Here is a 288,358-nt window from a genome sequence, read left to right as displayed (position 1 = left end):
ACTATTTGAAAAGCAAGGGACTGCCCAGAATTCAGATCTGATACTAACTCACCTCACTTATCTTGATGCAGACCAGACCAGTACTATATACTCTTCAATCAAACCCCTTCCTTACCTTACTGTGCCTCTCAAAACAAAAAGCAGAATTTGCAGCATAGAAAGGCAGCTAGCTAGCATTCAGATAAACCAAAGTGCATGCTTAATGACAGATCAAGAAGTGCTCCTAACTGGGCAGCTAACAAAGGTAGGCACTGCAGTAAACCCACTGTATGGCAATACATTCCTGATCTTTGTAGATGATCAGAGACTGATGTTCAGAGTTAATGCATTATGGTTTCTTAGCAGTTTGGCATCTCAGAAGGCAGAAAGATAGGGCTTGTTCTTTCATCACTAAGTAGTCACAGTATGCTCTAGAAGCATTCATGAAGAGGCAGGTAGATTCTGAGCCATTATGTGTACTATACTGCCATGTACGTATCCCTTGAAGTTGGCAATCTTGTGAAACTTGCAATGCTGTTCTTCAGTCAAAAGGTACATACAAGTAAGCATGTGTTAGGAGAAATCTATGTACAAAATGCATAATCTTTGGAAAAATAGAGGAAGAGGAGGAGGAGGAGGAGGAGGAGGAGGAGGAGGAGGAGGAGGAGGAGGAGGAGGAGGAGATATATAATTAGGTACACAAATATGTAAGATGCAAACAACTGTGATGTTTCACTGACCTCATCCTGGTGACTACATGACAAGTGTATGTAACTGATCACTGACTTCTTGTGGCATCAAGATCAACATCTAACCTACATTCCTGGGATTTTTTGGGGTGGTCTTTCATCCAGGTACTCACCAGCCACAAACTTCCTTAGCTTCAGATGACCAATGTGTAGAAAGTTACTTACAAGCCTTTTTTTAAAAAAATAAATAAATAACTTGATCAATAAAAATAGATATGCAGGACAGGGCAAAAAACCAAAGTGATAGCTTAGTCTGTTCCTAATTACAGTAGTAGTAATAGTAGTCATTTTATTTATTACATCCTTATAACTGGGACAGATATACAGTAAAACAACAGATACAGTAATATGTTGTAATCAGTTATAATATCTTAATGTAAAATCAGAAACATCTAAACTAAAAGATCCATGACATATCATTGTATTAACCACTACACATTCAAGGTGACAGATAAGGAGTTATTTATTTCGAGGCAACTTTACAGGGGCCATGAAAAATAAGCACTTTTGGAAACTTTGTGTGATCTGATTCCCAGTGTAATCCTGGAAGGAGATTATTCCAGAGAATTAAAACCAGGTGAGAACAAGCTCAATTGTGATGTGGCTGTTCTTGTGTGCAGTAGAACACAATAAGGTCCCTGGTCCAATAATGAGTTAACCACACAAGAACATGAGCCGCCAGCAGGTCTTTCGAACAGTCAGGTGTGCCCAGAGTCATCCTCAAGGGGATCAAAAAAAATCAAGAGGCCAGCCACAACTTCACAATCAAACGTTCTACACATTCATCATCTGAAGCTAAGGAAGCTTGTGGCTGGTGAGTGCCTGGATGAAAGACCACCCAAAAATTTCCCAGGAATGTAGGTTAGGTGTTGATCTTGATGCCAAATGTGTATCACAACACATATAAAAAAGGGGAGCTTCAATTGGGCAGTTGCAACCCCCATCTGGAGTTTTGAGACCCCCTGCCCCAAATGTCCTTGGGTAGGAGTGTCCCCAAGGGGATGAAAAAAATCAAGATGATGGCCACAACCATGCCATTAAATCTCATTCTTTTTTAACGTGTGCCGTGTACATTAAAGAAGGATGGGGATATTTGTGGTCACCTTCTTGACTATTTTCCTGCCTCTCTGCAGACCCTGCTGTTCCTGCAGGGCACAATGTATCACCTCCATCAATTTGCATTAATACCTTTCTCCAATGCGCAACCAATGCTATAATTAGTGATGAACAGAGGTGCGTATATATATTTGTGTGTGTGTGTGTGTGTGTGTGTGTAAGAAAGACAGAGAGGAGGGGGAAGTTATTCCTCCTTTTTAGAATATAATTGACAAGATTCTGTCAATGTAGCTTGACAGTAAAGTAGAATTAGCTCATCTGGTTGTTTCCCCTATCTGGTCTGCCTCTCAAGGCCAACATCAATCTTGTAAGTCTGAAAGTACATTCCCACCCCCCACCCCATCTCCTTTACAGCCGGAGAAACTAAGGAGGGTCTCTTCTGAGCCTCTTGCCCTGTCTTCTACCCAGCTGTGGGCTATGCTGTCTCTTATCTGACCATTCCCTTGGCAGCATCTCTTTGCCCAGTCTCCCACGGTCATTCCCATGTACCATTACAGGTGCTGATCCCTGCTTCTCTGTATGTAGGCTGTGGCAGGGGATGTGATGTAGTGTCTTTGTTTCCTTCCTCAGTTTTTCATTGTCTCTTTTGAATGGTGGGTAAATGTGGTTTATCTCTATGTGTCTGTTGATGGCTGATTTGTCTGAATGCCATGCTTCCAGGAATTATCTAGCATTTTTGGATTTGGCTTGGTCTAAGATGCTGACAGTTTCCCAGTTGAAACTATGGTTAAGTCTGTCCATGTGTTGGAGATTAAGGAGTTGTGAGATTAAGGAGATATCCTTAAGAGTTATGTCCAACAGAGTATGTCCATGTATTGTGAGATTAACCCCTTAACCAAGTTCAGAGAACACCAAGAACTCCACAATAATATGCTTCCTTGTCCTGATTCTGTCACTTTCCATGCTCTTCATGGGTCAATCAATATCATTCTTTACTATACTCCCTCCCCACCTCTACTATTGTCATGGTCAGTTGGTGGCCCTTCTTCCAACACACTTGACACAACACATCCTATATCATCCCTGACATTTCTGTATGATCTCACCAACGATTAACTGTTTTCACTAGCTTCATTGGGAAACATGAGTAAGTCCAGACTTCAACCATTATTCTTGGAGATGTGGTCTCAACACATCTGGAAGGTACTAGAGTGCAAAGGCTACACCTGACAGTGGTATAGTGAAGGCATGACTGGCAGAATCCAAAGTGGTAGAGTTGGAAATATTGTTGACTTGGTGCACGGTTGTGTCCATGGCAAGCAATATCAGGGTATGCTATGAATGAAATATCTTCCTGAGTTTGGCAGGGTGCTGGGAGAGAGTGAATCTCTTAATCTGCATGATTAAGATTCATATTGGATTCTGAAATCACTGTAATCACTATAATTTACCTAAGAGCAAGAGAAGATGCTTTTGAAAGGCTCAAGAAGCTCTGTGATTACATAGAGAGGGCTCTTACATTCTTATGAATGTTTGCACATTTTGGCTGGTTTACACCTTGTAAAAAAAAGTGCCTGATTTTTCTTGCATTTTTGTAAATAAAAAGGCTGGAGACCTAGTGCAAAATATTAACTAAAATAAAGTTGTCAGATGGAGGGACTTAGGATGAGTCATGCTATTTTTCTTCCTGCTGCTCAGACAAAATGGTAGCAAAGAAGTAGAGAAGGGATGGGTTACAGAAGAAACTGAGTTACAGCAGTCAAATCCCAGCTATATCAGGGTCAGATCCACAAAGCTGCCACAGAGTTAGGCCGAGGACAGTCTTAAATAACTTTCAGGACAGTGACTGGCTGGTTTGCATAATGTGCTAAGGCACTATTCTTATACCATGTCTGGCTGATAAAACCATAACAACTGGTTTCACACAGCTTGACTGGTTAACCCTGGATCTAAACAAAAACCACAGTATGGTTTAGTGCAATCACTCTTTCTGAAAGGATCGCCAAGAAATCACATATATTCATTCAGGGATGGAAGGGAATTGAACTTAGCAGAGATCCAGCCAGCTAATATTAGTTCAGGTGGGCCTTTACTATATCTGGTGACTTAGGACTGGGAGATTAAGTAAATTAAACAACTCAAAAGCAACTATTTTTTTTTAAGTCTGGGCACTATAGAGTTAACAATTCGATGAAAATTGGTAAGAGTTTGCCAGGAAGTTCCGACAGAGTTGAGTGTGGTTGCAAAAGGCTCTGTAACAAGATGTTAGAAGGTTGATGCTGATGTCAAAGGAATCTGGGGAAATAAGAACCTCTTGAAGACAGAGATTAGAGGAAGTGATAGACAAATTGGAGTTAGTGAGGAAATTATGACAGGGAATACAAAGCAGGAGGATCTCTTTTCCCAAGAAGTAAAGATGCAGAAATGAAATGTAGGGGCTGGTAAGTTATAAAAGGAGTGAGTTGTGAGTGCATAAAAGACAGCCATAGAGTGGCTGGAGAGAAGTACGGGACAAGAGTCCAACCAGCAGGAAGAAAGGTATCTTGAGAGCAACACTCTAAAAAGAAAAGGAGGAAGTCTCTTCTGAAGCAGGGAAGAAAGAAAGGCAACTTGAGAACAAGCAAAGAGATAGAAGGAGGAAAAAGAGGCCTTTTCTCCCTGTTGTAGTCCACTCAGTGGGGATTCCCTTCTCTGCAGAAAACAGTAAAGAGAGAAAACAAGGAGCACAATGGAGTAACAGCTGTGGTTGGCAATAGTGAGCCAATGGAGAAATTGGAAGAAGTAGGCCATATTCAAGGAGGAGAAAAAAATGGTTAGCTAATTAGGAGAATGGGGGAGGGTGGCTGGCAAGATCACCAGCAAGGAATAATCCCAGTGGAATGACTTGGTAGAAGATCATGCCTTGAAAAGCAAAGAAGCAGCAGCATGGATTGAAGAAGTAGACTGGATCAGAATGGCCAGGATGGAGGATACCAAAGGATGAATTGGGCAGCATGGCAGAGAGATAATGAGAGGTGCTACATGAGATCCTGCTGACCCAACTCTTGTTTGAGGCATTTGGCAGAGAAAGGAGAGTGTTCAGCAAGTGAATACTGGGCCTTAAAAAGGCACTGGGCCTTTAAGGCTGCTTAAGCTGCAGCAGAGAATTTGAAAACAGCTGTGGGAAGAAGGGACTTGGTTATGGTCCATGCATAAGTGAAAGATAAAGGACTAACTGCTAATTCTCAACATAAGCCTTTTTGCAAGATAAAAGGGGGTTCATCCCATTGAGTTCAATAGTGCATTGTTGCTTGTTGTTATTCTTGTACATCTTTGATAATGTTTTGACCATTTGCATATCTAGATACTTTTGGATTCCTACTACGCAAACCTGTTACTGTTCACAACCAAGACGAATATTTTTATTGAATTTCCCAGGGAGTGGGGAGGAAAACTGATCCATTAGCACCCCCCACTGGATGAAGGCCACTTTGTCTAGATTACATTGAAAAAGGCCTGAGGGAAGGCCACAGGGTCTTCATACCTCAGTCAGCCAATCCTTCTCCCTAACTATGCCTTCTGTGCATGTGCTACTCATCTCTTCATTGTTAGAATTGGAGTGTTACTTTAATTTCTTACTTCAAACAGGACCTTTGCTTGAATATCCAAGGAAGCAAAGCACCTTTTAAAGATTTACTCACAAATAAGATCTTGATGTGCTTAGATCAGCTGAAAAATTGCATCGATTTATTGATTACGTGCCATCAAGTTGGTGTCGACTCTGACTCTTAGTGATCACATAGATTAATGTTCTCCAGGAGGATTTGTCCCTAACCTGGACCTTCAGATCTTCCAACAGCACACCCATCATCATCATAATTGACCAGCCTCTGCCTTGCTGCTGGTCATCCTCTTTTCTTCCTCCTTTCTCACCATTAGAGCCTTCCCTAGAGAGCTACTGTAGGTCTTTGCATAATGAGTCTAAAATATGATGATTTGACCCTGCCCATTTGTGTCTTGAGCGCTTTCTTCTGTTTCCTGATCTTCAGCAGTCTCTTTTCACATTCATCCTTAACAACTTCTTTAAGTTCATTCCTTTGGTTCCCAATCAATGAGATTCAGCAGTTCAAAGTGATTCCTGATATTCTCCTTGAAAATGGTAGGCAGATACTCAACATCATATTATGGAAACTGGTTGCCTTTCTTCTTCCATTTTAGCTTAACTTGGAACTTGCACACAAGCAATTCATGATCTGTTCCACAGTCAGCCCCTGTCTTTTATAACTGAACGTTTCTACCACCTTCTACAAATAATAAAGTGAATTTGATTTCTGTGTACTCCATCTGGTGATGTATTGGCATCATTTTGGTTGTTGGAAGACTATATTAACAATGAAGAAATCGTTGGAATGGCAGTGGCTGGTAAGTCATTCACTTGCTTCATTTCTGTTACCTGTCCAAATACATTTTCCTCAATATTTCCAACTTTGGCATCCCAGTTTCCAACCACAAGCAGCACATCTTGCTTGCATGTTCTGTTGATTTCAAATTAAACTTGATCATAAAACTCAACAACCTCTTCTTCTCCTATATCAGTGGTTGGAGCATAACTTTGGATCATCATCGTATTGATTAATAATTGTCAATAGCCTAATTAATATTATTTGGTTGTTGATTGCATTGTAGCTAAGTACTGTTCTTGCTGTACCTTTCCTAACAATAAAAACCATGTAGTTCTTTCTTTGTTTTTCATGTCCTGAGTAGTAAACAATATGATCTTCTAACTGAAAGTGTTCAATTTATTTATTTATGTATCAAATGTATATGGCTGCCCATCTCACAAGAAGTGACTCTGGGCGGCATATAACAAAGATATAAGACAATAAATATGTCAAAAATCAGTCATCATTAAAAAGTTTAAAAAGCACAAGGCACATAAGAAATTAGACTAGGAAGGGATCTGACCAGTCCCCTGGGACTCCCAGGCCTGATGACATTTCCAATCCATCTTAAGATGCTTAAGATGTCAATGTGTAGTCAATTCATTTCATTTTTCATTCGGATGAGCTTCTCCATGTTCATGCCTCTTGCGTTCGATGTTCCCACTATAATTCTGTCTTTGCAGTGTCAGATTTTTTTTTTCCTGCATGGCGACATCAGCAACTCCACTAGACATCCTGAAGACTTGAATCTAGCCGTGTCCTAACCACCATTAGTGCTCTGAAAGATTCTCAGCTCTTTCTTAATAGCATGTGGAGTGCCAGATGACCTGAGGGGCCCATCAGCTGGCATTACATCATCAATCACTTTATCTTGTCCCTCCATGTGGTTTTCTTAGTAAAATACAGGAGTGGTTTCCATTGCCTACCCCCGTGCGGTAATAAATGATCCCTTTGCCATTGTCACTAAAGTGATCTTCTGCCTTCAGCATCTTTCTACATCACTGCTGCCCAGGATAGGTGTCTGGATCCTTTTGTTGGGCAGCTGAGATGATTTTCACACTCTGGGTGATCCTGCTGGGATTATATCCTCATGTCATACATTCCCCGTGTTCTTTACTCATCCCTTCCAGGAAAGCCCCCTCCCCCCCCCCACTACAAAGAGGTAGCCCAGCAGGTCGTGGGGGGGTTGAGGGCATAATACATTACTTGCACAAAAAGAGGAAGAGCCAGGTATATAGTCTCCCACCCAGAAAACACTAGAACCCACTAGGCCAGACAAAGAAAGGGAGGGAAGAAAGGAATCAATGGATAATTTTTGTTACCCATCATTTCTCTAACGTGTAGAAATCTCTCAGACAAGATGCTTTCCCAAGGAAATAACTCCTGCATACAGAACGGATGTTCCTGAAAGAGAACTTGGAAATTAAAAAGAAAAAAAAGTCACAGAGGCTAAGACACTGAGGCATGAGGTCATCATAGCTAGGTTATTGTGCTGTTGGACAACTCCTTGCATTTCTCTTTTGGCTGTCACTGAGGAGCAGAAATATATTAACTTGTGCAGCAGAATGATGGTGTGCTGCTACACTTGTAATAACAATAATAATTGCTCAATGATCCAGGAGATTTTTTTTTTTTTGCACATTCTCCGAGCATCAACTTTTTACATCTCAACAGGAAATGGTGATCTTCATCTAGGAAGGAAGAGAGAGAGAGAGAGGTACAATGAAACAGCCATTTCATCACTTACTTGTATTTCTACTTATACCGAAAGCAGAGGGTGAGGCCCAACAGTTTTCTAGCAATGGATAAATGAGGAGTGAGGGACAAAGTTTTTCCCCTTACTATTTTGAGCATTTTCTCCCTGGGCCAGATCATCTGCAGCATTTACGATTGTAATTCTTTTATTATTTCAATTTGTTAGACACCTTATAAAGCAGATTTGCTAGGTGCCATACAATAAGAACATCAAATTAAAAGTAATGCAGCCTAAATTCAGAGTATAAAACTTTACAAGAAAATTATAAGACCCAGCATATAAACACAATTAGCAGCATTATAGCTAAAGCTGATTATTTGCCCAAACTTAGTTATGAGAACTAAAACCACTGAAGCAAGCTGCCACTCATAATAGGAACTAAAATAGACAAAGTTAGATCTTTACTGTTACAAATACATCAGTAGCAGCTTTGATATTCAGCAGATGTTAAAATACATAATCATAATCATATTTAAGGAAGAAAAAGCAAGTCTTAGCGTGGCAGGAAAAGGGCGACAAGATGTGGTGGTAGATGAGCTTCTTTAGATGCTGAGATTGAGAAGATTCTTGATGAGTTGGGGGCTGATGTTGAGAAGATTCTCTTTTGTGGCCAATGTCTTCCTCTTGAGGGGGCAAAAAATGTTACTGAACTCATCAAATAGCCTATGAAAAGGGACAAGAACAGTTGTAGACAAATAACATGGGAAGTTGTAGACCAACATTGATCCTTCTACTTTATGGAATTAGTATAGTTGTACAAGGATGTTCATAGGTGTCCTAATGGTACAGCTAAGCCCATCTGGAAAGGGGTCAGTTCTAAAATAAGGTATAAAAGCAAACCAGATTGTACTTCCATGCTGGATGGCAATCTATTTTATTTTATTTGCCTTTTCTACAAACAGTGAAGGGCAACCCACCACCTTGGGTGTGGGGCAACTTCCCACTATACATTTTGCAGACTATGCCCAAACAGTGCCATTGAACAGTGAAATTCAGTAAAGAAACACTATTATATTGAGTAATTTTTCTTTCTTTCTTTTTTTTAATTTAGTTAGTTAGTTAAAGTATGGGGCCCCACTTGATCCCAGCCAACTTGGACTAGACTTGAAAACCAAGCAAGATAGGCTTGGTTTGTACTTGGAGGGGTGATCTCCAGAACATCCCAGGACTGAAGGCTAGATTGGGAAGTCAAAGGGGCCTCTCAGAAGATGAAAATGGCCAACCACCTCTATAATGCCGCTAAAAAAAGTATAAGGACATGTGTATGAAATCCACAAGAAATTAGACAACCTCAAAAGAAACCTTGAGGCTACTTAAATATGGATATTTGCAATGTTCCTTTGCAAGCTTTACCCAGAACCAATTCCTCCCACCTGCCCCCAAAACAAGCCAAAAATATTATTCTCACCCTCTTTGTGCATGCATCATTGGCCATGTGGTCCTCAGAGGCTTAAGAAGCGCAGCTCCCAGCCTTACCATTCTTATAATCCCCACTCCATCCTGCAATGAATGATAGCTGAGATTCTTAGGCAGTTCTTCCAGGCTGCCTCCAATAACTGAGTATCTGCAATCTATGACAGATTAAATGATCGTTTTAGGCCTCTATTCAGGACCTGATCATATATTTTCAATTTATAATTGCATTAATGCCTAGAAAAAAGATGGAAGAGCCACTGCTAACTAACTGCATTGCCTTCCTAGCATACAGTCACAACTCCCTGCATTTTATTCCCTAGATAAAATAGACCTAGAATTAAACTTGCTTTATTCCAAAGCACCTTTAATGGCTCTTCTTTCTTTTACTATTTAACCTAATCTTCTTCCTCTTCATATCTACTTAATTCAGTACAGTATAATAACTGTTTTCCTATTGTTCTCTTTTAAGCTGTGGGTCTTGCCTTCACGGAGAAACCATGCTTGTAATCTGTACTACTGCAGTCAAAAACCAAGCACTTTAGAGTTCTTCTTTGAAACATGTAGAGAGAGGGCGTTTCCTGCATTTTTGTATAACTCCTGTCTATGCAGATGAAAGTAAGCTTTGGGGCTTGAGTCAGTGTTTTTCTGGCTCCACTTTGGTTGGTTTGAAACCAATGCAAAAACAGACTTTTTTCTTTCTTTCTTTACAAATGGAGATGTAAAGGCAGTTGACTTTCCTATTGGCATCGCTCTTGCTAAACCAAGCATCCAAGATCTTTGGTTCAGACCAGCCATTATTGTCAGCTTCTGCTGCGATCTACCCATGATACTGAAAAGAGAGAGGATAAGGAAGATGCAAAGGAGGCAAGTGCTGTGAGGGGGTAGCAGAAGGATCAAATCACTTGTACAAGGAGTCAATGTATAAATGCAGTATAGATGATTGCAATGCACTCTACATGAGGCTACCCTTGAAAAGTATCCAGAAGCTACTGCTGGTTCAGAATGCAGCTGCACGGGCAATTTTGGGTGCCTGAAGGATGGCACATGTAACACCTTTTCTGTGGGAACTGCATTGGGTGCCAGTCTGCTTCTGGGTCCAATTCAAGGTGTTGGTCATCACCTTTAAAGCCCTACATGGCATGGGACCAGGCTACCTGAGGGATCGTCTCATCCCTATTACACTGACCCATCCCACCCAGTCAGGCAGGGAAGGTATGTTACAGAGCCCGTCAATTAAAGAATGTCACTTAGCGGGTCCCAGGGAGAGAGCCTTCTCTGCTGTTGCTCCTGCCCTATGGAATGCTCTCCCCTCCAAGGTGAGGTGGGGCCCCACTCTCCTGGCCTTCTGGAAAGGGTGAAGACCTGGCTTTGTCAGCTCACATGGGGTTCAAGGAGGGGTAATCAACCCTGAGGGTGGTTGGCACTCTGGAGACCCTCCCCTGGGTCAATAATCTATTATATACCATCAGTTCCTTGGAATATTTATTTATGAACGCTGGTTTTATTGTATTTTAATTGGTTTTTGTTTTTGCTTTTCTTGTAAACCATCCAGAGTCACTCTCTGAGTGAGATAGGCAGTGTCTAAATTTGAAATATACATAAAATAAATAAATGTGGGAGCTGCATCTCATCATTTAGAGTTGTGGTTCCCCCTCCCCCCCCCCCCATGCTGTACCAAGAGTAATCCTATCAAGTACCTCCTCTATGGCTGGTTCTTCGATGGTAGTAGCATCTGCATGGGTCCAACACTGGTTGAACCCCTTTCCCATTCTGCCACTGCCCTGTATTCCCATTACCAAGCTCTGGTTGCCTCATTTCACCCTCCTAGCTCTTATTAGAGCTTAAAATACTGGCACAGCAACATAAAATTCAAGTTGTTCCCCATGTACCCAACAACCAGACAAACGTACTCATTCCAGATACTTGATGGAGTGTGTGTGGACAATGCTGTACGTGGCAATCTGCTGCTGGTCACATCACCAAGACAGACCTCAGTGGAACTTTCTAAGCATTCCTTTGTAAGGAACAATGGCGTGACACCATACAAATGCAAACCGGCTCTGAAAACCTGGATGGGGGAGGTGGTAGCTATTTTTACATTTTTTTTTTGTTTTGAAGTTTTGGCAAAGGGATTATTGTTACTGTAGATGTAGTGGTTATGGAGTAGCAGGGTCTTTTTGCACTCTCCTCTTGGGCAGCTGGAAGGGGGGCCTGAGTGGCTCATGATGCCATGAGGATGTTCCCCGCGCTTCAAGACCAGGAGAAGTTAAGATGATGGCATGGCCATCAGAATCCTCTGGAAGGATCTAGCAAAGCAGTCCATTAAAAGACAAAAATGTGTTTTTCTTTTTTATAAATTTTAATTATGTATTTATTTGTTTTAATTTGTTGTAAACCGCCCAGAGTCCCCCATTGGGGGGAGAAGGGCAGGGATAAGTCTGACAAATAAATAAATAAATAAATAAATAAATAAATAAATAAATAAATGCACATGTTAGAATGATGAAATGCACAGCTGAGCAAGACATTTGTTCAAAGTAATCTGCTAAAGTATGGAATATTCTTGGTGTACTTGATGATAGATAACACAACCCCAAATTATTCAGAACTGGGGCCAAGCAAAGTAACATTAAGAAATGTGTCAACAGAACGCAACCAGATGGTCTTCAGGCCCAAATAGCAACATATAAATAAAAAGTCTCCATGGAGACATGGGCAATTAATAGACAGACATCACTCCATCCTTATCCCTATGCTGATCGAATTGACAGTTTTAAAAGTGATTCCTTTTTCAGCAAGAAGCATGCGATTTATCAGTCTGTGGTTTAAAAGATTTGTTTATTGCTTCCCACTAACAAATCTTGAAGTCGTTTGCAATAAAAATATGGCCCAGAACAAGAGACTAGTCAACTATAATGTCAGAACAGCCAGAAAGCGACAGTTCCCAAGATTCCATCAACTGAAATATATCTGACACTAACCTGGGGAAGAGAGTCCTCTAAGGGCTACCTGTAGTGAAAAAGGAACAAAATGAACTTCCATGGCCTTTTTTGACATCTCCTTTGTGTTGAGCTGAACTTCTGGTGACTGTATAGACAAATCCATGTAATTTCTTCCAGGATATTATTGTCCATTACCCAACCTAACCTACAGCACTGGGTTGTGTCCAGGTATTAAAAATAGGGTGAGTTTGTTTAGATTGTTTAGCAAAAAGCCAGAGGCTGTTGGTACCACCTGTTCCCATTAACATGCTTTATTACAAGGAAATGCTTTTGCGAGCTGCAGCTTACTTGATCAGATGCACAGAGTAGCATCTGATGAAGTTGAGTGGCATTCATTTGGTTGGCATTCATCAGAAGCATAGAGTGGTACACTATGCATCTAATGAAGTGAGCTGCTATTCGATTGGATTACTGCAATGCACTCTACATGGGGCTGCCCTTGAAGAGTGTTTGGAAGCTTCAGCTGGTGCAAAATGCAGCAGGGCAGATAGTCACGGGGCCTGGTTGCTCAACACGTATGACACCTGCATTGGTTACCTGCTCCACAACTTGCACTGGTTACCAGTATGCTTCCAGGTGCAATTCAAGGTGCTGGTTGTCACCTTTAAAGCCCTTCATGGCTCAGGGCTGGGTTACTTACGGACTATCTCTCCCAGGTTGTTTCTATCATCTTACCCAATCTAGCAGGAAGGACTTGCTCCGGGTCCTATCTGGCAGGACCCAGGAGGATGGCCTTTTCTGCTGTGGCACCACCCTTTGAAACATCATACCCCCTGAGATCAGGTTTACCCCACCCTTCTGGCCTTCCACAAGGCATTGAAAACTTGGCTTTGTCGTCAAGCTTGGGGTCCTGTGAGTGAGACCACTTTTTGGTTACGTCAACTGTGAGGTGTTTGACTATTCTTGGCTGCTATTTTATGCTGTGTCGCATTAGTTATGTTTTTAATTATTAGCTGTGTTTTTCTTCTGTTTTTCTTCTGCTTGAATTGTAAGCCACCCAGAGTCACGTATGTGAGATGGGCAGCCCCATCAATGTATTAAATAAATAAATAAAGTTTATGCCTTGCGATAAGATATGCTAGCGGGAAAAGGTACTACCTGATTCCTCCTGATTTTTGGCTGCCTTAGACAAATCCTCCTACAATTATTATTCAGCAGCTAGGTATGCAGGTCTGAAAAAGGGCTGAACCTGATGCAATGCACCCATCTATTACAAGCTGTTTGGGGCAGTGCTACCTCAAGGGTCTATGGCGCCTCAGGACCACATTGACCGATGGTGCCACCTCCCACCCATGCAAAGATTTGCATTTTTAGGAAGATTTGGAAAGAGGGGCAGCATTGGGGCGCCCTAGGCCAGTGCCTACTCAGCCTTAGCCTAAAGTTGGCCCTGGTTAGTGGTATATGTGTAAGTATGTGTGCATGCATTCACTGCCATCCATAGGGAGTTAGGACAGCAGATGACAAAGGATGAGTCACTACGTCACAATGCATGCTTCATCATCCCCCCCCCCCCGCTCTTTTTGTTTTTGTGTTGTGGTTTTGCGTGCCAGTAGCAAGGGGTGGCCCTTGCATCATGACATCACAGTGTGTGTTTTGTTATTTGATGAAATGTCAGCTTGTGGATGCTCCTGTATGTATGTGTGCATGGATGTGGCCTCTTGGTGTCTACCAGATGGGTCTGCAGTCAAAAGACCTTTCATATAAAGAAGAGCCTATCGTTTTGCCATGGATGCTCCTTTAAACAGGAAGAACTTGAGACATTTATCATCCTTGAGTCCCTCTTGTGCTAGATGGGGTCTGCCAGCTGCTTTAATCCCAGCACAAGGTGGCTGTTTGCCAATTAAGTATGAATCAGACACCTCTAAAGCAAAGAGACACACCAGTACCCCAGGTTATTAAGATAACAGAAGACAGTACTTCCTACTGGCAAATTCAAAAATAATTGTTTAGGACAGCAGAGCACTGATATTTCCTGCAATCACAGAGACTGATTCAGACACTCTTTAGGGGGGAATGAGAGCAGGGTCTGCCTGCAAACAGAATGCTAGAAAACTAGCAAGTGATGTCCTGTCCAGTTACATGCATTTGTTCAAAATCTCACTGGTCCCTTCGAAGTAATGTGGACAATTCCATTCTCCTCATAGCCCCAGTCCTTATTGTACTTTCCTCAACACACCTTTCCACCCACACAACCACCTGTTTGCTCATGGAAATATTTGGCTCTCCTTCTCCTTCTTCTCCTTCTCCAGCTACCCTTTCAGCTCTGTATCCTCAGTATCTAAGAACAGATTAGGAGCCTGTGATCCTCAAAACACTCCTGAACTACAGTCCCCAGCCCATGTTGGGTGTTGTTGCAGATCTAAAAGGCTACAAGTTCCCCCTCAGTGATCTACCACAGACTTTTGGACTCTCAAGCCAATCTGATCCCCGGGTTCAATATAGTATTGCTTTTTCACCAAACATTTGAGTTATCTTAGAGTAGCATACGTAGAACTTGTGACCTACAAACTAAATGTAGCATACCTGATGAGACACCTCTGCATGCAGGTTTAGCTCCCCAAGGTCTAATGGGCAGTCCTTAACCCTCTCTAGCTGATGCTGGTGATTGCATTGAATGTACGAATGACAGTCTGCAACAGGGAGAAATCCCTGTCAATGCAGAGTTATGTAGATGGTGTTTGATAAGCCTGTCCACTCATTCCATTTTGCAAGATCTAACTGGGCAGAAAGATACAATAGAAGATAATATATGTAGCTCAGGGTTGAACTGTGGAGTCCTTGGTTCTCTCTGAGCTTGGTTGTTTGCTTGCAGACATTTCATTAGCCAACTAGATAACATCATCAATGCTGATGCAGCGCTGATGATCAGTGGCACTGCTCATGTTACCTAGTTGGGTAGTGAAACATTGGCAAGCAAACAACCAAGCTCAGAAAGCACCAAGGACTCCATAGATAATCTGCAGTCCAGGTAGAAGGTCACAAGCTTGGGAGAGAGGCACCAAGATGAGAATTATTGTGATGGTAGTTGTTATTCCTATGTACACATAGTCTACCAGATAGTTCTGACTGGATTTGATATTTTTGACTATTGGATCCTTCCCAAGGATCTAGAATAGGTAAACATATCATTGTAATGTATCTGTTTTCTAACTAAAGCATTTGTAATTGGTGAGCTGAGATTCTATCCATTGTTATTCGATCCAAGTGCTTTTCCAGATCTTTTAATATGGCACCAAGCACACCAGCTATTACTGGCATCGTCAGTACTTTCTTTCTTCACATTAAATCCATCTCTATTTGAAAGTCTTTATAATTCCCTATTTTTCTTTGACTCTTCTGTCTCCAGCTATCAATGTTCCATACTTGCTTCTTTGTGACTACAATTATGTTGGGCTTATTATGGTTTATCAATTTGTACTGCGTCATTATTGTTGCCATTATTGGTGGTCACACAGTCAGCCAGATGTTTAGACTGGATTTGGCATTTTTATCCACCTATCAAGTCCTTCCCAAGGACCTGGGATAGGCAGATGTTGTTTGATGGTGTTAAAGGTATTGTTGCAGGATGGAAGCTATTCCAAGTCAAGCTGCATTATTATTATTAGCTGTTTGCTTGCTTTATCATACTGGCCTTTCCACTTTTTGCAGGGAGAATATCTGTAAATATTTGTAAATCTCTGCTCTTATTATCAGTCCTTCAACTGAGATAGTATGAAGCCTCCATATGTGCTCCATATGAATGCCATATGAGCTACAACTCTGCATTAACAGGGATTTTCTCATTCATACATTCAATGCAATCACCAGCATCAGCTAGAGAGGGCTAAGAACTGCCCATTAGACCTTGGAGAGTTCAACCTGCATGCAGAGGTGTCATATGAACAGAGCTTCTGAGTAACTGTCTTCTGTTCTCCCCTCCCTTTCTTGTGATGGGAAAATGCTGATGGGAAGCACAGGTTTGGATAATAAACTCATTGAAGCAAAAGCCTGTTTATATTTTTATTGTTTGTACAGTATTTTACACAAATGAGCTTTGGTCTGCAGTAGAGGTTGTAGGCACTCCCCTGTTGCTAACTATTAATTATTGCCTTAACATTCAGTTTACAGCACATCTGTTTCACAACGGCAGTTCTAGTAATTGAAGAAGGCCCTTTAATGAATAGAGGTACAAAAGTTTTTTCATTAATCACCCAATGTAAACACACACACACACACACATTCTGTCTGAATTAAGGAAAATAAGCACAGAGCAATTATAATGCATCTAGAACAGAGGTTGGCAACCTATGGCCCCTGTCTTATTTTAGCACTCCTTCCCCAATTTTCCAAAACCACAGTACCTCAATTGGGCACCAAAACAGGCCAAGTTGTAATTCTTCTACTTCTTCAAGAATACTAAAACAACCCAGAACAAGTGCTCTGGCCTCCTCTAGATTTACACCTCCTGTTTTGTGTTTTTAAACCAAGAGGCAGATTCCCTCCCCAAAAAAGACCAAACAAGACCCAACATTTCAGACTCCTACTTCCACAAGTAATATCATGGTGATTCATCCTCTTCAAGAACTACCAACCAACCAACCAACCAACCAACCAACCAATCAATCAAGTAGAGGCTTTACAAAAGGTGAATACTAACATCAAAGATGCTGTCTCCTAGTCTTTTAAAATAATGTTAATGTTTTTATTATGGTATAATTTTTAATATTTGTTTTTTTATGGTCTGTTTTTATTGTACGCCACTCAGAGTCATGCTCGTAGGATGGATGGCTTTATAAATGTGATGGATGGATGGATGGATGGATGGATGGATGGATGGATGGATGGATGGATAAATAGATAGATTTTTCCTTGCAGGGTTGCTGTAGGAACAGTAACATATTCATGTCCATGATCCATCACTGCTTTGATCTAGAAAATGCTCCATATTTGCTAATTACAGCCAGTTCTCATGTGCATAAAAACAGCAGGAGAGCAATAAACTGATTTATTTTAGAATCTGTTCACAGGATCCCAGCACATTTTCCCAATTAAGCGGCATGATTCTTTTTTGTCTTCAGTTCCACAGTGAGAACAAGGAAGAGACCTTGGGATTCCTTTTTCTAGTTTTGATGACTGTGTCTCAGCCTGAAAATTATGGACAAATTATTTGGTGAACTGTGAGCAACTGCTTCGCCTCTTTGACCATTGTCATTCCAGGTTGCTCAAAAGCCCAGAATGATGAAGGTTGTAAATGCTACATTATAAAAATGTGTGTGAGTGTGTTGATTAGAAAAGATATTCAAATGGAATGATGTGTCTATGCCTACAAAGATCAGAATTGTGCATCCATTGTATTCTCTGTGACACTCTACAGAAGTGAAAGTTGGACTTTGAAGAAGCAAGATAGGAAGAATATTGACACATTTGAACTTTGGTGTTGGAGAAGACTCCTGAGATGACCATGGACAGCCAAGAAAACAAACAAGTGGATCAATGAACAAATTAATCCAGGTTCTCACTCGAGGCACAAATGACCAAGGTCAAATTGTCCCACCTGACCTATTATGTGAAGACCCAGCTCTCTGGAAAAGGCCCTAATGCTGGGAAGGGTGGAAGGAAAGAGAAGAGGATGACTAGCAGCAAGGTGGATGGATTTAGTTGCAATGGTGATGAGTGCACCACTAAAAGAGCTGAAGATTAGGGACAGATCATCATGGAGAAAATCTATTTAGGTGGTCACTAAGAGTCCACAATGACTTGATGGCATGTAATCAAGATACACACACACACACACACACACACACACAGAAGGAAGTCATTATGAAATTAATGTAAATTAATGTTAGAAGGATACTGTTGCCTCTCACCACCATGGACAATTTTGATTTGTTTCAGGTTTACCACTTCTGGGCAAAGCCCACCACTGAGTGATGAGAAGTCATCTCCAAGCATTCTTGGAAAATCTGATCTTCTCAATCTTTTGTCCAGGCATGGTTTGTGAGGTGGAAACAGCTTTGTATATTCTGATGGAGGAGATACTGTATGTTGGAGTTTTAATGGGAAGATAGATAGTCCTCTCAATTTTGCTGACCTTCCAGAGGGGTTCAGTGCCATTAGCTATGATAAGCTTCTTCATTATATGCCTTGAATAGTGCTGAGAGAACTGAACAGTGTTCATTCTAATTGGAGGAGCAGGTCCTGAAAGTGCCAGGAGAAAACAATTATTTGGCCCTTTTACTGATTGTTGGTGGCAAGGGTGGACAGTTTTCCACCTTCACCATATGTGGCCTTCAGCTTTGTGTTTATGTTGCACTCAGTCTATTTTTATGGAGTCCTCAACATAATGTAAAACATCCTTTTTCAAGAGATCAGCAGTCTGGTAAGAGATATCTGTTGATTTCCTGTAGGCCTGCTGTAGGCCTGAGAGAAGATGTCAAAGAAGTGTCAAGGGGTTCTTACAGAGAGAAAAATAATGAAATAAAAGGTAAAAAGGGATGTTACCGAGGGTAGGAAAAGCTCCAAAGAAAGATTGTGCATTTCCATCCACTTTTGACTTTAGGCAGCCCTGACCACTACGTGGTTCCCAATAAAGTATCCCTCATGGAATGGAGCCATCTATGGAAAAACTAATTCCAGCCCTGATTTGGGGGTTTTGCCCTCTCTCAACATGTGGTACTTAATATCTGTTTAACATCACAGGAAGAGATTTCCCATAGATTTGGGGCTGGCATTGCCAAAAGTCACTGATGACCCCCAGTGTTATGTCTCCTGAGTGAAAGAAATGGATGCAAGATATCACATCCGTACCATCTCTTTCTGGGAGGAGAAGATTCTTGTTCAGCTAACCCATTTCTTCATCTTCAAATGAGGCAGGAAGGGTTATTTTCATCCAGAAAAAATCATCTGTGCAAAGTGGAACCACATGCAGTAAAGGAGCAAGCTGCACTAACCCACTAAGCTCACATCTTGCACTTGCAATCAAGGGCAATGAAGGCAATTCTCCGGCATACGTTAAAATGTCCACCTGACACCAACAGCTCTGCACTTTGTCGTTAACCTGCACCAATTTAGCAGATGTTTCATAAGCACAAGAGGCCCTACTTTGACCTCTGTTTTATTGCAGGAGCAGCTGGGAAGGCCACAAGTGGCTAAAACAAAACCCCACTTAAAGACCCAAGTTCAGCATTACAGTCTGTAGTGCATAAGTGAACCTTCTGTTACTATTAATGCCAGTCCATAGGCACATTTTAATGTGAACTGGTTTCAGTGCCAATCCCAGAATCTATGAAAGAACGTTATGTATCTTTGCTCCATGCCACCTGGACAGAAACCATTGTCTTCTCTTTTCTCTTCTTCACCCCACACTGCGCTATAATTTCCTACAGGCTCTTTCCCGGTTCTGTTACTTCTATTCCACAGAAGTACAGAGAAATAGTGATAGAATCTTCACCAGGAGTGCAGATCTTGGGGAGCACCAAACCAAAACAGCCCATCAGGGAGCCCCTTGCAACGCATCAGTGATACGGCCTAGTCAGTTAGTCAAGCGTCTACCTACCCTTGAGCATATCATATTTGTGGCTCCCTGCTTGAATTGCATTTATCCATTTTTCAGGATGCTCAATTGCACACGATCTGCAACTTGAGGTCATTAGACCGAGTCAGACATTCTGAGATGAAGTGCTTAAGTTTTAGCCGCTTCTTTTTAGCAGCCTTTCTGGCATTTGAACCTTTCATTGCTGAGGAAAGGATGTAGTGTTGGTCTTCAGTGTTTGCCGATTATGTAGTTCCATCATTTTATCTCCAGATACTTTAAAGAATTAGGGAAGCAGTGGACAAGTTTTGGTGGCTGAGAGGTGCACATAACACTAGGGAGACAGAGCAGGGAATTATGTGGATGGAAAACTATGCAACATCAATGAGGCTAAATTGAATATATGCACGGAAGGTAGATTTTCTGAGGGCATTAGTCTGGGAGGAAAGCATGAGGGATATGTAGTTTTTAACATTATTAAGTCTATTTAGGACATGCATTACATTTTTTAAGTAAAGCTTGAACAATGTGGTTGGTACTGTCTCCAGAGTCACAAAAAAAGAGGTCCTGGGCTGTATGCTACAAATGTTTTCCACTTGGCTTGATCCAATAAGTACATCTGGACTAGGCTATCCAAAACATTTTTGCAAAATCTCCCATCTTTGAATATAAGCTTGTTGTTTCAAGAGCAACATGTGCTCTTTTGATCATTCTTTGGAAGCCCTTGGGGCACTTCCACAATGCTCATGCCAACATGTTTTCTCAAGATAAGGAGTGCTTTCTGAAATTTCAAGCTTAAATTTTGAAACAAAATATTTTGCACACTCATAATTTGAAGCAGGGGTCAGGTTTTTTTTTTTTTTTTTTTTTTTTGGTAAAGGCCCAGATCCCACCTCTCCTCTGCGTTCATGGACACAGCTGGCAGGTTGACAGGCCAAGGAGCACGGCAGCCATTGGATGGTGCTGATTCACCAGCAAGGAGGCCACTGATAGGCTGCCACTGTCACCCAGTATGCTGGCTTGGATCTGGTCATCTGTCACCTGCCTGCCCGCCCATTCTTAGCTTCCAGGTCATATAAAAAGAGTCAGCCGGTCAGATTTAGCCTGTGGGTCATTGTTTGCCAACTCCTGATCTAAAGTATAAATGCACGCGCATAGGATATGTTCCACAATGTACAATTCTTGCCCACAAAGCTAATGCAGAAGCACATCTGAAGAACAGCCATAGGGCATGCAAAGCAGAAGCAACAGTTGGCCAACTAACTGAATCAAAGCCAGTTGGGAATGTAGGAAGCCAATAATTTATTTTCCCTTTTCTTGGTTGCTGCAGATCAGTTTCTTTTTTCTGAGCTGTTGTCATGTTATTTAAGATGCCTACTTGGCCATGAATATTCTCTATATGTTCTTCGAGGAGCTCCTGCAGTAAAAGTTATTTTGTCTTATTTTCTTTTGTCAGCTTGACTAATGTGCCAGCAGAGGGAAAAGGTTGGCTTCTGTTCAGGCATAATCAGACATTGATTTGAGATGCAGGGAGAAGAAAAAGTTATTCGGGGCAGAGGAGGTGTTGCAATTGTTCTGTTGTCCTACTTGGAGGTTACAATTGCCTTTAGCAGTTTCTTTGCTGGCATTTCTTTCCTGTGAATCCCTTCCAACGAACAGTGGAAATACCTTGGTTTGTCTGTGTTTGTCTCAATACACACCCATCACATTGACCAAATTGCTGTGAAAGCAGCAGGCGGGCAAATGATAGCTTTTTGGTGCTCCTTTGCAAGTCTGTTTTCTTTCTTTAGTTGTTCAAAAGATGGCATGCATCAAATAAGGGGGAGGGGGGTGTCAGGCAAACTGTGACAGCTAACATGGACAAAAAAGCAGTTACAGATTCAATGAGTACCCAAAAAACTACAGGACGGCCTTCCCCCATTCTTCTGCCCATGAATAAGATCAAGAAGGGTCAGGTCTCTTTGGGTCTCTTCTTCTCTTATCTTCACTGACCATGGGGATGAAACTTGTCAGTCCTGCACATGCACACTCCCCTCCTTTGGAATAACATTCCTCCTGAGAGTATTTTGGTTCCTACCCCAGTAAGGTTTTTTTTCCCCAGAAAACCATTAGAATCTGGCTTTTCCAAAGGCCTTGGGGAAAGATTTGTGATGAGGGGCACCCTCCCACTATGGGTTGAGATGTGGCTGTTCATTGGGGTGCTGTTGGTTCATTTTCTTACCATTATAATTTTTCCTTTAACTCATTTTTGGGAACCACTTTGGGCCTTGTTGGATTGAGTGACATAGAAACAGTATAGTTAGAATAAATAAACAAACAAACAAACAAATAAATAAATGTCACATTGCCATTGGCATATTTAAGGCATGTTTTGTCTTCTTTGTCTATAGGTCAATTTTCTCTATACTGCTGGCACCAACCACTGAACAAATCAACCCAGAGTTATTACTTTGGGAACAAAAACCAGGCTCAAATTTCTTACTTCGGACACAAGATGTGAAGATCTGGCTCTCTGGAGAAGGCTCTGATGGTGGGAAAGGTGGAAGGAAAGAGAAGAAGAGGATGACCAGCAGCAAGGTGGAAGGACTCAGTTACAGTGGTGATGGGTGCACCCTTGGAAGACCTGAAAGACCAGGTTAGTGACCAGGTTAGTGATCAACCATCATGGAGAAAATCTGTCTATGTGGTTGCTAAGAGTCAATACTGACTCAATGGCACATTTTCAATCGATCAACAGTCAGTAATTTCAGATACTGAGAGAACATTGGAAAATAGGGCTTCCAGCCCAGAATAAGGTCCAGGAAAGAACCCAAATTTTGACATATTTCCAAGGCAGAGAATATATTTTGCATGTTGAAGATCCCACTTTCAAACTTTGCCACAATTTCCTCCTACCTGAGTTGTACCACAATTCCCATCATTCCTCCTACCATGACCAAAAGTGAAAAGGATCTTAAGTCAGTGAGGTAGAATATACCCTACCTGAAAACCCAGAGACTAGGTTAATTCAGTTGAATTAACCCAGTTGAGTTAACCCAACTTTATGGGTTTATCTTATACATCAAACTACAAAATAGCCAAATCAAACAGTATGCAAAACTAACAAAACAAAACAAAAAAAACCCGACTAATGTTAAAACTAATGAAGCTTAGCCTGGTCTAATCCCAGTTAAAGATGGTTCAGATGACATAAGTGACTCAGTGTATCATTAGCCTGAGATGAATATTCCAATGTGTTAGCAGCAGATGAACACAGATAGTCCTGTCAAACAGGAAACAGTTAGGAGTCATCCAACTTTTTTTTTTTTTAATAATCATTAAAATTAAAAAAAAAAAAACCAAGATGGGGACTCAATCCTACTACTGTCAGAGCTGCTAGAGGCATGCCCATCCTCTTCTGAAATTCAGCCAGCCAGTGTAGCTGTAGGACACCTGAATGAAAAGGAAAGCAGAAAAAGACGTGGTTAGCCAACTAACATAGCTAACCAGGAATGTGAGTTTGGCCTGAAACAACTCTGGGGCTCTTTATAGCAACTCCTTCTAAAATCTAGTGTTTAGTGGATTATGGTGTTCCCATGATTCACTAACCCTACCCATGACCCAGTTATATAATATTATCCAAATGTAATCACTGTCAATCAAATGAGACTTGCTTTTCTGACATCAGAAGACACCTACAGTTATTTGGACTATAGCTCCCATAGTCCCCAGTTATCCTGGCTGACAAGTATGTGGGTTGGGCAGTGCTAGGAATCATAACTCATCTGGAGGGCATCTTATTTACTTACTCACTTACTTACTTACTTACTTACATTATTTGCAACCCACTCTACTCATATAGATTCTGAGCAGCCTATAACAGGGAAAGCCACATTAAGCATTAATAGCCTAGATAAACTGATGCTCTGGTTCAATATCACCAGTTCTCAGGAGGTCTCTGAAGATACAAGCAACGAAGAAGCAGGATAAAAATGTAATTAAAAAAGATATAAGGCAGCATCATATCTTGATCTCTCATGCTTTGTAATTAACTCTGTTAACTTGACCCAAGGGAGAAAAAGACAAGCAGTCAAATTGTTTGGAACTCCGTACTGACTTATCTAGAAACCTGTATCCCCTGGCAGGGATATGATCCAGGAAGCTGGAAAGCCAAGGAAAAGCTTTGGAGAAAGCACAGAATTGCAATTGTCGAAAGTCACTGCTGCAGATGTCATACATTAGGCATTATTCAGATCCAGCGTTCTCTTGCCCCAGAATGACACAATCTCTTATTTCAGTGGGTTCAATCACACTTCCTGGGTACAATCATAGTAGCTAGGCACCCAGACCAGAGCAACTGTCCAGAGCAAGTGTGGATACACATTTGGCTTCCAGAATAAGACTGGTTTTCATTAGAAACCGAGTCCTACCAACCACGGTTATTTCTTAACTGTAACGGGGGACTGTGTCACTTAGCCTTAGTCTCAGCACATGTTTGTTCCCAACATGTTTATTGTAGAATCGGACTGGAGCTCTGATGCCCTCTTTCCTGGGATTCCAAAAAGCCCTTAAAATCTGGCTTTGATCCCAGGCCTAGGGTTAATGCATTGGGGGGCAGGGGCATCATGCTTGGTTTTAATGGTTGTTTTTAGTCCAGGGTGTCTTGTTTTATTTTATTTATGTTTTTAAATTGTTTCAATTAGTATTATATTTTGTAAGCAGCCCAGAGTCCACTGGAGTGGGCAGCTATATTAGATGATGATGATGATGATGATGATGATGATGATGATGATGATGATGATCTTTCTCCTTGTCCATATATATTTGTGCCTTTGAGTCAGCATTAACTAGTGACTGCCTGGACTAGTCCCTGCAGTTTTCTTGGCAAGGTTTTTTGAAAGTGGTTTGCCAATGCCTGCTTCCTAGGGCTGAGAGAGAGTGACTGGCCCAAGGTCACCCTGCTGGCTTTGTGCCTAAGGCTGGACTAGAACTTATGGTCTCTAGCCTGATGCCTTAACCACTACACCAAACTGACTGTCTTGCCCTAACATCACGCGAGGAGAACTTCTCCAAATATTCTTAGTTAAATAGAACTTAACTAATTAAATCAGGATGTCTCTGCTCTGTTCTGTTCCATTCCATTCCATTCCCTCCTTAGAAGATCTTTCTGTTGAGCGTACATTTGATCATGGGTTGTCACAGTATTTGCAGTTAGTGTGTTAGATTAGCTGACTTTCCAAAGTTCCCTACAACTAATCAATATCCATCAAAGCAGGGTAAGAAAAAAGGCTCCGCTTTACCATACTAGTCCTTTTATCTATTGCTATCCCAAATGACAAAATGTCTGTAGTGATCAAAGTTCCAAGAAACGGAGTCCTTTATGGAAATGAGATGGAGGTATAGAGCGAGTGAAAAAACACCGCTTTGTACTGATAGGAAGGCAGGTTTGAGACCTCCAGCCTTCTACCTTACAGGCTCAGAACTTGTCAGCACACTGAGACACACAAAACCATCAATCTGAAAATCAGATATAGAAGGCTACAGTCTTGAGTGGGAGAAAAGGGTGGTTTAGCCAGTTCTCCTACCAGCCAACTCTCTCACTTAGAAAGGAAATCATACCGATTTGCAAGGATTTGGATTGAGAATGTATTCCGTCTATAGGAAGACATGTGTGTTGTGTTTGAGCCTGCCAGCTGGCAAGGAATCTGCATTACACAGCAAGAACATAAGAAGACTCCTGTTGGGTTGTAGAAGAAAAATGGGGATAATGCATAGAATAGGGTTCCTGTCCACCCCCAAGTTTGAATGGAGTGCCCCAAGGAAGGGAGAGAGGGAAAGGAAACTTTCTGCAAGAGAGAAGGGTCAAATCCATCAGAGAAAAGGCTGGACAGACAGACAGACCTGTTTGAGAATCTCAGCTTGGCACTGAGGCAGGTTTTCAGATTAGGTATCAAGCCTCAAGGAAAGGAAGTAGATGAGGAGGGGAGGGGGCACTTGCAGGCAAGACGGTGACCATGCGACAAGGAGACAAGAAAGCAGATTGGCACACAGAGTTACCAGAAAAGCAAGTGCAGTTGAAGATCAGACCATGCTTTATCTAAATAAAGAGAGTGAAGTGCATTGGTATATGGGTTTCTTTTATAGCTGTAGTTTGTGATAAAATTCATGCATTATTGGTTATGTCACTGTGATGTATTATGTATATCAAGTGAGAGAAAGTGTTCTGGGTCTGGTGTTGTCTAATTCTGTTTGTATTTTCTTCGTATACCTATCCTTCTGGAGAGGTACTTTCTGGGTCACTAGCTTAATAGAGAAGTTCATTCAACTGTTTGAGTGTAGCCACAATATTTCCTTCTCTACCCTTTTGGACAAAATCCTCTGATAATGCTTACCTAATGTAGTAGTCGGTAGAAATATAGTCCCCAGCATTGCCAGCATGTGGATTATTGAACATTAAATATAACACACACACACACACACACACACACATCTTTTCTTTATTTGTGGGAATAAAGCATGCAAAGAGTTACCTCTGGGACAGGCCTATGGGTTTCTGTGGTCATATGTTAATCTCACTCCAGTCGGTGAGCATGTTCTTAATTTAGAAAGCTTGGTCCATAAAGCAGGAAGAACCATCTTTGCCAAGTTCCCATATTAGAAACTCGGAAATCGTGAGTTTCACACATTCCTGAGAGCAATGTCCCTGCTATGAGAGTCATAGAAACTGGACAGGCTTGGCACAAAATCCCTGCTAATTTGGAACTTGTTCTTTATGGCACCCTTGAATCCATAGAAAGCCTTCAGAATGAAGGATCTTTGTGGTCTCAGGTGGTTTTACAAAACCACAGAGCTGTTGATCTAGTAATGTTTGGGGGGGGGGGGAAGCTTGTACATTTCTCCAAGAAGAAAGTTGTTTTTATGTGGGTAAAAGTAGGGTTTTAAAGGATTTTTAAAGGTGCCGTGATGGTATTTCATGAAACTGCAAACACTACAGGCGATAGCTGTTGGAGCTTTTCATGGCTCATCTTCCGAAATTTAGGTTTTATTAATGGCTTAATGGCTGTGGCTGTGTAGCTTTCTTGAGATCAATATGGGACTGGTTTGTGATTGCCTCTTTCTAAGATGTTTTTTTCAACTTTCAAGCATAGCTCAGCCTCTGGATTTTCTGGAGTTTTCCTGCCCAAGTATTACCCAAGGATGACCCTACCCAGCTTTCTAGATCAGCAAGACCACCTAGCTTCTGCTACTTGCTAAGCCAGACAACTGGATAGCCAGATCAGGAGGCCATTGCATATGCAAGACTGAAAATCGGTCCCCAAAAGCAGAGAGGCTTTAATTAACCCACACTTCTTTAGTATTAATTTTGTTTTCTTGCATCTGGCCACCCTAACTCTCCACTATATGCCTCTGGCATACTAACAAGCCCTGTTGTTATTTCCCAGCAACTGGAACTGAGAGATAGGCAGCTCAGAGTCTAAGTCACATAATGATTTAGAATCACAAGTAGCTTTAACACAATTCTTTAAGGCCCTCAAATCTCGTCTCTAAGGAAGAAAGAGATGAAAGAGAGAGGAATCACACTCAGAGAGAGAAAGGACTATCAGATCAGACCAGGTTGAATTAAACAAGACTAAGACAGGTAAAATAGCAAGAGTTTGATATTTGAAGATTATGTCCATCCCAAAAGTTGTTCCATGCAAACTAAGTTTTAAAATGAACAGAAACAGCCCCCCCCCCCAAAAAAAATCCTAAGTTTGCAACCACATCCAAGAAAAATGTACAGGATATCTTTACTTTGTTGTTCATTAGCTATAGCATCTAGGCAAATAAATTACCCTCAACATTGATCCCTTCTGGAAAGGTGGGTCTTTTCTAGGCCTCTTCAAATGTATACAAGCAAAGATAAATGTAACTTTTTCCTTCTGATTCATTTCGGCCATATCTGTGCATCAATACATTTCTATTATAGTTCTACTGCCATCCAGTGATAGAATTTTCTTAGTGAACATGTCTTACATGGCAATTTACTAAAAGAAGAGAGAGCTTTAAGAAATCAGGATACAAAATACTTTTTCTTCAATCTAGTCTTTTCAAGAGCTGTTCTGATTCACTTAAGAGTGGAGTTAGAAAGGCCAAATCTATAATGGCAAACGAATGTTCTAAGTGTGGATCGTTAGGTATCAGAACAGCACACCCAGGCTTAAGAAGAAGGTATAGGTAGGATTAAAGGAATATCAAATTTTTTCAGAAAAACAAAAGCTTTGGAAGGTGAAATACAAATAACGTAGTGAGGACTGATTATTCTTAGCGATAATATCACTTTTATTGATGAAAATAGGGAATGGAAGAAAATAGAAAGCATTATGGACTGTATTCACGCAACCCGTTAACCAAGATCCAGCAAATTCACACATACTAGATACATACTAACAATAGCTAGGTTTGGCTACTGTTGACCTTGATTAGGCTTTTTGCAATTGACTGGGAGAAGAGAGGGAATAAAAAGAGAGGAGGAGGAGGGGAAGGGGAAGGAGAGGAAGGAGAGGAAAGAGAAGGAGAGGGAGAGGGAGAGGGAGAGGGAGGGGGAGGAGGAGGAGGAGGAGGAGGAGGAGGAGGAGAAGGAGAAGGAGAAGGAGGAGGAGGAGGAGGAGGAGGAGGAGGAGGAGAAGGAGAAGGAGAAGGAGAAGGAGATGGAGAAGGAGAAGGAGAAGGAGAAGGAGAAGGAGAAGGAGAAGGAGAAGAAGAAGAAGAAGAAGAAGAAGAAGAAGAAGAAGAAGAAGAAGAAGAAGAAGAAGAAGAAGAAGAAGAAGAAGAAGAAGAAGAAGAAGAAGAAGAAGAAGAAGAAGAAGAAGACAGGGAGAGCACTTGGGACCTGAAGTGCTATGCAGTGCTGCTGAGTGAAGAAGCCAAACTGTCACATAACAGTTAAAAAACATGTAATCCTTTGATGCACAAGTCTCAAATGAATTTTAAAAAATACTGCAGATGAGTTCTATGAACAAAGATAAGTTGAGGCCAAACCTCTCAAACACCTTTCCGCGACAGAGCATCGTCTTAACTGGTTTAGCTCAAGCCATACCATAGCTCTAGAACTGTAAGACGAGAAAGAAACTTCTACTTAAAGAGCAAGATCTGTCATGGAAATGCTCCCTGGGATTTGATGGAACAAAAGGAGGATCATCTAATGATTGCCTCAAATTGGAGCACAGCACAATGAGGATGCTATAAAGATCTAAGAGTTCTGGCTGCATAAAAAAGCATGGAAGATGCTGGATTTGAGGGGAGGGGAAACAAATGAAAAACTGGGGCCCAGGTGGGTGCATTGAGATGGAAAGATTTGGCTGGAATGTTGAAGGGTAACATTTTGCTGCATTATGTTACAAGCCTCACTTAATGTCTTTCTCTCCCATTACCAGCTTTGCTCTAGGCTCAACCCTTCTTCTTAATTAAAGATTATACAGAAATAGCAGCTGTAATCATTTGTTTAACTCAGAAGGAGCAAAGGAAAGAAAGCTACTTGAGAGGTTTTTTATAAGGCCTAATGCCACTTAGCAAAAAGGTCTTGTTGATTCCAACAAAGCACAGAACTTTGACCCTGTGGTTAAAGAAGATACAAATTGTAATGAAATGGTGTCCAGTCTTTAGAATGGGTTGGATCAATGATGGAAAGACACTCTACCCTGTTTCCACAGTCATGGAGAGTTATTGAAGTTGGGCACAGGAGATGCTTGACCTCTGGGGCACCAGCAGTGCAGAGCAGCTGTGGACCTCGATGCTTAACTGTCATGTCAATAGCAAGTGTCTCATGATGGGAAACAAATCCAGAAGTTGGTGTGGACAATTAAGGCAATAAAGAAGGAAAGACAAACTGACTTGGATTCTCACTTGGGAGATGTAAAAATGAGTGAAATGGCATGGAAGGGAACAGAAAGTGAGATGCACTTGACAGAAAAAGAAATATGCCACGGTTCATTGCTTTGTGAGGAAAATGAAATCTCTTCTTATCTTGATTTGAAGAGGGCTTTTGCTTCTCCAGAGGGTTCTGCTCTGTATTTCTGTAGGTTGCACTTGGGTGTCCTTTCAAACCATGGAGCATGACCTTTTCCCAAGGCAGAATTCACCTTGTTCTGCTCCTTCTCAACAGCTGGTCTTATTTAGTATTGGGGTTAGTAGTGCTGACTATGCCCCCCAGGACCCAATTACCCCCTCTGTAGGATGGGGGCTCCAATCTGTCTTAGCCCTAAGCCTCATCCTTCTTCTACTGCTTCCTACAATCTTTTCCTATTTCATTCTACCTGTCTTTTGGTATATTTTTTAATTTCTTCCTTCTAGTCTCTTCTGGAAAAAAATGTTCCAGCTAACAACATTGCTTCATCACCTTTCATCTGACATAGACAATTTGCCTAGTCCTGTTAGAATATGAGTTTGTTCCTGTAGCCAAAATGACAAAGAGCTCCAACTGAAAATTAGTGAAAAGGGCATACTTCTTCTCTAGCCCCAAAAATCTCACTCAAGATCCATGAAACCAGGACATTCTGATTTCCTGCCACATCATATAAGTAGATCAATCTGGCTTTCTGAAAATTGCAGCCTGGACACGGCACCAATTGGTCAAATAATCAGAGAAAATCAGAGGATGCTGTTTGGATGGATACCTTAACCCAGATGAACACAATCAAATGCTTCTATGAAGGCAACAAAAAGAGAGAGTATCTTTCCTCCCCATTGAGTCAATACTCATTTTGTTTTGGTGCTCAGCATACAACTTGCAGTGAGGGAGGAGAGGAAGATTTGCTGTTTCTAAAAGAGCCGTGACCAAGTGAAGCTACAGGCTTTATAACTCCACTAAGCTGGACATCTCATCCATCAGACTCAGAAGCAGCTGCCATTTGACATATTTCTATCACAATCCTGAATTATTAAATTCGGAGGATGCACACATTATGCATCCCAGTTAGGTCCCAATCCAATGCAGTGATGTCTCCTTCCTTCCTCTTTGCCTTTGGTGCTCTCGTCACTGGCTTCCAAACAATCCTCCACAATGAAAGGTCTCCTTAAGGAAACTAGAGACATTACTGGGCTAGGTCTAAAATGCTCTCTGTTGTGGTGATACTGTTATTGTTGGTTGCACAGTCAGCCAGATGTTTAGAGTGGATTTGGCATTTTTCTCCACCTATTTAGTCCTTCCCAAGGACCTGGGATAGACAGATGTTGTTGGTCAATGGTGTTAAAGGTATCATCACAGGATGTATGCTGTTCCAAGTAAAGCTGCCTTTTGCAATTGACTGATGGTGGTTTTGTTAATGCCGATGGTCTTCAAGTGGTGCTCCAGATGTTTTGGGATTGCACCCAAGGCACCTATTACTATTGGTACTATCTTTGCTTTTTTTTTTGCCACAGTCTTTCTATTTCTATTGGCAGGTCTTTATATTTTGTGATTTTGTCCAGTTCTTTCTCTTCTATTCTGCTCTCTCCAGGTATTGCAATGTCCACTATCCAGACTTTTTTGTCATCATCATCATCATCATCATCATCATCATCATCATCATCATCATCATCATCATTTCTGGAAAGTAGCAATGTTTTGACAGTTTGCAGAAAATTAAGTGGTGGATCTTAGCTAGGGATCTTCTTTTAGAACAAGGACAGTAGTAATCAAAAGCAAACCAATTGTCAAGATCCCACCCAATTCAGTTCCTAGAGACACTATTTTGGGGGAGAAGAGTTAGGATTTCATAGGATAGGGGTGGGCCAAAACACATACTTAATATTGGGGGGCTGAATGCTGCAAAGTATGTGAAGCCACACTATACGGGCTGGGTTTTAATGGACAGTTTAAGGGAGGGGGTTGTTTTTGTTTCTTAATTGTGTTTTATGTGTTTTATAGAACTTGCCATGCATTTATTCTATTGCAGGAAATTCTGCTGTAATTTTCCAACCATCATAGTCAAATAGCCTCCAAGGGCCACACAGAGGACTCAAAGATTGTGTGTGTCCTTGGGGCCGCAGGTCGCCTATCCTCAAAAATTCCACTTTCGTGCAAGACCTGAAGAATTTCCAAAAGGTCTGGGTGCTACCCAAGATGTCTCACTTAGCCATAATAATTCTAACCATCTCCTAAGTTCTGCTGTGACTCCCATCCTCTTCCCAAATCATTTCCATCAAAAGGTGATAGTGGATCCAGAAGGAAATTAAGATTTGCTGTAGGAATGCTTATACACTATGCTGACAGAAAAGATCTACTCAGAAGGAAAGCTCCACTTGAAAGATGGATGATATTTCATAAATTAAAAGTTTATGAAAATCCTAACAGCTATTCTTTGGCATGAAGAAGAGCCTCCAGAATAAATAATTTTGGGGATGTCCTCAGACCGCATCTAGTATACAATTCCCTAACACACTGTTTCTTTTACCCCAAAATTAAGAAAGGAGAAGTGGGGGAGAACCCACCATGAAACCTGAAATCTTGTGACTTTCAATCTATTATCCTGTGATAGCAATGAATTCCTCTGACCAAAGCATTTCCTGGGAAATTAATGACCATCTTGCTTAACAGCCCAAAGCTCTACTTTGAGCCAATCATCAGTGCCCAGGAAATGTTGCGGCCTTTGAACATTATTGTTGCGTCATAAAAACCAGCTAACATGCCACTTTGCAATGTCGCTCTCAGGATGGGGCGATGCGTTTGCAGTTGGGCAGAGTTCATCTTTCTCATGGCCAAGTGGTCATTGGTTTCATTTTAAAGGCATCACACTCCCATCGCTCAAGAACATTTGCGTGGGCTTGAACGGACTCCACACGACATGCAAAATTGTGGGGGTTTTGGCTTTGGCAGGGAACCAAGCAATGCATGATAAAGTTCAGCCTGGATAAGCTTGGGATGATACACCTCCTTGATATTGTTCTATGCAAAATGGCAAATTCCCTGTGGGTAAGATTTGCATAAGATATTCAGCATTTTTAGCAGCCTACCTTTGTTTCCTTAAGCAGGAATGCAAGGAGAAAAGAATGAGACCTGCCATGACTTTGTGAACCAGACCATCTTCTTCATGTAAAGACCTATGTTTAAACAGTAAAACCCTCTCATTTGCAAAGGTCCAGCCTTCTCAAGGAGAAAAAAAAATACAAAAAACAATGATCTCCACATTATATTAAGTCTGAAAAAATCTGTCCTAAATTGGGAAGGCATGCATATCTACTTAACATGTTGCAATTTGCTCTTTCTCCAAATTAAGATCGCTTAGCAATCCAAATAAATTACAGAGCAAGACTCTGAGAGGCCAAAGTTATGCGTGTCTAACGTAGCTTGGTTACATTCAAATTATGGAAGTGGTTGGAATGTATGGAACAGCATAGATATTGAAAAAGAGCGAGATCACACAGAGTGACTGCTCTCAAGGAGATTTCCTTTACTTCCTAATCTCTGTGCAAAATATGTAATTTTCAGCATGAAGATAATAGCACAGAGGACTATATGACTCAGAACTGGCACCTTTCAGATTGTTGGATGACCACTGAAGTTAGAAATTGTGGGAGTTTCAGTCCATTTGCAACTGAGTGAATATATGCAGGTCTTTCTTTTTTAAGTGAAGAAAAGTAAAGGAAAAAACTATGGACTTCTCATACCATTTTTCTCTGTGTGAGTAAAGAATCTTATCAACACCGAGGGTATGTTTTGATCTACCCTTACTCTCTCCAAATAAGATTATTTTGAAGCACAGAATCTTAAAATCATAGGGTTTGAAGGAGTTATTTAGATCAGGTCCAACCCTTTGCTTAGTGCAGGAATACATATTAAAGCCTTGCAGATAGAAAGCTGAACAGCCTGTGCCGCTACACTTCCAGGGAAGGTGAGCCCAACACCTCTCCCAGCAACTGATCCTCCTCTCACATTGTTCATCCTGTTAGGAAGTTTTTCTATCATTTAGTTGGAATCTGCCTTGGTGAAACTTAAATCCATTATTTCATGGCTCACGCTCTGGAACAATGGAGAACAATTTGGATCTTCCTCTGTGTAGATACTTTTAGTTATCTGGAAAGAGCTAATCCTCCCCAGTCCTACCCCTGCTGTCTTCACTTCTCAAGGCAAAACATCATTCATTCATTCATTCATTCATTCATTCATTCATTCATTCATTCATTCATTCTCTTCATAAAATTTGGCGTCTAAATTGCCTGGTCTTTCCTGTTGCTCTTTTCTGAACCTTTTCCAGTTTCTCTTACTCTATAAATTGTGGAGCCCAGAAATGGACAAAGTAATGAAATTGGTGTCTAAGCAGTACTTCCTATGATTCCTCATAGGAATCCCTCAATAATTCCTCAGATGTTCTGCCATTAAGCAATGGTTCCCCCTCCCATGATAAAACTTCCTCCTCCTCCTCCTCCTCCTCCTCCTCCTTGCAATTTTGAGAGTTGAAATGTGTTTATGCATTTCTGCATGTGGCAACTGAATCTGAGTGAAGTTCTTGAAGCATTTTCCCAGCATCACTTTTCAAGGGACAGAAAAAATGGGTGAAGAAAGAGAAAACATATTTCCTCCTGTAAATACTAGGTTAAATGTTATGCATTTACTGTAAATATTTTTCATTATCTTTTATTCTCCTCCTTAACATGGAAAGAGCAGAAAAGATTCTTTGAGAGACCAATTCACGTACAGTGGCACATTTTTACCTGAAACGCTGTTGGTTCTCCTTGATGGAAATAAAAATTGGAAAGTTTGGAGACACTAAATCTACCCTTGCTTTAAGAAGAATGAAATGGTTGTATCTCATCTAATGAACAACCTGACAGCACCTCTTTGGGGACCTGATTTATAGTAACATAGCTGCCTTGTTACAATTGTATTTGAAATTGTGGTTCCTTCGTGACCATTTTCTTCTTGTCGGGGGTATGAATTATTATTTCTCATTCCCTGCAAAATGATTGCTCAGAGGGACAGTGGTTTTGTAACCTGGCCTGATAAATTAAAAATGAGTACAGTGCATTTCTAAACACTTGCAGAAACCGAGAGGGAGACCCAACTACATATTACACTCATTTTATGTAATGTAGCTGCTGAGTGTAAACACAATGTTAAGAATGTTGGATGCTTTACAGGGAATGGCAAAAAAAGAAAAAAAATGCTAGAAAGGAACAAAAATAAACAAAGACAGCAGAAGCTGTGGCATGAACTCTACTTAGCTCTTTTCTCAAATACAATCACAGTGTTTCCTTCCACTCTCTCTTTCCTCAGATTTGAATTTGTCCTCATACTTCAGTATCTTCCTTTGTATGATTTTGTGTGAATGGGGGCCTTCGTTGGCTTTTAACCAATAAAATGGCTGGGTTGTCCCAAATGATGATGCAGTGAATACTGGTGGATACTGGTTAAGCATTATCAGTCAATGTTTATCACTTGGTAAGATTACACCAAAAGAAACTAGACATTCCTTAGGATAATTGTCGCATGTAAATTCTTAGAATTAGTGGAGATGTTGAAACTGACTACCTTGTTCAAAGAAAGAACACTGTCCAGCTTTGTTTCTATGTGGAAACCACTCTTGGATGTTTTACTTGATACACACAAGAAAGAAAGAAAGAAAGAAAGAAAGAAAGAAAGAAAGAAAGAAAGAAAGAAAGAAAGAAAGAAAGAAAGAAAGAAAGAAAGAAAGAAAGAAAGAGAGAGAGAGAGAGAGAGAGAGAGAGAGAGAAAGAAAGAAAGAAAGAAAGAAAGAAAGAAAGAAAGAAAGAAAGAAAGAAAGAAAGAAAGAAAGAAAGAAAGAAAGAAATTTTGACTTCGGGATTTGATGACTGATCTGTTTTATAATTACAGAAGTACCTTGTATTATTTTTTTTATATTTTCACTGATATAGACTTACTTTGTAAAGTTCTTTTTAATGTTACAGTAAAGGGTAGTTTTTATTGTGTGATTTTTTTAGATATTGGAGTAAGAGGTGAATTTATTCTATACCTATACCTGTACCAAAGAAAGTCAGAAGTTACCTTTTTTCTTCCTGTACTTTTCTTTTTTATTATTATTTTTTTCTTTTCTTTTGATCTTTTTGTATTTTACTGTTTTCTGAATGTGTGTGTGTGTGTGTGTGTATAATTGGATAATTGTCACATGTGTTCAGTCTTTATGTCCCAGCCAGAAAGAGCTTTGGCTGTTCTAATACCTTCTTCCCACATACTATCTAGCTGTGTTTGAATAGCACATTTAACTGAGTCTGGTGGTGACCCAATGGCTAAATTTACACAATAAGCAAAACTTTATTAGTGGCAATCTTGGATGGATTTCTTGCAGCTTTCCATGCTGAAGGAACACAGCTCATGATGTTAGTTTAGGATTCAGTGTATTGTGTGAATATAGAAAATGGGTTACTTCAGTAACCAAATGAATTAAATTGTATGAAAACTTCCTGCAGACTGAGATTTGAACTTGAAGGTCTGTAGGTAGATGTCAAAGGACATAGATCTTGATGAGATGGTTTTATTGTAAAGACTAGAAAAGCTGTGAATAGATAGGGAAACAATTCTTGCAAGCTAAGACTCAAGTCATATATACATTCAGCAGACCCAAGATTAACATCTTATGACTGCCTGTTCATCATAATGGACTAAGACCCATTTGTTTCTCAGCAGGAGGAGCAATTGACAGCTGTGCATTGCTACCATAATGGGCAATTCTGGTTTCAGGCTCCTTGCTCACTCCAACTCTCACACTAGCATGGGAAGAAACAGAACAGCATTGACACCATTCCAACCTCTGCAAGAATGTTGGCTCTGTTTTTCAGCCTGTTCATGTACAGCTGAATTCATGGGTTGGTTCATCAGGGGACAGCAAATTAATGCAATCCCATTTGCCAATGATGTATTCCATTTCTTTCTGTAATAGAGCTTGCTTTTTCTGTTGTATATGGTGCCTACATCCTTTCAGATCCTGCAGTATGGATTCATTCTATTTCTGTCTCTGCCAATATCTCTATTTATCTCTGTACATATATCAGATCTATGGTTAACCTCTATAACACTTTCTCTTGCCCACTCATCAGAATGGCCTGAGGGGTGTGTGTGTGTATGTGTGTGTGTACGTGGTGTATATGTCTGTTGGTCTGTCTTCTAATGCATAAGCATCACAGGACAGTTTTGTTTGTTTTTTGTCTGCACTCAGTCTTTGCTGACCCTGCAGTGACTGCCTGGACGAGTCCTTGCAGTTTTCAAGGCAATTGTTTTTCGGAAGTGGTTTGCCAGAGCCTCCTTCCTAGAGCAGAGCCCAGCTGGCGAGCGCAGGAGGCGGGGTTTCCATTGCTTCGCGCCCTTTGCGGGAGCCCGCAGTTTTTCACGCTTACCGGCAGCTGCTCCAGACTCCTTTTTTGCAAGGCGCCGCCAGCATTTTTCCTCCCACCAGAGTGAGAGTCCCCATTTATCTACTCACGTGAGTTTTTGAACTGTTGGGTTTACAGGAACTGGGGAGGAAACAGGAGCTCACCCTGCTAACGTGAAGGCTGGACTCGAACCGCTGAAGCGTCGATCATTTCTGGCCAGCAACTTTCAGCGTCATTAAGCCGCTGCGCCACCGCGTCCCCTCACAGGACAGTAAATAACTATTAAATCAGCCAAAAGCAAGAAATAGACGGTGATCAGAGGTAACTTGTTCAAAGAAAAATGTCACCACTTCCTAAAGTGGAAAGTCTTAGGTTTGGAAGGAGAAGAGAATGGATAAAGCGAATGAACAAGATCAAGCAGATATTTTGGATGTCCTTAAAAGAGCTCCAAATTATCACTAGGGAGAAATCAAAATGGAACACATTTGTCCATATAATCACCAGGAGCCAGGCCCAACGTGATGGCACCTGACTAATTATGAACACGCTCAAGTGTTCTGGATCAACTGCAGCCTTTGAAGACTGTGTAAAGGCCAGTCCAAGTAGAATACTCTGCAGTAACACAATCCAGATGAAGCCACCAGGGACACAGAGGGAGAAAGGTTATAGCTGTAGACATTCACTATTGAGATGAAACCATCAAATACAATCCCACAGTAACAGAGAAATATGGAAAGTTGCTGTCAGATCATTGGTCTAACTAGCTAGTATTATTAACACTGACTGACAGCACCTCATTAAGCTTTTACAGAAGAACTTTTTCTATCCTAGATGGAGTTTCCAGAATATATCAGGAGTCTTCTGCAGGCAGAATCAAGCATCTGCCACTGAGCTATCAGGTCTGTTCTTGATTAGATCTTTCCAGTCTTGCTAAAATACAATTTAAACAAAGTAGTTAATTCCTGACAAAATTATATGTAATGTCCAGGCTTTCTAGCACCAGAGAATCCTTTGTATAACATTCTATCTGCCTACAAGCCCATCAAACATTCAGCATGGAACTCCTGGGCTTTCAAATGATTTGGAGTATTTTTGAACATGTAAAGTGGGCGCAATTATGTTAGTTCCATTTGCCCCATGTTTACAAATCTGTCATAATATTTCTTGAATGTGAGAGGCTGATAAGCATTTTGTTTGCAGCTTTGCCCAATAATGACAGTTTTGCAAACCTTTTCCACAATATAGTACATTTTTGTATAGAACTTTCTGGAAATACAGTTGTTGTTATTATTATTGGTGAACTGCATTGCAAAATTCAGAGAAACATGAATTTCAAATGACAACCCAATTCAATGTTGAATGCAAACTGAACAAATGTCTTCCCCATTCCTAGAAAACATATTCACTTTATCTGGCTTTGCCTAGGTCTTTTGGGATTCTTGATAATCTCATATCCACAAAGATTATACTGTATTTTTGAATATGTCTGATATGGGTATATATTCATATGTAAATGGATTAATTTCTAAGGAATCAGAGATACCCAGAGTACATCTTGAGAACCATGAGCATTAAATAACTCCATCTTATTCTGGATGCATTGCAATTACACTTTCCATAACAATTTAGTTTCCATTCATGTTGGACAGCTGTTGACCCAAGAATTCATATTATCTTTGGCCTAACTCGTGTTCTTCTTGAGAAGGAAGCTTTGACCATTCTTTGCCTTGGTCAATTGACTTTTGCAACACTTGCAAGCAATCATCCAAGATTTAGCAGCTGGATTAGAAGCATCATTTCCTAATGATGAACAGAAGCTGCTCTTGGAAGTAAATCTGAGATTCTATAGGCAGCAATAAATACGAGGTGAATCCAAGCTCTTGCTGTTCCCCCCTCTTCAAATAACTGATTGAGTATCCCCTATTTTGAAGTCAGTCCTGAAATATGGATTTCTTCTCTCATCACCATTTCTCACCTGGCTGCCTCAGTCATTAAGCTGTCCTAAAGATCTGTTAGCTAGGTCTGACTGCCAGTTATATATCATAACTTAGGGTGAGTTGTGATAAGACACAAATTGATTGTAGGAGCCATGTGTTCAGAACTCAGGCAAACTTGCCTGTTGACTACAGAAAAAAACCCAGTAAGAATCCTAATGTAAATCTGTTAGTTAAAGAAAGCAAACATGTCTTTCTTCTTCTTCTTCTTCTTCTTCTTCTTCTTCTTGAAAAAAATATTGTATTGTAATAGCAAGGAAGGGAGGAAGGAAGGAAGGAAGGAAGGAAGGAAGGAAGGAAGGAAGGAAGGAAGGAAGGAAGGAAGGAAGGAAGGAAGGAAGGAAGGCAGGCAGGCAGGCAGGCAGGCAGGCAGGCAGGCAGGCAAGCAGCTAGAGATCTTGACTGTGTAGGGAATCCATACGTTTAATTCAAATGTCCTGTTTCATAATTTAGCAGCATGCTGGTTACTTGGTGGTGACGAAAAGAACTTTGATTGTTAAACATGCACTTAATTTGCATACATTTGAGACCCAACTGGATATAGCAATCAGTTAGATTATGTTATCTTCCCTATTTTTCAGCCCCCAAGCAAAGAGATTTGCTATTCTTCATGGTTAAAAAGATGAATCTGGTTCAATGGATCCCAAAACAAATAAGCTCAGGCTTACTACAGATTTGTGTAGGGACTAACCATTGAATTTGCAAAGTCTAAAAAGGATCCAACAGTTAGCTGAAACACCTCCTCATTATGCTGGGTATATATGTGTCTGAATTACTTCCATACAAGCAGACACACAGCAGTTACTTTCGGCTTAATTTTCCCCAGGTGTATTCCTCTCTTTTTCATGAATGAGTAATCCCAACAAATTAGGAATTACATAATCAAGATGCAAATAATGGGAAGCCAATTCAGAGTGAGGGCAGGAAGATTTTATTTTGAATGACTATCAGGAAAAAAGCCATATTTAGAATTTTTATACACTTATTTTTACCCCTAATACTGCTGAACAATGGAGTGATCTTTTGCAGGTGTACAAACGTTTGCAAAACATATTCCTTATTTTAGCTTTATGATCTGCATATTTAATGTTGTTTGGGCAAGTCAAAGTGATTATAACCTGAAACTGAAGTTAAAAAATTAAGAACAATCAATTAAAGGAACTGTTAAAAACAGCAATGATTTGAAATACCACATCATGTGGTATTTTGAATCTCTGCTCTTTTTAACAGCTAACTGATGTAGAATATTATTTTGGTTTTTAAAATGTTATTGGGTGTTTTATGGTAGGCTTTTGCTATAGGCTGTCTATAATAAAATAATTCTGATTTATTAGAAATTAATAAATAATTATGATAATTTTAATGAGTGGCAAATATTTTATCAAGGAATACTGAGAGGTTAATATCAATAGGTGTTTCTCATTAATGGTGAAAACTTCCATTTTAATGGAAAATTTTGGTTCAGCCCCAATTATCATGTACAACAGAGACATTTTTTTTCTTAACATAATGAATAGGCTCATTATAAAGGCAAATAAATAAATAAAGAATATTACCATGCAGAAGCAGAATAAATTTGGATGGATCAATCTGTGAATGTGAAAAAGCAGTTCCCCAAGGAATTTTGCCAGCTCAAAATGTGTGAGATGATATTGCTTGGTGAATTATTATGAAGAACTTGCTTCCTAGCACTTTTAGGATAATCCTTTGTGTTGCCTGAGATGAAAAGCACAGTGGCAGAATGTCAAGAGATATTAAGGCAAAAAGCAGAAAAGTTTAGGGTTTTTTTTTTAAATTTCATTTTACTGGATGATGCAAGTTGGAAGATGCCAAAAACTGTGTCGCTTTTTCAGACTTGATCTGCTAGCCAATGCGGCATTAGAAAAGCTTTTTTTCCTAAAAATATGATTTCAAAAATTCCCTCTCTCCCCATAAGCCCATCCATTCTGTGTGGAATGGATCTGGGGAGGAGGATGGTTCTGCTCCTTTTCAATTCACTATTTTGGAGTGGGCTTGGTTTGAAAGAATGGCATTCCAATAGAAGAGAATGGCATTCTTATGGACCAGTTCTCCCAACCATGCCTACAACTTCCAAAATTAAATGAACAGGCCAACTTGGAACACTAGGAGTAGGAATCCAAAAGCCCAAAGAAAATCATTCCGTTATTGTCAGTAAATATTGGGCTATAAATTCTAAGGATGCAGAGACCGCATGCTGCCTCCTAGTCATAGGTTCCTCTCTGGATAAAAGGAAACCCTTTAATAGAAATTAACTTGCACACATTCTTCAGAGCATATTCATTTTATCCCACCCCAAAACTCTTAATTGCAAAAATTAGAAACATTTGCCCGACTTTTATTTTTTCCCTAAATGTGTAAGTATAAGCATTTGCTCTTGATAAAAAGTTTCTACAGAACAAGTTCAAAAGTATCATCCGTGTGTGCAAAGACTTCTTTTCATAAGAAAGGTTGCACCATCAAACTATATTAAATAAGCTAAGTTACAGATCTCTGGAGACCCAGGTAATTTTTTTTAGATTTTCAGTTTGAACCTCTAGAATTAAACACCTGAGTACCACTTCAGTTCAAAGGAATACTTTGATAAAGGCTCAGATCAAGCAAATCATGAAGCACATCCCAGCCATTGTAACTCCAACTCCTTTTAACTCCAATCAATAAGACCCAATTTACAGGTATAAATGATCCCCTCATTCCACCTAAGCATTTAAACTTGGCTTGAAACAATATCTCCTTCCCTTTACAGGCCCCTTTTCCTCCTGGTTTTTAACCATCTTATTTTATGAAGAGGCCTAAGAAATTCAAAAGCTTGCAGCTATAAAATTCTACTGTTTGTCTTATTGAGATATTTCCTTTGTGGATTTTAGATATTTAGACTTGGAGCTGGTGCAGGTGTCAGACCTCAGAATGGTGACTGGAGCAACAGTGGAAGTAGCAAAAATTGCAGTGATGAAGCAACAGCAGAATGAGAGTGTAGATTCTCTGTGCACAGACTCTGGAAAACCCTCTGGTTTACAGAGGACATCCAGAGAATGAAGTAGCAGAAGAGACACCCAGAACATAATTGGGGGAAGATAAAGAGTGACTCCAACCAGACACAGGTAAGAGCTTTGTTCTGAGTTGAATTCCAGTTTTGCATGTCCAATGGAATTCACTGAGGCAAGGTCTTGTGTTGTTATCTGAGAGGAGTTCATGCCTGAGGAAGTGGACAAGATCCTTAAATCAAACCTGTGTTTTAGATCCATGCCCCTCCTGGTCGATTAAGCCTCCAGGGAGGGGGTGTATGGGTGGTTAATGCTTATTTGAGAGAGCAGGTGATTTTACCAGCTCTGATGAAATTCTCAGGAAGCCATCACTGGGTCCAACAGATCAGGACAATTGTTATGCTCTTTTCGACCTTCCCTAAAAGGTTGTTGAGAAGGTGGTGGGATTGTAGCTCAAAAGGGTCTGGAGGAAATAGATTATCTGAACCCTTTTTAGATGGGAATTCAGCTACTGAGACAGCTGTGCTTGTGCTTGTCAATGACTGATGGTGGGGCCTGAATGTAACATTGCATCTATTCTGGCTTTCCTTGATTTCTCAGAGGCCCATGGTATCATCAACCAGGGTATCCTTCTGGACTAGCTCAGGGGTTGGGAGTGGGAGGTCTAGTCTTGGTGGTTCTCCTCCTTCCTGCATGGCTGGTTCCAGCTGGTAATTTGGGGGGGAGGGCTCCATCTCTAAACTCCTGTTCTTCAGAGTGCCTCAGAACTCTACCTTCTGCCCACTTTAACATCTGCATGAAGCTGCTGGGGAGGTCATCCATCAGTATGGAATGCAGTATCATCAGTATCCTGATGACACCCAACTTTGTATCTCAATCCCTTGGTCAGCAGGTGAAACTCTCAAGGTTCTATCCCAGTGTCTGGAGGCTGTGGGGGTCTGGATGGGGAAGGATTGATTTTGGTTGGAGATGCACTGCTCAGACCTAGTGTATATTGTGGGACTCCTCCTGGGCTCCCAGTTCCTGTTTAATGAGCAGGTGGCAGCTATGGTCAGGAGGGCCATTGCATTTCTTTGTCTTGTGCACCAGTTGTACCCATTCCTGGATTGGGAGGCCCTACTCACTGTCACCCATGTCCTAGTCACCTCCTGCCTGGATTACTGCAACATGATCTACATTGGAGTACCACTAAAGACAATCCAGAAGTTACAATTGTTTGGAATGCAGTAGTATGGGTAGTGGTGGATGTATCTTGATATGTCTATGTAACCCCACTACTTCACAGCTTCACTGGATCTCTATAAGCTTCAGGATGGAATTCAAGGTGCTGATTAACATCTATAAAGCTCTACATGGGACAGGTTATTTGTGGGAGTACCTCCCTCCAGTGATCTCTGCCCATCCCACATGCTCTAAGAGAGTGGACACGCTTTGGGTACCTTCTATCCATTCCACTGAAAGGGATGCAGAAGGCATACCTTTTTATGGTAGCCCATGCCCTTTGGAACAATCTCTCCTCTAGGGTTTAAAGGCTTTAAAAACATGGCTCTTTATTTTCTCAGGCATTGGGACCAAGTTGAGAAGAGTTCCCATCTGGAGTGGGATATGAACGTGAGCCAGGTTGCATATTAATGATTCTTTGCCTTTTAATTTAAATTGCTCTTTTCATTGGTTGTTTGTAGTTGTTGTAAGCCTCCCAGAGTCACCATTTTCAAGTTGGGTATCATATAAATTCTTTAAATAAAAAATAATATGGGCATGAATGACTTTAAATTGCATCTTCCACCCCTCCTCTGAATTTCTTTCAAGGGGGGTTGGTGTCATAAAATGCTGCCTTTTTCCAACGTACAGAGTGGGGGATGGGGAGAGAGATGAAGATGATCTATGGATACATAGATTGTAGAAATGAATAGTGTCTCTCAGCAGCCTGAGATAACAAACCAAGGAAAAAAATGAAGAACTTGGAAATAGAAAGAGAATTTAGTGGAGATGAACAATGTGACAAGGCAACTGAACTTGGACAGCACTGATGTGAAGAATTTCAAAAGTCTGAACCTCTGACTCCTTACTTCTTATCTTCTTATTGGCAGAGAATGGAATGTGTTCCTCCTTCAAAAAAGTCAAGAACAAGTTGCCTAAATCAGCAACTTCGCAGTCCTTCCAAAATGACTATAATTGATTTCAAGTCATTGCTTAATAAGGAAGCAAACACCGTGTCACCAGCCACCTGCAAGGTAACTTTGAACTTTGCATAAAGGTAGAAAGAAAGAAAATTTAACATTCAGGTTCTGGAGAAAAAAGAGGGGGGAAATCCAACAACTAAGAGCAAATTCAGTGGAAAGGAAAACAATTATACTCATTCTTTTCCTATGGTGATGATTATATTATTGGTGATGATGGTAACACAGATCAATTTTCTTTAAGAAAATGGGTGCCCACCTCCCTGGCCCCATTCCCACCCCACTATGCATCTTGTTTTTCATTCAGAAATACAGACATCCCCTTGAGGGTTAGAAGGAAAACCAGAAGTATTGCTCTGTGTCAAATGTTTACCCCTCTCTGAACATTACCCCTCTTCTGCCTCCCACATAAGTAGCAAATAAAGTTGCCCAGGAGCCCTTCTTACACCCCTGGCAGGAGTTAGCTCATGGCATGCCAGCCCATTCAGCACAGACAGACATGGCCAATGAAGTTGATAGCAGAAACAAAACCCAAAAGAAAGGAGAACATCCAGGGAAGGTGTGGAGCAATAGGAGAGAGATTTTGTGAATGGTCTTTGATTCTCTGGCACAACTGGGCAGAATGGAAAAGTGTGGAGGAGGGAGAAGGATTTGGGGGTAGAGGAGGAGAAGGAAAAAGAGAAGACAAGAAACCAAAGAAGAATGGAAGAAAAGACACTAGGATGGTCCAGACAAGGTCCAAAACTAGATGGAGTACCAACCATTTTTGGGGTTGGAGTCCCTTCCTTCCTTCCTTCCTTCCTTCCTTCCTTCCTTCCTTCCTTCCTTCCTTCCTTCCTTCCTTCCTTCCTTCCTTCCTTCCTTCCTTCCTTCCTTCCTTCCTTCCTTCCTTCCTTCCTTCCTTCCTTCCTTCCTTCCTTCCTTCCTTCCTTCCTTCCTTCCTTCCTTCCTTCCTTCCTTCCTTCCTTCTACAAATGTTTAACTTCTAGAGGTCATATGAGGTTGCCTAAATCAGCAACTTCGCAGTCCTTCCAAAATGACTATAATTGATTTCAAGTCATTGCTTAATAAGGAAGCAAACACCGTGTCACCAGCCACCTGCAAGGTAACTTTGAAAAATATGATAGCATTATTGGGCAAGTTGGATATAGGTTTTCAGCCCTTTTTTGGCTGTGGGGAGGGAGTTGGTTTGGTTTTGTTTGTCATGTCCTAAACCAAATATGGACTTATCATGCTTATTTTGCTAAATTATTTTAGCAACAACCACCATTGTTCAGTTCAGTTTTGCCCTAAACATGCAACCTAGGGAGACTCCAAAATTGCAAAAAAAAAAAAAAAAAGTGAGGAGAGAATTATGTGGCTTCTAGCAATTGGTTGTCCAGCCCTGTTCTACCTCCATGCCTTCTTTTTGAATTGGAGTAGAAAGGTTGGTTTTGGGGTGGGTGGGTTGCTTGCTTGGTTGGTTGGTCAGTCAGAGCAGATGTTCATAATTTTGGTGACTATCAAATCACATGCTATTTTATGCCTCCCAGTAAACAAACTGGACTTTACAAGCCTAATTAAGAGAATAACAATGTCATTTATGTAACACAATGCAGACAGGGTTATATATCACCCATCTGACAATATTAAGGTGGACATAAATTCTCTTTCCCTCTTTTCTAGCTGTCTCACTTTTTCCCACCCAATGGTGACAGACAACAGCCACAAAAATCCCCTTGTCTCCCCCACAATCCACAAGGTGAAAAATACTCTGGCTTCCTTTCCTTGTGGTTATTCTAGAGAGGACTTCATTTAATCATTCAATTATTGTCCTATTCCTTTCCAGAGTTATTTTAGCAATCTTGGTGGACTTTTAAAGCGATGCAGGTAATTGAATGTCTTATATAAGTAAAGTGCTATTAAAGATAATAAATCTCTGGAGGGGAATACCTTGCTTAGCAATGATCAGCAGAAAAGTGGTAAAATTTTAGTGCTAATTTGACTTCTTAAAAAAATGGAGGTGAACAGGAATCAGATTATGCATCCACCAATACGTTGAAATTGGGGAACTGATTTTAATTATGTTGGCTATTGCAATTCCATACTCTATGGATGATCTCTGAACCCATCTCCAGTTGCAATGCTTATTGGAATGTTATTTGTTACTGCAGATTTACAATACCAAAATCTCACTTTCTCCCCAATTAATTGTAAAACACTCTGGAGGGCAGTGGCTACAACAGATCTTTAAGTTATCTTAAAGTCGCTTACCTTCAGGCATCAAATGGTTGCAAAAATGAATTATTTTCATTTGAACATGGATTCCTGCAATATGATCATACAGAGACGTAGGAATGCACACCCTTCTTTTAAGACAGACACCAACCTATAACTTAGGTTAATCAAGATATGTGCATTTGTCCAGCTATTTCCTAATCCTGAAGCTTTACTCAGAAAATGGAAATGGTAAATGACCATTTGAATCTGTGGAAGAATGAATATGGATCAGGATTCCATTAAGCTAGAAGATTTGCACCCATAAAGTTCCAGCATTTGGAACAGGGTAGGAATATTAGTAGTGCTGTTCTCTAGCACAGCTTTTTCAAGAGAAGGGTCTCTCTCTGGAATGGCTTCATGATGAGATCAGGTAGCTAATTCTCTTCGGCTGACTGGCATTCATCTAAACAGCTTGGATTGCTTAGGGGTTGCTGTGACATAAATGCATGTATAATGTGGTGGAATTCTACTTTGCACGCACCAGCTTTCTAACCTAACTGATTCCCCAGGGGTAATCAATGTAGAAATAGTTAGCAGAAGGTCTGTTATCTTCTTTCCTTGTCTAAAAAAATTACTTTGCTTGTCTCTTTGTAACAGGGTTCCTTGGGATTTTCATCATTTCCTTCCTTTCTCCATTCAGCCGTCGTTCTTTTTGACTCTGACCCATGAAGTTCTGGCACTTAATGGAGGACAGCAGATTATGGGCTCCTAGCTGCAGAGAGAGTTAAGTCATTCAGAATTTCTATGCCATTTCTTAAATCAAACTTATCTGTATTTCCTTTTGTGCCAACCCCAGCCTCGAGAATATTTTCTTATCAAAGTTAAACTCTTAACTTCAGTGTTTCTCTCTCCATGCATTCTTTCTGTGGTATAAAATTGTGGTCCGGCGTTATACAGTATGATCCCTGATTGTCTTAGATTACAGAGAAGGAAGACCATTCACAAGAGAATAGCACTGAAATAACAACACTAGAGGCAAAAATAAGTACTACTAACAGTTTAAAAAAATGGGGAAAAAACCCATGTTACTATGCGATACTGGGATGTATTTAAATTTATTACATGATCCCTAATTGGCTGGGGTGACAGAATGGATGCAAGGAGTGGTACTGGAACAGTAGCTTGTTGTTGTTCAGTCGTTAAGTCGTGTCCAACTCTTCGTGACCCCATGAACCATATCGTGCCAGGCCTTCCTGTCCTTCGCTGCCTCCCAGAGGTTGCTCAGTTTCATGCTCATTGCTTCAGTGATGCTCTCTAACCACCTCATCCTCTGCCGTCCTCTTCTCCTTTTGCCTTCCATCTTTCCCAGCGTCAGGGTCTTTTCCAAAGAGTCCTCTCTTCGCATTAGGTGACCAAAGTATCTGAGCTTGAGCTTCAGTATCAATCCTCCCAATGAGCAGTCAGGGTTGATTTCCTTTAAGATCGACTGGTTTGACCTCCTAGCAGTCCAGGGGACTCTTAAGAGTCTTCTCCAGCACCACAGTTCAAAAGCATCAATTCTTTGGCGCTCAGTCTTCTTTATGGTCCAGCTCTCACAGCCATACATTACTACTGGAGGAACAGTAGCAGCAGAAAGGAAAAACATGTTAGCAACAGTTAGAAACTAAAGCAAATGCTTGTTTTGTTTGCAAAGCATTTCGAATTCCCAATGAATTTTTTCCCCTTCCTTCATTAATATTGGGGAGAGTCCAGTCTCTGACATGTTTGTGTCCATCAGAAAGCATTAAAGCACATCGTTCAACATCTTCTGAGGCTCTGACAAATGTATTTCATTGTGCTTGTGTGAGAACGAATGCAACTGCTTGATGTTAATAGTGATGATGGATGTTTTCCGAGTGTAATTATGAGTAGTTGGCCTGTTTGTTCCCACAGGCTATTGGTAACAACTTTTCCCAGTAGGGTTTTACAGCTAAGCATGCCTTCGTTTATTGCTAAGCTATCTTTCCCAGATAGCTGAATTTCTAGCATAGAAATTTCTAGCATTTCTGACTGTAGTCATACTTCACTGAGCTAATTCTTGGTAATTGCTGTGAGTTGGAGAAAAAGGCTTCCATCATCCTTTCCATTAATGAGAAATATAAAGCTTTGGAGGCATCACTTTCAATCATATGATAACGAACCTAGGCAGATGATCTTGGAATCTGTCTCCAGATTCTGAATTTTAATACACCAAATATTGGGTTGCCTGAAGAAAAAGACAGTGATCTTTGTTCCACAGATGGCATTCAGATGGCCTAGGAGTGAACTGCAACTTCTACATTGGCAGTGGGATATTGTCTTCTATCACACAACATGCTCCAAGAAAACAGACATATCTAGGAGCGCAGAGGCTGTCCAACAGAAGGCAATGGCTGAGGTTTCTGGAGAGATGTCTGTGAGCTGTTCCTTCTGTTTTATGATATGCCTTCTCCAGACCACATGGCAATTTAGATGTTTAAATCAGATAATCATCAGGATCTATAGATATGTCAGAGGGAATGAGTGAAGCAAAGAAGATATCTGTAGGCAACCTGGCTTGGAGACTAAGGGTCAAGATCAACCATGATCAAGAATGGGTTCAGTATGAGGAAAGTTGTCCAGATTTCCTCAGCTGGGGTTGAACAGTCCCAAATCTTTATAGCACTACATTCTGTTTCATCTCTAGCCTTGAGGTCAAAGACAGGGACAGTACTGTCTACAAAGACAGTAGAGTTCAGCTAAGTTGGATTCAGCTGTCCAACTTAGGAAATAGAGTTGCCAAGTCAGGAATATAACTTTTCCAAATCTGGAATCCACTGGTTTGTCAAACTTCAGGTTGGATTATCTATTAGTTAGACAAGTAAAAGATTATCCTGCCTGTAACTCTATTATTTTTGGTTTAGAATATCTCCATGGCTATGTATACCTAGTATAAATGTCAACAGTGGGTAATCTGGTGCATTCCAGGTATCTTAAAGGTAGACCTACAGTTTCCAGAATTCCTTGCTTTTGACCATGATTACTATGAATGGTACTCCAAACCATATTGAGGGTATCAGATTACCTCTCTCCTGTGTATTTTTAAATCAAGGAACCTTATGAAAGGAAAGTGAGCAGAAATGAATATACCAATGCTCCCTTCATCCATTAACTTTTTCAAGCCTCTCATCATGTAGAAGGAAACTATGGCTAATGGAGGATATCAATCAAGATTTAAAACTCAGATTTTTCAAGTTTCAGAATTACATCAAACCAGTAAATGTGACAGCCTGCTGCACAGTCATCCCTTACTAATGCTGAAATTTCACAGTTTTCTTCCTGTGCAAAAGAAGCTTCTGTTTTTATCTATCTTATTCTCAGGTTCCTTGCAAATTTCTTTCAAATTTCTCTTGGTCATATTTTTGAGCTGACTTGATACTTGGAGATAAATGGACACTAATCCTGCTCTTGTTATCTTCTGCTATATGTCTTTTCATCATTCCAAAGCCATTCTGGCTGTCCACACCACTCATTCTGAAAAAGTCCCCTGGGAGAAATTCCCCCATCAGATCTTCTTTCATGATTTAACAGAAGCATGTGTTAATCCCATGAAGCTGCTAATCACCGAAGAGGACATTATGACAAGGCATTTACATTAGCAGCTTGTCACTAAATCAGACAAGAACGCCACAGTCCACCCTTGAAATAAGTAGAGTTAAGCAAGCATACAGGGATGTCTGCAGGAAGATGACCAAAAAGCAAAGCTGATAGGTGTGATTGAAGTCTTACCTCAATTACATGTACACACTTGGACACATACACCAGGAGCAGGGCTTTGATCACACAGTCATGCTTGCCATCTTGGTTTCTGCCCCCTCCTCCTTCATGGAGACTTCTGAAAATATGCCAAGTTAAATTTTCTGACACAATAGCATCCTTGTCATATACAAGATCTGTGTATCCCCTTCCCACAGTCTTACCTTACCTGAACCCAGCAAAAACTCATCTTTTCATGGGTTTTTCCCTCTTCTTAACCTTTCCAATTCTTAACTTTTAACCTATTTATGTTGCTGGAAGATTCCCTTCCTTCATTATTTTGGATTTGATTTTCATTCAGTATTCTGCTGTTTTCAACATTTAGTGTATTTGTTTTCATTTTTCTAAGCAAACCTGAGAATTCATTTGGTGAGGTAGGGTGCAGGGTAGATTTTAGGAAATTAAAAAAAAAAAAAAGATCAATTCTTCACCAAACTGATCTTCATTTTGGAGGGCTTAAATGAAAAGATAGTATGTGGATGGATAAGTGTGTACATGTGTGCACACACCCCCGAACAATCTTTAAAAAGAAGAAAGTGAAGAACACAACAGATGCTGTTTGCACATCACACTTAAGCTTACTGAGTTAATCAATTTTGGGGATTCAAACAGTACATTGAAACTTAAGCTACCCAAATCAGCTGGATTCCCATTGCCCATTCTCTCTCTCGCACACACCAAATACTCCAATCCAATCAAACATTAAGATGACCCAAACTTCATACATTGTAATAATTCAGCTGCTAAAGTTCTTAACAGATCAGGTTCAGCAAATTGTGAAAACCTAGCCAATTTGCCGTCTAGAGAATGTCAGATCATAATGGCATCCATCCTGACTTCCAGGGTGTAAAAGATACATTTGCTGTTTGTTAGGGCCTTCAACAGGCAACCAATAAGAGGCCATTTTCATCTTGAATCCTCAGAACTTTTATCAAAGGCACTTTGAAACTTCAACAGATGTCCATCTTTTCTTGTACTGATTTCCCCTCCTCTCTCTTTCCCTTGCAAACTTTAGATAAGCATTATTCCTGCAAGCATTTTGAGCATGAAAGAAGAATATTAAGGGGGGAGCAGATTATCCTCTGTTGCCCAATTCTACCTTGTATATTTGTTGATCTTATTTACAGACCAGTTCCTTTTCAATGCAGACCAACATAAATAATGGTGAAAGACGCTGGGAGTTACAGCTTAGCCATATCGATAGGGCTAGAAATTCTCCATGTCTCAAATAATCCACAAATATTTTTTAAGTCCATATACTTTTTTTTGTAAAATGTGATTGCTTTTTAATTAATAATAAAAGGAAAGAAAAAACAAAACACAAAAATAATAATTTCTAAATCCATATCCATAAATATTTGGTGGATGTTGTTATTTGGCATCCAAATCACAGGGAAAGATTAAGTGAAAAGAAGGACATGGTTTAAGTCCAAAGTGAGGTTCTGACTCACTGCTGTATTTTCATGTTCTCCCCTTCTTCCTAGGAATCTAGCTGGCTGTGATACATTTCCCCTCCTGGAAGAGCATTGAGGATTGTAGGAACATTGTTTGCACAAAGATTTCTGTAATTCAACAAAGGTTTAGAATTAGCTGGTGTTTGGGATTTCCAAAGGTAAAAATGATCCCTGTAAGGGAAGAAGAGAACTTTCTAAAGTTGTCTTTGGCAAACATCCTTTTTGCTACTGAGCCTACATTCTCTTACAGCTTTAGCAATATCTGCTACTTCCCCCACCCCACCCCCACACATAACAGCAATTAGAAAGGCATGTCTGAACATCATAAAACAGTCTGTTTTGAGCTTCACCTGTCGTGGGCCAGCTAGTTGTATAAGAAGACCTGTGTCTGAGGATCCACTTGCTACCATAAACGAGTGGGATTTCTGACAGCTAACGAAATGGAAGCCTCTTATATTCTTTCTGAGATCAGAATAAAAATCACTTTTAAAAGCACGGATCCACATTTGGAATCCATCTAAAAATTTCCCTCTGCACAGCAACAGTACCAAACTGCCAAATACAGTAACACAGACTTTCCCCTTCTTTCACTCATATGGGCAAATATTATCCCTGTATTTAAAATCACCCTCATTAAAGTGAGTTTCTATAGGAACAAATTATGGCTGTTTCTCAGCATTTATAAAAGAGTTCTCCAAATGGTAGAGAAAAGATGAAAGCAGAAAAAAAAAATCCCCAAACCCTCTATTCCATTTCTGGCTGTGATGAAAAATAGAATCTAATGATATTTAAACAGAACCACTGGGCTTCCTCCACCTTTTTTTTCATTCTCACAGTAAGCATCTAAAATCAAAACTTTATGAACAAAGGAAACTGGGGACCTGAGTCACATAACATAAAACCTGCTGATCAAATCCATTCTCAGCTAATGCCTTAAAGGGCAATAAACAGGAATTAAAATAAATTCTACATATAATCGTAAAGGATTCTGTCTTTCAGCTCTGGAGGTAAAAGAAACACTGTCTGAAGAGCCATTATAAACCATAAGAAACCATTTGTGCCCTTTAAAGGAAGTGTCACAAAGAACTTTTTCCTATTATTATCCTAGTTAGATTTGTGGCACTTTGCAGGAAAGAAATGAAGTTTCAAGAATGCTTTAACTGGGGATGGGCAACATTTTGGAGATGGGATACCACATTTCACACTCTAGGGGTATAGAGAACTGAAATAAGAATTTAGCAAGATTTGCTTATGCCTCTCTATAATTTCTTTCTACATACTTTTATGCATATTTTTTCCATAGATGTTCATTTATGTGCAGAATTTTAGCGGTTGTACCAACATGCTATCCAATGATTTAATGACTGAAATGCTTATAGAATTTATGCCTTTAGCAAAACAGCAGATTCAAGGTTATGCAGCATTACTCTCTTAACTCTTTCCACAATAAAGTATGGAGTCAGCTTGTTAGAATAACGATTAGAGACTTGGCACCTCTCTTATATCAAAGCGTCTATGTTACCTTCAAAGAATGTAACTGTAGCATCTTCATACTTTGAATAATACACCATCTCCCTTTTTGTTATCTTGCATCCTAATCAGCTGTGCAGTAATTCTCTCTGTATTTGGGGATTTTTGCTAATATATCTGCATGTTCATGCTACCTTTAATCAAGATTCTATATAAGACCTGTAATCTTGGGGTTCTTGTTCCTGACTCATTTGAGTGTAAGAGACCAATGACTCACTGTAAGCTGCTGGCTTTTAAACTCATAAAATGATTGTGATCCTCTCCAGTTGTTGCTGTTTCTTTGTGGATTTATTTATTGGAGTCTGCCTACTCCAACAGACCCTGGACAGTTTACAAAATCCCCAAAACTGTAAAAATAGTTTAAAACATAAAACCACACAGACATAATTGTCCAGAATGGAGTGGCCTAGCACTGATCTCTTGAGGAGAAGTCATACTACCACCTCTTTCAAGGCCGACAACCCAGGAGGAGCCAGGAACTAACAGACAGGTGACCAAACTAACAGATTGGAAGATCTTGTCCATTTCCTTAGTTATCACAGAGTCTAAATCAATCCAAGTCTGTGCCTGGGCAACTCGCTTAGATCTGCCTAGTCAGAGTCCAACTCTGAATGAATCCAAGCAACTTTATCTCTTATATGGGCTCTTACTCATATCCAGTTGGATTCAGGCTTTCTGTTTCTCCAAAGGTGCTCCAAGTGTCACTGCTGGTACTTCATCTCCCAGAGTTCCTCAGGATCAGCACACAGACAGAGGCTGCATAGGAGCAATCCAGTTCAGGGCCTCAGTCACCCATTTATTCCAGGCTGCAACCAGGTCCTTGGCCAACCTGCCCAATAAATCCTCAGGGAAAACCCTAAGCTCCCTCTGGAGCCCAACAGGGTCCATCAGTCATGTGGAGCAGGCCAATCTAACAGGCCCTATCTCCCTGCAGGGGTAAGTGCTCCTGCAAGCCAGAGGGCAATCAAAGAGCGATCCAACCATGGCAACAAACTGATAGTGATGTCCTCCAATGCCAGATTGCCGTGCAACTGCCCCGAGACAAAAAACAGATTTAATGTGTGACCCTCAATATGCATTGGGCCTTTTAATATTGGGACATGTCCATGTTTGCCATGGGAGTTATGAACTCCTGAGCCATCCTGGACTCAACTCACCAGGTGGCAGATTAAAGCCCCCAAGGACTTCACTGCCAACCAGCAACAGAATCTAGCAGGTCAAGCAGGGATGGTGTTGCACAACAAGGAGGATGGTACACCAGCAGCAATCCCAACTGTGCTCAAAGGCCTAACTTCAGCCAGCGTGTCTCATACCCATAAATCTCCCTTGGTCTCCCACTGATTTACTGAATATGGCTACCATTTTTCCTTCAGTTCTTGAGGATCCTGGAATTTTTTGTAGAGAATGAGATATTGTGTTTCATGCCTACCCTCCTACATGGAGTGATATACAGTACATCCGACATTAGGCTGTATTCTACATACTGAACAGTGTAAATGGACTATTGCCCAATGTTAGTAAACAATAAAGGTGTTCCTGATAACATGGGAACAGAAACCAGTAGCAGAACTACCAGCAGCTGTTGACCACTTCCTCTGACAATCTCAAAGTGCTCTTCTTTCTCAGCCAGCTAAGCAGGAAAGTAAAATTATGATGGAGTGCAGTTTTACTGATGGGGGTACCCAGCCCAAGATACAATGGGATTTGCACTGGAAAAGTAGCAAAAGATGGAAGTAGAAAAGTAGAGAAGATGGCCTCGCTATAAACCTGGCACTACTCATCCTACAGTAAACGTGGGGATCATAAACACTAGAAAAGCCAGTGCCCCATGTCAGAAGCAGCAGTTTTCACACCACAGAATCAACAGATGCTTTACCGACGTTCTGCACCACAAAATCAGCTGCACCAGAGTCGTCAGATTCATTTCCACCATCCACAACTGCAGCAAACTCATCTTCAGTATCAACTTGCCATTCTGCTTTCACCCTCAGAATGGAGCTGCTTCTAGACTATTCTTCAACTCAACTTTTTGATTCCTTTAGATCCTAAATCCTACACTGTTCTAAAGGCTGGCAGCTGCTATGCAACTAAATTGTATTGACACTGTTGGCTGATAGGTCTTGTTTACCCTTCAAGGACTTCCCAAACCTCCCTTTGACTAAGGCTGAATACTGTATTTTACAGTGGAGATCTCAAAAGTTACTGGTCACTATAGGTCCATCGACAGAATCTCATTCCTTCCTGGTAGAGACTGATTTAGATTTTAATCTTTGGAAAAGAAACTTACTATGCCAACTAGAGGGCACTATGTACTGCACACCCAGCTGAGTCTTTTGAGGAGTTCTGGTTAGTAACAATCACAATCTTGCTATCGCACTCCTCTGAATTCTGTTATCTCACAATACCGCCTTCAAATGGACTGAGGACACTGAAATGGTGCTCCAAAAGTACAAGAGGCACGAGCTAACAGCCCTACTTTGGGTCTTCCTCATTATACTTTGTCATTTACTTTGTTTTGTCACAAACACAAGGGAGCAGCACACCTGAGCTCTCATCCACCTGTGTGGTGATCAACAAAGGCCAGTGAGTTACCTTTCTCATAAACTCTATCTTGCAGCTCAGGTGTAGCCACCTTGTTTGAGAGCAATTGTTGCAGCTGATTTATTCATAGTTAGTGTTCAAAAAAATTCCTTAGTGTTGCTGTTCCCCATGCAGTGATTAATTTCTTGGCTCATCCTCAATGTTTACCAATCTCAGCTGCACATCTACCCACATTTATTTATTTATTTATTGTGTTTACAGACCCCCAAATTTCCTGCTACTTGTTCTCCTCCTCTTAACCCAGCTCCACTTTTGCCTCCATCTGAAAGGAGTGGAGAGGAAGATCCCCATGATTGTTAAGATCTCACTGTTATGGCTACAAAACCAGAGAAGGTTTGGTGAAATTATCCTTGTAAAATGTTGGCCTATAACTATATGTAAATAGTGCTGCCTTTGTAACTTCTGATAACAAGTGGACTATGCCTTATTCTCCCTTCACAGTTGTGGAAGCAAGAAGATTTCCATCTGAGACCCCAGCTCAGGTGGCTGAGATTTATGCCTCTTTCATGCTTGTCAATATGTCACTGAGAAAACTACCAATATTTCACAGAATAATAGAATTATAGGATTGGAAGGGACCTCTAGTCCAACTCCCTGCCAGGGCAGGAATCCTCCAATCATCTCAGACAAACAGCTGTCCAGTCCTTGCTAGAAAATCTCCAGGGATGGTATATCCAAAATTCCAGGAATTAAAGTTCCCACTATTTAATAGCTATCAAGGTCAAGACATTTCTCATTATTTTAAGTTTGGATTAAATCCTCCCTCCCTCAGATCCTTCTCACAAAGACTATGGCTGGGCCATATACCACTTATCTTGTACCTTTGCATCTATTTTTTGTTTGTGCAGAACCTTACATTTCTCATAAATGAACAGCATTTTGTTGAATAGGGCCCAATGTTCAAGCCTTTCAAGGTCCTTTTGAATCTTGGGCTTGTCTTCTGAGGTGTTAGGAATCCTCCCCACCTACCCCCAGGTTTTGTTGTCTACAGATTTGATGAGCATGTCTTCTGTCTCCTGTCTAAGCCATTTATTAAAATGTTAAGAGCACTGGGTTCAGGAGAGAATCATGAGCTATCCTACTCCCTACTTCCCCTCCATGTTGACATTGATCCATTAAGAGCCACATGATTGTTCAACTAGCTGTGAATCCATCTGGTAGTAGGACTATCTATCCCATTGTTCCATTTTATTGAGAAGGAGGCTATGGCCAATGTTATCAAATGCCTTACTGAAGCTAGGTATACTACATCCACAGCATTCCCTCAGTCTACTAATAAAAACAACATAAAACACTAAGATTTGTCTGACCCAGCCTTTAAAAAAAACATGTTGGCTTCTAGTCATCACCTTGTTCCTCTCTCTTGTTCCTTTCAAACCCACTGCTTGATTATATTTTCTAGGATTTTTCCAGATATTGATGTCAATCTGGTTGGTCTTACTTTCCCAGTCTACTTTTTAAAAGATGGGTACACTAGCTCTTCTCCAATCTTCTGCCACTTTCTGTGTACTCCAGGAGTTCTCCAAGATTACCATCCATGGTTCAGAGATTGATTCCACTGGTTCATTTTGCACCCTAGATTGTAATCCAATTGGCCTTGATAACCGGAATTCATTCCAAGTAGCTAGAAGGTACAGCCTTTGACAGGTTGGACCACTTTTTCATTTTGCAAAAAGACAGATGCAAAATTATAATTAAGCAGTTCAGCCTTCACGATCTCCAACCAGCAGACCAACAATTTCCTTGACTTTCCTCTTGTTCCACACATACCCAAAGAACCCTTTTTGTTATTGCTGGCATTCGTTGTAAGCTACAGTTCATTCTGAGGCATAGCCTTCCTGAACCTATCCTTACAGATTCAGACTATTTCCTGATATTCTACTTTTATTATATGCCCCTTTTTTGCTGGGTACCTTTGTTCTAACCCATTAGACAACATGGTCCCCTTCAGATGTATTAGATTACATACTTACTAGAATTGAATGGCAAATGATCTGAGATTATAGGAGGTGTAGATGAAAACATAGCCTACTTCTAAGTAATCTGTTCCTCACTAGGGCTCTGAGTATTGGCACTTGATGTAGTTGGGCAGCTACCTGACAACTTGCTTTGGACAGGGAGACCAAGAGGTTTCCATTAGAAGGAGGAATCACCACTGAGGACAGGGTCTATGGAAGAAGCCTAATTTTCCTGCATGGAGCAAAACCAAAGAAGAACTAGAACAGGTTGGGAGAGGCATTCTAGCACTGTAGTGGGTCAACCATTATCACTCATTTTGCTTGCTCAACGAAGCCAACTATGCAAGCTCTCCTTTGTGACTCCAGATCCTGCAACATTAGATCCTGGCTTAAACCAAGGGTAGTCCTGAGTTTGAGAGTTGATTGCTCCATTTCTCCAGCTCTTATCCCCTTATGCTCCAGCACCATGTGGAGGGCCTGGGCACTGTCACCCCCCAGAGTCACACTGTTTGAGTTGGGCAGCCATCTAAATGCTCTAAATAAATAACTAGCCAAGTAAATTAACTGTAACCAGATTTACTACTACCGTTACTCAAACATCTTAACAAAAATACAAATTGCTAAAATAAGATAACCCTAATACAATTCCTTTTAAGTTCTTTGTATATTTTAAAAAGGACTTTAAAAACACTATTGGAAATCCATGCCTCCTTTGTCTCTACAGCACGTACTGCAGCAACTTGAAAACAGCCCGGCCGTGGGAACACACACCCATGCACAGGCCCAGACTCAGCCACCCCTTGAAGGAAGGAGCTTCTTCCTGGAGGCTGACAAGCTTAAAGCAACAATATACATGGAGGAAGCTGATCTCTTTCCCACTTCCTCCCTGAATGCCCAGGCTCTGCAAAGCTTGAAATATCTCTTTCATTTTCTCCTCCCAACTCCTTGATTTCTCCTGATGCTCTGGATTCCTTGTCCAGCTTATCCTTTTCTTGTGTCTTGGCCTCCTGCCAGCAACTCCGCTTTCACTCTGTGATTCCCTTCCTTGCCCTTGTTCCCCATTCTGACTTTCCTGTGTAAGGTCTGGATGCTTTTGATGGTCTCCGTTGTATTTCCTCACACTCCTTTCTGGCTTGCCCAGATCAGTCTGTTGCTCTAATTGTCCTCTGTCATCTGCTGCCTTGCCTCTCTCTGATCCAGCTCCTTTCTCTGGGCACCGATCTCCACCACCAATCTGGTCCTTCTTTCTTCTCCCCTCACCTTTCCTTCTTCCTGTTCTTTGAAGCCCAACAGCATGTGCTTCCCTGCTGTTGAATCTGTTTTGTCCTTCCCCCTTCCATGCTGCACTTGTCCTCCATTCTTGCTATATCCATCATTTCACTCCTTCATTACTGCCTCTTGATCACCAAATCCTCCTCTGATCTCTTCCTCTGCATGTTGGATCTCTTCTCCTTGTCTTCTTCTCCCAGTCTTTCTCCAGCCATGCTTCTGTGGAGCATGTGAATTTTTCGCAGCACGCCTTTTTTTTCCTCCTTCCCAAAGCTCCTTTCCTAATACCTCCTCTTGCTACTCTCCTAACTTTCATTTCCCTAATGTGCCTCTTTCTTGATCCTCCCCCACTCCCTGCTCCTTGTGGTCAAAGTTAGGTCTCTAATCTGACCACCAACACTAGCCTATCTGTCTAACAAACCCAAAAGAAAAAGGGCTCATAAGGAAAATCTTGATCGAGACTTTCAATAATGACAATTTTTGTTTGTAAAAATCACTTGCTTGGTTTCTACCACTTTATCCTTTCAGGAGATATATGCCTTCTCATTTCCATCTTGTTTAAAGAAAGGTGGAAGTAGTTGAGTCACCCTCAGCTTTGATCAGTTGTTAATTATGGGGCTTGTTACTTTTTCTTCTTTTGATGCTTGTCGATCATTTTGGAAACTTTGCAGCTGGAGGTGAATTAAATAAATCCTGCAAACAGATTGCTGGAGATTAAATGCTACATTGGCTTCTAAAGCAAGTGTGTTAAATTCATGATAATACCTCCCTTAAAAACTATCAAAAACAAAAGACATTTAAACAATAATCTCATGGTGTACCTGGCTATAGTCATTATAAGTTTCAGACCCATATAGGACCACCTGGGCGACAGGAGGAGAACAGTGCTTCTGGTATTTAGTTAAGTGAGAACACATCCAGTTTATGCCTTTTCTTGTCAATGAAAAGCAAAGAGAGCATCTTGTGTTCTTTCAGCTAAAAATATACTAGACAAACATCATCCTCTGATCCTTTGCTTAATTTAAATGTTAAAATACAGCATTGTCGCTCTAAGAGATAAACATGTGAATATCTACGCCCACACTGTTTGAAGAAATGTTCAAATACATTTGCAAGCTCCAAATTACAGGAAGGTGATATACAGATGCTAATTTTGGGGACTCCAACTCGGTGTCTGTGGCCACCGGAGTAACAAAGAGCATTTTTTTTAGTGCTCACCAAATACCTTGCCTCATCAGATGTTTTGTTAGATCTTTTAGATCATTGTCATTTTTTAAAAAAGGTAAAATGGACAGTTGGCATGCTGCATAATGAAGGCACCAACCTTTCATTTATTCATAAGAATGCACCCTGGGCTACATAAGAAAATAGAACTTTTTCGGAAGTGTGCCTACCTAATCAGTCAATTTTTAAAAAGAAGACAGTTCTGCTGTATATCAGCAAATAGTGACACTGGATATCCAGAGGAGAGGACTAGATGGGGTACCTACTGGCTGGTAGGGGGCATTTTGTGATGCCCCCTACCAGCCAGTAGGTATCTACATACATATCTATCTACAACATATCTATTCCTCATCATTTGAGGAAAGGACAATTTCCCATAGCAGCCAGTTGTTGAGAGTATCCACATTATATCTTCAAAACTCCAAGTGTTCTGGATTGTATAAAATGATGCTGTCTCTAACAAACAGTTTTCTCGTACCCCTCCTTAAATATATCAACTGAAGAGGAATTAATCACATCCTGTAACAATCTATTCTTCTGGTGGTATTTACTTGAAATATGATCTGTGCAATTTCTACCTACTGGATCTAGTTCCATTTTCTGGAATAGCAGAGACCAGGGTGGTACAATGCACAAAAAAATGGGCAGAGCTTTGCCCACACATCACAGCCACCACCTTGACTTTATTTACCATACCCTACCAGATCCAGTAATGGAATTTTGACTGTTGTCATATATTCTCTTTTCCATGTTAGAAATATCAAAACTCTCACAAATTTTCCTCAGTGGCCTTGTTTTCTAGATCAGACATAAACACTATGATATAATTTGAAGCAAGGACCTTTCCCACCCATCCTTGAATTGGCAGAAAACAACGCTGGTATGAGATTTGCAGTCTTTCTGGCCATGTTTCTGCCTATATGCTTCAGTTCCCATTCACTGATAATCACCGGACTTCCTGTCATTAGATGATGCCAGGATAAAGGAGAAAACACTATTTTAACTGCAGTGCAGCTAAAGATTACTGAGGCCCACCTCATTCATGGTCTGGGAGTGAGACGAAAGCAACATCATTAGACAAAAGAGACAGTAAGTATTGCCATGGCTTCGGTTAGGAAAAAAAAGGAAGTTGACCTTGGGATGGTTATGGTGCAGGATACGGTTTGAATGATCAATCAACAAGACTGTGTTTTCCCACAAGTCTGTGCATTACTTTTAATCCAAAATTACAGTGTTTTGATTAGATTGACAATGATTGGGCTGAAAGCTTAGAGAAAGCAAGTGTCAAGCTGACGGGAAGGAAGCAAAGCTGCAACATTATCCAAGCGAGTTGAAAGAGGTAATTTTTTAAACCAGAAGAAAATGGGTTTACAGCTGATGCCACCAGAGAGAGAGAGGAAGAAGAGTCAAAATCAGGTTGAAGAGACGGAAAAGACAAAAATATAGATCTATACAGATGGATAAATTACAGTAAGATTTGTGGAAATTCCATAGATCGGTTTAGACCCTCAGAATCAGGTTTAGAAGGGGCATTGAGTAATCAGGTCCAACCCAGCCCTCAGTGCAAGAATACAAATCAAGCAGCCTTGGGAAGCATCTAATGTGTCTTTGCCTGAACACATTCAGAAATGAGGTGCCCATCACTTCTCAGTAATGGGTTCCACTGTCAAATTTATCCCTAGGAAGTTTTCTCTTAACACTCAGCTAACATCTACTTTTCTGTATCTCACAATCATTGTTTTCTGTCTCCATTTGTGGACAACAGAAAATAGGACTTGGCCATCTACAGTATGGACACTTGACATTCGGACACTTGATGAGTGCAATCATATTCTTCCTGATCCCATCCTAGTCATAGTTTCTCAAAGCAATGCAAAGAAATTCCCTCTACTTCTAATTGTAGGTCTTAGCATCTATCTCCTGATCATTGCCATTGCCCTTCTTTGCACCTATTCATTTTCCCTGATTTCTTTTTAAAATCTGGTTCCAAAACCAGCCACAGTTCTTGAGACCGGATCCAGCTGATGAAGAATAGCCTGCATAACTTACAAAAAATCACATCGAATTTGTGATTACGGAAATGGAATGAAATTTAACTTGAAAACTAAAACAAAGGAAGAAAGGAAACTTGTCTTCATGATCAAGGTATCTCCTCTGCCAGGTAAGTATAGACTTCTCTGTTCTTCTCTGGGGCAGGGACTAAGAATTAAAAATTAAAATTAAAAAAAAAATAGATGCCATCCTTGGCATTGGAGTGTATTGAAGAAAAAAAAAATGACCGGGCCAGATATATGCATGCGAAGTTGTTGTGAGCTTGAAATAGACAAGGAATGGGTATTCCAAAGAATAAATGACTTTGCATGCAATTTTAATATGATTATCATAGGAGTCAGTACAAAAGACCAGCTGGGAAAGGGATAGGAAAGGGTTGTGAAAGAAGCCTTAATAGAAGATTTAATTGACTTCATCCATCTAAAGAAAGAGAGAAGCGTCTGAGTCTTGGGACCCACCAGAAAAATTAAGCCAAGCATCTTTCAATGCTGGGATTAATCACTCACGTGCCAACACTTCCCTGGCCAGATCAGGTAAGCTCGGTTATAAATCACCATAATTGCCAAGCCAGCTCTAAGGGTTGCAAGACAACTTTTTTTCTCCATCAGCAATGGATGGCTGGTGCTACCTCCCAAGGCCCAAGAGCATCAAAGAGCTGTGATTAAAATGGATCAAAAGCCTCTAACTTCGCTGGAGCCTCAAAGATTATATCAAAACCACAAGCCAATGGGGGAATTAGTTTTCATAGCACTTCTAAATACATGCACTCCAGCAAGTATTTACTGCTAAGAACTGTGCAAAGCAGAGGGCTCCTGGGTCAATTTATTAATGTGTTTTCTATCCTGTTCATTTTTACTTGGTTATTTAACTGAAGATAAATTTGCAAGCAGACCACTTGCTTAGAAAAGGGTACCTGAACAAGGGCAGGTAGCCTCTGTGCACATGTGTGCGCACATCCAAAGGCTACAGCAGATGCTCCCCAAGTCACCAGGAGGGCAGGGACCAAAATTCTTGGCCTATTTTCTCCAGATTTGTTTTTTTTTTAATCCACGTATTTTTGTCCTGATCAACTCTTCTTTCACCTTTAATTTGCTGGGGGTGCAGGAGTGCTACAAATGGCATCCACTGAAATATGTCTGTGTCTTAATCCTTGGGGCTGGAAGGAAAAAGAAGAAGAGGATGACCAGCAGCAAGGTGGATGGACTCAATTACAGTGGTGGTGGGTGCACCATTGGAAGACCTGAAGGACATATCCTCTTGGAGAAAATCTACATACAGTATGTGGTCAATAAGAGGCCACACCAACTTGATGGCATGTAATTCATCAAATTAAAATCAGTCAAATCTGGGTGCTCTAGGGACTGCAGTTGGAGACTGTATGCCATATGGAGGTTGCTTCCCCCCCCCAATAACCTAAAGTACAGATGCTCCATAGGATGCTACCCACCAGAATCCCCTGGATTGCTTGCTTTCTGGGGAACTCACACAACATTCCTGGGCAATGTAGCCCACCAGTTTTGCTCTGGTTCTGTAGTTCTCCTTCCTTATTTATTCTCTTCTATTTTAGCACTGACTCCTTGCTGCTATTTTCCTCTCTCAACAGGGTTTGATGCTTTTTTTTCCCCTCTCCCTTTCAGTTTCCAATGGTGATGCAGACAAAGCTGCAGCTGTAGGCATCATCCTTCATTTCTCCTGAGAAAGTATAGGGAAGGATAAAAAAAAGAGGAGGGACATTCTCTCTCTCTCTCTCTCTAAGTAGTACTTAATCGTCTTAGAAGGTGGCCACATCTAGCTGGCCATGGCTGACCTTGCAAACTGCTGGGAATTCTCAGGGCTGTAGACTATAATGGGAATCTAACTACAACCACAACACACCATCCCAAGAGGACACTAGTCAGCCACATCACAGATGCTACCAAGAAAGCTGCAGAGATGCAGTAACTAAGAACTGAGCTCACCTTGAGGGCATTTTTACCTTACTTAATACTTAAGAAGCAAACAACACTCCAGGCTGTAGAGATTGACCCAAATCTAGGAGTTCAGTCTTAGCATCTGCTTCATATTCACTCTTTAGCATCTTGCTTGCCATTCCTAGTAAATCAGTCTCAGCTGGAGTAACCAAGCTTTGCTCTGCTCTGCTCTGCTCTGCTTCTTTTCCTTCCTTCCTTTTCTTTTTCTTCAAATTTGTCACCACCCATCTCACTGCAGAGTGACTCTGGGAGGTTTGACAAGCGTGCATCACAAATGCAAACCAATATATGTTTTTTCTGCTATATGGCTTCTGTCACAAATTATGGGAATTGTCACAGCATTATCCTTGTTGGATCTTTCTTCCTGCTAGCCAACTGTTGCTGTTCAAATGCTCCACATGTTTGCTTAATTCTACTGCTGCTTCACTGCTTCTGTATGACCTTTACTTTTCTCTCTGCAGAGCAGTTAGTTACTTTAAGGGGGAGATGACATTTAGGTCCTCCAAAATCAGGTAAGACAAAGAGGATCAGAGCTCAAGGATGTCTCTTTTGACCCAGGAATCAAAACTCGGATCTATAGAAGAGATCTCAAGCATCTTCTTTTGTTTTTGAGTGCAAGATTACTGTTTCTTCCCATGTATGTCAAATGTTTATTTGCATATATTCCAGAGGTGATGTTATAGGATAACATGAAAGTCACCTGATTGGGAGAGATTATTTAGAATGAAGAAGACACCAGAGACCAGACCTTTGGGAGATGTTTTCCCCATTTACTTCTACCTTCTCATTCATAAACACATTCCCTGGAAGAACCTGAGAAGGAGGCTAGCTCCATGGGCCTCACAATGAAACCCAAGATCCTTAGGCCTATTGTGGACATTCCCTTGCTCTTTTTCATTGGGAACATGGAAGGTTGACATCTTGGCAGGACTCTTAGAAGAATAGGATATGTTCAACCTGATGAGAGTTATCTTGAGAGCTGATGAAGCAGTTGTGATGGGCGGTGCTGATAAAATAACCCCAAACTCTTGCTGGAAAAGAAGAGGACCTCTTTTATATTTTCCCCACCCCCCAGGCCCACAGGTGTATTGACCGTATCATGCAAATGCTATTTCCCTTCTCCCCTCCCTCATTCAGTACCAGCCACTCTACTTTGAGTCTAGATTCCTAATTGTTCCCATTCTGCCATACTGTTCACTCTTCATACCACACCCATTCAATTATCTGCAGATTGTGTGAATATACTAATTGAGTGTGCATTGCCTAACAAACAAGACCAAAAACAGGTCATGAACTGGGAAGATTGATTCAGTGGAGCAGTTGAAACTGTATAGGCCAGCCATGGAACCTACTATCATAGCCTTTTCTCCATTATCTGTTTATGTTCCTTGCGTCCAGTGATAACATGCCCCCATCCCACCCCCCAAAAAGATCAGGAGACACAGCTGGGATAAGACTTCATTCTCTCTGGAGTTGTCCCAGCAAATCCTTTATGCAAAGAATGAAGTTGGTTTTTGTTGACCTCAGATTCCCATAAAAGCTACTCCTGGACGCTCCCAAATCACATCCTACTGAGAACCCCACACTGAATAATGATGTTTGAAAGATTCTAGGCAAATGAAGCAAAAACTGGCAGGCTAAAGCAGCCTCAAGCCATCACCAACCTGACAAAGACAGGAGCACCATACAACTCCACAAATGATTTTATACTTCTGTGTCTGGCCAACTTCAGGGGTATCCTTTCTCCATATGCATCTTGCTCACCATGTGTGAGAGCATCTTCTGCATTTCCTAGCCTGGTGGGCCCACCACTTCTTTACTGCTGGTATGCAGTGGAACCTCACGCCCCCATCCCCAAGTGCCATTAGGGATCTCTGCTCAAGGCATCCTCATTTGCAAACAGTCACAGTTGCTGTTTTTACTTACTGTCACGTTTTATGCTGCAGTTTATTATACATAGGTATTGGCACAAAGAACTGCTTGTTGTGCATGGTCACGAGCCATTTGCTTGGCAGCATGAAATCCAGGAAATAATATGATCAAAACAAAACAAAAACCAACCACAATATAATTATGCTGTAACAGCTAAACAAAATTCTAAGCAGGCACTACAGTGCCTCTTGGCCAGCCCCTGGAGCTCAGCACCAAATGCAGGAAGAGTAGAGAACAGCAAGAATGACAAGAATGCTATGAAACAAAAGAGGGTAGCATTACCGATAGAGGGAGGAAGGAGTAATTAGTTAGTCCAAAGGACTGGGAAATTTGATCTTTATTATGGGAGCTGCAGATTTTGGCCTGTGCTAATCTGATTGTAGGCTGTGCTGTGCTGTCCCTTCCCAAAGTCCCTGCAGGTGGGAATAACAGTGGGACCCAGCATCGTTTAGCTCTGAGTCTAGGATCAGCCTGCATAAGGTCTACCCCAATGGCTAGACCAGTCAGCCACCTTGGGGCTCTCATTTTAAAGCACGTTTTCTCCCGTGTCTGTTTTTAAAAAAGAAATTCTTATGATAATCTGTACACATTTTGGTGCTCGCTGCTCCCTGCCTGTATGATTTTATTCTTCATTCTGCTGAACCCACATGCTTGTCAAGGGGCTGGTTTTTTATATTTTGTTGTAGGTTATTTCCACAATTCCCTGCCTTTTCATAGCATGTGGAGGTCTTTTTCCTACCCATTTTTAAAATCGGACAACTGCATCACAAATATTCAATGGAGTGGGATTTCAAAACCTGAATATTGGTTTGTATCTTGGGTTCACATCATATGAATTCTACCCCATTACAGTACATTGTATGCAAAAAGGAGAACCTCAATCCCTAGTTTTTTCAGGCAGAGTTTTGGAACCAAGGAGACTCACCTCCAATGCCTGAAGAGTTTATATTTTGTATCTATATATTGTCTGTTTATTGTTATATGGTTTTCTTTGTTTTTTCTTCTTCTTTTGATTTATTGTTTGCTTATGCTGTATGCCACCCAGAGTCACAATGTTTAAGCTGGGAGGTTTATATATCAGACAGAAAGAAAGAAAGAAAGAAAGAAAGAAAGAAAGAAAGAAAGAAAGAAAGAAAGAAAGGAAGGAAGGAAGGAAGGAAGGAAGGAAGGAAGGAAGGAAGGAAGGAAGGAAGGAAGGAAGGAAGGAAGGAAGGAAGGAAGGAAGGAAGGAAGGTTGTGATCCTCAAAGATACTATTAATTGTGGAGTCCTTGGTGTTCTCTGAACATGGTTGCTTGATTGCAGACATTTCATTACCTGACTAGGTAACATCATCAATGAGAGTGGGTGTGGGGTTTGCTCCCTGTTTATCTACAACATACAGTGTAAGGACTGTAACAGCCTATGCAGGACAGATAGGCAGAAGACTAGCAGAGTGCAGCCATGAATACCAATGAGCAGTCAGAAGACACAATGAAAACTCTTTAATCTCACAGCACATGGACAGACTTACCCATAGTTTCAACTGGGAAACTGTCAGCATCCTAGACCAAGTGAAATCCAAAAATGCTAGGGAATTCCTGGAAGCTTGGCATTCAGACAAATCAGCTATCAATAGACACATAGAGATAAACCACATTTATATACCATTCAAAAGAGACAATAAGAAAGCTAAGAAGGAAATAAAAAGGCCAGAACATATCCTCTCCAGCAACCTACACCCAGATAAGCAGGGATTAACACCAAACAAACAATCAAGCAGAAAACAATACCTTAATCAAGGAACTACCAAGAAGAAAACCAGACCCCCACCAATGCTGGCAGGGCAAGCTACTGTATATAAACAGGGAGCAAACCCCACACTCACTAGCACTGATGATGTTACCTAGTCGGGTAATGAAATATCTGCAGTCAAACAACCAAGCTCAGAGAGCACCAAGGACTCCACAGTTCAACCCTGAGCTACATATATTCTCTTTTATTGATAGTGTTAATTCCATGGTCTATCAGTTCTAATCAAAATGGAAATTGGGCAGAGAACATTAATATTAGAACCCACTAGCATCTGAAGATCTATGTTTTGATAGATAGTCCAATTACTGAACTGGGGACAAAGCTTCTTCCCATGTGGGTCTGTTCTAATAGTGCTCAAAGACTAATTATTGTATCGTTAAGAGGTCCATGATACAGGCAGTAGATTAATAAATGCCATCGTCAGCATCCTACAGTAGATAAGGACAATAGTTGACCTAAAACCAGGATGGACAACCCCTGGAACGTTCCACAGAATTCAGCGATGTGGCTATGTAGAATCACATCGATGTGAAAAACAGAACGAAAGAGTTGGGGTGGTACTCAAATAGGATCAACTCCTGCTGGGCTAAAATCTACCTATCAGTTTCTCACATGCTTTCTTCCTCAACAAAAGAAGAATTTGATTCTTTCCCTGATTCTCAGGCAGCTTTAGAATTCCTTTAGTATTTCTCTTAGCTGTGATTCTGAGCCAAGGGGGCCAAGGGGCCAACTTTTGGGATGGTGTTTTCTGTTTCACAGTTTTCTTTCTATCATTCTTAAACCTCCCTGGCTCTGCATGCTTCCTAACCTGAAAAGGCCCATAGAGGACTTCCCTTTCAATTCTTTCCTTAGGATTGAATAGAAGTATAGGAAATCAGGGAAGCTAAGTCCTTGGAGCAGCCTTTCCCAGATGGGTTTCTGCAGAAGCCTCGGGTTCCACGAGAGGTTATTGAAAAAAAATATATATATATTTTTTTACTTTGTACACTGTGCAATCTAGTGTCCACAGGGGTGGGAATTCTTATACACCATGACTCAGCTGTCGGTCTGACATGTTGCCGTTTTCTAAAAGTTTAGAACTGAATTCCATTGTGAAGTTTTTGCATTTTCCTTGAGATCTGAACATTATTTCAAGGGTTCTTCTAGGGTAAAAGGGTTGAGAAAGACTGCTGTAGAGAGGGAATTGTACAATTAAACAACAAAACACACGCTCTCACACACGCTTGGGCCTCCTCAGATGTAACTAACATACATGCACTGAATTCTCTTCTCCTTTGAATGAAATTTTGACCATAAACCTTCTTTCATGAAACTGAATGAGAAACGGCTGGGAAAAAATGAAGTTCTATGCGAGTCATATGTTACATATCAACATCCACACACATAGAGAAAACAGAAAAGTGCATTGATCCCCTGCTCACTTTGGTCCTCATATTCTTCAGTGTGTGGCATTTGCCCCTTTCTTCCACAAAAGGTTGCCCTCCCTTGATCCAGGAGATCACAATATTTTCATTGGAACTATAAAACATTTTATGCAAGGTTCCCTCTGGTTTTTTTCCATAGTATATGCTGCCCCCTAGTGCTGGCAAAAGCATATTGCAGCTGTCATATCAAAACTCCCGATCAGATTTGCAAATTCTGGCTCTTCCTCTCTAGCATCTAAGCATAGCACAAACTTGTCTCTTGGTCATGCCTTGGTTGTGCCTTCCAGAGACGTTCTGGTTTGTGCAGCGGGAAAGTCTGGATCTTTCCAACCAGGCTGTTCCTCCTGAACCATCCAGGTCTTCAAGCCCATTCTCCTGCTTGGAGACTGGAATGAGTCTGAACAGCAGCTGATCAGCAGTAGTGACGAAGACAAAGTTGAAGTGGGATACAGCAAGCAGCCATGTCATGCAGCAACTCTCCTCACTCCTCTCAACAGTTGTTGGCTCCTTTTGAGCATGGTTTTAGCACTCTTCTGGAAGAGTGCTAAACACACGTCCAAAAGGAGCCCAACTATCAGCAAATATTGTCTGGAAATCAAGCTCCCTTTGAGCAAAACCCCCGTGCAAGAACAGAACAAATCTTGACAGATGGCTAAACACATTTTCAAGTCAACGGCTTTGAGTAATGGCATCAGGGACCATACTCCCAAAAGTTACTCTGTCCCAAGAGGTACATAGGGCCAAGACCAAATTCAATTTGATTTAATTTTAATTATACTCTATTGTATTAATTTCTGCTTCTGGCACATTACAGTTTTTGGAGATAGCAGATTTTGGACTCATTCACAAAACTTGATTGGAGAATGGGAATTGTGGTCAGATATTATGGACACAAATTCCTGGTGCAGGCAGAGGTTTATGAATGCTTAATATCTAGTTCTCTACCTCTAAGTTTCTAATAAAGTCTGTGATATAGAACTAGGATTACTGCTAACTCTTTTCCCCCCTTGGAAGGCTCATTTTCAACGGCTACATGACAAGCAAGTCCAATATCAGTGTCCATATGCTGTGTACCTGTTGAATTCAGCAAGCGCAGCAGACTGAGAATTCGGTTCAGTTATTGGATTATATATAAATCCAAGGACACACAAAACCAAACTGGATTATTTTCTTCACAAACGTGATGAAAAGAACCTGAAATAGAACCATCTGAATGTGATAGAAGGCACATGTGAAAGCTTTGTTGGTGCCTATTTTTGGCCCCAGACAGCTCTTTCCAAAGATGATCTACTGTGATTTTAGCAAGTTGGCTCTTAAACGTGCTAGTGAGACATCTCAAACCTAACTGATCTCTCCAGCTCAAAGGCCACCCTGTCTTCCAAAAATACTATTTTTAATTTTTTTAAGCAATCTTATCTGTGTAAGAACCAAAAGTCAGAAAGAACTTGGTATCTGATCCTGATTATGAAACCATAAGAAAACAGCTGTAAAATAACACATTTCCCCATAAATGTTATGATCACACAGACATTAAATCAGACTGACAGAGCAACCTTTTCACACAACTTATTTCCTTTCCTGCTTAGATGAGAAAACAACATCCAACTATTAAATAATTCCCCAACAAAGGCAGGCAAAGGATCATTAGAAACGATGGCACCAATTTGATATGTTTTTTCTTATGATGATGATTCAGGCATTGAACAAAATGAACAATCTGTATTTTAGGATGTTATGGAGATTTCTACAGTATTTGTTTTTGCTGATAGGGAGAATTAAAATTAAGGTGGTGCCAATGGATGCATTAACATTTGAAAAGAACTGTGAAGATTCTCCCCAAATGGCTAGTCTTCTTTGTATAGACTTCCATGTATTCTTCTTGGTAATGACAGAGATGTGGCTGTTGATTTTTTTCCAGATGCTTTTTTGACTTTTCAAGCCAGCCTACAGGACTAGAATTCCCTCATGGTCTCCCATCCAAAGACTAACCAAGTCCATCTGTGCTTAGCATCTGAGCCCAAGCCAAGGCTGGCAAAAATTTATTTGGTAGCCTTTATCATACTTTGTTACCCACTAGCTTACTTTGGTCTGGTGGAAGAGGTCTAAAACACACTTCCAAACATAGCGATGAGTTGCAACTACCCTTGGCTTCATTTTCTAAGAATACCTACAGGTTTACCCTATGTACAGCTCTACCCTATGTAGAGCTACAGATTTGACGCTGGGAGCTGGTATTTCGCTTTGCAGTACGCAAGCTCCTATTCATTTCATGAATTAGCATTCAGGCAAGGAGCATGGCATGTGCTCCATGGGCATCGCATTCCATATTACCTTGGATTAAAATGGTACTGCAGCAGATCAAGGCATCTGTTTTCTTCTAGGATAGGTCTTCCCCCGGATAAAGTAAATGGATTCTCCGTGTCCTTACTATGGCTGCAAGACTGATATTGCAGCATTGGAAAGATACATGTATGGCCCCATTCACTCAATGGATTGAAGACCTGATTGCGCTTGCCACCTATGAGCGGATTGCCTATAGACGTAGACTTAGCATGGACAAGTATAATGAAATATGGGACTCATTTATGCAAAATACAGTGGGTTAAAAAAAAAACATGGTCATATAAATGTATTAGAAATATATATGTACTTGAATAACATTTGAATTAGGTAAGTATATATGGAACTGTAATCATTTACTGTTATAATGACATTAATATTTTTTTCTTTGTTGTATTTCTTTCACTTTTTTCTTAAAGCACTTCCTATTTTTTTTCTACCTCTCTCTCTCTCTATATATATATATATAAAGATAGCTTTCCCCAAATAACAACAAAATGGAAGCTGGCTGTAAATACTTGACCATCTCAGTGGACTCTGGCATCCTTGCCAGCACGGGATTGAATTGTTGAGAGATCTCATTGAGACGCCAATTTGTGAGCAAGGTGCCATCTGTTCCATCTACTATCTACCATTAAAAAAAAAAAAAATTCATAAGAAGCAGTCACTCATTCAAAATGACAAGGAAGGTTACTCTCTTATAGCACATTTGTGCTGCTGATGCTACAGAGAACAAGTCAAACTATATCCAGAAAAAAATCAAGCTGGAAAGAAAAGAAAGAACAAGAGCTGTGAAGAGAATGACCACCTTTCAATTTGGATTTCAAAGGCATGAATGCAAAACTTCTGCAGGAAACCACATTGCTCATGATTTTGTTATGAACCCTAAGCAATCAACTTTGGTAGGATGTGTTACGATATCAGATTACCTAAAACACAGAATGCTGAGAGGTGTCAAGTCCAGTGTTTTACTCAAGAGGAGTTGGGAGAGAGATGAATGAGATTGGATTATTCCACTGTTCTTTCCTTCCTTCCCCCAGCACACACCATCCTCTTCTTAAACCAATGTTTTAGCAACACTGGACAACACTTATAATCTTGAACCAGCCCAGCCACTGGGAGCTTTGGATTTGCAGCTCCCTCTCAATCATTAATGCATTTGATGCAGAACTCTCAAGTGTTGGGAAAAGTTCTAAAATGATCATAAAGAAAGCAGAGGGAATTCTTTCCAAGAGACAAGCTCCTTCTCACTCAGCCAAGCTACTCCAATGAATCCCAGAATGCATAATTTGTTTGCATCTTGTATTTGATTTATATCGCAGTTTCTGTGACATGGAATGAATAGTTTCTCCAGGGTGGAGAACAGTTCTGCACAATCATGGGTCTATGCATACACGAAGGTTGGAGAAGTCAGTCAAAAAGGATTCACCTTTTTTGCGGTACTCAATCTCTGGTCAGCAACAGAGACTGAATGAATGGTCTTGAAAAGCCCTTGCTTTGGCCAAAATTGCCAAGTCAAAGTCTCAGTGTTTTGAGTCGCACAACTGAGCACAGCTGAGTCAATACACTGGTACTTTTCCCTGTTCTCTTTTCCCCCAAATTCAGCATTTTGAAGTAATGCCACGCTACATTACCAGCCAGTTTCATTTTGCCTTCGTTGATTTTATTTCCATGCCTAATGAAGGCCAACTGAAAACTTCATCAAATTTCATTATCGCTTATAAGGTTCACAAGCATCGCATTTTATTTAAAAATAGCAGAACTTGACACTGGGTGATTTTTGGTAATTATCTGTGGAAAATATATCCCAAATAGACATTCTCTAGCTACGTGAGTAAGGTGAGCATCGCCCAAGTAATATTCAGTACTAGAGAAAGGATGTACTTTCTCAAAAACCATGGTTAGGATCCAAAGACCTACATTTAAGTGTGCACAAAGGCAGTCTTGACTTTTGAACAAATGAGCTGTTCTCCTACCACAATGATGTATCAAAAGCAGCTTGACAATCTATCCTTCCTTCAGTGTAACTGCAGGACTCTTCACAATATCAGTGTGGCATTTGGTAAAGGTGGTGGAACCTTTGGTCAGTCGTTTTAACACTGAGTGTGATGTAAAGTTATTTCATTTCCAGCACTGCCATCAGTATAGATTCTAACATAAAGACAAAGCAGGAAGGTGGAGTTCAAAGAAGTTGATGGGAAACTGTTTATTATGGAAGACGATATAAATAGAGAGATATATGTATGCGGGGACTGGTCTTGAAGGCACCATCATTCTGAAATCAACACTGGATTCTACATGCAGGATTTTAAATAGTAAACTTTTACATAAAATTTAAGGACATGTGACATCCAACGGAAGAATGGCTTGGCTCAATGGGACATGGAACGAAAGGACCAGATTTCCTTCTGATTTATATATAACATTCAAACTTCTCAATATACTTATTCCACGAATATAAAAAATAATCTTTTATATTTCTTTTCCCCATTTTCATTTAGGAAAATTTCATGAGCAGAACTTTACTTACCTGCACAACCACCACTAAAATCAACCCTGGTGGTGTAAAAGTTGAGTTTGTTAGACTGAGCATTGCTGTAGTCAGGTAAATAAAACGGTGGTTCTGCAAGATTTGGACTCTGAATATAATGCCTCAGTCCAAAATATGGGATAAACACCTGGGTACCTACAACTTCACCTCTAGCATGCTTATTGCCAAGAGAGTCCACAATCTTCACTCCTTTTTGGAATTTTAATGCCACCTTGAAAAAAATCAGCTCAGAAAAAAAAAATGTGTTTTTTAAGACAAAATTTGTTGTGAGGACCAATAGGTGAACTCAAACAAGAGGAGGCATAGCTTTCTTCATCAGGCACAACCACCAACTAAATACAAAGCATAAAAACCCCAAGCGCAAACATAAAAGCAATGTTAGAAGTATAAATTACACAAGTTTGTAAAACTTCTAAACAGCTTAGGTACTGATTTTTTTAAAATCACCTGTATTAGAATGGTGCAAGAAATGCAAGCAAAAAGGTACCAAGCATCCAGGTTTCAAAGAATCAAATTTAGTAGGAGATTTATTCATTGACTATCATGTACAATCATGTCTGAAATGAAGAACCACCAAAATCAACCCTGGCGGTGTTAGAGCTGGCTGTGTAAGACTGAGGGCTGCGGTATTCCGACAAATAAACCCGAGTAAGTGAAGAATACAAGGCATGGAGGGAAGTGAAGAGGATGTTATTTCTGCAGAGACATTCCAGCAGCTCTATATTCTTCTCTCATAGCATTTTCCTCTTCTCAAATTCCTTGAGGATAAAGAAAAAGAGAAAGGGGAAGTTTTACTACAGCTGCAGCAAATAGTGGCCAATTGCCAATTACCGTCTTCCTTTCCCACTTCTCTTCTTTGCCCCAGACTGCCTCTGCCCGCCCTGCAAACAGGGCATTGCTAAAATGCTCTGATCTCACAAAAAGGCAGATAAGCACAATTGCAGGGACTCAGACTGGCCAATGCCAGTTGTTATCTGATCCCGAGGCCTACGGTAACTTTTGATAAGCTGCACAGACGAGCTCACACAGTTCTGAAAGCGTCCCTTTATTTGCTGAGTGCTCAAGGCAGCTGGCAATAAAAGAACAGGAAAATAAAATCCAGCATGTCCAAGTAACTAAAAACAGAGAGCCAGTTCAGTCTAGTGGGAAAGGTGCTGGATTAGGAGTGGGGAGATCATCATCATCATAATATTTATTTCAGTCATTGTCCAATAAAAATAAATACAATAAAACAGACAACAATATTACCCCTTTCATCAATAACTATTAGCAACCATTTGCGGGTGAAGCTTACACATTATGTAGCAAAATTTTGCAGCTTTTAAAGAGATAGATTTGCCTTGATTATTTAACAAATAATGCAAGTAAAAATTATCGGAATGCCCAGGGAGTTTAATTAAAAGAGGGGTAATCAGCTGAAAGCGAACGTCCCTATAATACTGACAATACAAAAGAACATGGACTGTGGTTTCAATGGCACCTGTATCATGATGATGGAGTGGGGAGATCTGAGTTCGAGTCCTGCCTTAAGCACAAAGCCAGATGGGTGACTTTGGGCCAATCACCTTCTCTCAGTCATGGGAAGGAGGCAGTGGCACAGAACTTTTAAAAATGTTGCCAGGAACACCGCCCCCCCTCAGACAAACAAACAAACAAATAAATAAATAAAATCTCTATCTTTCCTTACAATGAAATAGGGAAGTCCTCTAAAATAAAGAAAGGGCATTAATCCACTCCTTTTATTAAGAGGGAGTTTGACCAATCTCTGTTTTGAATCCTCACTATCCTTACTTTTCTAGGAACTCACATATTCCTCCCTTTATGATTCAAGTAGGAATGGAAGAATAGAACATGGAAAAGATCAAACCTTTCGAAACTACATGTTAAAGGTGCAGATAAATCTAATCATTTTTAAATGCAGGTGTTTTTTTTTTAATCAAGGATATCCCTCTATTTAGAATTCATCCCTCTTGGAGGAGAAATGTGAACAAGAAACGTGAAATGTGAGCTAAACCAGGAGAGCAACGACACATGATCGAGTAAGGGCTGGAACACACATTTCCAAATGGGTCCATCTGTACGCCAGCTGAGAAAGAAGCAGAGCACTCTTCACAGTGGCCGAGATTTGGGTTCAATCCCAGCAGAAGTGTAATTCACAGGGTGCATCGAATGAGCAGCCTGGTTGACACAGGTTCGTAAGAACTGCTTCACTAACCTTGTAAATAGTCGATCCCAGCTGTGCAGGAGACATACTGACAATGACACCAGCATTCTGAAGGGCAGCAATTTTCTCTTTGGCTCCGCCTTTTCCGCCAGCGATGATTGCTCCTGCATGGCCCATTCTCCTGCCGGGAGGAGCAGTGACTCCGGCTATAAACGAGACAACGGGTTTGGAGTCCGGACCCTGGGAGGAAAGATGTGCATTTCAGAAAGCGGGGCAGAAATACAATCGGCCCAAGGAGCGCAATTACTGGTGCAATCAGAGAATAAAGGATGTGTCTGAACTGACACAGATGCCAGAACAGCAGCCTGGAGATTCTGGGCCAAGAAAACTGGAGCAGAACTGCTGTGCTGAGCATAGGCAGGTCATGAAAACTGAATAAAGTTAAGCTGCAATGATAGAAAACAGCTCTTACTGAGGATATTCTAGGGTAGAAACAGGCATTGGATGACCCTCCAAATGGTGCTGAATTCCAACTCCCAACAACCCAAGTTAGTGCTATTGACAGAACTGCACCTTCCAGAATATACATATACTCCTGCAGAATTTTGACCATTTTAGCTAATTATTCGATAATTATTTTTTTAAAAGGTAAAACAGATAACAACAAACATGTAGCAGTGGGCCCATGAAAATCTGCAGTACAAAACAGGTCAAGGAACTTTCAGCAGGCAAGCTGTCAAGAGTTAACGGGAGAAATCAAAGGACAGTCTTAACTGGCGTTTTTCTGCCATGAAGGAACCCCCAAGGCTGATCAAAAAAACATTTTTTTCCCCCAGGATACCCAACAAAATATGTAACACATCATTCTGGCCATTTTCAAACTTGGCACAACTTCCTGGCCACCCTGCCCATAAACAGAGCTGTATATTTCCATCACAGCTTGGGAATCTTTCCAATTAAACATTGGCTGCGTCCATGAACATCTGGGCCAGTTCTTACATTCATCTTATGAAGTGACACCTCAAGATATTGTAAGGAGTCTGAATACTATCAACCAGCTCCCAGCAAAGAGATGGATATTTTATTGTTCATGGACATTTCAACTGCCATACGTTGCCCATTTTTCCTTAAAATAATTAATGTGGTACTGCGGCCTATACACTGATTCTCAATCCTGCAAAACCTGTTTACTCCCCTGGGAGTTTTTTTGAAAGTTCCCGTTTTTTTAAAAAAAATAGCCCCACCCTACAGATGTGCAAAATGTCATCAGAATGGCCTAACCACGCAACATCTTACTTGGATCTCAGGATGGGCATTCCAACTTCACTGCAATTGGTCTGAGTCTGTTCCAATGTTACCAAATGTACTCTGGTTTTGAAATGGACTCTCTGAACTAGTTTCACACTTGGAATCGCTTGCTCTGAGGCCAGAACACATATTCTATTTCTAGTGAGTCAAAATAGCCTATTCCAAGGTTAGAACATGAAGTTTGGAGTTAGAAATGCTCTGATCTTGAAACAGTTTGTACACCTCTACTTAAACCCATTTCCATGCATTGGCAACTAGGGGTGTTGTAATATTCACCGCAAAATATTAAATTGGGAACAAAACTCATCACTGTATCACTAGCCTACAAAGGATATAGTCTATTTATGTTGAAAAAAAGAGGACAAGATTTCTTTTCCCCAAACTTCATTGTACTAATTATGATCAATTTAGCCAAGTGTTGGCATAGTTTATTTCTATCACGTGCAATGGGGACCAGCCTAATTAGCTTATATTTGCAACCAAGTTAGCGTTCAGGAAAGGGCAGAAAATAGATCAGAATCTACTTGTACATCTCAGGGCAATTCACTTTAAATCAGAAAGGGCCAGGAGGGTTAATAGGTGCAATGACAAATATAGCTATGACAAATATAGAGCTCTAGTTTGGTGTAGTGGTTAAGGTACTAGGCACAAAGCCAACTTGGTAATCTTGGGCCAGTCCCTCTCTCTCAGTCCTAAGAAGGAGGCAATGGCAAATCACTTCTGAAATCCTGAAAAACTGCAGGAACTGCAGCAACAGTGACTCAAAGGCACTAAAAAAAAAGACAAATATACTTGCTCCACATTCTAAATATGACTGCTAAAACAAAAAAACCAAAGGAACCAAGCAGAAAACCCCTCCCCTCCCACCATCCAAAATCCTCTGGACTAAGTACGTACATGTAACCTCCTTTCATAGTTCTGCTTATCTTCTTCCATCCCCTCTAGCACCTAATCCCAACTGGTAGGCCTTGAGGATTCAGCAAAATTAAAAACAAAACAAAACACTTCTCTCCAGCTTTTATAATATGAGTGGTAGTGCTTTCAAGGTGGATTGTCATCAAAACTGCACCATAGGAAATTTTGGAGGAGGAGGAGGAGGAGGCTGAGGTGCTCTGGGACTTTGGAGTTCAAGCAGACAAAGCACCTGCCACTCAAGACCCCAGACTTAACAACTGTTGATAAGAAAGACAAAGAAGTCTGGATAGTGGACACTGCAATACCTGGAGACAGCAGAAGAGAAGAGAAAGAACTGGAGAAAATCACAAAATATAAAGACCTGCAAATAGAAGTAAAATGACTGTGGCAAAAGGAAGCAAAGATAGTACTAACAGTAATAGGTGCCTTGGGTTCAATCCCAAAACATCTGGAGCATCACTTGAACACCATCAGCATTGACAAAATCACCATCAGTCAATTGCAAAAGCAGTTTTACTTGGAACAGCTTCCATCTTGCAAGGATACCTTTAATACCATCTAACAACACCTGCCTATCCCAGGTCCTTGGGAAGGATTCGATAGGTGGATAAAAATGCCAATCCAGTCTAAACATCCGGCTGACTGTGTGACCAACCACCACCACCACCACCACCACCATCATCATCATCCTTCAAGCAGCTCTGGACAGTTTACAAATTGTTAAAAACATTTAAAAACAAGGAACAATACAAAAACACAAAAACACACAAAACAAAAGAACAAAGATGGCAGAGAAAACAAACTCAGATGGGAACAAGAAAAAGAAAGAAAGAGGCATCAAATAAGGAAATAAGGAAAGACTGTCTTCTTATCCTCCAGAAAATTGTGTGCAAGAAAGAATATTTCCAGACTGAATTTCACCTTTTTCAGGCATCATTCTATGCAGGGGTCCAAAAATCTCCCTAAATGGAAAGACATATTTGGATCCAATCCAACAGCTTTAGAAAGCTTTTAAAGGAGCAACTTTTTCCACCTCCTTTTCAAAATCAGGATATTTCCACATCAGCAAGACATTCTTAGAACATTTAAACTTACAGAATTATGTTTTCTAAGGAAGGCTGCAGCATCTTCTTCAGCATTTCCACCAATCTCCCCTATCAATATTATCCCTTTAGTGTGGGGATCCTTCAGGAAGACATCCAGACAGTCAATAAAATTTGTCCCATTAAATGGGTCTCCTCCAATCCCTTAAAGAAAAAAAAAAGGCATGAAAGGGCAATATTGTGCTTTCAGAGGCTGCTCTGCTGATCCTTAAGACTCCCCTTTGTCTTCCTTTAATAAAAGGAAGTCCAACTGCTGTGAAGGTGCTAATAGCGACTGAGCGTTAAGTAAGTATTGTGACTTTCCACTGCTCTTTTTCAAGGAATTACCAATCCTTCTGGCTTAGCAAAACAAAAACATGCAACACACACATTCCCAATCATCATACAGAAGGGAAATCTTTCATGCAGGAGTGAGAGAGCCCTTTTTCCCTTGCTGCTCCCCAGCAGTTTCTAGCAAGTAGAAGGCATGTATGTTATTTGTACAGTGAGGTTAATTTGGGGTGCATGTATAAAAAATGTCTAGACAATTTAAAATCCAGCCAGAGCTGAAACAGAATGGAACCCAAAGGATACCAGAAGAATTACCTAATAAAACTGAGAGAATTCATTAATTCATTGTTTTCACAGCCAGATTAACCTTTCACTCGAACCTGCAGAACTGAACTATTCAAACGTTCCGTTGCTGACAATTTATTTAGAAAACTTAATCATACATTATACGGCTTTATCACCTCAGCTGATGGCTGCCAGAAGCCTATTACTGGAATTGCAAAATCCATTACAATATAAATTGATACTTTGTTAAACTTTTATTTTATCGACTCAAGACCGTTTTGCATGAACGTTAGGGAGCCTACTCTCTGTCTTACCACCACGCTGAGGAATGTAGGAACTACACTTAATATGATATACCCCTGCCTTTACTGGTACTATAAATAGAAGGCAGTCACAGCACCCCATTCCCACATGGGCAGTTTTGCATGGTAGCAGGTTACACACAGGAGAAACAGGCATCTATCTGCAAAGCGGCTTCAGAAATCCTACAAACCTTCACAGGGTTGGGATTGCTAATAAGCATTTTTTATTCAGAAGAAGAGGCACCAGGAACAAACTCTATGAAGCCCTTCAATTTTTACATTGCCCTTCCTCTGAACTGGCTTCAGACATCACTGCATAACTTCATCATAAAGTCAACTCAGTAGGATACCCATTCTTCCACTGTCATGCTATTACCTTGTGAGTAAAGAAAGATACTCAGAATATTTCGTGAATGCAACTGTGGGCAATGCATAGTTCACTCCCAATCACCAGAATTCCCCCCGACATTGCTATTTTTTTTCCTTTCAGCATTAATTCTCAGCAGTTTTCAAAATACACATTTAAGATAGAAGGGAACAGGAGAAGCGTGTCCATGTAGTTTCTACAATCATATGTGTTGTCTTACACATGAACTGAGCCTCTCTCAAACCCACCAACACAGAAGGATTGTCCCAGTCCAACTTGAGTTGTTTGATGAACAGCTTCATATGTCAAAGTGCCAGATCTTGATACAATACCTGAAATATAAGGAGGAGGAAAAAAGGTATCATGGGAGGGTGGGGGGAAGAAATTATCAAGCTGATATTCGTGTTATAAGTTCCTATGACTCAAACGACAAACCAAACTCTTTCAAAATTAGCCTTGTACACACAGCATATGCTACATCATAGATTCAAGAATTACAATGAAATGCAAGGGGGACCTACATTGCCCCTGCAACCCCACTGTAACAAATATACATTAGCAAATCCAGAATGTTTCCAGGTCAGTTGGAATTGGAGGCACAATTTTAGAAAGGAAATTGCCTATCAGTGGCAGTCTTTTTTACTCAAATCCAACTTATGCCTAGAATATCCCAATCAGGTTGATGAACAAATGGAGCTTTGCAAAAATTTAGCAAAGTCTGTCCCATTCTCATTCTGACTAGCAGTGATTAGACTCCTGAATCTAATACAAGTTTAAGTAGAAAAGACAGTATACGCCTACCCCGATTAAATCTGTCTCAATACAGGTTTGAAATATACTCAACTTGAAAATTCTTGCACATTTTTTCCTTCTTAAAAAAAATTTAAAACAGAGATGTATTTTTTTAAAAAAGTTAATGTCTACAGATGAACAGATAGCTACTACAATTATACAACTGATGCTCAATAGAACATTAATACAAGACACCAAGTAAAGTATATGGAGTTGTTTTCATAATATTAAAAAGGACAAAAGAAATATGAATTTTTCAGCCTAATAATAAACTGCCATTGTTTATAAATATTAAAAAGAAAAGAAAAAGATCCCTAAAAACAACATAAATATTTGATCTCTGACATCCCCATTGTTTGCTCTCCAACTGATTTGCAATATCTGTTGATGTAAACTTTAAAAACCATGCTTTAAATGTATGTATTTACCCTGCTGTGTAATGTGTAATATATATGGAAGCCATTCTTGTTGAATTTACTTAAACTCTTATTTGGTATGTATACTATTAGTTTCGCCACTGCTGCATATTCTCCAAATTTAAGATCCCAATCAGATATCATTGGTGCTACGTTGCTGTTTTTTCCAGTGTTGTGCAAAGTTTATCCTCATAATCATAAGCATGTATCTTAATAAATTATGGTATTTTTATTGGTATATTCTGGAATTATATCTAGTTTAAAAAAAAAGTATATGGTTTCATTCTGAATTTAATCTGTAAGATTCTCTTGAATGGAGCTGAGTATGTCTTTCCAATAATCTTGAGTTTTTTGGTACGTCCACCCCATATGGAAGGCTGACATATCTAGAAACTGCTGGAAGAATAAAATCTGACCTCAAAAATGAGGGAGGAAGATTAAGAAAAATGACAGAATTTGAAATGCTTATACCGAATGAAAACCACCTATTAGGCTGTATATATAAACTTCTATTTAGATATGATACAGAGACAGAACAAATAAAAACATGTATGATAAACTGGATGCAAAACTTCAAAGAAACAGCCCCAATACAAAATGTGAAGAACTACAGAAAAAATCTATAAATTTATCGTTTGAGAAAGAACTAATATAAAATATTTTACAGATGGTATACAACTCCATCATTAAGTGCCAAAATAGACAGATGATATAGCAATAAATGTTGGAAATGCCTTTTTAAAATGGAATTTATGGCAGATACAGAGCCAACATAAGTTCCAAGAATCAGATGTGAATTTCAGAAAGCTGGCCAGAGTAAAACAGCAAGCCTTTGTTTTTTATATAAAAAAGTTCCTCTTGTTGGGCAAGCAGAAAGATAAGAAAGATTTTTGATTGACCAAAAATCAGTCAAAATGGAGCTTGCAGAAAGCAAGCAGTCAAACTTGCTGGGCTTAATTGTTCTTTCAGAGGAAGCCTGCTTTAAGAAGAGTGGGCTAGCATTTGCCACAGGCTACAAACTTAGATTGGCAATCTCCATACTTGATCAGAAAGTTTGGAGACGGAATTGGAGCTTGGTTAAAAGACTTCTGCTTTGCCATGAATATACTCAGTTCTAATCTTGCACTGGCTTCCCATTTGTCCCTGTATTAGACTGACTAAATCAAGTCAATAAACAGGTGTCCAGTTTCATTCACTCAGGAGACCACTGTGAAGCACCAATTTGACTCATGGAGGTAAACACACACATCCTATCGACATGCACTTTTAAGATACGGATGTTAATTCGAAGGTACAATCTTCTGCAATAGAGCAAAGAAACTTTTCAAAAACACACCGTTTCTTTTTCAGAACTTACCGATTCTTCCTTTCTTGTGAATGTGGCCAGGCATGATACCGATTTTACATTCTCCAGGCTAAAAACAAAATAGAACCCCAAAAGTGGATCAGATTTTATTTACATTTCTTTCTAAACCTGTTGCATACGTTGTTAGAAATCACCTAGGCATACTTTCTAGAAATACAAAGGATCTATTTGTAGGAATTCAGCTTGCACAGAACTTCCCATGCATTTGCTATAGAACCTCTGTACTTTCAAACTCACTTTTCACAGACTGTAAGCCCAGCGTAAGGGATGCTTAAAAAAAAAAAAGTTTGCTACCATTAATGTTCTCACTATACAACAGAGAGGTTCCTAAAGCATAGCTTGGGAAATGCTGGTTTATAAATACCCCCACTTCATTGTCTTAACAGTGCTGTGATACAGCCTGAACCAGTGTTTCTCAACCTTGGCAGCTTTGAGATGTGCTGAAAGCTGCCAAGGTTGAGAAACACTGGCCTGGACAAACCTATGAGAATCTCATAGCTAAGTGGGCTTTTGAACAAGTTTCCCCACACATAACCCCAAAACCAGACTATCAGTTGCAGGTGGAAGTGGAATCAGAACACAATGACTCAGGATGATGGCAAAGAGCAGGTTAGAATATTTATTATCCAAAGATTTAGATCACACTTTTTCTCCAGGAGCTCAAGCCAGCTTCCATGGAGCACCCTTCATTTAATCCTCATAGCACAACCCTGTAAGATAGGGTATGTGGGCTGAGTTATCTGAGCCACGGGGAGTCATTTGATTGCAGAAAGGTAGAAATGGGGGGTGGGGAAGAGAGATGAAGTCAGCCTTTAAGTTTCCATTGTTGAGGGTGGACATCGACTCCTACTCCAATACTTTTACTACTTCACTTAAACTGGCATTAGGATATCAATATCATGGTAGAGAAACCTTTAAGGGGGAAAAGTATCTGCAGGCTTCTATGTCCTAAACACAACTATTTAAACTTCCTTGGAACCCTTACATTGATGACTCCTGGGCAATTTGGGCCAACAAGTCGAGTCTTGTTCTGACGAAGCAATCTGTGTTTGACACGCACCATGTCCTGCTGGGGAATACCTTCTGTAATGCACACAACAAGGGAGATTTCTGCGTCAATGGCTTCATTGATTGCAGCAGCAGCGAACGGTGGTGGCACGTATATTGCTGAGGCGGTAGCACCCGTTTTTACTATAGCCTAAGATCCAAATACACTTTTTTAAAATCACTGTTCTCTTGAGGCATTTAGCATGCTGTAAGAATACATCTGTCATTAGAAATTAACATTCTGGTACACCTGGCTTTCTTGATGAGCATTGAAAGCATTCTTTACCAGACCTACCCTCTTCAGGCCTATTGGCCAGATTCAGGCATCAACCCATTGGCAAACAGCTGATCAATAAAGTACATGGTCCACATTTGTTTTATTATTTTTTTAAAATGCAAAAGCAATTCTCCAGCATGCATTAAGTCCAATGGGGCCTTCAAGAAACTGGCTTAACATTTCTGATTTAGCGGTGAAGGAATTCAAAACACCTCTGAGTATAAAAAGAAAATGGAAGTACTGAAATATCACAAGCAGTTCCATGGATCTTGGCCAATGATAATTCATTCCCTTAAGTTACAGCCCTCTTTGAAAACTGGTCTGAACCTCAGCTGCTTCAAAAGCCATCCCTGACTCTCTGCACATACTTTTGCACAGAAAGACAAATGGCTGTGTTTGCACATGTGTGCAAAGAAAGCTGGGGGGGAGCTTTCACAAGCTTTGCAAAAGATGTGGCTGCTTGAACAATTTGATGAGAAAGTCTTCATTCATGTTAATGTACTTTGCGAAGCACTCTTCTGAATGCTTCACACAGCCCTACTAAAATCTAAATCACTAATCCCAAGTTAGGAAAGCATAATTATACAATTAGATACTATGCCCACATTTCTTTCTTGGGACTGGTTCTGCAACAATTTTCACCCTGAGGAATTAACAACTTTCAAGGAACAACACTCCTCGTGCTGTTAGAAAATGTCCTTGGAACATGCCTTTATAACCTTACATTTCAGCTTAATCCACCCACCCACCACTTCCCCATTTTATTCCTACCCTGCCAATAAAAACAAACAAGCAAAAACGTAAAATGCAGGTTATTGTTGTTAACAGAGCATATCAAATATGGAGTATCTTAAAAAAAAAAAAACTCCATGAACAAATTAACAAATGAAGCAGCTGTAAAATCTGAAACACACAGTAAATGAAGCCAAGAAAAAGCAGAATGGAATTTTGCAAAATCTGCTTAAAGATTACAAATGCAGGGAATTCAAAAGATGTGGAGTCACGTCAAAAAGGTCCTGCTGTTCTTGTTCCCCACCAATCAGATGGTTCATGGGGACCAGAGAGAGAGCAAGACCTCAGAAATTTAAGTTAGGGCCTAGGCAGGTACAAGCAGTCCTTCCAAGAATCTGTTCCCAAAGGATACAGGACTTTAAAGGCCAAAATCGGCATTTTAACTTCAGCCCCCAAATGCACAGGCAACCAATATAGCTGAACAGTGTTGGTATAATGGGGTCAAACACCTGATCGTTCTGTCTCATCAAAGTTTGCAGCTACTTTTCGAAGCAGCCTTATAAAAACAGTATGACAATGAAATGAAAGACGTAACAGCACTCGGCATGTGGGTCAGTGATCTTACCTCCTGGACGGAGTTAAAAACGGGAAGCCCCAAGTGAGTTTTGCCCCCTTTGCCTGGCGAAATTCCTCCTACTAAATTGGTGCCATATTCCAAGGCTTGCTGACTATGAAAGGTGCCCTGCAGGAAGGTACAATCGAGAAAGCACAATGAATTTAACTGGGGGGGGGGGAGGGGGGGAGAGAGCAGGCAAGTAATGAGAACATTTGTCCTGCCCAGGGTTAGAGATGAACAAGTGTTCTGAGACAGCCAGGCCGTTCTAAGGGGGGCGGGATGTGCTGCAATTGCAAAAAGAAAGGGAAGATATGCAGCCATGTAACCCAAATTTCTGGTTTAAAATGGTATAGTCCAAACAGGTCTATAAGATGCAATTATTTTTATGAAGGCAAACATTTAAATAGGCAAATTGCCCTAAACCAAGATCAATCTTGCCGTTTTCTTTATAACAGAAAAAGTCTTGAACAAAAGGCTTGTCAGATCCACATATTGACTAGGTACATCGTCTACCACCCCCTAGAACTAAAGCGTAAGTTCATATCCATGAAGGACCAGCTTTTTATATATTTAGCGTGGCATGAGAGGCTATAAGCTTTATTTATTTTATTCAATTTATATAGCTGCCCAGAGTCACTGGTCTGAGATGTGTGGCTATATAAATTGAATGAATGAATGAATAAATAAATAAATTTTTAAAAAGACAAGATAATAAGCAAATTACATGCTGAAAATAAGAAAAAATCTGCCCTTACTTTGCCCCGCTGATGACTTCTAAATCAGAACGGCTGAACCCCTTCAATAATTCTTAGTCTGATTAACTAGTTGACTGTATCATTTACTTAAACTGCAGATTACTGAAAACTCAGCAAAAGGTGGCTTTACAATTAAAACCATTAACAAACAAGAAGCTGCATGTTTCCAGAGGGGAAACAGTGCTATTTAGGTGCAGCAAAAACAAAAAGAAAAGAAGTCTTGTGGCATCCAGAAGACCTACAAATTTATTGCGCCACAAGCGCAGAAGCACAGCATTTCCTTTTATAGCTTCATATTACTGAAATAGCCTCAGAAGAAGTGGAAAATGCTTTTTACTCTCAGCTGTTCAGATTAGAAAAAAAAAAAACTTCCTCTTCTTCATTAGCACAAATTAATCAAAGCTTTAGGTTAACGGGTTGCCTCTTCAACCAGTCTGCTGCAATGGGAGGAAGAGGCAGAAGGACAAAAGCTAAGGAAGGGAACTTATGGTCATAATGTAGCATGAAGGAATCATCTCCAACATAGGTATAGCCCTTGAAAGGAGAAAGAAAAAGCTTCTCCAACTTCAATTAAAACTCTAATTACTTAGAAGAATCCACTACACCTCCTAACTAGTTGGATATAAAATACAAAGACAGCTTCTGTATTCTGCAAGATAGACTGGAGATCTTAACTTGCATAGTATGAACATGCTTGAGTAATGTGCACCTGTTGCATACCAACCAAAAGGTACCAGAACTGACTCATACTTGCCTTACTACTGGCACAGGTTGCTACATATGGCATGGGTACAACTAAGGCTGGTAACCTTGTTTATAATATTTCTATATTACTAAAAACTCCTATGTAAAAGCCTCAGTGGACGAAAGCCTGATAGGTGGAAGAAATCTATATGCCATTTATCCAGGTGCCCATCTGGTGGCATTGGAACACCGTGACTTGGAATGTACAAGGATTACAGGGTAAAGAGCATGAATTAACATCTGAAATGAATGAAAGAAAAATCAATATGCTGTGCGTCTGTGAAACTAAGAGAAAGGGGAAGGCCCTGAATAAAGTTGATTTGATCTTGTGGAGTTAATGTATACATGCAGAGAAGTGAAAGCGTAGGATTAATTATGAATGAAATATTAATTATGAATGAAAACATAAACTGTATGCTGGAAAGTATAAACTGGTGTGTATGTGTGTACTTATGATGTATTAAGCATCTGTCGGATATATCAGGAGGTAATCAGTGGCGCGTTGGAGCCGGTTCATACTGGCTCACAAGAGCTGACTGTTAAATTTTTTTTGGAATTTTGCAAGCTGGTTGAGCGCAGAGCTGAACCACGACACCTAGCGCGCCCATCAGTATTTGGCAGTGCGCAGCAGTGCCAGTGGAGCCAGCAGAGCTGGTTGTTATACATTTATCAGCACACCATTGATGCTAAAACAGTGAGTAGCATGGTTTCCAGAAGCACAAGGGCCTGTTCTGAGAATTCAAAACACTCCCAAGAAAGATAGGAGAATTTCGGAACCCTTCTGGTACGTTCAGAAGAACCAATTCCAGCCAAAATGGGACATTTCAGAGTTAGGACATTCTGACTCAAAACATTATGCACACTTCTCCTTCAGTGAAGCTGCTGCAAAGTTTGAAATGATTCACTATCCCAAATTTTGTTTTCTGTTATAAACAGAATATAAACTGTTTCTGGAAAAAAGAGAACCAATATATTAGGAGTATTTTTCTGTATGAAGATTGAGTATTGTTCTGTACACTAGGAAACTTCTTTATAACTACACAATGTGAATAAAAACTTGTGGGATGATGTAGTAGCTAGTTCTGATATCTGCAATAAGGAAGCCCTGATAAGGAATCCCAAGCTTCTCACAAACATAGAGCAAAAACTACCATACTACAACATAAGCAAAGGTACAAGACATTGGCCATTCAAGCACACACCTGTTTGCCAGTGAAACCTTGACAAATAACCTTTGTATCTTTAGTGATGTACATATTTTTCCGTGTGGCTGAGTAGGAACACTGCCGTACCCCATTCTTCTGCACTAAAAATTAAAAAAAAAAAAGGAAAAAAGATAAATGAGAAATTATTCATTTTTAGGGTATCTGCAAAATTTCAGCAGCTCAGGATGTATCATACTTCTTCCTTGAAAATTATAGGAAAGATGCCATGTTAATTTATTTTTTTTTAAATACATTGGAACAAATACATAGAAAAAGCTGGAAGCTGAGTGACTGCTGATTCGATCAGAGCAGTACCAGAAACTGCATATTAGAAAAGGCAGTGAAGGGAATCTCTACATTGTACCCATGCTATAAAACTCATATGCAAAAAAATTGAAGTACAAAATCAACGCTGATTCTCTGAAATTTTAATCCATAAAAACAGCAGTCCACAATTTCACCAGTCTGAGCAAGGGTCCAGTTCTATGATACTGAAGTGCTTGGAGTACCTCAGAAACCTCAGATCAAACCCCAGCCTTAAACTTGGAGCTATGGAAGAGGGGATATGTGTCGGTAGACACTTGGTACACAACTGCATTACCCCCTCAAGTTCTTAATAGCGCTTATTATCTCAGCACACTGCAATTAAATCCATTTTAATTTCAACCTAGAAAACAGAGCTTGCACTTGGAACTGCAGCATGATTTTAAGTGACTTACTACTCATGTATGATGGAGATAAGGAAGGGAGCCAGGTTCTATAATGCTGGGCTACAATATGAGATCAGGAACTGGATTCCACCATGTTTTACAAGGTTTGCCACTCTGCACACATAAGCACAAATGGGGGAGAGAAGGCTGGACTGGGGAATGGGGCCACAAGACAATTGGTTACCAAGGACTGATCAGGCATGTATGGAACAGTCAAACCAGGTAGCACATATGTTTGGACATTTAATGGCACTTCTTAAAACTCCAGAAAAAGAGAAAGTGCAGCATTTGGAAGTTGTGGCTCAGTACAATTGGAAGAACTCAGGTTAAAAAAAGGCTGGTTAAAAGTCTTCACTGCTTCTCCAGCCAAATATGAATTACATCAATGATACAGAAGCAGCCAACATTCCAGTAAGGAATGTTAAGAAAGAGCGAAACCCTGTACTGGGTGTCATCCAATTCTTGTTTTATTGTTTCAGTGCCAGTATAGTAGTGTGTTCAGTTAACTCTTCTTTAAAAAATTATGGAACGATCAGGACTCATACCTTTCCCCCATTTAGTATTTAGCTAGGCACCGAACTTCACACTGTCAGTACGTTTTTATTTTGCTGTTTAATAAAGAGAAGGAATACATGTCAACAGCACTAAGAGATAAATTATCAAATGTAACTGTGAGATGCTTATACAGAGATTGGGGATTGTACGTGCAGTTTACAAGTACAAACTGACAAACAGAACCCAGGACTTGAACACTGAAGGAGTCAGGAAGAAAGCACTGTTTTGCACACATACACTCAAGCTAAACTTTCCAAGCAGAATTATCTTACAACACATTGTTACCTTTATCAAGCATCCAGCCCCTTCTGCAAACAAAACACTCTTTTTTAATGATACTACACACACTGCTTGTCCATAGCAGTCCATAGTGGAGATACCAACTCAACACAATTCTAGTCATGAACTTATCCATTTCCTGTTCTCTGCAGATAACATTCAGGATACAACATAGCTGCCAGTATTCAAACAAAAATCCTGTTTTTGCTTTTCTTTCCAAAAAAGCAGCTTTGCAGAGTTTCTAAGGATCCATGATATAAAAACCAAAAGACCACTTCAGAACATTGTGAAGGGTTAGACACCATTCTCCTCCACTCCCGAAATCTAGAAAAAATACAGCAGCCATATGATCATGTATAAGAATCAATTCCATGTAACAGAAGCAACAATTATAGGTATGACAATTCTACTTTCCAGCAATATAGTCAGGACCATTCTTTTTGCAGCCAGGGGAACACTTTTAATTGTTAAAGACGTCCCAACCACTCCCCCCAATCAACCACAACAAATAGTATATATATCCCCGCTCTACTCTAGGATTGTTTTAAGGATCACAGAGTGGGGGGGGGAGGGGGGGGCATACAGCCTGCAGGCCAAGGCTAGCTCAGCTTTGCAGTACCTGGTGGTTTAGCAACAGGAGGAGCCCTTCCAAAAAAGAAAAAAAAAAGCTAGAACTGCTCTTACAATCTTTCCCAGTAGAAATGGAAGGTCATTATGGCTTACAACAAACAGTGATAAGGAACATTTCAGCTGTTAGGTTTCCACCTGGAAACTGCTATTAAAGGCAAGCATCCAAGCTGAGAAAAGGGACACCAACCTGCATTGCAGGAAGCAAGCACAAGGTGAGTCTACCCATACTAGGAGAGAAATACGTGAGAAAAGGTAAGAGATGTCAATCTCTATGCCGACGCAAGCTCTCGTCCTCCAAGGGGACAGTTTAAAAGCCAGTGAACCCAACAAGGGTGCAGCATTATGGTCCTACCCCATGAAAGCGAACACCCAAGAACAGCTGGAGCACAAGGCCAGGAGCGATTCTCTTGCACGAGAATAAGACCGTGACAAGCATTCGTCGAGGCCCCAGCACGGCCCAGGGAATTCAGGGCAGGGGGTTTTATCTGCTTTATCTCACTCAGGGCTTTCGGCCACCCCACGGGAGGCTCCCGCTCCTGGCCGGGACACCTGAGCCCAAAGGCAGCCCTCTCTCCCCTTGGGCGCAGGGCACGATGGGAAGTTTGAGCAGATGGTCACGGAGGGAGGGAAGGAGGCCGTGCCGGCTGGGGATAATGGAGGATGCAGTTCAGGACGCCTGAAGGAAAAGGCCAGGCTGGCGGGGAAAGACGTCCCAGTCTAACAGGAGGAAAAGGCCATGCCTCCTGGGGAGGATGGGAGATGTCGCCCAACGCAGCCGGAACGACCAGGATGCCGCTGGCCGGGGATGATGGGGGAGGGAGTCCAACAGGTTCGGAAAGGCTAGGCCACGCCGGCAGAGTGGGGCGGGAGGTGTCGCCCGAGAGGCGCTTGGCACACAACAGGCATGGGGATGATGGAGCTTGTAGTCCCCGACACAAAAAGAACCCGCCCGCCCCGAGGCGCCACGTCGGGAGGGCCAGTCCAGGCAAAGCAGCGAAGGAACGCGGAGCCCCCTCACCGCGCACCGTCACGTGACCACGCCGGAAGGGGAGGGTGCCCCCCTCGGCCCGTCCCCCACTTACGGAGCAGAAGAAGGCGGCCGAGGCCTCGGGCGCCGCTCCCGCAGCAAGACATCGCCGCCGTCCCTCCGGTGCCTCCACCCCGGCTGCCAATGACAAGGGGGCCGGCCCGGGGTAGCGCTAGGCCCGCCTCTTCCGGTCTCCAGGCCCCCACCGCGGCGCGCATGCGTCGGAGAGCGCGGCCGGGTGCCCTTTGCGCCTGACGGGGCGGCCTACCAGCCCCTCCCGCCGCCCCCTACAGAACAACGGGGGTACTTCGGTGCGTTCCCGAAGAAGCCGCTTCTTGTCCGGCTTGGGAGCCCAACCAGTCAGGCGCTTAGGCGTCTAATCCCAAGGAAGAGGCCCCTCTTGCCGCGAGGGATTATGGGGGAGGTAGTTCAAGCAACGAAGCACCTGAGTCCCGTTGTTTGAAACGGCGATTAGCAGCCAGTTGAGGCTGCGGCGCGCAGCGTGTAGTGCAAGCTTTAATTGATAGCGTGGTCGTGCAAGCCCCAACATTTGCTGTAGCAGCGTCAAGCTGACATCAGGGAAAAACCATGATTTATATGGGGCTAATACAGCTCGTCTAAACCATCATTTATGGTTTGCCCCATTGCACAAAGGCAAACCGTGGCAGAGCACGATAGGAACTGGATCTCTTAAGTCAGGAGAAAACCCTACAAAACTCTATAGACCATCTGTCTCAAAAAATGAGCCAGAAAATGTCCTGAAACACTTTAAAACACGTTTCCTGGAATTGTGTGGGGTCAATCCTTGGAAAATACATGGCTTATTAAATGCCCTGTAATCCATCAATCAAGGATTTGTATTAAATATATTTAGGCTGACCACACTGTGCCTTCCTTGAATTGGAAGTAATATTTAGAGCAGTGTTTCTTGACCTTGGCAACTTGAAGATGTGTGGACTTCAACTCCCAGAATTCCCCAGCCAGCATGGCTGGCTAGGGAATTCTGGGAGTTGAAGTCCACACATCTTCAAGTTGCCAAGGTCGAGAAACACTGGTTTAGAGTAAGCAGACCAAATGGGGTGATTCCAGACCCAGTGGCTGTTCTTCTGACTCCCAGGGGTGCAAAAGGATGAAAGAGATACACCAGGACTGAGTCCCCCACCCCCTGCTAATTAGAGTCAGCAGTACAAAAGCCTGATAAATAAGCCTTGATCTGGATACTAGGGCTATGTAAACTATACAAAAACTAATTCAAATTGATTCGGAAAAACAGTCGGATTCGACATGCAAACTGGATTCAGTCTGGATTGCTAACTCAGTTTGGAAAAGCGCACCTGAATCATAAAACTGGATTTGGAGCGCTTGGTTCCATACGATACTTTGATTTGATTTAATTCAGTCGATTCAGATGTTTGCATGGCTCAACGACAGATCGCATTCTTCTTCTTCTCTCAATTCTGTACATGTAAGAAGAACCCAGATATGAAGCCTTGATATTCCAGACACCGTGAAGTTGACTAGAACACCACCCAACATGAGGGATGCCTGGAAAAACATACTGATAATATCATCTGATGTAGCATCTGCAGGTAAATATGGCTTAGCGTATCATACAAATACACCCATAGATTAGAACAACTGTCTCCTTCTTTAAGCCCTCCTGCTTAGGTTAAAGTTTAGGTACATTCCACTGATACCGATTGTATTTTATAGCTAGAATAGCATTGCCCTCTTGTAGATGTATGACTACAGGCAGATAGTCTTTGCATTAAGTTACCTAAATGTTAAGAAAATATATAACAGAAAGCAATAAACTGAAGAGATTCAGAAGCAAAGACTTTGAAACACCATCTAGACTTTGCTCCTCTTCAATGGCCCTTTTCACAAAGAAGAAGGAGAAGAGGCGTGTAGCAGCGTGGGAAATCAGATAAATTCTCCCCGACTAGCTTGGGGCCACACCCTCAGCACTAAAGCAATGAACTGAATTTTACCTGGTGCATTGTGCAAACTCGTGAGGTTTGCTTGTGGTTCAGTGTGTCACCCAAACCTAGAAAATTGAGGGTATTGAGGTATCTACAGTGTGCAAACAGCATGTGCAAACACAGCTTTTGAGTGCAACCATCTTAACCAAGGCTAAAGGACACATTTGCGAAGTAAAGTCCATCAACAGGAGCTATATCGTATTAAAAAAAACCCTAAAAACTAAATTGATGAAGGAAAGGGGTTGGCAGGTGTATGACCAAAGCCATAACATAGGAAAGAAAGGACAGACATTATCTAGAAAGAAAAATAAAATGCCTGGAAGTCTGCAACATTTCTAAGATGTCAGCAGGAGAGCATATGACGTTGGCTGCAGTATAATAAGTATGGATAGCAAGGTATTAAAAGTAGAACCTAGAAACAAAGTGATTAAATTAATTAATAAAAATACTTCAGGAATAAAATGCTAGAATTCTACATATTGAATATTAAACTATTAAGTGAATACATGGGGATGTGAGTTTGTGTTAATGTAAGTGCATATACGTAAAATCTTACATTAGTTACTGAGAAATAAGATATGACAGGAAATAATACTTAGATGCAATTTAAGAAACATAGGAGAACAAGGTACAATTGTACATTAATGAAAATGAGAAAATTAAGCAAATAGTTTCCTGCATAAAACAATGGCAGCTGAGAGAAATTTTGCAACTCTCTTGGTGGTGTTAGGAATCTGTCTGACAGCAAGGAACAAGTAAGATTGTCCTCAAGACAGAAGGGACTTCTGTTGGTAGATGAAAGGTAGATGAGAAAATGGGACAGCATAAAACATTGGAGAGGGGACAATTCTTCAGTATCTTTTATAGTTCTCCTGGGGTTGATTGATTGGTTATGTACCATCAAGTCGTTGTTGAGTCCTAAGTACCACGTAGATAGATTTTCTCTATGATAATCTGTCCTGAACCTGGCCTTTTAGATCTTCCAGTGATGCACCCATCACCACTGTAACTGAGTCCATCCACCTTGCTGCTGGTCATCCTCTTCTTCTCTTTCCATCCATCTTTCCCAGCATTAGAGCCTTTTCCAGAGAAGTAGGTCTTTGCATAATGTGTCCAAATGACTCTGGTAATTTGTGCCTTGAGTGAGAATTCTGGGTTGATTTGTTTGATGATCCATTGATTTGTTTTCTTGGCTCTCCACAGTATTCAGAGTTCAAAAGTGTCAATACTTTTCCTACTCTGGGAAGCGGCTGCTCCTAGTTGACTATGGTCAATCTGAAAGAAAGCTGAGCAAGTTGGACTGGATTAATACTTGGATGGGAAACCAAGAGGGAAAACCCAGGATTATAAGCTAAACTGGGGGGGGGGGGAGCACAGAAGAGGGTAAAGGCAAACCATGTATGTATTGCTGCCAGGAATATTGCATGCTCTTGTTTATGTGGACAGAAGTTGAACTCAACTTCAGGCAGTCTTTATTTATCTTTTTCTCCAAGGATGCTCTGATTAACACTATGACAATATTTAATTAATATTATGATAATAGCATGTTTCAGTGTTAAAAGACAGATGTGTTTATTGATATCCCCATTAAAAAGGATATGAGGAAGAAGAGGAACAGAGGGAGTTACATTATACCTGATCAGGCTGTTTGTCACTGCCTACACAATACTTTTTAAAAAACAACACAAACAGGAAGAGTCTAGAACAGTATTTCTCAACCTCGGCCACTTTAAGATGGGTGGACTTCCACTCCCAGAATTCCCCAGCCAGCCATGCTGGCTGGGGAATTCTGGGAGTGGAAGTCCACCCATCTTAAAGTGGCCAAGGTTGAGAAACACTGTGCTAGAGGTTGAATCTGGAGGCCTCACATGCAACACAAGGACTATAGCACTTGAAGCCCAGGGATAGCTCCAAATATTCCCACCTTGTGAGAACCTTTCTTTTAGAATCCCCTAGGAATTCTGTTTAGTAACTGGACATGAACTAGTAAGGGTTATTGGGCAGTTCAATTGCTGTGCTATCTGTTGACCCACTACGCTGATCTATCATGTGCTTCATTTGCTCTTGAATGTATGTTGGGTGAACCCAACCAGTGTGGTCTGCAAATTTGAGTTTATGTCTCCCATTACGTTGACCCAAATCTGCCCTACAGCTTCTCAAAAATGTTCTTCCTCTGTGAAAAAGACTTCTGTTTTATTCCTTATCCTTAGGACACTTGAGAATTTCTTTTCAAGTTTCTCTTAGTAGGGTTTTGAACCTATTTGATTGTTGAAAGTGGTAGTGTGTGCACTACTGCTCATCTTATTTGATGGACAACATCCTTCCACCCTTCTGAAGCCCCCTCAGCTTTCCATACTTCATAATGATACAACGAAAGAGAAGGGATCATACCTTCCCATTGGTCACTTTGTCACTAAATCAATGCCAACAGATCTCATTCCACCCATATCAATTTCACCCAATTCTCCTTTGAAAGAAATCTCAAATTCACATTCTCTTTCCTTTAATTGAATAATATCTGATAGAAGGGAAAATAGTGCAGCAGAACTGTAGGGACTCAGCCAATTGTAGCTTATCCACTAAACCATGTTTAAGCAAACTAGGGCATACAGTAATGCATGCACCTAGGCAATTTGACACCCCTAAAGTGACACCCATAAAGAAGCTGAGATTTGTTCTTGGCTGTGGATTCCTGGCTTGTTTGGAAGAGATAAAGCAGTGTTGTCCAAACTTGGCCACTTTAAGATGAGTGGACTTCAGCTCCCAGAATTCCCCAGCCAGCATGGCTGGCTGGGGAATTCTGGGAGTTGAAGTCCACTCATCTTAAAATGGCCAAGTTTGGACAACATTGAGATAAAGGAAGCACCTCAGCTTACCCGTCCCAGCAGACAATGAAGTAGCTCACCGGGAAGGACTGCTGTCCTTGCCTAGAAAAACAAAGTAAAAATAACCTGAGTGGTTATTGTGTGTCCAGCTAGTTTACCATCTGATAAGTATGTCTTTTGTGATTGCAGCTATCTGGGACCTACCACAAGATGCCCCAACAATTCCAAACAATGGATTATATCAGAGCGTTCTCAGGTCGAAGAAAACCGTCTTGCAAATCGGAGTTCCCCTCCACCCCGAGAACTGTTTCATTATTTCCCTCACCTTGTTTTATATTTTGTGGCCTTGTTTCAGTTCTGTAGCTTTCTCATTCCCTTTTTTCATCTGTTCTTCCCTCCATGGGCTATCTTATCACAGGGTCGCCCTTTGCGATGGCTACTTTATCGCCTGGCGGGTCTTTTCAAAGCGGCTCTCTCTGAGTATTTGGTAAATATTCTGCTGGGATCACTCAATGTCCTCACCCCCCTTATCTGTTAAAGGTTATCTTGACATTTGAGTGGCTTTTGAGTGGCCCAGAGACAGATAAGACAACTGTGACCCCCTGACATTTTCTCCTCCTCGGTTCAAGGCTTATTTATTTATTTATTTATTTATGAAATAAACAGAGGCATTGAATTACTGGAAATCATGATGTCCTCCAAAAAGGTGCATTGGGGGAGTGTTTGCACACACATCCAAATAGCTGGATTTCTTGACTGTTTGGTTAGAAGCGGAATGGCAGACCAACCACAGGTGGATCTTGCCTAGGTGAAAACACAAAACCAATGATGGTTCTAAAGAATGTGCTGGCACCGACTCTAACTCCCACCAGCCTTAGGTACCGTGACCAGCGATGAAGTATGATGGGTTTTGTAGTCAGGGCCATCTGGAGGACGCTTATGGGTTCAACTGTGGTAGTCCCTGGGATGAAAAGGCAACTTCTTGTTCTGTTAGAATGCAAATAAAGGGCCAACTGGGTTTTTTGTTACAAGGAGGTTCATCGGGAAAGCTAAAAATACTTAAAGGAGAGAGAAGGGTGAAGAAGAGGGTGAGTGGACAATTGGATGGAGCAAATAAAGGGGGGGAGAGAGGAAAAAGAAAGAAAACTACCTGTCCATGTGGTAAGCCAACAAGTTTGGTGCAAGAGTTCTCCATACCCTAGGGCACTGTCTCTCAATCTCAGTAACTTTAAGATGTGTGGGCTCCAACTCCCTAGAATTCAGGTTGGCACCCTAATTTACATGACCCATCATTTACCTAAATGTGCATATCCTACCTAAAATTTGCATGCAGGCCCCAGATACACTGTTAGTGGAGAGTGGCATTTTGAACAGGAGGATAGTGGATTGCATTGTATAGTATAGGGTAGCAGTTCTCCAAGTGTGGTCTGGGGACCTCTGGGGGTCCCCAAGACCCTTCCAAGGAGTCCATGAAGTCAAATAAATAAATAAATAAATATTTTGCCATTTCTCAGTTTTAATTCCTAATACAATACATATCGAGAGATATGACCCACATAAACCAAAGAACTTTGGGTTAGGGTTAGGGTTAGGGTGAGCACTTTGGGGTGCTCAATCGGTTTTAAGAATCTAAAGGGATTCTGAGACTAAAATGTTTGAGAATCACTGGTATAGGGTGCTAGAGAAGTTCAGGGAAATCAAGGCACCTCCTGAGAAGAATCAGAGGATCTCAAATTGAGAAAGATAAATAGAGAGGACTGAGAATAAAAAATTCAGTGGAGGTGGGGGGCATCTGAAAATTGAGGGAAGGGGAGAAGAAATGGCCCAATATAGACATCATAGTAATTCATGGTTTAACCATAATTGGCATACAAAGACATCAACTATGGCTACAAAACTCTGGGGCTGGTTCATATGGGTAGGGCTTTAGCATGAAGAAGCTACTCAGTCAATGAGTGAGCACAGACTGAAGAGGAACCATAAGGCAAACTTCTTTAAAAAAAATTTTTTTTTATTTTTTACAACAAACACAAACAAACAAGAGCGTAAAAAACATAAAAACCATCTTCCATCTTAAACCGTGTGTCAGCCAGTTACCAATCATTTGTGCCATCCTTTCATAGTCTTCACTCACCATTTATATAGAGTCTCATATTATCTATCCAACATATATTTATATATTTATCAGTTATCAATTATTATTCATTTGTTACTAGTCTATCTATAACACCAGCTTTCATTATAAGATTTGTATCATTTTTATCCATTGATTATATATATATATATATAGTAATTTATATCAATTTATCCAGTTTCTATTATATAATTTCCTAATCTATTACATTACTATATCTTTTCGTCCAACCATTGATAAAACAAATCCCATATCATATAAAATTGTTTGTCTTCTTGCTCTCTAATTTCAAATGTCAATTTACTCATCTCAGCACATTCCATAATTTTCTTAATAACTTCCTCCTGCATAGGTACTTTTTCATTCTTCCAATTCTTAGCAAATACAATTCTAGCCGCTGTCAAAACATTTACAATCAGATATTTCAGTTCTTTACTGTAAAAATGACAAAACAACATATAGACTTTAAACCAGAGACATTTCTACTGGGAATTATACCATAAGGCAAACTTCTAAGGACTTCAATAAAATGTTGCCCAGGTGGGCCTCCTAATACATTGTTCTCCAAAGAGACTGACCTTGCAGATAGAGTCCAATAAGTCTGCCAACCTAGAAAAGCAGGTGGCCAGAGGCTGATGGGCTCTTGGATCTGTAAACAGATCTTCCTGATTAAACCGTTCTGGGAAGATTTTATTTTTTGGAGTTGGAGTAGGATATGCCCTGCAATGGTACAGCATCTTTTCCAGCTTTTTTACTGGAAAAATAAGAGTATGTGCTCTTTGCTCAGACCTGCTTTCTTTACCTTAAAAAAGATGCAATGGGAATGTTTCAAATCTTTGCAGTGAAACGCTGGAAGTTTATCCCACTGACATGTCACAGGATTCATGTCCTCTAAAAGATCTATCGTTCCTGCTATTTTCATCTCATCTGGCCAAAACCTGAAGCTCCTGAAGGCATTTTGATAGCTGTGGTTGGTTACTTTGTCAACTCAAATCTTGAATGAGGTTGAATCTAATCTTGTTGCTTCCCTATTTTGAACTTTGATTTCAGATGGTCTCTTGGCCAGCTTGGAATCTCAAATATGGGTTAGATAGGCCTTTGGAAGCTGGTTTTTTCCTATTTCCAAACATTCATGGAAAGTCCACCAGATGTCACTATTACTGCATTGCTTAAAGATTTGATTCTGGAGTTGTTATCAGAAGACCAGATAAAATTAATTGTTTCATTTCCCCTTTGCGGTATCAGGACACATTCTCCAAGGAGAAAATCCTCTAGACAGATTTACTCAGCAACATAATCACAAAACAACATTCCAGCTGGAATCATGAATAAAGTTCTACACCAGGTTTACAAAAGCACAAGACTCTAAGCATAGGAACTCCTAGATTTACAATAGTTCTACTCCAGAGATACACAGCTTGCCCCAAAGACGTGAGTGCATTGATCAGAGCAACTGTAGAGTTACTGATGAATTTTAACATAGAAGAAGGAAAACATATAATTCCATCATATTAACTGTAGATAATTTAAGTTTTTTTTTTTTTAAATCAAGCTTAAAACTTAATTTTAGTTTTTTGTCTTGCCTACTTCTTTGTCTGGTTCTGATGCTGTACCAGTGTGACTCCTGAGGATCAATTCAAAAGCCAAATGTGGTCCTCAGTAAGTGGCTTTATACCATGAGATCAGATGCTGCTTTCCTTGAACGTCTAAAGTGGGCCTCAATATAAAGTTGAACACCACAAAATAAAGTTAATTGAAATGTTTATAGGTAAAGTTTTCTGAAATGTAAGACAGCTCAAAAAAGTATTTTTTTTTCCTTCCTCTCATTTCTGGTCCTTATCTGTCTCCTACTTAGGCACAAACCTCTGGATCATTGAATCTCATTTCTAGTTTCTTCCATGAATCAAACTGAGTGTCCTCTACATTGGTCCAAGTTGAATTGGGCCCTAGACTATTGTAATCACTGCAGTGTTAGATTTACTTTACACAAAGGCTGCTAGTGATAATTAAAGCTAACCATATTCAATAAGAAACAGATTAAACAATTGTATCTATTATTTATCTGATGTCGAAACAAGGTGTTATAATTAGAGGGACTTTTGCTCAGAATATCCCTGCCAGCTCAACCCCTTTGTCTGTTCCCCATCATGTCTTACGCCTTGCTTCGTGTAGGGAACCAGATTAAAGCATCCCCAACATCTTTTCAGGTGCTGAAGAGGCTTAACATATCCCTCTCCCCTTTCATCTTTTGTCAAGGCTGAACATAAAGAAACTATCACTTGAACCAAGTAAGTGAAAAATTACTGAAAACCATTAGCTGAATCATTCTGGTGTTTTGCAAAAGTGCACAGTTCTGCCTTGATGCATCTGTCCAAGGGTGGGGAAAAGGACAGGAACTTTCTACACACACACACACACAGAGTGTTTGTCTCTAAATTACATGGATGTTTATTGTTACAGTGCTTTTCAAGTAATTAATTTGTGTTCAAATAATTTGTGTTTACAATTTCTAATATATGCAGCGGCCTTAGCTTAACAAACTACGCATGCATTTTTATGCAGACCTCTTTACAGCCTCTTAACCATCTCCCTTCCTGATCCACACAGGTGTTCCTTGTCAAAACTCTGATATGCTTAGACAACTTCAGTACTTCACTTCTTGGACTTGCTTTTAATTTAGAGAGGAGGATGAAAAGAAGGAAAAATAGCTCTTTTTTTTTTTTTTTTGACCTTCTTGGAAATCCAGGATCTTTGTTAAGCCTTCCTCCTTGACATCTGGTGTGTCCTTTCAAAAGGACAATCTTTTGAAAGATTATTGCAGTCTTTTCCTCCAGCGACTCCATCCTGCAGATCTCTCTTTCTGATCCTGCTGGGTCCTTGGTTGTAGACTCCTCTTCTAATTTTGGCTGGATTCACACAGCACCTCCAGCCCACACAGCCCAAATACAATACCAACAACACCTGACAACCTTCATCAAGCTCCTCCATTGCCTAACAGATGTGCTCTTTATAGATTTTCATCCAAAGAGACATACCTGCTCTCAGATGTTTAAGATGTAGGAGTTTCTAGGTGTCTACCCAATGCTTTGCATGGAGCTGGCAAAGAAATAAACTCCCTTAATCATGAAACTACTCTATAACTCTACCCAGATCAGGGCATCTCACTTTCCCACAGCATCCCTCTGCCCCTGGAAGTGTGAAGTCAGGGACCATCTGTCTCAATTGGTTGCTTCATTTGGACAGAGGGCACTTTTGATGAATAAAACAAAGTAGAACAACTGGTCTGTAAGTTAGAAATGGGGTGCTTTGAATGGATGTTCGTTTCAAACCTTCAAGTGAAGCGAAGTGAAATTTGAAGTGAAATGTCCCTTCAAATACCTGTGAAGCTTTAAAGCACCTTTAACATGGCAGGAAAAAAATGATTGAGAGCAAATAGGGTTTTTTTTTCCTTAAGTGTGTGTTTTATCTTGAAGGAAGAGTTGAAGAAATGGCTTTGGGGAGGACTTTTGTTCTTGATTTTAAAGCCAAGCCTGGGGAAGCTGTTTGAAAAAGCCGATTTCAAGCCATCGGCCAGCTCTGTCAAAACGCACTAGAACACAGCATCTGAAATGAGCAACGGCTCTCATATTTTTCAACACAAAGTTACTTGAGGCTTTCAAGAATCATGAAATCATGGAATATATGACTTGGAAGGGACACAGGCATCTACAGCAAGCCAGTATTTCTTCAAAATGATGAAATGTGTGTGGTTGACATCACAGCACGAGTTGAAGCCATGTTGCAATGCATCTTACAAGAAGCCATGTTTGCATTGTGACGGTATAACACATGCTTTGTCTTCTTAACTCTCCTGTCCACACCCATGCTCAGAGGTTTCTCGCTGCTCAATGTAGGAATCCATTAAACCATCCAGGCCCTGTCTGAAAACCTCCAGCAACCCAGGGATTCCACCATTCTTGTAGGCTGATTGATTGATTGCTTAACGGTTTTATTTTCCAGATATGCTGTGAACAGGTAGTAGTAGTTCCCAATGACTAGTAACCATGCCACCATTTTTTTGCAGCTCAGAAGAGCTCCAGAGACATCACAAACAAATTCTGAGGACCTCATGCTGGCCCTGAGCTGAACTAATGCCTTTTTTTTGTTGTTTTGAAAAAATATCCCAAGGACTGGTAGTGCTCACATGTGGATTGAAACACAAATATCTTTATGGAGTCAGCTTTTCTGTGATCTTCCCCATTATGGCACTCCTAGATTTGAAATGAAGACTTGGTATCTCTTTCGTAAACTAAACCAAATGATGTGACGATACATTTAATAAAGAGAGGCTAGTCGTTTTATATTATGCAGTTGCAACAGAGAGAAGAACTTTCAAGTTTCCCCTTGTTGATCTTACCTAATCTGCACCAGTATACAACCAAAGGATGTTGATGGCACCACCACCACCACCACCACCAACCATAATAATAAATAATAATAAGTTATTAAAAGTATATGCCACACGACTCCCAGCAACTCTGGGTGGTTAATAATAAGCATATAAATTAAATGGGCCAGTGATGAAAGCAGGGTGAATTAACCTTCTTACCTCGATGCACAAAGTTTTGAGAAAATCTGTGCTGTCTGGGAAATTGCCAGTAGGAATGTGCTGGTCAAGAAAACAGTTTTGCTTTACTCAAGTGGCAGTTGATTATCTGCCCTCAGTGTTTAGAAATGAATCATATCTTGATTTGTTGAATTACATCGCTTGTCCAGCTCAGATTTTTGGCCCACAATCAGACTGCACAAATATGGACAAAAGAAAAAAAAGTTACAAGCAATAGCTGAATGTTCTACTTCCTGGGAATCAAATGTATAATTTCTGTTTCTCAAACGGGGCTTTCAAATTGTCTCCATATGCTGGTGGAATCTGACCTTGTTAACTATTTGATTGTCTCTGCAACTTTACAATTTAATCGTTCAAGTACATATAGCCTTTTCTGCATGTCTAAGGAACAGTAAATTAAATAGAACTGACAGTCCATTGATCTCTGGATGTGGGGTATTATTTCTAGGAACACTGAAGGAACACTCAGTATGACCCGAATTTATGATAAGGTGTTTGGAATGTTCTGTTAGGTTTTGATCATCAGTACAATGTAAGATAATTTTAAATCTAGAGGGAAAGAAGTCAAATAGAAATGTATATGGCTGCAGTCATATATAGCTAGCAAGATTGTATGAACCTGGATCAAATTGAAAAGTCACATCAAATTGCTAAATTGGATACCCTCAGAATCAATTCAGCAATCTGGAAGCACTTTTAAACCTTTCTCCTCCCAAAACAATTCAGAAAATCAATTCAACCCAGTTTAATGATTAGAACTGAAGCATCAAGTTGTATCAAATCAATATTCTGAACTGATTCAGGTTTTCCAAACAGATTTGTGATGCAAATCAGATCAATGATTCATCACTGAGAAATTGAGTGCTATAATGATGACCCTGTCAGTGGCCATTTCTTGTCAAGACCTTTCAGGTTAGGTAGAGCCAACTTTGCCTGCAGGTTCATCTCCTCCTCCAACCTTCTTCCAAACATAAATCGGAGATCTCCAAAATTTATGCAGGGCACAGATCAGAACATGATCTGTGAAGGTCTAGTTCTCTGCTTTACAGATAGTTCTCATTTATCAACCAAAATTGGAACTAGCAAGTCAGTCATTAAGTGAAATGGTCACTAAGTGAAACCATGATTGTACTTATGATCTTACTTCAGCTTTCCTTTGCTTTACAGACCTGTGAATCCTATAAATGCAAGGATTGGTTGTAAAGTTACTTTTTCATCACTGTCATAACTGAGAATGGCTGCTAAACGAGACAGTCACTAAACGAGGACTATCCGTACTAGAATTGTTTTTGAAAGTGCTTATTATATGTGTTGGAGAAACAACAGTCCTGGAAGAGAAAAACAATATAGGGGTGATACTGAGTTGGCAGTTTACTGGGATATCTGTATAGATGGAAGAACAAGGAACAATAGAAGAGAACATCTGTATCTCAGGGTTGAACTGTGGAGTCCTTGGTGCTCTCTGAGCTTGGTTGTTTGATTGCAGATGTTTCATTACTGACTAGGTAACATCATCACTGCTAGTGAGTGTGAGGTTTGCTCTCTGTTTATATACAGTAACTTGCCCCACTAGTGTTGGTGGAGGGTGGTTTTTCTCCTTGGTAGTTCCTTGATTACAGTATTGTTTTCTGCTTTGATTGTTTGCCTGGCGTTAATTGCTGGGTGTAGGTTGCTGGAGAGGATGTGTTCTTGTGTTTTTATTTCCTTCTTAGCTTTCTTATTGTCTCTTTTGAATGGTATGTAAATGTGGTTTATCTCTATATGTCTATTGATGGCTGATGTGTCTGAGTGCCAAGCTTGCAGGAATTCCCCAGTGTGTTTGGATTTAGCTCGGTCTAGGATGCTCACAGTTTCCCAGTTGAAACTATGGTTGAGTCTCTCCATGTGTTATGAGCTTAAGGAGTTCTCATCATGTCTTCAGACTGCTCATTGGTGCTCATGGATGCGCTCTGCTAGTCTTCTCCCCTTCTGTCCTACATAGTGGCTGTTACAGCCCTTACACTATATGTTGTAGATGACTCCTGTTTTTCCTTCTTGGGCTACTGGGTCTTTTGGTTTACTTAAGATGTTTAGGAGGGCTTTAGATGATTTGTGTGCTATGGTGATGGCATGTGTTTGTAGTAGTCTGTTGGTTGTTTCTGATATGTTTCTGATGTATGGCAGTGTTATCCTTTTCATAGCTTGTGTTGGTTGTGCTGTAGTGGGTTGAGTGGTCAGGCACTTTTTGATAAAGTTGCACAGGTATCCATTTTGTTGGAAGATGTTGTCTAGGCGGTCTGTTTCCTTTTTCTGCTCTTCTGGGTTGCTGCAGTGGATTTGTGCTCATCTTTTCCATTGCATCTATTCAGATCAATGCCACAAGTGGGGATGAAGGCCGGATGAAAGAAATCTGGGATGAAAAAAGGAGCTGCTCTTCAGCTGTGGATCAATTATAGATCCACAGAACAATTTAAAACAATTGAATTCCTACAGGCGCAGGCCCCCCATTCAGCTAGCATATGGAGGTGTCAAGAAATGTGTTAATCATTTGATTTTCATCTTGAAAGAAAATTACCCTTGGACCTGGCTGCATGCCGAATTCTCAATTACCACCAATAGAGATATCTTCTTGGGCCTGTTATCAATTTCCTGCTTGGAAATGGAAAAGAACTATCCTGATGATCAGGATGTCACCCTCAATTTGAGGAACCCTGGAGAGGGAAACCAAAGGGAAGATGTAGGCAAAATATCTAGGTAAGGCGATGTGGGATGAGCCTGTAATAAGAGAGGGGCTTTTGCATCACCATCTTCTGGACAATATTCAATCTTTCCTCCCTCTCCCCATTGTTCCTATTTTGGTTGTGAGGAAATATCCCATTGATACCAATTAATGGCAACAGACCAGAGAGGGTTTGGACAGACGAAAAGGAATTTGTGGTCTATCTGTTGCCCACTGTTATCTTACCATATGGAGGAGAAATAAAATATGGCAAAGAGCCATAGGGAATTAAAATGCCTCATGTATTATAATTTAAAAGATAGATATAAGGCCCAATAGAGGCAAATATGTGTAGCTCAGGGTTGAACTGTGGAGTCCTTGGGGTTCTCTGAGCTTGGTTCTTTTCTTGTAAACATGAAACTACCTGGCTAGGTACATCTTCAGTGCTACCTCTAAAGCCCATTCAGCACAGTTTCATATACAGAAAGTACTGTCATCTGAATACTAATATAACGTAGCGCAAGATGTTCTGATGCTCCAACTGATCTCCTCATGTTAGAGCCAAAGGTTGTCCCATATCTGTAGTATGAGGATAGATATAAGAAGGATGTTTTTTGAACAATATGATCATTAGACCACAGGCTAAAGTGGGCTTTAAATGAAGTTGGGGAAAAAATAGATTGCTAATAGATATTGGGGGTCATGTCAAGTAGAGGAATTTTCATATTTAGGGGCAGTCTTAAACCCCCCCCCCCAAAAAAAAGAAGACTTAGGAAATCTTATTATGAAAATAAAAATGAAAAGTGAAACATCCAGGTTACTGTTAAACAAAAGGACTAAAGTAACTTCAACCAGCCTGTTTAGTGGCTCCTCAATCAATAATTAAGAAGCTAAGGTGATAGCTTAAGGTGATGAATGGTTTGTTTTCTTGGGCTGAAGAAGAAATAAAGATAGGTAGTGTGCTGGAGCAGTAAAGAGGAGATTAATCCTAGAGTAGAAGGCCATGATACATTTAAGACAAGATCATGAATGGTAAGGACATTTCAGTGACCACAAACATCAGAATAGTTAAAGCAATGGTTTTTGCTATGGCAATATATGGCTATGAAAGCTGGACACTGAGAAAGACAGAGAGAAAGCAGATTGACACCTCTGAATTATGGTTTTGGAGACAATTACTGAGAGTGTTGTCAACTGCAAGAACTAATCAACATATCTTGGACCAGTTAAAGACAGACAGTTCCTTTGAGGCAGAGAGCAGCTCATATTTTCAACATGTGATGGGAGTAGATGATGAACTAGAAAAAAATGATGTTGGAACAAGTGAAGAAGAAGAAGACAATGGGTAAAACAGATGGACAACTATTTACCTTGCCATTTGGCAGATCGGGAGCAGAAAAATAAAACCCAGAGTATATGGAATGACATTTATACTTCCCCAACAAGCTGTGAAACTCAATGAAATGAGGTAAACACAGCAGAGCTTCAAGGATAAAATATTTCCTCTGACTCGCAAAGTAACAGAGCCAAATAGCCGCTCTGGGAATGACTGATGCAGTAGATGAGAGAATGAAGAAGGAGAAGTTTTAAAGTTTTGACAAATAACTATTGCAAATCAAGACTAGGAATCCAAAAGTACACCTACTCAGACTGGATGTCTCAGCTTGCTACTGTGTCCATATTTGTCAGCCCTACAAGGTAGACCAGACCAAGAACCCAGTGCCAGGTAGGTCAGGACTACTTTTATTGTAACAGCTGGAGTAACAGAATCTTGCAAGTCTGAACGTGCTTCCTCCTCCCTCCCTTTATCTTCATGTGAACTAGGGAGGGGCTTGTCTGAGACATTTTCTCAAGTTACTTTCTTGGCCCCCTTATCTGACCATTGTTCTGGTAGTGACTGTTCCTCCTGTCCTTCAAAGTCATTCTCTATGGCCCTCCACAATACCAGGCCTGGCCCCCAATTTTTTGCTGCGCAAGAGAAGCAACATGGTACTTTTCTAATTCCAGATGTATTTCATACTTGATACTCTTTTTTTTTTAAGCTGGGAAGGTGCAGTTTTTAAAGATTGATTGATTGATTGATTGATTGATTGACTGATTGATTGATTATGGGGAAATATGATGTGGGGATGTAGCTGGCCAACTGGCCTTTTTTAAAATTCATTTTTGGTGGTGGGGATTTGAACTGTTAAACACCGAGGCTTTTGCTTATATTTAAACAAAGTCTAGGTGGCTATAACATATATTCATTATTTCTAGTCCTAGTTTCTATGGCCATGGAGAATGGTTCTCAATCTCTATAAAACTCTGGTAACCCTTTACAGACTTTTTGCTGACACCAGGACTGAAAAGTTGATGATGTATGGATTTGCATATGGCTAAGGGATGGGTTATGGAAAAAAGATATATTTCTTTGTAACCTTATAGGGAGTGAAAAGTTATTAAATTTGTTTATACTTGTGATGAAGATCAAAAGTCACTTCTTTAAATATTTTCTTTTTCTTACTTTGTACTTTTTCTTTCTTTTTTTTCCTTGCATTGTTTATTCTTTCTTCCTATTTTTCTTTTTCTCTCAGAGTTTAGTTGGTATTTGCTTTTACTATTGTAATCAACGTTTTCAATAAAAAATTATTAGAATGAGAGAGAGAGAGAGAGAGAGAGAGAGAATGGTTCTCAATCAACTTCTCTGAAGCTTCCCCCTAGGGATCTTTATTAACATGTCTGCTGAGATGTTGCTCTGTCTATTATCCCCATCAGCATAGAAAGCAGGATTGTCCATGCCTTTGTGGACCTCTCAGTCTCATTGTCTTCCTGTCACTGTGCTGTGTTTGCAGAATACCCTTAATCAAGTCATCTAAAATCTTGTCTCTGAATTTCCACTACATATGAAGCTTAGATAACTTTAACCTTACTGGTATAAGCCCAATCTTTTGGCTTCCAAATCAGAAATTCTTAAACCAGCCTTTCCCAACTGGGTACCTTTCCAGAGATGTAGTGTTTCGGCACCCATAATTCCTTAATATGTCCAAAGGGCAGGTACAGTGAACAATTATAGCATGTGAAATCCAATAAGAATTGTCAGTCTGGGGAATTATCTGGGCTTATCTCAAAGTATCAGTAGGCTCCATAGTATTTCTCTTAAACTGATGCTGATTCATCAAGCATCTCTACAACAGAATCTGTGACTCACATGTTTAATATGGGAGGTCATCTGCTGAAAAGATGTGTGAAGCATGTTTCTTCCTGGGACCAGTTTCTTAACATCTGATAGACCAATATGGCATAGTCTTGTGCCAGAATTTTTCTCTTGTAATTCTTTTGTCTGTTCACTTTCAATTCCATAGAAAAAGAAATTATTTTTTCCTTCTCTTCCTTTCCCCTTTCCTTCCCTCCCTTCCTTCCCAAAAGTCCTACCTTAATCAAGCAATAATCTATCCAGGGTCTTGCTGCCTTCCCAGATTCCTACAATTTTATAAAATTCTAAAAGAGAGGAAATATGAGAGGAAACAATTAGGAATATGGAAATGCTCCCATATCATTCCGATTCTGTAATGTCCTGGTTTTATCATTGCCCTAGGCTCAACATTTTTAGTAATATACAAAGATTCCAGAATTCCCTTCTTCTGGGATGTTTTCCAGTCTAGCTTACAACCTGGAGGACTTCCCAGTGGTCTCTGATCCAAACTGAAATCAGGCTTAGCTTCTGAGATCAGCCAAGGTCATGTTGGTGCTAGTAGCTGCTGAAGCCAGAGTTAGAAAAGAGCCACTTAATTTATGGACAGCAGTGAAAACAACCATTTTAATTGATGAAAGGGATGGAGTGGGACTCCCCCATTCCTAGCCACCTGATGGGAAAACATGTACAAGGAACAGTGCAAATTATACGCCAGAGATGCGTGACAGAATACAAGATGAGTAGAAAAGGCTGATCATCAAGAGCACGTGGTCCTTGCAGAGCGTGAACCATCTGGTTGAAGCTTCTACCTTGGAAAATGTTCCACTCCAAATGCTTTAAGAGGAAGTTGAAAATCCTACCCAGGTTTTAATTCTGTAATGTTATATCCTTAAAAGCATTGCAGACAGGCAGGGACAGGGGGGAGAGGGTGAGATAGGGAGACAGGATTGGTGGTGGGGAAGAAACACAGATGGATTTCTCCCTTTTTCCATATGGTGGTGAGCCAATGGTCTGAGACTTAATTATTCACAGTTCTTCAAACTTTTTACCAACTCATCAGCTATTTTTAAAGGTGTTTTTCTTTTCCAAAAATCGTCCCTCTCTTTCTTAGATTATATTTCTAAAAGAGTTATCAGAAAGAAAGGCAAAGACATTGATCTCTGGAAATATTTTTTTCTTTTAAAGAACTTTATTAAATTTCAGTAAAGAGTAAAACAACAAGAAGAAATAAAAAAATAAAAAAATACAGAAGAAGAAAAAAAAGTAACTTCCGACTTTCTTTGGTGCAGATATAGATATAAAATGCATTCAGCTCTTACTCTAGTAATCTCTGGAAGTATTTCAACCTACTTACTCCTCTCAAACTTCTAATTACTTACTTCTCAAAGCCCAGTAATATCTTCCCTCTATCAAGAATTTTGCTTTAAATACAGCTGAATTTATCCTTTCACATAATAAAACGTTGGCATCTGTTCCTCTCCAATTTCTTTTGTAAAACTATTTTTATAAGTGAGATTAACAGACACGAATTATTTATTTATTTACTTGATTTATATAGCCCCCCCATCTCACTTTTATGTGACTCTAACTGGCTTACAGTAAAACAAATAAAAAACAAACAAAAATACATAATATAAAACAAAAATAAAAACACATCACAGCCAGGCACTATCTAATCCATCATCCAGATAACCAGGAAATGCCCAGGGCCCCAGGCTCGACCACAAAGCCTGGGTTTCAAGGCCTTATGAATGCCCAAGAGGGACGGAGCCAATCTAATCTCAGAGGTAGTGATGTTCCAAAGGGCGGGTGCCATGGCAGAAAAAGCTCTCCTTCTGGGCCCCGCCAGCCAACACTCCCTAGCTGATGGTACCCAGAGCATGCCCTTCCTGCTAGATCGGGAAAGACGATAGAAACAATTGGGGAGAGATGGTCATGTAGGTAACCCATTCCAAAGCCGTGAAGGGCTGTAAAGGTGACAACCAGCACCTTGAATTGTACCTGGAAGCACACCAGAAGCCAGATGTAATGGTATGTGGGAAAGACCTTGGGAGACTGGGCCCAGAGACGCTGCCTAGGAACAGTCAGATAAGAGGCAGCATAGTCCGCAGCTGGATAGTGGGTGGGGCAAAAGGGTCAGAAGAGACCCTCCCTAATTTTTTGGGGTGTAAAGGAGACAGGGAGAGAATTATACTTTGCAATTGCAAGATTCTGTTAATGTAGCCTTACAATAAAGTAGAATTAGCTCATCTGGTTCTGTTTCTTGTTCTTCTTGCCCTTCAGCGGCTCTCTAGGTATCTCTTCTCCCACTACATTTCCCTTAGGTCCTCCGAATACCAGGGGGAGTTCCTGGATCCCTGGGGGAGGAGAGGCCGCTCAGGCATGATCCAGTCCAAAGCCCCTACCACTTTCTCATTCCAGCAGACCCCTCCAGAAGAACCCCAAGCTCCTTCTGAAACCCAATAGGCTCCATTAGTCGCCTGCAGTGGAGTTAATAACAAAACCCAACAACAATAATGCAATATAAAAGAACAATGTTCTATATTGTATTTTCTTTTGACTTAGTTTTTGATCTTTGGTAAGGTACTGTCCCCAGAGTTATACACTGTGACTGGGTGTGTGGGTGGGTGCATATGTGTGCATGCACACATGCCATGAATCCCTTAAACAAAATGAATGAATAAATAATAAACTGAAAAGTCTATACAGTATAAGAAGTCCAAATGAAGAATATTAAAATATAGCAAGCTCAGCCCTTTCACGTGTTATTAAATGCATATAAAAATATAACATTCTGTTTTCTCGTTTCTTCTGTATAAGGACATTTAAAAGACTAATAAGCAATTCTTTAAGTCCCATTACACCTTAGAAGAATGACCCCAGTCCTCTTGCAATGTATATGTATGATCAGTGGCAGTCTGTAAGTGGCTCTTTTTTAGAATTTTTAATTCTCTATATTGAAGATGGAGCAGAAATTTCCACAATGTATTCTAGGGAACCCAGTGGGAAGTTGCTAAACCAGAAAGTCAGTAATATTAAATCCTTTTTCTTGAAAAATATCCTTTGGACTAAATCCGTTTTCTTCTGTAATTCAGAGCTGTAGCAGAATTGATGACGGCTATTTTCAAGGTTGCCCTGTCCTTATTGGAGAACTTCCAGGTGTTGGACTAAAACTTGATTGGCAATGATGCTTGGCAACTCTGGAAAGTGTACTTATCTGGAGGACACCAGGCTGAATTTCCTATCATCTCTCTCTCTCTCTCTCTCTTCACAATTCAAAGTGGTCCATCCATCCATCCATCCATCCATCAATCCATCCATCCATCCATCCATCCATCCATCCATCCATCCATCCATCCATCCATCCATCTACTCACAATTCAAAGTGGTACAGAAATAAAACAGCAATTTATTGCAAAATTACACAAACAACCCTGGTCCACTGTCTATGCCAAAAGTCCATTGCAAGAAGGTGGTTTTCTCAGAAAAAGTGAGAAAAGTTTGTGGGCAACAGGGAATATCATTAGAAAATCTGTTGATTGATCAGCAGTCAGCAGAGCTAAGGGTGACATTATTGGAGGGGGGATATCTCTGCTCTCAACAGCTTTTCTTCTGCATTCAAAATGGTTGACAGAAAGCATTTGGTTCAGACCTAGACCTCACATCCAGCTGTTGACCAAAGTTAAAAGATGAGGCCCAGTTCTCCTACTTCCTACAATGTATTTGCACAATTCTCAGTCATTTAAATATATCCATGCATTTAGCTACAAGATGATGATATTTAGTTTGGAGGCCTGGAAGGTACAAAGCAATGGTTTCATTGAACAGTTTGTGGAAACACAGCTGCAGTGTGAATTAGTCGTAGCAAAGCTGAAAAAAAAATGAATTTGTGGTTTTTTTGTAACTCAATTAATCCTGAACCAGCCCAGGATTAATTAGTGTGTCATGCTGAATCAAGTCTAGAGAGCACTCTCATGCATTGCTTTTAATTAAGTAAATCATCCCCATTCAAAGATGGCTGCTGTTTATATGATGTATTTGTTTCCATTTGATTTTGATGGTCCAATATGTTGGGATGTGATCCCAACTAGAGCTGAAGTATACTGTTCAACATTTCAGTCTGTGATTTTCCTCAGCTGGGACATCAGGAGAAAAAAAAATCAGGTGAGAAGGAACAAGCTATTGAAAAGAGAGAGTGTAGGGGAGATACAGAGCAAAATATTTTCAGTATTTTGCCCTTATTACAATTTTCTTTGAGTTTATTGGATGCCTGGAAGAATGTTTTAAAAGAGTTGGGCATTAGACCTCCTATTTATTATTTATTTATTAAAGCAATTTATATAGCCGCCCATCTCACCACACCACGACTCTGGGCGGCATACAACAAAGCTAAAACAATCAATAAATACATTAAAAATATAAAAAGCAAAATAAAGCAGAGAATAAAAGGATGTTAAAATATATATCGACAGGGGAATTAGTGAGGTGGCTCCCTTATTGGCAATATTTAACATTTGAAAGTTCTTTAACTCACATGATTTAGTCGTGCTCTATCATTGTTTTGGTTTCAAATTAACTTGTATCTTAATGTAACTTAAATAATAAATAAATACATGTGATATTGAGTTATATTCCTAAAATATGGAATTTGTCATCTTATGAAGCATTTTAGCATTATTGAACTTGGGGGAAGTCATCCTATGTAACTGGAAAAAAAGTCATTCTTCTGATTTTAAGAAATGGATCCAGGATATGAGTTTGTTATCTATCTTTGAAATGCCTTTGTGCTCTAAACATGAGGAAATTACTCATAGGCCACTATGCTGTCCAAATTTAAACTCAACAACTGAACTAATTCAGTGTATAGTTTATAATTTATACTTATATGATTTTTTTATTAATTTTTTTGTTGTAGTTATATTTAGTTCATTTAACCACTATAATATATTTAACAGTTTTTTCTTCATTGTATTAACGCTATTCAGTGTCGACTTTTTTCCGTTGTATTTCAGTACTTTAAAATTTAAAAATAAACTATTTTCCTAGTGCATAGGAGAGGTAAATTGTAACATTGCATCTTTCGTTTTTCACAGGCGCTCTTATGTATATGTGAGTTTGTGAATATGAAAGGGGAAGAATAGGTTCATTTTTGAACACAAAGGGGTGTTCAAAAGTTTTGTCGAATAATAAAATATAACATCATGATTAAATAATAGCTAGAAGCTATAAATTACTAGAAATGAAAAGCAGACGTTTGATATACTGTATTGCTGCTGCTGTTGTTATTATTCCAAACTTACACACACCACTTTGACTGGATGTCAGTATTCTTTCACTAAACATAGAAAACAGATTTATAAATCTTGCGGTAATAATTTGTTTCTTTTGTGTTTTTTGGCATCTGCCCACAAACATGGAAGCCAGATCTACAATATATGCTAATTGGGTTAAAACCAGGGACTTCTTTTTTGAAAAAATGACATTTGCAGCATTGTGCTTTGCTTTGCTGCTGTTTGAGGAGGTAAGGAAGTCAGGTTTGTTTTAACCTTGTCCCCTCATCTTTTCTTCTTATTTTTTCTAAATCAAATTCAAGTCTATGTATTATAATGATTGATGAACCGATAGTTTCCCTCTCCCCAAAAAGGAACAATAGCAAGTGTTCACAGAGGTTGGGCATATGCATTCACTGTATGTACTGACCTGCTTTGACACAAAATTTCACCACCCTCCTTGTTCTTTCTGAAAACAAAATCTAATAAGAATTGTACGTAGAATTTCTTGATCCTTTCCAGAATATTTAAGAAACCTATGATACTTAGGTTTCTATAAAGCAAGCAGAACAATAGCACATTAGTTATCAAAACAGTCACCTTGCTATCATGCAGGCAGATGCAATCTGTGCATTATGTAATATATAATCAGGATGATGATGTCCCATCAAGTTGGTGTCAACTCTTAGTGACACATGAGAGCTGGGTCTTCACACAATGTGCGCAAAGTAGCATAATTTGAGCCTGGTCGTCTGTGCCTTGAGTGAGAACTCTGGGTTGATTTGTTGATGATCCATCGGTTTGTTTTCTTGGCTGTCCACGATATTCTCAGGAGTCTTCTTCAATACCAAAGTTCAAAAACATCAATACTCTTTCCATCCTGCTTCTTCAAAATCCAATATAATCAGTATCTGCTATTGTGCCAATGGAAGTGCATTAAAAAAACCACACATGACCTTCTATGATTTGTTAGAGTAATATTGATGAAATATTGTGCTGTCTTAAAGCATTTCCTGGATTGATCAGCCTTATATTGGTTAGACATTCTGCTCTCATTAACTGGGATGTGAACATCTCTTAGGAGCTAATTAAGCCTTTCTTTATCATTAGTAAGTCCCCGACTATTGCAGACTCCATGGCAAATCCATAATAACATAACTTCACCTCCATTACTTTGCCCCAGATAGACTAATCATTATCCTGGTGTGTGAAAGAGGTCAGCTCCAGCAGGAAAAACAGAAATTGGAGTCAGAACTTAAAAATGCATACCCATGCCCTTTTCTCATTTGTTTATGATCCTGTTTCTGGCCATTTGGCTTCAGTTGTACAGTCCTAATTCTTCTTCTTCTTCTTCTTCTTCTTCTTCTTCTTCTTCTTCTTCTTCTTCTTCTTCTTCTTCTTCTTCTTCTTCTTCTTCTTCTTCTTCTTCTTCTCCTCCTCCTACTACTCCTCCTCCTTCTCCTTCTACTTCTACTTCTCCTTCTCCTTTTCCTTCTCCTTCTCCTTCTCCTCCTCCTTCTCCTTCTCCTTCTCCTTCTCCTTCTTCAACATTTTTTGCTTTAGACTCCACTATTTATGCAGATATGCAGATATGCAGCATTCAGTATGCCCCTGTACTGCAGGAAAATTGGTTGAGCCTCCAAAGATGTATCTGCGTGTACAAGATGGAACCTACTAGCACAAAGTATGAAATCATAAAACTCATCTAGACTATGGTATTTGTGGGCAGCTGTGGTGGTTTTTCTATGCAAAGCAAGCTGCCTGGTAAATGTTGAAGTGTGTCCACTTAATCAGTACTGCAGTATCTCCAAAATGTGCCTAGCATGTCAGGTCTTGCTGAAATATTCAACATGAATATATAAAAGAAGATCAATAAAAATCAAACCATCTGTCAGCCCTTCAAGATATGCCAGGTCATGAAATAGACATGGCAGCAATTCCAGGAATATTCTTCCCTTTATTGTAGGGTAGAATAACAGAATCTCTCTGCCCCGTCCTATACTAAACAAAATTAAGATGGGGTTATTTTGAATTTCTTTCTCATATGCTTCCTCCTTTCTCTGGACTATGTGATGTCTTCTCCAAAACCCTCCTTAGTGGCTGACTCACACCCCAAGGTCATCTCTAAATTCCTTTACAGCATCAGAGACTTGTGTTGGCATATGTTCTGCAGCTCGTGTGTTCCCATGTCTAGAGTAATTTATATTGTGCCTTATTCATTGATTTATTATAGGGGGGAAAGGCATGGTCAATGATACTTGGTTTTCCATTTTTTCCCCCACCACAACAACCCTTGGGCTAAGTTCACCTGAGAAAGAGGTTCAAGCATGATTGTCTTCAGGCTCCAACTGCTTTCATCAAAATGACTTGAACCTGGGTTTCCCCAGTCCAGTCCAACACTTAATCCACTATGCCAGACTGTAGAGAAAGGTTAGCAGAGCTGTGGTGAGGCAGAGAAGAAACATACTTGGAGAAGTGATCTGTTTTCCAGAACCTGGATTTCATGTCTTGGTATTCCTTTGGGAAGTTGTAACACAGAGGTAAAGTCCCTTTCACACTGAGCTTCAGTGACTTCATGGAAACATCTATGCATGTTCCAGGCAACAATAGTGGAAGTGGTTTGCCATTTTCAAGCTGTGCTCCAGAGCTTCTCAGAAGCTTTGTGAGAAACCTTCCTCTTGCAGATCCATGTCATTGACTCCTGCTCCTGTGTACCAAACCAGTTTTTATTGTAGGAGGAAAGGAGACTCCTACATTTTGCTTGTCCTTTTTTTTCCAGCATTACAGTATTGTTTTTCAAAGGCATGGTAACCAGAAGTATATATAGTATTCCAAGTGTGGTCACAGTACACATTTGTATAATAGGGTTATGTTTCTGGCAGTTCTGTTTTCCACTCCCTGTTCCACCAGTCTTGAGGATGGAAATTGCCTATTTTCACTACTGCTACCCAAAGTCAGTGTTTTTTAAGTCAGTTCCTTGCTCAGCAGCTGGTTCTAAACCTCTAAAGGTAGATGCAGTAATATTTATTCTGACACAATAATATCAATAATGATAATGATGATAAAAATATATAGTTATGATGGTTTCTACCTTTGACATCTGGTTTTAAGGACAGTATTTATTCGGTGTGTTTGGCTTTTGTTAAATTTATAATTATTTATACAATTAAGTTATTATTAAAGATAGAGATAGAGATAGATAGATATTATGCCTTTTAGTCAGTGCTGACTCCTGGCGACTGCCTTGACAAGTCCCTACAATTTTCTTGGCAAGATTTTCAGAATTGGCTTGCCATTGCCTCCTTCCTAGGGCTGAGAGAGAGGCACTGGCCCAAGGTCACCCAGCTGGCTTTATGTCTAAGGTGGGACTAGAACTCACCGTCTCCTTCTAGCCTGGCGCCTTCACCACTACACCACACTGGCTCTCATATATAATAAAAATTAAATATACAAATGTATAAAAGAGATGAGCAACAATAAAGGGAAAGTGATCAACGTTATTAGAGGGATACAGAACTGTTCCATGTGAGGAAAGATGACAGCAATTCAGCATTTTTAGCTTGGAGCAAAGGTACGTATGGTGGAGACATGATGGAAAAATAAAGCATCATGAATGGGATGCGATATGTGGGTTGCAGGAATCCTGGGTATTAATGTTGGCTGAGAGAGAGTGACTGGCTCAAAGTCACCTTCACCTCCCCTTTGCAATACAGCTTCAGATGTTGTTTGAAGCAAAGCATCCTTCTGAAGCATAACACAGATCTATTTTCTCCAGGATTGCTACATATTGGAGCACTGCAGCATCACAAAGACTTTTCCACACTGGGGAGGTGGGGTGGGGGGAACAAGGTGGAAGGGATTCCCCTGTGACGTCATCACTTGGGGTTGGACCAAAGTGAGGGAAGCCATGGAGGCCTGGAAAGAGGACTGCTGAATGAAAAGACGTTCACATTCACCCGTACCTCGGATCGCCATCTACAGCCACCCTTCAGAAACAAAAGTCAGCGGTCAATTCTTTGTCGTAGATTTGTATGGAAAGAGTCAAAACCAAACCCACAGGGGGGAAAAAAGGAGAATATTTCTGGGCTGCCTTCCTTTGCTATCTATGCAGAGCAGAAAGGACTGAAAAAAACAGACCGAACTTTGCACGGTGATGCTTTGTGCTCACCAGCGAATTCTCTTCGAAATGAATGATGCCGTGGCCCCAGTGGCCGGCTGCTGTTCCAACGTCGTGAGCCACAACACAGAGCAGAGGGGTCTGCAAGGTAGGATCAAAATGGCAGCCCCAGCAGTGCAATTGGAGCTCTGCCTGGTTTTTTTATGTGCGTATTACATACACAGAGGATACAAAGGGTCTCCACACACAGGCAAGAAAACAGCCGTCAGCCATCATGTAGTATTTTGTTTCATTTGCAATGCTTATAAGCCTCTTGCCAGTTTTCCTAATTCAAACAACATGAAAAAATAGCAAAGAATTCCATGTTCCCTTATATAAAACCCTAGAGCGATGTTGCAGGGAAAAAAACTTCTGCTGATAAACAAAAATTGGAGAATAAATAAACAGAATTATTTCCTATTGATTCCCTGTAGTTTCAGGACGGTTCTGTTGGCTGTAACTGTCTGAGGTGTACTTTTGTGGCGAGCCTCATTAAATGTTTGCACTGGAGGCCCATGGCTCCTTTTAATGAAAAACACACGAGCTGATGTTTCTCTTGCAGAGAAGTTTGACCGTGGGTTTTAGCAGACAAAAACAGATTCCCTGACGACACAAACATCCCGTTCAGTATAGTTTTAACTTTATAATGAGCAAGGAGAATATCCAAGTGGCTAGAAGAGCATTTATGCATATTAATATTCTTTGGAGAGTGCAATAAGCGAAACTAACTGAAAGTCCAGTTGGGATAAATTATTTAACAAAATAATAATATTGGCCCCAAATGGTTATCAGTTTCTGCAATAGTTCTTGATTCTTTAACTTCTAAGAACAATTCAGCCTGCAAGGTATTGGATCCTAGGATCACTTGTGATCCCCCAAACCCTGGAATGTGCCCCTTTAGAGCCTCTCCAACAGTTGCCAACAAATTGTAACGTTTAATGTGGCAGAAGTGGAAAAAAGCATTAAAGATGTTATTAAATGCCTGGGACATAATTATCCGAGCTGTATTCACTTAATGTGATACTGTAGATTCCATTTTTTATACTGAACCCACACAAAGTTGGCCTTGCCTACCTTTTTAAACTCTGGCCACCAATGTACCACTTGAAGACCAAACGTAGACCCAGAAAAACAGTACACAACCCTGCCTTATTGTATGAAAAGCAGGTCTACTCCTTCTTCTCCTCCTCCTCTTCCTCTTCCTTCTTCTCCTTCTCCTTCTCCTTCTCCACCTTCTCCTTCATCTTCTTTCTCCTCCTTTCTCTTCCTTCTTTCTCCTCCTTCTCCTTCTCTCCCCTCCTTCGCCTCCTTCACCTCTCCTTTGCCTTCCTCTCCTCCTCTTCCTTATTGCTCAGCACCCAATCAAACTGAGGAGTATGTCTGATGATTGGGTAAGCAGTAAGTTGAAATAGCAGCAGCTAATGGTTATATGCAGCACTGAGCCATATGGTTCATTTTGACTTATCACAGGACTGGTAATGATAATAGCAGACAATCAGTGTGAGCCTGGATGGGCAAAACAGCCTGACCCATCACACAGAACCTTTCTGTATACCTAGTAGTTCAGGAGTGAGCACACATCCAATAGGCAACCTGATCACAGTTCACTATTAATCATCGACAGAGGAGAACAGCTTCATTTCTTGGCAAGAATGCATTTCACTAGAACATTAAATTGGGGACAAGGGAACGTTTGGACAACGATGGTAAAAAAACTGAAGGTGCCCCATTTCTCTATGCCTGCTAGGCTCCGAGCAGAATTCATTCATTTATTCATTCATTCATTCATTCATTCATTCATTCATTCATTCATTCATTCATTCATTTATTCATTTTATATAGCCGCCCATCTCAGACCAGTGACTCTGGGCAGCTAACAACAATAAAAACAGCCAACATTTAAAACAGTACAAAAAATGTAAATATAAATGTAAATGCAGCCAAGAGCTATTTTTACTATTGTTTTACTATTGAATACTATTGTTAATCACCACAATAGGAGCCACTTCTCTGTTCATAGATATAGAAACAATATTTTCCAACCTTTGCATCCAAACTGGCTTTTTCCATGTTGATGTAGGAGAAAGAGCATGCAAGAGATGCCGAACTGTGAGTATTTGAGGCAAAGATTCCAGCCCAAACAGGAATAGGAGAATTGGAAAGAAAAATTACTTTAATTGGTGGGGGGGAGGCAGGGAGGAGATAGCCAGCAAGACAGAATTAGAACACGCAAAGGGGATGGGGTGTTAAGCAGAATGCAATGCTTTTCATGGAGAAGAATGGGAAGCTCCAAGTGCACGATTACCAACAGGCGAGGTTATTCTGACCCTTCCCTCACTGAAATCCTCTTTCTTAATTTTAACCCCAGGCACTAGGAGACCATCAGTCCCTTTTCTTAAACATTTGATTTGAAAGTGTTGCAACTCATGGGTTGGGGATCAACCATGGCTTTTCTGGGTGATCATCCTGAAGCTGAAACAACCAACTTGTCAGCCACCAGGTTGAAATCAGGAGTTGTAAGAAGACAAAGGATGATTCCATATTTTGTGTCTTCCTACCCTACCCCCATTCCAGGACTGAACAGTAGACAGTTCAGATTAGAACACTGACACCAAAGCCAAGAATCTTCCAGGACTAAGAAGACATCAGATAGCACCAAGGATTCAGTCCTATATCATTAATTAGGTGCAATTTTTAAAAACTGGATTTTATCATTCTTTACAGGGTTAGATCTTTCCTTTACATTCGTGTTCTTGTTGGTGGTTATTATTCCTTTCAGCTTTTTGTGTCCTTTTTTGCTATACTTTATCATATTGGATAAGTAATAAGCTGCGAGCAGCTTTAGGAGAATTTTGTGCAGCTGCAGTCTGAAAGGATGATCAGCATATCTTTCTTTGTTTATTTTTAAAGTTCTGTTATAAAGCATGTATTTTGGAAATGTATTTATACACATAGGTATATGTAAATGCATTTATTTATTTACATGAATTGTGTAACGCATTACATCTGTATTATGCTAATACATACATTTGTTATGTAGTTATTAAATGCGTTTATTTCTAGATCTTATGGTAAAACTGATGGACAAACGATTCAAAAAGCATGAGCAGTTCGTTATTATGGTTGCCAATCAAAGAAACAATGCAAACGTGTTAAAGGATGAAATAAAATATACTGCACATTTTAAAAACAAGAATAAAACAATGATTAATTGGAACTGGGGACAAGGACAGATCGTAGAGACATTGAATAGGACCTTATTACGAGCAGTTTCTGAACTACCATGAAGAGTAAGGAAATTAGACAGCTGTTAACTGCTGATGCATTAAGCCTGGTGGCTTACAGTATTGTGAACACAGCACTGCTAGAATATGGAAGAGGGAAGAAATACGTTTAGTCTGCACTGGAAGGTGAATTTACCTTAATTCACCTTTTCTAATCAATGTAAGGAAGGTCTCCCTTGAATCAAGCTCCTACAGATTTCATGTAATTTTCTTGCAGGACGTTTTTCAGCCCACAGCCCTAAAATGGGTCTCCCATTCAAGTGGGGCACAGCTTAGTTTTTTCCAGATTACTTCCTATTGACAAACCATAACTTATTTGTCTTTCCAAATGCTTTGACTTTTGCAATGCAGTTTGCCATTGAACCTTGTAAAAATATGCAGTAGGGGAAAATCTGTATGAAAACACATATTCATGAACATAAAGAACAACAGTGCCTTCCATTGGGAAGAAATGTTTGCAAAAGTCTATTCATTAAAATGCAAACAAAAAGGTGAGATTGAGACAAATATGTACCATAGAAATCCAGCACATACTTTGCATACAGAAGTTCTGTATTGCGTCCTTTTCCTATTATTTTTTTGGTTCTGCAAAATTAAAGCATAATCCAATTATCTCAGAATCTCTCTGAAGGCTCTAGTGGTTTTGCTTTAACAAACGAAGTGTTTTCTGGTTAGGAAGGTCTTTCTTCTCAATGCCTTCATATATCTGAGGTGTACCTTTCGAAGGTCAAGTCTGAAGGTCAGCAGAACTCTAACATTCACATAAATGAGAAAGGGAGACTGATCAGTCTGTCTATTTCCTAGAAATCCAGTGCTTACTAGTTATCAACTTTATTCTTAGAAAAGAAGCCAGACATAAAGCCTAGCAGGTATGAAGTTAAGGTAGCCTAAAGAGGACACACAAATGAATACTGATGTCTACTAAGTGCAAGCTCTCCTTGATCTCTGGAGACCTCCCAAGGGGAATCTAGGAGGATGACAGCAGCCTGTGGCACTTTGCACCCCCTGCTGATGCAGACAGACTGAGTAAGAATAACTTCCCCAGGGGAGAATTATTTTTAAACAGTCATGTCTTTTGCAATGAAGGGCATTCAGACAAGGGACCAGACTTTACAAGTTCAGAGAATTCTTCCCTGGGTAGAAATTGTAGACAAAAATGGCTGTGAGTCAGACTCTCTCGGTCCTGCTGTTTACAATACTGCCCCCAATCTGGATGTATGATTGACTCTCAAAGTCTAATAGTTCTCAGTATATTGTTCTTCCATGAAGGACTGAAAGGTGTAATCTAGAATGGATGAAGATTTTGCCCTCCTTTTAAAGAACCTGATCAGAACTTTTGCATTTCTAGCTTCTGTTTTCTTAGATCCTCATCCTCCGTTTTTCTTCCCATTCTGCCTATATTATTCACATGCATATTTTACCCCTTCAAGAGCCCAGTTTTCTTTTTTTAATGACAGACTTATTTGGCTGCATCATGATGTCACTGAAATAAATTGAAGGAGAACACAGCACTTGGAAGGAGATCTCCAGGGAATACCAGGGTTGTAGGTACTAATATTCTTCTTCTGAGATGGTTCCCTGATTTCCCAGGCTATCTTACATCTCTGGTGGTCTTCCATCCAAGTGCTAATGAGGTCCCACTCTTCAGGCAGAATCGACCAGCATTCCAACACTGAGGAATGAGTTGTTCTACTTGTCATAGAAGTGGCATCTCTTTTATTGTTATGGGACATGGTGTGAAGCCAACCATGAACTCACTATGCCTTCCAAGGACAGACACTGGCCCTTGAGCCATCTGACATTGATGACATTAGGTCCCCTGTCCTTTGTGGGCAAGAAGACAGTTCCAGAATAGAAGCAAAAGGAAAGCTCTTCCCTAGAAAATCATGAGTTTGCACCATGTCATGGTGCAGAATCAGAGCAGGTGTGTGTCCTGCTGAGAAAACAGCTATTAGCAGATGCTCCATCCGCCAGCCCTCAAATGCAAGTAGTGTAGAATGTTCAACTGAAAGAGTCAAACTCCTAGAAGTTTGATGCCAAATGATTAAAAAACCATACATCCAAAGTCTGTACTCTCAGGAATGATATTATGTAAGGGAGTGACATTCTCTGATGCTGAAGCAATCACATAACTAAGTCAGAGGCTGGAGCTTGCAACAAAAGTCAGTGGGCTTTCTTGGCACGGTGTAGCACTGCCAGCTGGAGCAAAGAGAAACAGGATTTCCCAGTGTATGTGAAACCTTTCCCTTTATTGCCCCAGACAACATAGCACAGTTGTGACAACAGCATCCAAGAGCAGATGCGCTGATGCTGCAGTATTGATTTGCTTGCATTGGATATGCACTGTGTTCAACTCCCATTGGTTTTATGAACACATCCACATCATTTCCTTGGCCACATAGACGCTCAACTTCTGGGATTTTTATTTTTTAATTGCCAATCTAGTCTTCAGCCCTGGGGTTTCCTATTGGCCTCCTATTGAATATTACCCAGGTCTGATGCTGCTTAGCTTGCTCCAGATCAGACTGAGTGGCTGTGTTCACCTGCTGGGAAAAAACATAGCCATTTCTGCAGGCATCGTTATGCAGAAAGAAATCGCTACCTTATGCTTCTGATGTATCATCATTAACTGGCTAAACTGCACATCTGCTTGAACAACTGGATGCTATTTTTTTTAATTTACAATTTCTTTCATATTCAGTCATGAATATTCTCAAAACTGTCACTTTTGTGAAACATAACTGTAGCCATTACTACATGTTTTGCATTAGAAGGGAAAAATAATTTTGTCCACCTCATTTTTCTCACCCCACCATCCAGCTTTAGGTTCATTCTGGTCATCTGCAAAACAAATTTCCTGTGAATCTATGTTATTGTTACTGTTCCTCCTCCTCCCTCTGGAGTCAAGACATACATGTTGTAGAAGAAAAATCAATATCTCACTTGTCAGTCATCAGACTGAAAGACCTGCACACAAACGAGTTAGTTACATCAATAAGTTCCTCCTTCCATTCCTTTTGCAATGGAGAGATTATTTATCCAAACTGGCATTAGCCATAGATGAGACAGAAACATGAACTGACCCCTAGGCTAATGTTTCAATTGCCTTCTGCCCCCTCAGCAATTGACTCATCTCATTTGATTAGACCAAACATGGCAGCTTTAAGACATGTGGACTTCAACTCCCAGTTTGAGAAAGACTGGATTAGACAACACTGCAAATTAGCTTCGGTTCAAATTCTGAATTTTATGCTAGGAAACTATCAACATTCTTCTCCTCCCCTATTTCTCCTTCTCTATAGCTTTTTTATTGTCTTTTTTGAATGGTGTGTAAATGTGATTTATCTCTATGTGTCTATTGGTGGCTGATGTGTCTGAGTGCCAAGCTTCCATTTTTGGATTTAGCTTGGTCTAGGATGCTCACAGTTTTCCAGGTGAAACCATGGTTGAGTCTCTCCATGTGTTGTGAGATTAAGGAGTTCTCATCATGTCTTCTGACTGCTCGTTGGTGTTCATGGATGCGCTCTGCTAGTCTTCTCCCCTTCTGTCCTACATAGTGGCTGTTACAGCCCTTACACTATATGTTGTAGATTATTCTTTTTTCTTCTTGGGCTACTGGTTCTTTTGGTTTACTTAAGATATTTTGGAGGGCTTTAGCTGGTTTGTGTGCTATGGTGATGGGGTGTGTTTGTAATAATCTGTTGGTTGTTTCTGAGATGTTTTGATGTATGGCAGTGTTATCCTTTTCATAGCTTATGTTGGTTGTGCGATAGTGGGTTGAGTGGTCAGGCACTTTTTGATAAAGTTGCGTGGGTATCCATTTTGTTGGAAGATGTTGTATAGGTGGTCTGTTTCCTTTTTCTGGTGTTCTGGGTTCCTGCAGTGCATTTGTACTCATCTCAATAATGTTCTTACATGGCTCCCTTGTGGGAGGTAGGGTTGTTACTTTGGTGATGAAGTACTTAGTTAGCGTGGCTTGTTTTTCAATAGACTTGCATTCTAATTTGCTATAGTTTCCTCTCCTGATGAGGATATCCAGGAAAGAAAATGTGTTGTGGTTTTATTCTCCCCTTGTGAATTTTATTCCTTTGAAGATGTTGTTGACGGTTTCATGTGTCTTCTCTAGTTGTTCCTTTATTATGATGATGAAGGTGTCATCTACATACCAGATCCATACTTTTGGTTGTATGTGTGGAAGTGATATGATTCTGCTTTATATTTACAGCTATTCAAAGCTCTTTCTGACTTCAATCCTCTGATCACAACCTCAGTTCTTCTAAGGTTGTGTTCATGATACATGCTAAGCTATGGTTTGTTTAAATCCTGGTTTGTTGAGCAAGCCATGGTGGTTTGCTCCACCAGGGAAGTGGCATCCATCCAACTATGTAAAACTGGCACAATTATTCCCATAGATCTCATTTCAGTAACCTTCAAAGACTGTGAACAAAGTTCACATGTGAGCTTCCGGTGTGAGTCATGGCTGACTGAAGATATCTCCGCAAAGAAGTGGAGACAACGACCGCTGTGAAGAACGAAAGACTGGGAAGCAGACTGATCCTTTGAAGCTCTCTGGAGAAGGAAAGAATGGGGGATCGCCCACAAGTGCTCTGAATGGCAGCTTCTTGTAAGCAGATCATAAAGCAATGGTCTCCTGTGGGTTTGAGTGACAGGAGCCAAGGGAGATGACATCTTTGCTCTCAGCAGCAGCAAAACCTTTAATAAGGGCACTAAGCCAGCCAAAATCACTTTCTAATCACATTCGGAAATATTCAATTTAACGACTTCGTGGATATTAGAGACCTTCAAAATGGCGAGTTTAGTTTGACACGATGAGTTTTACCTTCTTTGGTTTTAAGAGATTTTAAACAGAGACTTAAGAATTTAAAATAATATACAATTGGCAAAAAGCAAAAAGCAAAAAAAGGATTTTGATTTAAGAAAGTTTAAAATGGATTGGGAGAGAGATTTGGAAGTTATTTTTGCGGTAAGATTTGAAAAGCAAGTATATAATTAAATAATATACTCATGGGAAACAACTAAAATGGAACTAAATCCATATTAGAAACTGAGACTTGATGAAGTTTGCAAATGGACAGTAGAGGGTACTAAAGGACCAACAGAAAAGAGTTAAAATGGCTAAGCCAGCTATAACTTTTTCTTATCTTAAAGAGTTTTTAAAAAACTGGACCGAGATAGTAATAACTAATATCTCAGAAATGATACAGATTTCAATGGATAAACTTTTAGAAGATGATGAGAAAAATTTTTAAAAACCTTCACCTGACATAGATATTATAGAGTTTGAAGGCATGGACGACAACAAAATTGAGATTACCAAAATAGGAATACAAAAGACAAATCAAGAAAAGGATCTGGACATGGAATAGCCCTGACAAGAAGTTCTGGACGATGCCTCTTTATGGCACTTACAAAGTAGGCTGGTGAAAGCTTTGAAGACTCCTCTTGAATGCCAAAAATGGATGAAAGATCCAATCTGCAGTGCCATTGGAATAATGTAAAGGTTAAGATTGTGAAGAGCAAAAAAGAAGGGATATAAAGTTGGACTATTTGATAATGGATAAACTATTTGTCTGGTAACTCCTAATGGACTTTTTGCTGAACCAGGTCTGGAAAGAATGCAATTTCTGGATTGTGTATAAATAAAAGTTAGGCTATGGGGAGAAGAGTTTTTTTTTTTTTAATTTGTAAATTTAAAAGAGGGTGAAAAGTTATTATATTAGCTTATGCTCAGTGTGATGAAGGTTGGAAGCCACTACTTTATTATGGTCCTTATTGCCTTTTTCTACTTCTTTAATTTTTTCTGCATCTTCTGAACTTCTCTTTTTCTTTTTTCTTCTAGTTTAGTTTGTATTCATTTTTACTATGTTTATTAAAAAACTTCAATAATATTATTTTAAAAAATCAAATGTGACAAAGTGCACACAATGGCTAAGCTATAAATTGTGATATACCAATCCCAGAGGTTGGGTTCATACATTACCCTAACTCAAAAGCAAACCACATTATATTTTCATGCATAAAACCAGCTTTAACATTTTACCCTCAACTTATCCAAAGTGCTTGCTTTGTTACCTTATTCCTTACATATGGAACGGATTCCTTGAGGAGCAGGATACCAGTTTATTCAAACTTTCCTCAAATGTTTGCCTTTAAAAAAGTCTCACTGGCTTTATGGTGTAACCAAATTTCATATATTGATATTTGGTTACCTAATTACCCTACCCATCCCCTAAGACTATAAGCTTCTTCAGTGCTGGGATCTGTGTAGGTTACCTACATAACTAACTGCACTTCCATCCACCATGTTGTGCCTCTCTAGGACTGGCTTCATGCCACTGAGATCCTACATCATCCCTATTCAGCAGCTAACCAGTTTACATCTTGCTCAAGTATGGAGTCTTTGAAACCTCTGCAAAACTATTTTGCTGGTTTTTGGGGGGGGGGGTGGTTTTTGTTTGAGATGCTACAATGCTGTGGAGATTCTGTGTGGGTTGTTTCCTCATTTTCAGTAGCTGTTGACTCACCCTGCCTCCTGATTCCTGGTATGTGGCTGTGCTAGCAGGTCTTTCAAGGGGAAAGGTGGCTCGATGGCTTTTCAGCTTCCTCTCTCATAGGAACCTCTGAGAATTTTGTGCTGGCAACCAGACAAATGAACACGATATGATGTCAGAGGTGGATGAGGGAGTGCAAGTAATTTATTTACCTACCCCTTAGGATGGCTGGGGCATGGGAATTTTGTTATTCCATGTTATTCCATATTCCAGTCTTGCAGCAGCCCAGTGATTTAGTGATTTTTTGCTTCTTGTTCTCATTGTTTCTAAGTCAGCAGGTACAAAAACAACTGTAAGTCACTTTCAAGATGCTTTGAGACTTTGAGGAACAAAAATGGTGGCAATGTGACATTACCAGAGCTGTTACACTGGCAAAATGTCCACTATGAAATGTCCATTGCAACTTGGCTTAGCCAAATTGGGAGTTGGAAAAATCCACAGAAAATAGAAAGAATGGCATGAAAAATAAAAGATATGCCCCAAGACCTCAGGGAAATCTATAAGGGCCTGTCACTGATAAAATCTGTTGGGGTACTTGTGGATTTAAACATGTGCACTGCATGGACGACCACAGGAGGGACAAGGGAGGTACCTATTGCATCATTTGGGCAATGACATCATGATATGTGTGATGTCATTGTGGCTTATACCAGATGTCTGTGCACTGAGGGCCTTTAAGGAAGTTGGTTGGAAAAAGTAGGATATTGTAAGATACATTCAAAATCTCTACGACAGGGGCTTGTTAATTTCCAATACTTCTAAAAAGTAATTCGTAGAGAAATTAGGAGGGAATAACAAGTGACTTCATTAGATGTGCACTGATTTGGAGACCTTCACCACATGTATCACAAGCAAAACAAGCACTGGTGTTTTTCACTAGTTTCCTTTATTTTCAGCAATAATTACTTTACAAAAATGGTTACATTTAAACAAAGGGGAAGAAAAATACTGGAAGGGGCTCAAGAGTCTAAGATGATTTAAGAGCAGTTGTTCATGATTTTAAAGTGAATTTTCAGAAACAGAAACTATTGTCTAATTTGATAAAAGATGGAGGAAATATTCTGGTTTGGTTTGGCCAGATCAGACAACCACATACTTTAGTAACTTCCAAAAGATACTGACATTCACTTGGAAAAAAATGGATAATGAAAAATTTAAAAGTTAAACCATAGAATACAACCAAATTAAGTTGAAATTTCTTATTTCCTCTGCTGAAAACGATAGCATTGGTTAAGTAAAATGTAAAATGGAATTGTATGAACTGAGTAGCACCGTGATCTTGTTCCACATATGATCACCTTTTCAAAGCATCCAGATATGTTGAGATTGCAATTCCATGCTGGCTGGGGATCCTGGGTATTGCATATCTCAACATATCTCAAGTGTATAGTTTTGAGGTTGGTTGGCATATAAGAATTGCATTGTCCATATCGCCACATAAAATAGTACAACTTTAGTGTAAATACCATTAAGGCACTTAGCAGTTAAATGTCATCGCCATCTGAATGAAGAGAAATTGATGATCTGGACCTCTCTCCAAGAATAAGCTGTATCTCTTTCAAGGACATCCCAGTGACTTCCTTGATCCTGTCCTTCCATATTCCTCCTCTTCCTCTTCCTCCTTTTCCTCCTCCTTCAAATTTATATGCCACCCAACTCCCAGTGACTCTAGGCAGTTCTTCAGCCATGCCAAGAATAGCTGGTTGTTTTGAATCTATCATTTGCTCATGGTGAAGCCCGAAGTATGTGAGTTTCTGCCAGCTGAACACCACATTGAAGAAACAGTCTTTATTTGGTCCAGGATTGGCTCATTGGTCTTCTTGCAGTGATGGTACTCTTAGTAACCATCTTCGGATGGCTCCTGGGAAAAATGTACACTGAGAAAAGATGCCATTCATCCACAGAATTATAACACTGGAAAAAGCGATTTTAGTCCTCAAATCCAGGAATCCGGATTAATGGCCTCATGACAAATGCCCACCCTAAATCCACTTTTGTTTTTGTTATTAACAAACAAATCAACATTAAAAAAAAAATGAGCGTAATAAAGAACCAAAGCTAAAAACGACTTAAGAGCATTTTTTAAAAATTAATAGTTTGGAAGCAAATAGACACATGCATTTTTAATCTTAAGGAGGGAAATGAAATGTTATCTAGGCTGTCTTTGAAGATCTGCATGAGAGTCAGTTCCTTTAGGACCTGATTCCCTCGCTGACCTGCTCTCACTGCAAGGAAGTTTTTCATAACATTCAACAGGCATCTGCTTTCCTGTAACTTAAGACCATTATTCTGTCTGCTTCCTTCTGAAATGAAAAAGAACAAATCTTGATCTTTTGTACAACATGCTTTCAGATTTCTGAAGCATGCTCTCACGTCCCTCATAGCCCTAAAGCTACACGTATCCAATTTTCTAAATCTCTGTTCTTAAGATTCCATTTCCTTCTCTACAGCTGTTCCAGTTCTTCTGAATTCTTCTTAAAGGATATTAATTTGAAAAGATATTGATTGTAAAGGATTCTATATGTAATAGTTTATTCGGTCAATGACCAGCAAGTTTTAAAAAAAAAAATACAACACCAAAGTAAAATCAAATACATGAGATAAAAGACTAGCATAACAAAGATAAAATAACATGTAAAATGTGACATACACTGCTATAAGGGCGCATTAATTACCTGGGCAAGGGTAAATCTAAAATATCGCTGTGATTTATTTATGTGTAAAATATCGCTGTGTTTTATTTATCACTCTAGGTTTAACATATACTAGCTATCTTGTTTTTAGATGATATATATTTTATCAAAATATATATCATCTAAAAACAAGATAGCTAGTATATGTTAAACCTAGAGTGATAAATAAAACAGAAGTGATTATTTCTGCAACCAGTTGTGCCTTATTTTCATTGCGGCTACTGCACAGGTGATAAAGGATTTCGAATCTTCTAGAAGAGGGTTCCTCAACCTCAGCAACTTTAAGATGGGTGGACTTCAACTCCCAGAATTCCCCAGCCAGCATGGCTGGCTAGGGAATTCTGGGAGTTGAAGTCCACCCATCTTAAAGTTGCTGAGGTTGAGGAACCCTGTTCCAGAAGATGGTTCACATAGAAATTATGTAATCTTCTTGGAAATTTACATATTAGGGGCAGAATATAAGTGGACCTAATATTCCTGTAGTGCTTACAATGTAGTAATACATGTGAAATGGTTTCAGTCTCCTTGTCATCACATGGACACGGGCAGGTGCACTTGGTTAATGGGGTTCTGGAGTATCTGTCTTGCAGGAGTGTGGATGGTAAGATGTTATCCCTGGCTTTGAAAAGTGCTATTCTCAGCCTGGGAAAAGTTAGATTTGTAGATAGTCTTGCTGGTTCCCAAGTGCCCTTATTTATCCAATTTCTTCCATGTTGAGGCAGCCAACAGATTATATATACTTCCCTTTCCTACCGATAAAATGTGGACACATCATTATTTTTAGTTCAAGGGCATCATGGATATATCTAGAAGATTTGGTAAATTCCACCAGTGGTTTCTTACATTTCCTCCTCCTCCCCATCTATATTCTTTTATCTTCTGCTCTCTTAAACCATTTCATGTAACATTTTTCTTGCTTATCCGAAGCACTGCAACCGGGCCCTTACATCTTGTTTTCCAAGAGCTTCTACAAATACAAAGGAAACTTGAACTAAAATGTGGAAAAGGAATCGTACTCTGGAGAACCATGTGTATCCATTATTTCAGAGACAACAAGAATTCCTATACCATGTCTAAGAAAATCAAATTTTCACAGATCCTCTTTGCGTTCCTCATGTTAGGGTAGATGCTGCAGGGCAAGGATGCATCTGCCACCCATGGGAAGACATGACATCAACGTTAATGTCATTTTATTTATTTATTTGATACCTGTTGCAATCAAAGCAGATTCTTGGTGGTTTACAGTAGTGCAGAGTGACACAGACTAAGGCATGCAAAAATAGTGCTCTTTCTGCTTACGGGTAAAGATCTGTGAGAATGTCATTGAGAGACAGGAGGAAGAGGAGGAGGCAAGGGGGAAGAGATGTACTTTCAGACTTGCAAGATTGGTGTCAGCCCTTAGAGTACTCCAGACAAGAAGTATTAATTTTATTATTAATACTTAAAGTATTAAGTATTATTATTAAGTAAGAACCATGAGTATTAACACTACATTTATGCTAAGGTTACATGATCAGAATCTTGCAAGCTTGAAAGTACCTCTCTCCCCCTCACCTTCACAGTCTGAGAAACCAGGGAGGGTCCCTTCTGAGACATTTGCCACATCCCCATTCCTTCCGTGGGCTAAGCTGCCTCTTATCTGACCATTGCCTACTCTGTTCCTCCTCCTCCTCCTGTCTCAAGGACATTCTCACAGACCATTACATTATGTTCCCCAAAATGGGCATACAGAGATATCCCCTGCTTCCAGTACTGGAGGAAATACAAAACAGTCATGACTATGGACATCTTATTCCTTGTGTAAGGACTGGAAACTGTATTCTGCACAAAACATATCTGAATTCAGTCTAACTTGTGTTCTGGAAGCCCTGGGATGTCCTGGTGATTTAGATTAGTTAAGATTAAATTAGCCAGACTTAAATCAGCCAGACAGTTTAGATTAAGTCACCCAGACTACTACTTGTTAAAATATACATAGGACTCTCCTTTCTTCCCCACTTCTCTCTCTTTCTCCCTCTCCCCCCCCCACTTCCTTCTCTTTCCCTCTTCCCACTGTGATGGCTTAATATAATATAGCTTTACAACCCTTCTCCCCCTAGCTATTAAGTGCTTGCATAAATATTTCCTGGATCGGAGTCTGTAATATTAATGTATTCAGATCAAAATAACCCTCTCCCCAGGAGTCTTCCTCTCTCCTGGTCAAATTGAGGTCCATCAGCTGATTCCACAAGACTCTTAAGCTGCTTGTGCCCTTCAGCTGTCTTGGCTTGAAATGTTCTGTAATCCATTAGCGGTTGATGGGAACAGCATTATCTCCTTGGGCTTCCACTGTGTCTCATTCAAAATTGCTTACAAAAGTAAGAGGTTCTGAGGTTTAGTTATTTTTACCTTCTGCCATGACCTTTCATAATGATATCAAGGAGCAGCTGAGGAAGGGAATATAAATTTGCCAAGCAAGTAGACGTTTTCAACGGAGAAGTACAAAATGCAGAGGACTTTGCAGCAAGGAGCTTTTAAACCTACTTCTCCCCAGAAACATTTCCCATTACAAACTGGTGCCTATTTTGGAGCTTAAAACAGTTTCTCTACACTCTTAATACCTAGTGCATTCTTAATTACTCAGGGAAAGTTTTGGCTGGGTTAACTGCCAAGACACACGAGAAGTTTTGCTGAATTTGGATTTACATTTAGAAAAAAGGTTGCATACCATCCTGGCAGTGGTTGCTACTGCCTCCTTCTGATGTGTTTTGACTGTCCAGGCTGTGCAATTACTCTGGGATATTTTAGTGATCTCCCATCCAAATATTAACCAGAGCTGACCCTGCTTAGCTTCTGAGATCAGCTGAGATAAGTACCATCACCTGTGGAGGAAAAGACTTCTTTGAGCCAAATTCAATTTTTGTGACCCAACTAGCTCCTTGGCAGCATTACAGGAAGTGTTTGTCATCACACTTTTCAGGAATATTTTTCAGTTTCCCAATCTAGCAGACAATCTTGGAATTCCCAGGGAATCCCCTAATCAAGTAATAACCAAGTAATCAGATAGTAACCTAATCAAGTAATGACCCTGCTTAGCATGTCAGATCAACCAAGCTTGGTTTGATGCTACTATTAAAAAAAAAAAGTCACTTTTCTTTTCATTGATTTAAATGCCAGTCATGTTATTGTTTAGGTACTAAATGATTTGTTTTCATCTTTTGTAATTTTTGTTTAAGAGGTAAGCACTGCGAGGAACAGAGAAGTGAGTGTTTGTTAAGTTATGACTATTAATCACTATCATCATCTCAAGATTCAGGAAGGGTTCACTGCTTTGTAACCTGGAGAGAGAATGAACTTGACATAAGTAGATATTTGAAATCCTGCTAGTTTATCACAATGTATCTCCAGTCCAGACTCTGCTGTTTATAGAGGCAGAATTCCCTTCCCGTTAGTATGCCCAATTATGTCAAAATCTCCCATCTGTATGCATCTATACAAAATGATTAGGAGAATAGGTATCAAGGCCAGAGAAGAATATTTCTCATTTACCCTAACATCCCAAGAGATAGAGTTTACAAGGAAAAGAAAATATATGTTGTGTTTTCTAATATTGACTGAAAATGACACTAATTGTTAATGATTGTTTGAGAACATGAGTTCATTCAGTCATATGTTCATCATCCTTTTTTTCTCCACTCTCCAGCCATGAAGGTCAAGGGAGATGGTGGGAGGAATTAAACACTTTTGAAAGAAACCTATTTCAACTAGAAGGGCATTTTAAAAGGGCAGTTACAATTTGGCATACTGTGCACAATATTAGGTCACCGAAAGATATGATACAGCTGAAAAACACAGTCCAAGGACAGTCAGTGTTATGGAGATGTGGGAAGAGGTAAAGAAGACACAATGTCAAAAGAAAGAGCTTCTTGACACAACTTGAAGCTAAACAACAGGATCTGTTGCTACAAGATTTGGTGATGGTCACTGACTTAGCTTGAATCAAAAGACATTGGTGTCAAGGGTTGACGTTGTAAGGTGTCAAATTCATCTAGAGAAGGGTGCTTCTCCTGTGGTAGGAGATCTTACCAAAGAGGACTTGCAGATGGAGGTGAGGCTAGAAAACAACAGAAGGTAAATCAAAGATTTAGAATACTAAGGACTACAACCTCTACTGTAACCAAAAATCCAGGTGCTGGGGACTTCAGTGGGTTTTCCAAAGTCATCACACACTGTAGAACTAGAGAGCTGGATTAAATGGGTTTTGATTTGCTCCAACATAGCTTTTCTTATGATCTTTATAGGTGGATGCATATCTTATATTGGGAGAAAAATACAGTGTTGAATTTATGACAGCTATTCAGGGAGACTTTGACGCTGATTCAGCAGGGCTTTTCTTAATTTATTATACTCTTGTAGTTTATAATTTTAACTTATAATGAGAATGTTTGATGGGAGGGCATTGGGAGGGCACTGGGTTGGGAAAGGCTGACAAATATCATCTAGGCATTTATTATAAGGGTTCTTTTTTCATTATCCATTTGGTGGAATGGCTTAACCCATAGGGCAGAAGGCTGGGTTCAAACTTCTCTAAGAAGTCTTCTAGGCCTCGGCACTTTGAACTCACTTCCTATTTTAGGGTGGTGGCTTGGTAGTTTCTGTTGGTTCTGCCATCTTCCAATGAAATACTTAGTGCCCTTTCCCTAACCCCAGTGTGTGAGAGAGGTTGGGGCTTTCATAACTTGTGCTGCTTTTCTGGCAACAGAAAGGTCAAAAGTAAAAAGTGAAATAATTTAAACAATAGTATCACCTGGCTATATAGCATTGAGTCATGTGATTAAAGGCTTCACCCCTTTCTTCCACTCTTGGAGACAGACCAATCTCACCAGAGATAAACAAAATCAAACTCTGAGAAAGAAGAGAAGGAAGGAAGGAAGGAAGGAAGGAAGGAAGGAAGGAAGGAAGGAAGGAAGGAAGGAAGGAAGGAAGGAAGGAAGGAAGGAAGGATAACACCACCCTTTGAACGTTAATCTTAGCAAACATACATTCAATGCTGTAGAAAAGGAATTGAAAAGGTGCCTTGAGCAAGGTCAGCAATGAAACAGAAAATCCACAAGCAAATGCTCTGGTTTATTTTATAAATCTTTTGCATTCAATGCTATATTGAATCAGAAATATATTTCCAAATAACATCTTGTTTTTCAATTACCTGCTCTTTGGTTAATTTACATTGCGCTGACTATAACTGAAGTCTTAAAACTTCAGCTTCACTTATATTGCTATTAAATTTCAGCCATAAATTCTGTGCTTTGGCATTCAGAAATGATATAGTTACTGAACTGCTAAACTTCACACCCTCTTGTAAGTTCTGACAACTTTTAAACAATTTTAAGGTTGGTTGGTATAAAGTAATTTCTAATCATCTCTAATGCACTGGAACCTTTTTGGTAGGAGATTGATTTCTAATTTACTGGAACATTTTTTTTGAGGGGGGGGAAGTAAAAATATTATTTAAAACATGCACTTTAGGAAACTGACTGCAATTATTAACTCTCAATGGAGATGAACCAATCCAGATTTTGTAAAGGAAAAGCATCTTGGGGAGATCAGGATATGAAGCTTAACTTCTTCCATACAGAAAGTTTTTCTGTTACAAACTGCACTCTGTCCAAGTTATTCTCATAGCACCATAGACTGAGATGATGGTAGGTTAAATCCTATATAAATAGTCATGATGGTCCATGAGAGTTCCTCTGGGAAGGCAGGATGACATAAAAAGTATGTAAGTTTTCAATAATTCTAGAATGCTTCTTTGGGCAAGATGTTGCAAAAAGCAGCAGATGGGGAAGAAACAAATGTCTGAAAATTAGGCCAGGGGTCTTAACTAGGAGGGCTAAAATTAAAAGCAATCTCAAGATGGGGACTTCATCGACCAACTACAGGTAGTCCCCAGTTTAAGAACGAGTTCCATTCCCAAGATCTGTCCTTAAGTCGAATTTGTATGTAAGCTGGAACAGTATTATTGTATAATACTGTATAAGTAGTATTGTGTAATGAACTTGGACCATTGTGTATTTAATTCAAATCGTTGTGTATTTGACTCAAATTTTGCTACAGTAGGGTCCATTCTTAACTATGGGTTGTCCTTAAACTGGGCATTCTTAACCCGGGGACCACCATACATTAGTCTATGGTCGGTAGCATTGGTGTCAGGTTACATCTGGCCATTAGCCCCAGTCTGTCTCTTGCCCGTAGGTGAAGCCCACAAGCTTCTTTCTCTCAGACAGCAGAAACAAAGATGCATCACAGTTGATTAAAGTTCACCCTAATCTATTTCCCTGCAGCTTTTAGGCATTGTTCCTAGTTCTCCCCTCTGGAGCAATCTTAGTCCTTCAGATAGATAAAAACAACTTTAATCAGCCTCCTTAATATTCTTCTGGCTGAATCCTCCCTTCCTTCAACTCTTCAACCATTCCTTGTAGGATTTGGTTGATGGACTCCTCACCATTCTGTTATATTTGATGAAGTGATTTGGGGTCCACCAAAACTGATAATAGCAATTCTTGTTTCCTTTTATTCATCCAAAGTATTTAATATGCAGGCCAGATCCTCTTAAGTAATATAAAAAATATTCATCATCACATGCAAAGGGGTTCAAATGATTTCACTAAAGGCTGGCCACAAAGATGGAAAACCCAAGTGTGCAAAAGTCAAAGCTTTATAGATAGGTCTTGAGAAGTTAATTACAAAATAATAGATTTTGGGAATATTCCAGTTTGCTGAGATAGATGCATGAACAGGTATATTAATATAGATGACAAAAAGGAATTTTCCCAGTGCCCTTGATTAGTCCCTCTTCAAATATAGGAAGAGAGAGTTTCTGGAAAAGCATAACACATCTGTTCAACCTTACTCCTAGGTTCCAGTTCAAATGCAACCTTCCCAGATGCTCCTTCAACTGAGTGCAGTACAAACATATGAGCCAGGTGTGATCCTGACTTCAGCAAGAGAGATCGCAAAGATTCCCCCTTTCAAACTTCTGATGCAGTTCGGCTGGATACCACCTGCTAAATTTCTGGCTTTCTTAGGTTGCCTCGCTTCACATTTTGGGATCCAGCCAACAGCTAAGATCTGATTCCTGTTTGGTCATTTTTGGGGGGTGGGGGGGGGATGAAAAGTAGAAGCAGCAGTGGGGAAACATGGTTAGCCATCAGCAAGATTTCCTGCGTCCACACCAGCAATTTACAGCGCCATCCAGCAACTGCGTGGGTGAGGTATCACTAATGCAGAGTAATACATCATCGTAATGGATTGATAGAGTAATAGATTGATCGGATCCTCCAGGGCGCAGGAGGACTCCCGCGCGCGATCCGACCGACCCGACCCGACCCTCTGCCACCTTCCTGAGGGGGCGGGGGGCAGTCCTGCCATCGGCGCACGTGGCCCCGGCGCGTCCCTCCCGAGCCGGCTTGCCGACGCGTGGAAGGGGCTCCCTGACGTCGCTGTCTGGAGAAGGTGGAGCGGGGGGCGGGCTCGGGCGGAGGTTTTATGAGGCGGGCGGGCAGGTTAAGCCCGAGAGCGGGAGCAGGAGAGGCAGAGGAGCCGGCGGCCGGGCGCTCTCGCCGTTTCCTTCGCGCCAAGCAGCTCCCCGCGCGGGCGGCGCTCCGGCCTGCGGGTCAAGAGGAGCCCCCCTCCTCTCTTCTCCTCTCCTCTCCTCCCTGCCTCCCGCGATCTGCCTTTCTCCGCCCCTCGGCTCGGCTCGGCTCGGCTCGGCTCAGCCCCCTTTCCTCCTCGCCAGCGCGAGGCGCAGCCTGGCCAGCGCGGAGACGCCAGGAGCGCGCCGCTGCCGAGAGCGCAAAGCGCCGGTTCCAACTGAGGACTTTGCTCGCTCCTTGGCTAGTCTCGCCCCCGCCGGTCCCCGCCCCGCCCTGCCATTTAGTTCGTTCTGAAGGGCAGAGTCCCCCCCCCCCACCAGCACCCCCGCCCGCCCCGAGCGCTTCTTTCTGGCCAGACGCTCACAGACTTCGCGATGCTGCCGCTGCCCCTGTGCCTCCTCGCAGCTGCGCTGGGGCAGTTGAGGACTTCAGCTGATGAGCACGTAAGTGGCCTGGCCCGGGAACCCCGGGGGCCCTTGCCCGAGAGGGCGCTCCTCTGAACGTGGGAGTGGACAGCCCCCCAGGCACCTCGTTTACCATTAATGATAGTGAGGAATAACCACCTTTGAACAAAGTCCTTGCTTTTGAATGGGAGAGCGACGTCTCGCTCCTGCATGGAATTACCGCTTGGCGAAGCAGCTCGGGGCTGCCGTAAGGTTTTAATTTGCAGGGTGGTAAAAGAACTTGGTTTCCAGCCTCTTTTGCTTTTTTCAGCCCTGCACGTGTGCATGTGTGTGATGGGTTGGCTTGAGCAAGAGGTATTGCATTGCATGTTTCTGAGCAGATTCGGAGCAGCCAAAGGTTGGGGTGCTTGCCCAAAATCGAGGGAGATGAATATTAGCAGGGAGCTGGAGGAGAGAGAATGGGATGAGATTTGTTTTATTCTCAAGTATACTTTGCTGGTGGAAGAGAGAGTGATGTCAAAGAGAGTGATCATGTCTAATGCACCCAATAGCCAGAATTTTCTGAAAGAAAATCTCTGTGGACTCTTTGGTGCCCTCTGAACTTGGTTGTTTGCTTGCAGATGTTTCATTACCCAATTAGGTAACATCATCAGTGCTAGTGAGTGTGGGGTTTGCTCCCTGTTTATATACAGTAGCTTGCCCTGCCAGTGTTGGTGGGGGTGGGGTTTCCTCCTTGGTGGTTCCTTGTTTAGGGTATTATTTTCTCCTTGATTGTTTGTCTGGTGTCAATCCCTACTTATCTGGGTGTTGGGTTGCTGGAGAGGATGTGTTCTGGTCTTTTTGTTTCCTTCTTAGCTTTCTTATTGTACATTCTTTTGAATGGTGTGTAAATGTGGTTTATCTCTATGTGTCTATTGATGGCTGATTTGTCTGAATGCCAAGCTTGCAGGAATTCCCTCGCGTTTTTGGATTTAGCTTGGTCTAGGATGCTCATAGTTTCCTAGTTGAAACTATGGTTAAGTCTGTCCATGTGCTGTGAGATTAAGGCGTTTTCATCGTGTCTTCTGACTGCTCGTTGGTGCTCATGGATGCGCTCTGCTAGTCTTCTCCCCTTCTGTCTTACATAGTGGCTGTTAGAGTCCTTACACTGTATGTTGTAGATGACTCCTGTTTTTTCTTCTTCTTGGGCTACTGGGTCTTTTGGTTTACTTTTGAAAGTGTCAGGGTGCTTCCCGTCCAAGGGGGATGAGCTCACTTAAGTCCTCCCAGAACTAGGTTAAATGGAGGACAAAGATTCAGGAGGAGCGTGGGAGCACTTTTTCCAACTAACAAACTTTGTTGAAAGTTTTTGTAGCTGCAGCAAACTTCATTCAATGCATCAGATCATCAGATGCAGCAGTTCATGAAAGCTTATGTCTTTTATTCAAATTTGTTAATAAAACCCGTCCTAACATGTCTTAACATGGAAGACAACTTCAAGAGAACTTCCCCCATGGCACAAGGGACTGTCCTTGTGACCGACACTTGGTGCAAAACTAATGTGGAAGAGACATAATCAGTCTTTCCACAACAATAACAACAGCGTTGTTGTTGGGCAGTGCAGCGTTGGGCAGTGCAGGGTTAACAAATATGGGATTAATTCACCCTCACAAAAAATGTTCTCTCTATTCTTGCATGAGATTTGCTCAGGAGTATAACGTTGCTTTTTGTCTTGTCCCCAGACCATGAATGAGCCAGACTTAAGTCATCCTTAGCTCTCCCAGGGTTAAAGGAATATTTTCTCCTGTATTTCAACACTGTTCAAGGGCAGCCCCAAGGTATAAAACCTGTTAGGCTTTGTCACCCATGACCTTGGAGAGACAGACACTAGATGTCAGCAGGGTTTGAAACAAAATCAAGAAAAGGGTCAGGAGGGGGGACACCAAATCTCAGGGTAGCGTGCTGCAGATTCCAAAAAAGAACAGCTATTTCTGACCTCTGTCTATATTTTATTATGCAGTGCTGACAAGCATTCTTTCCTGGAGATGGATGGTACAGGAAGGATCAGAATATCTCTTTCTGCACTGGGTGGGGGTTGGACTAGATGACCTCTGAAGTCCCTTCCAACTCTCTGACTGCAATATTTTGAAATGCTTTCCAAACATTCCTTTTTCTTTGCAGTTGGGAAACAAGAGTGCAACATTGCAAAATGGCTGCATTTCCTTTTCTCATCCTTCACTGAAATTGCTGAAATAAAAGAGTTCTTCCCTTTTTGGAATATTTGCAATTTTCTCACAGTCCTTTTTAAAGCAGGGAGCGATCCTGATTTAGGACAGTATTAAAAAGGCAGGGAGCTGGCAAGGAATGCTCCGGATTACATCAACGTGAACCTTAGAATAGAGACTTTTGGTCTCCTTTTTAAAAGACTAAAGGTTGAGGTCCACTCCTTAATTCACCTTTTGCAGTCTGAGTTGGATTTAAATAGACCCAGTGAAATAAATTTTAGCCCAAGCTTTGCTAATCAAGATGTGTTGGGATAGCATTTCCCAAAATTCTCTTGGCTATTCTGAAGGTGTATTCCCACCCGTTTGAAAAGCTAAGTTGGGGGAGACTGTATGTTTATGTTCAGGTACATAAAAGGATACTACAGGGAACATGGCCAGAAACTCGTTCCCCTTACTACAGGAACAAGGGTCAGAAATAATAGGTATAAATTGCAGTTGGCTAGATCAAATATAAGGAAAAACGTCCGGACAGTAAGATCTGTACAATAGCAGAACAGTCTACCTATGGAAGTTGTGGGTTCTCCATTTCTGGAGGTTTTGTTGAAGAGGCTGGAGACCCACATCTCAGGGATCATTTACTTGGTTTTCCTGCACATTTCAGAGGGATGGGCTAGATGATCCTTGGGATCCCTTCTAACACCACAGTTCTCCCATCCCATTAAATCAATTTAAGCTGCAGTCCATATACAGGGGAATAAACCCCACTGAAGTCAGTGGTACTTCGATGTGTAAGTTTAAAGAGGCACCTTAAAGCTGCATATAGGGAGCATGGTTTTTTTTAAGCATTTTTTTATGTTGGCGATTGATAAGTATTTATCTTTATAGTGTGTCCTCTCCTTTTATATGACCATAAGAGCAGGGAAATTGGGTGGACGGTTTAGTCCTACTGCATAAACAGTAGCTGCCAAGTTTGGGGAGATTCTTTTTAAATCTCCTTCCCCAACTTTTCCCTACAGAAATTAACACACCCATAAATGCTAACCCTTTATTAGAGAGCTGCTTGTATTTTAACTCACACCTGCTGGTTCCATTACTGGGGAGGGATCTAATTTTTGCATGGTGCACCAAACTTTTGCCTGCAGTAGGTTTTTTGAATAGGGATGGGATTACAGCTATTTCTCACCCAAGAATTTCAGACTGGATTCTCCTAGGAAGAATTGGTCCTGGAAAGCAATTTTGAAAAAATGAATTTTTGAATTCTTATAGCTAGATGGACTTACTCCACATCCTGTTGTCTTGTTCCCATTTGTTTCTAATCCACTAGTCATTGCTGGCTGGGTCAGAAATCTGCAGAATGTGTTTTTCTGTGAAACAATGGAGGGACAAAAGAAATTAGTGTGGCCCCTCTTTTCCCCACCCTAATTCTGTGGCGTCTTTCCTGCAGGAGTTATATAATAATTAGCATACTACAGGCATTTGTTCAGCATCTAGACACCAGGGGTTTTTTTTGGGAGGGGGAGCGGTGTAGAATAATGAAATCTGATAGAATAGTCTGTTCAAAAAATATGCTTTTATTAGCCCCTGCTGCTTATGAGAAAATTACTATTTATGGGACCTTATTAATGCCATTATTTCATCCTTTGCAAGCAATACAATTCCTGGCATGGTGGTGGTGGTGGTGAGGAGAAGAAGAGGGCAAGAAGAAGACTGAAGGACATCTAGATAGACTTAACCCGAGCTTAATCGTTGCACTGAATTCTTATAGCTAGATGGACCTTCTCTCCACTGAACCAGAAAAGCATCTGAAAAGCAGTTGTTGGAGTCTTTCTTTGATGTCCTGTTTCTTGTCTCTGTCTTTGCCCTTGCCAGAAACAGACCACAGAACTTGATGGACTTTATCCCAGTATTTAAGGGTACTTTCACTTGGATACCTTTCCAAAAACAGCTTTTCAGAGCATCCTTCCCTCTGCTCAGATCAGAAGTCAATTAATATTTCTCTGATTTCTCTTCCTTCTTCTAGGCTGCTCACCAAGAAACTGTTCAACCAGGTAAGATAGTTTGGGTCTATTTTGTTTTGCTATATTTTTGGCTATGTTGTTTATTTATCTGCATATTGGTTTGCCCTCCTTCACCCAGGCTCTAAATGGCTAACAATCAAAACCATTAAAAAATAAATAAAAATCTCAACAGTTCCATAAGGAATAATAAAAACAACAACAGCCACCAAGAACAGGTATCTGCCAATGCAATCTGACACTGGGGTAGTTGGAACAACCAGGTCTTAACAACTCTCCTGAAATACAGGATGAAAGAGGTAGACCAGATCTCCGTATGGAGGGAGTTTATCTATCTATCTATCTATCTATCTATCTATCTATCTATCTATCTATCTATCTATCTATCTATCTATCTATCTTGTCTCCGCCCATCTCCCCCCAGTGGGGGACTCTGGGCGGCTCACAACATATTAAAACAATAAATAGGTATACAGTTAAAATCTATAACAATACACATTTACAGAAATAAAAGGAAAAAAAAGAGTTCCATATTACAGGGCAACAATCAAAAACACCTATTTCCTAAGACTCATTAGATAGCATTCTTGGGGAGGTGGGACCTGGAGGGATTTAACCCTGTTTTAACTGATGGGATGGGCAGATGAATTATTATATGTCAAAAGAGAGAAACAATATGAAGGATACAGCAACAGAGGAGTTGCTGGTCTTAGAGTCTTGGCATATGGCTGGGCTCACATAAACTGTGGTGTGTTTAAACATGATTGACTGAGCAAGTCACCATTGGCTGGGTACACCCATTCTAAGCCATAAATGTATTTCTTTTTTTTAAATTTTTAATTAAACTTTGTTTTCAATGCACATATGCACATAGGCAAATACATTACAGTAGAGTGAAACAGCTTGATATCTACTCTCTAACATGGACAAGCATACTATTTCTAATAATTATAGCAGAGAGATATAATTGGATGGAGATTGGGGAAATGATCATTTTGATTATGGATCTAAAATACATAAAGAGCCTCAAGCTAGTCAAGAACAGAAGAACACTGTTGTATAAAATAGGTACTGGATGTTATATCCAAAAGAGGTTCTAGCACAGCAGAACCTCTCATGGCAGAAATTAAATTGAGGATCAGTCATTATTAAATTACCACATGCAATTCAAGGGATCAAAGTCTCTAAATGGTAATAAAACCATCACAGCCATTGGTCGCAAAATCCAACTTGGTAGGCATCATGTTTAGGACTAAACTTGGTGTGAAACACTGAAAGTGGGAGAAGGAAGCCTACCTTGTACCAGGACCACGATTTTTATTCAACAAGCACTTTTCAGGGGTTTAATCCTTCTTTTTGAATGAACAAGATCAATAGATCATTTTACTCATGAGGCAACAAGATAATTTAAGAAAAGAAAATGGGTAACTTTAGTCCTGGGAAAAGCATCAAAGTACACTGGAGATCCTGACCTGATGCTAACCATAAATTTATTTCTAAAGCAAGATGGGACACATTATGGCCACGTTCAATGTACTGTATAAATTCAGAGCTGCTGATGGGGTTGGTTGCCTTCATGATAGGCCTAACTTCTGGGGAAATAGCATGCTGGATGAAATGGACTGTTGGTTGATTTTTAAGTTATGGAATGCACTCCTCAAATCGTAGTGTAGAATGTAAGGATCGGAAGTCACCTTGGACATCGTCTGGTGCAACCTCTTGCCCAGGAAGAATCTGGAATCTGCTCCTACCCTGAGTTGGAGGGTTTCTTAACAGCCATTGGCACGGCTGAATGGTTTGGCTACGTGTACTTCTTCTCCTGAAGTGCACAAAGATTGTAGGTGGCCCTGTCCAGGCACAAAAGATTAGCACTGGCTCTGTCAGCCATCTTACCAATTTTGACCTCCCCACCTGCAGACCCTGCTGAAAATGATTAACTCTGAAAATGCGAAAACCATTATCAGGCCAGGACCTAAGAATGCAAGTTGGAGCTTAAGCCCAAAGTCAGAAAAGGAACACAATACTCCAAATCTCTGTTTAATCAGGGGGGCTTTCTTCAGATGCCAAGAGGACAGGGGCCCATCCCAAGGAACTTACCATCATCCAATGGAATGTAGAATCTGACCGTTCGAGAGATTGATTGATTATGTGCCATCAAGTTGTTGTTGACTCTTAGTGGCCACATGGATACATTTTCTCCATGGTGATCTGCCTCTAACCTGATCCTTCAGCCATTCCATCAGTGCCCCCATCGCCACTGTAACTGAGTCTACCCACCTTACTCCCGATCATCCTCTTCTCTTTCCCTCCACCTTTCCCAGCATTAGAGCCTTTTCCAGTGAGCTGGGTCTTTGCATAGTGTGTCCAAAGTAGCATAATTTGAGCCTGGTTATTGGTGGCTCGAGTGAGAACTCTGGGTTCATTTGTTTGATGATCCATCAGTTTGTTTTTTTGGCTGCCCACAGTATTCTCAGGAGTCTTCTCCAACATCAAAGTTCAAAATCACCCACAGTCTTGAAGAAGACTGTTGGCGCTTTTGCTGTGGAAGCAAAAGTCCAACTTTTGCTTCCATAGAGTCTCACAAGGAATACCATGACATGCAGAGTTCCGATCTTTGTAGGTATAGACATCTATTTTGAGAGACATCTATGTTTGAGAGATACAACCCCAGTATCTCCAGAAGAAAACAAGTGGCAAAAATTTTCTGGGGTTGAGCACTGTATGCCAATGCATAAATTAAGGCCCAAGTCATTCTCATTCATCAGCAGATGGCATCTCGCTGACAAGAAAAAGAGAATAGCTGTCACAGCTAGAGGAAAAGAACAAACACGGGTAGTCTGTTTGATGTCAGAAAAGATCTGCCCTCCTGGATCTCTGCTAGGACGCTGCAGGGTCTACAGCCAGGGGAGGGGAGGGGAGGGAGAACAAATTGATAGCACAGATGAGTTTCCAACAAAAGCTTTCAGACTTCACAAGGCGATATTGGGCCACTGCCTTTTCAAGAGGTGGCTTGGCTGCTCTGCGCAGGCTGGAACCAGGCGTCTGTGGGCAACGAAGGGGGCCCATCATTAATTCTGAGCCTACAGGAGAATTTTGAATGGCCCCTGGGGAATTTCTTGCCAGTGAACCCCCTCGCTGAGGAGAGACAGCTCTTTCTGCGCTTGCTCATTTCACTGACCTTCTTGCAATCTGCCTGCTTAGTTTTAAGGAAGCACCATGCATTTTGGAGTGTCTCCTGAAGATATATGGGATTTTACAGGGTATGTGTGTGTGTTTTAATCGCTCAGGCTCTTAATCATCAGAATAAGAAAGTAGGCACCCACCCAACTGAGCTGAGTTTTCACCTGCAACTGCCATCAAAGAAGTCAACTTTCTGGCTTTGATAGGATCTGGGACGCCCCCATTCTCTGAATGACAAACTAAGGAAGGATTTCTGCCCCACAAGATCTTGAGATTATTTTGCCTGAGTTCCAAGCTTTAGAATCAAGTTGCTAGTCCTCTTAAAGGGCAGCATGAGTAAAGGATTTAACACGCATACAAGTGGAGTGCCTTGTTTTAAGGCAGGAACTGGAGACGGGGATTATTTGGCCACAAGTTTGAGCCCCTTGTTTACCAGATGTAGGTGGCAAGTATTGATTCTTGATGAACGGGCAGGTTTAAATTAGGCCTCCTGCAGTCCTCCGAGTATTTTGGTGTTGAACATGAGAGAAAGTTGGAAGGGATCCTTAAGGCCACCTATTCTCACCCCCAAGCAATGCCAGAATCCAAATTAAAGCCTCCCTGACTGATGGCTGTCTGCCTTCCACTTGATCACCCAGTGAAAGGGACCCCCCAATATCTGCCTGAATGATTGTTTCCACTGTCAAATCACTCCATTCCCCCCCCCCTTCAGCTGGAGTTTGCCTTAGGCAGAGAACAGCTTCTGACCTTCTGCTTGACATCCTTTCAGGCATTGAAGAATATCACCTCTCACCTCTTTTCTCCCCAAGGTTGAAGATTTCCAATTCTTTCACTTTAGTTTGTAGCCCCCTGATTCTCTTTGTTTGCTTGTTTGCTTACACAATATATTAACCGCTCATCTCACTTTTTCCAAGTGACTCCGGGCGGTATACAATAGGGTTAAAAAATAGTCAATACATTAAAAAGTATAAAAATATATATAAAAAAACTACTTCTTGTTGCACTTCTCTGCATCTTTGCATTTCACTGAATCCTGAACCGGACACAATATGGGGAAAATATGACCCACGGAACATAAAGGAATCACTTCCTGTGATTTCAAATTATACTTCTGTTGAAGCAGCCTGAAACGGGATTTCCCTTTTTTTTTTTGCAACTACATTGTAGTACTGATTGATATTCAGGATATAATCGGCTCCTACTCGAGATCTTTTACATACTTTCTTTTTCCTAAGTGAAGAATGTTACATTTTGTCTATTAAATTTCATTCCATTATTTTCTGCCCATTTCTCTTAACCTGGGAAAATTGCTTTGAATCTTATTTCTGACCTCTAGAGCAGTGTGTCTCAACCTTGGCAACTTTCAGAAGTGTGGACTTCAACTCCCAGCATTCCCCAGCCAGCCATGCTGGCTGGGGAATTCTGGGAGTTGAAGTCCACACATCTGAAAGTTGCCAAGGTTGAGAAACATTGCTCTAGAGTTTCAGCTGGAATTAACTATCTTGTACAAAGTTAGGTCTTTTGTAAATCTGAGAAGCATTCCCTTCACCTCTTCATCCAAGTTGAAAAAAAGTTGAAAAGTTCAGGACACAGAACTCTGCTTAGCCGCACCCCACCCAATACTTCCATTTCAACCTTGAGGAGCCGTGACTATAGAAAAAAATGGTTTTAATATAGAAGTTGCGCAACCCCAAATGGAGCAATTTGTAAAAACGTGCATTATTCCAGACTTGGGAATCAAATGCATCATAAATGCAAATCTTATGGATTGTATTGTTGTGGACCCCAGATTAGCTTTTTTGACCACATTCTGTGGACACCCCTGAACCCTGCTTAGCTTTTTGAAATCAGTCAAGGCCAGCCAGGTGTCTGTTGAAAGTAAGCATTATTTACTCAAGCTAACTTTTAAGTAAATATGTAAAATACATCTACATTTACAAAACTTGTCCAATTTACCTTTCTCTTCCCCCTCTCCTGTAATTCTGCTTTTCTTTCCTCCCTCCCTCCCTCCCTCCCTTTTTCCTTCTCCTTCCTCCCTCCTTTCCTTCCCCCTCCCTTCCTGATCTTTCTTTTCATTTCCAAGTGTATTTTTTAAAAAATAAACCTGTAAGGAAAATGACTGATCAGTCTAATAAGGACTAATGATGTTTTAGTTTGGAGGGGAAAAACTATCCTCTTTGGAACTCTGATAAATACTTATTTCTTTACAAGTGCTCAAGTATTACCTAATTATATCTTTTGAAACCCTTTCTCGAAAGATCCAGTGTCTTTCCTTAAACAAATCCTTACAACGTGATCGTCTGCAACCATAGTAGAAATGCTGAGGCTGAAGAAACCAAATGAAGACAGTTTAACCTTTGCTGGCTGCACTTAGCTAGAATTGGGGATTGGCTCCATGCGCATATAAGCATTTTCTTCCTCTCTGTCTTTTTGTATTGATTATTACCATAGCTTCACATTAGTCAGCTAGGCGGATTTTTCTTCTTTAAAGGCAAAGTGTGTGTGTGTATCAAACAGTGCACAGGGAGAAGAGAGAGAGAGCAAGAAAAGAGAACAAATTAATGATCAAAATGAAGGATGACCTTGAACATTAATTTATTGAAAGTTCCCACTTTTGCCCATAGTAGCAGCACCATCCAGATATGTTGGTCTGCAATTGCCATCATCCCCAACAGTAGGAGGAAAGCTAGAATGGACCCTCTCATATGGGTACCCCAAGAAAATTACATTTCCACAGACAGTAGATTCTGGCAAATGGATGAAGGAAGTCAACTTTGAAGGTCAGATACCTTCAGTGTTTAAATACATCGCAGTTAATGTTAATTGCCTTTATTCTTTTTTAATCTACTCCCTCCCCCCGCCAAGCCTATTCTATATTCACAGACCTTGCCTGTACTGAATGCAGACAATCTTGTCAATATATCCTCCTTCTCCAATTTATTCCCACCTATATAACAGCAGCTAGTATCTTCTTCAGCTAAGCCTGTTTGCTTCCATGCTCCCACATCCTGCAGGATTTTGCTTTAAAAAAACCTATCCCTGCCCTCCAGCTTAAAAAAGGAGGTGAATCTGATTAGTGTCTCATTGGATTGGATGCCCAGTGCCTTCCCATTCTCACAGACCCTGGTTTTAGGCTGCAATCCAGTTTCTTAAACTACAGGTATCTGCAGAGTCTGATGTTTTCATGACCGCCATCATGATGCAAGCTTGGTGCCTTTCGTACATGTGCGTGACATCATGATGTGTGAACAAAAAGGGCGGAGCTTGCATCACAGCAGTGCATCATGGCTTTCATCACTTGATACTCCCCCTCCCAACTCTTCCACCATAAATGTAGTCAAGCAGCTTGGGTAGGATTGTGTTAAGTTGAGCCTAATTGGGCTCACTGTATTTCCTTAAGCCTTGATTATTCGTTATGTGGCCACACTTGATTGGAACATCTTTGTCGGTGACATGGATGAGCCAGGTTTAATCGGAGATACCTGGACCAAGGCCTTGGAGATGTACTCCATTTACTTTCTTCTACCAGTCCTGAATCTGACTCCTCTCTTGAATTATTGCTCTGCTCTGTCTTGCATCTGCTGAGTACAGAGTGACCATAGAAGGGCATCGCTGGTGCAGGGCATTGGCCTCTTGGTTTTTCAAGTCTGTGTCTTCTTTTGCCTGCTCAGCAGCTACCCCTCCCTTTCTCCTATATATATGTTAAAAAAAAAAAAAAAATCCCCTCTCACCCCTGTGGGTGGTCTGTGTCTTCCTCAATCTCGGGTCCTCTACCAGAGGCCTGGGAGCCTGAGGGTTCTGCGCAGTATCTGAGCTGTTCCTGGCACTGCACTCTTCTGGACAGAGAGCTCTGGTGTTGTTCCTGGGATCTGTTGGAGCCATTCTCCCAGCTTAGGAGTCACCACCGGGACCACTTTGGCCTTTACTTTCCACATCTCTCTAGTTCTTCCTTCAGGCCCTGGTACTTCTCCAGCTTCTCATGCTCCTTCTTCCTGATGTTGCTGTCACTTGGCACTGCTACATCTATCACTACCGCTGTCTTCTGGTCTTTGTCTACTACCACGAGATCTGGCAGTAGATTGGCCTCTTGATTTTTCAAGTCTGTGTCTTCTTTTGCCTACTCAGCAGCTACCCCTCCCTTTCTCTTTTATTTATTTATTTATTTATTTTATTTTATTATACTGTGTGTGTGTGTGTGTGTGTGTGTGTGTATATATATATATATATATATATATATATATATATATATAAAAACTTCCTGTGGGAAATTAAGTTCTCTCTCTTACTCTCTTACTCTGAGGCTCTGCCCATTGATTTTTGTTTGGGTGCTTGCAGGGATACCTGTAAGACATGCAAGCAGTCATGCACTTCTGCAGGCCATCTCAGAAAGCAATATAAGCTTTTGGAGAAGATTAGATGTCTTTGAAAGCTAGCTGGGTATAGTGGTCAAAGACGCCAGACTAGAAACCAGAAGAATGTGTGTTCTAGCACTGGAAAGGCCCTATTTTAGCTAAGGTTAAGTATCCATAGAGCCCATTTTCTACAGAAGGCACCACATCTGGTGGTTGGATTCCATATCATGTGGGTATAAGTGCTGCTACTCAGGTTTGTAGGAAACAAGGCCTAGCCATCTCACAGGGTAAAAGTCAAGAGTGTCAGTTGCACAAAGTTTTGTCCCAAGAAGACTCTGTGGTTACTGGCCTTGGAAAGAAAAAGAGTTCTTCTAAAAAAAAAAAAAAAGAAACCAGATGTCCATATACCAGCTGGACCCAATTTCCCAACAGTTCCCAAGAACCATGGGTTTGAAAAGTTTGTCCGTCTTTTTTTTAAAATGACAAATCTATTAATGGCGGTTAGTCTTGAGGGTTATCTGGATTGTCCATGCTCAGTGCACTTCTGAATACCAGCTTTTTGGGGGGGGCTGGGCGGCGGGAGACAAACAGTGGTAGAAGATTCCTGCCATTTCCTGCTTTGAAGTTTCTCATTGGCATCTGTTTGGCCAGATGGGAAGCAGAATTCTAGATTAGATAGATATTTGTCATGATCCAAGTGGATTGTTTTTTAATCCTTTTATCTGTACAGATGGATAGATTTCTTTCATGGGGCTCTGAGTGATATAGCTATATCTTGATCTGAATTTTGCATTCTCTCACTCCCTTTTTAAAACAGAAACACCAAAGCACAGCACAAAACCATATGCCTTGACTATCCCAGTAAGTAGCAGTGCAGATGGAAGTTACGTCTCCAACGCTGTTTCCTTAAGGCACTCCAGAAGATTTGCAAGGGATGTTTTACCAAGTCCCAAGGAACTATACTTTAACGTATCTGCTTTTGGGAGAGAATTCCACCTTAGACTCAGACCTAACACTCGTCTAATAGCTCCGGGGGCAGTGGTGGAGTGGTATGAAGATTCTCCAGCAATCAGCAATGAAACGGAAGGTGCTAACCAGGATCAAGGCAAGGGTGTCACAGAGAGGCTATGGAAAAAGGAATCACTATGGACCAACTGTGCTTATGTTGGAGATCTGGTGGATATAGCAGGAGCTTCAGTCGCAATCAGCAACTGTGATGGCCTGGTAAGATACATATTTTAAAGGAGATGTTGTCATTCTCAATTATGCATATTGGTGAAAAGGTACTGATCCTACTTGGTTGATTTGAAATCGTTTTGGCCAAACACCATAACTGGTTGCATTTTCTTCCAGATGGAATTGTTTGCAAATCCACTGGCTTTTGTGATCCAAATCGAACGATTGCATCTTTTGGTTCAATAATGATTATCTGCACAGACTCAGGCTGATCTTTTTTTCAACCCCGTAAGAGACTCTAAAGTAGGAACGCTGGGCTCAGGACTCTTTGAAGGAAAGGCTCCTAGGTGAACATTCCCAGGAATTCAGAGCACAGAGACATAGATGCTCGATTCTCTCAGCTGTAGAAACACAGCACGGTAGTCAGAAATTCATGGCGAAGGCATCTACTGTTGCAATGAGGTTGGGGAGATACAATCTTGAGATAGTTCTTGGATAGTTTCTACTTTCTTGGCCTGGTAGGTGCAATCTGAGAAGGCACGGATGATGTGCCAAACGTGCAAGAGGAAGTAGTACTTCAGACTGTGAGCAGTGAGTCTAGAGGAGTGTGTCACTCAGTCTGGAAAGCACCCTCTTGAATGGCTGGGCCCCACCCTACTTTTAGGTTATGGGAAGCCAGAAATCAGGTATATGAAGTGTGAATCAGGCAATAGGCTTTCTCAGTTTTGGCCCCAACCCTCTGATTTCTGGAAGCAAGTAACATTTGAGCTTTTTACCTCTTAATGATGCTTGAGTGGCCATCATGGGTAGTTCATTCACACTAATGTGGATTGTTTTATATTTATTGTTTATTGAATTGTTGCTTGGGGTCTATAGAGACTGGCTGACAAATACTGCTACATAAATAAACAAATGAAGGAATAAAATGGGAGTGTGATAATAGCCAGGGGCAACCTTGAAAATACTCCTGCTGGATCAGGCCAAGGCACATCTTCATCTAGGACTTTTCTTCTTCCAGCGGCCAGTCAGATGTTCTCAAGCAGGTGATGGAGATGTACTCTCTTCCATCATTATTCCCTTAACTGGGATTTGGAGGCATGTTGCCCCCCAACCCTAGCTAGGGATGATAAAATCTGGATGATAAAAATAAGGATGGCCTGTTGTCTACCTCTGCTGTCACCTAGTAGTCACCCAGATTTTAGCAGCCAAGATCTGATAGCCAAATCCAAGCTGGAGATAATACTGAATCTACAAGAGGAATAGCCTTTGATAGGCCCGTCTTTCATGCAGCCATATTCTGATACTGTTGTAGAGGGCATAGGGAATGGCCTTGAAGGACACTACCAAGGCAACAGTCAGATAAAGGAAACCTGAGTCTGGGTCAAGAATGTAATGTGAGTAAATGTCTCAGATAAGCCCCTCCCTACTTCACATGAAGATAAAGGGGGGAGGGGGGAGCACATTCAGACTTGTAAGATTCTGTTACTATAGCTTTACAATAAAAGTAGTACTGGCCTACATGGCATTGGTTTTCTAGTCTGGTCTACCCTGAAGGGCTGGCAACTGTCCACACTGACAAATAAATTTAATCTCCTCAATGGCACCAAAGTGAAAAACTTCAGTTTCAACTCCAGCAGAATTATGTGGTATTAGATACCACAGAACTCCCCAATCTTCTGTTTGGCCATTCCGAAATCTCCACTGAATTCAATAGCATGTCCTAAGGCTACCAGCTCTTGGCTGCAAAAATATGGGTAACCACTAGATGGTAGCATTCTCTGCATCCTGCACAGGTGTCACCACCTTGCTCTTCTCGACCTTCTTTTGTAGCACAGACTCTACAGGAGAAGACAGAGTAAGGCTCTGAAGCAGAATAAAGCAGTGGGATGTGGTCACACAGGCCTTAGCAAGGGAGGAAACAGCTGTTGTGTACCAAATGGCTTTGAAGAGGTGCTTCATTTGAAGCACCCCCTTGAAACTTAGCCCAGCCATTTCTCATGAGTATAAACCCCTCCCTTCAGTATCCAGAGCCATGTAAAAAAGTGCATTAAAGTTAACAGGAGACTCAATGGGTGTGAAAACAAAGAAAAGATCCGGGGAGGGTAGACATGTGTAGGACTTTGGGAAGGCAGGTCTAAAGAAACAAAACTAGTTTGGACCATGTTTTTTGGAGGGGGAAGGAAATTTAGCATTAGGGTACACTGAGATTTGAAGCCTTGGTTTCTGCTTTGAATATTTTTTGAGCAATCAATAGGATTGGATTTGGTTAGTTTATAGCAGTGTTTCTCAACCTTGGGAACTTTAAGATGTGTGGACTTCAATTCCCAGAGTTCTCCAGCGAGCATGGCTGGCTGGGGAATTCTGGGAGTTAAAGTCCACACATCTTAAAATTCCCAAGGTTGAGAAACACTAGTTTATAGACTGGTCAGACATCAAACCGAACTGGATCTCTACCAACAGCAATTGACCATCTGGCAACAGGGCTGGAACAGCAAGAGTTGTAGGCTTCACCCTATCTTTAGCCAGCTATTTTTCCTGGAGAATATTTAGAATACCTTTTTTTTTTAAAAAAATGGTACTCTCCAGATGTGGTGGGACTATATAAATCCCAGTTTTCCCAGCCTGCTAGACCCCTGGAAGTTCCAGTCCTTGCCAGCATATCTGGAGAACATCCATGGGAGCTGAGATACAAGTTGGTTTTTTTTTAGTAAGACTGGGGATTGGAAGACAGCTCTTTCGAAAATGGACTGAAAGCCAAATTCCATGGAAATTGAACTTTTGCATGCAATGGCTTGCTCAGCAGAAGTGTGAATAGACTGAGAGGAAACCCTGTGACCTGTGGTAAGGTCATAGAAGTCCATGCTGGAATCCAGCCTCTTTGGAATCATTGTGGATCTGTTCTGCATAGACTCCTCTCCATGGGCACAAATCATCTTTTGGCCATAGGGAGAATTCCTCTTCATTTTGCTACAGTTTCTTCCTTTCCTTCCGCCGTGCCTGCTTGTTCCTATGGTTGGAAAAGATCCCCAACTGAGTGTGTCAAATCCACTTCACTTTTTTTCTCTTCTGAGAAAAAGAAACGGCCTTGGGCTGGCCTCTTTTGTAGCGATTCCCAGATGTTGCAACCTCTGCTGGGAAGAAGCCGTCTTGAGGCGCGCGGAGCCAATCTGGCAAGATCAACTAAACCGACCTCCTGAACAGGATAAGAGCTGATATTCAGCTTCCCCCCAATGTGACATATACACCAACATGCACCAACTTCTTATAGTTGTAGTCATGTTTTTGGACTTGGAAGAAGGTGGTTCTTGACTGGGAACTGCAATGAAAAGATGCAATGTATCTCAACACTCTAACCAGCCAGCAACCTTGCCATTTCATAGGATACTCCATTCCATTCCCCATTCGTTGAGGTCCCTCCCCCTTTCAAATAACAGCCAGTTTTCTGGTGGTATCAGGCATGCTCTATAATCACTGGGCTGCTAATATGAATCTTCCCTTAGAGTTCTAGTCTGTTGTCAGCCTTACGAGGTAGTCCAGACAAGAAGCACACCTAGTAGCAGTAGTGCTATTGTAAGATTATATTAACAGAATCTTGCAAGTTTGCAAGTGCATCTCTCCCCCCTTGGCTTTACACCCCAAGAAACTAGGGAGGGTCCCTTCTGAGATGTTTGCCATGCTCCCATTCCTTCTGTGGGCTCAGCTGCCTCTTATCTGACTGTTTTCTAATCCTACTGTCTGATAAGGACATTCCCACATACCATTACATCTGACTTGAAAAGGTAAGCAGGGGAGGATGGAAGACTACTAGGAAATAGAACTGTAGCCTAGACTGGGAAATCTAAAAAACATCTTAGAAGGAGGTTATGGCAAACCACTTTACTGTTGCTAATGAAAGGTATATGGGTGTGTCCATTAAGTCATCAAGAGCTGGGTTGGACTGAAAGTAACTTCATATTCATGTTTATCTTACTGTTTTTCCCAAAGGTGACATAATGTGATTTGGGCTGCCCTGTTTTGATTTTGTTCCTTAGATTTCCTCTTACAGGTGTCTGCAGAAGGTTGACATTTCTTCAAAATGATGAAACGTGTTTTGTGATGTCACAACACAAGCCCCTCCCCTTATGTACCTGCATGCAGTTTCACAGCGCAACTATGAAAGGGGCGGAGTTTGCATTGTGACATCACAATGCACATTTCCTCTTTTTCCTTTGACTTTGGATGCTGATGTCTCATCCAAAGCTGATGACTCTTCTCTTGTATATGGATAAGGCTACGTTGGCTATCTAAAAACTCACTCATAGAGAATGAGTTTGTAGGATATATTTGGATGAAATAAAAACTGAAATGAGAACAGTCTTTTATTAGGTACTATTGTACAGGTGGACACAGACTATATTCACATTTGTCACTCGGTTATACAGTTCATGTGTTCATTCAGTTGCTCATCCATTCATTCAGGCTATGTGATTTCTCAGATCCAAGCCAGTCTTCAAAAAGTAATAGGTTTTCCGAAGGGGCTGATCTTCCCCCTTCCTCTTCTTCCAAAGAAAAACCGACTTGGCACATAACACGGGCTTGCAGTGTCTTCAGTTGTCACAAAGACCAGTAGAAACAGTTGCATTGCAGTCGATCGCTGCCTTTGTTCTCTTTAGGGTGCAACCATGTCCTTATATGCAAAAGACCTTTGAAAACAGGGGACAATCTATAGACGCCAAGTGCAGGGTTGTGACTTAGGACAGGGATGCGAAAGCCAGTGTCCCAAAGTTGCCTGCTTCTCCTTGCCAACCCCATCCTTAGATATAAAAGAGAGTTCCTCCAGAAGAGCCACCAAATTGTAACTGTTCCTACGTTAGAAGGAATCTTAGCTGGGTTTTGCTAACTTATTTCCTTAGTCTGACTCAGTTTTTGAGAATAGAGTCCTTTTGATGTAATTCTGGAAGAGAAAATATGTAGTTATTCACTATCAACTACTGTAAAAAAATGATTCTGAAGGCATTCAGTGTGCAAGATATTCATTATTTCTTAGTTTTAAGAGTTTACCTAAACCATTGGTTCTCAACGGGGGCGGTACCGACCCCCGGGGGGCGGTGGGAGGATGCTGAGGGGCGATGAGCATGTTTTGGCATTCGAACTTAATTTTAAAACTCTCAAAAAAATTTATTAAACTGATTATCCAGTTTACACCATTTGTACCAGCAGTAAAACGAACTTACGTGACGGCTGCCCTCACACATTTCTAAGAATGGTGAGACGAATTTGTATTCTAGGTAGGATGACTTTGAAGAACTCGACACTACGATTCTTCTCCGATCCCAACCAGCACAGCACATGCGTCAGCTGTCTTCCCGCGCGATTAATCGCAGTGCGTGCGTTGAGCGTCCTTTCAATATGAATGTTTGATTTGACCCGTGTTTCTTGAGTTGCTTTTCGTTCACTTCATTTTTTTTGCATTAGTCATTTTAATTTTAATAAAAGGAATGCAATTACCTTCCAGGGCAAAAGTATTGAGTTAAATCAAACAAATTTGGTGTGTAAGTCTACTGAAAAAAAATACTTAAAATTTTTGCCTTTTATAATCCAGTAACTCCTCCCCCCAAAGGGTGGCGTTGAAAAATTTTCCGCTCCTTAGGGGGGGCGGCAGCTTCAAAAAGGTTGAGAATCACTGACCTAAACTATTAATAATTGAGCAATGTATGTAATTGACCTCTAAGTAATTTTACTTGCAAACCACCTGGAGTCACTTATACAGTAAGATGGGTGGCGTATAAATTTGATTAATAAATAAGTAATTGCACTAAATGCAAATATAGTGAAGAATAATTAAAGAACATTGTAAAAATATCTTAGATTCCCAGGAGACCTCTACCTCCTTGCGTAGGATCAGCACATAAAACATATCCTAGCTTTTTTGTTGCTGTTATTAAATTGTTGCCTATGGCTTGGAAAGTTCTTGCAGGCCACGGTAACTCAGTTTTGCATTTTTAACCTGCTCTTTTTTTAAAACAAGAAAGATCTCTTCACATATAACTACACAAAGAACTGAAGTGGATGGTAGGTCAATTCTATCCATGCAGAAAGGGCCATGCCAAACGGTTCTAAGGCCTGAGTTTGGACCAAACTACATCAGATTAAATGTTACAACGCTCCACCTCAAATTTAGAGGACAGCCTGGGATGTGGAAGAGGAAGATTGTGAAGTCTAATGCTTCTTCTTCTTGTCTTGGTTCCTTTGAGTGGGGCAGAGTAGCTTTACATGCAAAATTCTGCAGACTCTTCTATTAAATGGGGTGTGTGTGTGCTATTGCAATCCACTTTGTACCCCCCCACCCTATTCTAATTGATTCCTGTGGGAGATTGGGGGGGGGGTTGACAAACGACCTGGCTGCTGTGATTGGCTCTCTGGCTTTTCCCACCAGAGATTATGCAAGCAGGAAGCTAGTTCTGCCACATTGTTTTAAAGTTAGTTTGCTGAAATACCCAAGTTTAAGATGGATTTGATGGGCTAGGAATCAAATCAATTCACTTATTATTTTTTTTAAAGGTAAACCAGGTTAATTTAAGTAAAACACTGAACACGATACTAAAATAAAAGTGTTCTAAGTAAATGAAAAAGGTAATTTTAACATCTTCCCTGAATAGGGCTTAATTCCTTGAGACTACCTGGACAGATCCATACAGTTTTCTTGATTAAAATAAAGAAGTGGTACTTGCCATTGATTTCTTCTAAGGCAGTGTTGTCCAAACTTGGCCACTTTAAGATGAGTGGACTTAAACTCCCAGAATTACCCAGCCAGCCATGCTGGCTGGGGAATTCTGGGAGTTGAAGTCCACTCATCTTAAAGTGGCCAAGTTTGGACAACACTGTTCTAAGGTGTCTTTGATTTTCTACTTTGGCCTATAACTGGAATTTCCATATGCTCTTCCATCCAAGTACTAAACAGTTCTGACTCGGCTTAGTTTTTTCAAGGCCAGCTGGTGCTGCCACCTGAATAGGACCTCTCCCTACTGCCCAATTCAAGAACTCTCCACCAATTCCTGCCCCACTTGAAAACCATACTGCTGCAAAATGTCCTGCCTCTGTAGCTGGAACGGCAACAGCTGTAGCCATCCTAGATGGTTATCAAACAGTGGTGTCTTCATTTACAGTGGGCAGGACAAGTTAAGGAAGGAAATTGGTGGATTTCCATGACTGTTTCCTTTCCTTCCTACCCATCACCAGCAGCCAGCTGGAAAACACCCACCAGTTCCTCTTTCTAACATGGGATTGGAAGGAGGCAAGATAGATACACACAGATTTAGACCACTGTCAAAATTTGTTCTGCATGTGCTTTACATGGGTGTCTTCCAAAGAAGCTTTGGTAACAGCTGATGGACATGGGAGGACAGCAGAGTGGAGTGGAGGAGACAGCCAGCTCCCCCTACATACATGGTGCTTTCCTCTTCCAGTGCTGATTAGCTGTCAGTGGGCTTCTTTTGAACACAGGATGGGGATACACCTTCTACTTGGTAAAAACTCTCGACTAGCAGGAGCAGAGAGGGAATCAGAGGAAAAAGCAGGAGAAGGAAGTAAAGGGAGGAGTGGGGAGACAGAAAACCACACAGAGGAGACATTGCCTCCTTCAGACTGGTAGCACCACTGCTGGTGTCTTCCATATGTTCTTAGCATTCCACTTCCAGGCAGAGGACAGAGAAATTTGTAAGCTGTGGTCCAACACTTCTTAAAGAGGAGCAGGTTGGGGAAGGCTGATCGAAAGCTTCATTCTCTTTGCTCCTAGCGAGAGTGACTTCCATAAATTAATGATGCACAAAGCCCTGGTTTTTATATGGCCCAATCTCCATTGCTGTTCAGTTTTCTTGGATTTCATCTAACGTGAACGCAAGCAAAGTTTTCTCTATATTTTGCTTTGTAATAAAGTTCAGGAGCTGGAAGAGCTCCCTGACATTGAAGGCCAAATTACTCATTGTGGGCTTTTCCATAGTGCACCAGTTTTATCCTTAGCGTTATTGCTCCATTGTGCAAGTTCCTTCATTGCTTTTCTCATCAAAGGCTTCCTCCTTGGCATGAGCATGAAACATAGTAGTCAACGAATACGTTACCTCCATCCTCACCACATTTGCTTTTGGCTGCAAAAAACAAAACAAAACCATAAACAATACTCAGCTGCTGTGCCTCTCATAGCAACTGGGAAGAATGGGGAAAGATCACAAGATACTTTGGAATAAGAAGGGAAGGGGTGAACTCTGATGCATAAGTAGGATGGATGACATGAGCATTCTTCCCTCCTGTGGGAATCCATCTGACCTGCAACTCCAGAGGAAGTGCCTCAAAAATATCTTTACATGGTAATTGCAGGAGCAACTGAGCTTAAAATTACCTGACTCACCTTTTCCATGCAAGCTTCACAGCATCATGAGAGCAATAGGGCTATCTTACTGATCTCAGATCAGCATGGTCCTTACTTGTGGAAGGGGGCTTTAAAAAGTCTGCTAATGCATGGCTATGTTGTTAAACAGTGGGTTGGAAAGGGAACACCAGTTGCATTTCTTAGGTGGGTCAACCTCCACATTGGGTCCATCTCTCCCATACCAGGAGAGAAATGAGCACTAGCGGAGAAAGAGTGGTCCACTAAAATGTTTCCTTCAATAGAAAAAATAGCCAGTTTAAGCAAAATTTGGAAAAAGTAAGTTTCATGTAATGAGTATTTTGACTGTGCTGTAAGATAATGGGTAGAGGACAGGTCTGCATTGCAATAGAGATTGGGAGGGGAAGTTGGTTGCAACATTAATGCAAATGAAACATTTCTCCTTCCTCCTGGCTTCTGCCTTCCATAACTAACATGTTTATCTCTTCTTGGCTCAATATATTCCCCCACCCCATAATTAACTATGCTGCAGAGTAGAACTGACAGGTGTTTTTTGTTTTTTTGTATTTTACTGTGAGTGTAATAAATCTGTGAGCTGTAATAAAAATCACACACAAAAAATGATTCAATTATGTCCTCTTCTGCCATATAATCCTGTTTTATTATGATGGAGTGCAGTATGGGGAAATACGCTTTTGGCAATGCAAATTAGAAGTTTTCAGGTGGTTTCATTCATTTTCCTTTCCTTGTTTCCAAGAAGGGATGAATGAAAAAGGCAGTAATTCCCTTGATAAAATCCAGAAATTTTATGTATGTATGAGAAAGAGTCCATGTGGTGAAGTAATTATGGGAGAACAATGCATTCAGGTAATCCTCGACTTACGACCACAATAGGGACCATAAAATTCATCATTAAGCAGTATGGTCATTAAGCAAGGCATCACTTCCCACACCCAATTTTACAAAATTTTTTGCTGCAGTCGTTAAGCAAATCACCATGGTCATTATGTGAATCATGCGATTCCCCATTGATTTTGCTTGTCAGAAGCCCCCTGGGAAGGTTGAAAATGGCGATCCTGTGTGACCCCGGGATACTGCAACCATTGTAAATGTGAGCTGGTTGCCAAGTGCCCAAGTTTTGATCACGTGACCACAAGGACGCCGCAACAGTCATAAGTGTGAGGATTGGTCGTAAATCACTTTTTTCAGTTCATCGTAACTTCGAATGATTGTTAAATGGATGGTCATAAGTCGAGGACTACCTGTAACATATTAACAGACCTCATGGTCTGAATGACCCCTTCCAATATTTACATTTTAAGCTATGCTCAGATTTAGGATTATTTCCAAAAGTGAAAATTTATTTATATATTTTTAACCACCAGAAACTTTGCTTTGACAAGAAGATAAATATGAACCTGAATTTAAAAGAGATGTTCATATATTTTGGCCAATCAATTCATTAACCTTTATTGTATGATTAGTCCCAAATGAAGTGAATGTGTAATATGAATGGCTGATGTCACATAGGTCTTTAAAGTGATTGCCTCCTTTGGAAAGTTAATAACGTAATTTCTGGGTTTTGCTATTTTGTTTTCCAGATGCTAACAGGGTTACAAGAGTGAGTAACAATGCCTGAACAGATTTACTCATGCCGATGATGCATGCTTAGAAAATGTAACCCATATTTATTTACTTTTTATTAATAAGATTTATATCTCACCCAATATAGCATTCCCATTTTCCCCTATACCACCCATGTGAAATAGGTTGGGCTAAGAGATAGTGGTGGCCCATACTCAACCAGTGAGCTTCCATAGCTAAGGGAGGACTGAAATCTGGGTCTTCCTTATATTAAAGCAATCTTTTACTTCACTGGGTTTTGACTTATAAAAGTATTAATGCCAAATACATTGTTAATACTGTCTGTGAGTTCTATCCAGTAGCATTATTCAATTCACCAGAGGTTCCTCTCAATGGGATGGTTGAAAAAAGGTTTTGGAAGCAAGCAACAAATTATTCTACTCTGTCATACCTTATCTTGAGTATTGTGTCTAGTCGGGCATCCACGGGGATAGGTCAAAAAAGTCAAGATGCTGACTGTGACTGTGCAATTGAACCCCTGCCTGTTTTTTATGTCTGTCAATATGCCATGTAAAAAAGGGCATGGGCTTCAATCAGGCAGTCATGACTTTTTTGACCCCACGGCCCGCAGACATCCCTGTGTCCAATTCTGGGTTCAATACTTTAAGAAGGATTTGAACAGACAGGAATTTGTTTAGGGAATAGGAATGAGAAGGGAATGGGCACCTGCAAATAACTGCTGTGAAGACGGGTTGAAGGAACTAATAAGGTTTAGTCTCGAGAAGACTAAGGGGATGATATGAAAAGAGTCTTCTTGTACTTGTTAGAAGAAAATCAAGACTTGTTCTCCATTGATCCAAAGTAGGGATGTGGAAATGTGTATTTAAGTTCCAGGAAGGTAGATTCCAGTAGTGTTAGATGAAGAGCAGTTTGACAGTGGAATCAAAGATCCAGAGAGATGGTGGATGTCCTTCCATTGGGTACCTTAAACTCTATTCAAGCAGAGTTTAGTTGGCCATCTGTTGCAGATGCTTCAATTTAGATTCCAGGCCTGAGCAGGGGTTGGAATGGATGATCTCATTTGATCTTGTCTGCTCTAGGAGTCTATCCTGATTCCTCAACCTTTTTGAAACCCTCTGGGCAAGGTGAGGTGCATAAGAACATAAGATGCTGGATCAGACTCCTGGCCCGTCTAATTCATCCGTCTGTTCTCACAGTGGCTGACCAACTGCACAAGGAAGCCCACTAGTCTCCCAGTAGATGACCTTCAGAGGCAGCCCCACTGCCATCAAGGCTAAGAGCCATTGATCTCCAGGACTTCCACCCATTTTTGAAGCCAGCCAAGATGGTGGCCAGCATCATGGAATTCATGGTAGCAAATTCCAAAGTTGAATTATGTGTTGTGCAAAAAAACCCTTCCTTTTGTCTGTCCTGATTCTTCCAGGAGTCAACTTCATTGGATGACCTCTGGTTCTAGTATTTTGGAAAGGGAAAAATAGCTTCTCCTTGTCCACTTTATCCACACCATGCATAATTTTGTACACCTCAATCATATAGGAGAAGGAATTTACAAAAATTGTTTCCATTGCTCTTCATGGAAGTCTTGGCTGATCAAAGAACTGAAGTGCTTCAAGTCCTTAAGAAAAAAAAAAGGGAAATGGTAGACAAATGGTTCAAATAAATAATAAATAAGTAAGATGCTATTTTATTTAAATCACCATTTAGCAAATGCATCCAGTTGAACAGATCAATCTTTCAGGGAGATTAAAAAGGAGTGGGAACATAGCTTCTCAACCATAATTCTGCTCAGATATAGGCTCTAAAGATCAGCCTTCTCCAAATTAATACCTCCAATTTATTGGAGCTGTAATCCCCAAAACACCCACCCATAAGGGCCTCTGCGGCAAGCTAAGATTGAAGAATATTGAAATGGGCATTTCAATGTCAAAATGCAAGCTTCACTTCTACATACTTGCCTGTGATGGCATGAAACAAATACAGAGGGGTGGGAGTTTGTGATGTGAGACTGTAGCTCATATTTTGTCATTTTGCTCTCCTACCCCTTAATTCCCTCTCCTCACAAATGTGCATCCCTACCCAGATTCCTTCATCATCTCTCCGGTAGTTTGCTGGCTCTTATTTTTCTTGATCTATTTCTTTGAAGTATTTGAAGCCACTTTTTCTTATCTCTGATGATTATTTGCACTCTTATTTTTTTTCCTCTTGAAAAGTATAACCTGGTACATTTGCTGGGCTATGTTGCGGTATTGTTAAAAGGAATTCCTTTGTGGATCCTGCTCCAGGGTGAGGAAGTGCACATGATGTAAGAGTTCTAGAGGGACTCCAATTGCTGGTCTACATGTGTTCAGCTAATCATCTCAACCAAAATTAAGATATTTGCATAGTTCTTCCAGTCATTCAGGAGATGACACAAGGTACAGGTAGTTCCCAGGTTAAGAATGCCTGGGTTATAGACAACTCATAGTTAAGGACAGATCATATTGTAGCAAAATTTGAGTTAAATTCATGATTCAAGTTAAATACACAATGGTTCGAGTTCATTACACAATACTAGTTATACAGTACAGGTAGTCCTTGACTTATGACCATTCGTTTAATAACTGTTCAAAGTTACAACAGCACTAAAAAAAGTGACTTATGACCGGTCCTTGTGCTTACAGCCATCACAGCATCCCTGTGGTCATGTGATTAAAATTCAGTAACTTGGCAACTGGCATGTATTTATGACAGCTGCAGCATCCCGGGGTCATGTCCTTGCCATTTGCAACCTTCCTAGGGGGCTTCCAACAAGCAAAGTCAATGGGGAAAGCCAGATTTGTTTAACAACCATGTGATTTGCTTAACAACCATGGCAAAAAAATCATAAAATTGGGCATGACTCATTTAACGACCATATCGCTTCACGATGGAAGTTCCGGTCCCAATTATGGTCATAAGTGAAGGACTACCTGTATTAATTATTAATGCTGTTCCAGCTTAAATATAAATTTGATTTAAGGATAGACCTTGGGAATGGAACTCATTCTTAAACTGGGGACTACCTGTATTATGTTTATCAACCAAATGCAAATCAGATGCAGGGAATGGGATCTCCTTCTAAATTACTTGCCTGGAGAGACAGATGTTGGCTGGACTCTTGCAAGATTTCTAATCTGGTTACTGAATGAGCCCATTCTCTGTGCTTGCATTATACCTTGAATGATAAACTGAAAGCACAGGCTGGGTGTCTACAGATCACTGATCCACAAAATGTAACCAAGGTTAAAGCAAAACAGGTCCTTCAATGATTTGTAAATGTGTTGGGTGAAGAGAGGCTTCATGGCAGCTTCAGACGTGGCAGTGGCCACTCCACCTCTCAGCTAAGAGCTGGCAAATCTGTGCTTCTTCGATGCTGGTGGACTTTATCCCATCGTACGTGGCCACTGACCTTTCTGAGGCTGTGGATCTTGTGGGTGCTTTAGCCCCAAAATATATGGACAAGAATACATTTCCCAGCTTTGCCACAGATCTGTCACCGATAAAAGACTCTGTTGCATTTCCAATGCCACTGATTGTTCAGATTGTTCCCAAGAAACACTTTTAATACACCAGCTCAACAAAACGGAGCATTTCTCTGCAGTTCAGTCATCCCACACCCAAATGTCCAGCCTGTGAAGAAAGTCCAGGTGTCTTGGTGGCAACCACCTCCCCTCCCCAGCTTCTAGAGCAACTCAAAGCTATATCCCCTTAAGCTACGGAATTAGAAAAACCATCACCAACTTACTGCCGTTATGTTTTGATGAGGGCAGGCGGAGGGAAAAGCAATGTGGGCAGCATTACCTTCTTTTAGCTTCCCTTTTTCCTCTCTGTAAATCGGGCAGTGTTCAGTGTGGCTCTGAACGTTTTTCATCCCTGGGCTTAAAAAAGCGAGCGGCAGGTATGTCGTGACGCAGGTTTTGCACAGTCATTGAACTGATCACACCTTAAACTAACAGAGTGGGAGAAAGGTAGCTGTGTCTCGCTGGCACTCGGGTGTGTGTTTTTTAGGTTGGGGCAGCAGCAGGTTTACAAAAGCCCGTTTTATGTCCACTCTTTGAGAAGTGAAAGGCTGGAGGGCCGTCTCCAGAGAGGGCTGTCTCTGCGCTCTCACGTAGCACCTCCACCAACTTCTTCACCTCCCTTCAGCCTGATCTTGTATATTTGTCTTGGCAGACCAACAGGAGCTGCTGCCCCTGAAACTTAGCCCTTCCCTGATGGAGCACAGAAGTTTTCCTCCTTCTTCAGTGGAGCTATTTAGCAAGGGGCCAGACACAGACCCATCCGGGACACGATCCCTTACAAAAGTGCCCATTGCGACAGCGAAACTAGCTATTGGTTTCGGAAGCTACCGGTGGGGCTTACACAGCAACTTCCACCCTAATGTGATTTGGTTGGCTGTGCTTTAATGCGTGGTGGTGGAGGCCCACCACTGAGTTCATCAAAGCATCATTTCTGAGTTAGAGGACTGTGCAGACTCAGCCACTTGTGGCTTATTCAGTAAAACATAATTAAAGAAACCATGGTATACTGGTTGGCTGCAGTCTTGTCAGAAAGAAATGCCTCTAAAACAGGGAGTTCTGGATTGGCAATACAGTTGTAGAGAGCCAGTGTGGTGGTGTGGTTTAGGGAGATTGAGATCTAGAAACGGGGAGACTGAGATCTAGTTTATTTATTTGTTTGTTTATTAAAGGTATATGCCACCCATCTCCCCCAGAGGGTGATTCTGGGTGGCTCACAATAAAAAAAAAAATTCCCCACAATAACCCTGTGAGGTGGGTTGGGCTGAAAGAGAATGGCTGTCCATGAGCTTCCCTGGCAGGAGAACCTGAGTCTGCCCAGTTCTAGTCCAATAGTTTAACCACTACACCAGACTTTTAGTAGTTATTAATGCAGTGCCCAGGACTGGACATAATAATTAAGGTGGGATCTGTCTCCAGAAGGCTCCAGAACAATGACGTTCTGTGATTTGGAAGTTACATTTCTGTGGTTGACGCCAATAATTGCATTTGGCTTTTTGCAGCCACATCGCACTGCAGTATACAATCAATGTGAAGTCATCAACATCTGAAGAACCATAGGTTGTCCATCCCTGCAGTGAACCGCACTCTCGAAATTGCACCATCTTGAAATACCGATGCAACATTTTCTCCCAAAGATTGTAACTGAAGCTAAAATTAACTCAAGTTTAAAAACAGAGGTGTATTACAGGGATAAGAAAAGTTTTCTGAGCCCTGAGACAAACCTCTCCAATGGCCCTGCATCTCAATATTGGTCATCAGTTAAAGAGCTAGCGAAGAGCCAATCTGGTGTAGTGGTGAAGGCACCAGGCTAGAAACCAGGATACTGGGAGTTCTAGTCCCACTTTAGGCATGAAGCCAGCTGGGTGACCTTGGGCCAGTCCTTCTCTCTTAACCCCAGGAAGGAGGCAAGGGCAAACCGCTTCTGAAATCTTGCCAAGAAAGCTGCAGGGACACATCCAAGCAGTTGCCAGGAGTCAACACTGACTCAAAGGCACAAACACAGACACACAAGTTGCTAGTGACTACATCTAAGGGAACACTGGTGTTTTAGGAGGAACATCAGTGATGGCGGCTCAGGGTGCTTTCTTGATGTCTGAGCAACGTTGGCAGGTTGCATCAGCACTAGGGTTGCTAGTTCTCCACTGCATAAATAACATGACCAGTAGATGGAAGCACTGAGCTGGTTTTCTGTCTCTCTTTGCTGCCATCTAGTGGTCACCCTCATCCTTCCTAGCTAAGATTGGCTTCCACACTTTCTTAGAGCCTTCTTCCTTCTATTGTCCTGCTGTAGAAGCTGCCTCGGCAAATAGCTTTCTTTTTCTCCTTGTTTCCTGATACTTGACCAAGACTGAGTATCTGTTTAGCAAGCAGAACATCCCATTTTTCCTTCCCCAGTTACAAAGATCAGGAGCTAATGAGGGGGGAAAAGGAGAGATCAAATGCCAGTTAGAGTCAATAGGATTGAGTTAGAGATGGGAACAGGTATGGTCTCTTCTCCTCTAAATATTGCTAAATTACAAATCACAGCATCCCTCACTGGCCATGCTGGTTATGGTTAGTGCCACACCTAAATGCATCTGTCAGTCATTTAGATGTTTTCTTCCCTTCAAAACAGGCTTTGGTTGTTCTCTCTTATTCTTACAGAGCTTTCCAATGTATTTTGTTTTCTCTTTACTGTACTATTGGAAGTGGTGGAGGGTGCAACTCCTGCTTTACTGTCTTCTGTTAAACATTTGTCCATTCTTCTGGCCGCCCAGATTCCCCAGTCTGAAAAAACCAACAGTAGGTCCCCTATAAAGCTTTTCCTTGAGATGTATTGGAATAGTGGAAGCCCAGAGTTGCAGACGGGAAACAAAAAATGAATAGGATGGAAATAGGACATACACCTTAGGCCATCTAGTAAGCGAAACAAAGCGAGGACGCCCCAGTCCTTCCAGAAGATATTCACTGAAGTTCTCTTCTCCTTTGAAATACATTTTGATAGCTAATATTTATGTGTGAAACTATTTGGTTTGCAATTCAGCAATATCTGCAGTTTCTCATCCACGAGTGTCTGCAGGAATGGGGTCAACATCTGCAAGAAGGCGAGTATTGTTTCAGTTGCAAAACTGCCTTTGCAGAATTTGACCCATGGGTGGACACCACTGTTCCCACGGCTGGTATAGATGAACCAATCATCTGCCCTGTTACAAGATATAGTAAAAGAGCAATGTGCAATCTTTTCAGTCTTTTGCAAAGTTGTCAGAAGCAGCTCTCAGCTGTCTCTACATACTGAGCAAAGCAGTTATGCAGGCACGTGCCTGCCAGTGAAGGCAGGAGGAGCAGCAGTGCAGAAAATGAGGCTGCTTTGATGATTCAAAGAGTGTGGCTTGGCTTGCACTCTTGCACTTTGCAAAGCATCTCATTCAAATGCTTTGCACAGCCCCATGAATTTTACCCTTGGTTAACTTTTTGTCATTAACCACACTTGTGTGAACCTGGCATGTTCGGGTAGTTATGGTTGAGCTATTGTGCAAACCCAGAAAGTGGGTTATTTCGGTAAGCAGGTGAAGTGGGTTCTCTGAACACAGCCAGAGAAAACTTGAGAAATACCAAGTAGGGAGATATGAAGCTGAGTGTGGTTTCAGATGAGATTTTTATGCTGCAATGATCCCTAATAACTTAGGAGGAAAGAGAGTAAGGCTGTGCAGTGCTTTGGATTCTTAAAGCAGCTGCATCATTATCCAGGGATGCACAGATGCTGCAGGGAGGTTCCTAAGTGGCCCCACAAGACAGGCTAACTCAACAAACAAGAACCACCTGGATTTCTGGAAAGATCTGTATTGTAAAGTGCAGAAACTTATATGTCTGCTAGTGCAGTTCTTTAGATCAACTTAGACCTACCATAATCAAGACACAGTCTCTTTCTCATCCTTCCTCCCTCCCCAGGGCCGAGGAGGTGCCCCTTATGCAATTTCCTTCCCTGGGTTCCCAGATTGTGCTAGACATCCCATCACACTAAGCAGCTTTGGGGGATGGAGTCTGAGGCATTGCTCATCCATAGCAGGACACTATTTCACACTGAGATAGGTCAATGGAATGTCCAATATGATTAACACTGATTTGCTATGGCTTCCCAAATGCGACCTTTTCCAGCTCTATGTAGAGATGCCATGAATTGAATCTTGGGCTTTCTATATGTTAAGCAGCGGTGGCCACCCAAATCCTAGCAGCCAAATGTGGCTCAAAGCCACATACCCTTGAAGTCATCCAAAGTTGGGTGTGATTCAAAGGATGCCCCCCCCCTTTTTTTGATTTGCAAATTCCCAACATAATTTCACTTGACTATACTTCACGTGAAGCAGCATTTCTCTCTGCTTCAGAAAAATGAATTGAAGGTGCTGGTTTTCTTGGTTTGCGTTCCTTTTGGGATTACCTCGGGCACGTTCAGTAAGAAACAGCTTCAGAAAGGACACAATGCTCCTTCGTAAGATGACTCACATCAACACTGTGCATTGGTAAGGTGAATTGGGTCACCTCCATGGCACAAAGAACTTCGTTGACCAAAGCATTTTTGCCTTGCATAAGTGCCATCTGTTCCTAACTATGATGATGCCAAAATACCAAAAGATACATTGCAACATCACAAACAAGGTTCACTCTTTTGTACATGCACTGTGGCCTCACAGACAAGTACAGTATATGAGGGATGCGTAATTTGTCCCTTGTTTCTCAGAAGCCTATATGCAAATATTCAAAACAATGCATAGCTATGCCTGGAAAAGTACATAAAATACTGGATGGTGATATCTTTTTCTGCTGGGATGGAAAATATCACAGAGCTTATTTCTGGCTGATTTTATCAGACTATATTTAGGATCTTGCAAACCCAGTTAAATTCCTTTTGATTGATTTTATTATATGCCATCAAATTGGTGTTGACCCTTAACAACCGCATAGGTAGATTTTTTTTCATGGGATGATCTGTCCCTAACCTGGTCCTTCAGATCTTCCAATGGTAGACCCATTGCTGCTGTGAGTCCATCCATTTGGTTGCTGTTCATCCTCTCCTTCTCTTTCCTTCCATCCTTCCCAGCATTATGGACTTCTCAAGGGAGCTGGGTCTTTGCATAATAAGTCTGAAGTATGATAATTTGAGCCTGGTCATTTGTTCCTCCAGTGAGATCTCTGGATTGATTTGTTTGATGAACCGTGTGTTTTCTTGGCTATCCATGGTATTCCCGGGAGTCTTCTCTAACACCAAAGATCAAAGCATCCATACTCTTTCTATCCTGCTTCTTCAGAATCTATAGAGTGTCACAGAGAAAACCGTTGTCTCCATGATATTGATCTTTGTAGGTAAAAATACATCATGGCATCAGAATACTTCTTCTGAAGTTTTCATAGCTACATGATCAAGTGCTAGTCTGTGGTGCATTCTTGAAAAATCTCCTTTTAGCAAACAGTAATTTCCTTTTCATTACTCAAATCTTCCAGTAAAGTGATCTGCTATAGAAGAATTAATCTGAATGGTTCATCTGGCAGATACTCCGATATTTTATAATCCCTTCTCACTGCACAAATCTCCCTTGTCCCTCCCCCCACCCCAGGTAATTTCTGTTTCAGGATTAGAATTGCCTGAATTTCTGGGGGCCATGGACTTTACATCTCAAATATAACATTAATGTGTGCAAAGGGGTATGAATCCAGATCTTCCTAGGAAGTCCTTTGCCTGCAGATTGTAACTTGCAGGTTTAGGAAGGCTACCCTAAAGTGAATTCTGGACTTGATGTTCCAGCACTTGGTTTTATTGCTTTGCAGGTAGTTTTGTTAAGGTCAGAAAGTACGGCAACATTCAGGTGCTGTGTTACCAGCACTGGCTAAAGCAGTAATACGAGCCCTCTCTCTTGCTTGAGAAGCAATCACATATTCCACTCTCCACAGTGGTGTGGAACTGGCTTTCTTCCCAACTGCCTTTTTACTGTGAAATCAATCAGGGTAGACTCTTATTTCAATATAATAATCAGTGCAGACTGTGACTTCTAAATGGGATTTTTCCTGCTCCACCATACCTTCTCTTCTTCCAAGTCCTTAACTGTCAGCCTTATGTGGTAGTCCAGACAGGAAGCGTACCCAGATGCACTAATTCTACTTTATCATAAGGTATATTAACAAAACCTTGCAAGTCTCAAGTACATCTCTCCTCCACCCCCACCCCACCCCCATTCCCTTTACAGTGCAAGGAACTAGGGAGGGTCCCTTCTAAGACATTTGCCGTACCCCCATTCCTTCTGCAAGCTCAGCCGCATCTTATACAATCATTCTCCTGGCTGTGGCTCTTCCCCCTGTCTCCCAAAGTCATTCCCACATACCAGTACGTTGATGTTCCTGTTTCACAGTCTTTGAGGTCTTCTTGTCATCCAGCTAATGTTACAATCCAGCATGATTTTACTCAGGTTGAATTGTGCTTGTGAAACAGGCATTGTGCTGTAAGTCCTACTGAATTCAACAATGGAGTAGATATGATTAGAATTGTGCTGGATCTCAAAAGCATTAGGGAAGAATCCTACTAAATAAACATAGGAAGCAGCTTTGAGCTGTGGTTCTGGAATTCCCTGGAGTAATCCAACTGAATTCCGTGGGGCTTGCAGGAACAATCATGAACAAGTCTTGCAACATCTTAAAGAATTTCTTCTTACATGAAGTAATTCATCATAGCATAAGCTTTTGGGCATTATGGACCCCTTATTCTTGAATGAGTTATATGACATGCCATTATGACACTAGAGAATATTCCGATACTAATATATAATAGTATAATAAATAATAAATGAAAGGTGTCAGAAACTTTTTGGAGCGATAGGAAAGAAGTGCAGACCATGATAATTATCTAGAGATAGTAGACAGTCACACAACACTGTGAATGTGAACCAATTTACACATATATTGGAACACATAACTCTTTATAGTTAGCAAGGGAATATCCTGGGAAATTGGTATTTTCCCTGTTGTTTTGTCTCTGTGTTTTAATGCTCCCATTTCTGATGTCATATTTGGACTTAGAGGTTGGCGTTTACTTCTTATTGCTGAGAAAGAAAAGTATGTATCCTATTGGACAATAAAACTTTCCATTATTCAATTTTGTAAACTGAGGCCAAAGTAGATACAGGGAGAGAGTTGGTGCCTAGGTCTACTTAGGGCAATGTTCCTCAAACTTTCCGCATTCGTGGGCCACCAAATAAATGTTCAAGTAATGGAGGTACCACACCATGGAGCCAACTCACCCTCCTTAAGTTTTCCTACTGAATTGCTTGGGAGATCAGGTTTGCAGCAAATAAGATATGATTCTAGTTGTATTTGTGTGTACCTTCCCATCCCCTCTGTTTTTAACAGTGTCCAAAAAACAAGAACAACACCCCACCCTGAAATTAGGCATTTATTTACTACTTGGATATGATAAAAAAAATAGCCTAATTTCAGGTGTTTTTTTTTCAATAGAAATGTCTTGCTCACCTAGCCCCATGAAATCCCATTTTTAGACATGTGTTGTTGTATTTCCAATTTGCGCTTTATGGGAAGCATTGTGCTTGCAAATTCACAGTTCCATGTAGCACAAAACTTATGGACTCACAGTCAGTAACTGTACTCAAGTCTGTTCACTCTTGTCACATCTTGGTACTTACTTTGCTTCTTAAGGTATCACTTGTTGGCTTCAGTGAACTAGTTTTTAGCCACTGATCCTTTTTTTTTTTTTTTTTGGCAAATCAGTTGACTTTCAGTGCATGTAAAGAGGGGGGTGAAGTGACAAGCAAGCTGGTAAACATGGGGAGGATACAGCAGACCAGCTGATGGACCTCTGTGGATCTCTGGTAGCCTGTGAACCAGCTGGTGGACCTCTGTGGATCACTGGTAGCCTGTGGACCAGCTGGTGGACCTCTGTGGATCACTGGGGGTCCATAGATCACACATGGAGAAACACCAGCTTCAGGATTTGGTTCCTTTTTTGGTATTTGAGATATGAACAGTTGTTGCTGATTAATAACTATCGAAGGGATGGGCAGCTTTTCTAATCCAGAGCCTTTAAAGCAGAAGATTGAGTTGTAGTTAAAGGAACTCATACTTAGGCTGCCTATTGAATTAAATCATTATCTCCACTGAACTGTAAACTAACCCAAAAGACTTAGTTTCTACAACACACTAAGATCCACACAAACCATGGTTCAGGTTAACTAAGCTTCTAACCATGAGGTTTGAAACTGACCCAACTGAGTGTATTATGAAATTAAGTGACTGATTATGAGCCATCAAGTTGGTGTGGACTCTTAACAACCACATAGATAGACCTTCTCCGGGACGATCTGTTTCCAACCTGGTCCTTCAGGTCTTTCAGCAGCATACCCGTCACCATTGTAACTGGGTCCATCCACCTTGCTGCTGGTCTGGTTGCCCTCTTCTCTTTCCTTCTGGTGTTGTGAGAACACAGCCAATTACTTTCAGTGGTTTGAGTTGGAAAAATGTGAACAAAGATAGTGTCATTTTCTCTTTTGCTTTTTTCCTGTTCATTGTGACTTTTGGGAATGGGTGTTGGTGTTACTGGAGAAATGATTGATTTAAATCCTTAAATTGTGGATCTGTTTTCAGTGAATCTGAACAGAAAATGTTGTATCTCAAAGTCGGTCATACAGTGGTACCCGCGGGGTGTGTGTGTGTCAAAAAACTCGAGATGGCGGTTGTGGCAGCTCAGTCAAAACTCTACCCCATTGTACATGTGTGTGAAGTTGATGCATATACAAAAGAGGTAAACTTTCAGTCAGATTGCCACAATCACCTTCTTGAATCTTTTTTATCTTCTCTTATGGATGCTGCACGGGATGGGGGTGGGTCCTGTGGAAGGCTGTTCAAAGTCAAGATGGTGGCTGTGACTGTGCAATCAAAGCCTTGCCCCCCTTTTGTACTTGCATCACATACTGTATGTGCCATGTGTAAAAAAGGAGTGGGACATCGATTTCATGGTCCTCCCCTCCATCTTGACCTTTTGACCTCCAGCCCCCAGTCGATGTCCCTGAATCCAAGACCTGCTGCCTATATCATAGGTATTGTGCAATGTGTTATATACAGTTACTTCCCTAAACTTGCCTTGGGGTCCTATTGCATGCCAAGGCCTACTTTACTATAGGAAAAAAAATGAAAATATTTTTATTTCAGTGAAGTATCTTTCGAATACACACCTAAAATGTGTGGAAGGACACAAGCAGTGGAGATGAGGAATAAATCAACTAAGAACTGCTTTAAGCCTTATTTATGGTTGAAAATGGATTTAAAGCCATTCTTCCATTGGGGTTGTAATGCGAAAGCAGTTCCCAAGCTGGGGGATGTGTCTTCTGATGAAGAACCTGTGTAGCACCTGATAAATCCACATAATGCAGATAAATAAAGGTGTCTGAGCTCTATTTGATATCAATAGAAGTGAATATGCGTAGCTCAGGGTTGAGCTGTGGAGTCCTTGGAGTTCTCTGAGCTTGGCTGTTTTCTTGCAAACATTTCATTACTTGACTAGGTAACATCTTCAGTGCTAGAATGGGATGGGGTGTGCTCTCTGTTTATATACAGTGGCATGCCCTGCCAGTGTTAGTGGGGCTGTGGGTTTCGTTTTGTTTTTTCCTCTGGTTGTTCCTTGATTAGGGTATTGTTTACTGCTGATTGTCTGTCTGGTGATAATCTTGGTGTTAATCTCTGCTTAACAGCCAAGCTCAGAGAACCCCAAGGACTCCACTATATTTGATATTTACGTATCAGTGTCTCCAGGTTTCACATTTCATGACTTAGAAAGGCAAATCACAGCATGTCATCACCTTTATCTTATCTCCAGTATTTATTTTGTGTAAACTATTCCTATCCAACCATTTTTACACTTCAGCAAAAACATTCTTGGTGTAGCTAACAAATCCAAGGGATATTGTCCTCAAAGCAACCCAGTGAGGTGGGGGGGCAGGCTGAGAGAAATTGATTGGGTCAGGGTAAACCAATGGGTGTCCCAGTTAAGTGGGAATTACAGCCTAAACACTGTAGCTGCTGAAATGGGTTTGGATCTTTGTGAAGGCCACTCAGTGTCGAAGTGTGGTCAAAAATCTGAGGACCCTCTAAGCCAGTCTAATATAACAGAAGCAACTAATCTGCTTATGTATCTTTACTGTACTTTAATCATTCCAGTGTATATGAGAATGATTAAAGATACAACAGTTTATGTATAAATTTAGAACTTTCAGGAAAGCAATAAATGGAGTCTTCTGAAGGACAGTTAGATGTTTCATGAATGGTCACAGTTGGCAGTTCCAAACTGATTTTGGCTGATCTTGAAAAGAATAAACAGGCTCAGGATGGGTTAGTACTCAGATGGGGGATGATCTGAAATTCCCAGAGATGTAAACCGGGCTGAGAAATTACAAACAAACTGCTTCCATATTGCTTCCATATTCCATATTGCTGCTGAGAAGCATACATGGACCTCTACATAGTCACCAGGAGCTGAACTTCACTAGAGGGAGACTCTATCTTTTTGTGCAGCTAGAATAGAGTTTAAGTGAGCTGGGACATGTGATCTTTGCTAACAGTTCTAAATTGCAATATATGTGTGTTGTTTGTTGATATCCCATATTGATTAAAGCACCAGGAACAGCTTTAATTCACTTCCAGCTGGCCAGTGGCCGAGACATATGCCAAAAGATTGCACTTTTTGACAAAGAAAATGCAATTCCCTGGCAGGGTTAGTGCCAGAATACTTTTTGAAGAATTAAGCAGCTTTTCAGATTTGCCCGGGAAGCTTTTAATGGATGGTTATTCTGAACTTGGCCCATGGTTCTCTTTGCTGACTTTTTACATTCTTTCTATCTCCCTTATGTGATTAACCAAGCAGCTACAGAGAAAACTGAAGCCTCATCAAAATTACACAGTACTTTCTCCCTATTATTGTTGGCTTTCATATCCTTTTGCAACATACCCTTAAGTTCACCTTTATCTACCTGATTTCATAGCATTTTTCAACCTGTCTTTCAATGTTGTCAGTGGTGATGATGGTGATGATGTTGATAATAAATATGTCTCTCTGTTGAGCCCAACTCCTAGTGACTTCATGGACACGCCATACAAGGGTGGGTGGTGTTGTTTGGCAACATTACAAAAGGGATTTGCCATTTCCTTTTGAGGTGTTTTATTGGCTTCTCAGTCTGTCCCACAGTCCTTGAGCCTCCTGGTGGTTCCCCACCCAAATGCTAACCAAACCTACCATGCTTAGGTTCCAAGCCCAGACTAAGTTGATTGGGTCCTGCTGATAAAATAATATAACTAATAACCTAATAAAATTAAGAGAACAGTAACAGAATCAAGGAAAAGCAGAGAATTTACAGCATCACTGATATCTTGATTTTATAATATCCAGGGGGGCGGGGGCAAGGTTCTTTGCAACCTGTCAGAAGATCGGGCAGTACAGGGGTCAGGATAAAGAAGACTGCTAGTTTCCAGATTGATGATGATTGATACCAATACAGCTCTGGGGATGAGGCCACAGTAACTCATTCAATCCAGAAAATATTTTCCAGTGATAGATCCTGGTAGATTTGGATGATGGATGTTGTGGTCAACAACTGATCAGTTGAGGAAGACTGGTAGAGAACCAAGATTGCAGGATTGGATCTCCTGAATACAATCTTATGACAGCCATATTGTAACCTAGTTTTCTTGGTATCCTTCTAAACCAGCCCTCGTGGAGGATTTTTTCATAATCCTGACTCAGAAATGATGAGGTTATTAATCACTGAGCTTGGGGCCAATGTCATTTGCTTCAGTTAGAGAGGGGGAAATGCCAGTCAGGATAGCAATATATATCTGGGTGATTTATAGTAGATCTTGAAGGCTTTGGGGCTTCCAACTGTTTAACAGCAGGACCAGCACGATCCATTTTTACCACCTAATTTAGAGTGTGAGCACAAGGAAGCACGATGAATGGATTTTAGTGTGACAGAGGAAAAAATGCTGAGTTGAACTAGTGTCCCGTAGCACTTTTGCACCTTAATTCATACATACTCATGGCCCCACACCCCATATCAACCCTTTCAAACTATTGTTTTGTATCTGATCCCAGGGCTGCAATGTTGAGATTGTATTAAAGACCAAAACAGATCTTGATGTCTGCTGACTGCTTAAAAACATGGCGTGGTGTGATGTGTGAATCTAGTGTGGTTTCTTTAGCCATGATCTATTGGATAGGTGTCATATGGGTTTACACAACACTGAGCCATTCGTGAGCTTCTAAATCACAGTGGCTGAGTCTATAGAGGATGCTAACTCAAAGTCAACCTAGCGACAATATTGTATGGAATACATCCATATATTCCTTTATTCTGAAATGAATTTTCTTTTGTCTCCCTTTTATGAATCATGAGAGTTAAGTAATGCAGACAGAAAGGGTGGACTATAATTCTAATGAAAACGAATTAAAAATCTGTACCCCAACTAACTGGGATGAGCAGGGAAGAATAATCTGCAAGATTATCAAGTAAACTTGAATAAATTAGCAACGGTACAAATTTAATCACAGGCTCTGGTTGAAATAGCAGAGCAGCTGCTGTGTTCTTAAGAGAGAATGTGGCATGCACAAACCCGTATTATGCATTTATTTATCCTGCCTAGAAAAACCCCATGGCTCTCTTGGGCAGTTTCTTTCATTCCTTCTCTTAAAAGGGCAGACAAAATAAAAACCAACCTGGAGTTGGCTGCTTTCAAGCTGGAAGACTTTTGCAAACAGGATATTTAAACAAAATTGGAGTGCCGAGGTAGGGCCTGGTACTGGCAGTGGAACTCCCCCTCCCATTCCAGGTGGCAAGAAAACAACCCCTCAACTTGTCAGGAGATTTATAAGGGTGCCAACCTCATAATGCTTCTCAGCCAAATGGCATGAGGAAAATAAGGGTGTGATTCTAAGTGGACCTTCTAGAAAGAAAAAGTTCTCATGATGAACATTAGCCCTCCCACCCCAGAGGGAAAGGACAGTTCAGAAGCATCCGGCACCAGGAGGACCAATACTGAGCAGAAACCTCTCCATTTGTTTCCCCAAAGGTCTCATCCTCCATGAAAGGGGCTTCTGTTTTGCTCTCGCATTCTCAGGATGCTTTAGTGTTCCGTTGAATTTTGGGGTGGTGGTGAGGGTGGGGGTTGAGCTTTATCGCTGAGAAGTTGTGGACCATGCTGGGGTTGTTTGCTTTTTTGTACAAATCTCTTGATCCTTCTGCAAGGCTGCCCACATTTCTCAATCTGCAAAAAACCTCCAGATGGATTTCCTCTAGAGATCTCTCTGTGGGATTTCATAGAAGCGTGTGAAGACAGACTGCAGAGAGGATTGGGCAATGAAAAACAGGACACTCTGCCCCATGGACACACATCTTTTGGCTACCTGGTCCCTAAAGAAGTGACCTTGAGAATTGTGCCCTTGAGAATTTCCCTGGAATTCTCTTCTCTGCTGGAGGAGAGGAGGGAAACAAAAAACACCGGAATGTCTTTTAGCATCAAAAGGGTTTAAAACATTATTTTGCAAAGCGGTCTGTCTGATGAGTACCAGAGAAGATAGCACCAGTCTTTGCCCTGTGATTCCTATGCATGTGGTGGAAAATGTCATATGACATTCGCTTCTGTGGTCACCACCTAACATGAAAGGGCTTCTAGGAAAACACAGTGGAGCTTCTGTGAAATAGGTGCACCAGTGGAAACAGGTGAACCAAGGGAATGTATTTCATTATAGAGCTTGCCCCCTCCCCCCATTTTAAGCTGAACACTTTTTACAGATCACAAAAAATCATACTTTGGCCCTGTTTCCTAAGCTGGAGATTTCTTAGCAAAGAAAATCCATGAGAATACATGTCATTTCATTTATTCCCTTTTGCATTTTCTAACCTTATTAAGATTCATTGCTTAAACTAACTCGACAGTGGGGAAAAATGAAAAAAAAACGTGGTACAAGATATTAATAATAAGAAGACAGAACAGATAGGACAGCAAGAAATATATTTAATCAAAACCTGGGTGAACAGGTATGTCGAGATTAGGAGCAGGCAAAATGTTTCAACCCACTTCAGATTCAAAATGCCCTGTTTTGAGTGTACCACTGCTATTTCAAGTGCAAAATGGGCTTTATCAATCATTTTTAAACACAAAGGGTATTGTTTTCATCCAGAGTAGTTCTGCTTCAAGCTCAGAGCACAACAGTCAGAATGGCCCAACTACACTCCAAATCGCGGTTCCAAATTCAAAGGGGGCATTTCAAACCTGAATTCTGAATTCAAGATAGTTTATACCCCCACTTCTTCAGATAATGCCAAACCTTTACAAGGTGAACACTACCTGATTGGGGGGGGGGGGGGCGGATTCTGCAATGGAGTCCTTGAATTGAGAATGAGCTTTTGTGGCCTACCTGATCTCTATCATAAAGATCATCTTCATTAGATCTTAGTTAATACATCAGTGCATTAGGGATAAGGTCCTTCATCAGAAAACCTTTTTGGGCTTTTTGGCAGCTAAAATTGAAAGTGACTTTTCCTCCATGCATAATTCTGAAAGTTCAAGATTTCTTGAGATGGAAGGGATGGGGTTCCATGAATAACTGAACATTTAGAACCAATATAATCCTCTATACGTTAAGGCAGAGACTTTCTGATTCTTTTTGTAACAGCCTTCTGATGAATGGGCGAAAAGGTGGGTCTCTTCACTGATAAGGGAGATGTTTGCAACTGGTTGTTTACATTACAGTTGCCTGAATTTTCATCCGTCTGGGAAACAACTTTTATAAAGAATCTGATTGAGATTTGGATGGAACATCTAAAATGATCAGTGGTCAGACCTTTTGGGGGTGAAATCTAATCTCTTAGGATTAGTTAGATAGGTCCTTTAGGTAAGTCTAAATTGAAAGTAGCCCCTCTCTCCCACCTGGCATGATTCTCACAAAGTTGTCTTTAGCAACCTTTATGAGATGAATGGGTACGGATACAACTCTAGCGACTGAACTATTTTCCATTTAGAACCTATAGATCCTTGTGTACGTTAGGAGAGAGATTTTAGTTTTCTTACTAGCAGTCTTCCTATGATCCAGCAAGAAGGCAGGTCTCTTCACTGATAATGGGGACATTTGCAACTGCCTGTTTACATAACAGTCTTCTGAATCTTCATCAGACTAAGAAGTAACTCTTTCATAATTTGGGCCCATAGTATTGCCTAGGTGCAGTCAATACAGTTGCACGAAATATTTGAAAGGGAAGACTTAATTGTATTACTTTCATTTGTTTGCTATTTAATGATAGTAATGGTTTATTATTATAAATCAGTAGTCTGGATTCTGTACATGTTTAAGCCCTCTTCCTTTTTTTTCCTCTCTCCCTAGGCTGGAATGATCAAAGTTGGCGAAGATGAATATTTCATTGAGCCACTGGAGAAAGGGAAACAAATGGAGGAAGAGAAAGGAAGGCTTCACATGGTTTATAGGAGGTCAGCAATTGCACAGAGTCCAGCAGATACTCTCCCTGATTTCCAAAGTAAAGGTATAGCTTCTATCTACAGATCCTTCATTTACCATCACTTATGTGCCTTTCTTCAAGGTTAATTCACTATTTGTCACTTTTTCTTGGTTGGAAAAAGATTAGTGGTTCAGTTTATTTGCTCAGTACTTCCAGAGTCTCTTTTCTTTTGCCTGGGAGCGGATGCTTCAGATCAGTATTAGAAAAATCATTTTGCAGTGGATCAGTAGAGGAAGCAGGTTACCTGAAACTCAGGAGCACAGAAGATAGGGTCATGCCGATCCACCAGGAATACAGACATCAAAGTCTTTGAGTCATAGGATTTGCAGATAGTGGAGCGCTTACTTGCAGGTGACACTGTCTTGGAAATCAGAAGTTTGCTCACGAGTGAGCTCTTTCTGTGCAGTAGCCATGCTGACTGATTAATAGGGCTGTGGAGAACTTCAATGGGATTCCATAAAAGAGGTTCCAGAACACAGGGGGGTGCAAAAATAGTACCTGTCTGCCACTGTCAGCGTGCACAGCCATCAAACAAACTGGCTGCACCTGCTCCTGCTCCTGCATGCAAAGACAGCTGATACCAGCTTCCAAAGCAGTAAAAAGACATAGCTACTTTAATGATACAAACGAGCATGCAGTCTCATGCATTTTGAAGCACTCGTTTGAAGGATTTGCACAGGCCTACTAGTATGCCCTTTAAAGTTGCTGTGTAATCCCAGGAAAAGATGTAGCTACTGTAAAGAGTTGCAGATAGGTGCTTGGAATTTTTGAAGCAACTTTTTGGTAGTGAATTCAAAGTGCGACACAGCCTTTCAGCTCTGATGAACCGCAGCTAAAATTGGCAGGACTTTGAAAGCAGGTGCATAAAAATCTGACGTTTGTAGCAGAGCATCGTAGGGGAAATGTAGGAGTTGTGTTCTGGGGTTTTGTTTTGGGTCTTTGCATGCTTGAATCTTAGGATTTCTTAGGCTGCAAGCTGACATTGTTTGCCTTTTTCTTGTTTTTCCTTGCATTAGTCTACTGAATTGCCTTACTGTTACTTTCAGGGAGGCATTTTTTATACTAGTTCTTAACAATTCTCCTCTTATTTTTCAATCCAAACTCCCCATGCTAATAAGTCAAATCCAGGTGAATTTGAAGCTTCTGTCATTGTAAAATATACTGCCACAGAATTTTTAGCACTAGAAAACTTGGTTTAAATTCACTGTTAGTCCAGTTAAATTGATGTTGAATGAGGAACTTAGCTCGGAGAAGGTGAAGGATATAAGTAAAGTGAGGATGTGAAATAAGGAGCAAAGAGGTGCTTCAGACCTCCTGTGGCACCTCTCTGCTGCTAATTAAATCATCTGCATCTTTTTTCGGTTGTTGTTGTTTGGTGTGTGTGAACCTGAAAAAAGATGCTGCTGTTTTAAAGAGTTGATTTTAAATAACTCTCAGAGCAGTTTCCAGCTGATATTGCTACCTTTCCTCAATGATGTTTATTCAATTACTTGGTCTACCCTGGGTTTTCTTGAGGAGATGGGAAAGAAATGACACATGTGTCATCGTTGGGACATCATCATGCTTTGTTACGGGTGTTGCTGCCTTTACATACTTTTTGCTGATGCATTTGAGTGAGCTTCAGCAATCATTTCTGGCAACATGGCTCCCTCAGAAACATAAATAAATTTTAAATAATTTAAATAAATAAATTTTAAATTATTTAAACAAGTAAAAAACACATTTGGGATCCTGAAGGAGCATGAGCCCAGCATCTTTCTGTTACCCATGAAAGCAGCCACACCTTTTTTTCCCCAGTCTCTGAAGTAACAATATGCTGGACTCATGCTTCAGCAACATCCAAAGAACTTTCTCCAAGTATTTTTCAAAGCACGCACAGTCCTAATATCTTTATCTGAATCTGCTATATAAATTCCTTTGGTGAAGACCATCTAATTAGTGAGTTGAGGTTGGATCGGAAACATGTGGCATGATGATAAGCCCTCCAAGAGAGATGCAGAAGGACTGCTCCTTCTATAACCAAGTGGTTAGAAGGATCATTGGGAAGAACACTCTGCTACAAATCTCTCTTCCCAGCGGTGATCAGTCAGACCTTGTCCCCATTCAACCTGGCGAGGAAGACCCAAAGAAGGAACATTGTCTGAAGCAAACTGTCTACCCAGTACTGCACGTAAGGAACAGGAATCCTTGAGGAAAATCTTGAATTTTCTTCAAGAGCCAAAGTACTGGGTAGTCCTGTTTCATAAATAAGGAACAGCTCCAAAGAAACTGAGGCAGGCAATCAAGCTGTGTTGGCAGGCCAATTTTTATCCTGAGAATGTCTTCCTGATGTGTTCATGAACATCTTCTGGTTTGCCAGAAAATCTTTCTCCCCTCTCTTTCACATACACATACACATATACAAGAGAGGGGGCGGGGGGGGAGGGAGAGAGAGAGACATGCCCCAAATATCTGAACAGATTTAGTCTGGCTGGAGAACCCAAGAAAGTTGTGTCTGGCTGGAATGGGAACCAAGCCAAGCTTCCCCCAAAGGTCACCCTAGGTCGTCTCGTTCTTGGAAGCCACAGAAAGTTGAATAAAAGCGATTGGATGATTTCAGACAACCAGCACGGCTAGGCTCACCCATACTTTCATATGGATTTGAATCTTAATTCATTTTTGGAATTTAGTAGCAGAGTTACTAGCCCATGTTATTTTGGGGAGCCACCCCCCACACATTCCCAGGTATGCCATTCAGTTTTTTCTTCTTTTTTTTTACAAAATTAGTGCTTAAATAACAGCCCTGGAGATATTTTATATTTTTAATTAAATGAATGACAAGTTTGTTTAATGATGAACTGACAGATGTTATCCATCAACCTAAACAGTAAAGAAGACAAAATATAGTCAAGTGCAGATGATTACTTTTTTAAAAATCCCAAAGAATTCAAGCTGTAGAGTCCTAAACAGATCATAGTGCAATGGGAGAGTTGTTAGTTTAACTGAGTTAGGGAACAGGCAAGAAAAGGTGGGTCTGCGGTATCTCAGCATGCCCATTCATTCAGTGCTCGCACACTCAGTGTGAACATCTGCTAATGGGTCTGCAGGCTTCTTTGGCTGAAGAACTCACCTTCTTTTCCACATTTTCCACCTTTTTGTTTGGTTTGTACATTAGTCATTTGCAAGTACCACTGAGAAAGTACTGGGCAGTTGTTGGGCAAAATGTCCTAGCAAGGTTTCTGTTTCTCTCTCAGTGGACATGGTGAACTAATAAAAATGGCTTGCATTTTTCAAGTGTTGATAGATACATTAGTTGCTACTAACTACTAGGATTCACAAATGTTCCCAAGTGTGTGAGAGACTCCGCTTTTCTCACACTCTGTGGTTCCACCCTCTGTGGGAATCTGACTCCTTCTTTATATAAGACTACTTGTGGTGCTTTGTAGAGCAAAGATCATAAAAAGTGTGCTTCAGTTATGAAGCAGACATCCAAATTCTACAAGCATTCCAGGTTTAGAGGAAGTCTACTCCCAAGCTTGATTCTCATAAGAATGAGCCAATCGGTTACTTAATCACTGAAGGTCCCAAAATCATCTTAACATCATATTAAAGACGTTCTGTTCACTATTGAATTGGAATAAAATGCTCTGAATGATACCTGATTCCAAGGGCAAGACTCAGGCATAACTCCTCCTTTGCCAGATTTAGTAAGGAGGATTATCCGTGGCAGGGAAAAGGAGAATGAAAAAACAGAATGATTGTTTTCAGCAGCAATGGTGTATCTTCCATCAGAACTTGTTCTCAAGCATTTCTTCCTCATTGTTGTATATGAAAAAGATTCTTGGGGTTCAGTGACTTCAGTAGATATTAAAATTGCTACTGCATTTTCACAGTGTATGCAGTGCTGAAATGAGATACATCATGGTCAGCTACATTCCCCTTTGGGAACATCTGGCCGCAGATTTTGGGGGTAGGGTGAATAATTATCTGTTTATAAATGTGTTCACTGAATCCTTTTACAACCACATTTGGCAACATCAGGTGGTAGAACTTGCCAACATGCTGGAGATGGAGAAACACAAAAACTGAAGCTTGAACCTAAAAAAAACCTATAAAAGAGGTGGGGCTTTTATGGTTTGGTTACAGCCATCATCTTGACTTTTTTGACCTCCCCCTGAGGATGCCCCGGCTGCACAAACTTCAAAAGTGATTTGAAGGAAGGTTGTTGACTCACATGTGAGTGCAGTACCTCTGCTATTCATTAAACCAGCATTGTCATGCTTTGCAGAAGATTGAAAGAAAGAAGCTACTACTCGCCTGAAAAAGGCCAGGCTGTTGTTATACATAGTGAAAAAATGTTGTGTTGGCACGAGGTCCAAATGCATGTCCTTCAAACCATTTTCGTAGCGTACATTCATAGCTCTGTCCTCTTTCTGCGGGAATCTGCAGTTTTACAAAATGAGCAAAAATGGTATTTGCACAGCTTTTAAGTACATCATATAAGTATATATATGCATGCATGTATTTCAAAATTCATTGTTCCCTAAAATACAACTTTTGCAATCTTAATCTTTTTCTACATTCTTTTTTGAGCTGGACCCTGCATTGAAAAATTCCAAACAGTGCAAAATATAAAACTTAAGTCCCCCCACTCTGTATGATAATCAGGAAAGTAATCCTTGTAGCATACACAAAGCAAGATCCCCCCCAGTGTTCTCAAAGCTCAAGGATATTATGGGCATTTTTGTTTCTTTTTCCAACAGCCAGAGATTTATGGGCAAGAACTAATCTGGTGCCAGAGAGAAGAGCCATGGTTTCCACAATCTGGGTAGCATTTTGTGGGTTTTCACTATAATTTTTCCAGATGCAAATATTTGCATATAGCTGAAGCTCATTTGCTGTTGCCAACAGAAAGTAAAGTTAAGGCCTCTTCCCCCAAGTCTCCATAGATTGGAATCTTGTCCAAGTATTTGGTTTAAAAATAATACGAATAATTTCAGCTGAGCTTTGCATGTCTCCTTCTACTTATAGCACAGCTTCTGTGCATCTTTTGAATTTTACAATACTTCAGTCAAGAGGCAAAAACGAAATGCCTCCGAAATTCTGGGCGGTCATTCCTGCAGTTTTATTCCGACACAATGCTTCTTTTGGTATCTTTGATAAAATCAGTTTTCCCTAGTTTTGGAATCCTGAGGAGAAAGTCTTTTTCAATTTTGCTTTGTTTGGGATGTTTTGAAGATCTTACCAGGGATGGCCTCACCAAATGGGTGTCGTGAAGGGTGTTGCAAGTCCCCAAAGGCCTATAACATCAGATGACAAACCAGTAAAGTTGCCTTCAAACATCTTCTCTCTCCCTTCCCAGTTCAGCTTTATCTTCTTTTTTTTTCTCCCTCTTGAGCCAATGGAGACTTCACACAAAGCACAGGATTTAAAGCCCATAGCATTTTTATTTTCTAAGCTTTATTCTGGGCCCAGAGGCATTCTTGGAAATGGACAGTGTGGGAGGTTGGCGCTTCAGTTTACACTTCCCAGCATTTCAATAAGTTTTATTAGATGAACTTAAAAAAATAAAGTTTGGCCATGAAGTGGAAGAGAGAAGCCTGATGAACGCCAAGGAAATTCTATGGGCACAGTGGTGCCCATGGACATCACATTCCTTGTCCTTGTATTATGTCTGTGAGAGAACATTAACATAATAGCCCAAATGGTTGCGGAAGTTCCCCAGGAATTTACTCTCTGTATAGTTTTAATTTCATCTGTTGCTAAACTGGAGGGAAACATTTCTTCTTCACTGGGAATGAGTTTAGAAGGAGATTGGGGAAGTTAGCTTTCACTCAGATTCTCAGTTTTCCAAGCTTAAGTTCATTCTATCCTTTCTCTACCTTGGCTTCCTATTTCTTCTTCTCCTACTTAAGCTAGCTACGTGGCAGACTCCTGCCACTGGTCCATCACTCATGCATTGGAGGAGGAGGTTGGGGAGGAAGAGGAGAAGGTAGAAGTCCACTGCACTGTTTCTTCCAACCTACCCAGAGCTTGTCTGAGGAGTATACCTCAAACCATTGTGTATTTAACTCAAACCATTGTGTATTTAACTCAAACCATTGTGTATTTAACTCAAACCATTGTGTATTTAACTTGAATTTTGCTGCAACAGGCAATAGGCTCCATTTACGTCTATAAACCTGGCATTCTTAACCTAGGGACTACCTGTACTCTACTGATGGAGTAGCTCATAACATTATAATGATGTTCAAGTCCCTTTATCATTATATGTTATTGAACCATGAAGGGCTCACTTACCTAAAAATCCCCAATGAATCCTGGATTCTATTGTTTTATCTTTTCCTTTTGGTATAAAGTTATCTGGTGAAGACTTTGGTAGAGAGAATATGTTTTGCAGGGATGATACATCATGTTCAAAAATTCAGTGTTGCATGAAAGTGAGTTATTCAGGTACCTTCCCTATTCATGATATATTGTATTTACATTGGTGGATAAGATAACTCATGTTTAAAAGCATTAGTTTAAGTGTGCGTGCACACACACAGACACACTATCTCTCTCTCTCTCTCTCTCTGTCTCACACACACACACACAACCAATGTGTTTGTGAACTGTGCATCTCTCTGAGTCTACTATAATGTATATATTTGGGCACCTTTGCAGAGTACTTTCTGAGTAGAGGGTGAGATCCTGAACCAACTAGGAATCCCCCTCATATCAAGAAGCCTAACACGCAGTGGTGTGAATAGGTTCATTCCTAAGCACAACACCACCACAATGTATATTGTGATGTCACAATGCAAGCTCTTATCAGTATGTAAGGGGAAGAATTTGCATTCTGATTCATATTTAGCCTCTTGCCTCCTCTCACAGATGCCTTTGCAGCGTGTAGCTAGCAGAGGAATCATTAGCAGGCATATGAGTAGATTATCAGTAATCAATTATGAAGTCCCTCAGTCTTCTTCAATACATTGATGCTTCTTTGAATGGTCCTCCACTCCTCTCCTACATAAAGATTTGTTGGACAGAATCCATCAACTGCTTATTTGCACTGTAATCGTTCCCACAAGTATTCTTCATGGGAATAGATTCCCTGCATAATGCATAATCTTATGTCAACTGTCTGCTTCTTTCATAAGCCAGTTTACAGATAACCCTGGGGGAAATTATCTTATTTCCCTTGAGCACAGTATCACAGCAAGCAGTAAGGGAAAGCACCAGGAATCTACAAGGAAATGACTCATGTGAGAACATGGTTTGTCCCCGTGGGAATGGTTCCCAGTGGGCTAAGTCACTGCTGTGCTTATTCTGAAAAAGGTTGATGATGTGCGTAAATCACACTGAAGTACATCACCAATTTCACAGCATGATTCAGCTGAGAGGAAGGGCTGGCCTTACCAAGGATGTCTGACTGCCTAATTCTTCTTAAAATATTTTAAGTATGCATGTCTAGGCAAGTATCTCTGATGACTGAGTTCTGCAATGCTGGTTGGAAGAGGACGTTCTGTAAGAATTAAACATGATTTCAGTTGCAAAACCAAGCAGGAGAAATGGTGACATAATTTGTGTTGTTCTCCTTGGCTTTGGAGTAGCCAAGAAAAATTGAGCAAGGGGAGAAGGAAACTGACTGATTTTTCTTCTCCTCTCACTGTCTCATATTGGCAAGAACTGATAATGTGGCAATGATGACTTCCAGTGTAGCCCTCCTGATGTAAGAAGCTTTCTATCCATGAAACTAGTGGTGAAGGTCATCCAGAGTTTTGCAGGGAGATCACACGTAACACAAATGCTCCTTCCATCTAATTCCAATGAAACCATTGAACCCTTGAACGCTGTCCAAATCTGAGAATGGGCTGATGATGGGGCAGAAGAAGCTGACAATGAATCCAGACGAGATGGAGTTGCTGTGGATAGATGGGAAACTAGACTCATAAATTGAGGTTCAGCCTCTTTGGGATGGGGTGGGACTACTTCTGAAAAAGCAGGCTTATGACTTTGGAATGATCCTCAGCTTTCATGCATTTGCAGGGATGAGCTGTGATGAAAGACACTTTGGCACATTTATGCCTGATGCCCCAGCTGTAACCCTTCCTAAGCCAGTTGGATTTGTTCATGATTATCAACAGCCTAACCCATCCTATCTTGACTACTGCATCATGCTTTCCATAGAGTTGATCTTGAAAAATAGCTTGATGTTATAATTGGTAAAATTGCAGCATCATAGGAGGCCTGTACCAAAATTAGACACTGCTTGCCAGTTGTTTGTCTGGCTCAATTTCAGGCATTGGCATTAACCATTAAAGCCCTACAGAGAGGCTCAAAATGTTGGTCTTTTAATATGTATGTTTTTGTATGCTTTTGGACCACTGCTTTGAACATTTCAGCTTGCAGGAGAAAACTGCAGGTTCTCCATTTGAGGATAAATTAATGATTGGTGAGCTGCAAGATGGCAGCTTTCTTACAACCTCCTCACACACTTAGGAGAGAAACAATGAACTTGATTAAGAATTGCTTCATTTTTGAAACACTACCTTTAATTATTCCTTTGGGGAGTGAAAGCCCAGGTTACATGACTTCCAACGGCTGTTAATTATTGCTAAAACATAATGTGTTAATTCCTGGCAGATTTTAACTTCTTTCCTATCCTGGAGCACAGCAGGATCCTGTATTGTCATTTGACTCTCTATCAAGTAGGTCACAAACTGGATCAGTCTCGTATCATGAAGATTATGGGTTAGATGCCATTCTTTCATTGGCTTAGATCCACATAGAAATTAAGGTCCCTCAGTGATCTACTCCTGTCTCCTGTTCCTGGAAATAAATTTCAAATGTATTGAGGGAAGAAAACTCTCCTCTTGGGTTGTGAGGTATATATTATAATACTTACACACATAAGAATCTCTTTTCTTCTCTGGCATAGGCATACACATTTTGATTATATCTTTTAATGCTAACCATTTGTTACCCCTTCATAAAAGCTCAAATCTTCTGTCTAATGATAGGGAGAGTCCTGTCAACACTGAGGTTAAAGTTCCAACTAGAAGTTTTCTAAGGATCATTAGATTTGAGGAATGAAAATCAAGTGCAGAAATGCTTTCCAGGGGATGCAGACACTGTAACATTGGGGAAAAAATGTGTAGGTTCTTACTTTCAAAAGCAACAGCATCAGTGCTTTGAAAGTTCCCTGCATTTCATCATACAATTTTTCCTCTGTTGGAAATACGTTGCACCACAATATTCAGGGTTTAGATTTGGAGTGGAGAAACCTGGGTTCTAGCCCATCTTCAACCATGGGAACTTCTGAACTTGTCACTTTCTCTCAGCCCCTTTTCTCACAGTGCTGTTGCTGAGGGGAAAAATTGGTGGAGGGACTGCTGTGTATGTTCTTTCAGTTCCTGGAAGAAAGGTGGGATGTAAACCTAATTAATAAATTAATTCATAAGGTGGTATAGGAAACTTCAGTCTCTGGGGCACCAGCTGGGACCTGGTGATACCACAAGTTCCAAAACTTAAATAAAAAGGTTTAAACAGCCCCAGATTTTTTGAGATCAGCAAGCTCCCTTCAAGATGTTATGTATCCATACTTGAAAACTTGTAAGACCTCATGTGAAAATATCAAAATCTCCTGGGATTCAGAATTTCACAAAATTGTGTCCATGTTATATATGTTTGCATATACAGATATGCAGACATGCACATATAAATACATATGCACAGACATAAATATAAACATAAACTGGGAGTGTTTCATATGTTGTACTGCTATGATGTGTTTCCAGGGACATTATTGATGGGGTAAAGCACAGCTCCGCTCCTATTTAGTCCTGGTTTATTCTCTGTGGCACTTATTCTACTATGCCACATAATTTATGAGAAATTATGACATAATTTATGACAGAGCTAACTGTGTGGTACTAATGCAACACATTAGTCACCTCTTCTTCCCCAAAACATCTTTGTGTTGAAGGTCCTTAGATGCTTGATTGTTGCTTCTCCCCTCCCATTTGATTGTCAACTACTAATATCATTACAAAGATCAGCAAGCATGTGGGCCATAGGTAGGAGTCCTCACCTCAACTCTCTGTGCCAATTGCCCTTTATGAATTATCTACTTCCCAAGTGGATACATTTTGGGCTCCATTCCATTCCCACCCTCCTCCCTCTTCCCTCAACAAAGATGAAAAGTGCTTGAATAAGTATTTGCCAGATGCAGGTCAAACTAAAGCAAATCTGATGATGCAATGTAATGAATCAAGGGACTTTTCACATAAGTGTCTTCTCTTCCCTAAATAGCATTTTTGGTGTTGTGTGCCAAATCAAGCTATCAATCATTCCTGAGGGACCTGTTTAATGTAATTCACTTGAGTTAATCCTGATTCCTGGGGACTACATGGACATGTCCATGTGTGTGTGTGTGTGTGTCTGCTGAAATGGTTTGCCATTCCTTTCTTCCAAGTTGTTTGGTTTCTTTTTTTAACTTTGTAGCCTAGCCTTCAGCCTTGGAATCTCCTGGTGGTTTCCCATTGAAGTACTAACCAGAATTTACCCTGTTTGGCTTTTTGAAGATCAGCCAAAGTTGGCTAGGTAGAGCCTATTTTTCTGATGCCCCAAAAACAGCCACCAGGAAATCTTCTGGGTGTCTTAAAACAGTCCTTCAGTCCACAAGTGGTAAATAGAAGGTGGCTGATTTTCTAACCTACCATGAGGGACAGCATAACAGAGCCATGTGCTTCTCACTGCTTCTAGCTCTTTGTTAATGTCAAGTTCTTGACAGGCTCAAAACATTAACAGGGATAACTGGAAGATGTGTTTTATCCTACTTAGTTGGAAATGGCTTTTTAATAAGGAGCAGAGGAATGAAAGAATCCAATTATGGGAGCCCAGTGACATGTTTTAAGCAATGACAAATGACATTTTCAGGAATCTCTTAAATTAAATGTGTTAAATGTGTAAGGATGACAACTTGAGGGTGGCCCTTATTAGATGAAGACAGCAACAGAGTGGGATTTAGAGCTGTGAAATTTCTTCTTCCTACTTTGAGAATCTTTTCTGAGTAGTAATGCAACTCAAACTCTGTTGCTTTCATTTGTCCATTTGTGTCTGTTTTAAAGATGAAACAGGTCAAAAGCCATCAAGAACTATAACAACGAAATACATCTGGAGTATCTGTCCACCTTAGTGCTATGCCAAAATGTTTTTGCAAATAATCACTCTGATCTGATGAAAAAGAAACTTAATTTTTCCTCCAAAGGGGAAGAAGCTTGAGATGAAATTCTCCTGGGATGTGTATTTCCGTAGTTGCAAGGCAGTTGAGGGTTGTGTGCGTGTGTGTGTGTTGCATGCCTGGGAGGGAGGGAGGGAGGGAGGGAGGAAGGAAGGAAGGAAGGAAGGAAGGAAGGAAGGAAGGAAGGAAGGAAGGAAGGAAGGAAGGAAGGAAGGAAGGAAGGAAAAGAGGGCAGGCATCCCAGTACAAAATGGCTGTTTAGATTGCTGACCAGTCACCAGAGGGGAAGAGGTATTCCTATCACAGCATACAGTAGCCAGTTGCATGTCTGGCCTTTCATTATTCAATCAACCTTCACTGATCTACAGCCACTTGAGCTATTCATAGATCCACTAACTGAGGGGAAGATAACATGGACCAATGCCCACCTTGAGGGTTTTTTAAAATGAGGATTGGAGACATTTGGAATAAATCCTGATGCCGTCTGGACATCATAATACAAGCTCTCCCTGTTACATAGTTCCATGTGACATTGTGACATATGTGCAAAAAGCAAAGTTTGAAGCCAACCAATTAAAAGCTAAGTTTGAACACTGGACACGACAATTCTGTCTCTGTCTGTATGGTGAAATTGTCGGTATGAAAATGCTGAAGTCTGAAAAATGGCTGTCTTCTGTCTTCAGATAGGGCTCTTCTGTCTTAAGCTGAAACTGGCGGGGAGTGAAGACAGTTGTCTTGCTGTGCAGATTTTAATCTGATCTTCAGCTTTGGCAACGATGCTGGCCAGGCATTCTGTCTGAACCGTCGTTACCATGCCCCGATTGGCGGATTTTCCTGCTTGATTACCCCTCCCACTCATGCAGGGAATGCAAGTGCTGATTGCTTTCCTGTCCATGGGCAGTTCTTCTAGAAAATGTGGTTTCCATTAGTATACTTTTTGTCTGAGCCGCTCTCTGTTGACTCCTTTTGCTACTTGAATCTAAGGCAGCCACTGGTGGACTGCTTAAAAAAAAAGCCATAGACAGTTTTGGCATTCCTCCTCTCACTTGGGCTAGACATGAAAAACTGTCATAACTCTTGTCAATTTTATGTAGTTTTTGAAGGAGAAGGAGAAGGAGGTAAAGTTCACTCTTCCACCATTCTACAGATGGACTAATTTGGGGGGGAAAAGGGGGAAGGAAGGGAGGGAGGGAGGGAGGGAGAGGAGAGGGGAGGGAGGGAGGGGAGGGGCGGAAGGAAGGAAGGAAGGGGGGAGGGAGGAAAGAAGGAAGGGGGGAGGGAAGGAGGAAGGCAAGCAGGCAGGCAGGCTTCAACTGGAAGTAAAGGGGGCAGGCTTCCCAGTACAAAATGGCTGTCGAGATTGGTAACCAGCCTCCAGAGGGGAAGAGTATTCCTGTCACAGCATACAGTAGCCAGTTGGAATCAAGGCTATGCCAAGAATGAAGTAAAATACAGCTAATTTACCTCACAGCACCACTTCGCTGGCAGAAGGTAGACAACACCATTTCTTTTATGGTACAAAAATAGGGGGCTGCAGCAGGGTGGGGTTAGGTCACAAATGACACTGTGTGTTTCTCCCTTTGAGAAATGGACAGCGGGCTGTCATCACACTGGAACAAGCAGGACATGCAGACGAGCCCCTAGTAAGGGCCAAAGCCATACTGGTGAGCACAGGAGAAGATTGTTTCCACTTCTCTCTACTGAATGTGAGGGGAGCTGTAGTTCTAAAGGGGTGGAATAAGTGTGCAAGGAGTATATTCCAGGAGGTAAACAGGTTGGCTCTGTCGCCATTTGCTCGTGTCCTTGGCCCTCACCAGTTCTCCAGAATGCCTGAAGAGACATGAAGGAAGGACTCAGCCTTTTGTATCACTTTCTCCAACATCTCATTCTGTTAAATTTCAAGTACTTGCTGTTCTGGGATTGAAGACATTCACACTTTGGGGGAAGGTCTTCTCAGACAGATACTAACTAAAGGTTGATTTATAAAAAATCTCTCTTGAATTAAGAAAAGGTTTTCCAAGGGAGTATTTTCCCAGAGCCTTAGATTTTACTGTCAGTGCATACTAGTCCTCCTTTTAAAAAAAATTATTTTGCTTTTTTAAAAAACTGTTTGGCTTTGATGCAGATGTTACCTTGGAAAGACAGCCTTTACTATGCATTCATGAAGAATATTGTTATATCCCTAGAAGTGAGCTCTGGAGACTTCAAGTCCTCCCACAATGTGGCCATGAAATTCCAGAAAGCTGCTGACTTAATTAAAAGTCAATTAATTATTTGAGAGAGGCCTTGAAACGCTCCCCTTTTTCTCAGTTGCTATGGAGAGTGTGTTTATAGAAAGAAAACAAGTGTGTAATTTTTAGTTTTGTACGGCATTCTAATTTGCTTTTGGAATGTACTCTCCTGCTCTGACACAATACAACACAACACAAACGGGTCACTAAATCTGCTTTCTAAAATAACAGTAATAGAATTTATACTAAATTGTACTTTTGAATATTGACCCAGCCATCTTTTATCAACAGAATGGAGAAAGAAGTTGCCTGTTTTGCATTTTAGCGCAAATCTTCCCAATTGATACTTCCTGAATGCATTCCTAAACAGCAGTGTCATTATATGTCAATCATGGCACATTCTTTGAATATATGAAAAAAAAAATGCCTATATAAGAAAACTGTGTCTATTTGACCAAACGTTCATGAGTCCTCCTCCAAATTAATATTTGCATGGACTTTAAAAATAAAAAGTCACATCCTAAACTATAGTTTAGGAGCTATAGTAAATTTAAAGTTGGTAATTTAGAAACAAAATAAAATCAAACTCCTCATCATCCCAACTTAGTAAGAAAGAACAAGTGTGTTATATGGGCTTAGTTTTACTGCGTGACTTTGTCTTAATGGAAAGTCATGGTCGGTGGGTTCCCAAAGAACCTCTCCTTTTCCATGCTGCCCAGGGGTGTCCCAGAGGATTGTCAAAACCGTCAAGACCGCAGCCACAATTGTGCAATTGAAGTTCTGCCTTTTCTTTTAAATGGGTGTTACACATAAATAGCAGGCACAGCTTTGATCACACCATTGTGGCCTACATCTGGGCTTTTTTGGGCCACTCCAGGGGACAACCCTGAAGCTGCTTGTGACTTTGTTCAAACAGAATGTGAAGTTCTAAAATGATAATGATCAATGCCGTCATGATCAGAAGATGCATAATTGGTAATCAGATGACACTAATCATCTGGCACCCTAACCCTACCTTTGGGGAAATCAAGGCTATCTTCTCCTCAAAGGCTTTGCAATTAGGAAGAAAGAAGGAGCAGTGTAGATTGCTATGTTTCTCTTCATACTTTTTTACTTTTCTCACAAATTCCCTCCAGTTGAGAGCAATTGGAAGAGAATAAATCTTTGGCAGATCCAGGGCTCCTAATATGACTATTTTTTCCTCTTTCCAGGGTCTGCCTTGTATAAAATAAGTGGCTATGAATATTGGGGCTTAATAAGATTATGATATAACTCAAAATGTACAAGTTCTGTCTTTCTCTCTCTGTTTTTCTCAGGGCTGTTCTTCACAGGTGCATTAATGTGCTTTCCTCCAGGCCTTGAGGCATCAGAAAAATATTCTAACATAATTTGCACTGCCCCAACACTGAGAAAGTGGTCCTATCCTTATAGTTTTACCGTGAGACTATTTATGAGCAGCAATTTGTAGATCCCCCTGGCTGCCAGTGAGAAAGCCACTAACAATCGGTCTCTGTAAAGCAGGACTTGGGCCAATTTAGGCTTGCTGTTGGGATGGCATTTTAGCCCCTTTTCAAATTGCCTGAATTGTGATTTCTGAACAAGGGTCTATCGGAAGAACAGTAGACCTGTGTCTAAAAAGAGCCCACCTGAAAGCTTGAGGGGGTGGAAGAAGGCAGTGGGGTGAAGCAGGAGGGAGCACGCTCATTGCATAGAGCGGTGTTTTTCAACCTTGGGAACTTTAAGATGTGGGGACTTCTACTCCCAGAATTCCCCAGCCAGCATGGGGAATTCTGGGAGTAGAAGCCCCCACATCCCTTCCATCAAAATTCATAGGCCTCAGTTAAAAGAAAGGAGAAAACATTCATTACCTATTCCTGCTTTGCCACCTTGCATGGCCTTCTGGAGACTTCTCAGATTTGGGGTGAGTTTAGGGGAAAGACAATAACAAATGAAACATCTTTCTACTGACAACTATATTCCATGGATCAAAAACCCTAGGATTCAACCCATCAGAAAACACACTTTTCTTATTTTGCATTCCATTGCAGCTACATCTGTGCATTTTGTTTTTCTAAACAGACACTTCCAGCTTCCTTTTCAAATGATTTATGTTTAGTGCTCTTAAAATCAATTTTAAGAAATGGATACAACAGTATTCGTCCAAAAAAAAAATAAAATAGATACCCGCAGAGCTATATCTCTTTAATGCACTTTCCTTGTCAGGCTTTCAGAAATCAGATTGTTGTGCTAACAGCATAATTTTTCACCCATGCTAATAGGCTTTTGAATATTTCAGGAACATCTCTACTCCTGTGTCAAAGAGACTGTCTGAAAAATGGATAAGAAGGCCAGTGTGCGTTAAACCGATGCCTGTCCAATTTTAAAAGAAAAAGAAAAAAGGAAGCCCTTTAATGTGGCCAGGGGAGTGGCCAGTTGGCGAACTTGAAATTTTTGCATTAAATTGAAAAGTTGATTTTTCCAGCTTGTCATTCACACCCACGTAGATTTCATCCCCAGGAAAGTTTGGCATGGGGCAGTCCATCCTCAGCTGCTGTGACCACTGTCCACTTTTCAACTGGGAAGTTTAGCTTGGAGCTTCTGGCTGAGCATCTCCAAAAGCTTCGTTCAAACACCAACTTCTCTGTCCTGTATGTCTTTCCCACGTTGGGCAGGGAGGTTCCTTGATGTCTCCTTATTAGAGACTCCGAGTTCCAACATCATGCAACCCTTAAGTTAACAAGGAACAGCATCTGGTGGCTACCCATTTTGGCTTGGCTGGTGCCCATGATAGCAATACCCAAATGGCAAAACCCTTGTTGGCTAATTGGATTCTGATTTGGATGCCAAGGCAGATTGGCAGGGACAGAATTTTAATCACTTTACTATAAATGAAATGCAGTCATTAAAACCAGCTGACATAGTTAACCTTTTTGAGAAGGCAGAGTGGCTCCAGATTACTTAATGCAAACAGCAGTAAAACCCATTTGGTTTCAGCTAAGCTAATAAAAAAAAAAAAAGCCCTTTGCATTTACTGGGCTATGCCGTTAAAGCAATGGCTGTAGATGTTACGGGTGGAAAGAAGGTTAATGCTATCCAAGTTTTATTCTATGAGGCTTTGTGGGAAAACTAGTGAAGTGTGGGAGGAAAAAAAAATATTATTTATCAAATCAAGTGCTGCTGAATAAGGCCATTCTTTCAAAAGGCATTAATGGCTGATCTGCAGTATGTCATCCATCTGCTCTTGTTATTGATTGACCTGAGGTGGACTTCTTCAGTCTGGTGCCCCCCCCCCCCAAATGTATTGGGCTTCAGTTCCCAGTTCTCTGCCATCATGACTAATAGGGGGCATCCTGTTGGGAAGGCTGCCTCCATGCTCGTAAAGAGTTGCTTGTTTGCAAAAGTCTGTGATATGTTACATCTCTTTTTCACCACCACCCCTTCCCAAAGTCTGGAGTTTCCAAAGATCCTGCCACTGTACCAGCACAATCATATGCTTTAAGCCACCAAATAAGTAAAGTAGATGTATTCAGGTACCCATTTTACTACTTTCTAAGACCTTGCTGCCATACTCTCTGTGACACTTGGGGCCAAGCAGCTAAAAAACAGCACCAACCTTTTGTGACGATGCTCACTTTCCCTGTGCTTCTGCTTGGAATTGCTCACCCAGAACACCTTTGTGATGATACCTCTCTTTCTTTTAGAAAACCTCTCCTATATGTGGTTTGTGTGGCTCAAGTGAGTGTGTGAAGAAGATGGGGGTGTGAAAAAGAATTTGCACATCAGGCTATGGCAACAACAGAAGGCCAGCTCAGAAGGTTTAAATAATAGGGATCCTTGAACTTGAAGCATGTAGGGTGACTGGTATATATCCCTATGAAATATAGTTAATAGAGAAATTACTACTTCTCTACAGTGAAATAATAATTTAGAGTTGAGATTGTACACTCTTTTAGGAAAAGGATGTAATGCTTATAAAATATTACCACTATCCTCATGAACAGATAGAAGATTAATGAAGTGGGACCACCAGGTTTAAGTTTTTTATTACTATTTCTTGGCCACATTTCTATGCTAGGGATTACAGGTCTGTTTTTAGATTTTCTTCATAATGCATCGATCTGTCAATTTCATGAGTTTGGAATGGGATGAAGCTACCTGTCCACCAATGAAATGAAGTGTTGTTTTTTTAAAAGGAGACATGCCACTTTGAGAGATCCAAGGCATCTCGCAGAAAACTTCAAGGATTCAACAAGCAGAATTTGGGATCCATTTGATTGGGAGACCTGCTGCTGTGGGTGCCTTTTTTAAACCTTACCTCTTCAACTCACCAAGATTGTTCTGCTGAATAATAGTAGAGATCGCTTTGCTTTTTGTTAACTAGGGGATCTAATAGAATGGATGCATTTATCCTCCAGTGGGTTTACTGGAGTTCCACCAGCTACAATCAAAGGTAAAGGGCTTTATTCAATGGAACATGGAATAATGCTAATAAAATTAGCAATGATAAATTTGACAAGCTTTTTTTTTTTTTAATTAACTGCAGAAGTATTGTCTACATACCATGAATTTTTCCCTTGACCCTTGGTAAGTGGAAACAGACTGAATGGTTCAGAGGCCTGTTAATAAAAAAACAAAAAAAGTCATAGGGCTGATCTAGCTGATGTTCACCACTTATTGGTATACACTGTTTCCATGTGGCTTATCTGATTTCCATGTCACTTTCCATGAAGCTGGAAGCAAACTTCAGTTACTGAATGTTATGTGCTGTTTTTATAACAGTTAAACGTATTAAGGGGATTATTGGATCTGTTACAGGATGTGATGGAGCCAGGAGAAAGAAGCCTGATGTTCTTCAGCAGGAACGGGCAATCTTTTCTGGACAAGTGCCACAACTTGTCTTTGTTTGACCAGATGAAAGCAATGCTCAAGGAAATAGATGGGAACAGACTGAAAAAAAGGGTGGAATCCACTTCAGATGTTGACAGGGCCAGGTCAAATTTCAAATATTGCTGTATGAGTAAGTTAAGATTTACGTTAACGTTCAGCCTTCCAGTTTTAAAAGTAGAGACATGGCCATCAAATTTTAGAAGGAATTGTGGTGGGAGTTCTTTGGGGAACACCGAAGAAACAAGTCTATATGTGACCCACAGGTATTAATTATCTGCCAACAGTCTATAGTGAGTCATTTTAGAAGGATGTCCTATCATGTTGAAGCAGAACTACAGGAGAGATGGGAGGATGCTATTTTGGCAAATAGTCTAGGACAGAAGACAACAGGCAGCTTAGTCAAGAGATACCATTCTGGAAACCACAGTACACATGAGAGTTGTTTCAGGACCTCGGACAAAGTCTATGAAGAAAACTTATTTCAGCTGAACTCCTAGCCAAACCTTTTCTATCTCAACCCAGACCCTAGCACCTCATTATCTTTCCATGAATTCTCACAAGGCATAGCTAATGCAATACTGTTCCAGCTCAACACAACAGAAAACATATCTTGATAGAACCAGTGCAAGATGGTCTAATTTCTGAGAGTCTCTAATTATCTAAGGGATCTCAGGCCTGGACATCTCAGCATCTTTGGTGGAGTTTGAGACCAGGATCTTCCCTTGCTGGCTGGGGAATACTGGGAGTTGAAGTCCACACATCTTAGAGTTGGCAAAGTTGAGAAATACTGGTTTATAGTATATTTACAAGCCTTATCCAACCTGGTGGATATTCTTTCCTTCCCTGTGGTTGTCCAGTGCAGGAGAAGATTAATCTTAGTGAAAAAGTTCCATTCCTTTCAACCTCTCTGCTATCATATGGATTCGCACTGCAAAAAATGTTTTCTGTTAGCATTCATTTTAAAAAGAACAACCCTGAATTAAAGAACCTAATTCAGCAGAAACCAACAGGCAGCTGTCATTAAGATCCTGAAACTATTGCCCATGACTTAACCCAGTGTGGGCCAAAGGACAAAGCCCCCACTGCTTGCTATCACCAACAGCTATCAATCTCATTTTGCAAGAGACAGAGACAGTCCTACATCTATTTTAAGTGTTGCTTTAAAGAGCTGTTGAAATGCTTAAGTTGAGCAATCTGTAAAGCATCATTTCCCTTCAAAATAACACATTGCCTCTTAGGAATATTCAAAAGTCCCCCCCCCCCTTTTGTCCTTGTATAATTGAAATATTTAGTGTACTGTATTTTTTTTCCCCCGTAGCTTGGTTCCTATGCAGATTAGAGATTTCCTTCTGTCCCTCTACTTAACTGGATTTTGCAATTCACAGTTTGAAATGCATATATATTAGGGCAACTTGCATGGAAAATGTATATATTTGGGCAAGTTTCATTTTAACATTATCATAGTAGAGTAAGATGTATATCACAGGCATTAAATAGGAAAGGTTATACACAAGAATCAATACATTTTCCCAATTACTTTAATAGAAACAAACTAGCTATCAACAGATTCTTAAGTCATATTCAAGTTGGTATAGTAGATCCTATCCAACTTAAGAAAAAAGCATTTTTGGGGCTGTTACTGTTCCAGACAATTGTTGTCAATCACTTTTACAATTAGATAAAAATGATTTCTTACATTTCCTTGTGCAGTCCCTCTTTCATATTCAGTGGCTTGAGAAGGAAAGAATACAGGTAGTCTCCAGGTTAAGAATGCCCAGATTACAGATGATCTATAGTTAAGAACAGAGCCTTTTGTAGCAAACTTTGAGTTAAATACAAAATGATTCAAGTTAAATACATAATACACTACTTATATAGTATTATACAATAATACTGTTCTGGCTTACATACAAATTCGACTTAAGGACAGACCTTGGGAACGGAACTCGTCCTTAAACTGAGGACTACCTGTTTACAGAATCAGAAGCATGAATGTATGTTTAACAAAAAGGGAAAAAAGCTCACGATTAATTTTTATTGCACTTTAAGAGCGCGCTATCAATGGTAACAGCTGTTTTAAGAGCTACTGAAAAACATAGGAAAGAGTTTCTAGCAAACATATTACGCCAATTAGTGCATAGAATGGCAGGTGTGGTGAAGAGAAAATCTATTTGAGGAATGATCTCATAGGCATTCTTTAGCATGGATCTGGCAAATAGTCTGAATCCTTTACTCCTTTCTAAAAACAGCTCCTGTCTCAGCCTACACTTCTGCCCTTTCCAACACTCCACACCCTTCTTACTATGTTTGCATTAAACAGAAATATTTAAAGATACATTTGGCAAACTTTAAAAAAAATCAGTGTGTTGAAGGACTAACCTCTGGACAAGCAGGGTTTTGAACTGTCAAGTTTGATAGAGTTTCTCGATTGGGCTTTAATTTAGCTTCTGTCTGTTCAACATGTGGTCTGCCAAACTTAAATATATATTATGGTTAGTCTAGGGCCATCCCCTCATCATTTCATAAGTGAATGTTTTCAGATGGATTGCTAAGGGGGTGGCTATGCAGGGCTGAGTGAAAGGAAAACTCTCATTCCCCTTCCCTTCACAGACATTTTTTTGGTAGCAGTGGGGTCAATTTTTGGAGAACATTCAGTGGTCATTTTTAACCTCAAGGTGCCATTTTGTTTTGGCAAGAGCACATTGGAATATATAGCTATTATCATGATGCATACTTTTTGAATAAAGTAATCAAAGTACCATTTTGATTACTCAAACTGGTAATCAAAAAATCCCTCCAATTCTTACCCATTTTTGACACTGTTCCACTGGTGAGCTCTTAGCCCATGTCATCTTGTTGGGAGAATCTCATCTTGCAGGAATGCATTTGTATAAAAGAGTGAGTGAGTGAGTGAGTGAGTGAGTGAGTGAGTGAGTGAGTATATATGCAAATTCCGATGGGCAATTGGTGGGAGTGAATTGCTTCATGTGTGTATAGCAAGGTTTATCAACCTTTCAGATGATAAGTATGATTTTATGATTTCCTGCAATCTCATCAACACACATACAACTTGTATTGTCGAAGGCTTTCACGGCTGGCATACGATGGCTGGTGTGGGTCTTCCGGGCTGTGTGGCCGTGGTCTTGAAGTTTTGTTTCCTAACGTTTCGCCAGCACCTGTGACCGGCATCTTCAGAGTGCAGGAGCACAGAGAGAACTGCTCCTGTCTGTGCTTCTGCACTCTGAAGATGCCGGTCACAGGTGCTGGCGAAACGTTAGGAAACAAGACTTCAAGACCACGGCCACACAGCCCAGAAGACCCACACCAGCCAACACATACAACTTTTTTTTTTTTTAATGGAAGTACTATTTCTTTGCTTTTTGTAAGTTAAACAAGATAGAGAAAACATTCCTTCTAACTCCCTTACTAGCAGTGGACATAAATTTATGGGAGTACTGGAGGTCACTGGGTGGGCTCCATACCCTCAGCTGTGGGTCATGTGACCGGGGGAGAGCTTAGAATGGAGGAGTTGATAGCATTCTGAAGCCACTGCCCAACTGCCCTTCCCATAGGGAACCACAGGGGGTCTTTTTCTGGAATATTTTTCTGGAATATTTCTCCATAGCCCTGAGCTGGATCCAGTCCAGCTTTTCTTTTGCCAGCTTCTTCCATCCAACCAAACATGGCCACATTTTGTTTAATTTTCGGAGAGGTCTTATGCTGATGGACAGGCAGATGAACAGAGTTATGATCCCTTTACATAATTTATTACCCACATACCATTGGGTATTGAATAAAAAGGCCAACATCTTGTGAGATCAGTTGTGTGTATCTAAAATTTTTGAAAGTTTTGGTTATGTCATAAGGTTTGGGAATTTTTTAATTTAAGATTGCTTCCACCTTAAGTCTTCAATCACCATCTCTTGGTGTTTTGGATCTAATGATTCCTGTGGGTACCATGTTATTGACCCTTAGTCTGGGAAAATTAATGTTTTTGGTCTGAAAAGTTTCCTAATTCCAGATTTAAACAAAAAAAGTGCCTGTTTTTTTGGAATATAGCCAGTTTCTTTGGGAAAGTAAACTCTTCTTTTGACCTGGCCTTCTAGTGGCATTTGTTTTACATTTTTCCACAAAATGTGACAAATGTCACTGGCAGTAGATTGCCTACCCTGAGCAGAAATCTGTACCAAAATCTCCATGGCTCCGTCCCTGTCCCATTTCTTGGTCATGACAAAAAGGACAAACAGCTGAAACTAGGAACCACGTATGATGTTCTAATCTATCTTTAATACTGTTAATTCCATTTCTTTCAAGGAAGAGTTGAAAAGTCAAATAATGTTATAACACAGGACTATTTAAACAACAATGGTTGTCTGGGTTGTAAAATGTTGACCTCTGAGTTACTTCTATGTTTATGCTATATGGCAAGCATTTTTTTAATGACTACTTGTCAACTAGTGATCTCTTTTAGTAGACAAATTTGCACTGCTTTTTGGCTCAACTCACGGCATAAAAATGCATATATTTCCTTCCTTCCTTCCTTCCTTCCTTCCTTCCTTCCTTCCTTCCTTCCTTCCTTCCTTCCTTCCCAATTCTTTTTCCTTCCTTCCTTCCTTCCTTCCTTCCTTCCTTCCTTCCTTCCTTCCTTCCTTCCTTCCTTCCTTCCTTCCTTCCTTCCTTCCTTCCTTCCTTCCTAGATAATATTACTTACACCTTAAAACCTCTTGACAAAGCAACACTTCCACCTGAAGTATTGTCTGGCCAGAAGGGACAAAGGTGATCCAGACATAATACATTTAGAATTTAGTAAGACTGGTTGATGAATTTTCTAGTATTTGATTTGCTACCTTCTTACTCTTTTTCTGTGTTTTACCTAACATTGTTTACCCCTCAAAGGGATGTATGGGTATGTACTGTATGTAAATATGCACAAATGAAACCTTGATTTAATAGATCCCCATTTAGTGGATTTCATTTGCAGTGGACCAAATTTCTGTCTGGATATCCCTCTGCAATATTAGACAGATCTATTGCATCTGAAGTAGTCCAGATAAGCCAGTTAGATTTATGTCAATATTAACCTAATTTTGCAACAACTCTGGCAATTTGTGTCATTCATATAAAGATGTTGTTATGCAAATGATGTGATGACATCTCTCCAGTTTTAATGCACAGAGAGTAATGCACCCCTCCCCCCTTCCCCAAACGGCCCATTAAAATGATCTTTTGCTGCCCTTAGTTTGCTTGAACCCAGCATTCCAGAAGCATGGAAGAAGCTCAGCTTGTTCAACTGCCTGGCACTGCTGTTACAGGTTACCTATCTTTTTAAAATTTAGAAAAAGATGGAAGAGGTCCTTTGGCCATTTTCTATCTTTTGGAAAGGAAGTGCAACTCACTCCACTCCTGGTATCAGATTTCACCCAGCAGGCAAGCTTCCAAAATCCAAGAATTCTTTGCTGAAGAAAGATTAGGAAGCTATAATCAAAAAATTCTGGTGGCTGCTGTGCTTCAAAACATGCCCTACAGAGAAATGATATTCAAACTTTTTGTGCCTCTTTCTTATTCTGCACAATGTAGCAGATTTCCCTGCCTCCTCTTTTGTGTGGGAAGGCTGGTTTCCATCTGTCCTTTGTTTCTGCAGCAGTCAGATTTGCTGTCATCTTGTTTTGCACTGACTGCGAGAGAACTCGCTGTCATACCGGGACCCAATGTGGCAAGGTTGTTTATGGATTTTTAGCAAAAAGTCAGATGGAAAATTTTGGCAGGCTCTGTTTCTCATCTAATCAATTCAGTGAAGCAGGTGTGAAGCCAGATACGAACAGGATCGTTGAAGCTTATTGAAAAACACATTCTTACGAACCATTCCTGCTGCTGAATTCTGACTTCCTTGTTAGACCGTTGTAATAGCTTTGTTACAAGGTGCTAGTTCAGATTGCTTCACTGAATGTATTAATTGAACCAATGTTCTGGGCAGGGGCTGTGTCATATGTGGATGGCCTTGGAAAACCACTGTTTTCATCTTGGGTCTGTATGGAACACAGGCATAATGGTAACAACCATCTCCTAATAGAAGTTTTCAGAACAGAAATAGGAAAAGCGTAATGGTTTCAACATTGCATTCGAATATAGATTGCCCTGAATAAGAGCAAACAGTTCAGCTGAATGTTAAGCTAAGAAAGGAGCACATAGAGGTTCTTCACATATCCTGAATGGCTAAGCAATAGGAGACATTCATAGCCCTCTACACATACATAAATGCATCAATTATCGGATACGGATTCCAAAGATGACATCACCTTTTGGGTGGGCACCCTTTCTGAGATTTATTTTTGAAGTGCCACAGTGGAATTTCTCAGCTGGTGCAGACACATCGCTCTCCAGTCGTGTGTGTTTTCAATCTGGTTATCAAAACAGTACTTCCTAAATAGTGTGCTTCTGGGTCAGGCTAAGCAGACAGTCTGTTGGAAAACAGATTAGAGAGCAAGTTCTTTGATTCAGAAGTAAGAGGCATGCCAGAGGTAGACAAAACCAGGTCTTTGTTGGAAACCAAATCAGGTGCAGGGAATCTACTTTTAAACAGATGCATAGTGGTAAGCAGGTAATACCGACTTTGAACGTTTGAAGTCTTGGATGTTCCTGAAGGCGTTAAAGCCAAGAGCCAGGTGAGCTCATCTTGGGATATAAAGTATAGGTTGGCATGTCCTGACTGTGTATTTTGTTCCTTTTATTTTTCGTTGGGATATTGTGACCTGTTTTTATGGTTGTGCAACACCCGGAATCGTATTTTTGCAAGTTGGATGGCCATATCAATCTTGGAATAAATAAACACAGAAAACCAACATGCACTGGTACTTTTTGCATGCACATTAGGTTTGTGAACTTAAGCATAGTAGTGAAGCACATGCATAAAAACCTGCCCCTTTAATGTTACCTTCAGCATGCCATCTGCTTCTCATGTGGGGAGTGATAGGGAGCGCGATGGATGCATCCCTCAGATTGTGCAGACACAGGGTAAGTCTGTATGGTGGTTTCCTCCAGTGTGAGCCTTACTTAGCAATTGCACAGGGACTGAAAGGGAGAGTGAGGTAGAGAGATGCTTGAATGATAAATAAAGGGAATTTTACTGGGTGGAGACATCCTAAGGGATTAGATGTCAAAGCAGGTAGAGCTTGGCCTTCTGTTGCTGTAGACCTCCCTTCACGCTCTTATAAAAAGAATCCGTGATCTTTATGGCTTCACCACAAGCCCAAAGAGACACTTGGTATCTTTGTAAAAGAGAACAAAGCTTTCTAGATCTCTGTTATAGCTGAACATCTCACTTCAGGCATCCAGATTCAAATCAGCTACCCAATCTGGTTATTGCCATATTTGAACAGCATTCCTAACTAACAGGTCCTGAATAGAAGATAATAATTGGGCTCATAGAAGTGCTTCTATGAGCCGGCTAAGGACTGCTACTCTTGTTTTATGGATAATATGTACGATAGAGTTGAAATCCGTGAAATAGATGCATATGAAAATGTAACACAGGAATCGGTTTCAAAACATTACTTGTATTACAGGTGAATTAATTAGTGTTCTTTAGGCCTAGCACTGTTGTACAGACCTTCTCTGGTTTTCTGATTTCTTCTGGGTATTCTCCCTTATAACAGAATTTGACTGCATTATTAATAATATTTATCATTATTTTTTAATGTATAAAAAATTGACCAAACAACCAGCACTCTCTAGGTGGACTATAAAGTTACATTAAAATATTAAGAATGAGATAACAAACAAGCAAACAATGATAAATAGCTCAGGGAGGACATAATAAAAACAGCCAATAGGAATGAGAAATTCACTAATAGCTAATGCAAGTGGTATGATACGGTTAATTCTCACAACACGTGCATGTAGGCTCAAGTGGAGTTGGGTACTTGCGGTTCCAAATTTGTCCAGTAGTAGCAAAAACTCAGTGTTGAAAAAAGTGACAGAGATTCATCATGACATCATAATTTAAGCCTCAGTCTTTTGTACTTGCAGTGCAAATCTTTGTGCATTTCTCTGAAGATTAAATTTAGTTCAAAACAAAAACTATGAACCTACTTGTGAGATGATTTAGGTACCAGGTGGGTCTTCCCGGGGAGTTCCACAAATAAGGTCCTACAGCTGAAAAAGCCTTTTGCTTTCCATCTGTCTGTCTTGGTTCTCTTGGTGGGAATGTCTCTGAGATAAGCAGGGTGTTTATTCAGATACACACCTTGAGGGAACCTGATGTGGCCCTTTCCTTGTTGACTAGGGCTGTTGCTCTTATTTCTTACCTTTGCAAATGTGCAATACTTGCAAACAGACAAGGAAACTTTGGCAATAGCCCCCCCCTTCCCTCTGATAGTTATTCTTTTGCCTACTATATTATTTCCCCCTGGATAGAAGAAGGACCACTGCTAATGGAAGTAATACCATAAAACCTTATCAAATGCTTTTTGGAATTTTATTATTATTGTTATTCCTGGTTGTGTCTGTTGTTTCTAGACAATCCTGGTTCTTTCTGACTTTTCCTGGAATACTTTTCTAACTCACAGAAGCATCCAAAGTGAATCTATTTGATGCTCTTGAATCAGGAACCTAATTTAAAGTGGTCAGATTGGGTAGCCTGTTTTACTATATAGATCCAGCTAAATCAATATACTTTTACTTTGTTTTACTTTTACAGTTGTGCACCTTGTTACCTTCTCCCTTTCATCATCTTTTGTTATAACTAGAGTGAGAGCTGATGTGGATTTCTTTGTGCCTTTAAGGAATAGTTAATGGCTTGTTCAGAAATGTTTGTCATTTTCAGCTAACTTGGCCAAAGGAGAAGCGAGCCAAGTGCAATGTTCTCAACCTTAGCAACTTTAAGATATGTGGACTTCAACTCCCAGAATTCCCCCAACCATGCTGGTTGGGGGAATTCTGGGAGTTGAAGTCCACATATCTTAAAGTTGCCAAGGTTGAGAAACACTGGCCAAGTGGTAGCCAGCTGGAATGCCCCCAAAGCAGCTTGACACTCCATTGACTTGCATATTCCCCCATTTCAAAATCAGAGGAAATCAGCATAGCTCAGTATTAAAATCCCATGCCTGCTGGCCTACTTCTCAAAGAGATTGCAGATACCCTTTCTTCTACTGTGTGTGTGATTTGGTGACATGGGCAAAATATTTTCAATAGGGAGCCTTGGATGGCATGCCCCCTGAACCTCTTGTATCCCAGTTGATCGTTGGCTCAAGAATGCTAGAAGCCCAGCCCTGCTATGCAGACTATATGAATTGTTAGGAGCCAATAAGCTATTAATCCCATGAGGTTATCAGCCTCCATCCCAAACTGGAAAATGCTGAATTATATCTAAATTGGATTCTGCTCTCTGACCTAATTGGAATTGCTTTGGCTTAAATCTAAGAACTTAAAGCTTGTCAGGCTGTTCACTACAGAGCAGATCTGGCTATTAACTGCAGTGAGTGTAACAGAAGGTAGGTTTGGAGTTGGTGTGCTACTCCATTTGGGTTCAACTTAAAGGGCTGTTTAGTTAACAAGACAGTCCTTGTTTGTCCAGACAAGAACCAGTGTGGATCTGTTTTGGTTGTTAGGTTGAAGCCCAGCTTTAAATCATATTTAAAACTGATTTAAATAATGTTTCCCTTTGGCAAGTCAAAAAGATCCTGCATAAAAATTCAGAACAGCTGGTAACTCTAACAGACTAGTTTGTAACTTAAAAAGAACCTTCACAGAAACTAGACCCATAATTCAGAAACTTTGGTTGTACAGCATGCACAGAATAATTTCTGTTTAGAGACAAGAGACAGATGACTCTTTCTTCATATGAAAGGATACTAAACAAAATCCCTTTCTGGAAAGCTGTTGGACCATAACTTTGTAGAGGATGTTCCACATACAGATGCATTATTTGAAACTGAACTCATTACAGAATGCAAATAGAAAGACATAAAGTAAAAATATTAGATTCCCAATGTGATTTCAGCGCATCCTACTATAAGATATTCTTCTAACTAGATAGTCTAAGAAAGACTACCTGGATCCTTCTGACACTAATAGGTTCCAGGTTTCTGGATCCAGCAGAAGATTACAGCAGCAAAGATAATATTTTGAAGGATTCATATGTCAGATTTGACCTGTTTATTATACATTTAGTCTTCCATTTAATTCAGCTTCCTTTGTTTTTTAAAAATGAAAAAAAGCTGAGCTAACTTTCTGAAAAAATAAATAAATACATACATACATACATACATACATACATACATACATACAACTCCCAGCAAAGGAGTTGGATTTTTGTTTGAAGATCAGAGGCTTGAAATGGTTCAGTTCATCCACAGAAAATTCTAGAGGAGTTGCCTGCTATGCAAGTGTAAAGCAGAGAATAAAAAATATTTTCAAAGGAGAGAAAGTTTCTGCTGATGTCAGAAGGCCATTATGTGAAGAGTTGTAGGTTTTCCATCTCTGCTGGTTTTTAAAGAAGAGGTGGACAGCCACCTGTCATGGATAGTTCAGATGGTTTTCCTGCCCGTTTCAGAGGGTTGTACTAGATGATCTATGTAGTACCTGACATCTCTTCAGCTCTGTGATTCTGTGAATGAGCCCTCTGCCAAGCTAGACATTGTTTATTCTGCACAGACACAACACAATTCTTCCTGCAATCCAACAGATTCTGTTTTGTCATGGTCCCTTGCTCTTTATTACAAAGAACCCTGAACTCTGTGCATGTGACTAATAAGGAACAACTGATTATATGGAGGGGAGACCAGCCTCCATCCTCCCCCCTCCAGTCTCTCATAGATACTGCCCCAATTCCATATTTGTGTTGGTTTTTCCACCTGGAAACTAGGCAGCCTCCTTTCACTGCAAATAAAGGAGGTTTATTCACTCCGCAGGGAAGTCTCTGAAGGCCAAGAGTTGGGATTTAGGTTTGCTGGAGCAATTCCGTTCAGTTCTTGTATTCTGTGGGACAAATCCAAAGAACAGTGAAGTGCATTGGGAAGTGGCCAGTTGTCTCCTGTTTCCAAAATTCTGCTGGCTTGTACCAGTAGGGCAAGTGGTATGTGTTCTGTGGTTCTTTCCAGGCTGTGCAGGTAAATGACATGATCTTGAGTTAGGGACCTATTTCTCACCTGCCCCAGGATGCACCTTAGTGGAAGATATTGCCAGAGGACCCTTTAGGGTGGCTTAGTGATTCTTAGTTTCCCAAGGTGGTAATTGGCTCAGTGGAGTTGATGTGCTTCCTCTACCCAATAGGAGAGCCAATAGTAAAAGAACCATTATAAATCTATGGATCTAACAATTAGGATTTTTCCAGCAAAGTGAATGGGGAGGGAATCAAAACCTTGCAGGCTTAAAGTGTTGAATCCCTACCTCCTCTTAATTATTTAATTTGGTGAGGGAAACCAAGCATCTCCTGGACAATACACTTAATGAAGTAGCATTAGATGCTGTTTATTACTGAGGCAGCAGTCAGGATGTTTAAGGAGATGTTAAAAGTTCCATATAAATTTGTTAACAACTTCCATAGATTATGGGTTAGCTAAGCTAGTTCATGAGTAATACCAGGGATCTCTAAGATGCAGACGAGAAGTTACCAGTTACCAGTAACACAATTGCCTGTTTTGTTGATGTAGCAGTTAAAATAAAGAGTTGTGGGTTTTTCCTTTAAAAAAAAAAAAAGATTATGGTGAGGCACAAGTAAACCGTTTCATCTTAGTTTTTCTTCCCATTGAAATCAGCAATTCAGTTGTTTTATTGTTTTATTGTAATCTATCATAAAGACGTGTTACACGGAGAAGTAGTCAGAATTTAACCAACAGACCATTTCCATGTAAATCTTAGAATTGTAGAGTTGGGTGAGACCATAAGGTAGTCATGCTGGCTGGGGAACTCTGGGAGTTGAAGTCCACATGTCTTAAAGTTGCCATGTTTGAGGAACACTGGCTAGTCCAACCCTCTGCAATGTGCAGGAAAATCAGTTATCTAGCTTCTTCTTAAAAACTTCCGGAGTTGGAGAACCTACAGTCTCCATAGATAGACTGTTTCACTGCTGTACGGATCTTACTATCAGGACATTTGTCCTTATATGTAAGCAAAATCTAGGTAGCTGAAACTTATACCCATTATTTCTGGTCCTAGTTTCTGTGGCATGGAAATATTCTTATCATCTTCCATGGAGCTTCCTTTTTGGTTCTCATGTGTCCCCTCATTCTTCTGATCTCCCGAATGAACATTCCAAGTTCCTTCAGCATGTCCTCAAAGGGCCTCTCCTCAAGTCATCTTTGTTGCTTTCCTATGGATCTGTTCTAACCTGTTAAAAAACTTCTGAAATGTGGTGCCCAGAATTGTACATTCTATTCCAGGTTTGGTTCTGGAAGAGCCCCTGAACATTATAATAATTGCCTTCCTTATTTTTCGATGGGATACAGAAAGCAACTTTAGGATTGTTTAACATGAATGTCAGACCATTCATCTCATTTGTACTTAAACTAAAAGTAGCAGCCCCTAGCAAGCTTAGCTGATCTTGAAAGAAGCTGAGCAAGGTCAGATCAAGCTAGGACTCTGAGGGAAGACCACAAGGACACCCAAACTCTTAGGTTAGAACAGAACATCCAGGAAGAAGACAGTGATAATTCACTTCCATGTTGCTGCCAAGAAAACCGAATAGATGTGTCCAGTTACCTCAGGATCTCCTCCCCCCAACATAGTGTCATTCTGAGGACATTCATGAAAGGGGGAGCAGGATCTCAATCCAGACTCTCTGAAAATGTCTTTTCTGTACCTCCCTTCTGTGAATGATGCTATATCAGTTCACAAGAACCCACCTTCAAGGTCTACAATGACTAACTGTTGGGTGCTTTCATTCCAAATGCAAAGCTCTCTTTATTTTTAGAACAGGTTTTTAAAGTTTTTTTTTTTTTTTTAAATCAGCGTGGAGAAAACTGAGAAAGTGTATAATTTATGCTCTAAATCTGCTGTGCCGTAAGTAGCTGAATACGAAGAAAAAGAAAAAAAAGAAAAAGCTTCATTCTGCTCTTTTCCTGCTTGTGTACACAGAGAAAAAAGGAGGATTCTCCACTTTTTCCTAACCACAAAAGCCACTTATTTAAAGAGGGAAATGGCAGCCAAACCCACTGGTCCGGTGTGTGGTAAAAGGCTGTGTTTTTTCTCTGCCCTGCTTCTTCGGGTTCTCTCATTCATGCCACAGGCAGGCCATTCCGATGGCCTGACTCGATATTTCCACTGGACGTGGCACCCCGTGGAACCTCTGCCAATCGCAGCAATTTTTAGAAACGGGAGCAGGCTCTAAATTTCCCACTTGTGTGCTATCACAGCCTTGCATTCTTGAGCCTGAAAGTTGCTGAGGTCAAATTGTGACGCTTGTTTGTGATGCTCGCTTTCTCACCTGCGAGGCGAGGTCCAGGCGAGGTCCAGGGAAGTCTCGCTGTTTGATGTGGGGAAGTCAAGGAGAGAGACTGAGGGGCTATTGAGCCACCGAGAAGCAGCAGAGAATGAATGTTCCTAGTTCATGTGTCCAAAACGTTACAGCAGCACGCTCCCCTGAGCGGTGGAATTTCCAAAAGTCGGTCCAATTTTCACAGTCTTTAGACTGCCTCTGAGCTAGAAAGGTTCAACTTAGCAAAAGGCAGTTAAGTTGAAAGGCATGCAATGGGACTTCGTTGCGGCGACGATCAAGCCTCTTTTAATGTGGTCATTAAGCATACCAGTGTGCGCTTCAGATTTTGCATGCTTCCTGATCTGGATAATGTGCCAGGCTGGGAAGAGGCTGCAGAAGATTGTAGCTGGATCTCCAACAGTTCGTGCGTTTTATTTTTTAATTGGTGTGCAAATCGATGCTAGGCTAGGCTAAGCTAAACTCATGGTAGATCACAGGGATTTGATGTAGAAAATCAGTTGAGGCCTGTAGTTACCCCACTCAGAGAGAAGACGTTGAACCACACACCAGATACTAAAGTGCAGGTCTGATTTGCTAATTGCATAGTGAGCGGCACTTTTAATCTCCAAGGCAGGCTTGGGTCTGCTTTTCAGGAATGTTAACAAGCATATATAGAGGAAGAAGGTGAGAAAGGGTTAATTTTTCACTTTGCTTTCGTATAAGTGGGTTCTCATTCCAGGCTAATCAGCTCTGAAATTGGGGTGGGGGTGGGGGAGGTGATATGAGGCCATGATGTCAACATGCAGACTTGCCAGAGCATGACCAGAAAGATTGCTGTGCTTTGTAAACCATGTTTTATGGTTTAACAGATTGCACCAATCGTGCCAATGCTGTTTTTTCCCTAACCATGGTGGTGCAAAGCCATGGTTTAGTGCAACATGTGAATCAAGGCAATTGGTTTTTGAAAAGGCCGATGATTGCAAGGAACTGAGATCTCTTTTTCAGATTCGGTGGTCAGAATTTCAGCTGTGCTTCTGTGAGGTCTGTTGCAACGTTTTAAGAAATACAATATTCACACGTGATGCATTCTGTCAAATGCTTAGTCCTGGGCCATTTTTTTCTGAGGCCTGAAATATAAAATTAGAATTGTCATAACCCTTTCTGTTGTGAGGGCCCCTCCCTCCCTCCTTCCCTCCTTCTTTCCTTCTTTCCTTCTTTAAGTGTCATCCCATTAACTCAGAGATGTCTCTAAAAGGATTTATTGGTTTTACTGCCACCAAACCTTTCCTGATTTGGCAATTCTCTTGTCTTTCTCCTCTTCCTTTATATATTCCTGTGGTAACGTAACTAGGTGGTACATGGGAAACACCCAGAAATACCCAGACGCTTTGTTAATGTTCAGATAAGGAACTGAGTTTATGTTTATTAAATAATTTAACATGGGTTGTAAATATGTTCCTGGATATTATAATTCAGGTGAACTTGAGTATTCTCTTAGCTTGCACTGCAAGATGACTGACAGTAACTTACATTTTACAACCAGTGGTGTCCACAGAGGGAGTCAAAAAAGGCAAGATGGTGGTCGAGGCACTGCAGTCGAAGCCCTGAACCTTTTGTACAGGTGTTTACCCAAGGACAAAAGAGTCAGGCTTCAACTGAGGTTTCACGGCCACCATCCTGCCTTTTGTGACCACTTTTAGCACCCCATGGATGCCACAGTTTACAGCATATACAGAGGCTGCTAACCTTCACTCCTCATAAGCTTATCAGTCTGAGAGATGAAGGTTTTCCAGCCTTTGCCCTTCCAGGTAGGGCAGGTCAAGGAATAGGCATGGTGGGGATTTGAGGAATTGCTCTTTATTGTAGTAAGATAGGGTAACAGAATCTTGAAAGCCTGTCCAAGTTTGTACTTGGCCTATGTATCCCAACTTATACTAAACAATATCAAGGCGGGGTTATTTTGAATTTCTTGCTTGTGTTTTCTTCTTTCTCAGGACTGTGTAATCTTTTCTACAGGTGCCCCCTTAATAGCTTGTTCGTTCCTTCCATATGCCCAAGGTCAATTCTACATTCCTTTACAGCAGTGTTTCTCAACCTTAGCAACTTTAAACTGTCTGGACTTCAACTCCCAGAATTCCCCAGCCAGCATGCTGGATGGAGAATTCTGGAAGTTGAAGTCCAGACAGCTTAACACTGCTTTAGTCTCCAAACATCCTTTAAACCCTCCTTCCATCTCTACCTGATAAATCCCTCTCTCAGTTCTTCTCTCTTCAGAATATAAACTGGGAGGAGGTGCCCTGCCTTACCATACTTTGACTGATAGTTCTGATGCCCAATTATCACAAGTACAATGGGTTTGGGGATCCCAGTTGTAAGTGGCTAACTGTATGAACGTTTACTAGGAGTTTTTAAACCAAAAACAAAACCTTTGATCCAGTGTCGATCAAAATTTTGCCCCAGAAGGAATGACTTCCAACGGTATTCACAATCTCTATTGTTGCATTAACATTCACTTTGATTTAAATGAACACAAGTTCACTCTTGCTGCTCCTCAGAATTGGCACATTAGTTACAGTGCTTCCTAGTCATGGTGTTAAGACCGATGGAATCAATTCTTCTATCCATGGTTCCCACATGGGTATCTTGGTACATGTTCATGATAACGCCTAGAGATGCTGAGAACATCAATCGGCCTCGATCCTGATGACCACAATTGAGCAAAAGCTTAGAGCTCAGCTGAGGCCCTCTTGAGACTTCACAGCTCCAGATAAGCAGCAAAAGGGATAACGGTAAGGAGTCAGATTCGGTCATCCTGGATAAAAGCCAAACTTGTTATGGACCTGATTTGTGACTGAGTTTACATTGCTAATCATTCTCTTGACATTGAGCTACACAATCTGAGATTCCAGATGTACCACATTTCCCTTCTGAGCTTACAGAATCTCCATTACATATTTAGGATATCCTCCATGGAGAACCATGGGCCAACTATGGATAATGGTAATTAATCATCTAATCCTCTGATTTGTTTCCTTGCTTTACTCAGAATCTGATCTACGCAGCCTGGAGTCCACTTACGCAAGAATAGAACAGCAGCTGAATGAAACGCTGAGACAACGCAGACATGCCGGGGAAAACGACTACAATATTGAAGTTCTTCTTGGAGTGGATGATTCTGTGGTTCGATTCCACGGCAAAGAACATGTGCAGAACTATCTTCTCACCCTTATGAATATTGTAAGTGCAATATTCTCTTGTCTTAGTTTGGGAGAAATACAGATCTTGATCATATAAGCGGTGGCAGCATCGGACAGAACTTGGATAATCTTGAAAAAGCTACAGAGGGTTGGACCTGGTTAACACTTGGATGGGTGACTGTCTGGAAATGCTAGGGCTACAGGTAAGACTGGAAAGTGGAAAAACCAGAAGAAGGCCACTTCTATAACGCAACCAAGAAAATGTCATGGACATGAACACGTAGACATTTGAAGTTGAGGAACTCTCAGACAAGAGCATAAGGTTGAACTTGTAAATCAGGTATCATCTTAACAGCCCATCTGTCTGCAGGTAGAGTTCAATAAGAGTCTTCACAGATGGTTGGTCTGTCTGATTATCCTATTTCTATTAGCACTGGGCTGTGTTTTGGATACAGTATCCAAAAAACGTTTCAGAGCTCATGGGCCTCCCAGGAAAAGTTGCAATTCTTTAAGATAGACAGGACTACATTTGCACTCTTGTATGCCTGGAAATTCAAAGCAACGTGCAGCCCTAATTTCTATCTCGTCTCTCCTCCAAGGAGCAAAAAGCCTTGCATTGACCTTTCTGTTTAATTGTAACCTTTACATTTCAGATGCCTTTAGAATATTGGCATTTGAAAAGTGAGTGCAAGCTTTGGTCTGTTAATCCCAGGATTAACGTTTTGTTCTTCAAAGTGATTTTGGGGTTACAAAGGGATGGGAATTGCTCTTTTAGCTGTTAGCACCAAATAAATCCCAAAATGGGTGTTTCTCTAAGAGTAGTTCAGTTTTCCAACGTATCCATGCTGCATTTTGAGCAACAGAAGAGCATTTCAAGAGCAAAAGTAGCATTTTTAGACCACAAATTAAAAAGTTACGGCTGCTATGAAGATGTGGCATTAATTTTAGGGAGCGGAGAGATGCCTTCAAAACAAAACAAAGCAAAAACGAGTGTCAGAGAAATTAAAAATCAGGGTTGAAAAGACAGATAATGAGAATCCCGTATATTTTGGCTTTGCTTCTGCCCCCTGCTTGTTTCAGTCCCATCTACTGGCGGCCTCCAACGTTGGCCCCGACTGAAAGAAAGTTGCCATCTCCAGTTGTTAAAATGCATTAGAAGTTTCCTGTAGATAATTGGAACAACTGGTTGTAAAGCAGGAAAGAAATAGGTAAAAGCTTGGCCAACTAGTGAGGTCTTGGGGCAAGGATAAGCCCTGGATCATTTACAGTTCGGAAAAAAATGCATCTGAGCAAGGATTCCTTGCTTGTACCTTCTGTCTGACACAGACTACAAATGTGGAGTCTTCAATCTATGTTTTTCTTGACTCTGTCATTACTAAGGATTTTTTTTTTTTGTCCCTCCTTTCTTTCTCCTCTTTAGGTGAACGAAATTTATCATGATGAATCCCTGGGTATCCACATAAATGTTGTGCTGGTTCGTATGATGATGTTGGGTTATGCCAAGGTAAATAAACCAGGTGAAGGGTTCACCTGTCTTCCACACTCAAACATCTTTTATGGGTCAGTGGAACAGGATTTTATGATCCACTCCAAATATTGTACAAGGCTATAATGGGTTTCATTTGGTTTGGACTTAGCATGCCATATGATCTCAGTCATTGTGGTTCGTTCAATAAGCCATGATTAAAACAACTCATGGCTGCCCAATCTATGTTACTCAATTCATATATCATGCTTAGCAATGCTACACTTGATCTTGGCCAAAAGGTTGAGATACTATGTACTGGTTTGCTTTATGGTTTATTAAATAAGCCACAATTGGCTGGATCCACTTCGTAGTGAGATTTGGTGATATTTATATTTCAAATTTGGTGAGCAAATTTGAAATATAAATAAATATATAAATAAATATGATAGAGTATTGATAATCATAGTGACTCAGTAGAATATGTGCAGGGAAAGGTTTCATTCATTCATTCATTCATTCATTCATTCATTCATTCATTCATTCAATTTATATACCACCCATCTCCTCCAGAGGGTGACTCTGGACAGCTTACAATTAAAAACCAAGACAATAAAAACAATAAAAATATAAATATCCCCCAATTAAAATCACAAGTAACAATTCTATAAAAGCCAATATACAATTCAAGATGATGGGGGGAGCATTATCAATCATCCAGGTTTTTTGTTATCTTGCTTTTTTAAAGTCAAGGCTTTTAAGAATATAGTTGGAAATGTCATTTTTTCCCCAAGTGTATCAATACCTCCATGTTTGGCATATCACCACTCATTATTTGAATTTGCTCTTATCCACCCCCAGGAGGATACTGATAACATCCAGCACCCCAAGACCACACCATAAGAATTTGCAAGCAAAATGTATGATCTTCAGCTGTGCTGTTTGAGGTTGTTTTCTCAAAAATAAAGATAGAAATCGGCCCCTCCCTGGGGCTTCCCGCACCCATCACAGCCTTAAAAAAACTGAAAAAGAAAAAAAGAGGGTCCCTCCTTTCAGTGATGTCAGCACCCTTCTGGTGATGTCATCTGTGGTCCTCCAGTAGATCAAAGTATCACGTTGTAGCCCCAACCCTGAGGAAATGGCCTCCCCAGACCATAATGTATCCAGTGCCTCTTGTTTGCCTTCCTGTAAAAAAAACCCCAAACACTGGATGCTGACATCGGATAGAGAAATAAATATGCCTATTGTTACACAGCATTTATTGTCAATTATTCATTTAGAACACTGCTACATTATTTAACAAAACAACATCTGATGGCTTGGGTGTCTTCCACCTAAGCTATTAAATATTTATCCTGTACTTTTGCATTGGCACACAACTCTTGTGTATATACGGTACGTCTTGGGCTTCCGGGGCAGTGTGCTAGAGGGTATACATTTAGCGGTCACTGTCCTCAGATTCATTTCCCAAAAGGAATACCTTCTCTTCCAGTAGTTTGGAATATCAGCAAAACATTCTTGTTTGGTTTGCCCGGATGAGCATCTGGTCTTGCTCATGGAATGTTTGCTCCAGCTGAAGGACCCCAAGCTCATTATTTTGAGAGAGAATATAAACGTTTGAGATAATGGATCCTGCAAAGTCTCTAATATGCATCTTTCCCAAGCAGATCCAAGTACTTGGAACTAAAAAAAAAAAAAAAGATAGGGGCGGGGGCATGTTTGAAGCAGAGGAGGCCATTCCCAATATAAATCTATGCTTACAAAGTGCAAAGATTCACAAAACTAAATCCTGATCCAGCCTGGACAGCAGCCACTCTCTTCTCAGAGGTAGTTCATAAAAATCAATACGCACTCAGGAAAATGAGATAAGAATCCATTTAGATTCTGGAATGTTACAGAAAAGGTGATTTAGGGTGAAGTTGTTCTTAGTGATACATTTGGTTCTCTTAAGACATGGTCCCCGTGGGTGCTAATTTATGTGAAGGCCTCTGCCTGCTGCTTGAAAAGGTTTCTCTGTCTTGTGCTGTACTTCCATCACTGCAATTCCATCAGCTCATCAGGAAGACAGTAGTAGTACAAGGATCTACCCATCTCTCCCTCCCTCTCTCTCTTTACCGCTACCTCTCTCTCTCTCTATCATCTGTCATCCATCCATCCATCCATCCATCCATCCATCCATCCATCCATCCATCCATCCATCCATCCATCCATCTATCTATCTATCTATCTATCTATCTATCTATCTATCTATCTATCTATCTATCTATCTATCTATCTAGGGTTCTAGGCTACTCCAGCCACAACCAACTCTGAGCAGCGCACAGCTCCCCCTCTGAAACTCAGATTAACAAAATGCAATTAACAAATCACATCTGCTAATTGTTCCTTGTTCCCTATTAGTGTGATGCAGCACTTCAGTTTTGAAGGCATAAAAGAGCAAGCAGGATGGGGAAAAGGAACAGGATCTTTCTAGACACACATACACAATTATTCTCTATTTACAGTATTATTTAATATATACAGTGGCCTTAGCTTAACAAACTATACACACAGAGTTTTACACAGACAATTTCAGATGGAGTTTTTTACACTGTTTTACCTGCTTCACTCCCACCTTCACATGCAGTAAGTTGTATCTGTGCTTTCCCTTCTGAGCTCCCTTCCATCCTAGAGAAGAGGCAAACGTAACTTTTTTCTGGGCTTCAGACATTCCAGCCCCTTTGTCAAGCTGTCCCAGCTGATGCCTGATCTGTTGTCCAAAATTGCAGGCCTTTCCAACAGATAGTTGCTCAGCAGATCACTCTCTCTGTTCCTGTTTGCTTTTGTTGGGTCTCCCAATTGCAGATTCCTCCTCCTCAAGACACACCATATCACCTGTCCACACCATACAAAAACAAGTCTAGGAATGTCCCACAACCGCATCCTCCATTACTTAAAATGTCTGCCCTCTGTTACTTAATGCTTCAGCCCTTTTATATGTATACAGCTACAGTATAAGCAGATGTGCCTGCATCCAGATGTTTTACTTCAGCATGAAGCGTCTTAGTGTCTACATGACACTGAGCCAGATTTTTGCCCATGGAAGGGAAACTTTAACCTTGGGGCCAGTCCACCTTCCCGAGTCTCTCAAGGCACCACAGCCCACCGGTGGAGTGTCTGTCTGCAACTCCTCAAACTAAATGCATTTTTCCCAGAGATCATGCAGCCCCTGCAGTCATGTGAACCTAGGAAACATTGCAATTGCTTTAAGGAATTACAGTCAAGAGCCATGATTGTACCCTGCTTGTGCTGTAGCAGCTTTCTGCCCTGGAATCCAAAATCCTAATATTCATTGGAGAGCAGCTGCATTCTAGAGAATTTGAGATGGTTAGGCAATAGCTTCAGCTTGGCCTGAAGAGCGACAAGTTTTTAAACAAGAAATTTAAAGGGCTTAAGGGATGTTGCTAATCTAACCAGCCATGATGGAAACAGTAGGTCGGTTTGTGACCTGTTTGTACATTACATTCTTTCCTAGTCCATCAGCCTAATTGAACGAGGAAATCCATCAAGAAGCCTCGAGAATGTGTGTCGTTGGGCATATCAGCAACAAAAAACAGACCCCAGTCATTCAGAACATCATGATCATGCTATCTTTCTAACCAGGCAAGATTTTGGACCAGCTGGAATGCAAGGTAGAGTGCTCAAGTACACACCCACAACTTTCAGAGAGACTCATTCAAAACCCACTTCGGCTTTCCATATTAGAGCGGCTAGATCTTTGGAAATTCAAGTTACTTCTCCTCTGTATCCTGGACACTCTGCGCTTCACAACTTTTGCCTTAGGTTATAACAATTTCATTTGTCTCAGCTTTCTTCAGTCTTCTTCAAACTGCCATCCTTTAGATGTGTAGGAAAGCAATATCCAGGCTTTCCAACCAACATGGCCAGTTCTGAGAACTGCAGTCCCATTCCATCTATAGAATGCTAAATTAGAGAAGGTTGACTTGAGTTTGGAGGCTGGGGACAGAAAGATGGTTCCTTGTCCCCCTCATGCCAACTGTATGTTTTCTGGAAGGTGGTGTTGGCAGCTGTGCTCACTGATAGATGTCATGTTCTTTTCTTCCTACCCTAAAGATGTCAGAGCCAGACCAAAGCACAACTTCCTGCTTCTGCTGTCACTCAGGTGACATTCTTTCTAAGCTAAAATGGAGTGAAGGCGGCAGTTAGAAACTTTTGCTCTGGGTTTTGGGAGGAGAAGAACTAGGAACTAAGAACTAGGCATTAAGCAGTCAGCAGAGGACAACATCAGCCCAGTCTTATCTGAGCTCTGAAGTGAAGCAACATTGGACTTGGTTGACATTTGAAAATATGAAAGCTGTCATTGAGACTGGACAGTCAGAAAAAAACATGCCAGAAGGTCATGGCAAACCACTTCCATATTGTTGCCAAGAAAACTCTCTGGGCATGTCCGTGAGGTCACAATGAGTCCAGCTCAGCTTGAGACCATCTTTCTCAGCAGTGAGCCCAGGTAAACATTTCGTTCCGGGCCTCAGATATTCTGGTCTGAGATATTCTTTGATAAAATTAAGTTTCAAAAAGCTGGAAAGTACTCTTAAGTGGAAGAGTGAAATGAAGCAGGACTCTTGCAATGACTTGTTGAATGACCTCTGATAAGAACAGCTTCAAAGAAGTCAACCTTGCAGCAAGCGAATACCGTAAAGCAATGTTGATAGTGTGCTTTAGTAGACAGCCCACTTCCATGCCAGAATAAACTCTCAACTCAGAGCACATAATCCCAAAGAGACAAGCCGAGAAGAGCCCTTTCTAAACTGCTCAGCTTTCCATTAATATGGGTGCTTGGTGATGCTTTGCTAAAGAGGTTTTGTTTTCTGTGCCTTCAAGCCAGTCTTGACTCCTGGTGACTGCCCAGACAAGTCCCTGCAACTTTCTTGGCAATAGTTCAGAAGTGGTTTGCTGTTGCCTCCTTTCTAGTGCCGAGAGAGAGGGACTGGCCCAGAGTCACCCAGCTGGCTTTGTGCCTAAGGCAGGGCTAGCATTCGGTCTCCCGGTTTCTAGCCTGGAGCCTTAACCGCTACACCAACGGGGTCCCACTAAAGAGGTAGCACCTCTCAACCTCCAGTCCCCTAAGTTCTCAACTCTAAAACTTAGAAGCCAAAATTTAGCCATATAAGCCTAGTTAAACCAACAAACAATCCAATTTTCGGTGGGAGCAAGGTTTGTTTTTGTTTTTTAAATAAAGGTAGAAATGGAAATCAAAGACCTCTCAGGGGCCAAGGAAGTCCCAAGCTCCCCAAATGGTCCCACATTTGGTCATGTCGCTGCCAAAAATTTGTTGGCAATATGCCAGGTCTTCAGAGGAGGGGCGGAGAAAGTTTTTAAGGGTGGAAGTGGGAATTGCCTCACTCTCAGAGGCTTGTCAGCTTTGCGAGGTAGTCCAAGCAAGAAGCACACCCAGGAGTAGTAGTTCTATCTTTATTGTAAGGTTACATTAACAGAATCTTGCAAGTCTGAAAATACATCTCTCCCCCTCACCTTTACAATCCAAGAAACTAGGGAGGGTCCCTCTGGAGACATTTGCCACATCCACATTCCTTCTGCGGGCTCAGCTGCCTCTTGTCTAACTTGTTTACTGTGCAGCTCTTCCACCTGTCACCCAAGGTCATTCCCACATAGCATTACATTCCTGTTCCCATTCCCACATTCAACTCCCTCCCCCAAAGGACTAAAAATGCCCCCCAAATCAGAACCTCCTCTTTCTGTGAGGTCACTACTCTTTTGATGAAGTCACCTGCAACCTTGCACCTGATTGGGGATTCACCTTGCAACTCCCAACGCTGGGAAAATTGTCCACCCTTGCATTACAAAGTTGGAAGAGAAGCTTTGCATGAGCTTTGGATGAATTTGGAGTTGAGAATCTTTGGGTCAGAGGATTTCAGGTAGCTAAACCAAGAAAAAGTATTTAACAAGGGTTATTGGAGAAGCTCTGTCAGACTCTTTTGTCCACCCCAGGTCTTTTTGCATCACACAAGGTCTCATTCAATGAAAGGAATTGAGCAGAAATTCATGAAAAATGACATGCATTGACATTTGACAAAATAACACCATAAGGTCCCATATGGAGATATTACATTGTGAATAACAGTACTGATGTTAGAACTTCTTATGTATTTTTGTAGCAGAGGGACTAGCCTCCATATAGAAGGATAACATACACCTCAAAGCTCATGAATAAATGTTTTTTTTAATCCTAGATTAAAGCTTCAGAACAGCTGCTGGCTGTTAACAGCATTGTTACTCTTCACTTGCTTGCTTTGAAAACATCCCAGTTTTTTATGTGCTCCACAGGATACGCTCCCGTCACAGGCATGTGTCACCCAGTGAGAAGCTGCACTCTTAATCATGAAGATGGATTTTCTTCAGCTTTTGTGGTTGCCCATGAAACTGGCCATGTGTAAGTCTCAGTATAAAACAGGATTATCACCTGGCAGTTCCTGGACTAAATCAAGCCCTGATATATTGTACCTCTCTTCCCCCAACCCAACTTTGCAGCTGGAGAAGTCCATAACAGGTATTAGCCATGACTCCTTAAAATTGTTACAGCAAACTAGATTACTTATTAATTACTGATTCTATATTCTACCTTCAAGGTCATACCTGGTACATAGTACCTTTAGGTGAGCTATCATCTAATGGGAGTCAGATGTGTTGGTTTCCAATTTTTTCTTGCATTTATGGCTTGGTTTGCAGACCATTGGGAAAAAGAAATTTATGATAAAGTTGAGGTATAACTCATCAATTTGTTGCAATGTTCCTACCTTTTTTCTTTTCCTTTTCTCCCTCTCCAAAGCTCTGTGGAAAAGTGATATGTGATCATTCAGTGGCATTGCAAAGTGGAACTGGGCAGTAGGTCATGCCAAGCCAATGATTGTCATCCCACTTCCTTTTTACTCATATACTCCTCATCTAACAGGTCAAATCTGTTACATCATGATTTTCTAGTTTGATCTTCTCCAAGTTAGTGCCCCTGTTTGTTTTGGAATGCAATCTGCATCATCCCAGCCATTAGCCAAGATGACTGGAGTTGATGGGAATTGTAATCCAAATCATCTGGAAGATAGCAGGTGATGTAGACTGCTAACCCCCATTTTCAGTCTGAATTAGCAGAGGACAGAACCATGCAAGGAACTCTAGTGATGGGTTCAGTTTTACAAAATCAAAGAAGCATCAACTAGTCTGACTGTCATGGTTTCTTTCTGGGGAACTGAAAGAACACATCGTTCTTAGCATCAGCACATGGCAACAACTTTAACAAGGTTGACCTGGCTTGCGCTGTATTTCATCCTACTAATCAGAGTGTTCAACACATTTTCTAACAATCTTCTCTATTCTGGTTGCTTCCAGTCTGCACCTTCCCTCAGCCATCCCAAATTATGGCTGAGGAAGGAGGGCAATTATAGTCCAATCCATCTGAAAGCGTGCTTAGATGTTTCCAATCAGTCTCCTCTTTCCTCACCCACAGTTAATTCTGACATGTTGTTCTTTGATTCAGGCTAGGGATGGAGCACGATGGACAAGGGAACCGATGTGGGGATGAGACAGCGATGGGAAGTGTCATGGCTCCATTGGTGCAAGCAGCTTTCCACCGATACCACTGGTCCCGTTGTAGTGGCCAGGAACTCAAAAGATACATACAGTAAGGACCAACCTCTTCTAACAGATACTCTATGCCTCTATTGGCAGGCAGAAAATATCTAGACCAAGACAGAAAAGCTAGGAATAGTATCATCTGGTCAAGGTCCAACAAAGATGTAAATCTGAACTGGAAAAATGCATCATCAGATCAAGACAAATGATGGCCACCAGAGGCAGAACCATTGAGATCAACACTGGCTCCTCATTCCTTCTCTGCTTGTGTAGTGTCTCTCACCAAGTCATGGCATGAATCAGAAGGCTTCATCCCAAGAAGCCATCAGTATTGTTTTAAGTAGTGGCAGTGAGACTATGGATGCACTGCTCAGATGGCCCACTGTTTGGTGTTGGGCATACTTCCCATTTACACTCATTTTAGACAAGAGATGGGAAGCCAGTGGTTAACATGGCCTTACATATCCTTTTCTGCAGCTCCTGGAGCCTCTTCTGAACAGTTTGCCAGTTTTCACTAGCCTAACTGCCAAAAGTCAGCAGCGTAGTTGCCAAAAAATGGTGATGCGGTCTGCCACTGTTTTGTGGTAGGAAGCAGAAAATCAACTGTAATAAAAGCCTTAAAATAGCTTAATACTGTTAAGAAAAAGAAAGCAAGAAGACCTTACCCTCACCCCATTAAAAACCTGGAAAATATAGAAACATGCACAGAAAATTATCACTCTGCATGGTGTGGTCACATCCACTTTACATCTTTACCCCACTCACAGAGACCCTTGAAATCCAGCCCACAAATTTAATTATTGCCCACCCTTCTTTTAAACCATCCAAAATGGTTTCACCCCAAATTTGGGGAAATAGCTTGGTTTACTTTGAGCTTGGATATGAACAAAGTAATTTAGGAGTGTGATTCCTGCACAAATAGACCCTCCATGTTCTGCAACTAGTGGGCGGTGAAGATAGTAATTTCTGAACGCGATCACGGAATTTGAGGGCAAGAAGTGATCACGTACTTCAGCGTTGGACTAATGGAATGATGCCCCATTTAGCACCTGCCTTGCAATTGGCAAGAGTAATGCACATAGTTCAGCTAGTCACATAGGAAATGTATACAGGAAATATCATCTCCACCTTTCCCCGCTGATTTTTGAATTGCTTTTGTGCCCTCTAGTGTTGGTGCCATGCATCAATGGGAAAGACTCTACAGTTCTCCAAATTTACAGTGTAAATAGGATGAGCTATGCTTGGTGGCCATAGCACAATTGGATACAATAAATCCTACATTTTTTAATAAATAATTTCTTTTTAAAAAAGGCCCCCAAATCTCATTACTCTGAGATGCAAGTGATTTTCTGTGAACACTCCAAACCTTGTAAGTGACCTGCAAGAACTTTAACATCTTGTAAGCGTTCAAGTGAGAACACCAGCAGTGTTATTTCAAAAATGATTGCAATTGATAAAATAATAATCATTTGGGGGTTTGGAGTCACTACTTAGGGATTTTGCAGGTGCTAATCCTTGGTTAAAAAATGAATAAGAGAAAATCAATTTTAGAAATAACTAGATACTTAAGTAACATAATCCATGAGACTAGGAAAACCACATTCTGGTTGAGGTATGAGCTGTGGCAGCATTCATAGCTGACAACCTTGTCTTTCTCCTTTGGTTTCTCACACAGTTCTTATGATTGTCTCCTTGATGACCCTTTTGAGCATAATTGGCCCAAACTTCCTGAGCTGCCAGGGGTAAATTATTCCATGGATGAGCAATGTCGCTTTGATTTTGGAGTGGGCTACAAAATGTGCACTGCGGTATGTTTACCTTGGTTTCTATAAAGTAAGGCTGAATTATTGTTTCAATATCAAGGAACATCAGCCCAAATCTGACATGGTTGTGATGAAAGAAATTGTTCCTATATTTCTTTAGTCACATTTTCAGTGTAGGTGCTGCACGTTTGGGAGGGAGGTGGAGAAGGGACTGAAATTGGCTATCACTTTCAGTTTGACCACATCTGGATGGCTGGCAATTGTCATCTTTCTTCCACAACCCATCTCAGTTCAGAGAGGATCTTCCATTATTTCTTGGGTTTGCTCTACACTCTGTATCTCATACAAGCAACTAAAAATAACTATGGTGTCTCCCTTGTTTCAGTTTCGAACGTTTGACCCATGTAAACAGTTGTGGTGCAGTCATCCAGACAATCCCTATTTCTGCAAAACTAAAAAGGGCCCTCCACTTGATGGGACAGAATGTGCCCCTAGTAAAGTAAGTGAACGTGTGTTTTCAGGCTGAAATAATGCATGTATTTCAAGGGACTGAGCCAAGAGATGTTAGGATGCAAGGATCTTTCTCCTGTTAAAACTGTGAAATGTAATCGCTGGGTTTCTCTTCCCGTTGTGAAGGTACATGGGGAGTTGCTGTATACCACAGTAGACAGTCTCCTTTGATGACCTCCAGGTTTTACCTATCAACCTTTAGCATTGTTTTTTATTTTTATTTTAATATTATGCATGCATGCTGGGGGTTGAATCCCTGCATCTCTTGCATGCAAAGGTTGATTACTGAGGTCCATGTATCTCATGGGCTGACTAGTGCATCTGGAAGAAATAGGAGAAGGGCTGCTTACTTGTGTTAAAAGAAAAGTAAGAATGGTTCATGGGCTTCAATTATCTGAATAGATAAGACCTGCCACAATGTGGAGTTTTGCTGTTTGGTGCCTTCGTTCAGAAGATGCTGCCCTATTTCAAGTTCCCCCCTCCTCCAGTTTTCTATTCCTCTTTTGCAACAATAGGACAATATTCAGCCACTGAGCACAGGTGGTTCTCACTGGTTTGGTTGAAGTCCCTTGAAAGGATCCCCCCCTCCCCAATATTTTGGCAATATTAAGTGATGATATATTATGAAACATTTATTTAGAGAGGAGACAATTGCTTTTCTTCTCCACATCTTGCCCAAGGATCCTTCAAGTGGTTTGATTCCTTTTCCTAAGTAGGGACCAGTATCATCTTATGTTCTTCCTTGTCACAGCTGTTTGTTGTGTTGTATCTTACGGTATCCTTGAGTTGGATATTTTTCAAGGATGTGGCCTTCAAATATGTCTTTGATAGATTGTGGGTCCTGAGTGGTTCCTTATTGTTTCTTTTGTATGCTGGTATCACTGATAGGATCCTTTTCCAAATAGGTCTCATCCTCACAAGGGAGTTGTTGGATGGGATAGTCAACTATCCTTTAGACAATTTCTCAAGCCACTGGTCACCAGAGTCAAGTCATAGATTCATGGAGTTGGAAGGGATTGTAGAGGTCACCAATCAGTGCAAGATCTGTTAAAGTATTACAGAAGATGACTATCCAGCCTTGTTTGAAGACCTCCATGAAGGGGAATATACCATTACCTATTCTATGGCTTGGCAGGGACTTCTTCTGAATATCTAACCTGAATTTATTTTGCAAGCATTCCTGCTCTCCAGGGCAGCAGAAAATAAGTCCGCTCCCTCCTCTGTATGACAGCTCTGTAGATACATAAAGACAGCTATCATATCTCCCCTCAGTTTTCTGTTCTACCAGCTAAACATAGCCACTTTGTTCCAGCACTCCTCATAGCATTTAATTTCAGTTCTCACACCATGTACAGTATCTATACCTACATCTTTATATCCACCACCAACTTTTCAATGGAGATCAGTTGCCACATGTTCCAGGAGGAGCAAACCAAATTCTCAGATTTTCCAAGTTGAAAAAAGGAGGGACCAGAATGTTTTCTTTGCAGTCATCTTCCAGGGAAGGTACTATTATGGAACAAGGCCCCCCTAAAAGTTTTCTTTTTAATGGAATATGTGTTATTCTTTCTCCTCTCAGTGGTGCTATAAAGGTCACTGCATGTGGAAGAACACTAACCAGTTGAAACAAGATGGCAACTGGGGAGCTTGGACAAAATTTGGCTCCTGCTCGAGGACCTGCGGAACTGGGGTTCGCTTCAGAACAAGACAGTGCAACAATCCCATGTAAATCGGCGTAGCATTTGCTGCCATTTTTGCATGCACAGGATCTTTGAAATTGCATGTAGACTGCCATTTGATTCATATGTATATAGGGTCTACAGCAGGAATGGCCAACTTAAGGCCCAGAACTACATGTGTTTCCCGTTTTGCAGGCAGGACACATATGTGTATAAATTTAGTGTAAGCTCTAAAACAGGCTTTAAACAAAGGAAACCTCCATCCCTTCCCCAAACCTGAAAAATTGAAAATCCATATGTCCATATGTATGACTTATTCACAAAAAAAGTATCTAAGTTCCTGGACCAGCAGTGAAAAATAATGTCCATCCCTGGGCATAGGATTATCTCAAAAGATCAAATGTTACCAATTTCATAGAAGTTTACCAATGAACTTGGTCTCCACTTGTGTAAAATGAATACGCATATGAAGAATCTGGTTCACTTACAAGGGTTTGCCCAAAACTGGTGATGAGCTTTCTACAACTTGAAAACCTCCATGCTGGGAGATGTGCTGCAAAGTCTCTGGAGGACATTGGGTTGGATATGCACATAAACTCTTTTTATTGCCCTGTACTAATCTCCATCTAATCCAATATTGTGTAATCTCCAGGGTCTTAGTCTCCATCACTGGTTAGCTAATTCTTTACATTGGGGAAGCTGAGAATTGAATTTGGGACCATAGTAATACAAAGCAAGTGCTCTGCCATTGTAGAGAGTAAGGAAGATGACGTTGGTGAAAATATGCAAGACCCATTACCTAGGCAAAAGGGGCTGAAACATTTTTTAAATCCTGAGAAGTGAAATAACATTTGGAAGCAGCTCAGGCAGACATCTCCCTGATTCAGTGGAGTATAAAAAGAAGGAAGAGGAGGTCCAGCACAATCAGACTTGCAAGACGCTGTTATAGCCAATCTCAGTAAAAGTAGTTTTAGCCTTACTATGGAATTCACGTCTTGGTCTAGTCTACCTAGTGGGATTGACAACCACTGACTTATTATCCTTCCTGTAGCTATGGTAGACCATCAAGATGGAAAACCAGTCCAAATCAATGGGGAGAAGCTGGTGTTTAAGTACTGTATTATTAGACTCTCAACTGTAGCTCCCTTGAAATGTTGTTTAACTCTAATTGATCTTGCTAGCTCAAATTGATAGGAATCACATCCACCACAAAAATAATCTTTATGTTTTGATGTGGGAGAGTGGGGACCACAGTTAAATCCTGATTAATCTGATTTTATTTCTAATTTTTCCTTCTAAGGCCTGTTAACGGGGGTCAAGACTGTGCCGGTATCAACTTTGAATATCAGCTGTGCAACATGGATGAATGTCCAAAGCTTTATGAAGATTTCCGAGCCCAGCAGTGTCAACAGCGTAACTCCCATTTTGAATATCAAAACAGCAAACACCATTGGCTTCCATATGAGCATCCAGATGGTAAGCAATGTCTTTTCCCTGCTTCTGTTCTTCTATGGAAGAATGGTTTAAGTGTCACAAAGTAGGCAGAGAAAGTTATATAAGTTACTTACTGGCATATTATTGACTTCTTCCCAATACCTTGTCCTTTTCAAAACATTAAAAAACTAGTTCTAAATTGAATTATTTCATGAGTGGTAACAATAACCAGGTTTAATGCAGTAGCCAACAACCAAGTAAATACCATTACAAAACAATTCTTAATATTTCTAATAAAGATAGACCCAGTTGAGTTCAATAAGTCTTATATTCAACAACAGTAGCTTTAGCAAATAAATTTGGTTGTTCATTGAAAATTCTGGTATCATTTCAATGGGACAACATTCCACATAAACCAGAACAGCCTTTTTTGCATAATGAAATGCCCAGTTTCAAAATCCATTCCCATGGTTCCCATGAAGTTAGGAATATTCACGAAATGGAGAAGAAGGGAATAGATCAGTGTTGTCCAAACTTGGCCACTTTAAGATGAGTGGACTTCAACTCCCAGAATTCCCCAGAAGGAATAGGGTGGAGAAAGCATCTCAGAAGGGACCCTCCCTAGTTCTCTGAAAAGTAAAAGAGGGGAGAAATGTTTTCACACTTGCAAGATTCTGATACTGTAACTTTACAATAAAAGTGGTGTTAATACTCATGCTTTTGGGTTCCTGTCTGAACTACTTCAAAGGGCTGACACCAGCCAAGCTGATAGCCAGCACCACATCTCATGGTAAAATTGTAAATTGTTCCCAGTCTAAAACTCATAAAAGTAGTACTGCTTTTCTGCCCTCTGTAGCCACCAAGAGATGTCAACTTTACTGCCAGTCCAAGGAGACAGGTGATATTGCTTATATGAAACAACTAACCCACGATGGGACTCGCTGTTCATACAAAGACCCCTTCAGTATATGTGTCCGTGGAGAATGTGTGGTAAGTGATAGTCTTTCTATAAACTTTGGCCGCTCCAGCCTGATCCAGGAAACTTCACAAAAACTCTTAAGATGTATGTAGAAAATATTAACTTATCGTGGACATTTTAGGAATGCAGAAAAATAAGGGCAAAAGATTTCTTTACCAAAAGCTAAAATGGCCACAACAAAAAAGGAGTGAGTATAGCATTAATAAAAAGAAAACAGAATGAATTAATGGTAATTGCTGCTTGCAGAAAGGCCCAGTTTTACCTCTGGTATCTCCAGGTGGAACTGAGAAGAATTCAGTCTGAATCATGGAGAACCATTGTGTGTCCACAGTATGAAGCTACTTAGACCAATAGATGGGCTGTGGCAAGAGAGCTTCCTACAGACTTATGGCCATTTGCTGGGGAAAGAGCATGTAATGTTTTCAAGTTCTCTGAAGGCTTTGTTCTTCCTAGTTCTCCAAGAATTGTAGAATCTGAGTAGTGTTTTGTTGTGAGTTCCTTTGTTTTGGTAGTAGTGGATACTACTGCTACCATTACTACCTTACTTTCTGCTCTATCATCCTGCATGTTCTCCACCTCCCCCTGTTCCCTGATTTTTAAAAGCCCCTAGTTCTCTAGTTCTCCGTTTTACCTTTCTCTGGGTTTTCATTGAGGTGATGTACCAATAGAGAGATAAATGTATCAAGCAAGACAGGACACCACCCAACTGAGGTGAGAATTTTGCTGTGCGTATTTCCCCTTGGGAAGAAAATGACAACAATCTCTTTTCTGTCAAATTGTATAAGAATGCAGAAGGGTTTTTCAGCCCAACAGTCGTAAGATGAATCTTGGCAACAGATGCTATGCACCTTTCTGGCTTAGTGTTTAGGCTAATGTAATGAATTGCATCTGGAGTTGGTACATTTCCAACCGCATCTTCAGGCTTTTCTCAGTTCTGTTGATATGCTTCTCTCGGCAGAAAGTTGGGTGTGACAAAGAGATTGGGTCCAACAAAGCTGAAGACAAGTGTGGAGTATGTGGGGGAGATAACTCGCACTGCCGGACAGTGAAAGGGACCTTCACTAGAACCCCCAAGAAGCCTGGTAAGGATAACCCTATCTCTCTTCTTCTTTATTATTAGTTTCTATGTGGCATTTTTAATAATTAAAAAGGGGGGGGGAAGTTAAGAAGCTTGATCTAAGATACCACTTGAATGTTAGCATAGAGCTTTCTCCTCTATCAGCAATGTTCTGTGCAAGGAGTATAGAAGAGGGTTAGGGTTAGGCTAGTAGGAAGCACTTAGGTTTCCATGTGCTAATTAGTCACATATGAAATCGTGGAGTATGACTTCAGCTGTTTGAATTTCATATCCTGAACAATTTATGAAAATCTTCTGCTTTATTTAAGGAGAAGGAGGGAAGAGCATCTATCTAACCACCATAATTTCTGGGATTGCATCTACGGATGCTGCAAGGAGTTTATTTCCACAAAAGCTAGTTGAACACATCAAAGGTTCAACTAAATGTTGCATAGCTTAATATTCTCCTGATGTTCCTTTTTTCCCCAGTCAGATAATTGGGTAAATTCACACAAATGTTTATACAGTAGCTGCCAGAGATTTATTTAAAGATAATGTATGTCAAGTTGTTGTTAAATGTTCTGCTCTGATTTCTGAAAAACTGAGGTGCCTGGAGAGATTAACCAATCTTTGATTAAAGAAAAGTTTGTCATAAAAATAGGAAACAGAACTGAGGGTAAAAAAAAAAAACTTTATTTCATATCTCTTGCGGAAGAAATAATTAACAGAAGGAGACACTACCTCTAAGTAGCACAAACTGACCATAATTAATGGAAAGAAAATAATTTGTTCATTTCACTTATTAGCAGTATGATTATAATTAAATTATAGATATGTGAATTAATTAAATTACATGACATTAAATTTAAGTTAATTTAATTAATTAAATGATAGAACTTGATTCTGTGATATGGTTTGATAAAATATTCAGGATATTTTCAGTATGTGGATGAAAGGCCACCTGGGAACCCCATGATGAAGAAATGGCCTGAAATGTCAAAAAATAAGCACTTCTTTTTTGTTTAAAACATGGGAAGACATTTTATGGAGTGTCTGTTTCAGGAACCAAAGATTTGAGCTTCTGATCCTTCCGTATTGTAATGTGTGAGGGAAATTGACAGGTCACTTTTTTAGCACAATCTCCATTTAAAGAAATGGGAGATACACAGGAGCAGCATTTGTGGCTTCCAGGGGAGATATGGCGAACTGAAGACAGCTCTGCCAAAGCAGAGCTGACAATTGCGGCAAAGACCAAAAAACCAGTGAGTAGACCAGTCCCTTGGAACCTCTCTAGATAAGGAGAGGATGGGAGATCTCCCATGTGTGCTCTGGATGGCTGCTCCCCGCAAGGAGACTACAGGACAGCAGTTTTCCATGGGTTTAAGTGCTGGGAGATGATGGGATTAGCCATCTTGCTCACAACCGCAGCGGAGACTTTTAAAGGACACTAAGTTCACAAAGCTCACTTTCTAATCACTTTCAAAAATTGCTCATTAACTACTTCTAAGCTATTAGAGACCTTCAGAATGACAGGTTTGAAAACACCTGGTGAGTCTGCCTTCAGTCCTGAATGAAATAAAAATTTAATCATAAGAATTCAAAGAATCTGAAATAAACAGCAAAATGCTAAATAAGATTTTGATCTTAGAAAGTTGTAAACAGACTAAGGGTCCAGATAAAATTGGAATAGTGAAACGTTTACAATAAGAATTTGGAATTAATTATAAAGTACAAACAGCTTCTCGTGAGAAATAGATCCTGTTTTGTTTTTTACAAGACAGGACAACGATAAGCAATTTTGTATTTCAAAAACTGGATACTAGAGGGGACTAAAGATTTTAGGTAGACGAAATATATACAGGCCTGTAAAATGGTGCAAAATATTATGACCATAAAAATACTGAAGGAGATTTTTGAAGAATGGAATCAGAAAATAGTAGCCACAGTATCAATAATGTCAGTAATGATGTCTGCTTCTATGAATAGATTATGTCCAAAAGATATTATTGAAGTAATGTCAGATGTAGAACAAGTTTTATCTGACAAGATAGAGATGGTATCGAAAGTGGATTTACAACTGACAGGCCAAGATAATGACTTAGAAAAGGATGTTTCACTGGATCTGCAAAAGAAACTGGCTGAGGTTTTAAAATTTAAAAGGGATATACAAATGACAAACCAAGAGAGTGACCAGGATAATTTTTTCCTAATGGATTTACGAAAGAGGCTTGCTAAAGTCTTGAAAAGCTCGGTGTAATGGGACGAAGAAGAAATGAAGAAAAATCAAATCCTATGACAATATTTGAATGAGCTGAAGATTAAGACTGTTAGATGTAAAAGGAAAGAATATGAAGTTGGTAAATTTGATCAAGGTTAAAATAAGATATGTTGTTACTTCTGGCTACCTTTTATGGATTTTCTGCTGACACCAGGACTGAAAAGATGATGTTATATGGATTTGTTTATAGATAAGAGATGGGATGTGGGATGAAGAGATAAATGTTTGTAACCTTATGAGGGGTGAAGAGTCACTAAATTTGTTTGTACTTGTGATGAAGGTTGGAAGTCACTTCTTAATATATTTCTTTTCTCTTTATTATATGCTTGGGTTTTTTTTCTCTTTTTTCTTTCTTTTTCCTTGTACTTTTTACTTTTTCTATTCTCTTTTCTTTAAGTTTAGTTTGTATTAGATTTTACTATTATAATTAAAATTCTTAACAAAACTTATCTATATGTACACATATACATATATATGTATATATGTATATATAATAATATATATATGAAGCAGCATTTGTATTATCGCAGCCATAAGTAGTGTTTCTGCTGGATTCTCCTTAAAAATAATCTACTCCAGTTAGTCTTGATTTGCTGGTGGATTTAAGCTATAATATCAATACTATTTCTGTTTTTTATTTTTGGAGGCAAGAGTTAGAGAGACTGTAGCTCCATATCACAGTCTGTGTGGGCAGCATGATCCATTGTTTATATTATTTATTTGTTTTGTAGATTTCCAACCCGCTCAAGATAATGTACATAGTACTCCCCCCTCCCCACTCCTATTTTTCCCACAAAGCTATCCAGTGAGCTGCGACTGACAGTGGGCTAGATCAGTGTTTTTCAGGTCTGGCAACTTTAAGATATGTGGACTTCAACTCTGGCTGGGGAATTCTGGGAGTTGAAGTCCACACATCTTAAAGTCACCAAGTTTGAAATAATCTAGAACCTAGATCTTCCTAGTGCCAGTCCAGTATCTTAACCACTATACAACACTGGCAATCAATACTGTAGCCCATATTAAGCTTAATCAACTTCACTTGAGATAGACCAATGGAGAGCCAAAACTTGAGGATGAACTGAGATTTTCAGTTGGTCACATAAATGGTATAGAGATGGATGCAAATTTTGTGAACTTTTCTAGGTCATATTTATCTGGGTTCATGGTAGTTGTAAAATTATCCACAAGTTAAGCTAAACAGACACATTTTTAATGGAAAAAATGTTATGTTAATAGTTGATGATTGAGGATTATACTTTGGGGACCTATAACTATTATTTATCTATTCCCTGTCATGTTTGATCTTCATCATTAAGTTCTTTTTATTTTATTGTTTTGCTTTGGAAAGTCCTCAAAAAGTTTAACTTCTTCCAACAGGGAAACAATTAAGCAAGAGATGCCAAAATGAACTCAAGTATCTGGAAAATGAAATCTGCAAGTATCCGCTTGATTTTTCCTTAGTCTTAACTTTCATTGACTGTTTTTTTAAAAGAATTGCTCCAATGTGGACAATAATACTTAAAATAGTGTTGGAGTATAAATAATATATTTCATCAACTACAGAGCTCATACAAAGACATAGTCAATGAAAACTCAAGACTTTGGTGGCCTGATCACTAACAAAAGACATTCTGTTTAAGGGAAGACAAGAGGTGCATTTACGTTACCCAAAGGAGCCCGTGACGTTTCTGTTTCTGAAACGAGACAGTCAAAAAATATACTGGGTAAGTTTTGTCCCATTGCAGGATGATGGGCATCCATAGCTGCCTTTAATCTCTCCTCATTGCTTCCTTCCTCATTGCTGGCAGACACTTAGAGGAATTGCAAAAGAGACAAATCCTTTATGCTTCCTATGGCAATTTCTCCCAAGAGAAAGTTCCATAATTAGAGTTCCTCATTGTGATTTTTGCGATTCATACACATGGGTTATCCACCTACGCAGAACCCCATTCAGAATCTTCTACAACTTACAGAAATGTTGGGGAGGACTCCTGCCCCACATGCATTCCATACAAGGGACAGCTCCCACCAACCCCTTTCAGTTTGTTTTCAGCTACCACAGTATTGACATCTTTCCCCTTGAACTGATTGTCCTTTGACTGTATCAAAATTCTCCATTTTGTCCTCCTCATTTTCTTTCATCTTCTCTTCAGACATCTTTAGAACTCCTTAGAACTGTTTGTCCAGATATCAATTCCTCCTTTTGCAGGTATTTGGCCTTCAGTCTTATGTCTTTAAAGGCCCTATTGCACAAGAGAACAAACTCCCCGCCTTGGATGGGCATCAACTGTATCTTTTTTGCCCTGGCGAAGGTCAGATGATAGGTTATTGTAAGCACTGACAGATGTTTGCTAAGCAGGCTCATTGCAATTGCATTTGCAAAGTTCTGGGGGGAAGTTGTAAGGTCAGTAGATTGCCAAGCCCCGGTATTTTCCATAAATGCATTGCAGCTGTTGTGTTTGTCCACTTCCATCCAGATCTTGATTGATTGATCAAGATTGATTCCCTCTTCCTTACACCTTGGAGAACTTTTCCACCACCCTTCCAGTGTAACTTAAAGCAAGTTACCTTGATTTCTTGGAAGCTTTCCATAAGGGCTTTCTATGCAGCACAATGGAAATACTTTGAGAATTTCATCTGAAAACAGCCAAGCAATCCTCTGCAATATCAAATTCATCACGTCTCTCTTTTTCTTGTATAAAATAGTCAGACTTGGCTCTCTTCAATAAAAGTATAACTTGTGGCCATCTATTCCCTCTTTCCTTCAGCAAGGGAGATTCTTTTCTAATCCACTGATAAAGGGCTTCTTGAAAGCCGTAGCAAATTTCTGTCCTGTGGTTTTCCCACCACTCGTAGCCTGGAGCCTCTCCCCTCTTCTTGCCACATTAACAGCAGCCCCCTTTTGAGCCCATGACTACCAACCAAATCACCTCGTCTCTCAGAAATTTACCTTTCTAATAGACATGACTTTGGTTCATCACAGTTGAGAATTGAAGAGGTCCTCCAAAGTAGTCTTTTGGCTAGATCTTCCTTCCTTCCAAAGATAATCTTGACCCTCCTCTTGAATTAAGATACAGTATTGCTTACCTCTCCTTCCTAATCACTCTACATCCTTGAAAACATTGCTTCATTCACACAACTTACTCTTCTACTCTACTTGATCTCCTGAAACATAACTACCATATTTCTTCAGATGCTCTGTGACAGCCTTTGAACTGAAGGGGTTCAGTAGAAGTCATGCCTAATTGTGTGGGGCAAATTGGGCTTCCACCAACAATTTGATAAGCTTCAGAGGACTCTGAATGGGACTGTGCCCAGGTGTATAACTCCTGTATGTGAATTCATAGATGACTACTTGAAGAAGTGCAGTTCTTCTGCCATTGAGAAAGACTACTCCTAATTCCTTCATTGCGAATCAGTACTTGGTTCAGGATCAGACCTTGGCAGCTGCTCTGCATTGCATTGGGGAGGACAATCTTTCAAATAGGTATTTATTTTGTTGCTTACTTAAAGATCCAGCTAAGGTTGCAAAACTGAGGATCTCCCTGATAGATGATCACAATAAGAGTTTTGAAAGAAAATCCTGATGGTGTTGTTTTCGTCCATGAAATATAGGAAGCATAAATCCTTTGTCTAAATTATCTAAATGTTATGATCTTTAGAGAACATAACAAAGTAAGTGTCTTGCAGCGACCCTGCCTTGTCTTTTCCCTCTTCATGCAGAGGTTGAAAATGCAAGGCAGCCTCATCTCACAGCTGCAGGTCTCTCTATCTTTTCATTTAATGCTCATAGACCTATGGATGCACCCCTTCTTCAATGGGACTTACCTCCACTTGTAGCTAACTAATGCTAGCAATGTTTTTTTCTCCTCCTCCTCCTCCTCCTCCTCCTCCTCCTCCTTTTTTCTTCTCTCTCCCAATGCCTTGCTGCACATGCCAAAGGGTACCTTAAGATGTTTGACATCCCAGCTGGTGCTAGACATGTGGCTGTCCAAGAAGATGAGGCTTCCCCTCACATTCTTGGTAAGTGCTTCTTTGCATAGTCTTGGCCATCATGCCAATAGAGCTGATGCCAAAGTCTTCTCCTTTTAGAAGCTATGGGCATTGTTGCTTATGAGTAACTGAAGGCATGCCTCCAAAAGCTCAGATGAATTCAGTGTATATTTGAGTATATATTGTCTTCTCAAGTACATCTTCCACCAGTACACTCACTTCAGTTAATTGCTCTTCTTGTGCTCACAAGAGCTTCAATCTAACTCTTCAGTCTATGAGTCTTATAGGGACAGACCGGATTCATATCTCCATAATATGAATTTATGTATGCATTTAAAACTTACAGTCAAGGAAAGTTGTGCATTCCTAAGGCAAACATGTTTAGAAAAATTTCTCAGAGAACTTGAATTGGTGTTATCTCATCTGTCACAAATCCAACATTGCTGACTGGGAAGGCATAAATTTTATAGAGAATTGAGTTGTACGTAACTACTGCAACTTTGAACCCCATTCATCCTTGCCTTTCCCCCTCTCCACATTGAGTGAAGAGGTCTGAAGGAGAATTGTCCTCATATGCCCTTTGCTATGGGACCTGGATATATGGAGATATAGACTTGTCCAAGTGGACATGAGGACAGTGGTCTTTCAGAACTTGGAAAAAGACAGAAGAGTAGGACAAACTAGATATTAGAGGTTCAGTATGCATAATTTTGATGTATCTATAACGTTGGCCTCATGTAAGCATTAAGAAATGCCTAAAGAGTATTTTATAGTTTGAAAAGAAAAGGAGATGTTCCATTCCAAACTAGTTAAGATCCATTGTAGGGTTAAAGACTTCAAAGGCAATCTCAAACACACATAAAATTCACTGGGAATTGCTGTGAAATAAACATACATAAGGCCACATAATGTGAGCTGGGAGACTGGAAGTATCCAGGTCAAATGTTACCTCAGCTATGAAGCCACCAAGTGAATTACACCGAACACGGATTCCCTCCATCTCACGATTCTGCCATTCCATCTGTAGTACACAGTGACCATAATGGCTCTCTTCCTGGCCCACCATAATGTTTCCTATAAAATTGCTGGAATGAATTGCTTTATAAATGCTTGTAAGTATCAGTTTTTAACAACTTGTTGAATATCTTCAAGTGGAAAATTCTAACTGATCACTCGGATTTATATGCACTGCTATGTCCCCACCCCCTCCCAATTTGTATTCCTTAGTTTGTTTCTGATATCTCCTCAACTCACCCCCAATAGAAATGGATTGCTTGGTCTACATTTCATTTGTCACTTTTGCGTGCCATGGAAAGAAAGGCTATCCCATCCCATGTATGAGTGGTTAAAAGGATGGAAAAAAGCAAATATATTTGGTGAATGAGCATCTGTTTTAAGAAAGGAAAAACGAACATAGACTTTATAAGCTGGTTTAAAAACTCCTCTTTTTATTATTTTACATATTTGTAACTCATAGCCACTTGTGACCACTAACAAACTTCAGCCACTAGCAGTTTAGAAAATAGAGTTGGAAATGCCCTGGTAGTATTTTTGCATGGCTAGATTCAAACGTCATACTATATCACAATCTGTTTGCTTGGTTTTGGCTTAGTGTGTTGTATGAATCAAGCCACTGTTTGTACACTATGGCTTATGTATGAGCTCAGCCCATGTGGTTTAGACATGATTAAACAAATTAGGGGTGTGTGAATCCATTTTGTGTTCCTGCAGGCTGCCGATATTGTGAAAGGAAGGAAAAAAGTTAGGGAGCCAACTCTCAGATGATCTTATAAATCCAGTTGTCAGTATTCAATTACTACCTGTTAATTTGAAGACAATGGAATTTAAGCCACATCATTTTGACTTAGACCACACAGTGGTCAAGTTTAAAAATATTCAAATGATGCTGATTCCCCAATCTTGTTTGCTTTTCTCTGGATCTCCTTAGCAAGGGACCATATTTGCTTCCATATTTTCATCTACAACGGGAACACTGTTGAGTGATGAATTACTTATTCAACTATTTACCTTGTTAGATTTATCATCGATCCACTAACCAATGTTTTTGGGGAAGATTTTGTTTTAAACCCCTCCCCTCAAAAAAATGTGGCACCAAAAGAAAAGTATGCAATGGTTGAGAAGTTCTGGATTGTCCAAAAAACAAAAGATTTTCTTGGCCTCGAGAAGCTATAAAATGAACATTTTGTCTTACCTTTGAAGAAAAAAGAATTGCCATCTTGCCTGTGAAGAGTTGATCACTTGCTGCCTTTGTTCCTTTTAGCCATTAAGAACCAGGCAACTGGCCACTATATTTTAAATGGCAAAGGAGAAAGATCCAGTTCTCGTTCTTTCATTGACTTTGGCTTAGAATGGGAATACCACATAGAAGACGATATAGAAAACCTTCAGACAGATGGACCACTGCACGATGCCGTTCTTGTTCTGGTAAGTCATGCTACATTTGCTGTTTCTTTAGGCTTCCCTGTGTGATTAACAGAGGGTACATTTCTGCCCCAAATGACCCAGTTCTAGATAAGTCCCTGTAGTGGTAGACAAAACTATCACTGCTACCATCAGTTTGCAATGGAACAAACTGAGCTATTTCATGTCTCCCTTCCCTTAATGGGAAATAAGGCTCTTGCAAACAGGCATGGACTTCATTGTGTTTCTAGTTGAAGGCCCTATTTGGTGGCCCCTAGGGTTATGCAAAAGCATTTGGATACAGACCATTTGGAACTTGGAACACTTGTTCTCAGTGCTTGAGTGGAACCATGTTGAGTGTCCTGTGGGGTTTCAGGAGATGTAATTGGAGTGTTACCTTTCATCTTTCAATCAGAGTGTTACCTTCTGAGTTTTCCTATCTGAGCCACGACAGGAAGGATCAATTGTATCCCTACTTCGGGGCTGAATGGAGTAATTGGAGTGAAGCTCTGGGGCAAAGCAACAGACATTTAGAGGGGCAGATGACAACACAGGGAGGGAGCCATTCTGGGTCAGACTGTGGTTAGAAAGAGAGCTATAGAGGAAATTGCTGCAAGGGAATTATGGCTGTTTGGATGTAAAGCTGGTGTTTCTCATGCTGCTGCTGGAGCTGCTGAAGTCTGCCTAATTGCTAATCCTTGAAGCAATCCCTAAAGCCCTAATCCCATTTTACTTTAACGGTATGTTTATGTGATAGTTGATTCTCTGGCCAGTAAAGTTTTGGAGCCTGTTGTGTAAGCAGCCAGCTGCAAGTTTCTCTGTTATCAGTGACCATACCCAGATCATAGGAAGACTGTTAGAAATAAAATCAGAAATTCTCCATCCTAATGTTGTCAGGAATATATTGGTTCTAAGTGGGAAATCATGCAGTTGCTGGAATTCTTCCAACCCCATCGCATTTATCTCCATAAAACTGCTTAATGGAACCCTGTAGCAATAATATTTGGGGGGAAAATGTCATTTTGCTTCAGGCAGCTGTCAAACAGCCTGATAGTGTGTGGAGTTTCAGTTCTGAAGCAATGTAGTGGGTTAGTGGATTACAAGTAGTTTTCACTTAACAACAGTAATTGGGATGGGAATTTCCATCACTAAGCAATGTGGTTGTAAAGCGGGATGTCACATGACCACACTGCTTTGTGAAGGCAGTTCCGGCAGTCCCCATTACCATTGTTAAGCGAATCACCACACGACTTCTGCAATTCCTGCTGGCTTCCCTATTGACTTTGCTTGTGAGAAGCTGACAGGGAAGGTCACAAATAGCGATCACATGACTGTGGGACACTGTGACAGTCAAAATGCGGGCCGGTTGCTGAGTGCCCGGGTTGCGATCACATGACCGTGGGAGTGCTGTGACAGCCAGAACTTCGAGGACTGGTTGTAAGCACCACTCGTTCAACGCTATTCAAACGGTTGCTGAACAAGTGGTTATTAACCAAGGATCACCTGTAGTTAGAGGAAAAGAGAAAAGGAAGAATTCCTCCACAACAACACCCTTGCTTTTCAAATGAGTTGAGAGTTTAAAAGAAAAATTACCTTGTAACAAATGCTCCCTGCAAAATAAGATCTGCTTGCTTAGTTTTGTTTCTAAGGGTCCCCTTTTCACCAATTTAGGGCTAGACAGGTCCATTATCAAAACTACACTTCCCTCAAATCATGTCTGGGAGAGGTAGGCCAGTCTGAGGGAGAACTGGAAGGGCAATTCCTGTAAGAAAACTTGATTTTACTCATTTTCCACTGGGTGCCACCAGTTGGTATTGTGGTCGGGGAGGAAGGGCCCCATGCTAATGAGGAGGAGCGAAGAATGAAGCTTCAGACAATCAACAACCTTGCTTAGTAGCCAAGTGGCTAAAGATAAAGGACAGGAGTAGTAGAAGCTACCATCTCCTGAGTCCAGGTCCATGAAGATTATGAAAATGGTGAACCTGATGTATCTGCAGATGATGCACTACTGCCAAATCAGGCACGCATCAAGCCCAGCTCAGCATAGCATAGGAGCAACCACTGTTAGGTCAGCAGGGATAAGGACATCAAAAGTCTTCAACTAGAGAGATGCTATCATCCAGCTGTGCTTCCCATCCCTGATAGCACTAAGCAACCTGCATTGACAGCTACCTGAGAAAAAAGGTATGGCATGTCATGTCAAAGTGGCAGCACAGTGGAAGGTATTAGACTTGATGCCTGTTACCAAACTGATAGAGTGACTTCACTTGACATTTGGTCTAATTGAGGAGGAATATATGAGTCTTACCTCTCCATCATGCACTGGTGGGGATGGGGTGAGACCAAGGGGACGTCTGTTTCTCTAGGTCTAAGCCCCTCCTATGATGCAGAACCAGACACAGATAGTTGCTGCTTCATGCCAAGGTGCTAGATGACCACAGTAGGTAAGGTGAGGATATCATGAACCACATGATTGATTGCTAGCTGTCTGAGCAGCTCAATCTCTGTGGTTTCATGGTCATAGGCAGCAGGGCCCACATGTAAAGGTGCAGGTGCAGTTTGTGGACACCAGCTGCACTACTACACACTATATCTTATTGTATGGTCTGAAGAGGGCCAGCACAAGAGCATCCCAGGTGGTATCAAGCAGTGGAAACCTCCAGCCGAGACAGTTGTGCACTTCCAGACATTCCTCTTTTCAATTGACCTCTTCGTTGCAAAGACCTCCACATAGTTGGATTCTTGGCACTTCAGCTTCACATTGCAGTTGTGCAAGAGCTGCACCCTAGGAAGTGTCTGTGCTTGCCAGCTTATGCAACCAAGGATGAAGACAATCATCATCTGTGGTGAAAATTAAGCCTGATAGAGAGAGCTCCTGATTATGGTAGTGGCCTGGGTATTGGGGAGGAGAAAAGACTAGAACCCAGATAGAATGAGCTGGGCCTTCCAGCTAATACTCTACTCCCTTCAGTAACAATAGCCGAGGCCTCAGCTCTAGTATGGGATCCTTTTGGGGGAGCCCAAGCATGAGAACCTCATCTAGGGACAGCAGAGTTAGTGCATTGCCAGGGAGAAGAGAGGTACCACTGGAAGAAAATAGTAATATCAAAAAATCAAGTTGGAAGAGAACCTGTGGTTCATTACGCATGAGCAATAGGAGCCAACAAAGCTCATATCTGAAGCAAAGAATTGAAGATACGTGCACGCATATCATTATTCGTTGTCCCTTTGAAACAAAAATGTTCTGATGAATGATAAATGAATGAGTGATGGCCATTGGCTAAAAGTGAAGGGTTGCTATCAGGTATCTGGATATAGTACCACTAGCAAGCCATATGTACCTACACAACCAGATTCTCTGCATGATTTCTAGGAAATCATATATATATTCCTCATAATTCAGTAGGACATAATCCCATATATATCGCTATACAGACCCAAAATGGCAGCTTTAGAACCTGGCTGCAGGTTATATTTATGATATTAAAAGTAGCAGAATATGACCCAGTTTTTGAAAACATTGAAGTTCCCACAAAAGCAGAGGAATGGGGAGGATCCCAAAACCAGCCCCAGACAAAATAGCTAATCACCTTTCTTGCATTTGATATTAAATTTTCTTACAACCTATTTCCTTCTTCACTTAATAGTTGATTGCCCTTTAGGACTGATAGTGGGATGAGATGAGTCCCCTGCTGTTCACAAGAGGCCGTAACTAAGATCTTTCTTATTTGGATAATTCCCAAATTATTTTTGTGCCTGTGGTGTTCCATCCAAGCTGCGATTGTCACTGCAGATACAGCAGCAAATCCTTGCCTTGTATTTGAAGGGTGGTTTGTTTTCTTAGTGGTGGTGTTTGATTTGCTCTGTCTCCCAATTTCTAGACCCTACTGTGATAGCATTACTACATAAATGGATTCTAATATCAAATTGCCATCTTGCCAGCAGGAACCTGAATGGTAATGGGGGTATGCCACCATGGTGAGCATGCAAATATCAGTGATCTCATGTCTTTTATTTCTTCTAAGAAATGAGAAGGATGTGTCTAAACAAAAAACATAGGAATTGGGACAATCAGTTTTGATTTGAACAATTGCTTTCTGGGCTGCCAAGTGGCAGTGACTGATAGATTTTTGTACATAGCTATAGGCCAGTTCAGGGCTGATTGGTTTCAATTCTCTACAAGCTCTATAGAGTTGCAAATATTTAAACACGGGTCTTGACGTCTGCCAACAGATGGCCCTGGTCAATCCCAGCTGCATTTTAAAGTGGAATTAGAAGAGATGAGTAATTGAGAGGCTGGTTATCTAGAAGTGGCCTAAATAAATAAGGAACAGGGATGACACATCATTAAATCTGAGATTATCTGATTGATGTATAAAGAAAGGTAGCCATAAAACAATTTTCTAGGAGCTGAGAGCTGTGTTTTACTTTAGAGTGGTATATTGGGTGCCCCATTCTGAAACAAAGCTACAGCCTAGCAAAACAGAAGCATCGAGACAAATTGATTTCATTTGATTTCATTTTGATGTAAACTTCAATGCAAAGTCGTCAACTATTTTGATTCAATTCTAAAAATGTCCCTCTTCTGTCTCATTAAAAGTTAATGGCAACTTTTTAAGAGGATACACCCCAAGCTCTTGAGATTTGTTTTCCTCTGCTCTGAAGTCTCCTTTATTCATCATTTTGCAATACTCAGTGTTGGAACATGAAACACAATTAAGTTTTGAAGCAATGAAAGTAATGGAACTGGGCCCATTCATCCATTACCAATGCTTCTTCTACCCTGGATTGTTTCTGGATTGTTTGCTTTGGGAGCAGGATGGGGATCAAGGATATGGTTGCTTCTAAACCCAGTGAAGTCAACTCTATCAACTGTTAGGAACCAGAGTCCACGAAACAGCCACTCCAGGAAGACAGTCAGGTAGTAAACCCACCAATGTTAACCCGTGAAGTACTGATATTGTGCTGTTTGGTTGGCTTGCTTCATCATCCTTATCCAAAGAAGGTTGAATGAGTTCTCACACTGATAAGGAGTCAAAGATGGTGATGTAAACCTAGGGTTTTTGACCTTTTTCAGGATGTGGAACCTGTTAGTTAAAAAAGAAAAGAAAATCTTCTGGAACCCTAAATCAAGAAGCAAAGCACTAGTGATAGAAAATATTTATTAGGACTAATTAAAAAAAAATTAATAAAATAAAATAATAAAACAAAACAAAACAAAACAAAATAAAATAAAATAAAATAAAATAAAATAAAATAAAATGAATATATTGAGGCGTATATATCTAGGATAGGTGTGACAGTTTGAAATTGTGAGGCTGAAAGCCCCATTTGTTATATCACACAAGTGAATCCCTTAGGAATGCTGATGGCATGAATTTTTTTCATTGTGAATGCCTGGCTAGAGCCACTTAAGCACCACTTCCTTTTGCAAGTGCGATTCTCATGTATGTTTACTCTGGAGGAAGTCCCACTCTAAAGGAATTTGAGGCATACATGCACTCCAGCCGATCAGGAATAAAGTTTCTTTATAATTCCCTCACAGCTCAGTGGGACTTACTCCTAGGTAGGTGTGGCACACAGTGCCACCTTGATTATTGAGCAGAACTCTTGGGGACACCAGCATCCATACTGACAAATAGGACCTGCAACATGGAAAATGAAGAGGAAGAGAGAGACTCACTGACTGCTCATGTGTTACCAAGCATATCTCACTGCATATTTTTAACTCTTTCTGCTTTTAACTCACTCAGCAGCCCTTTAAAAAACATGGGTACTTAATGCCGCAAGAAATGGCTATCAGAGTTTGGCGGCAAGCAGGAAGTTGGGTTGTGTTTGTGCATGTGGGAAGAGGGAAGACTTGAGCGATGACAAGGCAAAGGCAGCCAGCCATGTCTTGCATGGGCCACTTGGTGACGAATTTATTTATTTATATTTCAAATTTAGTCAACGCCCATCTCACTTAGTGAGCGACTCTGGGAATTTACAGTAAAACAAAAATAAATACTGGTTAAAATACTGATTAAAATACCATAAACCAATGTTCATTAATAAATAACATCTCCCAAGGTAATTGATGGTACGTTTTTAACCTGCGGGAGCATCTTCAAGGGGCCAGCCACCCCCAGGGTTGGTTACTCCTCTTCATGCCCCACGCAAGTTGGCAGAGCCAGGTCTTCATCCCTTTCCAGAAGGCCAGGAGAGTGGGGGCCCACCTCATCTCTGGGGGAAGAGTGTTCCATGGGGCAATGGCAGAGAAGGTTGTTGGTGTGGTTGTCACCAAAGAAATGTTGGTGACGCACAGCCAATGAGAGGGGAAGAGTCAGCATTGAGGTGGAGCGTAGGTGGGATGGAGGAATGCATGTACATTTGAGGGTTTTTCTCCCCCTTTAATTCCTTGCACCCTAGGATTCTGTAAAACCCAGTTTGAAAAACCCCAGTGTTTTCAATAAACAGTTGCAGGCTTTTCCATTATTGGTGCAAAAAGCCTCCTTTTCACCCGGTCTCAGAAAGACAGTCAGAAAGAAACTTTTAAAAAGTCTCTTTCCTAATCTATTAAAGAATACATTGATTCTAAAATGGAAAAAGGTCAGCCGCTGAAATTCTTACAGCCTTGTCCCTTTCATCTCAATAAACCTTGTTGAAGAAGAATCCGTGCCAATGTTATTTGGAAAGAATTGCATTTTGGTTTGAGGCAATTGCCAAAGGGCCTAACAAGGTGGAGAAGGACTCCATGTTTTGCAATACTGACAGGTGGTTTTGTTTTCTTGTCCTTTTTCAGGTAATTCCTCAGGACAACAATACCCAATCCAGCCTTACTTACCGATACATAATTCATGAGGATTCTGTGCCCAACGTCAGCAGTAACAATGTCCTTCAAGAGGAACTGGACACTTTTGAGTGGGCTTTGAAGAGTTGGTCCCAGTGCTCAAAACTCTGTGGAGGAGGCATGTTGGAATAGTTGGGAGGGGGAGAACAAGGGGGTGTCTGTACTTTTTGCCTTACATAATGCGGGATAGGTTAATAATCCATCCCCATCCATAGATACATTCTATCCTATTTCTATACTTGATTAATCCTTTCTCTGATAAATCTGCTCAATTATTGATTTTGAAAAATCCAATTTAAAATGGATTTTCATAATATAACGTTTCCTAAATATATTCTCTTGAATACATGGTTTAATATGCATTTTGGTCTGTATTTGAACCAAGAACAACTCAGAAGGATCTGCACATCCCCAAATGCTGCACATTTATTTGAAATATGCAAGCCAATGTAAAATTTTAGGAAAGGAGAGAGGATGATTGGCAAGGGAAATTCAAATACATAATCCAGCGGAGTTCCAATTTTTTAACCCTAACTGAAGTTTATTGTGTTATAGTGCGCATAAGAGCTACGTAAACTTGGGACATGGAGTAATTATGAGGCTAGTTCAGGCTGCATTCACGAAGTAGCACCTCTTTTACTTGCAGAAGTCCCAGAGGACTCTTTGTTTCAAAGCATCTCTGATAATAAAGCTGAAAGAGAACTTTGCCTCAGAGCAGGTCAGAAGAGACAATTCAAGGCCAACACCATAACAAGCCGCTCTATGCTGACTTGATCTGTATACCTTAGTATTGTCAACACTGATTGGCAAGTATCTGTCTGAGGTTTCAGATGCAAGTTTTTCTTATGCCTACCAGAACTTGGCTTCAGAAATCCAGACAAGCATTAGATGATACAAAGACTGATTTTGCTGTCTCTCCTTGTTGCCATCTAGTGCTTATCTGTCTTTTTCCAGCACCATAATAGTAGCCCTAGTGTCTCCTTCCTAGAGAACAAAACCTGAAATCTTCTGTTACAACCATCAAATCTCACAGGCAACAACACAGATGACCACAAGACAGCAGCAAAGTGATGCAGAAAACTAACTTTCTGCTTCCATTTTGTGGTCATCCTTTTTTTTTTTCCCCAGCCAGGACCTGGTAGCCCTGCTTTATACACGCAAAACATATGCTTTGCCATTGAACTACAGATTACAGGAGAAGGCTACTTCAGCCCATGCTCTTACATCTTTACAAACGGATTCAGATGCTGGAATGCCATGATAGTGTTTTTGTTCCCAGTCTTGGATAAATCATTAAGATGAAATGTTTCCATTATTTTTACCTAGAGTTTTCACTTAATGTGGATATCATCTGTCCTCCCACTCTCTCCCTCCAGGTTTCCAATACACCAAGTATGGATGCCGCAGGAAAAGTGATAGCAAAATGGTACACCGCAGCTTCTGTGAAGCCAGTAAAAAGCCGAAACCCATTCGTAGGATGTGCAATCTTCAGGAATGCACTCAGCCATTGTAAGCATCTGCTCATTTTTCACAATCTATTAATGCTGGCAACTTATGTTCATAAAGAAACTTCCTCCTGCTGAGCATTAACATCTCCCCTTAGGGAAACAAAATGTAGATTCACTCATTTACAGTCTTGTTTTTAAACATGTTAGCAATTCATTGATCTCCCAGCCTAGAAGTCTGAAGGTTGAGGTAGCAACCAGCAATTCCCATGCCAGAGATGTTTATGTGTAGATATCTCTACCACCCATGCCAGAGATTCTGGGTGATTTATGTAAAACAAACCACAAATAAATAAAAGCACTCCATCATAGAGCAAGCTCCATACACCAGCCATAAAGCACCGTGTCAAACCATGAAATCATAAAGGCAGTCCATGTCTACCATCAGAAAAACAGGAATTTGGAGAGTAGATCCTCTCAAATCTCAGGGGACCAGCTGTTTTATCATGCAGGGGCTGCCCTCAAGAACAATCAGCTCCAGATCTCCACCCCTTCCACCTCCTGTAATGTGGGGATTCTCACATCTTTTCTCAGAATAACACCCATGATGCACTAAATTTGGATGAACGAGACAATCCTGGAGATACTCAAGGGCCATAATTAGCACTTTGAATTGGACCTGGAGGTCCATTGGTCATCATCAGAGCAAGCACAGTACATTTTAGGCTGCTTTGCCTATTTGCCCCTATTAACATTTGGTGGCTGCATTTTGGATCAGTTGCAGCTTCTGAGTCACCTTCAAAAGCAGCTCCTTATAGATTCATTGCAGAATTGATTTCTTGGTCTGGTCCATTTGATGGGTTGACATTCCCTGAAGCTTGCCACTTCCAAATTTTTGTGCATCCCTACTTAAAGCACCCATTTTACCTCATAACAAAGAAGGTCCAGAAATATAAGCCCCCAGTCTCATCTGCAATATCATAACAACACTGTGCAAGCTTTTCTGTGCCCCAAGGCATGGCGGAGGAAAGAAGTGCATACCCGTGCTTTAAAATAAAAATGCCCAACTCTGTTGTAGATGATGGAAAAACATTATGCAGAGTCATGTTGATCTGGAGTGAATCTCCAGTAGGCAAAGAGGAAATATTGGCTTAGACTCCAGTGCTTACCTTTTACTATGCTGCTTTATTAAGGAAGTGATTCTTGGCAAATGGGAATAACTCACTTCCCTTGGATGGTCAAAGCACCAAGAAATCTGTTTTGGAAAATTATGTCCATGCCAGATAAATCAAATGGATTGCAGCTTTAATTTCACATTATACACACTCTTCAGTCTGCAAAGATCATTTATGGATCATAAGTCAGTCAGCTTCCATTTTTCAGTATAAAAAAAATATTCTTTCTATCTCCCCATCACAGCTGGGTAGCAGAAGAATGGGAGCACTGCACCAAAACCTGTGGGACTTCTGGTTATCAGATCCGAAGTGTACGTTGCATCCAGCCACTTCACGATGCTGCAAATCGCTCTGTTCATTTTAAGTACTGCAGTGGAGACCGTCCTGAGAGTCGTAGGCCTTGTAATAGAACGCCGTGTCCTGCTCAGTGGAAAACATGGCCATGGAGTTCAGTAAGCATCCAAAGTCTTCTAATTTCTGAAAACTATCACAATCTGAGCTAAAATTCCAATTTTCAGATGCTTTTGGCAAGTGCTTTTCTTCCAAGACTGTAGATCCAATTCTAATAGAGACTAAGGCTAAGATGATACTCTTGACTACTTAGCAAGATTTGGCCTTGAGAGCACTATCTGGCAATGGTTCCTGTCCTTCCTGTGGACTTATGCCCAGAAGGTCGTGTTGAGGAACTGTTGTTCTGATATTTAGTCTGTTGAGCTATGATGTCCTACAGGGTTCCATCTCATTCCCTGGTGCTATTTAGCAACTACATGAAATCTCTGGGACAAGTCATCTGGAGGTTTGGGGTGCAATGTCATTGGCTCTATTACTCTTTACAGTCCAACTTCAAAGAAGCAATTGCTACCCTAGAACTTTGCTGAAGTTCAACAATAAGTCGGATGAGAGAGGGCAAGTTGGCATTAAATCAGATTAGATGGAGATGCCAGTGGTCAATAGGAAACTGGACTTGGGATTGAGGTTCAGACTGTTTTGGATGGGGTTCCATTTTACCTGAAATAGTAGATTTGCAGTCTGGGAGTGTTTCTTGATACTCAGCTGTTATTAGAAATGCAAATGGCAGTTGAGGCAAGGCATGCTTTGTATAATTACACTTAGCATGCCATTGGCAGCCCTTTCTGAACTGATCAGATTTGACATGGTTTTCCATGCTTTGATTACATTTTTTCCTATGGCAGCATACTATACTTGGAGCTATCCTTGAAAAATATCCAGAAGTTGCAAGCGATGTAAAATGTGGCAGCTAGGCTGCTAATTGGTGCAAGAGTGGGACATCATATGATGCCAACACTGAAGAATTTTTATTTGTCACCAATTGCTTATCAGGCATCGTTAAAGGTTCAGGTAACAACTATTGCTAGGCACACTCTGAAAATGATTTGGAAAAAGTGCTTCAAAACTCAGCACCTCTCTGTTATTGCTATTAAAGCAGCTGTGTCATTTTTGGGGGGCTTCCTTTAAAAAGCTGTTTTGAGTTGACTTGTTAAAGCAGCTGTGTCTTTTATTAGATTCACACAAAACCCTGAGAGATAATATGGATGTGCCAGTGAATGATAGAGAAAGGTGGAACTCACACTCCATGAGTCCTGAAGCATATCTTTCAAATCATTTCCAAAGCATGCACTGCCTTAAAACTGACTTGTAAGTGTCCTAAACATGGATACTTGAGAGAGTACAATCCCCATTACAAATATGGCTGGCTGTTAAAATCTGAGGAAAGGCCCTTTTAAAGATGTCACCAATACCGGATGCTCATTTTTCTGGCATGCTGGAGAGGATTTCCTGGGTTGTCCCAGGCTTTGGAATATGTTCCCTCTAGAGTTACATTTGGTCTCCACTTCCTCAACATGTAGACAAAGTACATATCTCACCAGGCTCTTAACTGTTAAATTATATTAGTATCAATTTTATGGACATAAACAGAAATTAAAACTTAATTTTAAGTTACATTTTCAATGTTTTATATTCTGTTGTTATTTCTTAGTTTTGCTAGCCACCTTAAATACTTATCACCGGAAAGAGATGGCATAAATCAAATAATTGTGTAAACAATAAATAATGCAGGAAAGATCCAGCATTCCACCTGAAAGAATAAAACTGATATGTAAATATTCCTGTGGTTAATTTTGTTGGTGAAATATTCACCTACATTCAACACTGTAAGCGCTAAATGTTTGTTAGTTGATCAGCCCCATTTCTTTTTTTAATCATATTTTATTGAAATTTTAAAGTTACAAAGTTAAAAGTTAGAAATGAAAAAGAAAATTGAAAATACAAATTATAAAGAAAAGGAAAAGAAAAAGTGAGATAAAGTAAAAGAAAAAGAAGAAAGATATGAAAAATAGATAACTTCCAATCTGTCTCTGGTCTTAGGAATAATAAGACTATCATAAGTGCTAGTTTTTAATAGATCAGCCCCATTTCTAATGACCACAAGAAAGTGCCATGGAATCTGATCAGAAATCGGTTTACTCCAGCAACACACTTCAGTGTCTCACTGAAAACTGTCACTGACTTTCTAGCTATTTGATTTGTTTCACAAGCCAAAAAGATGGTGGGTGGGATATGGAGAAACTGTACACTGGCATAACTGTTCGAGTGTGGCACGAGAGAACCTTAAGTCGGGTGTTGGGTATGGAATGAAGAATGGAGAAGACAAGGACCTGTTTTGTTGGATGCGAACATTAGGTTAGGTTAGGTTATAATTTAACCATAGTTGAATTGACTGGGCTAACAACACTCTACCAAAACTATGCAAAATATATTTTGGATAGAGCATTATATAAATTCAGGCAAGGGTACACATGCAGAAACCTAGTTGTTTGTATCATGCCCCCCCCCCCCCCGTTGGTTTTCTTGTAGTGCTCGGTAACCTGTGGGGAAGGGACAGAATCCAGGCAGGTGTCATGCCGCACTGGTGACCAATGTGATGGAGAAAAGCCAGAGTCCATGAGGATTTGCAAGCTTGCACCCTGCAATGGTAAGTAAGATACTGTCCTTAGCTGCATTGTTTGTTTAGTTGTTAGTTTTATATCTACTTTCTCTCCAGGAACTCATGGGGTGTCCATGGGGATCTACCTTCATTTTGTCTCCATAACAATATCTATTTGGGGCTAAGGGAGAATGCTCAACCCAGAATCATCCAATGAATCTCTTTAGTTCGGGTGGGACTTCAACCTGGGTCTCTCCATTCCTAGTCAAACAAGGGGTCATACCAAGCTCCCTTTCTTACTCTTAGATCTGTGATGAAGAACCAAAGTGGATGTAAATGCCTTACCTCTTTTTGTATAGTCATCTCTCCAACCTCCTCAGCATTCCAAACGTCACTTCAATCCCAAGGGAGGATTTCATGAAAGGATTTTTTTTCCTGGCAATTTAAACATTGAAGTGCAGGAAACCAGATCCAGTAATGATGCAGCCTGATAACAAGATACTTTACAATAAAAGCCTCAGAAAATGACACCAAATGAAATGCTCAAGCATTCTGAGATTGTGTTCCTCTTTTGCAAACAAGAAAGTTTTCAGGAAATAGGAAGACAGATTTTAGCACAATATTATCTGAAATGACGTGTATCATATTTGACACTTCAAGTGCAGGTGGTAGAACAGACCATAGGTGCAGTAGCAAGATTTGACTTAGAAGACTTATAATCAAAATAAAAGATCAATGCAAGGAATAGATTCAGTTCATTTAGCTTCGATGAAAAAGAAACTTAGAACCTATTGGAAGAAATAACAGACTTTGTAAAAATCATACTGGCAAAACATATTCAGAGTAGGAAGGATTTCAAGTGACTTTCAAAGCATCTATCACAATAGCCATGAGGAGGGATAAAAGTCTTGGCCAAAAGAAGGACAAGTGAGAAGGGACAAGCAAATTTCTTCCCCCTGAGATCTAGTGGGCCCCACCCTTTTAGCCTGCTGGAAGGCCATGAAAAGCTGGTTCTTCCCCCAAGCACTGGCCTAGGGTGAGACTGGAGCCCAGCAAATGTATGGGGAAGTGTTGTCTTTGGGGTGCCTTGAAGTGTAGTTTTGATGTTAGTATCATTTTGTTTTCTTTTTATGTTTTATAGTTGCTGCTGTGAACAACACAGGGTTATTGATTATAACTTGGGTGGTCATATAACTCTTTTAAATAAAGAAATAAAAATATTTTGGTCAGGAATCTCAGTAAATAACAATGATGAAGTGTTACAGGTATGAGTATCTTGAAAGCCACTTTAAACATTTTATTAGGGATGTGCAAGCCATTTGTATACTGAGCGTTCCTTGCACAGATCAAAGCAAATGGTTCTTCTCCATAATTCATCTCAAAATACAAAGTCCAATTAAATTATTTTGGCATGGAAGACAGAAATTCCATAAATGCTTTTCCTTCTCCCATCAATTTGTTCAATATTAACCAATAATGGTTTGTAAGCAAAATCAGTTGGTAAGCAAGATCTGCTACTCAAGACAGTTGCCTCACACCAATGATAGGACCAGCCCTGGATTTACTTTGGGAAGAAGGTGAAGCACAGCCTAAAATCAGTCATCATAGTGGTTTTTTAAAAAATGTATATACACACAAATCCTTCCACAAAAAATATACTTGTATCTTGCTTGTTTTCTCTATAAATTAAACAAGGAAAATCTGATTATTCAAAAACCTCTGGAAATTCATATCCACAAGTTTTCATTCTTTTACATTCCAGTCATTGAACTAGTTAGGCCCCATTCTAGAAGAGTACAGACGAGTAGGTTGTATTTGACTGTTTGGGTGAACTAGAAAGAAACATTCTATGGATTCTAAGGACAAAGTTGTGTGGAAGTTATCAGGCACACAACCAGTAAGAGAAACAATCCTGGAACATAAATATGGCTTTCTCTCAGAGTTCTAGGAAGTTTGTGAACATCTGGACACTAGAGGGAAGCAAAGCTTTACCACTTATGGGAGAATGAGAATCCATAGAATGTTTCTGCTTCGTTTCAAACATCTTAGAAAAGATCAGGGCTTCCAAAACAATCCTATAAAGCTGCCATTCATTACAGCACGAAGCATAGGAAAAACCTGCACCCATAGAAACACACACAGCAGGATCCCAGGATTTTCTTGACATCCCTACCAATCATCGGTGGGCAGTTGATGACAAAGTTGCAAAGCTACTGTGCCATGCCATGCCATGCCATGCCATGCCATGCTGCATCTTCCTAAATTTAAGAAAAAGGCCTACATTTAAGAAGGTGATTTAGGACTTGTAGTATTCTTGGCAATAATACAAAAGTGGTTTGCCTTTAAGATCAGCCAAGGATAGTGGAGTGCTGCTACTTAAGAGTGATCGGTTTTTTGTACCATGGAAAGCAGCTGAAAAATGAGGGTCTCACAGAGGGGCACAAAGCATTTCATGGTGGAAAGATCCCAACTCCCAAATGTCTGTTTCTGAACTTAGGACAAGAAGTAGAAGTTTAACAGAACTGTTCCAACACTTTTTTGACCTGTTTTGACCTCAAAACTGACTACAGTCAGAACAACTTCAAAACGCTTCTGCTGTGATTGGAATTCAGGGCTTTTGGTCTGAGGTTGGAATGGGATATGTTTTGAAGTCAGGACATTTCAACTACAAAACATTTGACGTGCTTCTAGTGCCTTGTGTTACGTATGTTTCTCTTCAAGGTTTAAAAAGCAGGAATCAATTAATGCACCTGCAGATTTGAAGTTTGTTGTAATCAGGATGCTAGGGACATGTTCCTTCTCTGCTTTCTAGCAGAGTGATAGTGATAATCCATCAGATAGTGATAGATTGAGTGGATAAGGATCCATAAACTAAAGCTAAATCCAAATAAGACAGAAGTATTGTGGATAATTGGTTCTCAGACCTGGGAAATAGGAAAGTGTCTGTACTGCATGAGATAGCATATCTCCAAAGACCAAGGTGTAAAGCTTGGGTGGGGTCTCCTTGAGTAATCTGTTGCTGAAGGAGTAACCAGAGGCATAGTCAACCTTACCAGCAAAAGGTGTTTGTGGTCTGGCAGCTATCTCCTTCCTGGACCACAGTAGACTAGCCTCAATGATCTATGCTCTGATCACCTTTGGATTGGATTACGGTAGTGCATGCTACACTGGACTGCCCTTGAAAATGTGTGCAGAATTCAACTGCCAGATTATTCAGTGGGACCACATAATACCAATCCTGAAAACGTTGCACTGGTTCTCTTGACCTTTGGGGCTCAATTTAGGGTATTGAAATTAGTCTACAAAGCCTTAGATGGTTCAGGACGGAGGGATTTAAAATATCACTTTTTCCCATACCATTAAACTCATGCATTATGATCAGCTGGAGAGGCCCTACTCACTGTTCTGTTCAGCTCACCATATCCTGGCCAGGAGCAGGGCCTTCCCAGTGGCAGCCCTCAGTTTTGGGAACTCTCTCCCAAGAGATGTTCTCCTGCCCCCCATGCTGTCCCATTTCAGAAAACAGTTGAAGATGTGCCTGTTTATCTAAGCATTTATTGGATCATGCCAACCCCAGGACCAGATTATTTTCTGTTTTTTAACGTTGGATTTCATCGTTGGCTTCATCACGATGGTTTTATTTAAGACTTCTGTTTCTTTCTCTTGCAAATCACTCTGGGCTCCTTTGGGAGAAAGGATGCGAGGGAGATGATGAAGATGGTGATGATGTCCAGAGTCTGTCATCCCCTTGCAAAGGATTTCTCTCATCTCTTGTGACACGAGTAAAGCATACACTATACTAGAAGGGAATGTTAGCAGGCTGAAAAAAAGAAAGAAGATGAGTCTTCTAATGCCAGCACAGGCTTAAATAGATCCACAGTCCCTTTTATATGAAAGGACCTCTTTGCTTCCAGAATGGGCATCCCAGCTCCTACTAAAAGGGGAGTTGTTGGATCTTCTTTAGATTAACAATGTTTCCATGTAGAAAAATAGCCAGCAGGCAGAAGATTGTGAATTGCACTTTTTCTCCTTGATGCACTAGCTATTGCAGAGATGGGTCTCTTGTTTTTTTTTCATTTTCTTTGCAATACTCTACTCTGAAGGATTCTTGCAGCCACAACTTTCCATCCAGCCATATAGGCTCCAGTGGATTCAACAACAGATGCCTTTTTCAGGGTGATTCACCCAAAAAACACACACACACACACACACACAAAGAAGAAAAAAAGAACCATAAAGCTCTTTGGAAAACAAAACCAACAAAATCAATAAAACAGCAGGTAATGGAAGTGTTAAGATCAGATGTTTAAAAACCTCAAAGCAAACATTTTTTAAAGATTTAGTTATAGAGAGGCATCCCAGATGCTTTCCAACACATAGTGAAATGATCAGCAATGCCCCTTAAAACCTTATCATGAAGCAAAGCAGAGCATTGAGGATATTAAGCAATTTCCAGAGAAAAAAATTAAGAAGTCCCAGCTGCCTTTGCAGCAAATGTGTGAAATGTGTGATGTAGGGCTCAGCTTTAAGTGGGTCTCTAAGAAGCATATGGTAGAAATTGCTTTTCTTCCAGGAAACAAGGTACAGTTCAGGTGGGATTTTACTTAATCTTAATGATCCAAACATTAGCCCCCTGGAGATATACATCTAGAGCATTTGAACTTTAAAAACATTGCTAAAGCTTGAAAGAGAGTGCTGGAAGAGAGAAGTAAGTTGCTGTTTACATTTCTGCCAACAACTCCACACTTCCACTGCAAAATGGAACATGGGCAGTTTTCTGGACTGTGTGTCACGACATCATTAGTGTGACTTGAATTGTGCTACCATAGCATCATGATGCACCTGATTCACTCCCCCCACCCCACTCCAAATGTTGCCTGGTGGCCCTCTTTCTGCACCTACTTCCCACTGCTCTGCTCCTCCTGGGATTTTAAAGATTTTAAAGAATGTCATACATTAATTTTGACTCTATCACTGGTTTTAGCCTTGCTATCTTGCCATTTTATTGCCAAGGAAATGAACCTCAATCTGGATATAGTAGCAGAGTTGAATAGGCAACTAGTTTTTAAAATACTACTGAGGTTTGGAAACAGGGTTGGAAAGCAAGTTTCCAGATTCAGAAATTGCAAAGTTCATTAGGGCTTTGTGTCCATCACCGTACAAAATTTGGATCTGGCTCAGAATGGCTCAAAATATAATAATTTTATGGGAATTATTTTATAATTCCCATAAAAGGTAATACTTTCTTTTAATGGTCATGTTTTCCTTAAGTGGGGTAGAATCACAGGTAGGACTGGACCTATTCAGGTTCACCATAAGCCATGGGAATATAATTCTTGCCTGGATTAAACTCTGAACCATCTTTGAGCTTGAATTAAAGCAGCTGGTCAAGCCCAAATAAATCTAGAACAAGCTCATTCCAAACGGATTAAGTGAGATTGTCCATCACTGAGTAATATCCCAAGATGACACAGCTACACAGAAATCCTGGCATAGAACTGGGTATGTGATCAATATTCATAATTTAGCTTCTCAAAAATGCATAGGACAAATACATCTGTGTGCCAGGATAGACAAAAATTTTCTGAAATTACCATGCATCTCTAGAAATACAAGAGAAAGAGATGCCTTGATTTTGATAGCTGGTCTGTTGAGCAATAGCAAAACAAACATAATTTATGCTTAAACTAACTGTCCCCATGGAACAGACTAAGCCAGGATGATGGGCTCTCCTTCACTGAAGGAATTTAAACCAGAGCTGGAGGGCCACCTGTTGGGGATACTCTAACAGTAGATGCCAGCACTGGGCAGCGGGTTGGATTAGATGTTCTCCAAGATCCTTCTCACCCTTACATTCTATGATTCTATATGAAAGAGTGGATCCAGATTTACTCTTATCATAGCTTGCAGCTTGTTTGGCTTGGGGGCTCAGAGGGAGACTACCTCACAGCACCATGTTTCTCAGCAGGTTTCCTTCTTAACACATGATGGGTTTTGTTTTTCAGATGAGCCTTGCCTGGGAGACAAATCTATCTTCTGCCAGATGGAAGTGCTTGCCCGATACTGCTCTATCCCAGGCTATAAAAAGTTATGCTGTGAATCCTGTAGCAAACGTAGCAGCAACTTTCCCCCTCCTTTCTTTAGTGAAGCTGCAGAAACTGAAGAAGATTTCATAGCCAGCCCTGCTGACCTCCCCAAGACTTTGGTTACTCCAACTTCTTTAGTCCCTCCTCGCTCTGAGCGACAAAGTGCTTTGGACAGAATGTCCTTGGCAGAAGACAATCCACAAGCCCTTCTTCCTCAGATCTACAGGAGGGCCCAAGCTGCTAATCCATCCCACTGGAGATTTCGGAATCAAGTTAATAACAAGACTTCTGGGCCAGCTGCATTGCACTATAACATATCCACCAATAATGGGTACCTTCTTAGTCACCGTTCCTCACCTTTGTTTGATACTGGGCCAGTGGTGACCCATAACTCCAGTTCTGCTGACATTCGTTCTTCCCCCAGAACCCCAAAGAGAAATGGAAAGCAAGTCGAAAGACAGCAACCATTAAGACCTTCCACTATAGAAAGATGAAACTTTAGGAATTTTATTTTTAAAGTGGGGAGTTCATGAAAGTGGAGAAGTGGTCTCCTTGCTTTGTCCAAGATATCATGCAAAATCTTCAAACCCGAGACTCATGTAAGTCAACAACTGAAAAAGAGAGAAAAGTGCAGGTTCACTTTACAGTTGCCTCTAGCCATTTCCTCTTCTTCCTCCATCTCCTCCTCTCTTCCCCAAATTTGGCTCTCCTGAATGTTCAGAAATCATGTGATCAAGAAAACCAGTAGCTGAGACCCTGGTCATTTTCCATTGCTCAAAAAAAAAAAAAATCTGTGTTGCTTATCAGCTGCTTATTATTATTATTGACACATGATTAATTAAAGGGGGAAGTGATTGAATTTTGCTGTGGGGTAGAGAAAGAAGCCATTCAGAGATACCAAAGTTTACACTTTTTACAGAATATTTTTACTGTGGAACATTGATGTCCATCTGAATTGTATGACTAATTTATCTCTGCAAACAAATAATACAAAATGATTTAGAAGTGCAGCTGCCGTGTACATAGTGTATATTATTGAGAGAGAAACAGAAGAAGCAGTATTGTTTTTAAGAGTTTTGTGCTTTGCTCAGCCACTTATTCATGGACTTGGCATTTCAGGGTCAGCCTTATTTACATTCCACGGATATACTTATCAGCCAAGGTCTGAAAAGATGGAGAGATGTGTACTCAAGCATTACCATGAGGCTCTGGGCATCCATGAAAGCTTTTTAAAATTTCCAGAAGATCTCTTGTGCCACCTCAGAGACATTCTCAGACAATCTTTTTCATGGGCACCAAGATCAAGAGTATGGGAGAAAGGGACAGTAATTTAGAAATCTTAGAAAAGCAGAACTGTCAGGAAGGCCAATAAGTTGTGGAAATTATGTCTCCAGTTCTTCAGTCCCTAGCAGATATTGTTACATTGAGAACAGTTCTGCCATTTGTAACTCTGTCTGAGGCCATCTGGATTGTTAGCTCTGAAATGTGTTGCTTGGGAAATGAAACGCTCAAAAACAAAGGTAGGCAAGTGATATCTCCCAGATATTTTGGACTACAAATCCCTTACTGTTATAAATGCTGCCTGAAGTTAATGGGAATGGCAGCCTAAAACAACTGGAGGGAAAACATCTGGAGGGAATTTATTTGCACCGCTTACACAATGTAAGTTGAGTAATTGAAATATACTGAGAAATAACGAAAATCAGTTCTCTGTGCCACTGAGGAAAAAGAAATCCAGACAGAATCTTTGCTTGTAGTGAATGAAGCTTTATTGATGTCAGGACTAGCAGTGCCTTCTTCCTTTGCCTGCACCAACCCATGACCGTAGGTTAGCTAGAGCTATTATGTGATGTGCCATCAGCAATGTGCTTCAGTCCAGATTGCCCACTGACTCCCAAGACTGGCCTATCCAATCAGCATTGCAAAATAATTTGATAGCATCGACAGAAGCACTGGATCACCCACTCCTCACCTTATACCATTTTACAAAGAGGTGGATTCTAAACCAGGCTGGCCAAGCCATCACAGAAACTAGGAAGCTGCAAAGAGAGTCCACGAAGATTCACAAAATGGGTGAGCTGGAAGGGACCTTAGATGGAAATGCATGGCCATTGTGCAAGGATGCTAGTAACATCTGCTGTGTGAAAAGGAAGCAGAAGTCACTAGCTGAGCATTTGGTTCCAAGGAATGTAGAATCAAATGGTACCTGATGATAGAGAAACCTTACAGAAGCTAAAAAAGGTCTGAGACCGCTTGGATGGGCGTGGAGAACTGGAGGGTCTCCATGTAGTGTCTTGAACCTCAGAGCAGAAAGATGGGGTGCAAGAATAAATGATGAAGACCATGGTGATGTTGATATAGATGTTCTTGCCATTGCACAAGGGCTCTGGTTGAATCCATAATGTCGCAAACAGCAGAATTAGGAAAGACCTTTATGAAACATTTAAGTCACAGCATTGGACTTCATGGTGTAGCTCAGGTTGCATAAGGAACCGGGTATGTGCAAGAGCAATTACGCTCTTTCTCAAAGAGGTTAGCCACATGCAACTCCCATTGTCTAGCCTCCTTTGGTTACAATAAATGAAGAGCATCTTGTGAAAATAAAACAGAATATACATCATTTGCCTGATTGTCATTCGTTTAGCCAAAGAATATTCTCAGACTAGAAAAGGCTTGGATGCTGACACATAAATGAAGCAAGGGCTGAAAATGAAATTATATTTTTATTGACTCCAAGTTGAGAAAAAGCATATGCGGGTCTTGCCAACTGCCTTACTGCATGTATCCAATGGAGATCAGACACTTGCAATTTGGGTCATTAGGAAACTTGTTGACCATTTGTAGACCTCTGTCCCCCAGAATTTTGCTGAGAAATACTTGTATATAGGAATGAAAAGTAAAGCTATTTATTGAAAAATTGTCATTGCTGTTTCCTGTGCTAGCATTTTATATTCTGAATATTCAGACTAAAATAGTGGCTTTATTCCCTATAGTGCAGAGACAAAAAGAAAAGAAAAGCAAATGTGATGCAGGGAGATACAGCAAAGATGCAGTCTAAATATATATGTGTGTGTGTGCAAGAGCCTTACAGATTTTGAGTTACAAAAAGTAGACATATAGAAACCATGCTCCGAATGATTAAACCTTCCTGCTTAACTTGCCCTCTATTTCTTCGTCTACCACCTGAATGAAGGTGTGATGTTCTAAAACTGGGGAGAAACCAGGACTGACATTTGTAGATGCACGTAAGGACACCACACTCCATTTTTGCTCTACAGTTCAAGTGCTGTGTTGAGAATTCTAACATTCCCCTGAATAAATGCAGAGAAACATGGCCAGGTTCAAAAGTCATAGTGGTCAAGTCACTTCAGCCATTCATTCATCTTTGCTTCATCCTCACCTTTAGCAGGTAATTATCCGTAGGGGCTAGGAGAGGAGAAGAAGCAGACAGTTAGTTACTAACAGAAATTGGAGAGCAAGTTGTAATAAGAGAAGGATGCAAGATGGAGGCCATTTCCTCCTTTGAGTGGCTGTGTTTGGAGGGCAGGCATGACTGTTAGGGGCTAAAACCAACCCCCTTTAATCCTACTACTGACCAGGCTTAGCTGTTTGCACTGCATACTCTCTCTCCCAAACATGTAAGAATTGCATGCAAACACAGCCAATGAATTCTGATTTGCATTGGTAATATTGTCTACCCTATCTGTAACTATTTATTTTAATCTACTCTTGGAATCCAAAACCAATAAAGCTTGATTTTTTATTTTTTTTTTTTGGTCTGCGTGTGGTTACTTTCCCGCCCAACAGTAATAGAAAAACACCTTCTCATTTCCACATAAGTATATTTAGCACCGCAACTCAGCTGGAGAGTGGTCATGTAACATACCGAATTGGGTACCTCTCTATTACACTTTTGATGGAAGTATTGGGTAGTCAGGAAAAGGAATAATTAATAAATGACAGACTGCAAAATGTATAATTAAACTGTTCAGGTTGCCTTTGACTAATATAAAAAGAACACAAATGGACTATTATGTGTGAAGTAGAAACTTGTTACATAATTCCAAAGTAGTGTGTTAGTGTTGGAATTTCGAGTGATCACACTTGAAAGCTAAGGAAATATTTTGAAAATAATTCTTTTATAAGTTTTTTTAAAAGTTTTAAATACATATAGGGGTTGAATAGTGCACTAAAATCTAAAATGTGCCATATTGCCTTGATAATTTTAGAAAACTATCAAGCAACTTCCAACTAGGCTTCCTTCTGGGCAGACATGTATAGTTTTGCTCTGCAGAACTAGAGTGGTTCTATTTTTTTGTAAAAAATATTTCAAATTGCAAAGAAATGTCATGTTCCATAAGTGTCAAGTTCATGAATTAGTTAGAGAAGCAGCCATAGTTCCATAGTTTTGTTTTGCTGGGTTTGCACCCTTTGGATTTTTTTTTTAAATAACGTTATTAAAGTTTTAAAAAAGAAGATAACAACTAATACAAACTAATAAATAAGAAAGAAAAAAGAAAAAGAAAGGAATCAAAGAGAAAGCTAAAAGTGCAAGAAAGGGAAAAAAAGAAAAATAGAAAAGAAAGAAAACGATACAAAAATGTGGTTTACTGTCAAGGTTTGCTTGGTTAAAGCAGGAATCCATCCACTATGTCCTCAGGTCCTAGTTGAAGAAAGTACTCAGACACAATAATTAGTTTTCAGTGTCTATTTACATACATAGAGCAACATACAGAAGTCTTCTGACGAACAGCATACAGCAGTTCCACAGTGGTCCAGTGAGTCAATATAATAGTATCTAATTCAAGTTCAATGTAGAATAGCGAGCGTGAGAGAAATCGAGAGAAAGTATACAGATACAAATGTACATTTATACATCCAATGACCAATAGGAACGTAATTGCATCATCCTAGTATACATATTTCATCATCTTCTTTCATCATCTTCCTTCCATTCTTACATCAGCTTCCTTTCAGATATAATGACACAGCATTATTTCTGCTGATTAATGTTCTGTATTGTAAATTCTGATGTGTATTTCTACAAACATCAACATTTACGATCTTTACAGAAGTTAAAAGTACAATTATAAATTTACCTCTTTCTCTAAAGTTACAACATCACTCTCTTCTTTCTATAATCTATCCTGTCTAATCATCAAAACCATAAAGCTTAAGGTTTTTTTTTTCTGTTTTATGCAAAAGGTCCATAAGTGGTTTCCAGTCACCAATTAATGTAGATACTGTCTTTTTTCTAATCAAAGAAGTCAATTTAGCCATCCCAGGGAGTTCCATCATCTTCACCAACCATTCCTCCATTGCCGAATCTTTCCATCTTTGTGCATACAATAATCTTGCTGCAGTTATCGTATACAAAGTTCCATGACTTTTTTCCAACTGTTTGTCCATCAATCCCAAAAGAAAGCCCTCTGGTCTCAATTGTATATTAATCTTTAAAATTCAAAATCCTCTGAATCAGTGTATGTATTTGAATCCAAAATTTTCTTGCTTTTTTACACAGCCACCAAGCATGATAAAATGTCCCTTCTTGTTCTTCATATTCCCATAATTTCTCTGGTGACATATACCAATGGTACATCATTTTGTAAAAATTCTCTTTAAGATTATAACATAGTGTACATTTCAATCCTTTCAACCACATATTTTCCCTTTGTTCCATCTGTATACTGTAACCAAAGTTTTAGCCCACTTTATCATACATTCTTTCACTTGTTCTTCTTCTGTTTCAAATTTCAATAGAAGTTTATACATTTTAGCAATTCCATGTTCATCATTCGTACTTAATTCCATTTCAAACTCAGTCTTACAATGTTCAAAACCATAAGCTCTTTTGTCTACTTTAAATCTTTCTAATAACTGTAAATAAGAAAACCATTGGAACGATCTCCCTCTGCCATCAATTCTTTTCTTGATTTTATTTTTATTTTTTTTGGTATTCCTCTTGACAAAATTCTAGTATCTCATGATAAATTAGCCATTTTCATTTGCCTATTATTTCTCATCTATAAAATCCTTTGTGTGCTGAGATCCACAAAGATGTCTTGGGGCACAACCTGGGTTTGTATCTATTCCATATTCTCAATATGGCTCGTCTAACATAATGATTTTTAAAATCCACATTAATTTTGACATACCACAGTTACCCATGCCACCCAAATCTCAGGTCATGTTCTTCCAACTCCAAAAGCCTTCTATTTCTCAGCAGCACCCACTCTTTCATCCAAACCAAACAGCAAGCTGCAAAATACAATTTCAAATCAGGTAAACCCAAGCCTCCTCTTTCCTTTGCATCTTGTAAGACCTTACATTTAACTTGTGGCTTTTTTCCCCTGCCTCAGAAATTTAGATACAACCTTTTGCCACTGGTTAAACAGGTATTGTCTGGAACAAAAGCATCATTCTAAGCAAGACATTCATTTTATCACAGAAATTCTCCCCAGCAATGACAATTGTAGTTTCTCCCATCATAACATATCATTTTTAACATAGTTACATATAACTCACATTTGTCATAGTGATACCCAGATTACTTTCTTCTCAATCTTAAAACCCATTTTATTCATCAATTCTATTTGATCTTCTATCTTCATGTTTTTTGTTAACATATTCATCTTCTGTCTGTTGATCTTAAAACCTGCCAATGCACCACATTCTTTTAGTTTTTCCATTAGTGTTTCAATTCCCTTTGAAGAATCTTCCAAAACCAACACCAAGTCATCTGCAAAAGCCCTTAATATGTAAGTTTCTTTTTAATTGTTACTCCTGCAATTCTCTCATATCTGTATTCATTATTTCAAGAACCAAAATAAACAAGAGAGGAGATAGTGAGCATCTCTGTCTTGTTCCTTTTTTTAACTCACACGGCTTTGTTAAGTCTACTGTGATTACTATTTGTGCTTTCTGTGAAGTATAAATTGATCTTACCCATTTTATAAAGTTATCTCCAGAATTCATATCTTCCAAAACTTTGAACAGGAAAGCTCATTTCAAATTGTCAAAGGCCTTCTCCACATCTAAGAAAATCAATGTGACTTGTTTTTCATTATGTTGCTTCAAATATTCCAAAATGTCAAACATATTTCTAAGACTGCCCTTTAACTGTCTTCTACATAAAACCCCACATTGATCCTTGAATAAATTCTTGTAAAATTATTTTCAGTCTATCGGCTAGAATCATAGTAAACAACTTCCAGTCATTATTCAGTAATGATATCAACCTATAGTTAAAGTCAGATCTTGTCCCTTTTTAGATATTAGTGTTATTTTGGCCTCTTTCCAACTTTCTGGCATATTTCCACCCTCTAAGTTCTACCCTCTAAGATAGAATTCGTTGTATTTTGTAAAGTCTGTAAAAGTTCATCCTCAAAACATTTATAATAAGAACCTGACCATCCATCTGGTCCAGGCACCTTTCCTGGTTTAATCTTTTTTATAGCTTCAGAAACTTCCCTTATTGTTATTGTTCTATTCATAGTCTGTTTCTGATCCTCTGTAATCCTCAGTAAATTTTGTTTCTTTAGGTATTCATCTATTTTCTCCAGAGATGTCACTTGCCTTATATAAGTTGAAATAATATTGATGAAATACTTTTTGCCTGGCCATGCTATCCATTAATACAGTATCTCCCTCTTGTAGTTTCAGTATCATTTTCTTTTCTTTTTCTTTTTGTAATTTATATGCCAATCATTTCCCTAGTTTGTTTGCAAAAAATTTTTCTTCACATAGTTCATTTTTTATTTTCATTTCTCTTACTGTTAACATAAATAACTGTCATTATAAAAGCTTAATTTGTTGAGAAATTCTTATCTTCTCTGGAAATTTCTTTAATTATTCTTTTCTCTTTATCTCATCCAAAATAACTTGTGTTTTCCCTTGTGTCTTCTTTTTGAGTTCACTATTATGTTGTATGAAATAACCTTTGAGAAGAACTTTACTTGCATCCCAAACCATTCTTAAATCAGTACCTTTGTTTAAATTATTTTCAAAAAATTATTTTAATTTTTTTTTTTACACTCCTCCACTATTGCTTCTTTCTGTAACAACATTTCATTTAGTCTCCATCTAAAAAACTGGATTTCCTCTCACAGGATTATGATCCAAAAAAGTCTTTGGTAATATCTCTACTTTAGAAACCTTAGTGACCAAAGTCTTTGTAATCCAAACCATATGTATTCTTGAAAAGGATCTATGTCTTTCAGAAAAGTAGGTGTACTGTCTTAAAGTGCCATTTTTCATATATCAACCAACCTAAATTGCCCATGAAATCAATGAAAATGTTTGGTAATTTGCCTTGAGTGGTTTTAATATTTTTTCTCAAAAGTTCTATCTAGCTGTGGGGAGATCGCTCCATTCTAATCCCCCATCAAACACCAATTTTCATAAGAGAAACTTATTAATCTCTCCACAAGTCCTTTATAGAACAGTACTTTATCCTCATTTGGGGCATAAATTCCCAATATCACAGTCTTAGTCTCACGCAAATTAACTTCCACCCCAGCAAATCTACCATGTTCATCTGTTCATACACGTTCTGGTTTTAGTTGGAGATTTATATACAAACCAACTCCATTCCTTTTTTTAGTTCCCGCTGAAATAAATTCTTCACCCAAATTTTTATATATATTTTATGTCCTTGTTTCTAATATGTGTCTCTTGCAGGCAAATTATATGTTTTAATTTTTTCAAATAATGATTTTTGTCTCTCTTTTGAGGAGCCTTTGCTTCATTTATATTCCATGTTAAGCATTTGTAATCCATAATCAAGCCAACATTTTAGAAAAGTCAATACCTGTAGTGCCTAGTTCAGTATCATCCCTTTCAGTTTCCTGTTACACCTGCTGAAGTTTTTGTGTAGTCTCATCTGACACCTCCATTTGGAACTCCTCCAATTCTTCTTTAAATTCTTCTAGAAATTCCCTCGCCTCCTGGATAGAATTTAGTCAAAACATCTGCTGTTTAAAAATAAAAATCATACCTTCCAATTTGTTCCATCAAAATGGAATCTTTTTTTCTTTTAATCTATCAGTCAAAAAAGAATACTCTTTTCTATTATGCAAATTCTAAAAGGAATTTATTTAAGAACAAATACATCTGTATTATCAATCTTCAGTCTTGCATTAAAATTCTGCTACAAAACCTGATCACTTCTTCCTGACAAAGTCCACCAAGACATCCCTTGGAACATTTCTTATTCTCACAACTCTTGTATTTATTTTACATTCCTTATCAATTCCTGCCTCTGTATCCTCATCCCAATCCAAAAAATTTACTAACCCTTTAATAAACTATTCTCTAATATCTTCACCAGAATCCTCTGAAATTATTCTAAATCTCAAACAAAATTCCTTCTCTCTCAGTTCCAGTAGTACCAAATTATCTAATTCTCTTTCTAGCTCTCTGTCCATAACTTCTGTCTTATTCTCCAGAATTTCCATCATCATTAATTTGTTTTACATCTCCAGACACTTGTTTCACAGAACTTTCTGTCTTCTTGACTTCTTCTTTCATCTCCTCTTTCATCTTTACAAGTCTTTGATCCATTCTTTTTTCAAAAGCTGTCAATTTAGTATCCAGTGATTTAGTCAATTTAGCATCAAGTGATTCAGCTAATTTATTGCCCAATTCATCAAACATTTTCTGAAGTAAATCTGTTGTAATTCCTCTCTCCACAGTTGCTCTAGTGATCCTTTCCTCCCCCCTGCTTTTCTAGTGGTTGCCATTGTAATATTGTAATCCAAAAGTGAAAGTCTCTCAATTACAAAAGAAAGATTAAAAGGCAGTCCCCCCCCCTTTTTTTTTTTTAATGTTTTGTCTTCCTGTGCCCTTAATACTTTAATCTCAAATAGCTAATCCGTAGTTACAATCAGCATCACAGTCTGGCTCATATTACCTTTACTTTTTGTTTGGTAAAATCCACCAATTATCCACACTCTTTAATAGTAAACAAACATTGCCAGGAAGATCCAGTTCATTTATCTATTTTAATTCCAATTTATTCAAAAGCACTTTCACCAAAAAAATATAATCTTTCAGAAAAGATCAGAGTAGAGAAGTAAGGCAAAGCCATTATCTCCAACTGGTGGGGCATCTCTGTAAAGCATTTCCTGGTGTCCAGGACTGGAGTAACCTCTCAGAGGTTTGGGCATAGGAGCCAAAATAAAACTAATTATTTCTCACTTATTATTTGGATGTGTTTTTTTCACTGGGTCTTAGGAGGAGGGAAAAAAAAAAATTCCACAGTGGCAAACATCACTTCAGCCTCGTTAAGTCACACTCATGATTTTAGTTGTACAATGTTGTCAACGATGTTGCCACAGTATTTTATGTTCTTAAAGCTTTCTGTAACTGAAGAATATAGCAACAAAAAACCTGTACACACCTACACACGCATGCACACACCCTTCACAAAAATGCAGGCTATTGGTGGTGGGGCTTTAAGATAAAAATCATTGAAGAATCCCTGATCAAGAGAAACCTGAAAATAGTTCTGGGTATCGGACAGAGTCAAAGAATTCTGGAATTGTTCAGAAATCAAACCTTATTTTCTTCTTTAATTACACACACACACACACACACACACACACACACACACACCACCCTTTCTTCCCTATACAGTACAACCTGGCAGTTAAGTCTTTTCTCAGGGTGTTTTGCCTTTCTGCCCAGTAAATTGCCTTGCACTGTAAATGCGCACTACTGACTCTCTTGACGTTGAAGCAGGCTACCAATAAAAACTTTAGTGTAAAGTCACCGCACTGCAGTGAATGTCCCTTGAGTCTTATTTGATTGCTATAATCAAATAGTTCCCCAACACAGCATAAGATTCTCCACTTTATAAAGCACAGTCCCATGACAAACTACTGATTGACTTCATTTCGGCTAGGAGAGCGTCCTGGAATAGCCCTGCACAACTGAAATGGTGCCCAAAAGGAGAATATTTCAAAGCTAACACAGTATTTTGAATACGCCACATCTCTTGATGCATGAATTCAATTTACAGAGCAGTCCTTTAAGGCGAGATGAGCCTGTATGACTTTTCAGGGAAGCAGGGAGAAGATTTACATCCCTTGGATTAAATGTTCCTAAAATTCATACCATATCTGCCTTTTTTTTTTTTTTTTGGCTCTGAACTCTCACAGATCATTGCTGAAACTTGGAAATCATGGTGGCCGAAACAAAGTTCACCTAGGAAGTTCACCTGCAGAGGTGATCATCCTTCTCCACTGGCTCACACTAGAAATGAGAAGGGAAATCTGGTAACCTGATATTCTTTAGCTTGGAGTTCCCAAACTCATATGCAAACCAACATTATTTTATCCTTTGGTTGTTATAGTGCACGTAGTTTTTTTAAAAAACAAATAAACAAAAGTACATATAAAATGTGGGAGTGGATTCAGCATACTCTCTGGGTTAGTAAAACTAGCATACAAGAGTGATTGCAACCCGGTGGTTATTTGAAGAGAAGACACTTTTTGCATACCAATGTTAGCTGAGCCATAAACTGGAAATTAACACGTCTGGCATTCTAATTGTAATCATTTGTAATTAACGGCTTCAAAATAGGAATGATTGCAGAAGACATATGTTATGGGGTGCAATCATGGGGAATAAACAGCCACGTCTTTAACACATAGAATGGAACTAGCTCCAACCCTCCAAAATATATTCTGTCCCTCGGTGCCCCTCTCAGTACTTTTATTATGCTATTTTTGCCCTAATACAAGTATAACCAAACTAAAAGAAAAACACCCTAAAACTTTTTTTTAAATGACATTCTTTTTTTCTTTTTGCATCTCCTATCCCCAAAGGGTGTAGAGCCAGTTTGGTGCAGTGGTGAAGGCACCAGGCTAGAAACTGGGAGACTGTGAGTTCTAGCCCTACCTAGGCACGAAGCCATCTGGGTGACCTTGGGCCAGTCCCTCTCTCAGCCACAGGAAGGAGAGTCATTGAACTCTGCTATAATATAACCTTTTAACATAGGCTTCATTTCATTCATCATTGTTTTTCCTACTAACTTTAGCTTTAAATAATCCCCTGTTTTCTCTGATCTTTGTCTCCTTTCCCTTTTCCTCTACTCTTGCAGTCACTCAAATGGAGTCGTTATCTATTTTTCTAAAGACTAATTGGCCAACACAACACTGAACTTTGCATCTGATGTCTCTTGGGGTTGCTTCACTTTTGCTCTTCTTTCCCACCCTTACAGCAACAGCTATTTAAATCAGAAAAAAAAAAATAGGAAATTAGGTAGCATAAGAATCAGATCACATCAAACCTTTATTACAACCTATGAGCTGGAAAGTAGCATAAGAATCAATAATGTTTTCGCTGAAGTAGAAAGAGTTGTTGGCCTGGCTTGTAAGAGATCCTTCTTAGCTGCAGCTTGACATTCTCTTTTGTAGTTTACCCAACTTTAGTAAAATTGGCCATGCAAGTGGTCATAATAGAGCTGCTATAACATCCAGGATACAGCTGTCATTACTATTATTTTTATCATCATTATTTTGATTTATATAGCCACCCATCTCACATACATGACCCTAGGTAGCTTACAATAAAACAAATAAATTACAGAATATAAAAATAAAACACATAGCAGCCGAGCATCAACCAAACAACTATCAACCCAGCCAGAAGATGGGCTCCGATATATATACCCAGGGCCCCATCCTAGGAAACTCAGTCATTTAGATAAAGATAACTGCAGCTGAAAGGAGAGGCCCTGTTCCATCTTGGTAAAAACACAGGAGAAGCCTCTATTAACACTCAAGCAAGATGTTTTGCCAAAAATGTACTAAACCTTTGGAAACAGCTCTGATGAACTTTGTTAATGCTTCTGTTCTTCTGTGACACTTGCCAGATTATAAATACTGTTTAAAGACAACAGCTCTAACCACCCATCCAGTTTCTATTCTTTTCTTATTTTTCTGCTGTTGAGTGTGAAAGAAACAGATTAATTCTGAAACATTGGAATAATCTGTAGCTCCACACTTGAGGTTTACTAGGGTAGGAAGAAGTAAAGGCTTTTGTTTCAGATAATCATTGACAGATCCTGTCTATCAGTGCTCACCATGCTAAAGAATCTCTGTATCCCTTCCTTCAGCCCAGGAAGGAAAAGGAGAAAAGAGTTCCTTTCTCCTTTTGGCCAACTTATTAACGATTTCCCAAAATCCTGCATAAGAACTTCATTTTGTCTTATATGCTAAATTCTCAAGAAGGATGTTAAAATGGCTTTTGAACATGCAGCCAGTCAGAGGAGAGCATGGCAAGCAACAACTTTTTCTTTCTTTCTTTCTTTCTCTCTCTCATTCTCTCTCTCTCTGTCCTTCCGTCCTTTCATCTGAAAGCACCTAAACAAGGTTCCATCACAGCCAGCAAACAAGGATAGATAACTTTTTCCCCCCTTTTTCCTTCCTGAGCTGAGTCTTTCTATAACTGAACTTCTGCAAAGCGCTCTGCCCCTTCTCTTTCATACCCTTGCTTTATGTACTAGCCTTCCTACTTTTCCTACAATCAACATAGGCCATCGGCCATTGTTACTTAAGACCTCTGCATTAACCTTCTATCTGGGATGGCCGTCCTCTTCCACCGAGCGCGCAGCTTCAGGAGGGACGCACATGGAGTGGTGAGGGAGGAAGGAGACACCCGCCTAGCCAGCCAGATCAGCCGAATCAACCCTGGCGATCAAAGGGGTGACAGATGTCGCAGCCAGATCGCCCTCACATCTGCATTAACCTGGAGGCTACAACTACTCAAGAACTGTGTTAGCCTTGAGACTAGGCCCCCTTCACTCAATGGATTGAAGACCTCGTTGCACTTGCTACTTATGAGCGGTTGCCTGTAGATGTAGACTTTGTGTGGATAAGCATAATGAAATATGGGACTCGTTGATACAAAATACAGTAGGTCAAGAAAAGGCAATAGTTATGTAAGTGTACTAGAAATAAATAAATACTTGCATAATATTTGCCTTAGATAACTATATATAGAATTGTAACCGTCTGCTGTAACAATATTATGCTTTCTTTTTTGTTGTTGTATTTTTTTCACTTTTTTTAAAGCACTTATGTTCTTTTCTTCTTTCACAATGTATTTGTATTTCTGTCATGATTATTTTTGTGTTCTGTCCCTTTTTTCCTTTTTCTCTTATTATTTTAAAAGCAATAAAAAATAAATAGAGACTAGTGACTGTTTAAGATCTCTGAGGTAGCCTGCAAACTGTTAAACATAATTACTACATACCAAAATGGCTCATGTTTATTTCTGGTTAGCTGCAGGCAGTCACAGTTATGGTGGCCTACAAAGGATAGAATTAAATAAATATTTGAGCCATTCACCTTAAATATTCTTTAATGCAGTGTTTCTCAACCTTGCCAGCTTTAAGCTGTGTGGATTTCAACTCCCAGAATTCCCCAGCCAGCATGGCTGGCTGGGGAATTCTAGGAGTTGAAGTCCATACAGCTTAAAGTTGCCAAGGTTGAAAAACACAGGTGTAGGCTGTCCTATTTTCCTCTCTATTTGGCTTTTGCAACATATTGTGAATTACTCCCAGGTTGTTCATCCCTCACTGTGTGAGGGAAGACTCTCACAAAGGCCTTGGATCCTCCTTGATTCCAGTGGGAGCAGAGAATTTCCCTAGAGTGGAATCCATCCCACTGGTGCCTCTCACCCTTGTGACGAAGTGGAAGCTTTGATAGCCAGCGGGCACCTCTCCACCCCCCTCACCAGGGCTGCAAGTTCCTCTGCAGCTGCCAACTGAACCTTAACAAGGCCAGCATCTGTTTAACAGCCTACAGACTTTAGATCTTAATAGAATAGGCACTGTGAGCAACTAGTTTGTTAATCTTTGCTGTAGCTTTCTCCCTGGGTTTTCACATGTGATGACCTTACAACTAGAGATTACAGCTCAGATCCTTGTTGGTAAGCCTTCATGTTTAGAAGCAACCATGTTACTCCATGAAGTAGAGGCAAGAGTGTGTATGTGTGTATGTGTGTATGTATGTATGCATGTGTGTGTGTGTTTCTGTGTGTGTGTTTGATGTCCACTAGGATCTTACCCACCCATCTGATGACCCACCCATCTGATGACCTTTGGAAAATATTCTTTTAATGAATAGAGAAGCTACCTGTGCGACAGAGCATCCAGAGTCAATTCTGAATTAGAACAAAGCCTTTCATATGGATTTTTTCTGAAAAAATATTCAGGATTTAGAAGATGTGAACAAGAAGGAATGAGTTGTGATCCTCAATTTGATTCCAATTTGTAGCATTTGGTACTTTTATTAAAATTGGAGTCCTGTAAGATCTCAGTTTTAATTTAAAAGAAAGCATCATTTTCAGGATGGAAGAGCAGTGTAGCCTGAAATGTGCTAAGAATTGGTGAAGAAAATAAGAACTGAAAAATTGAAAATTGACTTGTTCTGATCCAGTGCTTGTAATCTCAGCTGCTACTCTCAACACAATATTTGCCTTCTGCCTGTATTAACAATGTTATATTCCAAAATTAGTCCAAACCAGTCCTCTCCAAACAATAATTTACATCTTTTCTCTTGAAACATGTCTAGGGTGTCATTCATCACCTTTCCATCTTACACCATACCAGAGTTCACTCTATATTTAACCTGTTTTCTATCTATGTTAATAGGGTACTATTTCAGTTGCACAGAGTTAGGAAAATGTTGTAATTCTTCACCTTCTTCATCACACATGGTTCTTTCATGTGAATCTTTTCCGCAACTTATTTCACTGCTAATGTAAATTATTTGCTTTCATATTACCCAGCTTTCTTTTCTTTTTCTTTTCTTTTCTTTTTCTTTTTACATTTCAACCCTAGTGCAAGATATTTTTGAGCTTAGGGTTAGGATTGGGGGCACAGTCAGGGGGAAAAGATGTGCTTCCATTCCTTCTCCTGAGGAAGATCCTCTTCAGAATCTTCTGACCCCCAGATTTCATTTTACATGAGATAGTTTTGGATAGGTGCCATCAAATTGGGCTTGATTCCTGCTAAAAGCAGACTCCTGCCATCTTGACCTACTCAGCAGTAAGGTAGCTCATAGCTCTTCCAAGGACAAATAGAGTTTCTTTGAGCAGATACTTGGAGCATTTCTACCCTGCAGTCTTAAGCTTCTTGTTTCTCATGCATAAACCAGCTAGAAAGGAAGTCAGCTTAAGAAATCCCTGTCATAATCATAATTTCAGCTAAGAAGCTTTGAAATTCTAAGTCAGGCCAAGTCAGAGAACAAGCACAAATTCCTAGAAAGTGGGCACTTTAACAAATTAACAACCAGCATCTAAGTCAACTGTCAGGATCTGCGCAAGCTAGAACCTTCGATTGCTTTTAATTTAGTTTCACAATGTATATTAAATGGTTAATAGTAAAATGCTAATTGCAGGCCGCTTGCTTGACCTGCCATTGAAGTTAGAAGGAAGGGGGGAAGAGAATGCCAGGTGCTGTTATCTTTACACAGGCATCTCCAAGGCCAAGCGCTGTGAGAACCAGAGCAAGGCGCGAAGAATTTTAAGCGGGAAAAGAGAAGAACGGGGGGGTGGTGGTTTGGGCTTAAAAAGGAAAGGTTTTGCTTTGTAGAATTAGACTCAACAAACTATAGCTGCTGTGCATTTCTCCCAATAAAGAAATCTTTGATGGAACTGTTTGGTCTCCAGGGGATTTACTGAACTTTGGGAATGAGTGTGCAGACTCTGACATTGACTTAGACTATTTGAAAGAAATAGCCAAAGATCAGACAGAAGTGTGACCACAATCACATCCCCCTTTATCACACAACTCTTAACTAACACCCAGATAAACAAGGGATGGCACTGTATTAGCAAACAAAAAACAGATGAGTTAATCATATAGAAAGAACAACACTAAACAGTGCAGCCCCTGCAAGGTTGATACAACTGGGATCAATGTATTCCACAACTAACCAACAAAGTAAAGAAAAGGAAGAAAGACATAGAAAATAGATAGCTTCCAATCTATCTCTGGTCTTAAGAATAATAAGAATGTCATAGGTGCTAGTTTTTAATGCATTTAGTAGGAATAATTCTTTGTCAAAACATATCCCATTACATTTATAATCTAATCTTCAAATCCCCATGTAAGCTTCGCCCCACCTGCATTTTGCAAATAGTCCATCAATGGTTTCCATTCCTTAAGGTAATAATTATTTGATTTTTCATTTAATAAACAAGTCAGTTTATCATTTTCTGCCATTCCCATCAGTTTTAGCAACCATTCTTGTATTGTTGGTAGTGTCTGAGTTTTCCAAAACTGTGCATACAAAAGTCTTGCTGCGGTAATCATGTGTTGAGCAATTCTGATAAGATGCTTTCCGATTTGAAAGTCCATTATCCCCAACAGGAATAGTTCTGGTTTAAATGGAACCTGTATTTGTAGTATGCTCTGCATCAAAGATTGTATTTGAGTCCAGAATTTCTTTGCAATTTTACATGCCCACCAGCCCACCCATCCTCAAACGGTCTGGGCAACTAACAACCAGAAACATCCCCAAGCAAAACCTTTCGGATAGAATGTTTTCAGTGATCCTCTTTCCCTAAAAGAGAATGAGTCACCTTAAAAAGGACTGCTGGATGACACTCGGCAAACCCAACGAGAGTGGCAAAGTATCTTCCATTGATTAGGCTCAGACATGGGTCTTCCTCCAGCAACATCCTAAGTGTCACCTCTGTCGCTTCGGCTCTGAGATCATCAGCCAAATAAAGACTTTTAGTGCCTCTGTGAGAGGAAACAGGCTGTTCCAGTGCAATCGAATGAAGTGCCTTAGGTGCCTTCTTGTTGCAGTGAGTCAGGATTTCGTCCGAACTGCCACCAGATCTTTGGGAAACTCCCCAATTGCCCACTGAAGACCCACTGAATCCATTAGGTGCCTGGGCCTCCAACACTTTGGAAAATACGTAACAGCCCAAGTGGTGGTCCAACATCATGGAACTGAAGATTTCTTCATTTCTGACCTGTAGCAAAATAGGGCTGAATATATTTCCTGAGCATATCTCCCTGAATTTCAGGCTCTGAGTGCCATCATTGGTATAACAAAAATTGCATTAAATAGTCTATTTAATAAAGCAAGAGAGGGGGGGAAAAACTTGGGCTGTATTCTGTTCTAAAGCAAGGAAAGAAATGTCATGGTAAGTAATCATGGTAAGTTTCCTCTGAATCTTGGGCTTTGCCATGTTTCCTAAGGTTTCTAGAACAAGTAAGCATTTTTTTGACAAGGAAGGCAAAGAGCAGAAAGTTAAAATGACAAAATGATGTGCAGGATTAGAAATTGGCATCACAGTCCTGTTCACCCGTTTCAGGCCAGTCATAGAAGCCCTTTGCTCAGTGCATAATTAACATTTGAAGTGGTGACAGCCAGAAGGGCAGCCATCTTGCTCAGTGGCATCTGCACATCTGAGAGCAGTCTTCCTCTGAATACCATTACGAGGAGCAACGGAAGGGAGCAGGAAGTCACCTGATGCCTTCTGGGGACTTTCAGCAATTACTTGGCTCTCCATTGTGGGAAGCAGAAGACAAACTTGCTTTGATCCTGCAGCCGCTTTTGTCTTGTCAGGTTCATGGGAGGCCCCTCCTATTATTGATTTGCAAGCACTCTTGGTGGGCCTTTGATATGCAATAAAGCTATTCATTCATTTGAACACACCACAACCTATGCATTTTACCCTGGCTAATGGCAGTCATTGCTCCCATGTGCAGATGTAATGGCTCAACCAAGCAAATGGTTTGAGAAGGAAGGATTTTCTTTTCTTTTCTTTTCTTAAATAATAATCTAGCATGAAGGAGGGAAGGGGAAAGAGAAAAGACCACTGGGAGGGAAGAAAAGAAGGCCCAAAGCACTGCATGTCACTAATTATCTGATTTCTAAAGTGAGAGAGTTTGTGGAGCATAATTTATGTGTAACTAAAAAGGAGTAGCAGGTAGTTAGCAAAGGCTGTCAAGCTCTAGATTAAAGTTAAAAATACCCTTGTAAATAATTATCATTTAAGAAGATTTCTATGAACCGCTTGGAGGAGGACATTATTAATAATATTGCTTCTGAGAACACAGTGGGTTGTTCTCAGCTTGAGACAATTTCTCTCCACCACTTATGTTCCATGTTCTTCCTCTAAGAGGATGGGGAAAATTCGAAGGAAGGAAGGAAGGAAGGAAGGAAGGAAGGAAGGAAGGAAGGAAGGAAGGAAGGAAGGAAGGAAGGAAGGAAGGAAATGCTCTGTGCCAACAGCCTTTCAAAATCTCCCTTCCTCCTTGCAAGCAGAAAAGTGGTGGTTGGACAGGGCTGGGAGGGGAGGAGAGAGCCAAGCAGAACTCAGGGATGAAAAGCACTTGCAGTAATTTCTCAGTGGTTTTAGCATAGTTTTCCTTTTCTCCCTGCCCCCACCTGTTTTATTTTTTTGTTTGCAGGGAGCAAAAGAAGTTTGCAGCTTTCCCCCACTCTGGGTTTCCAGACTACTAACCCTCTGCTAATAAAACACAATGGGTTATGTTCCCATGACATGCTGTGCCCAAGCAAACCCTATCATGGCTTAACACGATGGCTGGATTCTAAAAACAGGAATGGAAGAACCTTAATTCCCTGCAACAGGTATTTGGAAGAATGTTGCTCTGAACCCCATGGTTACAAGGTCTTAGGTTGGAAAAATTGGGAGGACCACTACAGTAGTTGGTAGCAAAAAGAGTTTCCTGTATCTGAGTGCAAAGGGGCAAAATAGCAAACTTGGCTGTTTCTGAATTTGAAGCCATTTGCATCTGTTCCCTTCATTTCTGTATGTGTATCACAAAGTTATTTCTGTAGTTTATGTCATTTGTAAAAGTGAGGCTGTAGAGGGTCTGCCCATGGGGGTCATGTGGATTTGGATGGGGATGAACCCTCTCCAACTCAATCCTACCAAGACCAATGTCTGAGGATATTCTGCCTTTGGCCTGTGGTGGGGTTTGCAGGTGGCAACTGTGGTCAGGAAGGCCTTTGCACAGCTTCATCTGGTGTACCAGTTGTGCCTTTTCCTAGATTGGGGGCCCTTCAGATGATTAATGAGGACCTGGTCACCTTGTGGCTTGACTACTGCAATGCCCTGTACATGGGGCTGCCCTTGAAGACCACCTGGAAGCTCCAAAGGGTCCAGAATGCAGCAGCATGGACAGGGATGAGCATGCCTCAGTATAGCCATCTCTCCTTTGTGAGCTGTGCCGGTTGCCACTTTGCTTTCAGGTATAATTCAAAGTGCTGTTTGTTACCTATAAACATGGCATAGGGCCTTGGGGTTACTTGAGGGACCACTGTCTCCCATGGTATCTGCCTGGCTAGTTCGATCTTGGAGGGTTGGTGTACTCCAGGTTCCTTTGATTAAACAATGTCATCTATTAGGACCTTGGAAGTGTGCCTTCTCTGTCACAGTGCCTGTCCTCTGGAATGAGATTTCCCCTGAGATCTGAACGGCCCTCAATCTGCTGCTTTTTAGAAGAGCTGTGCAGTTCTGGCTCTTTACCCAGGCCTTTGGTGAGGGAGAGTGAGACCCCCTACCTCGTTCCATCTGATCTGTCAACTAATCTAATCAAATCTTTATTACAGTCATAGACCAGCATAAGGAAGGTAGGGTACAGTCAAGTACAAGGCATAAAAGATACATTGGACTTTATTAAAAAAAAATTTGAAAAGCTAAAAGATATAAAACAGAAAGAATATGTAAAAAACAAGAATCTAAAAGGATCTAAAAAGGGGGGATAGGAGCATTAGATGGGTGTGGGGGAGCCTAAAGGTTAGTATATGGCAGACTATATCTGTCAAATTACAGAGCATTCTAGTATGACAAACTAGATGTTCATTAAGTCTAGTTTATGGCACAGGCCATCATATGACAAATTTTAATTGCTGCTGCACAGGACCTGGCAACATTTTATGTCGTAGCAGGGTTGGTATCTGAAAGCAGCAGGGAGGTGTAAAATTGTCCTGTGCATCCTGGGCATTTATGCAGTAATGGGAGGGGAGGCAGTGTACCTGTTGGATTCCCTGGTGTAAATCCCTGGCTGGATCTAACTGGCACTCTGTGCCTGCTGCACACTGCGATAAGTTTCTTTGGCCTCAATATCATGTTGAGTAGAAGACCTGGAGAGAAGCCCAGGAGTGAGATTTTAGTTGCCACTGCCTGTTTCCATGTGAACTGAGTTAATGGGGTTGATGACAGTTAATGGGGCAAGGCCAATGAGAAAAAAGGATAGTCTGAGTCAACAGTCAAGGATGGTCACCCACACTCTAGCCTCCACTTTCATGAGGCCTGTCTCTAGTCTCAGGGTGGCATTAGAGATACATTTGGGGACATGGTCTTAGAAATTTGGATTGTACAAGTTCTTATGGTGCAAAATTGGAGAAGGGGCCCAGCTGGGCACCATAAAGAAGTTGAGCTATTGGCTTGGCTTCAAATAATTTGAGTGCTGCAGGTATGTAATGGCCACCTCTTGTCTTAAGGAATTTAAGAATGGCAGATGAGCTCCTCTGTGCATTTTCAGCAACGTAGTCGCCATGGGCTTTCCTACTGCTGGCAGAATGAAGGACTACCCCCAAGTATTTGAAGCAGGTGACCTGCTCAATCTTCTGGCCATCTATGCTCCAGGAGTGGCTCTCGGGCCTTTGGGCAAATGCCATGATTTTAGTTTTCTGGTAATTGAGTTCTAGCCGGTCTTCCTTGTAATACTGTGTTAGTGCTCTCAGTGCTCTTTTAAGGCCCATAGGTGTTCTTGACAGTATCGCAGCATCGCCTGCATAGAGTAGGACAGAGATGTGTCTTCCAGCAGAAGAACCTTATTTGAATGTTTTGCACAGACTTCAGCACTCTCATTGTTTTGGTAACTAATATTCAGTGATTATCCTCTGAGCTGAACACCAAATGTGGCATTCTCGTAGAGTACTAATTGCTCCCCAAACTTATTCCATCATAAACTGCTGAGAAGTAGATGGATGCATTCTGCTAGTGTAACGTAATATATATTCTGAATTCCATTACCTTCTCTCATTTAGTTCATCCCTTTAATTAGAGGGACTGCTGAAAAATTTAATTAAGAGCCTTTCACAGGCAACACAAAGTGCCTGTTTTATTTTGCTGCCAAGCTCCTCTTCGAACTAATGAATTCTTTAAGTGAAGACTGGAGTTATTTTCAATAGCCTTTTCCATTTATATTTCACTCAGAAGAGATCATGGTAATAAATACCAATGCATCAGCCTGACCTGGGGGTTCTCAACATGAACTGGGTAATAAGTAAAGAAGGAATTTTTAATTATTTTGTATACCTCCAGTGTCAAAGGCAGCCTAAATCCCTATTGCGTCCCTACATGAAAAGAAATCAAGGGTTTAAAGGAAATGCAAGTTTAATAAAGAAAAAAAAGTGGATGTTTTCTCAGAACTGTGTTCTAAGGAGAGCAAGTGCTAAAGAAGATAGATACGACAGACTGATTGTCTGCAGACACAGCAGAAGGATAGGAGGAAGAAAAGTTTGGAGAAATAATGACAATGACAACAGAACAAGACAGTCCAAAGGTGTCTTGTCATTGGGCCCCCTGTAAGAACAAGAGACCCCAGCTGATGCCCCATAATGACAACCCAGTGGTACAATGGGGTATCCATTAAACCTGGTCTAAGAGTCTCCTGATTCTCACCAAAGTTGGACCAGTGTTACATATATCTGAATTATATAAATCTTCACTGACTCTCACCCTGCACAGGGCTTCACACAACCCCTGTTTTATAGACTTTATTTTATACTCACCATGGTCAAGCTCAACTTGTGGACATATCCATGTGGCTGGTAGGGTTCCAGCCATTCAATACTATTCCATGGATTCTGTCCTTCTTGTCCAACGATCATGTTCACTGCATATGATCTGAGCATGCTTCACACTATACAAATTACTTGGAAGAAGTAATGTTAATTACCCCTTCATGGATCACTGCCTTGTCGTGGCGAAGGGGCTTGCGTAACTCAGTGAAGCCATGAGCTATACCGTGCAGGGCCACCCAAGACGGACAGGTCATGACAGAGAGTTCTGACAAAATGTGGTCCACTGGAGAAGGAAATGGCAACCCACTCCAGTATCCTTGCCAAGAAAACCCCATGGACAATGTTAAAAGGCTGAAAGATATGACGCCGGAAGATGAGCCCCTCAGGTCGGAAGGTGTCCAATATGCTACTGGGGAAGAGCGGAGGGCAATTCCAAGTAGCTCCAGAAAGAGTGAAGCGGCTGGGCCAAAGCTGAAAGGACGTTCAGCTGTGGATGTATCTGGAAGCGAAAAGAAGGTCCAATGCTGTAAAGAACAATATTGTATAGGTACCTGGAATGTAAGATCTATGAACCAAGGCAAGCTGGATGTGGTCAAACATGAGATGACAAGACTGAACATCGACATCTTGGGAATCAGCGAACTGAAATGGACGGGAATGGGTGAATTTAATTCGGGTGACCATTATATCTACTACTGTGGGCAAGAAACCCTTAGAAGAAATGGAGTTGCACTCATAGTGAATAAGAGAGTGGGAAAGGCAGTAATGGGGTACAACCTCAAAAACGACAGAATGATCTCAGTGCGTATCCAAGGCAAACCATTCAACATCACACTCATCCATGTCTATGCCCCAACCACTGATGCCGAAGAAGCTGAAGTTGACCGCTTCTATGAAGACCTACAACACCTTCTAGAACTAGCACCAAAAAGATGTCCTTTTCATCATAGGGGATTGGAATGCTAAAGTAGGAAGTCAAGGAGTAATCGGAATAACAGGCAAGTTTGGCCTTGGAGTACAAAATGAAGCAGGGCAAAGGCTAATAGAGTTCTGTCAAGAGAACAAGCTAGTCATAGCAAACACTCTTTTCCAACAACACAAGAGACGACTCTACACATGGACATCACCAGATGGTCAATACCGAAACCAGATTGATTATATACTTTGCAGCCAAAGATGGAGAAGCTCTATACAGACAGCAAAAACAAGACCAGGAGCTGACTGTGGCTCAGATCATGAGCTTCTTACTGCAAAATTTAGGCTTAAATTGAAGAATGGAGGGAAAACCACTAGACCACTCAGGTATGACTTAGATCATATTCCTTGTGAGTACACAGTGAAGGTGATGAATAGATTTAGAGGATTAGATTTGGTAGACAGAGCGCCTGAAGAACTATGGACGGAGGTCCGTAACATTGTACAGGAGGCAGCAACTAAAACCATCCCAAAGAAAAAGAAATGCAAGAAAGCAAAATGGCTGTCTGATGAGGCTTTACAAATAGCTGTGGAAAGAAGGAATGCGAAAAGCAAGGGTGAAAGGGAAAGATATAAGCAACTGAATGCAGATTTCCAGAGAATAGCCAGGAGAGATAAGAAGGCCTTCTTAAATGAACAATGCAAAGAAATTGAGGAAAACAATAGAATGGGGAAGACTAGAGATCTCTACAAGAAAATTGGAGATATGAAAGGAACGTTTAGTGCAAAGATGGGCATGATAAAGGACAAAAAAGGCAGGGACCTAACAGAAGCAGAAGAGATTAAGAAGAGGTGGCAAGAATACACAGAAGGACTATACAAGAAAGATCTTAATGTCCCTGATGTCCACGCTGGTGTGATCACTGACCTTGAGCCAGACATCCTACAGAGTGAAGTCAAGTGGGCCTTAGGAAGCATTGCTAACAACAAAGCTAGTGGAGATGACAGTATTCCAGCTGAGTTATTTAAAATACTAAAAGATGATGGTGTTAAAGTGCTGCACTCAATATGCCAGCAAGTTTGGAAAACGCAACAGTGGCCACGGGATTGGAAAAGGTCAGTTTACGTTCCAATTCCAAAGAAGGGCAATGCCAAAGAATGCTCAAACTATCGCACAATTGCACTCATTTCACATGCTAGCAAGGTTATGCTCAAAATCCTACAAGCTAGGCTTCAGCAATACATGAACCGAGAACTACCGGATGTACAAGCTGGGTTTCGAAGAGGCAGAGGAACTAGAGATCAAATCGCCAACATTCGCTGGATCATGGAGAAAGCACGAGAGTTCCAGAAAAACATCTACTTCTGCTTCATTGACTATGCAAAAGCCTTTGATTGTGTGGATCACAACAAACTGTGGCAAATTCTTAAAGAGATGGGGGTACCAGACCACCTTACCTGTCTCCTGAGAAATCTGTATGCGGGCCAAGAAGCAACAGTCAGAACCGGTCATGGAACAACCGATTGGTTCAAAATAGGGAAAGGTGTACGACAAGGCTGTATACTGTCACCCTGCTTATTTAACCTATATGCAGAGTACATCATGAGAAATGCCAGGCTGGAAGAATCACAAGCTGGAATCAAGATTGCAGGGAGAATCATCAACAACCTCAGATATGCAGATGATACCACCCTAATGGCAGAAAGTGAAGAAGAACTAAAGAGCCTCTTGATGAGGGTGAAAGAGGAGAGTGCAAAAGCTGGCTTGAAACTCAACATTAAAAAAACTAAGATCATGGCATCTGGACCCATCAATTCCTGGAAAATAGAAGGGGTAGAAATGGAAGCAGTAACAGACTTCATTTATTTGGGCTCCAAGATCACCGCAGACGGAGACTGCAGCCATGAAATTAAAAGACGCTTGCTCCTTGGGAGGAAAGCTATGGCAAACCTAGACAGCATATTAAAAAGCAGAGACGTCACCTTGCCAACAAAGATCCGCATAGTCAAAGCTATGGTTTTTCCAGTAGTAATGTATGGCTGTGAGAGCTGGACCATAAAAAGGCCGAGCGCCGAAGAATTGATGCCTTTGAACTGTGGTGCTGGAGAAGACTCTTGAGAGTCCCCTGGACTGCTAGGAGGTCAAACCAGTCAATCTTAAAGGAAATTAACCCTGATTGTTCATTGGAAGGACTGATAATGAAGCTCAAGCTCAGATACTTTGGTCACCTAATGCGAAGAGAGATCTCTTTGGAGAAGACCCTGATGCTGGGAAAGATTGAAGGCAAAAGGAGAAGAGGACGGCAGAGGATGAGATGGTTAGATAGCATCACTGAAGCAATGAGCATGAAACTGAGCAAACTCAGGGAGGCAGTGAAGGACAGGAAGGCCTGGCGCAATATGGTTCATGGGGTCACGAAGAGTCGGACACGACTTAACGACTAAACAACAACAACAAATGTTAATTAAGCTTATTTGTAATCCCCTTAGGAAGAATATAGGATGCAGGCCGAAACTTTAGAGAGAATCCCAAGCTAGATGAATGACAAATAACCTATTAATATATCATAGGTTGTTGGAAACTGGCTAATATCTCACTAACAGGGTATATGCCAATCCTGACAATGACAGGGTGCAAACTGAGGGAAATATAATCAGGAACAATTATCAGTCCTATATTTCTGCAGGTTACACATGTTTGTTCCCTTCTGTGCTTCTGTGTCTGCATTTATGTCTCTCAGTCCAGTTTTCCTGTCCTGGAATATGACAAAGGACTTGTGAGGGGTGGGTGGGGGAGCAGGTTACTACTTTCTTCTAGAATGTTTTCTTTACTCCCCAGTCAAGCCTGGCATTGCCTGGTGGTCTCCCAACCAAACACAAAACAGGTCAGACCCTGCTTAGCTTTCTTCAGGGTCAGCCTGGATCAACCAAGAGCTGCCACTTGTAGGGCGTGTCCCCAGATTACACAGAGTTTTGTAGAAAGCAAACTGTCTGCTCTGCTAAATATATTAAGGCTTGTCCATATTTGCTTTCCTGGGATGATGCAAGCCAACACTTAATCAGTGGAAGGGAAAACAGGTCTATTTTAATTGTCTCCGTTTGAATCAGACCTATAGAAGTTCTGAGAAGAAGCATCAAAAATAATTTCCCATTTACCTTCTTGCTCTCTAATTTCAAATGTTAATTTACTCATCTCTGCACATTCCATAATTTTCTTAATGACTTCCTCCTGCATAGGTACTTTTTCATTTTTCCAGTTTTTAGCAAATACAATTCTAGCCGCTGTCAGAACATAAACAATTCTATATGATATGGGATTTGTTTTATCAATGGTTGGATGAAAAGATATAGTAATGTAATAGATCAGCAAATTATATAATAGAAACTTGACAAACTGATATAAATTATTATATATATATATATATATATATATATATATATATATATAATCAATGGATAAAAATGATATAAATCTTATTATGAAATCTGGTGTTATAGACTAGTAACAAATGAATAATAATTGATAATTGATAAATATATAAATATGTGTTGGATAGATGACATGAGATTCTATATAAATGATGAGTGAAGATTATGAAAGGATGGCACAAATGATTGGTAACTGGCTGACACACGGTTTAAAATGGAAGATGGTTTTTTTTATGCTTTTTATGTTATTGTTTGTTTGTGTTTGTTGTAAAAAATAAAAAAAATATTAAACAAAAATAATTTCCCATTTAGAAGTCGGATACAGAACTTAATTCTACTTCAAAGCCACTTATGGAATAGAATATGACAAATGGATCACCAAAGGTGTCAGTAGGGGGGGGGTCAAAAAAGTCAAGATGGTGGCAGCAACCACACAACAGAAGCCATGGCCCTTTTTACGTGCAGATCAATATTAAGTTTTTAATATATTAGTGTCTGCTCAATTCATTCAATAAGAATAGAATTTTTAACTAGAGAAAAACTTTTACTGATAATTCATCCTGACTTGTCATTCATATTGTATTGGCCACTTTAGTTAATTATTAAATATTGGTTTGAATTTAATTCTGGCATTGAAACTTCACATTTCTACAAGAGACTGTAGCATGCAGCACTGACCGAATGTTACTTCAATTTTTTAACAATGCTCCATTTTATAATGCTCGTAAATCTCTTTTGTGTTTTCTTTTTGTTCTATTCTTTTCTGCATTTCCTTTTGGTGGTGTTTTTAAATATCAAGTAAACTAATAAATACATAAAGAAATAAAATCAGATCGATCTGTACCAAGTC

General features: G+C 40.5%; 2 protein-coding genes and 1 long non-coding RNA gene across 5 annotated transcripts; 2 read left to right on the top strand and 1 right to left on the bottom strand.

Annotated features, from left to right (window-relative positions):
* Positions 1-74,957: 74,957 nt before the first annotated feature.
* Positions 74,958-92,534, bottom strand: SUCLG1 (succinate-CoA ligase GDP/ADP-forming subunit alpha). Of its 2 annotated transcripts, XM_007429695.3 has the most exons (9): positions 92,379-92,533; positions 89,120-89,223; positions 86,428-86,544; positions 84,732-84,944; positions 83,738-83,795; positions 81,421-81,504; positions 79,941-80,092; positions 76,674-76,862; positions 74,958-75,216 (listed from the first exon to the last, which is right to left on the bottom strand). In XM_007429695.3, exons 1-9 carry the CDS (start codon positions 92,428-92,430, stop codon positions 75,190-75,192), a joined length of 996 nt encoding a protein of 331 aa, XP_007429757.1. In that variant the 5' UTR covers positions 92,431-92,533; the 3' UTR covers positions 74,958-75,189. The 2 variants fall into 2 exon arrangements, with proteins under 2 accessions (XP_007429757.1, XP_087989305.1); XM_088133179.1 differs by lacking the exon at positions 79,941-80,092 and having other exon boundaries at positions 92,379-92,534.
* On the top strand, positions 91,405-97,942 carry LOC112540812 (uncharacterized). The gene is made up of 3 exons (XR_003084869.2): positions 91,405-91,508; positions 93,797-93,912; positions 97,320-97,942. It is a non-coding gene; the product is annotated as an uncharacterized LOC112540812 (long non-coding RNA).
* Positions 97,943-139,257: 41,315 nt separating this feature from the next.
* ADAMTS3 (ADAM metallopeptidase with thrombospondin type 1 motif 3) lies at positions 139,258-264,106 on the top strand. 2 transcript variants are annotated; one of them, XM_088133178.1, is made up of 22 exons: positions 139,258-139,792; positions 143,978-144,005; positions 152,322-152,728; positions 181,587-181,743; positions 216,501-216,691; positions 218,072-218,155; positions 221,631-221,787; positions 224,462-224,567; positions 225,666-225,809; positions 227,436-227,568; positions 227,909-228,022; positions 229,613-229,758; positions 231,013-231,188; positions 232,003-232,136; positions 233,084-233,207; positions 239,403-239,483; positions 241,735-241,898; positions 248,656-248,788; positions 250,080-250,212; positions 251,568-251,775; positions 254,201-254,318; positions 260,276-264,106. In XM_088133178.1, exons 1-22 carry the CDS (start codon positions 139,724-139,726, stop codon positions 260,848-260,850), a joined length of 3,582 nt encoding a protein of 1,193 aa, XP_087989304.1. In that variant the 5' UTR covers positions 139,258-139,723; the 3' UTR covers positions 260,851-264,106. The 2 variants fall into 2 exon arrangements, with proteins under 2 accessions (XP_087989304.1, XP_087989303.1); XM_088133177.1 differs by having other exon boundaries at positions 248,656-248,821.
* Positions 264,107-288,358: the final 24,252 nt, after the last annotated feature.

The sequence above is a fragment of the Python bivittatus genome, unplaced genomic scaffold (assembly GCF_059951505.1).
Source record: "Python bivittatus isolate LINGU-HERP-01145 unplaced genomic scaffold, Pbiv_v1 ctg000070_np1212, whole genome shotgun sequence".
NCBI classification, from domain to species: domain Eukaryota; kingdom Metazoa; phylum Chordata; class Lepidosauria; order Squamata; family Pythonidae; genus Python; species Python bivittatus.
Note: the sequence above shows the minus strand (reverse complement) of the source record. Positions and strands in the feature narration are given on the sequence as shown.

What these genes read in the sequence shown, in the direction of transcription:
- SUCLG1 (XM_007429695.3), bottom strand. Translation starts at nt 92,430, where the DNA reads ATGTCTTGCTGCGGGAGCGGCGCCCGAGGCCTCGGCCGCCTTCTTCTG. An exon ending in ATTGCCCAGGAGTCATCAAT is followed by an intron (nt 83,796 to 84,731) that starts GTAAGGGTTCCA and finishes TTTTGTTTTTAG; the next exon opens with CCTGGAGAATGTAAAATCGG. An exon ending in TGGGATCGACTATTTACAAG is followed by an intron (nt 75,217 to 76,673) that starts GTTAGTGAAGCA and finishes TTTATCCTCAAG; the next exon opens with GAATTTGAGAAGAGGAAAAT.
- ADAMTS3 (XM_088133177.1), top strand. Translation starts at nt 139,724, where the DNA reads ATGCTGCCGCTGCCCCTGTGCCTCCTCGCAGCTGCGCTGGGGCAGTTG. An exon ending in GAACTCAAAAGATACATACA is followed by an intron (nt 225,810 to 227,435) that starts GTAAGGACCAAC and finishes TTTCTCACACAG; the next exon opens with TTCTTATGATTGTCTCCTTG. An exon ending in GGCTTCCCCTCACATTCTTG is followed by an intron (nt 239,484 to 241,734) that starts GTAAGTGCTTCT and finishes TGTTCCTTTTAG; the next exon opens with CCATTAAGAACCAGGCAACT.